At 38.8% G+C, this 254,069-nt stretch overlaps 1 protein-coding gene and 1 pseudogene across 1 annotated transcript; both read right to left on the bottom strand.

Annotated features, from left to right (window-relative positions):
* Nucleotides 1-10,695: 10,695 nt before the first annotated feature.
* LGR5 (leucine rich repeat containing G protein-coupled receptor 5) lies at nucleotides 10,696-151,239 on the bottom strand. Its single transcript, XM_077111436.1, has 18 exons — nucleotides 151,028-151,239; nucleotides 91,836-91,907; nucleotides 71,625-71,696; nucleotides 59,638-59,709; nucleotides 44,076-44,291; nucleotides 42,277-42,348; nucleotides 36,963-37,031; nucleotides 35,295-35,366; nucleotides 28,069-28,140; nucleotides 27,859-27,927; nucleotides 27,650-27,721; nucleotides 23,124-23,189; nucleotides 21,938-22,009; nucleotides 18,394-18,465; nucleotides 17,490-17,615; nucleotides 16,343-16,488; nucleotides 14,668-14,751; nucleotides 10,696-13,347 (listed from the first exon to the last, which is right to left on the bottom strand). The coding sequence occupies exons 1-18, from the start codon at nucleotides 151,237-151,239 to the stop codon at nucleotides 12,260-12,262; spliced, it is 2,724 nt and encodes a 907-aa protein (XP_076967551.1). The 3' UTR covers nucleotides 10,696-12,259.
* A 56,103-nt stretch (nucleotides 151,240-207,342) lies between these two features.
* LOC143690694 (low molecular weight phosphotyrosine protein phosphatase pseudogene) lies at nucleotides 207,343-207,819 on the bottom strand (annotated as a pseudogene).
* Nucleotides 207,820-254,069: the final 46,250 nt, after the last annotated feature.

Here is a 254,069-nt window from a genome sequence, read left to right as displayed (position 1 = left end):
TTCCTTTTGGAATAGAGCCAGGGACCCATAAATGGAGTACAGGCTGGGTCCACATTGTACCAGGATGGAGTGAGGGCAGGCCCAGAAGGGTATCATGAGTTTCTCCTTCCATTTCTAAAGCTGTTTTCTTATTTTACACTGCCATCTTGATCAAATAGAAGTCCACCTGCTTTTTTTAAAAAAACTTAAAAGAAATTGTATAACATTTATATAAAGCAAAGAAAGAAAAAAGCAATAAAATTTCAGAGCACTCTTCAACAAGTAGTTACAAGACAAATCCCAGAGTTTGTCATGGGCTACCATACCATCATCTCAGATTTTTCCTTCTAGCTGCTCCAGAATATAGGAGGATAGAAGGAATAATTTTTTTTATCACAGTTGACTTTTTTTCTTTTTTTGTGATAAATAGCATATATACCTCCCCCCCCCAAAGACAATAAATTGCAAAGCACAACACAGCAATTAGTTGTAGAACAGATTTCAGAGTTTGGTATGGGTTACAATTTCACAATTTTAGGTTTTTACTTCTAGCTGCTCTAAGGTACTGGAGACTAAAAGAAATATCAGTTTAATGATTCAGCAATATTATTTGTTTGTTAAGCCCTACCTTCTCTGTATAACTCCACCATCACCTTTGATCTTTCAATCCCACTCTTTAGGTTTACGTGGGCTATGGCCATTTTAACTTTTTCATGTTGGAAGGAGCTGTCAATAATATGGGGTAGGGAGACTACCTGCTTTTTAATCAGCTCTGTGAGTCTTTACTCTCTAGTTTCCCACACTGAACCAGCCATGTCATCAACCCACCCACTCTACATCCCATTGCACACGATTTATTAAAATTGCAAAGGTCAGTTGTGTAGAAGAGCTATTGCTGTTCATTTCCACTGATTTTTTTTGCTGGGGTATATCCCTCCAGTCATACATCAAAAAGATCTAAACTTTCCTCCAGGTGTTCTGAATACCAGAGATTGCAGCAATCATTTCTATTAATTAAAAAAATTATAACAACCTTTTTGTAATTATTGTAACAAAGCAGCATATCAAAAATTCTCATTTTCCATTGAGAAATAGCATAATGTTAATCAGAAGCAATGACATCTTGTTTACTTTAGATCATAGCCCCCACTCCATATTCCCAAACTGTCAATTCTGCTCTTGTTAAAATAACAAACAAGATTACTAACATTCTTGGATAAAAAGCACAATTTTTGTTTTTTTATTTCTTGTGGATCTCTTTCTTATTGCTGTTTCAAATAATATCAAGTAAGATCTTTTTCTTATTGTGGAAAGGAGATGTATAATTTGAGGAGTTAATCAGGTAAGTATCAGACATATATAAACAACAATTCCCTCTAATTTAAATAAAATCTTTCCCGTAATAGATATATCTCCATGATTTTTTTACTGTTGATTTTTTAATAAATATTTTTATTGTACCAACAAACATACAAACATTCTGACATACAAATGTTCTATACATAGTGCACAATTAATAGTTCACAATATCATCTGTGTATTCATCTCTGTGTTGATTTTTACAGTTAATTGGAAATTGAACATTGTGGTAAGTGCAGTAAAATCTTGAATGGAGCAGTAGCACAGCTAACATTCAAAGACCTTACAGTGGACTTCCAAGTAGCATTTATAGTTATATTTGAATGTAGACATCTTTGTAATTGGCAAATATTTCAAACCACATAATGAGGATGTAATGCAAAAAAAAAAAAAAAAAAAATGAGTAAAGCTCTTTGAATCTCCCATAATGCCCACCTGAGAATTACTCCTACTTTCTACTTTGTGTTGGAAATAGCACAATAGAATTGCCTTTCAGATTGTCTTTACATAGTTTACTAATCCAAGCTGCTAGTATGTAGTAAAGTACGGAACGTAGAGTTGGTCAACAGATAATATGTTTAAAGCTAATATACTTCTAAGTTAATAACCTTTTAATGTGGTTTATTTTTTTCAACACCAGTCCGCTCACATACTCTCTCACATCTCTTTCTGGATCCTGGATACTGAAATTAATTTCATGCTAATGGATTCCTGAAGAATAGTGGTAAAATGCTATTTCACTATTCATGGAGAGTTGATATCTCCTCCATGAAGTTTCACTGATACTTCATCTTTTTTTCTGTAAGAATTGAGTACTTATAATTTATATGTGGCTCAATTAAAGCTTATCAATTTATATTATAGTTATTTATGTCTCCTTCCCTTCTCCTCCCTCTCTTCAGACTTTGAGATCTAAAGGCAGGCAACAATGTGTCTTTGATTTAGTATAAATTAACATTAGTTGACTCCTTACATGGTGCCAGGTGCTGTACTAGATACAAAGTATACAAAGTTAAATGAAACTTAACGCCTTTTACATAGCGCTACACACTGGCTAAAAGTAACATTTATTGAGTTTAACCAGGTGTCAAACACTTTCTAAATGCTTTATAGACATTGACTTATATAGTCCTCATAGAAACTGTATGATGTTGGTTGTTTTATTACAGTGCATATTTATGATTTATTTTGCTCTTTCTTTGAACTCTATAGTTAATTGGAAAATGAACTTTTTCATTTTGTTGACAAATGCAGTATATTGTGGGTATTTTATTAGTTCTGTTTTATGGATGTGCACTCTAAAGGCCTGGATTTTGAGGAAACTTACTCAAGATCACAAAACTATTAAGGACTAGAGCTAGGATTTGAACCCATACTTTCTGCCACCCAAATCTGAGTGTTCAATCACTAAGTTATATCACGCCTCAGAGTAATCACTCAATGAATGCTTCCTGAACAATTGAATTAGCCTGATGTATGCTACATAAATTCTTTTAAGACAAACACAAAGGATGTAGATGTTCATAGAATTCTCTAAGTGTTTCTCTTGGTCATTGCTCTAGTTAAGATGTTCACTCATTTTTCTTTTTTTGCTTTTTATTTTATTTTTTTTTGTTTGTTTTTTTTTTAGAAATCATTCCATTCTATATATGCAATCAGTAATTCTTAACATCATCACATAGATGCATGATCATCATTTCTTAGTCATTTTTCTTTTATATGAAATAAAATTCCTCATGTATGCCTGTACCACTCCTCTTTTCTCTAGACTCAGGACAGCCACCTTTCTTTTCCTTTTGTTTCCTGTTCTCACTTGAGCAATAACTCAGTTCCCCTTCAAAACCCTTCTCCTATAGGCACACGGCAGGAATTCTTAAACTTTAGCAAGCATCAGAATCATTTGGAGGCCTTATTAAAACACAGATTACCAGGTTCTATTCCCAGAACTTTTTATTCAATAGATCTGGAGTGGGGCTTGAGATTTGAATTTCTAACAGATTCCTGCGATCTTCACTTGGAAAAATCACCGGTGTTCAAAGAAAAGTCCCTGAGACCCAGCTTCACTATTGAGTCCTCAATAAAAGTTAACTTTTATCATGGGTTACCTTTTATGGACAAATCTCCACTTAATATATATTTAGTAATAAAAATAATTAACTATTAGCAGTAAAAATACATTCCTCATTCTTTATACGTCTCCATGAGGAAGCTTCATGAATGTCTCTATCCTGGCCGTTCAGCCCACTCCCCAACTTCTCCAAGGGCAGGAGGAGTGACAAAGCTCATTGGTGAGTTTGGATGGCCAAGCCCTTTCCTCTTTCTTTCTCTCTTTAAATATGGAAGCTGACTGCCCACAGGACCCGTGCATTCTGCCGCATGAATGGTTTGCTGTGGTCATCCAGTGTTGCCTGTAGAGAGAGGAATGAATGTGACTAATTCTGGAAAGCCCACTTGCCTAGATATATAAGCCACATTCTGCAATACTGTTGATTATTGTTAAATAATGTGACAGATTGATCTTTAGCTATTTAGTTACCTTTTCCTATTCCTCACTTCTTTAGAACTCAGGCAGAGAGAAATCCTATTCCCCCTCCTGATGTGTCCTTCCCTGGGGAGGAAATTCTCTTAGTGTAATATGGTTGGAAGCATTCCATCATCTCCCTGACGTCCCCCAAAAGGAGGATAGGTGACATATTTTATTCAGAGGTACCCAGTCTCTTTTTTTTTTCTCCCTCTGTTCCTGCCCACCAGAAGGTTATGTTTGGTTTGGTTCTTCTATTCTGGTAAGATCTGTGGTGGCCCAGTGTTGCCTGTGACTCCGTGGACAAGTCTGCCTAATTTCCAGGCCAAGTATTAGAAGCCTGTTTACCTACAGATAAAAGCCCTGTTCTCCATGATCAACTTTATCAGTAATAAAGGTGATGTTTGATTTCCATCTGCCTTACTATTTGTCCTGTTTCACAATAGTTTCAGAATAAAGGCAGTGAACAGAGGCTCTATTTATTGGGCCAACTCAAACTCCAATAGCTAAACATTAATCGAGTACTGACAGCATACTAAAAACTTAACATATTAATACATCGTCAGGGTAAGCTATGAGGTAGAGGCTATTATTATCCCCATTTTATAGATAAGGAAATTGTCATTTAGAGGAGTTGAATAACATGCCTGAGGCTGATAAATGATGGTGTTGGCACTAAAGCCCAGGGCTGTCTGAATCTAGAGTCTTTGCACTCTTGTTGTCCAAATTTCCAACCTAAGAACAGAAAGAGAGTTTTTTTTTAATAATCCAGAGTTTTAGGTAAAAAAATTCCATCTGTATGTACTGTGTATATTTTATACACAGTATAAATGCATACTTCATTTTGAATATAATATAAATATAACTTATATAACATACAGAATAAGTAAACATAGCAAATGTTGGAGAAAATAGTGATTTGTGGAGGGCTTGGTGGTTCATCCCTGTATCTCTTCCCCCACCCTCCAACTCCTTAGTCAGTGAAACCCATGCCTGGGCTGGGGGAGGGAAAGACTTTACCCAGGCACTTAGGAAAGACAACATGGCTGTATCTTTAAGTACTAAGGACAGTGGGGATGGACATTTTAGTCAGAGAATGTTTGTTTTGAGGGACAACAATTAACAAAAAGCCCCTTAAGTTAGCTCACGTGAAAAAGGGGTGTAAACAACTGGCAACTTCCTGGAGATTTAAAAACAGGATAAAAGGCACAACTAGGCTATGCAGGGAGTAGAATTTTCTAGAATGTCCATCTATTCCTTTCTGCTTGCTATGCCTATCTTTTGTTTACTTCTGCAGAGTGGCATTTTCTGTTTTCCTAAACTTACGTTTCCACGTAATTTTGGCTTCCCATGGTGTTAATGACAGCCAAAATTCTGTTTTCTCTTTCAGTTCAATCTTCTTACCATCATCTGACTGAACTAGTCTCTCTCAGTTTACTCATTCCAAATTTTTGGGAAAGAGAATCTGATTAGCCTGGCTTGGGTCAAGTGGATAGGGAACTTGATAAGGATTGTGGCTGGGAAGCAATAGCAAATATGGGGCATGGGCTGTCTCTCTTCCTAAGGAACATCACAATTAGCCACATAGACAGAACAGACTAACCAAGAGCCTGCTACCCCCAGACACCTCAAAATGTCCTTGCCCCTGGTCCACTGCAGAGGGAAATGACCCTGGCTTGTTCTTTTAGCGTAGATAACCAGGGTCTTGACCATGTGGTCACGTGATCCTGACTTCTCTCTGTCACCACCAGGACTAGTTAGAGCATAAGAAGTCATGTGACCCCAGAGGCAGCCTTTCTAGAGTCTGGACAGAGACCCCTGGGATGGCCCAGCCCCCAAAGCTCTGACCCATGGCTACCACGGGATCAGCCAGATTCTTTCCCATCTAGAGTAGGAATGGAGGATGCTGAGGCAATGAATAGTAAGTGCAGATCCCAAAGGGACTCCTGGATAGTAGGGGGAAGGAAGAACAATGGGTCTAAGACATGAATAGGCCATTTTATAGATAAATAAAGCTTTGAATCAAGAAAAGTTACAGAGATGAGTGACGCAAAGATAAAGAGAAACTGGGTCATCGTAATAGCGACAGAGCGATCCACAAACATAAGGGGGCCCTAAGAATACCCCATCCCTAGAGCTGAGTTCTCCAACACCATGCCAAGGGCCTAAGGCCCAGTTTCATTGCCTCTGGATTCCCGTGGGATTCCTGTATTTCTTACTGCTTTGTGTGTCTTCCCAATAACTCCCTGCTCTTCCTCATTACCTGTGATCAAAATGAACCTCATTGACCACAGTCACTGAATGCTTCACCTCAGCTTCTCAATGTTTACAACCTGGGATGGAGAATGGAGAGAAGGAAGAAGATCGGCAAGCAGGAAGTAGAGTGAGAGAGAGACATACAAGGATTTCAAACAGCTAAAGAGAAAATCAAATGCGTAGTGTGTCAACTTTGTTGTCCACTGTTTGATGCTGGCAGTTTCTGTGACTGTGTGCTGTGACTCTCTGGCTTGCTTGACCTTTACTTTCCCTTTTCACTGCCTTGGGAGAGATGGTAGTAGAAGGAACAGACTTCAGAGCTGCTCAAACCTTAGAGAGTTGATATTGTTTCATCGGTCGCTTCGGGGAAAAGATCAGAGTCAATCAAGAGCTGGAGAAATTAGGGGACTTACCTACTATTCCATAGCAGGTCACTAAGAAGGGGATGTAAATTCTGTCTTTATCCTCCACTGCCATTGAAATGCCCACTCGCTCATGACACTGAGCTATGTGCTCTAGTTTTCAGGATCTTGGTTTATCTCACTGATTTCCCAGCAATCTCCTGAGTCTCTGAAATTCCTTCCAAGAAGAATAACACAAGAATTCATCTAAAGCATTGGGAATTGGGAAGTTAGCTATTATTTGATCCATATTCTCACTCACTGTAATAGATTTTCTTTGGTATCTAAGATACCTGGTGATTGACTCTTAGAAAGGTTGAGCCCCAACTCTATCTCCCTAAATTGTTCTTTCTAGTCCTTTGAATGAGTATCTGTTTACTCTATCACTGTCTTTCAAGTGCTATTAAGTAAAACCTATGTTTTAGTCCCACATCCTCATCTTTGATGTTGGGGAGTCACTTTTCCCTCTGACTTTCACTTTCTTCATCTGCAAAATGGCAAGTCCTTGCTTTTCTCATTCTATAGCATTGTTGGAAAGGGGGAAAAAGAAAACAACCATTTATTAAATATTTGCTACACTACAGGTAATGTGTTAAGAATTTTATTCACACTGAGTTATTAATACTTTCAACTTCTTGAGACTGATGGAAGTACTGAGGGGAAAGTTTAGGCTGAGAAAAAATATTTTGTCCAAAGCTAACATGACTAGTAAAATAAAACTGAAGATTTGAATCCAAGTCTGTCTGGCAGCAAGCTCCTGGGTTTAACCATTTTTCTGACCCACATTCTATGAGTTGGTACTTAAGAAAGCACTTAATAAATTTTAATTATTTGAATAGTTCAAATGTTTCCCCCTTAGCTTTCTCCTGTCCAGGTGAGGCACTCTCAGTTTCTCACACCATTCTTTGAGGAATATTATTTCCCTATCATATTATCTGGGTCACTGTCCTCATGGGTTAGCATGTTTTAAGTGTCCCTCTTAAAATATAATAACTAGATTTAATACGTAGACTTTAAGAACTTTGCTATCTGAATATGTAGATTTTTTTCCCTTGTTGCCTTAATTTTAAACTGGTTTTTGAAACTTACTGGGCAGATGCAGGCTTTACAATGATTATACGGATACTTTATTTAAATATGTCTATGGATAAGCTAACAAAGATAAGCATTGTTGGTGGCTCTAAGTGTATTGTTTGCTTTCTTAAATTAAAAAAACTGTTAATTAAAAAAATATATATATATATTAACTAGAGCGGAAAGTATCCTAACGTGGCTAGAGCTGGAAAACATGTATTCCACAACGCTTCTCCAGCCTGACCCACTCTCATGTATTTCTATCAGTTTCTTCTGATCCAGACAAGCTAAAGTTTGTTATTATCCCATTCATTAGACTTCAGAAGTCAGACTTGCTGAAACTTGTTTATTTTTTTAGATGAACAAAGCAGTGTAGAATCTGTGTTCAACATCTTAACGAACGTTTTGTACGGAGGACATTGAAATGGTGATGTGGTGACAGAGCCCTGGTCACTTCAGTTGGGGAGAAAAGCTATTCTCACCTAACTGTATTTTAGGTCCTCTACAGCCTGCCAGAGAAGATTGTCAGTGTTTGGTGGCCTGGAGGGAGATGGTCTTTTTATCTTTATAGCTGAAATGTAAAATAACATTTCCAGAGGCTGAAGAGCCTGCAGGGCTGGTCTGCTCACAGTCAGCCCCATCTATTAATCTAGGGCTGGTTCTCAGGCTGGCTGAGCACACCCTCCTCCAGCCCTACCCCCAACCCCTACTCCTCAGCTCAGTGTCCTCACTTTCACGAAAGAAGCAGGGCATTGTTAATTTTTCAGAAGTTAGAGCTTTTCTGGTTCTAAATGAACAGGTATTGCAAATTTTATTTCCTTTCACTACCTTGCTTCTCTATGAGAATGATTTTTCTTTTGTTGGTTAGCTGATGGCTGGGGGAAGCGGCCGTATGAGTCAGTCACACAGACACACAGCACACAGCACACAGCACACAGCACACGACTCAGGAGACAACCCTCAGGGGTGAGTGGAAGGTGTCCACTTTATTGAGGAAGTGCACAGGCTTATATAGGCTGGGAGCATGCAGGGACACGTGTCGAGCTGGGATTGGTCACCGTTGTTGCTAGGGTGGAGGGCAGATTTAAGGTTAGCGCTTTTGGTGCGAACCACCGCCAGTTCCGGGAAGAAAGCCGGTTGCGGGCTGGGCCATTTTGTGTTGCCCTGCATCAACCACGGCAGCCATGTTGGCAATATTTTATGGCTTCTCCATCGTTCTTTCTTGGTAACAGTTGTGAGAAAAAATTATGTGCAATGGTAGCCACCTAATATATTTATTTTTATTAAAATGTCATTCAAAGCAGTTTGTTAAGGGCTAACAGATATGAACAGATAGTTTTTATTGATGTACTTGGTTGAATGCCAGTGCAAGAACATCTCCTTTTGGTCAGCAAGGCCACAATTTAGATGGCGCTTTCCCGGAGAGACAGTTCCTGAGCTCCGCATCAAAAGTACTGCACTAATCCTTCTTCATCGTGCTACTCAGATTTGTTTCCTTTACCTGTGTTTCTATCAGATTGTTCCTTGTCTATATTTGCCTGTTGTCTATCTTCCCTCTACTGGAATGCAAAGTCCAGACCTGCATCTCCAATGCAAAGAACACTGCACATAATAGGTACACAATATTTGTTGAATGAGTGAATGAATACACTTTTTTGGGGGTGGGTGGGTGGGTGCATGGTCTGGGAATCGAACCCAAGTCTCCCACATGAAAGGTGAGCATTTTATCACTGAACCACCCATGAACCCGCAAATGCATACACTTTGAAAACATAGACTTGTTAACCCCTTACTTTAGGATAGTCCATTGGTTTATGTTCTTTTGATTTGTTGGTGTCAATTTTTGTTTCTGCTGCTGTTCAGGCTGTCAACCTTTATGACATCTTTCCCCCTTCTCTCTATTGATTTATTTGCTTGGAGATACAGTTCCAATTCTTTCTGACTATACTGTAGTATAGTGGAAGGCATTTATCATACTCTTCACAGAACAGTATTTTATATGAGATGTAATATTGCTAGTGTTTTGCTAATAAAACTTGTGGGTTTATTTTTAAAGAAACAAATTAGAATGGATTTAAGGGTTTTTTGTTTGTATTGCTTTTTAAATCATCACCAATTTGTATTTTCTTGAGTGGGAGAGAAAAGGTCGTGTCACCAGGACTTGGTCTTAACTTTGGGTACCCAAAAGTGAATATATTAGAAGAAGGTCTGAGGATCATTGCTCCAAAGACAACTCTTGTATCTGCTTCCTGAGCTAAGAGCCTTGGGATCATGTCATAGCCCTCGTTTCAAGAAGCCAAGTATGGACTATAGAACAAGATTCCAATGGGTGCCTGTTAACTAGGTTTTGGTGGAAGCCTGCGGTTCAGATCTGATGGGTAGGTGGGAAACTCTCTGCCATGTACCCTGTGGGTGGTCTGTAAATATGAGCTGGTCTTAGCAATAAGACTGGGCCTCCTACCAGGACTTGATGGTGTTATTTGTCACCCTTGCAGGAAGAGCAGGAATCACCACTGGAGCTGTCTGGCTCAGTAACTAAACTTGGACTGTAACATAGGCCCAGATAGCTATAAAAGTCATTGCACTTCTTATGCTTTGGAGGGTGGGATGTGAAGGAGGAACAGTGCCTTTTCGTTGTGTCCTGGGAGTCACATGTCCTCATGTTTTGGTCTAGCCTTGGTCATGACATGTGCTTACTTTGAAGGAGGATTTTATGGATGACTCAGGTTCATGCTAAATAATTTTTAAGATTGATTTGTTATTTACAAATTTCTTTCTAATTGTGTATTTTTCTTCTTACATTGCAAAAGAACTTTCAGAGGCTCTGGCTACAAAATCCAAACTGTTCACTGGGGACAACAGACTTCAACAATGTCATGACAAAATGCCTTATTAATCATAATTTAAAACAATCCAGGAGTTGCTGGAGATATCTTGATTTGCCCTTGTGAAAGACTTATTTCACAAGCTAAGTCCCAGATACCTAAAGTATTGAGGACAAATATTTCTGTAGTAAATGTACTTATACACCAAAAATTAAAAACTTTTAGGAGAATATATATCTGCCTATGGGCTCAATAATAGGCTTGAGAATATTTTGTTCTATAGTCACACATTTTATTACAAATTTCTTTTATTTTGTACCCAATAGAAAAGCAAGTTTGAAATCTATTTACAAGTACTATACATTTACATATATTATATACAATTAATGAATTTAAAGAAAATGGGCAGAGAAACAGTATTTATGGAAGAATATGCCACTGTACATGGTTCATTATCATGGTCCTTAATGTTACTGAATTTTTACTATAGTAATAAATACAATTCCATATTTACAAATCTTATAAAACATCTCATAAATGTATTTTTTTTGATTCCAAGTTAAAACATCTGATCAAAATGCACATGCTTATATAAAAATAAATCTACCCACAACCTTTAGGTTTGGATGAATTGAAGCTAACGTAGGCTAATATAAGCTACAAATTTATCCTTTAACTTTCAATATTTAATAATTTTGCCTCTTAAAGTATCTAACACATGTATTACATATGTAATGAAACAGAAAAGTAATGTTCCTGACATCAGTTGGGTTGATCTAAAGAGAATATAGCTAAAACCAAGCTAAATAAACAGGATAACGTGTTATCTAGTCTCTGTTGTTCAAAGTGGTGTCAGACATTGCAGCTGGAGCCACCACAGATACTTGTGAGAAGTCACATAAGTGGATTTAATTTATGTTGTTCTGCATTTGATCATTATTTAAGATGCACATCGGTCTGCATCAACTGATAAAACCTCCTGCGAAAAATGTGTACTCACCCCAGAGAGGGGAAAAAAATCTCAGTTCACTCACCAACTTTTCTCTGTCTGCCCATTGCCAGCAGTGGACTTTCTTTCTGAGCTCTGGACACCAAGTAGTTGAAAATGAATTAGACAAGGCAAAACTCATCTGTACACAGTCGCTTTAGTGGCAATTTAAGAATTTAACTTTGTTTTCCTTTCAAAATATTTGTAAGTAGTTTTATTCTGCTGAGGGTGAACAGCTAGTACTACCTAGGACTGGTATATAAAATTCGATATCTTTAAATATGATCTGAATATGAGTGAGTTAGTCATGCCTTTCATTATCCTTCCAGGGGATGGGTGATCTGAAAGGATCCTGTTGGAGGAAGGGTAAAGGAGGGAAACCATCTCCACATGATCATTAAAAAGAAATACTCATGGTCACAACCTTCACTCATTAATGTAGACCATTTAAAACCTTTATTTTTCACAATACCTCCAACCATCTTTTAAGGAATTTTTGGGTTTAAATAAACCTATCTTGTGAGCAAGCCCCTCTCCCTGTCCCCAATCACTAGATTGGTGAGTTTAAAAAGAATTGAATTAAAATCATGGAGAATCATTTTTGAAGAACATCTCCATCTGCTTTTTTGATCGTGGCACACCAAAATCTTGTGAATGATCTACCTCTTAGTTGTATGAGCAGCAATTACGCTTATTTTTCACTCTCAAGTATCAATAGGTTTTTGGTTTTTTTCACACTAACTGTGAAATTTTTTTTTCTTGTCAAATTTCAACTCAACGCTCCTTAGCTACTTCTCCTGATGTACTCATCCACGCATTATAAGGTTTTTTGAAAATCCTTCCTCTCTCATCTTCATTAGAGACATGGGACAAATGTCACAGAAGAAAGGTGACAGCTTTCGGCCATTGGATAAGCTGGCGATGACAGAGAAGTGGAAGGCAGGTCGTAGGCTATGCTGGCACTGGTAAAGGTCACCAAAGCTTGGGTCGAATCACAGGACTGTTTCTCCACATCATCGGAGTTAATAGATATCAGACTTGAATGTTTTGACCTAGTCCAGAAGTGGCTTTGCTTTCCTAGGCTCCCCAGATCCTCCTTAAAATGGGGATTGAAGAGAATGTAGAGAAGGGGATTCAGACATGCGGGCAGTGGGACAATCACCAGAAGGATAAACTTAATTACTTCAGGACTGATAAACGTGAGGTTTAGTAAAGAGGAGAAGGACAAGAAGGCCATCGGGCAGTAAAGGATACAGTTGGTGAAGAGCAACAGAGCAATGTGCTTCACCATGGAACAGTCCCACATATTCTCCAGGTCTCCCTTTTCCAAATTACAGTAGAGCTTGGTGTAGGCAACGGTCATCACGAGGAAGCAGAGGGAGTTGAGCAGGACAAGCGCCACCATGTAGCCAGTGGTGCTGGGCTCCCCAAAGGGCAGGGGCAGGCAGAGCGGGGAGGCGCTGTACTCGCTGCCGCCCAGCAGGGGCACCGCGGCGATGGTCAGGGCCAGCGCCGCGCACAGCAGAAGGATCACTTTCAGGCTGGAGAAAGGAGGTTTTGTTTCAAATTTTGCCGAACACTTCACTGAGAAGCCCCGCTCCAGGGCTGCCAGAGTCAGCAGGAAAACAGACGACTCGGAAGCAAAAATGGCCAGAAAGCCAACGACCTGGCAGCCCACCCCCTCCTCCCACCACGCCCCGTGCCGCGCAAAGCTGCCGAAGGTGAGCGCGTCCACCGTGGCCAGCACGGCGCCCGCCAGCCCCGTCAGCAGGTTCCCCACCGCCATCAGCCCGATCAGCAGCTTTACGGAGGAAATGTACAAAGCGGATCGGAACACCGATGAGGCCACCAAGGCGTTACAAGTAAGCGCCAGAACTGCTATGGTCCACACTCCGATTCGGATCAGCCAGCTACCGAACAGGCGTTCACAGGGCTTGAAGGGGCCTAAAAGGTCAAGGCAGATAAAGGGCTGCGTATCAAATCTGGGTTTACAGTTTTCGTCACATTATCTTTCTGTTTCTCTCATTAGGGCGCAAAGAGATCGAGGCCCACGTGGTCCACCGCCCCCTCCGCGGCTGCTATCAATTGATTGCTTCCGTCCTTCTGCAGCCGCGCGGGGGTGAGCCGGCCAGGTGCCGGCCTCCCTGCTTACAGGTGGAGAAATGGAGATGGGGATTAACTACACCAGTGTTGGGGCCACTTTAAAAAGCCAGATCTCCTGGACGTTCTATTACAATTTTCAAAATCCTTCAGTAGAGGCCCATAGGCAGAGAAGGAGAATCCTAGGGAAATTCTCCTTAATATTAGAAAAAAGAAGGGCAGTGTGGGTAATGTGAAGGTGCATTTCTTGAAAATTTCTTTTGGTTTTAGATGGACATCTGATGACTGGGAGCAAGGAACAAACTAAACGTTGAAAATAAATATTGACCCTTCCTAGCCATCTTTTTTTTTTTTTCCAACAGGCTCATCCTTTTTCTGGGGAGGGGACAAACAATTAAATGAATATAATATCATTTTAAAATAATTCATCTGTGCAAACCATTATTTCCTTTTACCAAATGGCTATTTATTAGGAAAGACTTAAGATAAATTACTTTCCAAAATCAGTAATTACACAAAGCAAGACTATCACATGCTATGTCAGGCTAACTTGCAACTATCCTTTTAAAAAGGACATAAGCTTCTAGGTACATGCTTGTGCTGGTTTGACTCTGTTATGTACCCCAGAAAAGCCCATATTCTTTTAATCCAATCTTGTGAGGGCAGACCTATTGTTGGGTGGGAACTTTTTTTATTTTTATTATTATTATTATTATTTTGGTGCATGGTTGGTGCCTTAATTTGGATGTTTTCATGGCCTTAGAATTGTAACTTGTAATTTAATAAATCCCCTTGTAAAAGCCAATCCATTTCTGATATTTTGCATTCTGGCAGCTTTAGCAAATTAATGCTTGATTCTTTAGTTTCCATTAATGTGCATCAAAAGTACCCCCCCGCCCCATGGGGTTTCCTAATAGCCAAGCAACTCCTTTGCTGGAACTATTGATGATCAGCCCTCAACACAAGGGTTTGTAAAAAAAATTTAAAAATAAACAAGTGAAAAACATAAAGTCCCTCACGAAAGTCCTTTTTATGATGGGAGAACAACCCGGCCACAACATGGCTCAGATTCTGTTATTCTGTTGTGTGCGGCCACAATGTCATTCCTGTCCCTGGAGTCGGGGGTGGGTCCTGCTGCTGAGGCAGGCTGGACGCCTTGCTTACCTGGGGAGGGCGAACACTGCACCGAATGAAGGGCTTTCAGGTCTTCCTCAAAGTCAAACAGGAAGTCCTCAAGGTCACGCTCATCTGCGGAAATGAGAAGTCCTGGGATGATTAGCTCTTTTAGGAGGACCTAGTCCCAGGGAGGATGGACCTGGAGATTTCCCTCCAGCACGAACCGCCAGCAAGGGAACTGAAGGCCAGGCACTCCGTTTCTCCCTGGGCTTTCTGTCAAGTTTATTATGAAGTGGCCTTTGGCTTAGCTCCACTCAAACTTCTATATGATGCAATATTCTAGTAGAACTGGGGGTATGGGAGTCTTGATCTTAACATCCGAGCTCCCTCATTCTGGTCTTGTTCCCAAGTTTGTGATAGACCCAAACTGCACTGAGCTAAATTAGAGAGAAGGAGGGGCCTCTCCATTCGGTGAAGGAACCTTTATCCAATTTACCGAGGTGGCTGTAAAGGGAGAATCAGGTGTGGTACATTGCCATTAGTCTTTCCTGGGGCATCCAGGATAACAAAAGACTAGGTCAAGAAACCCATTGGTGATTGGTTTAGCTGTCCATGGAGTTTCATGATCTACCACACTTTCCCAAAGATTCTAATTGAATTGGTCTGGTATGGGGCCTCATCATCAGTATTTTATAAAAATTCTGTGATTCTAATATGTGGCCCAGGGTTGAGAATCACTGCCCTTGTATATAAGCTCCACGAAGGACCTTGTTTGTGTCTCTAGTGCCTAGAATAGTGCCTGGCATAACTTAGACATTTTTTGTTTGTTTGTCGAATTATGGTGAGCGAGGCAGGAGGAACAAAAACTCAAGTATGAACGAGGGCAACACACACTGTGGCCTAAAACAAAAGAGCCGAGGATCAAAATGTCAGCTCCTTTAACTGATTCGTGCGCAGGACGAAACGTTAAGGCACTCTGTAGACAGACTGAATCGGATTTGCTTGGTAATAAACAAACCATTAAAGCACAAAGCACGAAGACCTAGTCTGTTTAGACTCTGTGAGAACTTGCAAGGTTGGCAGGGAAAGGAGAGGGGGAACTGCCCGAAGCGTCTCCTTGTTACCACAGGTGTGGTGGGAGGGGGCGTTGCCGCCTATGTAAGTAGTTTTTACTTCACGGAAAGCCAAGAGTTTTACAGACATTATCTCATTTCACCTTCCTGACAGATGCCCCTGTGGGGGACGGGAAGGGAGAATGTTTTTGAATTACTTGGACACAGAGTTGGATTCTTGAGCTCTTCTGCTGAAACAAGGAGACATCTAAAATGCCTATATCCTCCCCCATTGCCACCCACAGACCATAAGGATAAAAATAGGTTTTATCTCTGGAGAAAAGGTTCAGAAGTATGTTTGAAAAAGGGATCCACAGGGATGGGCCTTTAAAAAACTTTCTGGAAATATTAGCAACAGTATTAGTAATCACCCTAGGATCTTAAAATCTAAAATCTAAATCTAAGTATTGGGAATTCATTTCAAGAAAAGTTGAAATTTTAGAATGACTCCTGATGACATTTTTTCTCTTGAGAGTCTTTAAAAAGTGGGATTGATTCTCCACTGGTTGGGGTGGTTACACAGGGCCTTGTTTGGAGCTCAGATGATCTGTTTGATGACATTTCAAGGCCTTCCCATCACAAATCCATCACCGTGACATAGTAGGTTTTACCTTGAACATGAAACAGTCCAGCATCTCTCTTAAAAAGGTCATCTGCGCTGCTGTTGTCCCCTTTATTCCATTGATTAGAAATTTTATAGACATTCTCACACACTCCAAACGCACAGCACTGGTAAGCATAAGGCATTTCTATAACTCTTTAAATGAACAAAAACAAAACACAAAACACATGCTTAAACGGTCACAGGATATAATGTTCATCTTTTTTGACCCAATAATCCTACCCCTCTGGATTTTAACCTAAATAAATAATCCAAAATATAAGTTACGTACATAAAGATGTTCAGTACAGTACTATTTATAACAATGGAGTTATTAAAAATGATTTCTATGAAATGTTGGTGATTACTGAAGTTGAGTGATGGGTATATTATTCCCTCTACTTTTGTATATGTTTGAAAACTTCCATAATATTTTAAAATGATTACTAGGAAAATTGTAGCAGGATAGAAAGTGCTTATGACATAATGTCAAGTGACTACAACATGACATGAATTTGTATACACATGGTGATTCTAATAATTAAAAATATGTTGGAAACAAAGTTTGGAAAGAAACAATATTTTAAAAGTTGTTTAGGAGGACATTTTTAGGTTTTTCTCTCTCTTCTACTTTCCAAACTCTCTTTTGGGGTAACATTACTTTCATGGTTTTAAAAGTATCTAAAAAGTACTTTTAAAATATATATAATCTTTCAGGGGCTTCTTTATTGATAATAAGCATAGCAGGATTTTAAATGCATTAGAGCATTACTTCCTCAAACAAATATTTAGTACATCTTATTAGAACATACACACAAAGTAGATAAATTAAAAATTATAAGCAGGAATACAGTCATGTTATAATGTTATTTAACCACATGTTCTAGGTTACAGCCTATGGATCAATGGTTTCCAAACTCTTTTCATGAACTCTGTGATTCCGAGAGGCATCTTTGAGAGAGAAAGGAAATGTGGTCAGGAAGACACATTCTCCCACTTCAGGGCTTGTCCTAACAATGCCCCAGGGGTGGGAGACTTGGGGGCATGAAATGCAATTCAAGAGTCCCATGACCTCATAAATTTAGCAAACCACTATAACACATCTATTATTTCACATGACCACAAATGTATCCTATTAGCTTTAATGACAAACTCACTTGAGTTCTGGAAAGTTTTCAGATGATATCAAGCTCTGTAAGGCATGATTTCCTGTTAATTTTAAGTGAGTTAAACCATGTAACCCAGTCACAGGAAAGGAGGACAGGCGGTTGGACGATAGGTCCCTGCAAAACATCAAACAACAACTGGCTTTTAGTCTGTGTTAGCATAATACATTCTTGTTAAAAAGGCAACCTAAAGATGACCACACTGCTCAATAAAAACTTCTAAGCAGGGTCCTTATTCTTAATGGTAAAAGTAATCATTTTGGTTTTAGCTCCTGATAACTTTTCTATTTATAATTAGGATTTTAGGAGTAAGGGGAACATCTTACTTGCACCCACAGTGTAAATGGTCTATATTCAGCTTCATTTTGCCAGGTAGGGACATCTAAAATCAAGTGGAAGTTACTACAATTAATTTAAAAAACTGAACTGGGTTGGGGCTGAAGGGGGAAAGAGCAGGTGGTTTATTCCCTTCCCTTTCCATCCAACTTGTCCCCATCTAACCTCATTAGGAGAGGAAGGAGCAAAAGACAGAAAGAGGAGAGAGAGAGAAAAAGGGACAAGACAATTTTCTATTAGTCAAGATGGCACAGTATTAAATGAGAGCCCTCTAGAACTGAATTGACATATTCCATTGCACCTGATTACTCACTAAAAATAGAAACTTTCACCCGAATAACAAGAACCAGCTGTCTCCCTAATCTTCAGTAATTCACTTAAGGACCCATGTGGGCTTAGCGGGGACAGGAGGGTTAGCTCCTTGGCTCTGATAGAGCCCCAGTGTAGAGGACCCTGAAGGCCTGGCATTCTGCATTACCAGCTTCTTCAGCAAAACCATTTTTCTTAGCTAGATAGTCCCCAATTATCAAAAGACATAAACAAGCAATGAAATACTCACAGCTTTATTAAAGATGGCAAAGCAGAAAATGCATTGGGGTGAATAATGGCAATTTTGTTCCATGCTAAATTCCTAGTTTAAAAAAAAAAGGCAAATGAGAGGGTAATATAACAAAAAGAATATATGAAATTTTATTATATGCATACACTGTTCTACCAAAATTTAATTTCTATTCTGAACGGAAACAGTTCAACAAATTGTCCTTTGGATAAAGATATTGTTGGTATAAAACGACTAAAGAGAGAACTTTAAATCAACTTAAAAAAAAAAGAAAAATCATGCAGATGGATATTTTAGTGTTTGCTCTTTTTTTTTTGCTAAAATGTGACTTTAATATGGCTATAAACTTAAAAAAACATTTTAGAAGTGTGACATATAACATATATATAAAAAGCAATTAATTTCAAAGCACCTTGTAAAAAGTAGTTATAAACAGATTTCAAAGTTCGGTATGGGTTCCAATTCCATAAGTTACGAACTTTTATTTGGACATTTAGGGTAGAAGAAAGGGAAGAGACAGGAATTTCTGAGGCTCTTCTTCTGAAAAGCAAGCCAATTTTAAATGATAAAATGTCCCTGGATGTCTAACGAAACTCGAGAAGAATTTGTTCACAATGCCCATATATGTCAGGTCTCAGAGAGAGAAACAGAGACGCTTTTAAGAAATTTCCCAGTAAAGGAGATCAACATGCAAACTCTCAACTGTGATACGAATAGAAGAGGGGCTAACACCTGTTGGGAAACTAAATTCTTTGATGGTAAAGAAAACTACAATTTATGGGAAAATAAAATCTACTTTCCCCCCAACCCCATAGTGAAATATAGATAATTTATCCACAATAAAAACGTCTGCAAGAACTTCTGTAGGTAATTTAGCATGAATAAGAGTGTCCACATTTTATAAAAGGAATTTTGAATTAAGATATGTATTCTAAAAATACCTCACAAATAAGAGTAGTCAAGGTATAGGCATTTGAGTAAGTTTAAAGAGATCACAATCAGCTTTTCTCCAGCACATATAAATCATCTATTTATGAGATGGGGACCCTGAGTTAGCTTGAATAAATGGTATTCATAGAGCGTTCATATTCACATTTGAAAGGGTCCCTAACAGGAGGAAACTGGGAGGCTTTTCATACTGGAAAATTTTATTTCGTCTTGAAAATATGAGAATTTTGGAAGGCTTACCCTTTCATCACTCCTAGAATAGAAGAAAATTCCAGCTTTTAAAAAGGGATGAGAAGAGTGTGGCAGGGGTGGGGAAGCTACAAATGGTGGTGGGGTTTTGCGCAATTGAATGAGTAGATGGTCCTCTAGGAAGCTGCCCCTGAAATATGTGTCCGTCGAGGAGAGCAAGTAATACCATCTATCAAAGTCTCTTTGAGGTCTTTAAGTAAAACAGGGTGCCCTGGAACGTAGACCAAGTCTTGCAATGGAGCTTTGTAGCAATTTAACTGGGTTTTAAGTAAATAGGTGAGAATTTGTATATTCAGAGGACTGTGAATTCCCTTCCAATTTCTTGAGCCCATGTGCAGGAATCCACCTGACAGCCAGGGGGGAACCATTCTCCCCTCTCTGGCTCTGCTCTGCCTGGTGAACCGCCCCCCTCCCCCTGCCCCCTGCCCCACCCCAGGCTGATCCTGCAGGCTGCATCCCCAGGACTCTCTCCTGGGCTTAGCTGGATTCCCAGGGAAAGCCCTAGGAGGAGAGAGAGGCCCAGAACTTGTGGTTGCTCCCTTCCCATTATAGAATCTTGTCTCTGACAGCAGCAGTCCCCCTTCCAACCACTGCATCCTAACACTGTGTCTCAACTCTTCCTATGCTCAGGAAATGTCATTTCTCTCGGCGTCCTTTCAGCCCCAGGTTTCGTACTGCTTATGGGTTCTGCATGCATCACCATCCCATCCCTTGCTTGCTCCCTGCCCACAGTAAGTCCTTGCATTTGAATCATTTGGGGTGAATATTCTTTCCTGCCAGGCTCCTCACTGATATTATTACTATAAAATAATATAATAGTAATGTTTGTTACACACTTATAGTGTGCCAAGTACAGTTATGAGGTTTTTTGATGTATTGTCTTACTCCAACACAATCCTAGGACGTAGGTATTATCATTAGCCTCATTTCACTGATGAGAAAATTGAGGCACAGTGTGTTCAGTGACAGACTAAGCCACAGACAGAAAAGTGAAAAAGTTTGGAATAAGGTGGGGTCGATGCATGACAGTGCTGAGAGTTGAGTCCTGTAGCAGGGAATGTGCAAAGTGCATCAGGGTGGAGTGAGCTCAAAGATAGGAGATTTTGTTCTTATGGGATAGGCAGGGGGACAAGTCAAAGGTGGGAGGAGCCCGGCAGGTGCAGGAACCTGAGAATATGGCCAGGTGTTGGGAGACTGGGAAAGTGTGGTCTAAAGGTGCGGGAGAATTCAGGAGGGTCTAGACCTCCAGCCTTCAGAGTCGACATGACATTCTTTTGCTATCATTAGAGGTCAGCCTTTTAAAATAGAACACACTTTTGGAAATGGCCAGAACTCAAACCTGGTAAATAAGGCAGGTAATGAAAGTAGGCAATGTCTTTTTGTTTATGTGTATTAATAGAGCGAAAGAACCACACAAGCAAATTTAAACCAAAAGTTGGAAAGGGCAATACAACTAAATTCAGAATAAGACGATTTTCAAGGTTATTTGGGGGAGGGGAAGGAGAGTCTTAAAAGTAAACTTAAAATGTTTTGAGGAATGGTATTATTTTACCATGGGTATAGTTCCTTAAGTATTAAGAAAAACTTTAGAAGTTAGCAAAAGAAAAAGATTGTAAACAGACATACCAGAGATTAAACATTACATGTTGTCAGCATTCATCAAAATCATACTGAAATCTAGTTTCAAGATTGAAAAGCTTTAACTGTTGCATCATAAAAAAATCTGTTAGCAAGTTTCTTTTCCATTTATGGTTAATATATATATATAGGTGTTTTCAGTCATAAATGCAATTAAATAGTTACAACTTAGTTGTCTGAGCTACAGAAGTGTTTTCTGGGACAGGTATACCCAAACTTTAGTGCATGTGTTAAAATGCAGATTCCTAAACCTTACTCTCAGAGATTCGCCTGAGGCAGGTGATACCTAGGAATCTGCATTTTTCACAATTGCCACCAGGTGATTCTTCAGCACGCTAGGTAACACATTGGAAAACTCTGCTTAACAATTAGGAAAAGTGGGCAGGGAGAATTGTGTGATCGTCTCGGTTTTGTATGTAAAATGATCTTTGCCAATTCCAGGCTGCAAGACAGAGACACATTTTGTGGGTTGCTCAATAGCTTGGCTTCCTTCCTTTTCGTCACAGTTTTAGGTCTGCTGACTGGTACGGTGCATAATTGGACATTTATTCCTGGAAATTATCAAGAGCAAAATAGTTGCCTTTTAATAGCCAATATATGCATGGAGGCCCCACAATATGAGTATACAGTGAAAAGAAGGTGGTAGGGGAAGGCCTGAAGGAGAAGGAAAGTGCTCTGGGCAGGGGAAGGCGCTGGCAGCTGAACTCACAGAGAGCGGAGGCTGAGCAACTGCTGGAAAGCGTCCCCTCTGATGGCTGAGATTCTGTTGTGTCGCAGGTCACTGAAATGACAGAAATCCAAAGACTAACTGCAAAGTGACTGGTTTCAAAGATCACAATCTTCAGGGAATGCTGAAAGAGGGATTACCTACCCTATCTACCACGTAACTCCTATTAAAATTTCATTTTGCTTAAAGAAAGAACACTATAACCTATACACTCATACATGTATTGCCTATCAAAGCAGTTAGTTCCACTGGGAGGATAGAAAACCATATTCCAAAAATGTCATCATCTCTCAAAACACTCTGAGGGTGGGCCACGGTGGCTCAGCAGGCAAGAACGCTTGCCTGCCATGCCAGAGGACCTGGGTTCGATTCCCGGTGCCTGCCCATGTAAAAAAAAAAGAAAAAAGAAAAAAACACAAAACACTCTGAGAACGCCCCTCCAGGCTCTGCCTTCTGAGCCTTTCTCATATTCTTTGAGAGTGCTTAGGACTGAACCTGTTCTACCTTTTAAAGATGGAGTTGCTCTTTTTTATTTTTTGCCCCTTAATGGCCCAAAAACATTTATAAAAAAATCTAGCCTGAAAGAATAGAGGATTCATACTGTGAATCCTCAAAACCAAAGTTTGAGTATAAAGCAATAAGGCTAGTGTTTTGTTTTGTTTTGTGTGTGTGTGTGTGTGTGTGTGGAGGCATTTCAAAATGTTTTATGAATAAGTAACATCGAAGAGACCAGTATGGTACCTCCACTGAAGAAGATTATTGTGAAACAAACACAACAATGAATCCAAGTCCCCTCGACATTAAAAAATAACACCACTCATTTAGATATGTAAGTTTGGTTGCTTTTGTAAAAGAAGAAAATTCCAAAGCCCAAACAAACCCAGTTCATTATTACTAGTTAGCGGGGTGGGGGTGGGGAAAAAGCACAAGTATATAATAAATTCTTTACTTATATTACAGTACAATGCATGATAAAATAGTATTATCTCTATTTTCCAACTTCATAGCCACACTATCTGGTCACTCCTTGTGTGCATAAGGAGGGAAAGCATCAAGTGTCTCCTCAGTGAGGCACAAAGTAAGCAAACCAATGACCCCCGTGAAGTGTGAGTTTTGGCTGGATGCTTTGTTGTTTTTGCTAGGTGCTTAGAGGGTCTTAGAGGCTTACATTTTCTGAAGCTTTTGGCAAACTGAAAAACTGGGTAAATCGTCCAGCAGGTTGTACGACAGATCTCTGAAAGACAGAATGTGCATAAAGGGAAAATCTGTTACATATTAATCATAAGGAAACATGCTTTGCTCTCCTTTCCCCTCCAAGATGACATTTCTCCCAAAGGCAGACTCAAAACATTTCCACAGCACTGATAGGGAGCAGGTAGTCAAAGACATTATTGGATTAAGGAGTAGATTTGAATGTTTACTGAAATGTAACTGTTATACTTCTTTAGTTGACTTAATTTACTTAATGAATTTATTTATACTTTGTTAGAGATGATATACGATGTTCCAGCTCTTATCTTACTGAAATGAGTATAAATTAAATAAAATAATTATGCTCTGTTTCTAGGAACTGCTGCATCTCTACAGCTAAGAGAAATAATTGCTGGTTCTTTCTAATCAACTGAAAAAAAAAACAACAATTCAAAACATAGCACGAACTTTGAAATCAATCGTTATAAGGAGAAAAAAATCTAAGAAAGTCTTCAGCCAAAACTCAACAAATTACAGAATAACAAAAACATCTGGACATATTTAAAGTATAATATAACTAATCTAAAACAAGCCATGGTAATTTGCAGAAATCTAAAAAAAAGAAAGCTAGTAGATAAAGTAACATAAATTAAAAAAATTTTGTCTCATGTTTTAAAAGTTAGCAGCTAAACAGCGAACACATTTTCATGCCTAATTCTAATTCTTAAAACCAGGTCACCACTATGCAACGAAATATCCATACTGTTTTCTAAGAGTTTTAAATTATTTTATTCTTGTAATTTATCACTTTCTCCTACATTTATAGAATCAATGAAATTTATATAGGAATAGAGTTCATTTTCTACACAGAAATGTTTAAATGAAGCTGTTTGCTGATGCAAAACTGTAGTTTACCCTAGAGGTATAAAGGCAACAAACAAACATCCCACACCTACACACACTTACATATGATTTTTTAAAAACTTTTTTTTATCGAATAGTATAACATATGTACAAAGCAAAGAAATAAAAAAGCAGTAGTTTTCAAAGCCCTCTTCAACAAGTGGTTACAGGACAGATCCTAGAGTTTGTCATGGCTACCATATGATCTTCTCATATGTTTCCTTCTAGCTGCTCCAGAATATAGGAGGCTGGAGGGCTTAAATATTTCTTTTATCATCACGTTCGACTTTTTCCCCTTCTTTTGTATATATAACATATATACATAACATATAACATATATACAAAAAAGCTATACATTTCAAAGCACAGCACCACACTTAGTTGTAGAACATATTTCAGACTTTGACATGGGTTACAATTTCACAATTTTAGGTTTTTACTTCTAGCTTCTCTAAAATACTGGAGACTAAAAGAGCATTCACATTCATTTGTTAAATCCTATCTTCTGTGTATAACTCCACCATCACCTCTGATATTTGTGTACCCCTCTTTAGGGGTGTTTGGGCTATAGCAATTCTAAATTTTTGATATTGGAAGGGTCTGCCACTAACATGGGGTAGGGAGATGGAACTATCTGATGTTCTGGAGAGGCTGGGCTAGGTTTTAGGACTCATCTGGACAAGGGACCCATCTGGAGGTTGTAGTTTTCTGGAAAGTTACTCTAGTGCCTGGAACTCTTGTGGAATCTTATATATTGCCCTAGGTGTTCTTTAGGATTGGCTGGAATGGTCCTGGTTGGGGGTTGGCAGGTTATGATAGGTAGCAAGGTCTAACTGAAGCTTGCATAAGAGCAACCCCATATGCACACACATGTTATCAAACTGATAATTTGGTTCACTCATCTCCCCAAGCTGTGAGGGGACAAATCCTTCCTTGTCGACCTCTTTGTAGAAGACATATAAAATCTCTGTAAGGACAGGATGTTGCCTTCTACCTGATGATTATCATAGCCAGCATTGCTTAAATAATTCCTGTGTACAGGCACCATATTTACAGCTTTACCTGACGTATTTTATTCAATCCTTGTGGTCATACTAAGGGGGAGACACAGTGATTATCTTTACAGATCAGTGAAAAGACTTGCCTGGGATCACCAGTTAAATAAGTGGGAAAAGCCATATACAGCCTGGATTGGGGGCCGAGCGATTCCTATGAGGGCGAAGAAATACGAGGACAACACCAATCACGTACGGTGGCACTTTCCTCATGTAACAGATATTCAGTGGGTGATTCAGACTTATACTCCTAGGAAGCAGACTGTGCAGATATCAGAACCCTGAGTTCTAGTCTCAGCCTCAACCATTTCTACTTGGTTGATAAACTGGTCTTTCTCTGTTCTCCCATAAATGAAGATACTAATACCGGTTTTGCTGATCCTGCAGGATTGCTTTGAAGCCAAATGATTATTAAAGGTTCAAGAGCCTTGAAAATGGCAAGATACTAGCTATTAATTGTGTTCTTTCAGGTCTTTCAAGGTCCAACTTGAGGATAGAATAACTTGAGGATAGAATAACAGGATGAAAGAATTGAGAGAGAAGATTGAGCTAACAGTGCCCGAAAGTCTACCATGTCCCAGGTGCTGTTTAGAGTGTCTGACATGTAGTAATCCAGTTAGTCCTATGATGCCCCTCTGAAGGGAGCAGCTCCCTGTCTATTTTATAGCTGGGGAACTTAGCCCCAGAAGGGATAATTACTTGCTCAATATACCGTGGTAATATATAAGGGAACCTAGGTTTTAACAAGGATGATGGAGTCTGGAGCCTTTGCTCTTACCACTTTGGCAGTCTGCCTCCATTCATGCAGTTTTAGACCTGAGTTGTTTCCTGTTCATCATGTGACATGGCAGACACACATATAGTTTAAATACTGTCTCCCGACTTATGATAGCATGTGTGGTAGTTAGATTCACTTGTCAACTTGGCCAGGTGAAGGCATCTAATTCTGTTGCTGTGGACATGAGCCAATGGTACATGAACCTCATCGGTTGCTGATTACATCTGCAGTCGACTAGGAGGCGTGCCTGCTGTAATGAATGACGTTTGACTTAATTGGCTGGTGCTAAAATGAGAGAGCTCAACACATACCTCATCTCAGCACTCGTAGCTCAGCCCAGGCCTTTGTAGATGCAGAAAGAAATCACCCCAGGGAAAGTTGTTGGAACCCAGAGGCCTGGAGAGAAGGCCAGCAGAGATCACCCTGTGCCTTCCCACATAAGAAAGAACCTCAGCTGAAAGTCAGCTACCCTTCCTCTGAAGAACTAACAAAATAAATCCCCTTTTATTAAAAGCCAATCTGTCTCTGGCGTGTTGCATTCTGGCAGCTAGCAAACTAGAACAGTATGTGAAATCTTAATGACGTTACCAAGGCATTTTTTTCTCAAGAAATGAAGATAGTAATACTTATTGCAGATGTAGTAGGCAGAATTTTAAGATGGCCACAGATTTCTACTACCTGGTATACACATGCTTTTCCCCAGGTTTTCATTCAAACTGCCTGTGTTTGAATTCAGACTCTGTTACTTTCCTGTACTTTTTAAGTACATTTGACAAATGTACTTAATTTCCCTAATTCTCAGATTTCTCATTTGTATCTCTATACTGCATAGGGCAGAGGGGAATGAAGAAGAGGGAACTTGCTGTGTGCTCCCCTCCTCCAGACATGAAGGACTGACTCTAAGGCTTCTAGGCAGTGCTATTGTAACCCCAGTCCACTGGAGTCCTGGAGTCTGAAGTGACATGTTGGGCTGGAGATGGGGGAAGGCAGAATCAGTGGCAGATATTCATATTCTGCTGTCCAATCTTTGTAGCGCTACTTACAGCTCTGCTCCTAGGTAAAGCCTGCGGTAGAATTGCAGGCATTCAACTGCCACAGGTGTCTAGTGTGTGTGCCATGGCGAGAGATCAAGGATTCTTTCATTAAGTCCAACGATGCTTGAGAGGATGATGATAGGATTGAGTAGGGGTGGAAGGAAAGGGCTGAAAATGGAAGTTCAGTACAAGGCTCTTCAAATCTCTATAAATGACTTCTTGCAAGAGAAGAGAAAGGCAGAAAAAAAAGGCTGAAGTTAACAGAAATATCATATGCAAACTGTTTCAACCGTTAGATAAAACCCTAGAACACAGCACCTATATTATACTGGAAAAATGTTTGGTCGCCTTTATCAAGGTTTGCATGGGTCTGATAATTTTGTATTTTGGCATCCATATTGGGTTGTTGATCCATTATGTTATTTTGTTCTGCTCTGAAAAGTCTTTAGAGGTGGAGATGAAGTTATTTTGGCTTGTCATGTCCATTTTTCTGAAAAGGAATGTGTGTCAATGAATATACTAATGGAGAGTGTTTGGGACTTGGAAATAAAGGGTGTACATGCCATCATGACTGGATTGTGCCTGACAGCCACTTCCCTGGCCCCAAGGGAGAAAAGGAGGCCTGACCTTCTGGAGACCTGTAAGGAAAGAACTTTCTCACCTTTTAAAAGATTATTGAAATGTTTGCCATTTCACCCCTAAATGGGTGCCTTATTGCCTTACTGATACTCACAGTACTTGGAGATTAGGTAACTGATCACAGACAGTTTGGGGAAGAGATGAGATCTGTGCTCCAGTTAAAGTCCTGTTGAAACACATAACAGACACAATTCTTTTATTCAGGCGTCACACAGTGGCGTGTTTTGATTTACTGATGTTAAGACTCGTCAGACTCTAAGGGCAGTACCCTGGGCAAAGTCAAGACCTTATTCAAGTACTTACAGACTCTCTAAGCTCGAAGTTCCAGTTAGATCAGGAAATGCAGTTATTTGTGAGGCACCATTCAAAGTCCTAGAGGGAAGGGTACATGAGTATTATTGGAAGTTTCTAGAAAGGGGTAACTTTTACAGCCATTTTCAAAGCACTTCAATCTATAATATTCATAACAATCCTGCAAGGGGAAGTCGATCTGTAGGAGAAATAGGAACTTACAGTGTTCTTAGTTCAGGTAAATGTTGAAAAGCAGATCTCCCAACAAGCTGGATGGGGTTGTCATAAAAATGTCTAAAAAAAATTCAAACACGAATGCCTTAGTTTAAAACTTGAATGACACATAAACACCTGATGAAAATTTCAGTACATACAATAAGAGTATTTATGTATTTTTTAAAAACATTTTTTATTGTATAATATAACATATATACAAAACAAAGAGAGAAAAAAGCAATAGTTTCCAAAACACTCCTTAACAAGTAGTAACAGGACAGATCCCAGAGTTTGTCATGGGATACCATACTATCATCTCAGAATTTTCCTTCTAGCTGCTCCAGAACATTGGAGACTAGAAGGAATAAATATTTTTTTATCATCACAATCAACTTTTCTTTTTTTATTTTTTGTGAAAAATAACATATATACAAAAAAAAAAACAATAACTTTCAAAGCATAGTGCAACAATTAGTTGTAGAATAGATTTCAGAATTTGGTATGGGTTACAAGTTCACAATTTTAGGTTTTTACTTCTAGCTGCCCTAAGATATTGGAGACTAAAAGAAATATCAATATAATGATTCAGCAATCATACTCGTTTGTTAAACCCTACCTTCTCTGTGTAACTCTGCCTTTGTTCACCTATAAGATCACCTTTTTATCCCTCTCTTTAGGGGTATTTGGGCTATGGCCATTCTAACTTTTTCATGTTGTAAGGGGCTGTCAATAATATGGGGTAGGGAGATGGAACTAGCTGATGTTCTGGAGAGGCTCGCCCCCCTGCATTTCAGGACTTATCTGGTCCAGGGACCCATCTGGAGGTTGGAGGTTTCTGGAAAGTTACCCTAGTGCATGGAACCTTTGTAGAATCTTATATATTGCCCTAAGTATTCTTTAGGATTGACTGGAATGCTTTTGGTTGGAGTTTGGTAGGTGATGATAGGTAGCAATGTCTAACTGAAGTTTGTGTAAGAGAGACCTCGAGTAGTCTCTTGACTCTGTTTGAACTCTCTCAATTTGAGAGGCTGTTTTACACATGCATAACCTGTATTTATGTTATTTTGATTATACCATATTACATAACATTTCTGATTACTTGGTTTTAGATAAACTTCAAAAGTGTTTTGATTTACATTATAACACTTTTGGTGAGAAATTCATAATGTATAAATTCAAAAATTTCTGACAACAAGGCAGATATTAATGATAGCTACTTAGGTCAAAAGCAAATGAACCAACTGTAGTTATACTCAAAAAAGATTCCTCTGCTTCCAACATCTGTGGAATATCCATTAAGTGCCAGAAAGGAAATTCAAGGTGCTGGCAATCATATCATTAATTAAAGATGAAGTTTATATGTCTACATAAGGGTTATACCTTCTGATTCTATCATAATATACTCAAGGGATTTTTCAGATTATTTGAAAGGAAAACAGTTCTTCTAGTGTTTTGTAGCATTAGAATTTTCTTGAATGAATGATTGCTCTAAAAGGGCAAGACATTATTAAAACAAAAATATTTTTGTTTCAAAGATGTTTTTAATGTAATGGTAGTTGAATAGCCTGGTTAATGGAGCCATAGTTGAAATGACCTTCTAGTCCAATTAAATTTACAATAAGTATTTATTGGTGTCTACTGTGTTCAAAGTATGAGGGTAAGCACTGCAGGGTTCTAAAGATTCATTCAAGAAATTTGACCTTGGGTGTCTACTAAATGCTTGGCATTGTGTCAGATGCTGGGTGTATAAAGAGGAGTGATAAAATGTCCCTGTTCAAAAGGAGCTTAGATTCAGTTGGGATAAAACAGCATTTCTTGGGGACAAAGATTTTTCACATTTATTAGCTCAATTGATCTGCAAAACCACTTCATAAAATCCTTACAGTAGATATGTTTCCCCATTTTTGATGGTAGAAACTGAGGATCAGGTACATTAACCTCATAGAGCCTAATTTTTTAATTTGTTAAACTTGGACAATCATACATAGTTTTAAGGTTTGTGTAAGAATTAAAATAGCCAATGCATTTGCAGCATCCGGGAGAGTGCCTGTGGTAAAGCTGTTGTCTAACCAAACTTAGTCCCTTCTTTCCATCCCACCCTCTAATCTCTTCTTTTCCCTTGGGAGTGGGTAAAGCTTTTCTAGAGAAAAAGCTAGAACTGGAATATATGTTTTATGATTAAAATGGAATTTTTCTCATAAAATTACATTATTCCTTATCTGCATATATGCTGTATGCCCAATGTACATGCAGTTGTACATGTATATGAACACATGTACACACATACATATGTGGGCAGATAGGAGTTGCACATGCTTGTGTATATAAGGCTGAAGTAGTGCAAATACAGACAAGGAGCTATGGGATTCCTGGCAACGAGCTCTCTCATGTGTTGTGGAAGAGGAAAAAACCTCATTGAAATGGTGTTTGAAACAGGACCTGGAAGACAGAACTTCAATAATCCTAGTGAGGGATGAAATGGTAGGAGCAAAGGAAATAAGGAGAGAGCTTTGTTCCATGAATATAACTTGGTATGATTTAGGATATGGGGTAATTCATATCCGTTGGCTTGAGCCATGTTGAAGATGTTGTGCCTGTCAGGGTCCGGAGCTGAGTCTGTTGCACAGCAGGAGAGTGACAGGATGGGCGCTGTCCTTCAAGGGAGATGACTGTCAGGGGTAGGGGCAAGGAGACCCTTTTTTTAAAAAAAATTTTTATTAATAAAACCAATCAACATACAATATGAACATTCTTTTCTTTTCTTTCATCACATAGTTGTAGATTCTTCATCATTTCTTAGAACATGTGCATCAATTCAGAAAAAAGAAATAAAAAGAAAACAGAAAAAATATTCATACATACCATACCCTTTACCCCTCCTTTTCACTGATCACCAGCATTTTGATCTACTAAATTTAACATTTGTTCCCCCTATTATTTATTTATTTTTAATCCATATGTTTTACCATCTGTCCATAAGGTAGATAAAAGAAGCATCAGACACAAGGTTTTCACAACCACACAGTCACATTGTGAAAGCTACATCATTATACAATCATCTTTAAGAAATATGGTTATTGGAACACAGCTCTACATTTTCAGGCAGTTCCCTCCAGCCTCTCTGTTACATCTTAACTAAAAAGGTGATATCTATTTAATGCATAAGAATAACCTCCAGGATAATGCTCTCAACTCTGTTTGGAATCTCTCAGCCACTTTATTTTGTCTCATTTCTCTCTTCCCCCTTTTGGTCAAGAAGGTTTTCTCAATCCCTTGGTGCTGAGTTCCAGCTCATTCTAAGATTTCTGTCCCACATTGCCAGGAAGGTCCACACCCCTGGGAGTCATGTCCCACATAGAGAGGGGGAGGGCAGTGAGTTTGCTTGTTGTGTTGGCTGAGAGAGAGAGGCCACATCTGAGCAATGAAAGAGGTTCTCTTGGGGGTGACTCTAGGCCTAATTTTAAGTAGGCTTAGCCTATCCTTTGCGGGGTTAAATTTCATATGAACAAACCCCAAGATTGGGGGCTCAGCCTATTGCTTTGGTTGCCCCCACTGCTTGTGAGAATATCAAGAATTCTCCACTTGGGGAAGTTGAATTTTCCCTCTTTCTCACCATTCCCCCAAGGGGACTTTGCAAATACTTTTTTATTCACTGTTCAAATCCTTCTGGGATTCATCGGGGCATCACTCTGGACAAACCTACAAAATCTCATGCCCTGCACAAGTTCCAAGTACTTATGGTGTTCAACTGAGCTGTCCACATAAGTCATATTAGGAAATGCACTAGTCAAAATATAAGTTTTGTACCAAATAAACATTTTGTACTTTAGTCTCACACATAAGTTAAAGTTTTAAAATATTTATTACCATCTATTTCCAACACCTGGCATTGTTGACATTCCTTTGTTCTTCCTCATGCAAAACATTTTTAAATTTGTACATTTAACCACTATCATTATACACTCCAGGCATTCCTAGATTATACCATCTCAGTCTTTATCGTCCATCTTTCCATCTGATTTCATTTGCGTCCCCAGGCCTCCTCCCTCTATCAGTCTCACATTCAGCTTCATGCAGTATTCTAACATTATTGTAACTAACAGTCAGGTAATATTGTGCTATCCATTTCTGAATTTTTACAATCGGTGCCATTGCACAATCTGTATCACTTCAGTTCCAATTATCCAATATCTACCCTATTTCTATCAAAGATACCCTTTTAATAATCTAGACTGGTAAAAATTGAGAGCTAATAGCTAATAAAGTAGGGTGGGGATGAAAAAAGAGAATGAATAGGATATAGACCACCAAGGAAGAAAGGAAGACTGGGCAGCCAATGGGATGCGGAAACCACTCACAGACATGAGGAGTCAGAAAGAACACGGGTGGGAATGGCGAGAGATGGAAACAGATGTGGGAGCAAGGGGAGGGTTTTGGGGAGAAAAGCGTCGACTCTTTCTAATGCTGGATAGAAGTGCCAATGATACTGGGCTTGTTAATCCTTCTCAGGGGATATTAGACCATCAATACTAATTGTGACTAGTATTACAGAATAATTGTAAGTGATTAAAATATAGGAACCAGGACTATAAAACTCCTAGAAGAAAATGTAGGGAAACATCTTCAAGATCTTGTGGTAGGCGATGGTTTCTTAAACTTTACACCCAAAGCACATGTAATGAGAGAAAAAATAGATAGTTGGAACCTCCTCAAAATTAAAAACTTTTGTGCATACAAGGATTTTGTCATGAAAGTGAAAAGATACCTACTCAACGAGAGAAAACATCTGGAAACCACATATCCAATCAGGGTTTAATATCCAGAATATATAAGGAAATCCTACAACTCAACAATAAAAAGACAAACAATCTAATTAAAAATGGGCAAAAAACTTAAGACATTTCTCCAAAAAGGATATACAAATGGCTAAAAAAAAAAAGAAAAGACGCTCAACATCACTGGCTACTAGGGAAATGCAAATTAAAACCACGATGAGATATCATTTCACACCCATTTGAATGGCCACTATTAAGAAACCAGAAAACTACAAGAGTTGGAGAGGATATGAAAAAGTAGGAAACTCATTCCTCATTGGTAGGAATGTAAGATGGTGCAGCTGCTGTGGAAGACAATTTGGCAGTTCCTCAGGAAGCGAAATATAAGATTACTATATGATCTGACAATCCTACTACTAGGTACATACCCAGAAGAACTAAAAGCAGGGACTTGAATAGATATTTGCACACTGATGTTCATAGCGGCATTATTCACAATCGTCAAAAACATGGAAGCAACCCAAGTGTCCATATATCAATGGATGGATAAACAAAATGTGGGATATACATACAATAGAATATTTTCTTTCATTGCATGGGCTGTAAAAAAGGAGTGAAGTCCTGCTGCATGTGACATCATAGATGAGCATTGAGGATGTCATGTTGAGTGAAATAAGCCAGTCACAAAAGGACAAATATTATATGATATCACTGTTATGCAGTAATTATACTAAGTAAATTCACAGAATTATAGTCTAGACTATAGGTTACCAGGAGATAGATTGAGGTTAGAGAATGGGATTGATGCTTAATTTGTACAGAATCTCTATTTAGGCTGATGGTAAATGTTTGAAAATGGATGGTGATGATGGTAACACATTATTGTGACTGAAATCAACAGTGTTGTACTATATAGATGGAGGTGGTTAAAAGAAGAAACTTTAAGATGAATATATTGCTAGAATAAAAATCGAAAGAGAGTCCATGGGGCTGTACAACACAGTGAACCCTATTGTAGCTGATGAACTATAGCTAATAGTACAAATATAAGAATGTTCTTTAACGAATTACAACAAATATATAAATCTGATACAAGGTGGTAATAATAGGGTGGTATATGGAAAATAACACACCTAATGTAAATAATGGATGATAAAACTATTTCAATTATATTTCAGCAATTAACAAAGGTAACTACCGTTTTAAAAATAGTGCAATTTATCACAAAAAAAGTGCTATCATCAATAGTAACAAATGTTCCGCACCAATGCAATGTGTTTGTGGTGGGGTGATGAATGGGCATCCTATATTTTATGCATGACTGTTTTGTTAACTCACAACTTCTCTAATAAAAACGAAACAAAACAAAACCCAGTCTTGTGGCTGCAAGGAAAAAAGAGCAAAGGCAATGTAATTTCCCAACCTCTTAATATGTAAATACTCGCTAATGAGGACTAATGTGGACTGGTTAATATAAACTTTAAGCTCTTAGCTTGCCAACATACTGCCAGAATGTTTCAGAATGAGGAGTGGAATTGTTTTCAATTGTCAGGGCTAATAGGGACTCCAGCTTGTTTGTGACAAACACCACATGATTCCAGAAAGCCTCTCAATCAAGTTGGCACAGGATGAACATTTGCCAAGAAGTGCCTCTAGAGTTATTTTCAACAGTCGGCTTTTCTCTTCCATATCTGAGATACCTCACCCTTGACCCAGGTCAGTACCATGTGTAAAACCTGCCTCTGACAAGTGCCTTTTAACTAAGAGCCAGTAGCACATTTATATATTTTCATCTTCTTATATCTATATGTAATTCATCTTCTGCACTAAATGTGAAACATGGGATTTAATTATACTTTGTAGTTAGACAGTTTTATGCTTTTATTGGCATAAACAAATGCAACTGTCTGGAACTATATCCTAGTTTGTATAAATGTGACTCAATGCTTGGGCTTGATAATTAACACATTTAGGAATTTAGCATAAAACAATGGTCTCACTCTCTCCCCATCCCCAATTTATTTGCAGTCTATAGCTATTCAGAACTCTTGGTTGTATATAATAATTTATATTTCAAATATACCTGAGTTCATGTTCTGACTGTGTGACGTTAACATTTATTCTCTAAAAATCAGTTTTACCTCTTAGAAAATGGATGAAATCAAAAGTATTTCACAGGATTATTACGAAGTGAGACAAGGTATCTGGAGATACATAGCATAATGTATTGCATATAATAGATCCTAAAAGTAAAATAAATAGCAGCCATCAGAACGCTGAATTCTTGGCATTCAGCTAAAATCTGGCAAAATGCTTCCATATACACTTCTCTATATAGTTTCTTACACAGACTTATACATACATGAGCAAATATAGAATATTCATTGTGTTATATTTAAAAGCACAAAAAAGCTATATTTCAGGAAGGAAAACCCCCAAATCATTATGATCACTTACATTGTAATAAGAGAAGGGTTGCCTACAAATGCTTTCTCGGGTATGGACTTGATATTGTTGCTATGAAATCCTCTAAAAAGAGAGGAAACATAATTATAGAAAATAATATGTGGGATACAATTATTTCATGTTTTTTCCCCTGTGGCAGTAATTAGCACCTTTAGTAACCAGAGGGCCAGGTTAACTCCTTCTGCGCCTCTTGAAATTTACTGGCCCTCATTTAGTCTCTGGGAGAAAAAGAAGTTACAAGCTGTCATCTTGAAAGAAGAATAAAGAATCCGAAAATAATAATTATGCTTTGTGGACATTTATAAGTGAATGTTATAAAAAGAAAATCAACATGTTAATATCCAATAGCGCCCCACTGCATATGAGCCTAAGAGAGTGTGAACCTTCCTTGGGGAGAGGATTTTGATCAGCCCCTTCTAACCCCATTTAAAGTTAAGATAAGAGAAAATTGACTTAAGCTGCAGTGAAGCAGAGACTTCATTTATCTCTTTATGAGGCTGAAATTTCCTGACCCTGAGGAATGGGCCTGGAAGGAAGGTGCCCCGGTTCAGTGAGTCTGTAATTCCAAATTGATTCTCATCTGTCAGTGCTAATGCTGTCTGACTGGCAGAAGGGCAGTCAGTGAACTTTGGGTTCTCAGTGGGGCTGTGACTGTGGGATGCGTGTGTCAGTTTCGGGCTGTCTGAGCACAAATGATGATTACTTCCCAGTTAAGCCGCACATGGGGTTTCTGGAGGCAAATCTCTTGAACGCTCTTTCTTTTTTTTTTTTTTTTTTTTTTTTTTTTTAAAGGAAAGACAGAGAGAAGGAAGGAAGGATAGAAGGAAGGGAAACATCTTTTAAACATTTTCTTGTTTTATTGTATTTTGTTTCTCCGTTTTCGTTACATGGGCTGGGGCCGGGAATCGAACCGAGGTCCTCCGGCATAGCAGGCAAGCACTTTGCCCGCTGAGCCACCGCGGCCCGCCCTTGAACGCTCTTTCTTATAAACAGGCTCTACTGTCTACCTCTTTTGGCTGTGTGCCTTATTTCTCTTTGGCATGAGAATAAGTCCCTACATTTATCTTCCTTTCCAAGTGTTAGAACATAGGTTATTCTTATTTTTAGATACAAAGGAAAGCAAATTAAATTTTAGCATACACAAGACAATATATGCAACCTCATGGTTGTGAGGTAGCTTTATTTTAGCAAAATCAATTTTCTTTTGCTATTAAATAAAATTCATGAAGCATTTAGAGAATGAAATCATGTATGTGAATGCATCCCAGACCACATACTAAGCATATACAGATTCATTCATCCAGTCCTAGACTTATGTAATCTAGGTAAGTTTCTTTTTGGAAATCCTCAGCAAATAACTGAATTCCATTATAGTTCTACTTCGAATCTATAAAGTATGTAAATGCTGGAGGAGAATGGCGTAGGAAAAGAAACAAAATTTCTCTATATAGAGAAAGCTCATTATTAATCCAAAAAGATTATCTTGTGTTTGCTGGTGATAGAAGTCAACTAAAACTATATTTCAAGTGTAATTAATGATCATTTATATGAATTTATTACATTTTCTAGCAAGTCATATTATGCATAAAATTACACATATTTTAGAATTAAATTCTCAAAGAACCAATTCCCCCCATTAAATTAGCCCTAAATACTTACAATTCTTTAAGATTAGAGAGTGTCCTGATTGCAGTGGGGAATTCATCAAGGTGATTATAATTTAAATCTCTGAAAATGAATAAAAAGTATTTTCAGTTTTTCTTTTAAACATTCATATATATTATACTTACAAGAAAATTTAACATGATATTCCCATGGACCAATGTCATTCTGCTCCTTTTATGGAGAGAGATTATCCTGGCCTGCTGACCACCATCTTTCCACAAGTATCTACATTAAAAAGGTCATTTGAATGATCTTGAGAAATTTCAGAGAGCCAAGGCTTAATGGCAAAAGGACATTTAAAGAAAAGAAGAGCGGTGCAGCAGTGTTAACTTCCAAGCAGGAAGGACCCTTGGCCAGGGGCCGACTGCTTGCTCATTCGTACCTGGCTCACTAAGTTGCCAGCTTGTGTCTGCACTTCTCCAGGCTCCTGAACCACACTCCCTTTTTTGTTCACTGCTGCACACTCTGACTCTTTTTCTCTGCCTTGCAGAGTCTTGCCCAGGAGTACATTTTTCTATGACTGCTTTGTCCCTTCCTGTAGGGTGTCTGCATCTCCTGGTTCCAGAATGACAGCCTGATCCTGGAGAGGTTTGTATGATGCAGGGCACTCTCAGAAAGGACATGGGTTCTGGAATTTCCTCAGCATCACAAATAATGGTTCAGATCAGATACATGATGCTTCCTTTGGTCGGTGAGGCGAAGCTCTATATTATGGCCAGACCTTTTCAAATCATTAATTTCTCTATCAGTTATGACACAAATGGCTTTCAGTTCCATTACGCACACGCATTTTATATCGACATCTTTGTATGAAAAAGTAATTGCCTCCTAGTTTCTGGGAATGGCAGATTTCCCAGATGATGCAGGAAAACCTTTTGGTCAGGCAATCAGATGTGGTTAGATCTTTCTCCATGGAGAAGAATCACAATTTAATTTTAAGAGAGAGATAATCTGACTGAGTTAAACATGAATCAAGATTCCTACTTGTCTGGCACAAACCATCCTTAAGCTATACTGCAGGCAGGAAGCTTGCGTCTTTTGTGGACATAAATTTTCTTCCTGTTTGTAAATCTCTCCAGATGCTCTGTTTTGATTAAATGAGGACTGGGCCCTTATAAATTACTTGGATTTCTAGTCAGGGGAAGGAACAGTTTGGGAATAACCAATTTACGGATCCTCTGTAGCCCTGGGCAAGGTGGGGGAAAGGAGGACAAGGAGAGTCCCATGAAACATTTTGCTGCATGATATTTATATGCAGTCCTGAGTCCTCACTCCAAACATGGGAAAAAGGACAAATTATGAAAATACTCATCAAAGTTCACCTTGTTTTTTGTTGCTGTGTGTTGAAAAGGACTGGAAGGTGATTTTCCATTGCTAGACTCCAGCCCAGCCCTGTGATGATAAGGGAGAAGTGCTAATTTTTCCCAGCAGCTGATGGGAACAGCTTGGCTATGTGATTAAGCTGACATTTGGCACCTGAAATACTGAGCGACTTAAGTAACCCGGAAAGGAGAGCTGTTATAGTGCTTTTTGGCCACAAGAAGGTCACCAACAACAGATGGTCCCTAAGGGAATTAGCAGACCTCATTATTGTCAGACTTGAGCGCTGTATGCAAATGAATAATGGATTCCAAGATGGCAGGAGAAGTGGTCTTTGGTCATCTTCTTCTGCAGCCCTGGTCAGAGCCAGCATTGTAGATGGGTGGTGCTGTGTGGTTTATTGCACTTGGGTATTAAAAATACGGGAGGGGGGCACCTGGAGCTACCAGTGCCCTCTTCTTCCAGCACACACAGGACCCTCATAGCCAGTCACTTACCCTCATTCCTCCTTTCCCCGAGGGAAAGGTTGGGGCTCTGGTGTGGCCCACAAGTACCTTACTTACCTAGGCTTTGGGGGAGACCTGAAGTTATGGTCAGCTGGCTGGACTCATTTTTTTTTTTTTATAAGCAATATTTTATTAGAAGTCCTTTCACTTTGCATTTGTCTATTGCTTTAGAATTACAACTGTGCTTCACATGTATTAGTATATATGTGTTTTTTATTTATTAACTAATCACTTTAATAACTTTATTTAACAGTGACTTTTAAGGTATTCTCACTTTTAGGGAAGCAGTTATTCTTGTGTTTATAGTTGCATTGACTTTTGCTCATGGAGGATTGATCCTTAATGTGTTTTCCATTTAGTTAGTATGAGTTGCTCATGAGCAGAGATTATATTTTTTTCTAATACCAGGTGGCCACATTTGTGGAAAAGACCAAGGCAGTGGTTAGATTTTTGCTTCCAGTAGGTATCCCCTAAATGTCCTTCAGCCTGGAATTGCATTCATGTTAACTCCTTGGGTTCAGAGTTCTTCCATTAAGAAGAACAAATGAAACTTCCAAACCAGCCTTCCCCTGGGACAGTGGTAAAGTTTTCTTTGCCTGCTATCATTGGCATTTCCAACTTTAAATGTCTCTTATGTTTGAAGGACCCTGTTTTTTAATATCCTTCCTAGCATGGGCCAGACTCTCACATCCTGTCCCTATAAATGTGTCATGGAACTCAAGACTCAAAGGATTGGAGCAGATCTGCTCTTAAGAGATATGCTCCTCAAAGAAATGACAGCAGCAGATTGCAGGTTTCAACTCCACAGTCAGCCTCTCCATGTATTTGTGACCCAGGTAACCCCATGATTTTACCAAAGGTACGTCTGAAAATAATTTAATACCATATCATGCATTTCAGTATTATGTGACTGTGTAAAGCAGCGTCCACAGAGTTGATGGAACTAGGAGTCTTGAATCTCTTCTTAAATAATATCCAATTTTTACAAATTTTTTGCATTTGAAAGTTCTTAGTATTCTGAAACTCTAAATAAAAATACGAAGATCTTCAGAAAACTTCAATTGCTTTTCCTCTTTCTGTGGTCCAAAGCCATAACAAGGGTATCAATAAATGACAAAAAAATTAAGATCTCTCAAGAGCAACCAATTGTACAGAATGAAAATTATAGGAGACTACAATATTGTGGAAGCCAGGATTGGAGCACTATAGGGAGAAGGAAAAATTATAGTATCAAGTTTGAGAAGAAGTAACATTAAGACAACATTCACTATCTGCAGAACTTTTGAATCTTTATTTACACAGAGAAGCTCAGGTCCAGGGAAATGTTCGAGACTTCACAAATTTAATGGTGGTGAAAGTTGTTGATTTAATTTAAATTCAGGCATTTAATCATGTTTCAGTCTTATACACAACATGTATTTACTGGTTATAAGGGGTCTAATGCTACTATCATTTTAATGAATCATGCATTACTCAGATCTGATGAAAATATTTTCTTTGAATTTAAAATCTCTGTAAGGCAGTAGATAGTCTGTATAACAAATAAAAGAGCTGTCAATTGTTCTGAAAGTTTAAGTTACCTAAATACAGATGTCAAATCCTAAATCTCAAAGCATGCTTCTATATTAATATAATATTTAACCTGTAATACATTTCCTAATAGTGTTAAATTATTGAAATGTGGGTTTATGATTCATAAAGTTACCCTATTTTTCTGCTTCAACATTTTTAATGTATCAATGTAACAGAATATTTTTTTAACCATACATACATAACATTTTTTTCCAAATATTTCTTTTTGTGTGGTTTCAGTTATACTGGTTTTCCCAAGCATATCTTGGAATTACTGAACCTGGATTCATCATGAAACAGAGACCTAGGGCATTCTGATGACCATTTCTTGGACCTAAAGCTGAAAAGAATGGATTCAGGGGCTCTGAAGCTAAAATTTTGGTGAATGTGAAGATACAGAAGCCTTCACTAATGTTGAAAAAGGAAATGTTTCCAATATCCACATCCAGGAAAATCCCCACTCAATTTAACCTTGAGTTGGCCCAGACCACAGTCTGAGATGTTGGTGGTGGCCAAAAGGTAGCTTCTCTTTCTAAAACTTACAGTCCAGAATCCAAGTTCAGTAGACAGGTGGATCTCTCCTTGCTGGTGAACAAATTTTCTGCAAACACCCAGACCCATTCTCTGCATGTTCTTACATCTACCTCCCAGTAATGGAGGCTAGAGGTGAACCAAGGGGAGACCAAAATAGAAATTGGATATTTGAATTTCTCAGGACACTCTTTCCAATTCTGTTTGATACATGACACAGGAGGCTTTTCAAGTCATCAGAAATGATGAGGAGATTATTGGATATGTCAACACCTAAAGTCATATCCACTTCAAACTTCAGTATCCTTGGGTTCATTTTCAGAATAGCTCCTAGCTGGGGCTCTAGGTCCTTGATCTTGGAAACCAACTTCCCCAGTTGGCAATTTGTTTTGATGTCATTCTTCTGAGAGACTACAGGGCAAAAGGGGCATAACGCACCCTTCCTGTGGGGATCCTTCTGCAGTGATTTGATGCAGTTGAATCAGCAGACATGTCCACATTTCAGATACATGAATTTTTCAAGATCAGCCAGCAGATACAACATCTGCCTCCTTCTTTAAGTATTCAGCCATGGCCACTGTCTCTACAAGAGTCTCCTCTTCCCTTAACTGCCTCCAAAGGTAGCTCAAGTCTATGGACTCATTTTTATCACAGGTACCAACTCAGAGTTGAATTTTTGACCTATTCCTTGGAAGTGTTGTAGTGTGGTAAAACATGTATTTCAGAATCAGACTAGAGAAGGAATCAACTCCTAGTTATGCTACTGCCAGATGCGTAACATTGGCCAAATAACAGCCTCACTAAAGCCTAAGATGGGATAGTAGTAGCCATTCTCATAGCATGGTTGTAAGGCTTGATTGCGATGATGCAGTGTGGTACTTGATGATAGAACAGCTATTATTACTTTTTCATCTTTTGAATTGCTTTAACATGGACCCTTGCTGTTTCCTAATGAGTCACCTGATTAACTCAGGTTGGGCACTAAGGCATTTGCTTAGTCCTCATCCTCTCATTCATCAGAGAGGACCAGACTCATGAAAAGTGGGCCTGAGTGACAATGTAGAACTCATCCTTGACAGCAAATGCACATTCCTAAGCAAATGACCAGTGTTGATAGAAAACATCTCATTTAGTTTATAATGATTCTAGCTACTTTATCAGTTTTATTAGATTAAAATAAAATCTCAGTTTCATGTTTTGCACTGTGGGGGGTGTGTGTGTGTGGGGGGGTGTTTAAGATAAAGCCACTATAAATATCTGTTTAAGGCTCAAGCAATTAACCAAACCAAACATCAAGTTTAGCTTTAAGGCTATTTTGATTCTTTCAGATTATTTATGAAAACACTGAAGAAAGGGAAACAAATAAAAGGTCAACTCACAAAGTCTCTAAGCTGTGGAGCCCATCAAAGCTTTTCTTTCCCAGGGAGTGGATTCTATTGTTATGGAGATGCCTGCAGGAGAACATTAGGAAAAGTCAGGAAGGCTCACTACACACAGCAGATTTAGGCACAACATTTTTATTGGTTAAACTCAAATAAATTTATGCAGAAGAATGCACTAATTTTATACAAGAAATGCATTAACATATTTTAAAAAGAATTTATGTATATAAAGGCTATATAGCTTGTTCACTCTTAACGTAACTGATTCTTTGCCACAGAATTTAATAGTCTTAGTTTTACTTTTTTGGGTTTGAGACATTAGGGCATGTACTATGGTATAAGCAATGGGACTGATATGAGTAAATTGAGCGTGGTTGTTGAACACACACTGCAGTCTAGGATGTTCAGTATGGCTTTGGGATATTTGTACGGTTAAGCAGAGGTACAGCCTGTCATTGACGAAGGAGGATGGATTGAAGGTCCTAGGTCTTCTAAGCATGTTTCTATTTAAGCTGAGGCTTATAATGCTTACATTCCCAGGGCAGGGCACAGGTCAAGAGGAAATACGATTTCAGCTACAGCAAATGATGACCAGATATTTCAGCTGCCCAAGGAGATTAGATATCTTGACACGGTATTAATGTGTATAATTATCATCTTTGGCTCAACTGGTATACCAGTTAGGTCAGGGCCAGTGAGAACAGCTGTGTGTACATCCAAAAAAACAAGACCAATTTCTAAAGGGATTTTGGAAAAATATGCCCAGGTGTAAACGAATAGCTGCTCTGTAAGTCCATTTCCTCTAGTGGAGGACAAATTAAAGCCCACAGCTGGCTTCTGGTGGGTCAGCAGCAGCATCTTTATATGTGAAATTCAGTACAGAAATTAGTTAATGTCACCAAAAATGACTCATCCTTTCTGATTAAAGTTTTTCTTCTAATAAATATACTTTGTTTCATGTGAGAACTGTGGGACATCTATTGAGGATTTTCTACGTAAGATGCTGCCCAGAAGTATATACTATAGTGCAGGAGACAAACATGCAGTCAAATACTAGAGTAGACTGATTGAAGGCAGCGGTGAGCAGGTGGAAGGGCATGGAGCAAAGGGAGAAATACTCAATGCAGAAGAAACCTTCCTCCAAGTTCCGCAGCAAACTGAACATACAGCCTTTTAAGCAGTTGCTATTTTCCAATATTAGCATTGACCGATTGTTATATTACACATGTGGGGTACGTTGCTACAATCTTAAGACTGTTTATTTTTTCAAACTATTGCTTGGAGAATCATTTTGATTGAAGATATGAAATCTAGACACAGCAGGAAAAACAACCCAAATGCATAACTTACCATCAAAAGTTCGTTCTCGGTTCTCTTTTCTTGGTAGGTGTATAATAAGTACTTATTAATTAGTAAGAAGGTCATATTTCAATTTTACCTGGATTAAAAGCTCTTATCAGAAAGAATGAAATTTTCTTAGCCTCTTTATTGGGCTAATTGTACAGTGTGGTCATTACTTGCACAATATACAATGGGCTTCCCTATGAGAGAAGTTGGACTTTATCTTTATATGCCCTGCATATGATTTAACAAGTGCTTAATAAATGTTTAATTCACATACACAATTAGAACGTTGATGAGGGACTCTTTTTTTAGGAAGGGGTTCAGGGGATTTTCCTCCTGCAAAATATCCCCATTCAAGATTTGAAGAGCCAGCATGTTCAGGGCAAGGCCTTACAATGAATCTAGAAACTGTAAAGAGAGACAGACAGACAGGGGAAGTCAATAAAACTTACAGAACTACCAAGCTGGAGAGATTTCCAAAGGCATAGTCTGGGATGTGGTGTATTTTGTTCAGGGCCAAGGTCATGGCTTGCAATGCTGATAAACTTCTGAAAGCCTGGACAGGGATTTCCGTCAAAGCATTGTCATCTAGCCACAGGTGCCTCAAGGCATGCAGGCCGCTGAAGCAGCTGGGGGGTACGGAGCTGATATGGTTGGCATCCAGACGCCTGTGAGAGGGAGAGGGAGAAAGCAAGACTAGAAAAGAGAGCAAAGTCCGGGCTGGAAGGAACACCTTCAAGAAGCTGATTAACAAGAGCAAAACAGGGCTCGAGGCCCTCAGGGCCCTCCGAGACCTGCAGCTTTCTCCTCTCCTGGTAGGCTCTCTCCACTCGTGGGCGGGACTATTGCTTCTTCTGGCTTACAGGTCCATGCGCCATGATTCTCTCCTAGGCTTGTGGAAGACTTGCTCTTATGTAGGGCTATGCTTCCACCCCTCCCGAGCTATAAAGTCTCAGTAATGATCTTTAAGCTTTCCTTTCTGATACCAGGATAAAGAGTCCCTTCTTTCCTTGCCCCCTCTCCCCCCATGCCAAGCCAAATGAATGCCTTTGCTTTCCTGGACTGTTTGAACATACTAAACATACTTACGTACATCCATTAAGCTCCGGGAAAGCTTTACTTCAATATCTAAAAGGAACTGAGTAATTTTTGAAGGCTGTCAGAATTACGTCTCAAGGAGAGGAGAAGAGGTGGCCCTTCCCTTTTTTTTTAGTACTTTGCTGAGTTTAGGATGCTTTGAAAAATCTAAAAACTGCTGGTTTTTTTTGCTCATCATAATCATCTGTGTCGGGGAGACGTCTGTTTCTCTGACATTTTAAACAAATACTAAATTTAACAGCATTTCCAACTTTGCTTCTTTTTCCACACACTGTTTTATATTTTAATGGGGAAATGCCTCTAAAAAATAAGATGGGTTTCTAAGCTATTGCAGCTTCAGAGCCAGCAGAGGGAGTACACTACACTTATTTTGCCCCAATTCAGTATAAACTGTCCCTGTATAGCACTTCTTCTTCTGCAGTGACACAACCCAGGCAGTGTGGCATTCCCTGCAAGGCGCCTGGACCGCAGGACCACTGCAACTTATTGATGCTTCTGATAGCCCTCCCTCGTTTTTCCAATCTATTCTGAAGGCTCACACAGTTGCTTGTACTTTCAAAGGTAGGATTACAAAGAGAAGAGTTGCATTTGAAGCAGTCCATGTTTTAGGAAGAGTGAGAAAATCACAGGCGGATTTTTGAAAAATGCTTTCCGAGGCATTGAAGACTAAGCAGGTGGAAGAAGCACACTGGGATCACAAAATAGTCCCCTGTAAACCAAACAACTTAGAAATAGAGAAGTTTTCTGCAGTAGGGGAGCTGGTCTCTGTGGAAGGCGGCTTCGTCACTTTTTGCCACATTTGTCACCCCACTGGTCCCCTGACTCCTTCTGCCAAGTGAATGGGATGAAGTGACACTGCAGAGGCCCAGGCCAAGTTTTGATAAATAACTGAGATAAGGTCACTTGGAACAAATTTTAAGAGTTTGGTGTTGTAGCCCACTCACAAGTAAATTTCCAGTAGAACAACTAACATCACAGGCATCAGCATACAGTTTCTGATATCTCAAACTTCTGTCAACAAATGGAGCTGGAAATGTTTAGGAAAACTCAACACCGTGTCTGCACCCTTTCTTCTGGCAACACCGTGGTTGGCCCATGTTCAAAATAAGGTACAATTTCATCAGGGGACGAGGAGGTGATTGTTTTTTATTTGACTAGAACTAATGCACATCTGTAAACTCTCTTTAACTACTACACTGATTAAAGAATGGCGACTTTATTTAAATAATATGAACATTCACATTTTAGTTGACATATTGTCGGATCATTGCCAGTTGCTTATGCATCGAAACTACAAGTGGCTTCTAAAAGTCCTGAAAATGACTTTGGTGGTTTGAAGTTGTTTGTACCCCAGAAAAAACATGTCGTTAAATCGAATCTACTCCTGTGAATGTGAACCCATTGTCGTTAGGACCTTCTAATGAGGTTACTTTAGCTAAGGTGGGGCCCACCTCAATCAGGATGGGACTTAATCCTATTACTAGATCCTTTATAAGAAGAATGAATTTAGATATAAAAAAAAAAAGCCACTGAAGCAAGAAGCTGAAATTAATGAAACCTAGAAAGGAAGGGAGAGTCCTGCAGATGCTACCATCTGCTTTGCCATGTGGCAGAGGAGCCACGGCTCACCGGCAGCTGGCCTTCAGGAAGAAAGCATTGCCCTGAGGTTGCCTGAATTTGGACATTTTCCCAGCCTCAAAACTGGGAGTGAATAAATTCCCACTGTTTAATCTGACCCATTTCATGGTATTTGCTTTGAGCAGTCTAGCAAACTAAAACAATAACTAACTTTTAAGTCTAGTGCAAGTGTTTGGAATGCATTTATCAAAAATGCTTTCTCAGCACTGAGTCATAAATGTGTCTTCTTGTGATACTTCAAGTTACAAAGCCTCTGTTGTATTTTGAAAGGACCCTGGTATTAATTCTCCATGTTAATAAGTCCAATTCTCTGGACAAGCCTCTTTTATGAGTCCCCCTGGCTTTTTTTCCCGAAAAAAAGAGGTAATCTTGTCAGTACATTGTTATCTTGTACATTGTTATCTTGTGCCAATTTGCTATATGATTAGCTATTTTCTATTCTTTACAGTCCTAACACTTGATATGCCAGTAGTCAAAGGCCTAACACTAAACAGTGCAGCCCTTCCTTCACCTGTCCTGAATGCAATATGAAAACGTCTCTGTCTCATAGTTATTAAGAAGCTACTACTAAATCACACTCCTTCTAATTGCAGTGTCTAGACCCCATGTTCACCTAGCCCCAGTAGCCAAATGTAATTCAGACAATGGTATGTTATTCACACTCAAAGCCATTATTATCTGATTTAATCTTAACAGGAGATCCCAAGGCTAAACCAGAGTATAAAATTAATTATCCAGTCACACGTACAGGTGGTTCTTACAGAACAAGTTTAAGAATGTGGACAAAGCAGCTGGCAGGGCACAAGTTGTGCCTATTAAGTAAGTAAACAATGGGCTCATATTATGTCAATCTGTTCTTTTCAGGCAGCTGGACATTCTGTATTCATATTCTTGGAAAATGCAATATTTAAGCAGTGAGGGGTCAGTAAAACATCACTGCATGGTATAAGAAAACACACATTTAAAACATGGTATTATACTCTGCTTATCAGGAGCAACAAAAGTATATTATATAACTTTGCTTTTAAGTGTTTCTTTGTTATCATTTCTATTGCGTGCAAGTCAAAATGGTGTGTGTGTGTGTGTGTGTGGGTGGGTGTGTGTGCGTGCAGCAGTTCAGTATCTGTGAATTAGTGCAGATTTGGGATGGGAAGTTTGGGGTCTAAATATATACACAGTGAAAAAAAAAAGGGCAGGTCACAGTGGCTCAGTGGCAGAATTCTCCCCTGCTATGCCAGAGACCTGGGTTCTATTCCCAGAGGCTGCCCGTGTAAAAGAAAAAAAATATATATGTATATATATATATATATATATTTACACACATATATATACACTAAGCCACTATAGTAGTTGTATGACTGGCCAACTCAAAGCACCTCAGCTTTTACATCTGTAAAATGGGGATAAAACCTCTCTATCTTATAGGGTTGCTTTATGACTGAAAGAAATAACACAGCAAAGCTTTATAAGCTATAAAATATCTTAATGATTTAAAATTATGATTATTATTTGAAGTTGGTTAAAATTTGTGCTTTTGTCTTTTTGCCATTGAAACCAAATGAAAAAGAAGAGGTAATTTAAATTTTGCTTTGGTCAGAAGTTGGTTAAAATGAGTGCTATGCCACTGATTTTATATGCCACTGATGTCACAGTGGCATTATTTGCAATTTCCAAAAGATGGAAACAGCCAAAGTGTCACGGGGTGAATGGATAAACAAAATGTGGTATATAGATACAATGGAATATTATTCAGTGGTGAAAAGAAACGACATTTTGATACATGCTACAACATAGATGAACTGTGAAAATATGACATTGAGTAAAGTAAGCCAGACACAAAAGGAAAATTGCTTATTATTTCATGGGTATGAAATCATAAAGTAAGCAAATTCATGGAGTCAGAAACCAGAGTACAGGATACCAGGGGCTGGCATGGGGGTAGGAAATAAGGAGTTAATTCTTAATTGGTGTAGAGTTTTTGTTTGGGGTGATGGAAAGATTCAGTAATGCACAGTGGTCATAGAAACAAAACATTGTGACTGTAATCAATAGCACTGAATTATATATCTGAATGTGGTTAAAATGGGAAATTTTAGGTGCTATATACATATATATATATATATACATATATATGTATATACATATTACTAGAACAAAAATTAAAAAAGAAAAACAGAACCATAGAACCATAGGACTGTACAACACAGTGAACCCTGATGTAAACAAACTAAGGACTATAGCTAATAATATATTATACTAATATTCTCTCAACAATTGTAACAAAGTTGCCACACTAAGGCAAAAGTATTAAAAATGGGGGTGGGTATGTGGGAACATTGTATTTTTGCACGATCTTTTTGTAAATCTACAACTTCTCTACTCAAAAAGAATAGTGCTAGATTGTCAGTGTATTTCAGTTCTGAGAAATGCAGGCTACTTCATTCACCCCTCATAACAGAAATAACTTAGAGTTGTCCACAATTCATTGCAGTAGAAGTTCCCCTTATGTCAGTCTTCACCATGACTATTATTTCCAGAGGGTAAATAACTTTGTTCCTGATACATTACTGAATATAACATCTTCATTCTGAAAGCAAAGGAGGGCTGGGATGTATGAGAGATGGCACATTCACAGAGAAGGTTCCTAGCAATGATCTTGGCATTTAAGTAACTATTAAAAAAATGTGACTGAGGCCCCACAAACTCTGCATGTACTTAGGTGTAACAAAAACAAAACACTTCAACAAAGGGAGTGGCCTCACCTTCTTTCAGACAAATATAGCTTATGAATTATGATCTTGAAAAGGGAAACTGAAAAGTGATCACTATATGAGAAATGGCACCCATTTTATGCTTCTTTGGGGGGGGGATTAATTAATTGCTAAAGGGATTCTGCTGCTTAGGCTGCTTGGCTAAGGATGACCATCTCTTGTAGGTCTTAGGTTGTCTTCCCTCATCAGTGGGACCTGGCCAGCTCTATCCAGTTCACCCCATAGGCTTTAATAACTTTGAATATCGAAATTAAGTATTTGGAGCTTGGAGAACTTCCCTCCCAGAAGGTTTCTGGGCTACCTAACTATGAAAAATGCCCTACCCTCTCCCAAGCAATCTGCAAGATCCATATGAAAATGTTTTTCTTTGGTGGGGGTAGAGTACTGCCTCCTAACAGGATACCCTAATAATAGATGTGCTTCAGAAAGATCACTCAGATAACAGTATAGAGGATGGACTGAAAGGAAAGTGTCTATGCTGGTTTGAAACTGTTGGGTACCCAGAAAAGCCATGTTCTTTAATCCTCATTCAATATGGTTGGGTGAGATCTTTTTTATTAAGTTGCTTCCATGGAGATGTGACTCATCCAGTTGTAGGTGGGACCTTCTGATTAGGTGGTTTTCATGGAGATGTATCGTCACCCATTCATGGTGGAGTTGTTTACTGGAGTCCTTAAGAAGGAACCATTCTGGAAAATGCTTCAGAACCAACAGAGGCAACAGAGCCAACAGGAGACCCAGACATTTGGAGACGCAGAAAGTAAATGCCCCTGGGGAAGCTGTTTGAAACCAGAAGCCAAAGGACCAGTAGATGCCAGCCATGTGCCTTTCCAGTTGACAGAGGTATTCTGGACCCATCAGCTTTTTTTGAGTCAAAGTATCCTTCCCGGATGCTTTAGTTTGGACATTCGTATAGTCTTAGAACTGTTAACTTGCAACTCAATAAATTTCCTCTAAAGAAGTTTTTCTAAAAAAAAAAAAAAAAGTCATTCCATTTTTGGTATATTACATATAGCAAACCAAAATAGTGTCTGTGGTAAATGCAGTCTTCTAGGTAAGAAAAGTTGAGTGCCTGAAAAAAGTGGGGGAAATGAAGAGGAGGGGCCAATGTGAAAGATGTTAAGTAAGTGAGCCTGAGGTGGTATGTCGGTTTACCAGATATTGACAGAGAGGAAAACGAGGAAAATATGGTGACTCAGTGTTCTGGCTTGGGCAACTGGGTGGACGGAGACCATGCAAGAATGTCCATGCATTCTTACATAAAAGAAAATAAAACAGAGTTGCCTGTTCACTGTAAATATAGTTCTGTAGTAACAATGCTTTTCATATGAAGAAGAATAGATGTTATCAGGCCAAAAGTTAAATTTTTATGTTCAGGCAAGGGCAAAAACAAAAAGTCTTTTCTTACTTTCTCTTTAATTTTTTTCCCTTAATGCTTTAATGAACAGAGGGTTAAATTGTGCGAATTTTCTTTTATAAAGAAATATTTTGACAATCTGCCCCACCCTGTCCAAAGAAATTTCGATTTATAAATAGCATTATTAAAGGGATTAGAGACTCTATGAGCTCACTTTTGCTATTGTTATTCCTGTAAATGGCCCTTTATGTATATCTTGCATATGATGCCTTGCAAATGTATCACACAAACTTTTATCTTTGTTTGAGAATGTCTTTGATGACCCATTAACTACAAGGAAGAAAGAGTTGGTCAAAAGATAAGCTTGATCTTGGCTACTTCCATATCTGAGATGACTGTAATAATGTCAATTATTAACATGAATGACTTAAAGAAAAAAAACCCAAAGTGTGAAGGATATTGCAGCTGCAGTTATAATACTGTTTATGGAGATTCTTTCAATGAGTAGAATTGTGAAGCATGGCATTTTCATGACTGACATTGCTATTTTATATCCATATGAGTACCTTCCTTCACAAGTTTTAAAGAAATAAACAACTCTCTTGTACATTTGTAATTTTGAGCCATTTTGAGCCGTTCATGAATTGTAGCAAGACCACAGAGTTTAGTTCACTTATAAAATGTTAAGAAACAAAAGTTTTCTCAATTATTTTATTTTTGCCATGAAGTAAAAACCTTTCAAGTCCAAGTATATATTTAGTACATTTCAACAAAGAACATATGTTCTTTATTATGGTGAAATTTTACTGCTTTGGAATTTTATTGCACTGAAATTGGTGGATTGTTGGAGTTGAATCTGTAATAAGATCATTATAATGATACTATCGTGATAGAATTTGATCTATATGAATTCTTATAGATTTAATTCAAGTTGACTCGTATGCATTCTTCACAATATTATCAATATCACCTTTTCTCTTCTAAGTATTTGTGGAGTGACCACAATGTGAGGATTCTATCTTTTAATGAAATATCTCACATCGTAGGAAGATATTAAGCATATGAATTCATGTGAACACAGTGATGGGTTGTATGGGAAATTTCTACTTTCATCTTTCTAGTCTCCATCTTATTTATTGGTAAACTTACTGTGGCCACCAGGAAGAAAAATCATTGCTTTAGATTTACTTCTGAAAAGATAATAAAAATCGTATACCTCTCTACTCTCTAGGTTGGAGAGATTTAAAGTCTACTTGTTCATTGAAATGCAAAAATTTAGAAACTAGTCACCTGGCCTGACTAGCAGCCAGACGAAAAGTGTCTAAAGGAACCAAGTTTTCAGAAGTGTCTCTCTGGCATTCATTGGAGTGCAACTGTCCAATGAATATGTTAAAGTCAATTTAAACTAAGTTGCTCCGTTTCTCAGAGGTCACCACTGTTGTGAATTCTAAAACAGGGAGATGATCTACAGCCAAACTAACAAAAGGATTAACTTCTTCATAAAAGTTTCAATTTTCCCCATAGAAAACAAAGACCCTCTTTTTTCATCAGGAGCACTGGCCGTTAGTTTCCCAGAAACCACCGAAGTTTGAAATCTGGGGGTCACTTTTTGAATCTTCCCTTGTCTTCCAGCCAATCATTCACCAGGTTCTCTCGGTTTTATCTTCATCTTCCAGATTCTCCATTTCCACTGTCTGGTTAAGTCTCTTATCTCTTCACACCTGCATTACTGCAACAGCCTCTTAGCTGTTTCTTTTGCCTTTGATCTCTTATCTCTTCAATTAATCATGTATACTGCTGCCAGATTACTCTCTCTAAAACTGTGCTTTATGTTATTCTCCTGTTAGGAATGGGCATTTCTTCCACATTATCATTTCTTTTATATGCAAACTTTCCATTCTGATAGCCAAAGCCCTCCATGTACCTCATCTAGCCAAACTTTTCTCTTATTTCTCTGTCCCAGTCAAGTCCCTTTCTTGGCTCTTGCCCATAGTACTTTTGGACATTGTTTCATGAGCATTTCCTAACCCCTACCTATCCAAATCTCACCAACCCTCTAAGATTTAATACCCTGGTTCTTTCCTGAACCCTACTCTTGAAGAGGGACATTCGCAGCTAAGATAATGGAAAAGCTTATTCCAGATAGATCAAATTAAAAAGCAATGCAGAAACCAGTAGAGTCCAACATTCAGACCAAGAAAGACAGAGGTGGGCAAAGCCAGAGTATTGAGACGAAGGTTTGGAGCCACGGAGATGAGTGAATGCAGGTTACAGTTAAACTGGGGGGAGAGCAGCTGGTCATGATCAGTTGTTAGCAACACCATTTAGAGTTTGAGACTTTACTTCAGTTTAACACGAATTATTGAGTGCATTCTATGGACTAAGTTCTGTACCTACTGCTGGAGACATAGCAGCAAACCAGTCAGACATGGTCCCTTATGGAGCTCATTTTCTAAAAGGTCTCAGTTAATCAAATGAATCATTATAATGAAGTGTTTTGTGAAGAGAAATGCATGGTAGAGGGATGTAATGTAGGTTTGACTTTTCTTTGAGATCCTGATCTGGATTCCAGCTGTCTGTGTGGCATCTTTACTTACTTGTTCCAATTGCTCCTGAGCACAAATGTTCAAGACCAAAATTCACGATCTCCTACCACCCTCCTCCTCAAATGTAATCCTCTCCAAGCATTTCTTATCTCTGTGAACATCTCCATTAGCTGAACACTTGAATAAACCATAAACTTAAGAATCATCCTAAACATCTCTTTCTCTCATCCTGTATAGCCAATTCATTAGCAAATACTGACCATCACTGACAATTTCATCTTCTAAGTGTTTGTTTCTCAAATCTATCTCCCTCTCTCCATATTCACTGCACCTGTCCTGACAAAGTTCTCCTGTCTCTCCTGGACCACTTCAGTAACACAGATCTGAGTACGCCCTCTCCTGCTTAAAACACTCCAGTAGATTCCCATTGTTCTTATAATAAAGATTGAAATCCTTGACATGTCCCAAATGACTTTCAAGCTCTTGAACTTCTCTCTACCACACTGGACACTCTTCCTGTCCCAGCCACGCTAACCTACCTTCCTTTTGTTCCTTGATATAATAGGCTCCCTCTGCCCCCCAGCCCTCACTATAGGGTCTTTGCACATGTAATTCCCTCTCTCTGGAATGTTCGTCCCTCTTCTTTGTCTAGTGAACCCTTAGCTTTGCAATAGGGGCACAACACTGTGACTTCTCTCAACTCTAGGTTCCTCATCAGGAAATTGGAGACAATTTTTACTTCACAGATGAACAGGGGTTCTGATGACCAAATGCAGAGGGAAACAGCAAAAAAGGGTGCATGGCCCTTACTTTAGTAAATATTGCTCCCTTTCCTTGTTCAGTTTTTAAAAGAATTTCTGTCCTGCAATATTAGAACTTTTCTTTCTTTTTTCTTTTCTATCTTCGATAGTTATAGGTCTAGAGGTAGTACGCTTCTTTCCAGACTTCTCTTCTCTCTCATCAGTGCTTTCTGTTGTGTGTCCATTATCTGCACAGGGAAGCAAGATTGTGTGTTGGTAAATGAGCAGATTTCAGGGTGAGACAGATCAGAATTTTTATCCCAGACTCTTCTTGAGCTGGCTGCATTACCAGCCCTGTGACTCTGGGAAAGTCAAGTAACCTTTCTGAGATTTTTGCTTCCTCTTCACCAAGGAAGGGTAATCTCAGTGGCCCCACGACATTCAGGAAGCTGCTGCGAGGATTAAGTGGAATGATGCAGAAAAGGTGCTCCTTTTATAGTCCTGGGGGTTCACTCACTTCCACATGCTGATTTTATCCCTGCAACATTCCTATTTTCTATTGTTTTCTTTATGTGTCTTATGACAATTCATCACAGATTCCGTCTATCCTGAAAAGGGAAAAACACTTTGCCCACTGACAATGTACCTTTCTCCTTCATCTCTTTAGCTTCTTCAGTGAATTCAATCTATTTCTAAAGTTAGTCTCCATTTTATATCACACATCAAAAAAAAAAAAAAAGATTATTTTACTTTTCATCCCATAACATCAGTGTTCTCTTTTAGATATTTATCTATCTCATATGACTGTCAAATATGAGGTTTATCATCACCCTGGCAGATAACCTGCTATAAGGATCTTTCATGCATGGCAACTTGCGCAGGTGTTCACTTTTCTAACCCCCCTATCACGTATGATTCGGAGGACAATGCTCCATCTTTAGCTCTCTCTTCTTGTAGAAGTTGCTTTACCTCTAAAGCTTTTTCTCTAATGTTTACACTGGGGAGGGGGTTGGGGAAGGGCAAAACTCCTCCTCCTTATAAGAATTCATTGGGTACTGATTTGCAAATGGTTCCATGAGTCTTAATAGCGCAATAGAAAACTTCCTGTCCTCTAGAACTTCTAGTCTACCTCCATCTCAATACATATCCAATATGATGGCACTTTTGGGTGTAGAGGTGTTGGGAGTGGGGGTCGGGTGGGGGGGCATCCACATGTTGATTTCATTGTGAAGAGTTGCATCTTCCTTTTTTCTCTGGAGTCTATTTTAGTAGTAGGAAGAATGCCACCAATTCTAAAAGCACTGTATTTTTTTTTTTACCCCCGTAATCCTTTAATCTTATCCTCTTTGTTACCTTGCTTTCCTTACTTTTTGTCTGTTTACATCTCCTTGTCTTTTGTTACTTCCTTCCTTTTCTACATCTTAGGTCTATAACCTAATAAGTTCCTGGATATTAATAGGAGAAAACTGGTTCTAAGCTCGCCTTACTTTCTGCTCAGCACCATGAGCCCCACCTCTTCCTCTTCATCTACTCCTCTCACTCATTTTCCTTTTTGACCAGTGACTATTGTCAGCAAAACCCTACCATGTATCATCTGAGTTAAGTTATTGACATTTCATAGGGTCTAGGGGTGGGGTCTGTAGCCCCAAAGCTAATATCACAATTGGATGCATGGACAGATCATGTTCCAAGCATGAGTTATTCATTCTTCTTGGGTTTTAAACACAGTTTTTCTACTCTGAAGATGAACCTCTATTAGCTAGTTCAAGGTTAGAGAATAGAGACAAAAATAATGTTACGTCTAATTCTCCTTTCATTTCCTATTTGCCAACCAATTATCGTTCTGATTGCACATATTCCACAATTAGCTTCGCTAGTGCAGACTTGGAATGAAAACCAACATGTTTCAAATGATTCTTTGGTTAACTGGACAACATGAATATGTAATTCTCTTTGATCATCTTGATCTTGACTAATGACAGTGAGATGCCTGAACTCCATTAATGACTATCAACAAATGACGCAATGGTTTTGTGTAGGTTGATTTCTTAGCTGTGGATACAAAGGTGTGAGGGTATGGGAGAGGTTAAGTTTTGAATTTCCGCCAAATCTCTGTAATCTGACCCTAGTCCTCAAATAACTATAATGCCAAAAGGTTCTTGGTGAAACACAACTCACTGCAAATTCTGATTACATTTCCTATTCCCTTCCAAAAAGCAGAAAGGAAATTAAGTTATATTTGATTACATTACAAAAATCCAATTGGTGTCTAGGCAGGCATTACATGTCAGAAGCCAAATGTACATATTACACAGGGTCAGGCTGTGGACTGCGCAGGTCTAGTACATGGGGCTGCCCTCGTATTCTATAGCTGAGCAATTTGTAAGCATCAGGAGAGAGTTAAAAGAACACGGATGTCGATACGTGTTTTCATTATGACCAAAACAAAATATCTTTTGTTTATGTGGGGTAAGTAGAAAATTACATTCCTTGAAACATAAGTAAAATTTGTTTCTTCCTCATAGCAATGTTACCAATTTTAATATATCAACTTTCTTAAACTTTGTCCCATGAAGCCAAGTCTATACAGGTGGAGCAAAGTGTACAAATTTTCTACTTCAGTAGTTCTCGACCATTTTTGGTCTGTAGACCACTTTGTCAGCTTTAATAGAGCACTAGAAGTTTTAGTTTCTTAAATGCAATGTGCATACAAATCACCTGAGGAGTTGTTAAAAATGAAGGTTCTGATTAAGCAGGTCCCAGGGAAGGCCAGAGATCCCGGATTATCTCAGGTGGTGCCGACGCTGCCAGGCCACAGGCCACACCTTGCGTGGCAGAGTAATACAGCAAGTGGCTTTTAAACTCTATCTGCCGAAGTGGTCAGTAGAATTAATAGGCAGACGTGAGCTGCTCTCAATTCAAGAGAAACAAGGCAATGACTGTCTTTTAATTTGTATTCTGCATATATTATATTAGTTCACACCAGAATGCAAAGTATGGATATTGCTTTCATCTCATGTATGAAGAGTCCAGGAGAACATTCTACAGATCTACTGCAGGACACCAGGTTTTCCTAAGCACCAGTTAGAAAATACTGATTATTAGGTCCCATCCTCAAAGATTATGATTTTATTGGGTTTCGGGACTCTCAATCACAAATGATTCTTATTTGAATCCAAGGTTGAGAAGTCCTGATTTAGAAGTTACACTTATTTTAGGAGTTACATGTATAGGAATAACACACACGCAGCCCCCTATGGAGAGCTGAGTGCTTCTTCCAGAGTGAATGTGTAATACAAGGAAGATCATAAGTGGAGAAAAATGGAGTGAATTCAAAAGAATGAAACAAAAAAAAGGAACCATGTAGAAGAAGGACTAGGTAGAGATCTATAACCCCAGGGCAACGGGAGTTGGGTAACTGAGTGGAGACCTCCTGGGTGCTGGCAGCCAGGATGGGACAGTCTTTCCCTCATCATTACTCACACTGGCATGGAAGTAGCAACAAAGGCTAAAATATGGCATGGAAAATGAGTGGAGTACGGATAAGGAGTGTGTGTTTATGCTGATCCATTTAACTCAAAACTAAACTTTAACATTTTTGGAACTGCTTAAAAAGAAGCAAGGAAATACTATGAAACACTTTAAACTTGGGATGACAGTAAAATTTCAAAGGAGCCACTGGGCCACAAACATTCCAAAATGGCCTGGTTGTGTACCCCAGTGGGTACGACATGGCGTCTGCATGGTTGGTAGTTAAGCTTGTGTTTATAACCCTTTTGTCAAATCTTAATTTTTGTCTCAAAGCAGCACAAAAGACATCAGTGAGCAAAGGTGCTGCAGCAGCATACACAGCCGACACTCAATACCTCCCGGGGGGCCATCTCTGCTCTGGGCGAAGGGGCTCTGGACACTCAACAGCCCAGCCCATGCAACCCAGCCTGTTCCGGGCCGCATGGCTATGCAAATACCTGAGTTTGGGTGTAAGTGTAGCACCAGAAAGTCAACTCTCGGCCTTTTCACAGGGAACGTGTATTTATAAAGTTTCCAAATGTAATTTTTTTTTTTTTTTTTGCAAACCAGAAACCCAAAGCAAGAGACACCTGGTGAGTAGTAAATGTCTGGACCCTCAGAAACGAAATCTGAACCCCTTTATCAGAGCAGCACTACCCAGTTTGAGTGAACAAAAGATTCATGGGCTTCTTTTCCTCAAAGAGTTCACTTCTGTTTGTGTTCTGTTTGTGATCTTCTTTCAGATGATAGTGGCTTTGGTTACAAGCTCTTATCATGCTATCTTCTGCCTGCCTCCCAGCTGTTTAAAGTTTCCATTGGCCACTGCCATTATCTCAATTTCCATTCAGCCACCAGATCTCAAAAGCCCTCACACAGACAGCCCAAGCTAAGGTGGTTTTGCTTCTCCTGCTGCTGTTTCTTTCCTTCAGGAAAAGGCTTGTCCACAAAGGAGGCACGATGCTGTCATGCCATTAAGAAGCTCCTGAAAATGCCCCGGACCCTCCCACCCCACAAAGGGCCCTTGTAAGATTGGTTTTCTGTAGGCTGATGAAAACCTAGGAAGTCACTTTGTTTGACTGGAGTTAAAAGCTTACAATGATCTCAAATGCAGATTTTCCTTCACTAAAAAAAAAAAAAAAAGATCAAAGGAAGAAAGTATAAACTCCACATTTCCCATTCCTCCTTCTCTTGTGTCACCTCAGTAAAAAGGCACTAAGCAAACTATATGTAATTGTTAACCAACGTATTCTCTAGAATGATTTTCAACTAGAGATGCTTATTTTCCATTTTTACGCATTTTTCGCTCCCATCATTCAAGACCAGAAACCAGTATTTTGTTTGACAGTTGAGGATCTCGAGGGTTAAAAAAAGAAAGAGCATATATTACACATGTGTATATCAGAAACCATGCAACATATAAACACATATAATTCATTCTGTAAAGATGAAGATTTACCGACAAAGTAGTCAAGGAATAGTCTTAATTGCTGTGAACAACTGCTTACAAGTCAAGTTCCAAAACACCTCCCTGGTAAGAATATTCTTTTGCTGAGGGATAACTCATTTTTATTTATTGAGCTTTTAAATCAAAGGGGATGGATAGTCCTGAGGGAAAAGTTGTGGATTCAGAGAAGGGAGCACCAACGCCACTGCTGGGTTTGTTTGTCTGTTGTGGTGTGTGAGTCTGTGTGTGGTGTGTGAATCTGACGTATGTGTGTGCATCTGAGGGATTGTTTGTGAGTAGATATATGTCTCTGTGTGGTGATGGGAAGCTTTCGGTTTGTAAACTTGGGGGGTAAGGCTTCAAGGTATACTAGTAGATTTCAGCTGATTTGAGATCCCAGATGAATATACAGAATTTTAAAAATTTAGGTGTTATTTGATTAGGCAAAATTTGATTATAAGGCCCCTCAGATCACCTAAAAAAGGGGACAGACTAAAGATGCCAAGATGTCCAGATTCTGAGTAAAGTCCAATTTTCTAGGTAAAAAGAAAACATTGTTCCTGATTTGAACTTAGGAACTAAAATATTGTGGAGGGATATAGGACAAGATCCTGTAAAAAGTAGATGTTTTGCCCTGAGATACCAGTGATACCAGCGCACATGCTAGCAGGTTTTTGACTGTGGACACTGTCATTAAGTCTCTGCCCAGAAACTCCAAACTCCAACACTGGTCTCAACCACACATGTTTAATGAAGATGTGAAGAATTGTTGCTCTAACAGAAATTCTCACTCACAATTTATTTAGGTTTGACCCCCAAACAAGGGAACTTACTAAAATGGCCAGCTAGACATTGAAATGTTCCTTTTCAAATGAACCTAAATACATTTTGCAATTTCAACTATACTCACAGAGACTGAAGGCTTCTCAAATTCTGGAGGGCTTCTGGGGGTACTTGTCTTAGCTGATTATTCTGCAGCATACTGTACATTAAAACAAACAAAGAAGGACAAATGTTAAAGAAAATTGACAATAACTGACCCTAACAAGTGACAGGCACTGTTCTAGGTGGCATGGAAAAAGGCTGGCATCCGACAAAGCCTTGGCGCTTAGGGAGCTTAAATTCTTTTGAGGAGTGGCAGAATATTAACAATAAACAAATGAAAATAACATGGGACAAGTGATAAGTACTATGAATAAAAACAAAACATGGGTTTAGGGTAGTTGGTAACAAGGAGTGACATTTTATTTTTTTAATGTTTTTATTGACAAAACAACACACAAACACAAACATTCTTCACATACAAACATTCCATACATGGTATACAATCAGTGGCTCACAATGTCATCACATAATTATATATTCATCACCATGATCATTTTTAGAATATTTGCATCACTCCAGATAAGAAATAAAAAGAAAAAACTCACACACATACCATACCCCTTACCCCTTACTCCTCCTTCTCGACATTTTATTTTAGAAGGCAGTCAAGGAAGGCCTCTTGGTGGATATGATATTTGAGCAGAGACCAGAATAGAAGTCAGGGAGGGAGTTATGTGAGCATCTGGGAAGAGGTACTAAAGAAGAGAGAAGGGAAGTGCAAAGGCCCTGAGGCTGGAGCTTACTTGGTATGGTAGACTGAAGCGCATGTCCCCAAAAAAGACATGCTCTTAATCTTAATCTGTGCCCCTGTAGGTGTGAGCATTTGTAAACAGGACGCTTTGAAGATGATGTATTATCAGTTAAGGTGAACTTATTTGTGAATAAGATCTCCCTAAAATCCTATCTACATGCAACTAAACTGAATCAGGGTGGGCATTAATCTTTATTCCTGGAGCCCTTTTATAGAGAAGCTGGAAGTCAGAGAAAGCCACAGGAGGAGATCAAAGCCATTGCCATGTAGTGGAGAACTGCCATCAGAGATGAAGATGCAGGTCTAGGTTCCCAGAGGACATTGGCAAGTCATCACCAGAATGCTACAGATTCAGAGAACAAGCTTGGCTTTGCTGATGCCTTGACTTGGGACAGCCGGCTTCTAAAACCATAAGCCAATACGTTCTTGTTGTTTAAACCAACCCATTGTATGGTATTTGTTATACCATACAATGTATGGCATTTGTTATACTTATACTTAGTTTGCTTAGCTCTAGCAAACTAAGACATGACTTGTTGAAGGAGCAGCAAAGGGTTGATTGTGGCTGAGATGGAATGAATGAGGGCGAGAGGTTGCAAGAGAGAACCAGAGGCCATGATAAGGCCATAAGGCTTTATTTTAAGTGTGATAAAAGACCCCTGTCTGAGAGTTTAAGTAGGGGAATGATGCAATGATATTTATGATTTTAAGGGATCACTCTGGTGGCTGTACAGATGAGACAAAATGGAAACAAGGATACCAGTGGAAGGTTATTAAACATATTCTCCCTCCTCATATCTGGCTGCATTTTGATATTAAAAAAAATTTCCTTTGTGAAGCATGTGTGCTTTTGCTCTCCTAGTTTGAACAGTTATTTTTTTTTTCCCAGAACATAGGGATTACAAAATGGAAACACCTGGCAGCAATGAAATAAAAATATATGACTACTTGTTAGGAAATAGCAAGGAAAAAAATTCCCTTTAGAGTCCTTACATTTTGCTACCTTATTCATAAATGTTTATAACATAATAATTTTGCAGCACATTTTCTTTCAGTATTTCATGGCCTATGTAAACCCTAGGCAGAAGATTATTTTTGGAAAGCAGAAATGTTCAGGAATTACCTGAGCTTATGAGGTCACAAACTTACATTTGGATTTCAGAAACAAATTGCCTGGATCTCTCATCTCCACAACTGAGATTTCTTTTTATCAGTTGACAAGCTGGGATTCAAACCTTGGAATGTTTATCTCCAAAGCTTGATGTACTTTGCACAGCTCTGTGTAGCATTCTCTTGGGGAATATTTGCTGAATGTATAAATCTACAGGCTGTATCATGGATGTTAGAGTTAAGGCATGGTTAAGAGCCCGCGTCCTAGCCTCAGGCCACCTCTTTGCACTAGCTGTGTGGCCTCAGGGAAATCACTCAATCTCGCCATGCCTCAGTCACCCATAATAACACACATCACACGGGGCTTACTGTGATGATTCAATGAAGGAAAGTTCTCAGAACAATACCTGCTGCACTGTACCATTCAACAAAGGTTGGCCATCACTGTATGAATTAAGAAATTGCTTCCCCAAACTAGTGATAGAGTGGGATTGTACTGTTGTGACAATTTAAAAAGTTGGAGAAAAGGAAATAATCTGTGCCAATGGTTCTCAAACTTTAGGGTTCACGAGAATCCATTGGCGGGCTTGTTAAAACAGGTCACTGGAGGGCAGTGCGATGGTGGCTCAGTGGCAGAATTCTTGCCTGCCATGCCAGAGACCCGGGTTTGATTCCCGGTTCCTGCCCATGCAAAAAACAAACAAGCAAACAAAAAAACAGATCACCAGAGCCCCACCCAAAAGTTCTGGTTCAGTAGGTCTGGGGAGGTGTCAGAGAATTTGCATCTGTAATAAGTTCTGAGGTGCGAAGCAGGGTACCACATGCTGAGAACCACCCATCTATTTTATGCAGAATTTTTTTCATGGTATAGACATGATATCTTTTGTTTTCTAAACACAGTTTTATTCACACTTCGTAAAATCCATCCAAAGTGTACAGTCAATGACTCTTCTATAGTCACAGTTATGCATTTACCACCACAATTAAAATAGAACATTCTAATTTCTTTGGAAAAAAAGAATTCCATACCCTTCACCCGCCCCCCACCCCCCCACCCCCCATAACTGATACGTAGTTTTGGGACCTTTGTTACACTTGCTGGAAGGGCGTTATAATGTCTGTGTTAACTATAGCCCTTAGTTTGCATTAAGTGTATTGTTCCCACATATCACTCTATTATTAACACCTTGTAATCGTTATGCACTTTTGATCTAGTTCATGTAAGAACTTTCTTATGTTGTACAATTAACCACAGTCATCATCCACTATAGCGTTCACTGTTCGCTCCCTATTTTATCCTCTAGCTCTCCTTTGAGTGACATCCAGGACTCTAGCCTTCTTTCCACTCTATGTACACTCAGCATTACTAGTTATACTTATGGTATTTGCTTCCATCATATAGCATTGTTATGCTCAATATTTTTAAAACTTATTTATTAATTTAAAAAGTTAACAAACCAAATAAAGCATCAACATATATAATCAGTAATTCACAATATCATCACATAGTTGCATATTCATCATTTCTTAGAACATTTGCGTTAATTCAGAAAAAGAAATAAAAAGACAATAGAAAAAGAAATAAAACGAATACAGAAAAGAAAAAAAAGATTATACCTACCATACCCCTTACCCCTCACTTTATTGATCACTAGCTTTTCAAACTAAATTTATTTTAGCATTTGTTTCCCCTATTATTTATTTTTATTCCATATGTTCTACTCGTTTGTTGACAAGGTAGATCAAAGGAGCATCAGACACAAGGTTTTCACAATCACACAGTCACATTGTGAAAGCTATATCATTATTCAATCATCTTCAAGAAACATGGCTACTGGAACACAGCTCTACATTTTCAGGCAGTTCCCTCCAGCCTCTCCATTACATCTTGAATAACAAGATGATATCTACTTAATGCATAAGAATAATCTCCAGGATAACCTCTCGACTCTGTTTGGAATCTCTCAGCCATTGACACTTTGTTTCATTTCACTCTTCCCCCTTTTGGTTGAGGTTTTTCTCAATCCCTTGATGCTAAATCTCAGCTCATTCTAGGGTTTTTCTCAATCCCTTGATGCTAAGTCTCAGCTCACTCTAGGATTTCTGTCCCACATTGCCAGGAAGGTCCACACCCCTGGGAGTCATGTCCCACGTAGGCAGGGAGAAGGTGGTGAGATTGCTTGTTGTGTTGGCTGGAGAGAGAGGCCACATCTGAGCAACAAAAGAGGCTCTCTTGGGGGTGACTCTTAGGCCTAAATTTTAAGTAGACTTGACCTATCCTCTTTGGGGGTAAGTTTCATATGAACAAACCCCAAGACTGGGGAGCCCAGCCTATAGCTTTGGTTGTCCACACTGCTTGTGAGAATATCAAGAATTCAGCTTGGGGAAGTTGAATTTCTCCCCGTTCTCACCATTCCCCGAAGGGGGCTTTGCAAATACTTTTCCACTCACTGATTGAATCACTCTGGGATTCAGAGGGGCATCACTCTGGACAAACCAACAAAATCTTATATCCTTCCTGAGATTCCCTGTACTTATGGTGTTCAATCAAACTATCTACATAAGTTATATTAGGAAATGCACTAGTCAAAATATAAATTTTGTAGCAAATAAACATTTTTTGCTTTAGTCTCACATATAAGGTGACATTTTAAAATATTAATTACCATCTATTTTCAGCACCCTGCAGTAATGACATTCCTTTGTTATTCCTCATGCAAAAACATTTTTAAAATTTGTACATTTAGTCACTATTATTATACACTCTAGGTATTACTGGATTATACCATCTCAATCTTTCACATCTATCTTTCTGATTTCATTTATGTCCCCAGCCCTCCTCCCTCTATCATTCTCACATGCAGCTTCATTCAGTGTTTTAACATAATTGTATTACAGTTAGGTATGCTGAATATTTTTAACAGAATATTGTCATCTGGACTCCAGGCCGCATTGGGCTTGGAGATAAGGCCTAAGTTTGAACCTTGGTGAACTCGAGAAAACCATTTAACTTCCCCGACTCTTAGTTATTTTTTATTTTTGGGTGCATGGTCCATGAATTGAATCTGGGTCTCCCACATGGAAGCAGGCATTCTAACCACTGAACCATGCTTGCACCCTCTGACTTTTAGTTTTCAAACTGTCTAATGGGGATAATGTTTGATTGAAAAGATACTTGAGGATTAAATATGAAAGTATTTGTAATATTTTCTTATATACAAATATGAACTCATATACATACGTGAACTATTATCAGACATGAAAAATATTTGGAGATCCTTATTTACACTTTTCTCTCCATTGCTGAGATTCTGTTTTCCAAGGAATATAATTCTATTTGTATTCCTATAGTTTTACTCAAGTAATCGATTTCATTGTGTTAGGTTGGATTATACTAAAATTCCATAAATTAAATCTCAAAATGAGTTAGTTGGTTCCTCATGAAGAAAGTGAGGTTTTAGAGGAGATTTTCATATTTCACTTACCAATTGGGGAATTGGGAAGTTTGTAGGTTGAATCGCCTATTTGCACAATTTATTTGAATATCACAAATTTACATTTCTATGCTACTTTACACTTTTCTGCACAGTTTCAATCCATTATCTAATTTTTAACTTCACAAAAATGTGTTCTAAGTCACGTATTAATTGTGATACATTAAAATGATGGTAAAATACAGATAACGGGCTTATCTGGTGTCTAAATTTGGTAGGTGATTTATTGCTGGTACAAAGTGTGTGCTGAATCGTCCTTCCAGCCTTTGCTCACCAAACAGTAAAATCCTTAAAATATGGTTCCTAAAGTATATTCCTAAAATATCCGGAAAATCGGAAGGTAAGGTAAGAGGCATTTAGATAGCGTTTCTTCATTGGATAATTGCAAACTTTCTCAGTAACTTTACACATCTTGCTTCAGAAAATGGAGCTTCAAGGAGTTTTAATAATGATAGCTTTTAAAGTTACCCATGAGCTACCTGCTAGCAACTTCACTCTTCACTCACTTCAACCAGTGAAATCCCAAAAACAAATTAAAAAAAAAACTTAATTTGAGCTTTGCTCTCTCCTTAAATAAAGAAGGCTTGTTTAATTACTTTCAAGTGACAAAACAAGAAGTTATCGCCACTATAACCTTATAAGTCTCCAGTGAGTTAATTAGAAAAATCTGTTTCTGCTTAAGATATTTCAGTGGGAGACGAAACAATTAAAGGGTTTACGGCACTGTGGAGTGCAATTAAAACAGAAACCATTCACAATATGGCTGTTGATTTCTTCTGCAAATACTTTCTTACTGAATGCATTGAATATAAGCAGAATGCACTGGGAACTGATAAGAACCTGGGCACTATTAATTTCATTTTTATCATTCATATAAGGGTAAGAAAACAAAATGAAACACATTGTCTAGAGACAAAGATGACTTCCTACTTTCTTAATTTCCTTCCCAGAGGAGCTTTAAAATATTCATTTTTTCATATAGCATTCCCATGCTACTCTAACAATACAATTTTTTGGTTATCTTTTTGCCAACAGGACTAAATAAAAATAGGTACACAGAAGCAGAGGGAGAGGAAATAATTTGTTGAAAAGGGACTGTTCAAAGGACATGTTCAAATCCTAAACCCCTGTTTCTTGGGATGTGAACCCATTTGTAAACAGGATCTTTGAAGATGTTCTTCTTAGCAAAGGTGAGGCCAAACTCAATCCAGATGGGTCATAATGCAAGGACTGAAGTCCTTATAAGCAGAGGAAATTTGGACCTAGGAGGAGGAGACAGATGGGGAGAGAGATGGCCATGCAGTGGAGGCAGGGGCTAAGTTATGGATTGCTGCCAAGCACCACCAAAACACTGCAGATTTCAGAGAAAGAATGGCACCTTAAATTTGGATTTCTAGTTTCCAAAATGGTGAGACTATAAATTACTGTTGCATAAGCCAGCTAGTCTATGGTACTTGATTACAGCACTCTTGGCAAACTAAGATAGGGATTTATGACATGATGGTCCCTGATTCTTGGTTATTCCCTCTGCCTAACTGTCCTATGGCTTAATATCAGGTAACTACTGAGGCTCTGGGTCTACATCGTAATGGGGGAATTCTGGCTAATTGTGACTTCCTCCCTTTTTACCCATCACCTCCACGTGGCTTCAGTTTTGTTGGTGGGTGGCAAGAGGATGAGTCAATCCTTGACAGAATGGCCTACACATGAGAATGAACTCTTGTTGAGGATAGGTAGATTCAGAATTATACTGGATTAGATCTTTCACAGTATAGAACCCATAACCTATTTTTTTCATTAAGGCCAATATTTACAGGAATAATAATCTTAAGTATTAGTTATCTTCCAGAGCTCACAACAACAAGGTTTCAGATATAAAACAGTTCTAGCCATGATGGCTTCATCTCCACCTTAATGGACTAGACCACTATCATTTTTTCTCTTCTTTTACTGTCTTCCTTACTCTTATACAGGTCAGGTCAGCTGACTATTACTTTTATATTATCTTTCTTATGGTGCTACAATATAATTAGTTATTTCTTTCTCCCAACCACTTTTGGACTTTATAAAACATTTAAGAGAATTTCCCTGAGGGTTGAGACAGGCCTATCTTGATCAGCATCTCACCTCTAGCATTGTGGTTCTCCACCCTACTCGACTCAATGCTCCCTTTCAATAATAAACATTTTGTAGTGCCTCATATTGAAATGAAATTTATAAACATATAGCCTACCTACACTCATCATCAAAGAAAAAATCAATATAATACTATGCCCTACATGTAAAACAAAGAAGAAATAAAAGAAAAGTAATTTACAATAAAATAATATTATGTCTCACTATATACATAACACAGAGGTGTGGCTACGCTAGGGAATGCATTTATGAACAAGTCAGATACTTGCTTCTACTTACAATGAATATGGATGGGTGTGAGAAAAATAATATGGTCAGAAGCCATCCTGTCCAAGAACAGAGAACTAGAGTAGAGATCTCCATGGATACTAAAACAAAACCTAGAGTTATGATATGTAATATTAGACCACAGTTACAGTATATTATATGGGAAAGAAGGAAATAACCTTTATTAAAATAAAGAGAGCATGCCAAGGCAAATTATAGATGTTGTAGGAGAAAAAATGAGGAATTGTGACACAAATGAACATAGTCTCACAACTGAGTGTTCCTTGTGTGTAAGAGTAGCGTTAAAATAATTCCTATGTTCTGACATAGGACAGGATAATACCACAGGGAACATTTCTCCTCTCTCAAAATTCTATCCCACGCAGAGGCAAACATCATTCAGTTTATAATACTTCAAAAGGTCCCAGAGAACATATTTCTCCATAAGCAATGGGGAATGGAGGTTAGTTGGGAAAAAACGCCTTCGTAGAAGTTGGGTGGTAGACTCTGTTGGATGGTATAAGAGTAAGATTGAAAAAGCAACAAATCACCCCAAATAAATAAATCATAATACAATTTGTCACAACAAAGATTTTATATGGCTGTGCTCCAAAAGCTAAAAAAGCCAAAAATGCAAAATATTTACAAATTATTATTAATGAAATTCAATGGACTCCCTGTGTTACATGTTTTTCTGCTAATTTCATGACAGCTGTTTTTTAAAAAGAAGTTTCAGATCTCCTCAGTTATATGACTTTAATTTTTTTGTGGCTTTTGCGGTAATTCTTCTACTGCATTGAAACCATTTCCAACTAAATATATAGTTAGAAATCCTATAATGCCTGGACTAGACAGGATGGGCAAATTGAATTAATTATTCAATCATTTTGAGGGAATGTATTTATTTCATTTGATTTTTCCTGTCCAAATGATTAGATTCTTGCAGAACATCTGGTAAAATCTTTCAGTAGTATTATGGATTAATGTATTACTGATTTATATTTGGTGTGGTGGGATAGTCAGAAGTCAAGTGGACGCAGGAGAATTCTTTATGCAGGGCTGTGCAGCACATCAGAGGACACTTTATTGCAACCAAAGATGCCCCTACAAGTTGTTCATGGTACCTCACAGAGGCCAGGACCACCGTGGTTGGGACACTGCTCTAATACCAAAGTACTTCAAAAATATTTGAAAATTATGTCCATTTGTTGAATGCTAGTCTTTAACATTAATTTAAGGGAACATTGAACATTTATGTCTTTAAGGGAAAAGAGAACTTGATTCCTGGCAAGGGCTTGTTCCTTTTGAACCCTCCTCACACTGACGGTGATCTAGCTTAACTGCAAACTCTGAACCTTCCATTCCCTTGCTTGCATCTCTTCCTTGACTCCTTAGCATGCCTAGAAGATGACAACACAAAGTATCTCATCATGGCATACACCATTCCTGGAACCAGGACGTGTTCTACCTCTCCAGGCTCTTCTTCAGATACCACCCACCTCCTTTTAGATACCAATCTGCTCAAGGCTCCCTCTGGATCCAGGTATTTCCTGCCTCTGCATCTCTGTACATGTTGTCCCTTAAGCCTCCAGCAGACCCAAGCACCTTGTTTGGTTGGCCAGTTCTTAGTTGTCTTGAGATTTAGCTCCTGGTCATCTCTTTGGGGGAACAGTTCTCCTAGGAAACTGATTCTGAATCATCCAACTGGACTAAATACTGCTAACTTGTATATAGCCACAGTGCCATCATGCATTTACAGAGACACTTTCCACAGGAATGAGAGGCGATCTGTTTATCTACCAGTCCACTGCTAGATTATAGGCTCTCCATGGCATGGGCCATCTTTATTGGTCTGTGTATTTCTAGCAATTGCTTGTTTAGTGCCCACTTTGAGTGTTACAGTTATCAAGCTTTCGCTGAACATGAACGTTTACAGAAAACAGGAAACACATTGGTTTTAGACCCACTCTGACTAAACACTGCATTTCATATTTGCCTAGTAGAAAGGGTACATTGAAATGGTATGCTTCAGGGATAATCTAAGATTTTTCATTTTTAAATCATATTAAACTAATGCTCTCTGAAATTGTCATGCAAAATGCACCATGGGAAGCAGCAAAGTATGTGCAGAACTGTTCTGGGTAAATACAACCTGCCTGCAAGTAGGAGCCCACATCAGATATGAAGGCTCAACTTTTCTGTTTAGTATGCAATAGAAATTTCATTAATACACATACAGCGTTAGGTTTATAACATACAAAAGGAGAAAAAAGTTGACAAGCTCTTGTTTTCTCTGTATCATCAGATCAGATCAATCATTCAACAAATATTTGCTGAGTGCTTACTGTCAGACACTGTTCTGGGAGCTGGTAATTGGCCTGGAGAGACAACATCTCTCATGTCATTGAGCTTTAGAGGGTGTTGTGGGAAACAAACAACCAATAATAATATGATGCAATTAGAAATATATAACGGTATAAATAGAAATTTCCAAAATGTTATAATGGAAAAGTTCATACAAAATGAGTAAATCAAGTATAAGAATTCAAGGGCTTAATTATAATTATATGTAATTCCGATTGCTAGAATATATATAATCCATATGTGTATCCATGTTATATAACATGTATATATATATATATACACCCACATTATACATTCATAATGCATATATAATTATGATAGCAGAAGATATGCTTGCACTCAGACACAGATACATGCACACTTACCCACAATCTAGCTCAGGATATTCAATATATAATTTTTTCTTTACCTTTTTTTTATTAATTAAAAAAATTAAAACAAAACATTAAGATATCATTCCATTCCACATATACAATCATTCAATATATAATTTGTTACATGAATTAAAAGATTGATTTCAGTATAATTTATTTAACAAGTGTCTACAATATTTAACAGTATATACAGGTCAACACAGGGAAAGCATCGTCATAGTTCTCTCATGATATATTTTCGAATGGTTCCAAATATTTTGCTGGATTCATGCAGATATAGGCATACTGGAGTTGGTGTTACAAATCAGAATTTTACCACACAGAGAACTAACATTAGGGTTTGGCCACATGACAACTCAAAATTATGTCTTCCAAGTAGCAAAAGTAACCCAAAGAGGGGAGAAAACCAAACCCAATCACCTTAGCAGACTGGGCAACTGGCTCTGTTTCTGAATATAATCTTTAACAAAATATTATCTTTAGTTAAAATGTTTCTTCCTAAGCCACATATCCCTCAGGTCACTGAAATTGAATTTTCATAAGCAAAAATATCTCAAAGACCTTTTTAGAGTTGATACTTTTCTGGGGGGGAGGGGGCTGGGGTGTTACATGGGCCAGGAATTGAACCCGGGTCTCCTGCATGGCAGGCAAGTATTTTACCACTGACCCACAGATGCACTCCTAGGGTTAATAGCTTTTATCTTAAAGAAAGGAAATAAAATTAGGACATCTTCTCAGAGATAAATGTTCATTGAAAGTATGACTTTCAACTTGCATTATATATAGCTTGCACATATAAAAATATAAAAAATATTTCTCTACCTGGGTGACATTTTCCCCTACACTGAATGAACCCAAACAAACTTAAGACATCAATGCTAGAAGAAGGAGGTATTCAATAATAATGAGTTTTCTGATAAACACATTGGGAAGTTGGGCATTAAATGATTGGAAAATTCACTTTTACAATTCTCAAGGAATCACTATTTCCTAATTAAGCAACTACATACAGGATCTACTCTGAACCAGGTTTTTCCACATATTTACCAGTGGGACCTGAACCTGATATGTTTAGCTGATCCTTACTCAGTGCATCACAGGGAAACAAACTTCAAAAACAGTTTGAAGTGTGATCTCATTATGTCAACATCATGGTGATTTATTCACTCAGTGAACAGAATGATTCAAGACACTCTCCCCAATTCACAACACAAAGAGAAAGAAAAAAAAAAAAAAAGAAATAGTGTTTTAAAAGTTTGAGTTGATAAGTTAGTTATTAGAGGCAAACAGACAATTTTAGATATTAAAGTTATAAAAGGAGAGATGAAATTTTTTCACACACAAATGCAGCCAAGTGTACTGGGGTTCTATGGGACCAGTGGCGGTAGACTTGAGCTTAGATGAGTTATTCCATGGATCCAACTAGTTTATTAGAGGGACTCAATCTTTGCAAGCTAATTAGCCTCCCCATGACCCCCAAAACAGAAATATATCAAAGAACAGTAGGTTTACTTACAGAACTTTAAGACTGTAAAGCCCAGCAAATGCTCCCTTGGGAATGTATGTCAAGGAATTTCCAGCAAGACGTCTGTGGGGTTAGAGGGAGAGGAGAAAGAGTGAGCATAGCTCTCTTCATGTGGAATTCATTTAGTTGCTAAAAAAATGCAATATAATTATGCTCAAACCACAAATGCCAGAAGCAACTGTAAAGAATCTTGTTTTGCTATGAAATTTTATGAAAAATTTCTATAAATTTCTAACCAAAATGCTGGCAGAAGAAGTGCCTAAGAAAAGTACAGTAAATTACCTGTTTCACAACAAAGCATCTAATAATATATATATGTAACACACATATACACACATAAATTATCCTTTAAAATTTTTTAAACAAAAGCTAAAAATATATAGTTTGCAAAAACTGTAATTATCTTTTATAAGTATAAATAAACTGGATAATCAAACATAAAAATAGTTCTCCTGCAATTATACTACAAAATAACCAACCTTCTTATTAAACTTGGCAAATAAGAATGGAGACCAGCACAATTAATCTTTTCTAAACTCTACCAGAAAAGCATGGAGTAGCTTAATTAATTTAGCATGCTTTAATTGAGCAATGCCTTAAAAAAATTCAGCACAGTAATTAAAGCAATTTTAGTATTGAAAACATTGACATGGGTTATTAAATGGAGCATTTTGACATCATTAACTGGTAAAATTAACAAAGTTCACTTTACGATATTTTTCTAAGTGGGAAAGGGTCAAGCTGAGAACATATGCAAGAAAGATCCATAAGGTGTGGCTTCTGAAACAGCTGGTTCAGGACTTTCTCGGCAGCCAGATCAAAGCCATAACCTCAGATGTTACATGGTCCCACAAAATGGAGAGCCCAAGGACTCCTCTGAGTGACTCAGAGGAGCACAGAGACTTTTAACGAGCTGATCATATCTACAAATGGTGGGCAGGACCAGGAGCCAAGGCTTACCAGTGAGTTCTTGATGGAAAGGGGAATTTGGGAGTAAGAATCGCATTGGTCCATTTGGGCAGTGTTTATTCCCAAAGGGTCTTCCAGCTTCAAAGGTATCTTTTTTGAAATTATCTCCAAAGTAGAGAAATTTCAGTCACAGAGATACACTGATAGGACTGAAGTGAGATATGTATCATACACCTTCAAATCTGTGCCCCACTCCAATCCACGCTACCTCAGTAGACCATACATGAATATTTTAAAACACTGCAACCATCGCATGAACAGAAATTCTGAATAACATTTGTGTGTGTGTATTAAGAGCATTATATTCTCAGTCTAAAGTAAGTTTAATTAATATGAAAATATACCACAATTTTTGTAACCCTGCTCTTTCTATTTAAAAATGTTTCAAGAGGAGACTTGGACCTCTCCAGGGGGCTCTGCTGATCTTGGGTCTGCCACCAGCTTGCTGTGTGATATTAAATATGTTACTTGACATTTCTGAGCTTTGTTTCCTCAGTTTTTACAAGAAATGGTTAAGATTAGATGGCTTCTCAAGTCCCTTCCAGCCCCCAAACTCCATTATTTTCCTGTCTTGCCTTATGGTTATTTGTATTTGTGTCTGTTTTTCCTTCCCTTAACAGATATAATCTTTTTTATTACCAGGACAAGCTCTTGTACTGTACTTCTCCTGCCTTCCTCATGGTGCCTAAAGCAGTGCTTTTTTTCAAACTATAAATAATTTTGTGGATCCGGATAGAATTAAGAAAAAAGAAATAGAATAGAAAAACAGCAGAACACATTGGCTAAAGAATTGTTTTTATGAAACTTTTCTTTCTAAATATATTTGTGGAATTGGATTGAAGGTGAAAATGCCTTTCCTTCTGTACATGGTCTGAAAAATTTTAAAGCCATCAGCCTAGAGCATAGTAGGCATTCAATAAATAAATGTGAATAACATGTGATTCAGCTTAATATCTGACCGGGGTGATTTCAGAGAAGTTTTATTTTTTTATTTCCTGCAAAGCTGTCTTACCAGAAAACCCTCATCAGCGTATCCATCTGGTTTCCTCATATTCAGTTCTTCCCTATTCCTACTTGTTGTACACTCACTGATGATCATCTTAAAGAAGACCTAATCTTCTTGCCTTGTTGAAAAACCATCAGTTTCCATGCCAGGGTGAAAAGAAAAGAAGTCCTCAGCCTCTTCTCCCATAATTTCCTCCTCTGTACTCTATGCTGCAGTTAATCCTAACCATGAAGCCTGCTTTTCATAGACGTACCCTGCACTTTCACCTTTCTGTCTCTCTGCTCCATCTAAAATGTTCTCCTTCTACTCCTCTCTCCTTTCCTCCTTCTCAAAGTCTCTCATTTCTGATGGGCAATATCACTATTTTGAACCACTCTGGTAGGATTCCCTACCTTTCTGAAGGCTTCAACAGTCTACCTGGTGTTATAGAGTCTACCTGTCCCATCGTGTGTCAAAGATGGGAAATTCCTTACGTGGGGATTCTCTGTGTATCCATTATAGGGCTTTGCATTGGGTCAGAAACATCAGTAGTGGTCGTTCTGCACTACCCATTCTTCTTCTTTCAGCATTAATCCCCCCTCCCTGGAGTTTCAGCAGCATCCCTGGCCACCCAGCTAGTGACTACATTTTTCAATTTTCCCTGAATCTAAACATAGGTACATAGGTATGTGACTAAGTTTGGGCAGTGGACTGTGGTCAAAAGTGACAAGTAAAACTGTTGTGTTACCTCCTGTGCTTGTTTGAATCTGTTATGTGTCCCAGAAAAGCCTAAATTCTTACAATTCAATCCTGTGGGGCCAGATGTAATATAGGTCAGACCTTTTGATTAGATTATTTCCATGGAGATGTGACCCTACTCATTCAAGGTGGGTCTTAATCCTTTACTGGAGTCCTTTAAGAGAGATCACAGAGAGCTCAGAAAGAACTGCCCTAGGAGAAATCAGAAGGACCCAGAGCAGCTGAGACAGTCATTTTGAAACCTGCCCAGGAGAGAAGAGCCAACAAACGTGGCCATGTGCCTTCGCATGTGACAGAGTAATGCTGGATGCCATCAATCTTTTTTGAATGAAGATATTCTCTTGTCGATGCCTTAGTTTGGACACTTTTATGGCCTTAGAACTGTCAATTTGTAACCTAACAAATCTCCTTTGAAAAAAGCTAACTCACTTCTGGTATATTGCATTCCGGCAGCTTTAGCAAACCGAAACACCTCCTTAAAAGGAAGCCGGGGGTTCTCCATTTCCTTCCTTTCCTCTTTCTGCAGAAGAGGTGCTTGTGAGACAGTGTCAACAAGTCTGGTGTGGAAAACATTCCACAGAAGGCAAAAGATCAACAAAAAACAAACAAAAAAAAGGATCCTGAGACCCTGGACACCTTGTGGGACTGATCTACCACCTGTCCTGAAACTGGTTTTGAATGAAACACTGAGTCAGCACAGAACCCTTTGTCAACCTCTGCATACAAATCAAGGATTCCAGGATTATTTAACTGGCAAGGCTAGTCAGCTTCCATTGCTGGAGAGAAACAAAAGGCTGCATCACACCTGCCCAGATGCTGACCTCAAGAAATCATGCTTGCAAAGCCATTCCAACCTTTGACATTTACTGTCCTAGCTTTACTTCCCTTTTATCTTCTCAATGCAGCTTGAAGTTGACATGCCTGAACTATCACAGGCATTGAATGTTGCTATTTTACTAACAGTCACTCTAAGGTGGGAAGCCATTTACTTTATCATTCTTCCAAGACGAGAAAGTGTTTATATCCAACATATATTTATTGAGAGCTTGATTGTTTCTAAGACATTGACGTTGGAAACAAAAGGGAGAAAGTAAAAACACATTTATTTAAATTAGTTTAAATTGCTGTTAAAGTAAATACCTTTCTCTTACATTTCCTGAAACAGCTCACAGCACATGGCTTGTTTTTCTTTTCTGGGTAAGGACTTTCAGGGCCCCTGAGTTCCACAGATTCAGAGCTAATCTGTGGAACCACTGACCTGAGTTATCAGGGGAATCTGTTTCAAAGCATAAGAATTTATGATGTGCTATTAGTTGGTGGCAGATCTATCTCTTCAACAAACATCAAATTAAGGAAATCATTATTACTCCTCTTATTTTTTTTACCATATAAGATGGTTTTAGTGATTAAAAAATTAAAAATATATTCGATTCCCAGTGTCTGCCCATGCCAAAAAAAAAAAAAAATTAAACTATGTAAACTATAGGGGAAAAGGACATTCAGATGAATATGCAAATAGTAAGAACTGCAAACAAATCTTTCCAGTGATGATTTGAACTAACAGATCCCTGGGCAAGTATTTTCCAGCCCTAGAGACATATATACCGTTTGGCTTAGAAGGTTTTTTTCTATTTCTAAAATTATTGTTTCATGGGAATATCTCTTCATCATCTTCATTTCTATCTGTGACAAGCATTTTTTTTTTTAATCCTTAAGGATACTGCTCCATATGACTCACAGTATCCCACCATTGTTAGTTTTACTAATTAAGTTGCCATAAAAAGAGAAAAAAATGGGGCTGTGCAACAGTGGCTCAGTGCAGAACTCTCGCCTGCCATCCCGGAGACCCGGGTTCGATCCCAGGAGCATGCTCATGCCAAAAAATAAAGAGAGAAGAAAAAATGTTAAGCAACAATAGATACATTCCCCTTCAAATAAATTGATGTTTTGCTGCTACAGCAACCAACTAAATGTTTTTGAGGATACATTTCTTTGAATCTCTAAAGTAAAGTGAAATATAATTATTATTTTTATGTATGAGTTGGGAGGATTTTGCGTGTGTGTGTGTGTGTGTGGCTTCATTATGTAAAATGGAAGGATGAGAACGAAACAGTCAGATGCAGGTCCTGGTTTCTTCTCTCTGGGCTGCGACCTGGAGATGGAGATGTGTGTGGATAAAACGGGGTGAGCACTGGAGGTGGGAGGGGGTGCTGTGTCTGTTCCCTGTTGTTCCCTGTTTCGGACCCTGGGCAAATTGCTCTGCAGAGAACCAAGACGCAACACGAGTGGGCTCAGCCTAATTCCAAGGTTGGACTAGTGTTTTCAGTGAGAAGAGAGAGGGCTGGCTAGTGCTACCTGCTGCCCCGGCTCAATTCTTGGGTGAACCCAAGAACTTCTACTTTTTAGCTTTTTTTTTTTTTCCTCTTTTTCTTTTTGGTTTTCTTTCCTCCCACTATTAACTTGCTGTGAGATTGAACAGTTCCTTAACTGCCTGAGGCCTCTTTTCACTTAATTTTTTTTTAAATGACAGGGCTCTTCCACTAAGGTCTTTTTTTTGCCCCAAAGCTGTTTCAACATTACAGCTGTATTTCCTGACCACCCCCTTTTCCTTCTAAATTAAAAAAAACTTCCTCCTATTTATTGTAAGTTTTCTTTATAACACGTCACTAATATTTGAAAGCACTTTCCCATACTTTGTGTCTGGGAGGTAGGTCAAGGATTATTATTATCTCCATTTTATAGATGAAGTCCGAGGCTCAGGAATTTTTTATGTAAAGGAAATGATGTTGTTCCTTTCCTGATTTCATTCACATGCAGCCTGACTTTTAATTATGAAGTGTGAACGCTGGGTAATAACAATGTCACCTAGATAATCAGAGCACAATGAACTTGACTATGATAAACCTTGTGATTTAAAGAAAGACATTTCAGGAGTAGCAAATTTGTGCTGGCTAGAAATTCCTGCTTTATTTTCCAACCTTTACAAAGCACATGACAGCTAGAGAACCCACAGTCTATAAATGCTAAATTGATGTGTTCTAAAAACTTGGTAAGGGCTAATATCAGGCTTAATGTCAGTAGTTCCCCCCTTTTCCTGTTCCAAAGACCTGGATGATGCTTAACTAGTTCCAGTTTTCTGCTACTATTTTCCTCTCTGTGATCTTCCAAGAGTGACTTCACCGTTAACTATTTCTGAAGATTTTTACTCTTCTGAGTTATTCACCTGAATAACTGCAGTTTAACTATTTCTTAACTGTTAAATTTCTAAAAACCATTTTTTATAAGTATTCTCGCTTGCAAATATTCTCGCTTACAAAAAAAAACCATTGTTCTAAACTAAAAGTTAGCAAAATATAATAATATTGTAATTAGTGGCTTTCAAAAGACAAATGAAGTGAAGAAAACCAATATAACAGTTAATTCAAATTGACTTTTCATAGCTCAGTTCAGCTGATCAATTTGCCCTTGCTGCTGTGGGGGCTTTCAAATGCACAGGCTTCGCTTTGGGTTTATCAAAGCAGAAGGCAAGTGTCTGGGTCATCTGAGGAGTTAGACACAAATAGGAGGAGATTTCCAGTCAGATGTCATCTATCAGCCTCGTATCCGCTGGCAGTAATGCATCATCACTTTAATTGACCAAGCCCGGTCATATTACATTTACTTGAGCAATACGCCTATTGTAGTTGGAAAAGGAAACCTAGAGAAGAGCACAGATACTTAAGGTTTAAGCCTATGGCCCACATCTTTGGTAAGGTTGGCTGAAGCCAGATCAGTAGACGTAGATTCAAAGATCATGAGAGTCCATCAACTGTTTTTTTGTCCCTTTGGAGAAAAAGAACTTTCTGAAAATATCTCAAGGATTGGCTATTTAAAAAAAAAACAAACTATAGTTATCTACCCCCAAATAACAAATAAGTTAAGCACATCCAATTGGTTAAATCTAGCCCTATTCCTTTCTTTCCTAAACTGTGTATTAATGAGCTCTACATTTTGTTTTCATCATTAGACAGAATAAAAAAAATTCAAGCTTTAAGGTTAAAGGGTTAAGACCGCAGGATTGAATAAATGAATGCATTCAGGTCAATGGGCAATCCTTTAGAGGGCATAAGGCACTATGGTTTCTTTAATCATAGATTAATGAAGTTCAATTTTCAGCTTCTTTGTGAAGTTTTCATTAATCACTCCAGTCCATAGTCAGCTCTCCTACAGGATATATCTCTTTTAGATATAATTCTAAAAGAGGCAAGGACCTTGTCCATAAAAGTTCATTTTTACCCTTTCATATGTAATCCGCTTGATTCGATTGTAAGCTCCTAAAGTCAGAAAGCTCATTGCCTGCACAGAGCAGAGAGCTCAGGTGATATTTATTGATTGATCATTTGCTCTTGCTTCCAAAGACAGCTGGACATAGTGCTTCAGTTGCTTCAGATCTGGCATAATTGTTCCGAGATGGCTGGCTAGTCATTATATAACAGATTATAACATTACATAACACCAGAAACAGCTGAAGAGTACTCTTTCTTTATTACACAAATTTAAATTAAGTAATATCTTTCTTTGAGCACTTTCAATATGACACATACAGTGCTTTGGGGCATACAAACAGTAGCTATCATTTAAAAAATAATTCCTAAGTGCTGGGTACAATGTTAAAAGCACGAATATATATATATATATATTATAAAGTACTGGAGGAGGAGTAGGTGGTGGTGTCAGATAGGCAGTTGATTATTCTCAAAGTCTGGTCTCTGGACCAACAGCATTGGCATTATCTGGGAACTTGTTAAAAATGCAAATTCTTGACATTTTCCCCTCTCTCAACAAGAACTGCTGAAGAATCTCCAGGGGTGGGGCCGAGCAATGTGCAGTTTACAAGCACTCCATGTGATTTTGATGCCATGAAAGTTTGAGAATCACTGGCCTAGAGTAGCAGTTCTCAAACTTTATGTGCATCAAAATCACCAAGAGAGCTTGTTAAAAGACGGTTTCCTGGACCTGATCCCCAGTTTCAGGAATCAGGCCTGATACACTGGTATCAAGGATATATATATCCTGTTATTTAATTCTTATAAGAACCATAAAACAAGTAACAATATTATTCCTCTTTTACAGATGGGGATATGGGCTTATAAGAGATTATTTGCTCGTGCTTAAATAGAAAAGTTTGGATAAGGCAATTTTTGACCCAAGCATAGCACTTTGGCTCCCAAATTTGAGTTTTTAATAATTTCTTTGGTTAAAAGTTGGTGGGTCTTAGTTTAGTTATGAGCAACTAACCTAAAATAGACAAAACCCAAGAACTCAAATGGCTGCATCATTTGAATCACTAGCCATAAGAAAACTGTTGCCTACTGTCTTCTATTCAAACTCTCCCATTGCCTTCCAGATCTAGGGTCAGTCTGACCTCTCTCACCGCTCTGAATGTTTTTTTCCTTTTTTCCTCTTGCTAGCCCCTCTTAAAATTCTCATCCTCCAAACATAGATACTCCTCAAGTTTCTATCCTCACACCTTTTCTTGTCTGTCTGGTGGTGCTCAAACTTCAGTATGCATTGTCATCACCTTAGGAGTCATATATAATTCAGATCCCCAGACCCAACCCAAACCTAGTGAATCCGAACTTCTGGAGGTAGGATTTGTGAATCTGCATGGTTGGTAAGCAGCCCTGGTGGTTCTGATGTAGGTGGACAACCACATTGGAAACAGACCCTCTTCCACCCCAGCACCTTCAACCAAAACCTCTTTGAAAATAACTCCCCGATAGTGATCTCTAGAACAGACTCATGCTCCAGACACATATTCCATCTATTGACATTTCTGTTTGGATGGCCTGCTGGCACCTAACATTCAATGTAATTAGAACCAAACATCCTTTTGACTACAGAATCAGTTATTCCCCTCGAATGACCTGTATCTGTTAACTGTCCTCACTAGGATCCTGTGACCTAAACTCATAACCAAGGTAAGGTCATCTCTTACCTTCAGATCTTCCTTCAGTCCCTACATTCAACCAACTGATAAGCCCCTAACTGTCTGCCTTGGAGGTGATGCTTCCATATATCCCAGTGGGCCTCAGCCCACCTGTAGGGCCTTAAAAAAATGATGTCTGCAGCTCAACTGAGATCCATTAAATCAGAATCTCTGGAAGTAAGCCCTGGCTATCAGTATGCTTTAAAAGTCTACCAGATGATTCTAATGCACATTCAAGGTTGGAAAACTCTGAGTGGTTCTCATAGTTGAGTATATACATAATCAGCTGGGAATCTTCCTGGTCTCCAGACTCAGAGACAATGATGGATCAATTGTTGGGAGAATTAGAGAAGTGATTTTGACAAATATGTAGATGTGAAAATAAGAACCTGAAATATGTGGTGATGAAATAGAGTGAACAAATGGGAAGACAATATGAAATTATGAGCTTTAGGTGTTGGAAAGTGGCTGGATACATGGGGTAAAGGAGGAGAAAGAACAACAGGCACGCAATGAGTGACAGACACAGAGGTAACAAGTTTGGAAAATAAGAACACTGGTGGCAACTGGGAAAGGTAGGAGAAAAAGCTGTTAGGTGCAGGATGCATGAATGAATCTGGCTCTGTGAGTATTGAGTTTTAAAGTACTGGAGGAGGAGTAGGTGGCGGTGTCAGATAGGCAGTTGATTATTCTCAAAGTCTGGTCTCTGGACCAACAGCATTGGCATTATCTGGGAACTTGTTAAAAATGCAAATTCTCGGAAAAAAAACGAAGCTGGAGGTCTCGCGCTGCCTGACTTTAAGGCATATTATGAAGCCACAGTGGTCAAAACAGCATGGTATTGGCATAAAGATAGATATATCGACCAATGGAATCGAATAGAGTGCTCAGATATAGACCCTCTCATCTATGGACATTTGATCTTTGATAAGGCAGTCAAGTCAACTCACCTGGGACAGAACAGTCTCTTCAATAAATGGTGCCTAGAGAACTGGATATCCATATGCAAAAGAATGAAAGAAGACCCATCTCTCACACCCTATACAAAAGTTAACTCAAAATGGATCAAAGATCTAAACATTAGGTCTAAGACCATAAAACAGTTAGAGGAAAATGTTGGGAGATATCTTATGGATCTTACAACTGGAGGTGGTTTTATGGACCTTAAACCTAAAGCAAGAACACTGAAGAAGGAAATAAATAAATGGGAGCTTCTCAAAATTAAACACTTTTGTGCATCAGAGAACTTCATCAAGAAAGTAGAAAGACAGCCTACACAATGGGAGACAATATTTGGAAATGACATATCAGATAAGGGTCTAGTATCCAGAATTTATAAAGAGATTATTCAACTCAACAACAAAAAGACAGCCAACCCAATTACAAAATGGGAAAAAGACTTAAACAGACACCTACCAGAAGAAGAAATACGGATGGCCAAGAGGCACATGAAGAGATGCTCAATGTCCCTGGCCATTAGAGAAATGCAAATCAAAACCACAATGAGATATCATCTCACACCCACCAGAATGGCCATTATCAACAAAACAGAAAACGACAAGTGCTGGAAAGGATGCGGAGAAAGAGGCACACTTATTCACTGTTGGTGGGAATGTCAAAGGGTGCAACCACTGTGGAAGGCAGTTTGGCGGTTCCTCAAAAAGCTGAATATAGAATTGCCATACGACCCAGCAATACCATTGCTAGGTATCTACTCAAAGGACTTAAGGGCAAAGACACAAACGGACATTTGCACACCAATGTTTATAGCAGCGTTATTTACAATTGCAAAGAGATGGAAACAGCCAAAATCTCCATCAACAGAAGAGTGGCTAAACAAACTGTGGTATATACATACGATGGAATATTATGCAGCTTTAAGACAAGATAAACTTGTGAACCATGTAATAACATGGATGGACCTAGAGAATATTATGCTGAGTGAATCCAGCCAAAAACTAAAGGACAAATACTGTATGGTCCCACTGTTGTGAACGGACATTCGAGAATAAACTTGAAATATGTCATTGGTAACAGAGTTCAGCAGGAGTTAGAAACAGGGTAAGACAATGGGTAATTGAAGCTGAAGGGATACAGATTGTGCAACAGGACTAGATACAAAAACTCAAAAATGGACAGCACAATAATACCTAATTGTAAAGTAATCATGTTAAAATACTGAATGAAGCTGCATCTGAGCTAAAAAAAAAAAAAAAAAAAAAAAAAAAAAAATGCAAATTCTTGACATTTTCCCCTCTCTCAACAAGAACTGCTGAAGAATCTCCAGGGGTGGGGCCGAGCAATGTGCAGTTTACAAGCACTCCATGTGATTTTGATACCATGAAAGTTTGAGAATCACTGGCCTAGAGTAGCGGTTCTCAAACTTTATGTGCATCAAAATCACCAAGAGAGCTTGTTAAAAGACAGTTTCCTGGACCTGATCCCCAGTTTCAGGAATCAGGCCTGATACACTGGTATCAACACTGATGGTCCTGGGACCATACTTTGAGAACTAGTGGTTCCAGCAGGAAAAAGAAGTCTGGACTAGAAACATCGATTTGGTGTTTCTATTTAGCAGTAACAGTTCAAGCCTTGGGTTTTTCACCCAGATAAATGCAGTAGCCTCCTAACAGGTCTCCCTGCTTCCATAGTATCTGTCTCCCCTTCAAATCTGTTTTGCATACAAAAATAAGAGAAATTTTAAAAATACATAAATCCTATAATTTCACTGCTGGCATAACAACCCTCCAGTGGCCTTCTATTGTTCTCATTTGAGTGCCATACATAGCCTGCTTGAGCCTGCATGAGCTGGTCTTTGCCTTCCTCTCTGACCTCCTACATCACTTTTACTCTCTGTCACTCTGCTCCAACCAGACTGATCTTCATTCAGAGCCACAAACACATCATGCTCTTTCCTATCTCGGGGACTCTGTTCACGTTGTTTCCTTTCTTGAAACACTCTACCCCAGTTCTTAAGGCCACCAGCTCTGATTCCAGTTTCAATGTCACCTTCTTAGAGAGTCTTTCCCTCTTTGTCACTCCCAGTTATTTATTCTCCATCCAAAACATGTCGGTGTTCTTCAACGCTCACATTGTCACAATTAGCATATACCATTTGTGCTTGTTTCTTTGCTTATTGTATCTCCACTAGACTGTAAGTTCTCCCAGGGCAGGGACTTGTTGAACGAATGAATGAACCATAGCAAGTCCTGTTCACTCTTACATCCCAGTAGCTCAATTAGTATGTGCTGAATGAATAAAATGTAGAGTAATAAGAAAGGGGAGGACAAAAGTTAAGAACAGAAATTTGGGGAAATCCTGTATTTTATAAGAGTTGGGGGTAGAGGTAAAAGGAAGGCCAAGGAAGAAAAAGAAGAGAAGGCAGAGAGGTAGGAAGAGAACCAAAATAACTGCTATGAAAAAACACCATGGAAAGGGATTTTCAAGGGAGTAGCACTGATAACCCAGTGGCAGACCTATGGAGACAGGAGGCTGTAACGACACCAATGGGCACAAAGAATATGCATGGGCCGAAGGGTTCTCATTCTACTACCACAACTCAATATGTGAAGTATTATTAATCAGAGTTCTTTCAACATTTCATTGGATCCTCAAAAAAACCTCAGGCAGGTCAGACTCACCACGCAACAAACATAGTGAAGTAGAATAATAGTAAGTGTAGCCTGTGCTTTCCGGAAGTTTGGTGGCATCTCTTACTACAAGTTTCATCTGTAATAATAGCTATCTGCTGTTTTGCTGTTTATGTAGAGATTCTTCAAGGCCAACCATAATATGAGCAAACAGTTCCAGGGAACAATAGTAACTTAAAAACAGACCTCCCCAGAGCTCCTCATGTTTCCTTCCTAAACTGAGTATTTGATTCCAATTAGTGCTAGATTCTGGGAAGGTTTTTAAGTGCTACCCTGATCTAAAGGCCTCTAACTTACTATTGGAGAGAAATGCAGTGATTGCTCAGGATGTGAAAATTTGGGAAAGAACTATCAACAATAGTTGCCCATGTGCATTAAAGCTGGGATGGAAATAGCTTTTTCTTCACAAGTTCTGTATACTTGGGATTCCTGCAAAATTAAGCTCATGAAAATAAGAAAGAAGAAGGTTAGAGTTTTCTTGAAGGTGTTTCCAGTTTACTACTACAATTCAATATGTGAATTATAATCACCAAACTTCTTTCATCATCATCTCATTTGATGGTTCTTTTCAGAAACATCTTGAAAGACAAGCAGGTCCTCTCTCACCAGGAAGGTTAAGTGAATTATCAGCTGATTAAATGGCAGAGCCACAGTTCTGACCCTGGACACTCTGCTCTTCTCTCTGACAGCACAGTCTCATGACACTCTGACCTGCTTTTTTGTAAAGGAAAATGGCTCTTGTTCTCTTCCTAGGACGTTTAGCCTGTGCCTCTCTGGTGAACTTGTAGAGTGATAAAAAAAAAAAAAAAAAAAAAAGCGAATAATGAAAAAGCCTGGAATGCATCAAAGCATGTAGCATAGGTAGTAAATGTTCCAGAATGGCAGCAGGGGAGAGCGGGAGACCATTAATTGTGATGGCTTTTATTCTTCTTCTTCAATACTTGCTCCAGGAATTTACTTCATCCAGAGTTATAATTTTTTTAACATCAATTCAGTGAATACCTCTAGGGTACTACTGATTACTACACAATTTTGAATGACGGCACCTTTGTTAAACCCCAAGGATGGATGGGGGATGAACCATGGCTGACCATGCAGTTTATAACATAGTTAAAGGAAATAACTAAGAAAACAATCAATTGGATAATTAGAGCTAAGAGGAAGAGTAGTAACTTGGCTTTATTACTAGTGATTTTTAAAAGTTGAGTTTTGTGGTTGGGATTTTATTGACATAATTATTGACAGTATCAGTAGCAATTTCCTATTTAATGTATAAAGAGATAAAGAATAGAGATGATCTGAATGAACTGAGTAAATGACTAAACTTCCAGAATGTGCAGTAGCTGTCATGACAAATTACACATATAGGCATATGCAATGACAGATATTTAAACATCTATATCTGGCTGCATGGATGATCATTTGTTAGTAAATGTGGTACTAAAATATATGTATTTCTATGTAAAAATCTTAACTGAACATTTGGACCTATTGAGAAATGCTATATCAGTGAAATAATACACCTGGAAATTCTGAGGGTAATGTTTTCATAGTGAACATATGATGTAACAAATATAAACCTGAATACCCAATCTATGTCTCCTGTGTGTAGATAGCTGTTTCTCGCTTTCTTGTGCTCTGGTTTTTTTTTTTGTTTGTTTTGTATGCTGTTTGGCGGGTTACATCTCATTCTTTTTCCATGTGAGTGTCCTGTTATTGCAGCAACATTTGTTGAAATTTTTGTTTGTTTGTTTGGGAACTGCATGGGCCAGGAATTGAACCTAGGTCTCCTGCATGGCAGGCAAGAATTCTACCACTGAACCACCCTCGCACCCCCTGTGCTCTGGTTTTTATTTCCTTACACGTACACATAAAGCTATTATTATTCAGCTCAGTTTAAACAACATTTTAAAGTATTCAGCCTGTGCAAACCTCAGGAAAAACTGAGAAAGCAGAGAACTGATGAACCATGCACAACTCAAAGTGTGGCTGTAAAGGTGGTTTGAATTTTATTTTGACTTGAGTTTGGATCTTAGTTCTAATACCTACCAATTCTATTCTCTTGGGTAAGTTCCTTATTTATTAGACGCCAATTTTTTATTTGTGAACTGGGAATTACAATAATGTCTACCTTTTATGGAGTCATTCAGAGGATTCAGTGAACTAATGGGTATAAAACTCTTTGAACAGTGCCTGGCACAGAGTAAGCTAGTATTGTTATTGTTACTATAATTATAAAGAATTATTATTCTGAAGAGCTTATACTCTAGAAAAGAATATAAACTTAGACACAGATAAGTCTAACAAAAAGCAATCAGTGATGTAATAAAGACACAATCAAAATGTTGTGCTAAAGGGGCTTAAAAAACTGTAGCCTTGGAGAATAGGAACAAATTAAGAGAGTTGGTCATTATTCCAGGTTCTATAAATACTATCCCCTTTTGCCTCTGAGTGACCAATAATGTCTTCAAAACATCAGTTAATTGCAACACAGAATTATATATGGGAAAGCGGTTCTTGCTTTTAAATTCAGGAAGCCAGCCAGGATTCCAAAACAGAATGAGAAAACCAAATGAATAGCTTTTAAAGTCCTCTCTATTTCTGAAATTCGGTGATTCCATGGTCAAGATACTTAATGGCATTTCCAGAGAGATAAAAGTAAGATGTTATAGAAAAATAGCATTTAAAAATAATATTCCCCCTCTACCTTTTCTCTGACTTTCCTCAATTCTCTTTTGAAAAACTGGCCTTTGAACAAAATTAGCATTCACCTCATGAAGTTACTATGAAAGAGTTGGGTCACTGAGGAAGGAACGCTATTAAACAAAGTCCTTGCAGAAGTGAATTATTTATTGATTCAATTTGTGTTTTAAAGTTAAGGTGTGTGTTGGAGAGAAGGGGAGGGTTTCCTTACAATATCCATGGGATATTGTAAGGAAATTAAAGAGAAAATGATAGGAAATGCATAGCTTAGAATTATAGGAGAAGCAGGACTATAATAGTTGTGGTAGGGAAGGGGAGGTGAGAAGCATGTAAATAAGAAAAAACCCTAATGCTTGAAATTTACTAAAAATAATCTTCAAAAATATTGGTTCATGTCAATGAAATCTGTTATTTTTTTCTAAAGTTGTCAACATATATAAGGTTCTTTTACATGTTTTGCTTTTGCATTCATTAATTTGTCAAAATGCCATTTAAATAAAAGCTGATTCTTTAATATGTACAAGCTGTGATTAAACCAGACCACATGGTCCCAGCCCTTATAAAGATTAACTTCTAGTGACAACAATGGCCAGAGAGAAAAGAGAATAGAGAAAAAAGAGGGTGCTGGACGAGTCAGAGTGAAAATCCATTCCTTTAATGATAAAAATTTTCTGGACAAAGCAGTTATTTCAGATTTTTCACCTACTCCTCATAACAATTTGGGCATATTTGATGGATTTCAGGAGTAAAATTATAGTATTTCTTAAAAATATAATGCTATACAAATATAGCTAAAACTCCAGAGAGGAGAAATTTGAGAATATTATCTTTCCTGAAAACACAAACAATGTAAGACAACTTGGTAATGGTGCAACTTTCTTTCCACCTCCCATGAGGGATCATGTGGGCCATCAACAATTTGAATTGCCCCCAAAACTGGGCCCTGACTTCAGGATTCATAAAAGAAGTGATTTCAAAAGAGGTATTGTCTACACAGTGGTCAAAACAGTATGGTACTGGCACAAAGACCTTTGATCTTTCCATTCCTCTCTTTGGGGAAGCATTGACCAACGGAATCGAATCAAGAGTGCAGAAATAGACCCCCAAATCTATGGTCAACTGATTTTTGACAAGGCCCCCAAATCCTCTGAACTGGTCAAAATAGTCTTGTCAAGAATTGGGCATGGAAGAACTGGATATCAATAGCAAAGAAAATGAAAAAGGATCCCTATCTTACACCCTACACAAAAGTTAACTCAAAGTGCATCAAACACCTAAATATAAGAACTAGCACCATAAAGCTTCTAGAAGAAAATGTAGGGAAACATCTTTAAGACCTTGTAATAGGAGATAGCTTCCTAAACTTTACAATCAAAGCACAAGCAACAAAAGAAAAAATAGATAAATGGGAACTCCTTAAAATCAATGGATAAAGAAAAAGAAAAGAAAAAATAGATAGATGGGAATAACCTCAAAAGATTTTGTCAAAAAGGTGAAGAGGCAGCCAATTCAATGGGAGAAAATGTTTGGAAATCACACATCAGACAAAGGTTTGATTTCCTGTATATACAAAGAAATCATACAACTCAACAACAAAAGAACAAACAATTCAGTTATAAAATGGGCTAAAGATACGAATAGACATTTTTCTGAAGAGCAAATACAGATGACAAAAGCACATGAAGAGATGCTCATTTTCACTGGCTATAAGGAAAATGCAGATCAAGATTACAATGAGATACCACCTCACACCTATAAGAATGGCTGCTATTAAACAAACAGGAAGCTATAAATGTTGGCGAGGATGTGGAGAAACTGGAACACTTATGCACTGGTGGGAGTGCATAATGGTGCAGCCACTATGGAAGACTGTTTGGCGGTTCCTTGAGAAACTAATTATCAAGTTGCTCTATAATCCAGCAATAGCACTACTTGGTATATACCCAGAAAGCAACGATACAAACAGACATTTGCACACTGATGCTCATAGCAGCATTATTCACAGTCACCAAAAGATGGAAACAAACCGAATGCCCATCAACAGACGAGTGGATCAACAAAACACGATGGAATATTATGCAGCAGCAAGACAAAATGATGTTCTGAAGCACATGACAAGAAGGATGAGCCTTGAGGATAGAATACTGAGTGAAATTAGCCAGACAGAAAAGGATAGATACTGCATCATTCCACTTTTATGACCAGCATAAAGGTATAATCAGAGGTTTATAAAACAGAATATAGGGATTTAGAGATACATAGAAACTAGAGATGAGTGAATCGTTAGCTAATGAGGTTGAACTCCAATGTAAGGGAATAGATAGGAGCAAAGGTGATTCTCTAGTGGGTCTAGAAGTAATATTACCATATTGAAAATTAACGAGATTGAAAGGGGTTGTATAGATCTACATGTCCCACTGACTCACACTAGAAATATGAATGAGTTCTCATAAGAATGACTTCAAAGATATGATTCTTGTATAAAGAGTATTTAAGTCCAGGGTACAAAAGGAAAACTGCTAGTGCATGCTATGAGCTATGTTCCAAAGGAAACCATCAGCACTACCACAGAAGCAGCAGAGGTAAATAATGGGGTGAGGGACAAGAGTTAAGGGGAGGTTTAGATTTCCCATTTGGTGAGGGTGTGTTTATTGGTTTTCTGTTCTTGGGAACAATGAAATTACCTAAAATTGAGAATGTTGATGGACTGTGGACTCTGGGCCCTCTACATGACGCCTGATGAATGCAGGTGGCTGAAGGATGCACTGACGGAGAAGTAGATTGGTGAACGATGGTGTATACTTATGAATAAAGGTTGTGCTGCTACAAAAAGGAATAAAGTCGTGAGGCATGCAACGATGTGAATGAACATGTGGGACATTTGGTGAGACAAAATAAGCCAGAAACAAAACAAAAAAACAACAATGGTATGGTTACCTTTAGAACATGCTTATAGGAAAACAGGGGCCTAGATTGTAAGCTTTCAGAGCAGACACATTAAGTCTGGAGTGGTGACTATTATTTCCGGGTTTTGAGAGGCTGTTTTAAATATGTAACCTGATATTTAGAGGTAAGAACGAAGCTGAACAGGTTGGGGTTAAAGTAATTCAGAACATAGGGGTAAAGAAGACGGTGTCTATATTTTAGAACCACACATACTCTTTGAGACCAATGGAAGAAAGGTTTATTTGATCTGGAACTGAAATTTTCTGTTAGATTAGTGCATAATCTAATTCAACCTATCTGTATAGCTCATTTGAACAAATGAAACACAGAAAGCACAGAATAAGAAAGAGTCCTTTAATCCTGTATAGATTATTGCAATGCCTGGAAACATCCTAGAGTATATTAAGCAGATAATCAAAAAGTATTGGCCAAGTCCCCTGAGGGAGGGGTGAAAGAACATGGAACTATTAAACTTTACCATGAGGGAATCCCCTGAGACTGTGTCAAACTTTAGGGACACCCAAATCAATAGGCCATGCCCTTGATCATGAGGCTTACTCTTGGGAAGCTTATGTAGGTAATGGAGAAGCTCAGACTACCTATAGGCATGCCTACGAGTTACTTCTGGAGGACCCCTTTTGTTGCTCAGATGTGGCCTCAGTCTCTCTAAGCCCAACTCTGCAAGTGAAATCATTGCCCTCCCCCTACGTATGACATGACATCCAGGGGCGAAAGTCTCTCTGGCAACATGGGAGATGATTCCCAGGGATGAATCCAGACCTGGCACCGTGGGATCAACAATTCCACCCTGACCAAAAGGGGGAAAAGAAGTGTAATTAATAAAGTATCGTGGCAGAGAAAGTTCAGAATCGAGAGGCCTACTCTGGAGATTGCGCTTAGGCAAGTTTCAGTTAGACCTTACTACCTATCATAACCTGCCAACCTCCAACCAGGACCATTCCAGCCAATCCTAAAGAAGGCTTAGGGCAATATATAAAATTCTACAAGTGTTCAGACACAACAGTAACTTTCCAGAAACCTACAACCTCCAGATAGGGCCCTGGTCCAGATAAGCCCTGACACCTAGCCCAGCCTCTCCAGAACATCAGATAGTTCCATCTCCCTACCTCATATTAGTGACAGTCCCTTCCAATACGAAAAATTTAGAATTGCTATAGCCCAAACAACCCCAAACAGAGGTACGGAAAGATCACGGGTGATGGTGGAGTTACCATCATCTTCCAGTTATACATGGAAGATAGGACTTCAGTGAACATGAATGCTGAAACATTAAAGTGATATCTTTTGGTCTCCAGTATTTTAGAACAGCTAGAAGTAAAAACCTAAAATAGTGAAGTTGTAAAAAAAAAAAAGAGGTCATTGCCTATATAATTCCTTTAATCAATAGTCTGAGGATTTTTTCATCTAATGGTGCCTGAGTTCCTCCACAAGGGCTATGAGGAACGGTACTTCTTGAAACCCCATCACTCAAAAGGAGGAGGATCAAATGGATGTTTAAATGCAAATTTCTAACTTTACACAGTTCTTTTTCATCTTCTGGAAAGTGATGACTAGACATCATCAAGATTTCTCTGTGTATCATTATCTCATTTTAGCTTCCTCTTTTTCCTATTTTTTTATTTAATTTTTTTATTTTTACAGTGAGTTTGGGTGAACCCAATTCTAAGTTCTTTGTGGATTTCATGTTTCCTTGTTCAAGCCCTGAGGGAAGCTAAATTTAAAAGTAGGGAAATAGTAATTAAAAGTGATTAGGACAAGACATTTTGGTGCTATGAAATGTGGGCTCGACTCTCCTCGTCACATGCCCAGCCAAGCAGCAGTTTTTGGTTTTGATTATAGCTTTACTTGCTATTTTAATAAACATGAACCAGTATTCAAACTTTTAATATCCTGCTGCTTAACTATTTCCAAAGAGCTATCCAGCTCTCTTAAACAGCCTTTGTTTTAAAATTTTAATTTGTTTGGCTCAGCCTCACCTTAGAAAGTTGTAGCCTCATGGTAAACGCTTTTTATAAGTTGCTTTCCAGAATCGTCAGTATTCCCAGGCCCCCCTCCTCACAACTAAGTGTTTCCTCATGTGCCAAAACTGGTGGCGATGACAGCTTTTCTGCAGTGTTTTATCTGGTTCCCGCAGGACGGGAGACAAACCCAAGAATACGTCCACTGTGTACCAGACACATCAAGGTTACGGGGACACTTACAACTCTTCGAGGAAGCGGAGGTTGTGCAGGGGACTCGGGAGCAGCTGACTGATGTTGTTCATACTCAGGTCCCTGGAGAGAGAAACACAACGTGTGAGGAGCAGCGTAATCACCGCAGGGAAATCCAGCTGTTTCATTCACACGTTTCCAAGCGATACAGTTGAACGAACACATTCCGGGGCTGGACAAATGAATCCCTACTTTGCATCTTAAATATGCTCCTTTGCTCCCACCCTACTCCCTGCCCATTCCCCCCCACCCCCAACCTCCCAACCTCACGGGCTCTCTCTCAAATTAGAGACCCTAAGAGAATTTTAGGCGGCATTCACAATGATTTAGACCATTCATGGGCCTGGTTGTAATTCTTCCTGGTTAAAATGATGTGAGCAGGACAGCCAAGGAAGCGGACATAACTCAACTCTAGACATAACTCAACTTTGCATCTTAAATTTTGTGACAAAGAGAAATGTCTTCACCACGCACCTCTGGAACTTTCGTTTCTCTGGGACTTCAAGCACCTTGTAAAAACAAATGTTTCGATTCAAAGAAACTTAAAACAAAACCAAACAAGGCCCCAAACCCTATTCCCTCCTTCTAACATGTTCCTTTTGCAGGTTCTCGGATTGCATTAAATAAGTGAAATGAACCATAAAACAAGGATGTAATGTGATCGGGCTCCGTAGCACACTTCCTGCTGGCCCCGCACAGTAGTTCCTGGCACAGGAAACAACAAGCCGCTTTGGGCAGAACTCAATCAATTTTTGTTTTAAGCGAAACTCTGTGTAACTAGATTTTATTCTATTTTTACTTTGCTATTTCTTTACTGTCTCTCACACGACCCTACAGCATCACCGATAGATGCCATCTGTATCTCAGAGGCAAAAAGACTGCCTGCTGGGTAGATAGTAATCAAGACCAATTCAGAGTCTATACACTCAGCCAAAGATTGATTTTTTAAAGTGAGTTGTTTCTGAAACCCAAATATTCAGAACTAATGGCATTATAATCTCAGACCAGATCTGCATGCTTAAAATTTATCTTGAGATATGACAATGTACTTCTAGCAGCAATGCTCTGCCTGCCTTCATGTCATTCTTATTAATTTGAATAGTCCCTGTTATTGAAGTGGACACACCCATTGCATCTAACTAGCTGATTCAATATTGTTAGCTTGGTTCTTTCAGAAAATATTGACTTTTAATGAGTGATGCTAAGAATTGAGGGAGCATTCACTCTGCCTTTAGTCACAGCACACACAAGGAAAACACAATATAATATTTTATTTATACTATTATCATATTATTTATTATTTAATAAATATGTTTATTTATAATATTACATTTTATATAATATATAATATAATATTTTAGAGTATGGTAAAAAAATAACAGAATTACTGTTAATTTTAATGTGTTAGTAAACAATGATGAATTTGAGACAGATACTGTATTCTAGAGCTAAAACTAAACAATGCCAAATATACAGACTAAAATAAAAGTTGATTTATCCATTTGTAAACTATCTGGATTTTCCTGCATTGTTTAGACACGAGAGCCAAATAATTGCCTAAAAATTATAATTTTTCATGCAGCAATTGCTCTGAAGTAGCAAAGTTGTTTAGTCCACTGAAACAGATATATACTATACTGATTAATGCGCTTCCTGGATTTCTCACAGTGACTATATAATCTCTGCAAAGGTGTGATTTTTCTTAGGGTTATGCATTCCACTTATTTTCTAAAAGGCTCAAGGTGGCTTCCTCGTGGAGCATGCTTATTAGTAACTGAGGTCAAGCTGGTTTAGATAAGAGCTGATATGAAAAGCATTGGTTTCCCTGTCCTCTTATACTTTTCTGTGAAATGGGCACATCAGTTTGGAACAAATACTAATCTGGCCTGTGTTCAGACAGCTCTAAATAAAACAGGTACATTTGTATATTAAGAGACCTCATAAACATTTTACATTATTTTAAGATAGGCTACACTATTTTAGGCAAATGGAAGTGAAGTTTACATAAGCATTCGTTCTCCAGGTTTTCACTGGAACACTTCTTACGGGGGAAGATCCCAGCACAGCAGGGAGGGTGAAAGTGAGATTACCATGCCTCAGATTAGAAGCCTCGCTCACCAACTGTCAGATCTTGGGAAATAAACCTTCCTGTGCAAGCTTCCTCGCTTTAAAACAAGAGTGTCTCGACATTATTAGTTTGAAATCCTATGATTAATTAGCTGTTTCTAACAGGAAGGGGGTGACTTTTTATCTTTTTAAGAGGGAGAATACCTACTTTTCCCAACAAAAATTAATAAGTTCGTGGTGCGATCTGACATTTTATATTGTGTTTCCTAAAGAAGATGGACCTTGCTTTTTGTGACTGTTACTGCCTGCTTCCTAATACGGGCTGTTTTCTTTTAAAGAGCTTCCAGCAATGCATGTCTATAGCAGAAAACAACTTCGTAACAACAGCAAGTCTAAGGAAGTAGGATTTAAAATATAAATTTAGCATGGTTTTTAGAACCTTCTAATGTATTCCCAGGTGAATCTAAGGTAAAATTTAATTTGTCTGCATTGCCTGTTTTCTTCCTATGTGCAACTTTTGTATTGCTGTTCAAATATAAAGTGGCTCTCCAGCTTACTGTCATGAAAGACCAATTTTTAAAAAAACATTCTAATTTGCTATGGACTTACACTTCTATAAACTATTAAAAGTTAATTATTAGAAAAGGGAAATAAGAATCCGAAGTATACAAATATAAGCTTTGATACTTTTTTATATGATTTAACAGATATTGTCAAATTACCATAAAAGTTTCTAAAACTTCGTTCTCAAATTCTTATCTGTTTGTGGATCGATTAAAAACAGCTATAGCCAGGGATGTCCTAGGGACCTCGGGTCACTATTTGAGCAGCAATGCTTTCCCTGCCTTCATGTCAAGAAGGGTGACACTTAAGTTACTTTTAGTTTGCTCAATTTTGAGCTAGAAAGGAGAGAATCAGAGAATATTTGACTGAGAGAAACGAGTGGCACTCACCAGGAGCAAGGATGCTTTATAGATGAGGAAAGTGAGGCTGAAATGGGAAAGATGACTTCAAAATTACAGGATTTAGTGGGAAAGCCCCAGGGCTACTGTCAAAGTCTTTGCTTTTACTTTGTTGTTGAATGACAACAGAACAGCCTTTCTGTTCTTTAAGAAATATCCTCATTCTCACCCTTAAATTATTTTTAAACTTTTTCTAAAGATGGTCAAATGTTGTGACCATTACATATCTAGAACACTAAAACATGTGTTTCAAAGTTGTATGGGAGGGTGGTGCAACGGTGGCTCAGTGGCAGAGTTCTTGCCTGCCATGCCAGAGACCCGGGTTCGATTCCCGGAGCCTGTCCATGCCAAGAAAAAAACAAAAAGTTGTATGGGAGCAGTTGGCTACATATTAGAATCATGCTAGGAGCTTTAAAAAATATTAATGGTTGCATCCCCTATGTACCTAGAGTTGCAGTGTTAGCTGATCCACTCCGGTCATTGGGATTTCAAAAAGCTTCTCAGGTGATTTGCCAAGACTGAGAACCACTGCACAGGAATAATTCTTTCTAAATTTCTGGGTGAATTCTTGAGCTCTATAACTCCCTCAAACTTTAGGAGGCTAAAGATGATTGAAGGTACTGTTTCCCGTGAGCAAAGGGCTTCATTCAAGTAGACAGTATCTTTCCTTTGAAAATGTTTTTGTTGCTGGCAGATAGATCTATTATTATTGTTACTTTTTTTTTTGCATGGGCAGGGACCGGAAATCGCACCCGGGTCTCCGGCATGGCAGGCGAGAACGCTGCGATTTCAATATGCCTGCTCATATTACTTTTTCATTTCATTTGGCAAATACTAATTGAGCATTAACTATGGGCAAGTCTTATTCTAGGAGAACACTGGAGAATCAATCTGTCATCAACTTTCCCTTCCCACGGGCCTTATGCCTATAAACCACCCAATGTTAATTCTACCACGCAGTTCCCTTCTGATCTGGCCCCTCTTCCTTCTTCTGGGCTGCTGCCTACGGATCAAGCCCTGGACATGGCCATAAGTGTTCTGCCTGTCGTAGTTATGATCTCTCCTGTTGTAGGTCACCCTCTACACCACGGCCAGAGGAGATCCCTGGAAAGTCCACCCGATGATGCCACTCCATTCAGAGCCACTGCTAGCCAATAAGAAAGGTGTTCCTTGGATGATTTATGAAAGGGCGCCTCCTCTGGGGAAGGGGTGGCTTACAGAATGGCTCTTCTTCCTTGGTGGTGTTGCAGAGCTGGCTGAATGGTTTGTCGAGCCTGAAACGCAGCCCTCAGGGAGGAGCCCTTGTGCAGGGCACGACCTGCACAACCGTAGCCTGCAGGGCAGCCCTGACTCCCCTGTCTGAGAACTTCTCCTGGTTCCAGACCTTTTAGAGGAGATGACATCAAAACTCCTTAGGCTCTTCACAATCTGGCCTAAGGTACATTTCCAGCTCGATCTTCTGCCAGTTTCGTCTATGTGCTACGTATTCCAGTTGACACTGAAAAATTCTTGCTGTTCTCTTTTGCATATAGGTGTGATTCTCTTTCCCTGGGATGCATTATCCTCTCTGTTTCCAAATCACTACTCCCATTCCCTCCCACTATTGAACATCTAGCTTAACTGACTCCTGCGCTCCTGACACAATTTCCTCTCCTTCCCGCTTGGTTGTACTTTGTTTCCATTCTTTGGGGTGAGACTTGTTTTAGCCATTATAATAGCTAAGATCATGCACTGATCACCTAAATCACTGTCTCACCAACACCCAACTCCCTAGCCTTCTGTCTTCTGTAATCCCCTGGCAAAAACTTCAGCTCTGAAAAAACACTATAATTCATCATCTCTGTTACTGTCCTGGGATATGGCATGCTCCGAGAAAAGAAAAACTCACAAATGTGAGTTTAGTGACTATAAATTGATGGTCATTGTGGGTTCTCAACACTGATGCATGATTCTTTTTTTTTTTTTAAATTGCTATTTGTGTTTTGAAAGCAGTAAGAGGTTCCACAACACCAAATAAACCAGTTCTGAGGTTGTTTTTCCCCAAGATAAAGTTTAACAGCTCTAGCTTCTTCTGTGCTTATCAAAATATCAAAGAAAAAAATGGATAGATGTCATCTTTTCCCAATGGCAAATATGACTGTGGCAGGAGGAGGGAGCAAAGCTACTTCACCCCAATACAGACAGGGTTGTTCCCAGATGGCTGTGTGTTCTAGAATGGAATGACTCTCCAAACTTACATGTGTTTCTGGTGGTGAAACCCTAGGGCCCTGAGAAGATCTGCTCTGAGTAAATGCTGGGAATACCAGGCAATCTGCTTAGGCAAGTTTCAAACAAAAGCACCATACACCTGACCAAAATAAAAGGTTCATGGCTCCCTGCTTTCTTCTATATCGAGAGCCAGAGGCTGCTGTCAACCCTTGACACCCACCTCTTGATGGGTCCTTGACTGAAACCTGATGGAGGGGCCTCTGGTCTCATGGCGCCTGGGGCCGTGCCCCAGCCTCAAAGCACGTTTCCTAGGTAACTGTGTGAGCCCAAGTACAAGCACAAACTCTATGAAAGACAGGATGATCCAAAGACAAAGCATAATTACAAGGATCTCTATTGCGGCCAGGCAAAATTTGATCATGGGTTTAATTTTTGTCACCTTCTTTCACATTCCAAAGGGGAAACACAGATGATCAGATGGACTGGTATTCAGCTTATTACTGCAAAACCTTCACTAGGCATATTTCTCCCTTTTGTATGTTCGAGTGTTCTCATCTTTTATCTTTAACTAGTTAAGAAATGGGCCACAGTCCTTTTATTTGTTATCACTCAGCTTCCATTGCCATTCCCACAGGGAGTGTTGTGCCTTAACCACTTGCCTTAAGCCTCTTAATCAACAGCTACTCTCATTATGCTTACGGGACACCTTCCCTCTTATTTTATGGAAAATAACTGGGATTCTTAGGACCACTAAATGTGGAAGATACCAAATTCTGTTCTCCTTTGTCCCCTGCTCACTATACCTGTACTTCTTTCTTCCACTTAGCTCATGGGTCCCAATCCCTCTAGTAGCCTACAAGATATTACTCCCTGAATAATTTCTCCTATTTCATATATATATATATTACCTCTTCTTTCCTTTTAATATATAAACATGGTAAAATCTTTTCCACCATTAAGACATATATAAAACCTTTTTGGATCCTATGTTTTCCTTTAGCTGCTCCCCAATCTTATTCCCTTTGTGGTTGTTCCTAGTCTACATTTGCACCTTCACTTAGTTCCTTCCAGTTCCTCCTCCAATCCACAGCAAAAAAGCTCTGTCACCTCAGCAAAACCACTCTTACCAAATGTTCTAGTTTGCTAGCTGCCAGAATACAATATACCAGAAATGGAATGGCTTTTAAAAAGGGGAATTTAATGAGTTGCAAGTTTACAGTTCTAAGGCTGAGAAAATGTCCCAATTAAAACAAGTCTATAGAAATGTCCAATCAAAGGCATCCAGGGAAAAGATACCTTGGTTCAAGAAGGCCGATGAAGTTCAGGGTTTCTCTCTCAAGTGAGACAGCACATGGCGAACACAGTCAGGGCTTCTCTCTTGGCTGGAAGGGCACATGGTGAATATGGTGTCATCTGCTAGCTTTGTCTCCTGGCTTCCTGTTTCATGAAGCTCCCCGGGAGGCGTTTTCCTTCTTCATCTCCAAAGGTTGCTGGCTCGCAGACTCTCTGCATCTCATGGCTTCATCGTTCTGCTCTCTCTGAATCTCTCTGAATCTCTCATTCTCCAAAATGTTTCCTCTTTTATAGGACTTCAGAAACTAATCAAGACCCACTCAAATGGGTGGAGACATGTCATCCCCTAATCCGGTTTAACAACCATTCTTAACTAAATCACATCAACCAGGGAGATGATCTCATTACAGTTTCAAATATACAGTATTGAATAGAGATTATTCTACCTTTATGAAATGGGATTTATATTAAAACATGGCTTTCTTAGGGGGCATATATCCTTTCAAACCAGCACACCAAAGAAAGTGCAACCTCTATATTGTCAAAGCTAACGAACAATTGAATTAGGCCTCTCTGCTATGTTAGATTCACTGTTTCTGGATCTGTTATATTCCGTTGGCTTTCAAATCATCATTTTCTCAGGATTCTTTCCATACTTTCCCAAACTGTCTACTTCATAGAGTCCTTTGTGGGACTTTTCCTGCTACCATCCCCCTCCCCCCTTAAATGTTAGTGTATTCTGGAGTTCTGCCTTTGGTTTAGGGCTCTTTCATCTCTACCCTTTCATATTGGAGGATCTTACCTACTCTCCTGGTTTTGGTATCACTTAGATGCCCATAACCCCTCAAATCCATATTCCTAATCCTAACTCTCCCCTAAATTTCAGGATCGTATAGCCACCTTCATTCTGGATAGAGCAACTTACCATGTGCAAGATGGAAATAATTTTTTCCTATTCCAAACTTGTTTCTTTTTCTGTAGAGACAATTTCTAGTAATGCCACCACCATTTTCCTGTCAACAAAGTCCACAGCTTGGACACTAGCCAAGACTTCTTCCTTTTTTTCATCCTCTCTATCTCTCCTCTTTTCTATCTCCTTACCAACTGTGTCCTGTTTCACGTCCTCATCATCTCCCACCCCATTACCTGAAATTACCTCCTAGCACTGTAGCTGCCTCCTACCAGCTTTGTCCCTTTAAACCCACCCCCCAAATGGTAGTGAGAGCTCTATCCAACGGTACAGACTAGCCAAACAATACAACCCTACTTAGCGTTCTTTACTGCTCTCCACCACCTTCTAGATGAAATCCACATTTATTAGCACTGCTTACAAGCTCCTTAGCATAGTACATAAATCCTTCAAGACCCTGGTACATTGACTCTAATTCATCCTTCAAAACCCAAATCAGGTATTATCTTTTTCAGGAAGCCTTCTCCAAACCCTAAGGTTAATGTATGTGACTAGTTTTACGTCCTCCCATATAACCCCACATATTTATTGACATTATACAGAAAGTCAGGAGCATTTCATCTTTGTTTTTGTTTTGTTTTGTTTTCATCATAGTACTTCTAATGCCTAGCACAGTACTTGCCATATAGGAGACACTTAGTGAGTGTGGAGCTGAACCCTCGTCTACTGCAGCCTTCCCATGACTGACCAGAGGACCTTACCAGATCCATTTAATGCAACCATGTTTCTCCTCAAATAGATGCACTGCCTCTAAGAGAATGAAGTGTATATCCCTACTGGAGTAAAATGCCTTGGGGACAAAAGCCACTTGTGTTGTGTCTACCTTCCACAATGCTTCTTTTTCTTCTTCTCACAATTAGAGTTGTGGTTTTCCTCTTCAGGAAAGAGGAAAATCCCTGTCCTCGGGGTTCTTCAAAGGTTCTCATCCACTGAGAGTCCCCTTTCGAACCTCACCCCAAGGATCACCAGAGTGCTTCCTCCTCCTCTTCATCTTCTTCCCTCTTCTTCACCGCCTTCTTTTTTCCTTCTTCCCTTTTCTTTCCTCTTCCTCCAAAGCTATTTTTTTCCCTAGCATTTCTATAGATTTGTTGTAGGAGGGAAAATTGCAGTAAGTACTCAGTCTTTTATCTAAAACCCAGCCATGCTATCTATATTGGAGACTTGGTATTACAAATCAATGAACAAGGAGGCTACTATTAAACAAATCAAGAAAGCAAAAAAAAAAAGATTTTTTTTCTTTAATCTGCCACAGGTGAAGACAAATATTTTCCTCCTTGCAACACAGTGCAATTACTATTTCTTCTATGTGCAATCACTTTAAATTTGTCTTGGGAGATTCAGTAGCATTTTGTTCTCAGAAAATTTCTGTGAGATATCTTTGTTAACAGTGGATCGAGCCTGGAGCCATTCTAGCACCTTTTAATTGATCACCTTTCAAATATGCTTCTAGAGATAAGCCCTCCTGTGAACTTCAAAAGCAAAGGTGCAGCTTTGAGCAGCACTTTATGATAGTTGTATGAATGATGTTATTTCCAGACACTTTTTCCATGTTATTTTTACTCCAGAACAATTCATCTTTTGAAGATCTTTTAACTAAAATATAGCATATATGAGAAAATGCATAAACCCCGTGACCAGCCAATGAATTTTTCCAATGTAAACACTTTCCTAAGCAGCACAAATCAATAAATAGAACACTGCCTGCTTCTCAGAAGTCTCCTTACATTCCCTTCCATCCACAACTCCTGGCAAAAGCAGCCAAGTCTCCTGACTTTTAACACTATATTTTAGTTTTGTTTGTTTTTGATCTTTATACAAGTGGAGTAATACAATGCATAGCTTTGTGTGTGTGTGTGTATGTGCATATGTGTATGTCTAGCTTTTTACACTCGCCGTGAAATTTATCTGTGTTGTTGCGTAGATACAGTTATCTCTTCGCGGCTTTCCACATCGCTGTTTTGATAAATCGTCGGCTGCCATAAATGCGAATTTTGGGGAGTTTTGCGGAAGCTGCAGATGGCACGTGAAAGCTGGCAGAGGGGGTACAAAGGCTAGGAATGTAGAGAAACCTTAAGGAGTTTAGTAACTCATGAATGCATAAAATACGTGTACTGATAAAATGTACATAAAATGTACGTACTACCTGTCCCATATGCATTTAACTGTTCAATAACAATAATGAACAGCTACACATTTTTTTTTCTTAAAATTAAATTTGTGGTAAAAGAACTGCGGTTCTAGGCACTGACTTGGGGATGCGCAGGTGCCAGCGGCAATCTCTCACGTGGCGCCTCGAGGGGACTGCACAGTGATCTTTGTATTTCCAGTTTCTCTTATCCCGTGTCATCTAAACGCCATAAACTCTATAAAATCATGTGTCCCAAGCGTAGTGTCCCTACTGGTTCGGAAACTGCTCCCAAGAAACAGAGGAAAACAGTGAACTGGAAGGAAATAGAATTGCTTCGTTCAGGCAAAATGACTTCTGCGGTTGGCCACCATGAGAGCGATTGAGTCTACCCTAAGCCGTATCAAGCAAACACAGAGGGAAATCCGCCAAGCCCTTGTTGCAGCTATACCAACAATTGCAAAGCATAAACCAAGGGAGCCATATCCTCTCGTGTAGAAAACACAACATTCTTTTGGATGCAGGATAGTTATAAAAAAAGACATTCCAGTAGATTCTAGCATCATAGGAGCAAAGGCTAAGTCCTTGGATTTTCCATTTTTCAAATGGTTGGTTTGAAAATAAGAAAAAAAAAAAAAAAAAGGTTCAGCCTGCACAATGTAACAGTAATGGGAAAGAAGGGTCTGTTGATCAAGAGGCAGCTAGGGAGTTTCCTGAAACCTTGGGGAAAAAATGTTGGCGGATTTTCCAGATTGAGTGGGCACAGTGCCCCTAATTCCTGCGATGTGGGAGGGAAAACTGCAGTTCATTTATTCCTTCTCTGTGCAACAGAGTATTTCATTTTTTTCACAATTTATTTATCCCTTAAACTGTTGATGCATATTTGGATTGTTTTCAGTTTATGGCTGTTATGACTAACGTTGCTATAAACATTTTTAAGTCATGTCTTTTGTTGAACATGTGTATGTATGTGTACATTTCTGTTGCATATATAGCTAGGAGTGGAATTGCTGGGTCTTGGTGTATTCTTATGTTCATCTTTTTTTCTTTTCACATGGGCAGGCACCGGGAATTGAACCCGGGTCCTCTGGCATCACAGGCAAGCATTCCTGCCTGCTGAGCCACTGTGGCCGCCCCTTATGTTCATCTTTAATAGATACTGCTAAATAATTTTCTAAGATGGTTTTATCACTACTTACCCTCACCAATAGTATTTGAGAATTCCAGTTGTTTCATGTCCTTACTGGTATCATTTCTCTTTTTTATTTTAGTCATTTTGGTGGGCATATGATGGTATTTCACTGTGGTTTTAATTTGCATTTTCCTCGTGACTAATGGAGTCATGCACACCACATACTTGTCATAACAAGTGATACTCTACATTGATTTGTAAAGAAAAGTCTATTAGTTTCTCAGTCCTCCTATAATCTTACTCCTGGGGTTTCAAAGGTATTTTTCCATACCTCTCTCTTTGGAAAACAAACACATATCTAAGCATATTTATATACAAGTGGGTAATCTTAAACAATTTAAATTATAGCATAATATATAAGAGCATATAGTTTGGAGCCACTCTGTCTTAGTTCAAGTTCTGGTTTTGCTATTTCTTAACTGATAAACCTTGAAATTATTCAACCTCCCTGTGCCTCAGTTCCCTCATCTGTAAAATGGATAATAGTGTCTACTTCATGGAATAGTTGTGAGAAATAATTAAGCTAATACAGGTAATGTAGCAAAAACAGTAGCTGGGGCATTATAAGCACCACCATATTTTGTTATCATTGTTATTGTAACATAAAATTCCTTGATGTTTTGCAAATTACAACCCTTGCTTGTACAGCTGTGTCAAGAGTAGAGAAATTTTAGCTTATTGAAGCTCCCAGTTATCTCGAAAAATCTTTTACAAATTACAGGCCAATTTTTAAAAACACTCAAAGATAGCTGGCTTTTGTTCTACTGGTCTCTTATTAAATGACTGCTTTAATATATTTAATGCTTGCTTTGAAAATGCAGAGCCCTTAAACCAAAGCTCTTTTGAAAATTTGTGCATTATCATTCCAATCTCAATGGTAGAAATAGTTATGAGACTGGAATTTTGTCTGACTTCTTTATATTACAATACCACGAGAAAAGATGAATGTAATTATTTGTGTGGAATATCACTGATCTAGAAACCTCACATACTTAGAACACACCCCAAAATAGTAAGCAACAAACCAAACCAAAGAACACCAAACCAACCAACCAGATAAAAAGGAAACAACAATAAAGGCAAATCAAACCATTTGAACAACTGGAATCAGAAATCCACTAGGTCCATATACTAAAGTTTATGCACTTTCCTCAGAGGAAAAGGCCCCCATCAGAGAGAAGTTTCTTTTATTGGGCAGGCCTAACAATCATGGCTTACTTTCATTGATAGCGGCAAATTACCCATGCAAGGCAGACCCAACAAGGCTGGCAATGATGTGGGAAGTTGATAAAGAATCAAAAAATAATAATAATAGTAAACATATAGGTCTTGATCATTTAGCATAACAGTTCTAGATTTCCCAAAACTTTCAAGGACAACAGTTCTTCTTCTCCAAGGTAGTGTGTTGCCTTATAAATTTAAAAGACTGTACAATCATCAAAATCATCAGAAAAATTTAAGTATCTAGAAATACTCTATGGTTCTAGCTCTTTTGCCTTTCTCTCTTCTCTGTGTACATTCTTCCTGGGCTTCTCAGGTGCTTACATTGAGTCCACACAGTGAACAATCTCAAATCTCAAACTTTTGCCCAAGCTACAGAGATTTATTTCCAACAGCTTCCCAAACTTTTTCCTGGGGTTGACCAGCTGGTTATCTAAAACCCAACACATCTCATATTGAACTCATTGTTTCCTCCCCATTTCCATATCAGTTTTTCCTTTTATGCTTCCTCATCATGATAATTGACATCACCATCCTCCCAGTCTGTTAAGCTAGAAATCTCAGGTTTATTTTTTATATAGTCCTATCATTTACTCTTATGCTGATCTCAGTCATCATTGGTTCCATTGAATATCTGTGTTGTGTAAAGGTGAAAAGTTCCTGGAGTAATAATAACTAACATTTATTTGTGATAAGTAGTTCACATGTGCACGTGCGTGCCTACCTTCGTGCCCACACACACATACAGACACACACACATCCAATTACTCTTCAGGCATCTTTCATAGATGAAGAAACAGAGACATACAGAAAATTTCCAGGGTAATATAAACAGGAAGTGGCAAAGGCAGGATCTGAAGTTAGTCAGTCTGGGTCCAAACTTGTGGGATCAGCCCTTTTGCTCTTATATTCAACATTGGAATCTGTATTCTTCTATTTTTTACTGTCATAGCTTAGATTCAGGTCCTAACATTTGCTTGATCTTTCTCACTCTGAAGATGTACCATGCATCAGGGAAAGAGATGCCTCAGGGAAACTCTTCTCTCCACTTTTCTGAATCTGTTCACACCTTTGTGACATCTCTAGTTGCTCCTGCCTCTTGCTATCCCCTTTGGACAAGTGACTCTTCATTCAGACTACTGCCCTGAGCCATCTTCTCCTCTGCCTCCTCTCTGATTTTTATAAACTACAGCCCCTGACACATTCTCTCTTCCAGACCCAGATCCAGGAACTTCCGTGAGATAGATTCCTGGGCTTCCCACTTGTCTGGGAGGAGCTCAAGCAATTGCAATGCCTTCTTAATGGTCCTCTCCACTTTCATTCTCCCCCCTATCCTGGTCCAATTCTAGTTATCTTAATTTTTTCATGAGGGATAAAAGAGCTACTATTTTGTATTCTTTTCCCCTTATTACAATAACTTCATTTATTGTTAAAATATTGGCATTTACAAAACACTTTCATTCCCACACATTCTAAATATGTCTTAGAGATACAGTCATGTCAGAACCTAATTTATACTGGATTCCAAGAAGTTGTTTGAAGGTTGGCGAAAAAAATTGTCTCCGTAGGCAATATTTGAACATGGATATTTGCAGAGTCCTAACTAAGACTGTTATAATTTCTAATACCAGTGTCCACTTGAGTAATATGTTCTGTTTTTCCTTATGCTTAAAAAAATGATGATTTTGGAACCAGGGCAGGATTTCTCAACCTCGGCACTGTTGACATTTGGGCCTGGAAACTTCTTTGTTGTAGGGGGCTATCCTGTGCATTGTACTGGTAGCAGCACCCTTGGCCTCTACTCACTTGAGGCCAGTAGTACTCCCCCAATTGTGATACCCAAGCATTTATCCAGACACTGCCAAGTAAATGCCCCATGGGGTTGCAATTGCCCCTTGTTGCAAACCATTGAAACAGCACCCATGAATTACACAAAGGAAAATGCTAATTTTGCCTTTTGGGGTGACGGAAAAGAAAACCTTCCCTCCCTACTCTCCTTTCACATCACAAATCCCTTTTAGCAGATCATTTTATTAATTTCACCATCAGGCCATGATAATATAAAATAAAAAGCAGAACAAAAAGCTAGAATGATATATACATATACTCCAGGGAGTTTTTCTGGCATTGTGTCATTGAGTCTCTGTTTAATGATTTTTGGAGCTAATTGTTCCATAATAATTACACAGGAAGGACTCTCAAGGCAGCATTTCAAAGAAAATCTCCCAAAACTGTTATTAAAGAAATAAGGTCTATTTTAATTCACTCTGGGAGAAATGTGTGATGTTTTCCCTAACCTGTGCATTAAGCAAGAAGCTGAAATATCTTGCAGTTAATATGGTTGCAATTATGAACTACTTCAATGCAAATAGAATGAAACCTTCTTTCACCCACATTCCATCTATTGTCCCAAAGCACATGCAAAGGTCCTGAGTTATCCTAAAATGTTATCTCATCCCATCCCATGAATTTAAAAAGCCTTTTGCTGGCTGCTGGTCACCCACAGAATGGAGCCTGAATGCTACCTAATTATGGTAAGAGGAAAGGGAAATGGGTTACAGATTTGGGAAAGAGACCAAAATCTCCAAGGCCAGTTCTGTTACCTAGTAGCCAAGAGAGCTGGTACACTTCTATGCTTTCATGACCTTAGATTTCTATTGCTACAATTGTAAAACCCATTTCATGCTGCCTTGGGGGCAAGGAGGGTGGATTAAACGAGAAAATAAATGTGAAAGCCCTTAGCACAGTGTCTGGCACTTGAAAGGAGTTCATTGGTCCTTGATTGAAGTCTCCATGATTCATCCCAATTCCTGGATCAGGTTTTCCTCTCTCTAAATCTTTCTGAATAGTCAATATTCTAGCCAAACCAGATTGCCTTTTTTCCTCCCAATATGTCCTGAGATTTTTGCCTGCAGATTGATAGAAGTACATTTCCAGTGGACTGTTTATCTGGAGGAACCTTGTCTAAGTGGTTTCCTGCCGCCACACCTTGCTGGAGTTGTGCAGACTAGAGAAACTGCAAGCCAAGGCCCTGGCTCCAGGCTGGGTACGGAGGAAGCGCTCATCATCTCCTACTCACATCTGCCTGGCTAAATCACACTCATCCTTCATTCTCATGTGCTCTTCCACACCCCGCTTGCACGCTTCCCCCCCTCCATAGGTTCTCCACATAGCAACCAAACTTAGCTTTTAAAAACAGAATTAACAATGCCCCCACCCCCAGCACTGGTTACACTCGTTCATTGGCCTCCTGTTTGTTCTTAGACAAACTTCAAATGCCCTGGTACGGTGACAAGATCCTGGGTCACCTGGCTCCTTCCTAACTTTCCATCCTCATTCTAAGTCCCAGTCTCTGTGCACGCTGCATTTGGCTGATCCCCTCCACCTTGCAGCTCTTCCTCCACACCAAGTCCTTTCCCGCCTCAGGGCCTTTGCTGCGCCATTTCCCATTTCCCTATTACCACACACCTGTCTGCACCCCAACCTACCTGCCAGAGGCTGGCTCCTCTTCATTCTTAAATAGTTTCTTTAGATAAGTCCTCTTGACCTTTCAACCTAGAACAGGTTTTTCCCCACCTTTCCTTCCTCTTCTTTATTCCTACTTCCGTTTTTGTTTTTTTTTTCACTTAGAATAGTCTGTGATTACATCTCTATATATTTGCCTATCTTTCTTTCCTAGATGCCCTGAGGGTGAGAGGTACTAAATCAGCTGCTAGCATAGCATCTGGCACATGGTTGGTACACAATAAAGATTCACTGACTGGCCGACTGCCTGAGTGAATGCCACGTTCTCTGGCATCTTCTCCTTTCTTATTTCTAGGAGGAGTATTTTGACAAATTTTGTTTTTGTGGATCTGGAAGGATAGTAGCAAGCACGTTAAAGAACACTGTGCCAACCTGTGTTTCCTTTCAGCAGTTGATGGAAATACATTTTTAAAAACTCTATCATAAATGCTAACATATTCACCGAAAAGATAGCAATGAATAACTGATGAAATAAAATGCAAGGAACCAAATAAATATCACTGATTAGCATAGTGGAATATGGAAACTTATATTTCAAAATCAAATACAGAGGCCATAAATTCCATTCCTTCCTTTGCAAATTGCATAGTGTATCATCTTGAGTAGATACATACATTTCTCCCTAAACTGAACAATTTCCCCCCAAAATGGAAGGATATTTATTGTTCTTAACTCAACATTATAGGGAACATGAATGCAATATTTATAAAACATATTCTGAGATGTTGAAATATCCACACTGTTCTTAACAAGCTCTATTATTTCTGCAATATTTTAAACTCAAAACAAGCAGTCAAAACAGAAAGTAATTCTACAGGGCTACAAGATAGATCTGAATTGAATTCAGCTACCTAGGGTTTGATTTAAACCTTCTTTTTCCTAATCTTATGAACACTGGCTTGCATTAGAAAGACGAGAGACAAAAAAAAAAATCTCCCCATGTTTTAGTGGCACTTTTCGATTATGCTATGAGAATAATTTTTAGCTTAATGTTTGTCCTTATTTCAATCTGGGACTGATTGATCAATGCTGAAGAGACATTTTAATTTCAGCTTAACTGTTTTTCTCCATTCAGTTTAACAAAGATTCCAGTAGAGGGAGTAGAGTCAACAATTAGAGAAGAAAACATGGAAAAACTCAGATACCCAAGAGTGAAAAGATCAAATGCTGAATTAATTGCAATACTTCATTTTAGATACCAGTAACACGGCTCATTTATTTACCCTCCAAAGTATTGCTATCATAAAGGAAGTTGTCTGCTGTGGAACGTCCACTTTTATGCTTACAGGTGCCACAAGAGCCAATAAGTCACTGATGCGGTTTTAAAAACAACCAAAGGCACAACCATTCATTGTTATTGGTTAATAAGTTACAAGGTTTAAGAAAATAGAAAAAAAAGTATAAAATTTGGAACCTTGCAGGCCAAGCCTGACATATGTAATCAGAGATTCAAAATGTCAACATAAGCTATGCTAAATGTATATTTGTTAGTTGAGAAAGATGGAAGAAAAAAAAAATAGGGGAGCTTCAAAAAGGATAAACACATGGTTGTATCCTTATAATTAAAGCAACTGTGTCACGTGTGGAAACTGAAGTGTACATTGATGATTAAGCGAAAAGAGCAACAAAGACAAGGAGTTGTGTCAGCCATGAGAAAGTGAGCTCACAAATCTTACTACAAAGTAAACGGTAAGAAGTGGAGAGCTAACACTCATGGAAACTTACCATTAGTCACCACACTGCCAACTCCAGTTCTCCTAGATTTGGGGCATACACAATTTGAGTGGCTTTATGTGTCAGCCATATTTCCTATGTCTCTGGTAGATGAGTGTCGTGAAAGGAGGCCATTGTTAAAAAAGAAAAATCCCAGTGCAGTTAGTGGAATAAATCCTCAGTTACAAGATAAGAATTCTATCCTCTAATAACAGTGGTGTATAGTTACCAATATACATTATGTGTGCATGTGTACATGTATATGTGTGCATTTATTTAGTTGAAGGAATTATAAACCATACAATGAAAAAACAAACAAATGAAAAAACCACTATTTGTTGCCACAACCCTTTCTCCCTTAATTCCCACTTCCTAGAAGCAACTATTTGCACCTCTTAGGTTTACTTTCAGTATCTATTTCCATGATTTGAAAAACATTGTTTTTGCTGTTATTGTTTCATTTTAAAAATTTTGAATATCATTTTCTTTCCTTTTTACTGTAGGAAACAAGGATTACCTTTCTTTTACATTCCTTCTCACTGCCCCTGCCTCTCCATCTTTATCCTCCTAACGTAGTTATTTCACAGTTTGGTGGGTATTCAAATCAATGTTTGTTCTTCTGTGTGTTGTTCACAACCAAGCTATGTTGTATGCTCATTCCTATTTATATAACTTTTTACTTAGCCTAGATTATTTCTTATTTTTAAAAAATTTGCTTGGTTTTCTATGAATCTATCACTAATTTGCTCTCAAATCTCAGACAGAACTCTAAATCTCTATTCAATATGTTGTGCAGCAGATAATGTCAGTCTCATTTTTTTCTTTGGCATCCTCCCACCTGGAGACTTCTATCTTCCTGCTCCATTCTGTGCTACTGTTCTCCAAGCCTGATGCACAGACATAGGCCTGAGACTTCTCTACCCTATCATTCTAAGAATTTTCTTGTTCTCCATACTGTATTGCATACTCTGTTTCCTTGATTTGTGACTTCCTCTTTCATCATTATAGCACATTTGCAGCAGATTCTCAAGAGAGGGAGAGTAGGAGGAGATATTTACAAAGTTCTACTTTCATAATCGGTTGATAGTTTTGCTAGGTATAGAATTTATTTCAAAATAACTTTTCCTCAGAATTCTGAAAGCATTAGTCCATTGTCTTTTAGCTTCCAGGTTTGCTGTAGTGATGACTGGTGTAATTCTGATTACTGATCCTTTGCATGTGACTTGTCACTTTAGGACATGCTCTTTTTCAGCAGTGTTCTGAAAGTTTATAAAGTATACTTTGATATGCAGGGCACTTAGTGGGCTCTTTCAAATTGCAATTACATGTTCTCCATTTTTTGGGAAATGTTCCTATATTACTTATTTGATAATTTCCCTTTTTTGTTTTCTCTATTTCCTCTTATAAAAACTCAAACTGGTAGAAAATTGGATCTCCTGGACATATTCTCTGATTTTATTGTTATTTCTCTCTCACTTTCCATCTTGTCTTTTTTGTGCTACTTTCTGGGAGACTTCTTCCAAGTTTTTAATTGAATTTTTAAATATCTTCAATCATTTAAAAATTTCTAAAAGTTCCTTTTTGTCTTTGAATATTTTTCTTTGAAAAATAATCTCCTTTTTGTATCATGGATGAACGTATCTTCCCTTATGTTTTGGAAGATATTAATAATCTTTTTTTGGGGGGATGCTGTTTTCTTCTCTTCCCTTCCTTGTCTCTGTTTACTGAGTTCTTTTTTATGTTTGCTTGGTTCTATTTTTAATGTTAGGGATTCCCTCAAACGTATAGGATTTTGGAATTCTGTTTATATTTCAAATTGAGGCTGTAAATTGCTAATTGGAAAAGCTGTGCATATGGATGTCAATTGATGAGATTTACTCTGGGGTGGATTGTCTATTGTAATTTTCTCTCCTGTTATCTGTCTTTGTAGCTTATGCTTTAAGAATTATTTTTCTGCCACTTGAGATAAACATATGTTTAATCTGCTGTGTTCTGAGACTTTTCCTAAACTGTTATTCAAATCTCTCTCTCTTTTATGTATAATCTTTATTTTTCTGTACCATACCAGCCTGATTTAAAAATAGCCACAAGGTATTATTTCCATGGTTTTGTCCCTAGCCACAATTAGGAACTTTAGTGCTTGTGGTATAGTTAATTATGTACTCCCATTTAGACACGTTCTTAATCTTAATCCACATTCCTGTGGGGATGAACCCATTGTAAATAGGACCATTTGAAGATGTTATTTTAGTTAAGGTGTGGCCTAATTGAGTAAGGGTGGGTCTTAATTCAGATTACTGGAGTCTTTTATAAACAGAAGAAGAGAGTCAGACATAGAGAAAGACACAGAAAGGAGCCAGGAGTTGGAAGTCAAGGGAATTGGCAAAAAAAAACAACAACACAGGACACTGCCAAGTAACATGAGGCAGGGATAGAAGCCAATACATTTCTGTTGTTTAAGCCAACCCATTGTGTGGTATTTGTCATAGCAGCCTGGGACACTAAGACAGTCCCCAACAAATTTTCTTCCCAAACCATTATGGAAGTTCTAGCCTTGGCTGGGATGACTCAGATACATGCCAAGAACTAGTTGCTTTGACCATAGTATGGTGTCAACTGTTTACCCTTTCTCTTGCCCTGACTTGACATAGTAATGTGTTAAGATGCTACTGATGAAAAAAAAAGATGCTTTCGATGACCTACCAGTCAATTATGTACCATGTACTCGATGTAGGTATTCTCCACCTAAGACTAAAAAATATTTGGAGGTCTATTAGTACCACCATCACCAATGCCATGTCACTGCTCTGGACCCAAACTTTGGCAATTTGGCACAATTGCTTTCAGATACTTCCTAAAAGAGTCTTCTGCCTCCACATAAAAAAACCCTTTTTGGTCATGCTAAAATTCCAGAGTAGAGGCAGCTGGGGCCAAGTTAAGTACATTACCCAGAGTGATCCTATTCTTAAATGGCAGAGCCAGGTTTGAACCAAGTCTGTAGGACTCCAAAGACCATGTATTTAATTAGCACATGTCCAGAAAACTGTCATCAGCTGGGGAAAGCTTCTAGAAGGAAAGGGGATTTCAGAAGGAAAGGAGATTTTTTTAATGTCAAAAGAAGAATACTAAGGTTGGGTGGGTATTAGGAAGGAGTGGCTGGGGTTCCAACAGGGGGATTTGGGTATCTTTGCTATCTATCTCCTGACATGGCTTGCTGGACAGTATCCTATTTTCCTAGTAATCCGTGATTCCCATCTGAGCTTCTCAAAGAGAACAAAATTCCTAAATAGAGGAAGCCTGTGTTTTAGTCAGGATGTATCATTGATTTTCTATTCTATTAGGATTCCCAAGCTAACATTCAAGATCTGTCCATTTTGGGGGAGTGAAATGGAAAAGAAAGAAATGTGATGTACACAATAAACATATTCATATTTTAAGTAAACAGTAAAAGTTCCCAGTCCTGTCAGATCTAGTTCAAAGCCAATCTACCCATAAAATCCTTCCCAGATTTTAACTGGGTGGGAATTAATCTCTTTCTCCACAAAACTCTCAAAGACCTTTCTTTTTACTTATATTAAATAGTTAAGCACAAACTCTTTAATATTAGAGTTCTAAGAGGTACCGACACTTAAACCGAGTCTTAAAGAGGTGTGTTGGCTAAGATAAAGGGAGGGGTGAAAGAGGGAAGAACATTTCTGGAAGGAGCACAGCATACACAAAAGCACTGAGGCATAAGAGAGTAGGCTGTTTTCCAAAAACTATAAATAGGCTGGCATGGTTGAATGGCAACATGACTCATTATGAGGCCCAAATAGCACCAAGGGCCAGACTAGATCAAGAATGGCCTCGAATGTCATTTTAGAGGTTCTGGAAGCCACTGTAGGATTTTAAGCAAGGATGACATCATCTTTTTCATTTAGTAAATGCTTGGGTTATAGTTCTTTTACTTACTTTTTTTTTTTAATAAAATAAAGCCTTCGAAAAGCAGTAAAGTTTTAATTTTGGAGCTTGTATAGAATATTTTTGTTTATTTTTCCTCTTTCTTGATAGTGAGCATTGACATTTTTATCATTTCTGTGTAGATTCAATATTGGTTTTGAATTTGACTCATTAACAGGGTTAAATTTGAACAAGTATTCACACATTCTTTCTTTTATGGTCAAGCAACCATCTAGGTGTGTATATATATATGAGACTTATATGTCTGCTAGCTTCAGTTGGCTGTAAGAATCTTTTTGAACCCTATTTACAATTCTGACTTGTGATAGATTAAAACATTAATGTGGTTAGATTAAAGCAGAAGCTCTCATGCTTTATTTCCTAGTATCGTCTGTCTTAGCTTTGAAAAGCACACCAACAGAATCTTCTACATTTGTACAACCCAAAGGCAATTTAATCTCCCTTGGCCAACATTAAAGGTTTAAAGTAACTCTATGCTATGATGTATTTTTCCTCCTTTTCCAAGTTCAAGCATTATGTAATTCACTTTTTATCAGCCTCATTCTTGTAGCCACATTATTTATAGTTTTTCATATCATCTAAAAGAAACCTTACAAGCTTAAAAGTTAAGTAAATTGATTTTGCCAAATATTGTCCATGTGAGACAGGATTAGGCAAGGGCTTCATCCAGAGCAAGTAAATATATATATATATGTTGCTTTGCAATATTTTTGCTAATCCTAGTATTTTCAGAGGTCTTGGAAGTAAATCAACCATTTATAAAACTTAATTGCCAAAAGGAACAATTTTCCCTCATCTACTGGGTCTATTTTGGAATGAGATGTTCCACAGATATGTGTTTTCAACCCAAATTGAAGCTTATCCTTTTAAAGTGCCAAAACATTTTCAACATTAAGAATTTCATATAGAAATCTTTAAAAATTGTATTCTGTACTTTACTCTCTTCTTAAAAAGATTTTAAAATTTCCTTGATCTTCTCTGGGCACCATAATATAAAAACATCAGTACCTTCTCTGGAGCACCTTTTGAAACTACTGAAGGTTGTAAGATTCCTTGTTCCCAAACCAAATGATGGCAGATGGCTTTATGTTATTTTTTGGGTCTAATTTGGGAATTCTATCTCCTCTACCATTGATTGGGTTGCCATTTGATAAATCTGACAGTTATCAATGAAAAGTGAAAGATTTTTTGATGTTTTGCTTTTATATAATTGCAATTTATACCAAGCTTGCATTCTGAAGCCAAATAATCAAGCTTATAGGGATTATATGTAAAAGAAAACAAATGGAATGTGAAAAAGAGCCAACGGCTCCTTTTCGGAGAGGCTTTATTGTATGGATTTGTACAATTATATTTGACACTCTGAATCCTATTTCATTTCCTGACTCTGATTTAAGGGCTGAAGTTGCTAGAAGATTGACCTCTGGGATAGTGATATGGTAAACTGACTTCAACTTTTTAATCATTGCCAATGAACACAAAGCTTATCACTTCTGGGTCTGAAGACATAAATGATTGTCTCATAATTTCATTCCTTTTCACATGTAATAAGAAAAATCCCAGTAATCCAGTAAAGTGAATAATCATGTTCTGAAAATTAAAGGATGGCTTAGGTTATTTATGCCAATTTACCTTTCTTTTTGAGCAAACCTTTAAAAGATTTTTTGAAGTAAATGAAACAGAACAGTGGAAATTAAATCATTCATTATTTCACTATGTTTCTGGCAAGTCAGTTTGCAATGTTAATTCATTTAAAGTCCATTCATTTACCATTCAACAAATTATAATGAACATTTTTAAAAGTGTTGAATAAATGTTAATTTATAAATATGTCATGTCATTTCTACCCAAATCATAATTTACCACTAGCACACTCATTTGTTTACTCAGCAAACTTTCATTGAGAACCTTCTATGTGCCAGACTCATGAAAATTGCTGGGAATTCAAAATCCAATAAGATATGGACATTGTTAAAATCTCTCCTACTAGATTGCAATCTCCTTGAGGGCAGGGATTTGGTGAGAATGGAAAACTAAAATATGATTATGCTCATATTTTGAATAATTTATAATATAGTATGTACGAGCTGATGCTTCCATCTATGGATTCAGTGAATACTCTTGGGGAGAGAGAATTTAACCTGACACCCTAATGACAGCTCCTAGATATCCCAAATGAGTTCTGCTCTTCACTTAGGATTAACTTTGCATTGTCCTTTTTGATCACAGGATGTGCTTCATACAATCAACTCTTGCTGTGGTATGCATAGACCATGTGTAACACATTTTTTGCTACTGACCACAATGATTGAAGTCAGATGTTATAAGCTCTCATTTAGCCAGTATTCTTAATACTGTTATAATGCTGGTGTTGAGAGACAGGATCACACCCTAATGATACAGACCTCCCAGGCCTATCCTTTCTCAGGTTAGATTTGTTTAACAGCATTCTTGAGCAAAGGTTCTGCTTATTTTCCACTTCAAAAGAATATTTCTTATTGTCAAGTCTCAGACAAGAAGACAGGAGGGCCTGTTGTGGGAGGTTGATGTGGGAGATGTGTTTAAATAAGGAACGCATTGTGGAGCCTGTCATATCCGTTTAGGAATTCTCTCCATGGGTGGCAGACCCTAATTGCTAGGTACACATGCAGAGGTCCTGGTGTGCTGGAAAGGACATGACTTTGGGGTCAGATGGCTTCCATTCTGCCACTTATAAAGCATGCAATGCTGAGCAAGTTACCCTCTCTGTGCATCAGTTTCTTTGGCTGTAAAATGGGAATAATAATACTAATTCATAGCGTTGTTCTGAGGACCAAATGGCATCCTGATGTGTGCATACATGTGCAGATTATTATGAACTGTACATAGTATATAAGGACGGCTTATTAATCAAGAATATTGTAAATGCTACGAACATATCACTATTTTTTAAAAAGCCAAAACACAGTTGATATTGTAAATATTTTAAAGTATCATTTTGATTCAGAATATATTACATTATCTTTTAACAATAGCAATAGCAAATATTCATCAAATGTTACTATGTCATAGGCACTGTACTAGGCATGTTTCGTCTTCAAAACAATTCTTGGTGATGGGTGCTATTATCATCATCTCTTTTATACTGAAAGGAAAACTGAACCATGGAGAGGCTAAATACCTTGCCCCTGATCATTTGCTGGTAAACTGTGGAGGATCTGAAATCAGGCAATCTGACTTAGGCTCTCACTCGTTCTTTTTTTCTTTTTTTTTTTTAGCAGCATTACTGAGATATAATCCCCATGCCATGCAATTCAGCCATTTAAAGCATACAATTCAATGATTTTCAGTGTACTCACAGCGTTGTGAAACCACCAGCACAATCAATTTTAGAACCTTTTCATCATCACAGAGAGAAATTCCATGCTCATTTGCAGTCACTAATCAATCACCCCCTGACCCTAGGCAACTACTTATCTTTCTATGTACAGATTTGTCTATTCTGGACATTTCATATAAATGGACTCATACACAAGATTCATTCATGTTATATCAGGCATCAGCACTTTATTTCTTTTTGTTGCCTAATAATATTCCGTTGCATGGCTGTACCCCATTCTATTCATCCATCCTTCAGTTGATGAACTTTTATTTTTTTCCCACTTTTTGGTAGAGCTCTCACTCTAACCACCAAGATAGGCTGCGTTATTTATAGAGTCCTGGTTATTAGATATCTCTACTTATCTGTCTTCCCAATAAAAAGAGCTGGATAATACCATAGAGGGATGTCAGAGACAGAAACACAATTCCTGTCCTCATTGGGGCTTATAGAACAGAAGGCAAGGTGAACAGTTAAACAGATAGTGAAGTGAAAAGTGCTCTAGTAAAGATGTAACCAGGGCTCTGTGCGGCTCAATGGAGGGCATCCTAATTCAGCCGAGGGGAGCACGAGAAGGGTGTGCAAGGTAACAGGGCAGAAGAGATGGAGGGGGGGGCTAGTCTTGAATCTTGAGGGATGAAGAGGAGTTATCTAGGTGGGGAAGAGTGAGGAAGAAATCCAGGCAGCAGGGCCAGCCCATGCTCCCTGAGGGAGCCTAGATTGTGCTGGGAACTAGGCACGGATGGTTACATCTATGGCACAAGGTGCTCATAGGGCAGTGGAGGGAGCTGAGCCTGCCTAGAGAGAGGGGCTGGAACACGATTATGGAGAGATTTATAGGACATGAAAGGAAGTAGGACTTCACCTCTTAGTTTGAAGTTTCCCTAACTTTGCTCATCTATTTTGCCATATATGGGCAGCAGGTGAACTATTATATAAACACACATATATGTTTTTTTAATTGGCTCACATTACCTAGATAAATTTATTAAAAATAGAAACTATTGTTCCCTAGAAGTAGAAAAGTAGTATAACCTGTTCTAAACAGACGGAAACTGTTAAAGTATGTACAACGAAAACCACATGATGTTGTTCAACTCTAGTTAGTTTCCATTGCCTGCCAAGTTGCACTAAGTTTAAGGCCTGTCTCTCTTTGATAAATTGTTAAGAGAAGTGTTGTAGACAAACTAGCTCTCACTGAGGCTTTTTCACTGATGAAGCCAGAAGAGGTTGAAAGAAAGTTGAAAAGGAAGTAACTTTCCCATCATGTGATGAGATGTTTTCAATTCCATGCCTAAGACCACTTTGGGTACTGCTGCTGGCCTGGGTACCGGGGGGGTCCCTAAAGGCTTTTCAGCAGAAGTCCGTGTGGCCTTAGGGTCACATTTGCAGAAGGTGAGAGAGGTGGCCCTGTCCTTGGCCAGGTTCTCTGGCAGGTGTGCTGCATGAAAACACCCCCTTTTGGGGGGCCTTTATTGGGGTCCAACTTTTAAGGGAAAGAGTGGGAGCATGACCAAAAAAAAAGCAAGCTTGTTTTTAGCTGTCGTGGGGAGGGAATTGAGTCAAATGTATAAAAATCCTCCCTTCTTTCATTGACAGGGCCTGTAATTGTTACCAAGTGGGGGCATCTCTTCCTCTTCCGGGGAGGTGTGGCCTGCTGAAGTGAGCAGGGGAGCCAGCCCTAAGCCTCCATGGGCTTATCCTTTTAGCTCCCACTTCACTGGATTTTCTCAGTTTCTCTGCTTTGACCTCACCCCTAACTCCTGCCTGTCTCAGCCTCTGTGTCAGCAACGCTTTCTGTCATTCACTGTCAGCGGCCCAAGAAAATGGGCAAACAAGGCCGGGCGTGCCACTCCTGAACCCCGCGGCTCCCCGCTGACACCCTGGACAGCGGCGGGGCTACTGGGACCGCACAGGCCATGCCCAGCACCGGCCATGCATCTGACCCCCAGGGGACGACTGGAGAGAATACAGGAGCCATCCTGCTTCATGCAACAACCTTGAGATTTCACTGCAGTGAGTGGAGGAAGGTGATGAGAAAGTATAGGGTGCGGGAAATGCTAATCAACATTATGAGTGGATAGTAGTTTTTAATTATGCAGATTTTCATCCCATGGAGAAAACATTTTAAGTTTCATCTCTCTGGAAATGTGTTACACTTCAGGCTGAATAAATGTTTTACCTGGGCTAAAAAACAATTGGAAAATGCACGGAAGAATGAACGTGGACAGAAAATGACGCCTACATTCATTAAAGGTCTATGTGGCTGTGACATGGCAGAAGTCTACACTAATCTTTATAGTGACATAAAACTAAAAAAGGAATTCCAAACATCTTTGAAAAGCATTAATTCCTTATTTAAAAAATATTACACTAAACTTTCAACTGGGGTGATGGTGGCTATTTATAGCTCCTACGTTAGTGGGAAGGTAGTTGAAAAAGGTAGTCTCTATATGCACAATTTTCTGGTCGAGTTTAAAAAAATTCCCACTGACAAAAGTATATCGATACCTTCTGAACATATAAATATATTAGAAGAAACCTTACCATCTTCTTTGATTAGGCCAAACATTTTCAGATTTCATCAAAGATGTGGAAAAAAAGAGAGGCAGGAAAGAGAAAACTCAACAACACATTCATACCCCTAAAAACCAGAGGCTACCACTGAGTTCCTTCAAAGTCTTCTTTTATAGTGGGAGGATTTCCTTTAAATTCTTTTCAAAAGCATATGGGTAGCTTTGAAAGCTTAAATGGCATTTGTCAAACATCAGTAAATCTTTAAAATTGTTTCTGCAAATAGGCCAGCTCAGAGTTTCGTCCTTTCCCATTAATCTTTAGGTAGGACCACTGAAGCCTTTTTTAGAGTCTAGATAAAGGCTCGATTAAAAGGCTCATTCAAGAGGGAAGGCTTTAGCATTCACCTTGGGTACATAGTCATTTCTCCAGGGTATTCATGGGCTGTTATTTCAACTCTGCAATTGTGCCCCAAACAAGACATTTTTGCCACAAAGCCTTGAGTAGAGACATTCTTTAGTGAATTACTGAAACCTTGCCCTTCTATTTGTCACAGCTTGTTATTTTTTATCAAGTGTAATCAGTTCAAATAGGAGCATTAGACTGACAACTTTACAACTGTTACTATTCAAAACAAGATTTTATTTTATTGCTCCAAGTTCACCAGCAGTCTCGCCCAAACTACATGTACCTGTTTTGGGGTACTGTCACGCAAACCAGTTTATCATTTATGGCATGGCTTCTGGCAATCAAAAAATAGAAACAATTTAAAACGAATGAAGGCTAAAGCATTAAAAATGTCATTTCATTGTGATTTTTAACAGTATTTAGTGAAAATTAGTCTGTCACAGAGTATTACATCATGGTCACGGTCTACATAGTATTTTTAAAGGCATTTCTCTCAGTTTTATAGAAATACTGTGCAAATTAATTAGAATTCAGATAGGGCTCAGGGAAATCTTTGGATGTAACAGTGCTACAAAATTTTCAACAATAAAAGAGTTCTTTGGATTTTTATGGGGTTAAAGTACACCCAGTTAGGAATTTCACCTGAAATTCTCGCACTTTAGAGTGTTTCCTCAGAAATGACATGAAAAGAACATCCAGTTTATAGGCATAATATTAGGAATTATGGCAACTAAAATAATGGTCCATGTCTTCTACACAAAACCTGTCAAACTGTCATTAACTGTTCTAGTCTTTCAGTTCTACTAAAAATATCAGCTCTGACCTCCACTATCATTCTAAGATTTTTTTTCATGTTACTAATTATCACTGAGGGCAACTGCAGATAACAATCTCCTTAGCAAATAACACTATTAAATAGCAAAAAATAACTCCCACAAGAAATAAGCATTTATTACCCCAAGAAAGAATGTGATCATCAGAGACAGTTGACAACCAGTCATTTCTGACACAGATGTTAAAATTGACAACAAACAGGGAGGGTCCAATATCTTTAGTACCGAGCCCCTCACATTTAATGAGCCTTCAGTTTTTCCTTCTAAATTCACTCCAGAGGTACTTCCGTAGCAGTGAAATCTTGAACAATCCTTTCTCAAGTGGACCATTATCTTCATCTTCACAAAGTTAAAAATAACTTTTTATTAATTAGAACTCCAGCCTTCTGAAGCAAGTTTAAATGGTCATCACAGCTGTTACTAAGGTAAATTCAGGCTTGGGAATTCTTCCTGGAGTTCTCAGGAAAGCACAGGTTTTGGAATCAGACAGCGCTCCTTTCACATCCCCTCTCTCCACTGTGTATTAGTTTGTGAACTTGGAAAATTCCTTAACTTCTCTGATTTCTTTATTTATGAAATAGAAACAATAAACTGCACTCGTTTGATACCAGGAGTAAATACGATAACATATGGGAAGTCTGGCACATTATAAATGGTGGCTATTTTTGTTAAAAAAAGAAAAAAAGCCAGGCTCATTTTAGTTTCCTCTTTGCCTTCCTCATCTTCCAGTATTCAGATGCTGCTTTAAATAACTATTTTGGTAATTCTCATTGTCACTAAGGACTCACTGCAAATTTAAAATAAATTGTAATCTCCTTATTTGCAAGGAGGGCATGTTGCCAATTTCACTAAACAAATAGCTCCCCAAAGAACCATAGTTATATTCCTATCTCTTAAGTTTCCATAAATTTGGAAAACCTGAAAATGAGAGACCTCATAGACCAAAGAGAGCCTTCTAATTTTCCAAATCCTTATAATTTTCTAGATTATCCTTAGAAATTGTGCAGAAGAGGTCAGGGAAGACAGAAAATTATTAACCACATATAGAATCCACTCTTTTTTTTCAAGGAATCTAACTGAAGAATGGTATGATTATGATGAATCACAGATACAGAAAATTCTTTAGTATTACTTTATTTTTGTCCCCCCTCCTAAAATAGGTGACTTTATATTTAATCTACTGCATTTACTTTCCATTTCTTCATTGGCTTCTTATTCAATTTAAAGGTATCAATGCAAGATGATTGTTCTCTGCACAATACTCTCAATTCTACGTCATCCAATATTTTGCCAAACAAGAAGTCCTGAATTACTGTAAGTTTAGTAAGAGCATCTAACATTTTTTGAATTCTACTTAATTTTAAAAAATCGCTGCTAAATTGAAATGAAGGTATTTAAAGCATTTACAGGGTTGATGGTATAGAAGTAATATAATTTCATAATTTCCCTTGTCCCTTCAATTCTCCTTCCAATTCATCAAGAAGGATTAGACTGATATATTTTGTACTCGTTTAAAAATACAAACAAAAAACTGTTCTATTCAAAGGTAATCCTAATAGCAGCCCGTCTAGAGGCTGTAATTCATGACTCTCTACGTCTACATAAAGGCACAGGAGTCATCCAAGTGCGCCAGCCGTATAGCTGATGGCAGCCTGCCAATCTTCCCAGGTGCGGTGCTGGATAAAAAATTATTGAATTCTATACAGTGTGCTAGACATTGTGCAATGGAAAGGAGTACACAACAGGTGCAACTGCTGTCTTCCAAGATTTCATAGTCGAAGACCAGCAGAACATCTTTGCTGCTGTTTCAATGAATTATTTTTATTTATATATTTTTGAGTGGTTAGGAAGTGGCCATTCAGTACCACCGTGCTGCGGATTATGAGGAGGGCTTGCTTTTTCATTTCCAGCTGATCAGTTTATATTACCTGCAAAAGGAATTCTGAGGTAAATTTCAAATAGAGGAATTGAGAGACATACTTTTTTTTTTGAGAGATATACTTTTGCCAGGTGTTCACTGGCAAGAGGCTTACCTAATGGACCAGGAAAATGCAAATGAAGGAAAAGAGCAAGTTTATGCAGCTTGTTGGGAGACACGGTTGGGACTGCGGTTGGGAGACGGAGTTGAGCTTAATATGGCAGTATTCTGAGGTTTTACTATAAGAGAATGAGTTTTGTTTAAAAAACAGAAGGAAGAAATTCAAGGAGCACAAGCATGCTTGGGGACAGCATAAATGCACACATGCATATATAACATAGACACATGTCATCATATAACAGGAAAAGAAAAGGCTACAAAGTTAAAACTGCCCATGGAACAGAAGAGAAAGAAGATGAACAGGAAGGGTTAGAGTCTGAAATAATTTTCAGGATCTTATTGCGGGTTGGTCATTTTCAGAATAGCACTGCCTCATTGACGTAAGTCAATGCCAATTATTCTTCTAAAGAACATGGCAGCCTTGCCTGTTCCCTCTCTCTTCCAGACTAAATTCTTCTTGACCAGTTGTAAGGGATGTTACGGTATTCCACCCAGATTCTCCCCTTTCAGGATTGAATCTCTCATTCCCACAGCTGCTGGGAGCATTGACAGCTAGAGTTCCAATTGAGTCCTCCACTGAGAGATTGTGGAGACATTGCCCAAGATTGCAGTCCAGGGTGGAAATAGGGCAACCTGCATCCTACTCTGTCAGTGTGGAGGTATGAAGGTCCAGTTTCCTTGCCCCAATTAGAGACACTTCTAAAGGGTCATCCTAGAGCCAGAACTCCCTGCAGGGCTGGCTGAAGACTTTGTTATAACTGCATCTCCTTCTGCCCAATTCTGCTGCTTTCACTGCCTCCCCCTCCCAGATTTGATTCTGAGGGCACTTTCCTGTAAACTTTCTGTACTCAAATCATCTGAGTCTGCTTCCCAGGATATCTTTTCTCTTCTAAACTACAACCAGGTTTTCTGAACATAAAAATCACATGCCAACCTCTAATGGTCAAAGAGATTTCAAATTAAATAGTACTAATAACATAAATTAAAACAAGTATAATATTGAATATATTTATTCAAACAACATACAATGATGATATGTCATCATCATAGGTGACATTTATCAATTAATAGCTAAGCAATTATCAATTGTTTGCTATATGCTAGATGCTGTGCCAAGTACTTTGCAGACCTGATCTCATTTCTTTTTGACTTTTCATTTTGAAATACTTTCATACTTACAGGACATTGTAAAAATAGTACAAACCCCATACAGAGAACTCCAACATACCTCTAACCCCCCAGATACCAGATCTACCAATTTTAACATTTTGTCCCATTTGTTGTATAACTCTAATTAGCAACCAGTTTCTGAACACTTGAGTGTAGGTTGTATACATCAGACTTTTTGAACAACTACTATTGCCATGTATATATCATAAGAAGGAAATCCACTTATGTAACCACCTTAAGTATTATTAAGTATCAAGTTCAAGAAATTTACCATTGATATAAAACTTTTAGTTGCTCTTCCATTTTTTTCATATGTCCCATAATGTTCCTTTGAGCTTTTCTCCTCCCTTGCTAGATCCCACCCAGGATGGTGTGTTGTATTTAATTGACATTGTCTCTTTAGTTGCTTTTTTTTAATTGTGGAAATATTTATACAATATATACTGTGCCATCTCAACCACTCCCAAGCATATCTTCAGTGGGGTTAGCCACTTTTGCTATGTTGCAGGACCCTCACCAGCTTCCATAATTAAAATTTTCCAATCTCCCCAAAAGGGAACCCTAATCCATTCTGCATTAATCCTCTATTTCCCCAGGTTCCCATCCCTGGAAACTTGTATAAAGTTCTTGACTGAGACTAGGAGATTGTGCAATCAGAGTCCACTGTGGGTTGTTTCATAGAGCTGTGCATCTGTGCAACTTGTACCTCGCCCAGTTCTTAGAGTTGTGTGATCCATGATCCAGTGATCCAGTGATCTATTCAAAAACAGATGCCCAAACTCATTCTCAGACCTCTAGGGATGGTATCCAGGGATATAGACATTTTTTTTTTTTTTAACATGGGCGGGCACTGGGAATCAAACCCAGGTCCTCGGGCTTGGCAGGCAAGCATTCTCACCTGCTGAGCCACTGTGGCCCGCCCCAGGAATATAGACTTTTAAAAAATCTTCATGAGTGATTTTTGCTCCAGATTTGAACCACTGGACTAGAGTATAAATGCAGTCAAATATATATAGAATTTCACCTATTTTACTGTTAAGTGGCTAAGAGTGCTAGAACCATAATACTGTAATCAGATCTTAAAACAGCTTTATTGAGGCATAATTTACATAACATAAAATTCACCTTTTATAAGTGTATAATTCAATGATTTTTTTTGTTAGTAGACAGAGTTGTGCATACATCACCACAGTCCAGTTTTACAACATTTTCATCATGTCAAGAAGATCCCTAGAGGAGAACTCAGTCCAGTGGGGGAACCAGACATTTAAATTGATCATTATTATTGAGTATTACTTTCATAATAATTTAATAAGAGCACAGAAGGCAGAAAAGTTGGGAGGTGGGAAGGTTAGGGAAAGCTTTTTAGTCTCTAAAAACACTATTTTGCCTTTTTGCCTAATCTAGTTAGAGGAGAGAAATGGACATTGTGACCACAAGTACCACAAGTTGTGGACCCAGCTTTGATGAAGCTGCTGCTACCTTAATGGAAGTCCCCATGACAAGGAAAGAGAAGGCAGCATTGAGGGACCTTCGGCAAGGGTTCAATATTCCAAAGCATGTTCTGAACCATTCTGGATGGCTGTGAACCTGAAATCTCCTCTCTGATGTTGGAAGCAGCTCAACAAAATTGAAAGCAAGTGTCATGGAAAACAAAGCCACTTGAAAGAGGGCATGGGTCCTAGACAGAATGCTTGCCTGGCAGGCTGACAGCCTTCAGCAAGGTGTCTGCCATGTAACCCAGCTGGAGCTGTCTCCACCTTCTGGAGATATTTCTCATTTTCAAGATGGATTTTTTGCCCTCTCTCTTGTCTCTATGAGATAGGAATATGTGGTTGGGGAAGATCAGTTTCATCCTGCGTGGTCTTAAAGACACTGGAATGATGGAGTTTGACCTTCAAAAACATGTCTAAGTAAAACCAGAGTTTTAATAAAATACCATAGCAGTTGAGGTCTTTTAAATTACAATTTTGCTTACTTGCTGATTTTACACTAATTTGTAAATGCATTAGCCTAGTCCAATGACTAGGTTATTTTAATTAATTATGATTAATTAATAGGTCAATATTTATTGAATTAATATTATTGAGAATTCAAGTCCCATATAGCCCATTGACTTCAATGTATGACCTCAGCTATGCTGGCTTAAGTTTACCCCAAAGAGTGGTTGACAGATGAGAGAAAACAGGTTATCTGGGACATTTTAGGGAAGTGTATTGATGCCTTGGGTAAAGATGTTGGGTTTTTGGCACTGGACAATGTTAAGGCATGATGGATCTTTATGTTAGGGGTGACATAGCCAAAGCTGGCAAGGGAAGATAAAACTGGCCAAAGTGCAAAGATTAAACCAGTGAGGACTGTCTTTAGAGAAAGGGGAGGAGAAAGGAGTAAAATGTGATGGCTCAAATGAGACGTTTCTGATGTAAATGCACCATAAAAGAAGATGATTGGCATCCAGAGGGTGGGACAACTGCTCTTGGCCCGGGAGGAGGAGATGACACTTGAGAAGAACCTTACAGAAGAATTTTTACACACCCGGATGGGAGAGGGGCTAGTCCAGACAGACAGACTGGTAAGAGCAGAGGCACGAAGGGAGAAAAGCAAGGAGCATGTTAGGGAAATGGGACACTGTTCAATTTGCCTGAAAAATGGGAAATTTGAAGGGAAGCTTGGAAAAATAAGGCTGGAATGGTAGAATCATAGAATTTTAGAACTTTGAGCTAATTCAAAATTAGCTTTAAATTAATCTAATTTTTCAGTTTGCTACTTAAAACACTAGAATGTAAGTGATATTAAATGACAGCTAGTCAGAGGCCAAGCTGACACCAGAGCTCCAGATTCTCCGTCCTGCATGTCTCCTGCTGTTGTTGGAGCACAGCTGTGAATGATTTCAGCTTTCTGCAGAGACCTTGTGCGCACAGTTGTGGATTTGGAGCTTCTCAGTGCCTGCATGCTGCTAAAGCTTTTTGAGCAGGGAAGTGACATGGTCATCATGGAGTTTGGGATGATTAATTTGGCAGTAGTGCATGTATGAGATGAAAGGGAAATAAGGAGAGTAATTAGGAGGCTGACCATGTGTGTGCCAGGCAGCAGCATGTCAGGAGACACAGATGATGGGATTTCTCAACCCCATTTTACTGATAAGGAAACTGAGGTTTGTACTGTGCCTAAACCCAGGCCTGGCAGAGTCTAAAACCTGTGCCTTTTGAGACTGGAATGCTTGGATCAGTCACCCCACTTAGGGTGGGAGGAGGGAATGGTTGGCAGAATCCAATGCCATGGCGTGGTCCAGGAAAATTGAGGACTGAGAAAAGACTATTTGGATTTGGCAATAGGAGGTCATTGGTGGTTAAGAGAGAGTGAGTTTAGTTGAATGGTTGGGGTGGCAGTCTGACTTGAAAGGGATAAAAGAGTGAGTGGGTGGTAATGAAATAGTAGCAGTGAATATAGCCTACTCTTTCAAGAATTTTGGCCATGAGAGGAAGGAGAAAGAAAGGACAACAATTTGGGGGAATCACACAGCACAGGGAAAGTATCTTGTTGTTTAAATTGAGGCATCCTTCATTCCACCAACAGAAATATTTATAGAACATTTATATGTGCCTGGCACCATGCTAGGAACTCGGGAACACGGTGAGAGAGTAAAGAGCGTGAAACAGAGGGTGCTATAGTGATGATATCTTTAAATGAAAGTCCCTTTATGAGATAACTGCCAAATTACAAAATTTAATATAATATAAAATAGCAACAACCTATTGGTTTTCAACTTCTAGAAGAGAACTAATATTGCCTTCATCTTTGTATCTCCCATAGCACCTTGCATAGCACATACCCAAAAACTTGAATAAACCATAGGTCCCGGGAGATAAGTGCATGGGATGACAAATCCTAGAGGGGTGTAGCCTTGGAAAAAAGGCAGGACATGTCCTCTCTGGGACATGATGGAAGCAGGGCATGTCCTCTCTGGGACATGATGGAAGTAGGACATGTCTTCTCTGGGACATGATGGAATAGTGGGGGAATTTCAGAGCTCATCAGAAGCTTGGAAGTTTAGATAACATTAAACTGTTGGTTCCAGCTGTGGGGCTGACAACTGGGAAAAGTGCAGGTTGAAGCCCTGACCTCCATATGGGAGATGCTCTGGCACTGAGAATGGATAAGGAGCAATTCCTGAGGAAGATCTGTCATGATGCTGTTTAGCAGAGACATTGATAAGCCAAAGACCTTTAAAAGAGAGTGTGATTGAGAGTCAAGATACAGCAGGATTGAGAGTGCTATCCCAAATTCACTCATTCATTCACTTATTTTTTTGGGAAGAAGTTCTGGTGGTGGGTGGAAGAATGTGGAGAAGAAAGTTCATCCTTTTTTTACAATTGGAAATGGAAGCGGATTAAGACAGGATGGAATGGAAGCCACTATGTAGGGAAGGAGGATGATTTGGAACTGGATGACTCCTGGGAAAAGGAATGGGTAATGGAGGGATCTGACTCCAAATTCACTCTCCCACTAATTCAAAGACATGCAATTCCTGTGGGTTAAACATGGATGGAAGTGCTAATTTACAATTTGAGCATTCCTCGGTGTATATTATGTTAAATCCACTGCACTGTTAACACTAAAATAGACACTTGATGAACCTTCCCATTTAGCAGACGATAAAACAGACTGACAAGAAAGAGTAAGTGATTGCCCTTCAATGACATAATTAGCCAATGGCAGGGCAAGATTAAAGCTCAGAGGCTAAGCCTACTGTGAAAGTTCCCATCATTTGAGGGAACCTTGAGTAAGGGTCTGAGACTTTGACAGATGTCAGTCACGTTTAGAAATGTGCTTTAGCAAGTTTAGCTATCTTCTCCACATTAAACCCTCAGCTTCTTCCCATGAGTCCCTGCAGCTATTAGATGCCTTCTGCATTTCCTTTCTTCAGAGCTCTCTCATTTGTAGTCATTGTTGCTTCATGTTCAGCAAGTCTGAAAAGTTCCTTCCACGTGCTCTCATACTTCTCTGCCTCTGCCCACGTGGTTCCTGCCATCTGAAGAGCCTGCCCACATCCACTTGGCGAAATCCTACCAATCTTACACGACCCTCTGTTAAGGATTCTAGGTAAAGTGAATGGTTTCTTTTCTCTGTGTTCCTCATGGGACTTTATATTGGCCTTTATTAATAATAGTAGTTAATCATACCTTGAATTGAATAACCCTCATGCACAACCCTATAAGAAACATTACTTTCTTGATGAGGAAACTGGAGGCCACAGAAGAATTAAATCATATATGGCAGTGCTAAGATATCAACACAGGCCATCTGACCCCTGAGTGAGTGCTCCTAGCCAGTACATTGTACTGTTATATACTGATCTGTCTTCCTCAACTAAATTGAGAACTCTCGAGACCAGAGGCTATTCTTTAATTCATCATTGTGTCTGGGGTCTAGCCTCATACTTGCCTGATGGTAGGTGCTGAGTAAATGTTGGGATGATTAAATAAATAAATAAATGTGCACTCTTACATCTGACCAGCTCTCCCCATTGTGAAGAAAAATTGGGGGAGTTTACTACGAATGAGTGAAGGACAGAGGCAGTCTTGTCTTCTACTGTAGTCAAAATGCCCAGCCCCAGTGGAGAGCAAGCCTCAGTGTATGTCTGGCCCTCAGTTCCTGGTTCCCCCCATCTAATCCAGGTAATACGTAAAGGCCCTTACAACATGATCCCCACCCTTCTTTTCAGGTTCTTATTAGGAGAGCAAATAAACGAGTTCATATATGTTTTAGAAGGGATGCAAATGAATGAGGTATGCCCAGTAAACTATAAGCTAGTAAAACAGAAGGTACGTTTATAAGGTCAGAACACAGCTGCAGAGCCCCTAAGCCATACAGATCATGGTAAAATATTCCTACAAGAGGATTCCTACTAATGATCTCAGAGGAAGATCCCACCCTCCCGAGGGTGACTGGTACGGGTACTTACTAGAAGCTGGCATCACGCTGTACGTTATAATTGCAGAATGCATTGGGCAGAAGAGGATTTGGCTAGTGCAAGGCTAAAAGGGAAACTCTTTCTAGGAGACTCTCTCCTTTTTCTGGCCAATTCCAATTCATCTTTCACGTTTCAGATTAAACATCACTTCCTAAGGGGTTTCTTTCCCGACCACGGAGACTAGGCAGATCCTCTTTCAGGGCCCTTTCACAATCTTAATAATTTAAATTTAAATAAGCATTTGCTTACTGTCTGTCTGCCCTGTGAAGGGAGAGAGAAATGCTCATTTTGTGCACTGATACATCCTCAGCACCCAGCACAGAGTGGGCAGTTGATGAAGATTAATTGTGTGAATGAACGACTGAATGAATATAAGGTTGACCCTATTAAGGATTCCCACAGCCATAGATAATGAATTCTTATTCCAAAGAGTTGTCATCTTTTTCAGGCCATATGAAAGCTCAGAGGAAGGCAAGAGCAAACATATTTGCATTTTTAAACACTGCTGCTACTAAGAGCTATTAAAACAATGATAGAAGCATTAAAATGTTTGTTGACAGCAGCTTTCCAAAAAGAGGAGAAAAACATTAGAAAAAGTAAATAAAATCATTTCAATTATTTTAAAAACAAGGTTGAATAGTGGTCTTAAAATAATATTTTCTGTTTTTTCTTTTCTTTTTGGACTTATTCTGCAATTATAGTTTCTATGTAACTTTGAAACTTGGTGAGCTACAACCTTCCAAAGAGAGGCTTTTAAAAGAGGGACTTCTTTAAAAGAATTGGTTCTGATATGAAACACACACTTTGGTATCTAAAACCTAGCAAAGGAGATTAGTAGTTAAAAAAGCAATTAAGTTTACAGCAAGGTTACAGATACCATATCAAAAGATACCCTACCTAATGCAAAGGTCATATCAACAAAGAAAAAAATAACACTAAATGGTTGTTTTTTTGTGAATAAACAACATCTCATATTCCATAATCTTTCCTTCTCATTTAATAACTGCATCTGTTTGGGTGTTTAGGAAAAACAAGAGAGGAGGAAGCAGCATTACTGAAATTGATAGCTGGCACAAATACAGTGAACCAGACTGCGAAATTTAAGCATCTGTGGAGTCAGATTCCTGATTAGCTTTTTCAGTCTGAGGGCAAATCCAACTCTAGCTTATCCAGAGCTGTGGCATCCCAGGCTGGCTGGGTCTGTGTGCCTAAGAAGAGCAGTGATGTATAGTTCCAATAAACACATCCAAATGTCCCAATAACCTAAATGTAAAAGGCTGAGTTCCAGGAAAAAACCACGTCTTAGAACCAGGCAATAATCGTACCTTTTCCACATGAAGGTAAGAGTGTCACAAAAGAACAGATCTCTATGACACACCAACTATATATCAACCTCTGATAATTTTGTTTAGTTCCATAGATTTTTCGGTCCCTGGATTTCCAACGGCTGTGCAATCCATGAAACTATCTTTAGCCGAATTTCCTCTTCTGTGTCAGTATCCTCTTTTGAACTAACAATGCTCTCAGATGAGCCGAAAAGATGTATTTAGCTCCCACCATTACAATTTCTGATCCCTTTTACTTTAGCTCTTTTGAAATAACATGAAAGCTTTGGCTTGCTAATTACTTTTATCCAGTCCATAGAAAAATTAGTTTATCTTCCTGATCAAAGCAAATTAAGCAGATCATGGGTGATTAGAATGCAACAGTAAAATCTCCATACTTTCTCTTCCATCCCCTTTTCTCTCCGAAATAGGGCCTGTGTCAAATATGTAGGTATTTCCCACGGCCAGGCCGGACTCTGTTTCCAACAGGGACTGCGGCTCGGACAATGGTTCTTAACACAGACACGAAAGTTCTTTAGTTCAGTCATTGTATTCGAAGAGAACTAATAACCCCTTCACTAGCATTTGATGAAACATCTAGATTTACATATTTCCTTAATTGCATTTTTGAATGTGAGTGAGATTTATCTGACCAGAGTTAAATGCCTCCTTTATTTCTTTACCCAAGACAAAATTCAACTCCCTGCTCTTAAAAAAATGTGAGGTGGGAGGTGTATGGAATCTTACTCAATTCAGATCTGAACAAATTTTAGAGTTTCAATAAAGTGGGGGGAGGGAGTTATGCTACCAAAGACAGGAAAGATATACCTTTACCTTTCAAAGTGGAAATGTCCATTTCTAAAGCCTTGACTCACCCAGCTCTTTCAAAAAAGCCTATTTTGATTTTAATAATGAATGCTATTCCTTGATGCTGAATTCCCCAAATCGGTTGCTCAAAAGCTCCAGAATGATTTTATTGTCCTTAATAATTTCTCATTCACATTTCTGCTATGTGACTATAAAAATCTGAACATTAGGTTTTATTTTCTTCATTTATTTACTATAAATTAACAGTAAATCTTGCATTTAGCTCCATTTAAACCTCACGCTGCAGCTGCCCATTTGAAAAATAAAATGGTTGCCTTCTTTCACTCCAGTGGGCACAATACAAAACATCCATTGAGCTTTCCCTTTATTGCAGCTGCCAATGCCCAGCCGACTTTTAACAAACCAACCAAGCGGAATCACAATGCAGCTGCAACATTTTATGGTATTTCTGTTGGTTCTCTTTTGAGACTGAAGGTGTTAATTAGGAATCAAAGAACACAACCCTGCCAGCTTTCTTTCACAAACCATACCCTGGTCACTGCAGTTTTCAGAAGAAAAATAAATCTAATAAAGGGATAAAAATGTTGTTTGTCACACCAGTAAAGTGTACTTAAGACCCTTTGATCAAAAGCTTTTTATGTAGACTTGTCAGATGGGCTGGAAATATTGTATTTTTTTTTCTTTTCTCCCCCTTCTTCATCTAGACTTTCCTGAATTCTAAATTTAATTTAAGTCTGTCTGGCAGAAAAAAAGTGTAAACGTAGTCACGGGTAGGATGCTTTATATGTGATAACTGGTCTCCTGGAGGATAATTTTGCTTCTTAGAAAATTATTCATATTCAACATTCCGTCATGTTACTGCTTCACACAGAATCAGGCCATCTATTAGCACATTTCCAATCCTCTATCTCCAGATAGGTTCTCATGCTTACACTTTACATATGCGTCTGGCAATATTCTATTTAGTGTATTGGTTATTTATTATGCAAGTCTCTCAGTAATTTAAAGGATCCCTTTTACCTAAACTGAACTGAATATTTTCATGAGCTAATATAAGTGTAAAAGGCTGACGTATATTATATTAATTGATCAAATAGTTTGTCATTTTTGCAGAGTTTTCTGTGCATCTTGAGATCATGAATTCAAACGTAACAGTGTGAAGTCATTACCTTTAATCTTCAGTCAAAGTTAAAAGCTTAAAGTAAGTTTATGAAGTTAGCACTGCTGGGAATTAGTCAAGCCTGCTAGCTTTCTCAGCACGAGGTTTTGCTGCTGGATGCACAAATCATGCCAAAATCCATTAATCCTGCTAGAGAGAGGCAGAAAGAAGGTCTGCTTGTTGATTTAATGTTAATGAAATGAATGGGTTCCTGAGGCTACCTACAGAGGTTCTCTAAACTGCAAAACAAATAAAGTCATTTTAAGTAACACTCACGGCAGGAGAGTAAATAATGCTCCCAGATTTGCTGCACAAAATGAGGGTGGGGCCGGGTGAGTAGAAGCCTCCGGTTTTCTACAAAACTGCTACACCTGCCTTATTACAATACCCAGAGATGGCAAACTGATAGATTCACAGAATGACTGGGTTAGAAGAGACCTCAAGGTTCACCTCACTCATTCCACACACGCAAAAACTGAATCAGGGAGGATACACATTTTGCCAGAGGTTCCGTGGCTGATTTGTGGGGCAGCTCGAACTCGATGAGTGGTTCTCAAACGAGGCTATCCACTGAGAGGGCCTGGAGGGGTTAAAAAAAACATTCTGATGCCTAACTCCTTACCCTGGAGATTTTGGCTTAGTTGTTTTGGTGTGCGATCTGGACTTCAGGATGTTTAATGTTCTACAAAGAGAAGGTGTAGATGAGTTTGAGAACCACGCAGATCTAAGCTTCTAATCTAGAGCATGGCTCCCCTGATTTTTTTCTGTACCATAGTGTTCAATGATTTCACAGTGCCCAAGAGTGCGCCAGTTGCTTTACTGTCCCAAAGGTAAGTAGACACATTTATTTTGACGTCCTTTTCAAAATGAATGTTCTTTTCCACTTCTTCCAAGTGTAAACGCAGAGATGCACATGCTCGTGTGTGTGTGTGTGTGTGTGTGTGTGTGTGTGTGTGTGTGTGTGTGTGTATTCCCCAAGGGCTGAATTCAAAACAGTGGGTGTGTCCATCTCACAGCAGATCCAGTGGCCAAGGCCCGAACCACGTACCACTATTGGTAGCTTGTCCTCTGACCTCAGTCCTTTTTGGCACCTTTTCATTCTTTTCTAATTTGCCATGGTCTTGCCTGGGCTGTAAATTCTCTTTTCCCCTGTCTCCACCTAGGCAATTTCTCTTTGCCTGAGAGAGACTTTTCTGGCTCTTCATTTGAAATTTTTCAGCTTTTGCTGCCTTCTGTTCTGCCTAGGTTTAGTGATTATTTAAGTTTTTAGTAAAGCTGGGCTGATAGAACCCACTTCTCCAATAAGTGCCACTGGATAACATAATAAGATGTCTGCCTGAAAAGTCCTTCAGTTTTTGTCTTTAGGCTTGTAAAATAAACTAGATTTCTTGTTTACTGATTCAGTAAACACTTGAGAATTCCAGAATCATCTTTTCACATGCAGTAGGGTATTAAAGTGTTCCTGCATAGGAGAAATTTCCCATCTTCTTGCAGACCTGTTCCCTTGATTTCATTGGCCATGGGTAAAGCAGCTCACCTTTTCTGCAGAGGGGTGCAGAGAATTGGCAGAGATGGGGACACAGGGCTCATCCACAGCATTAAAAGACCATCCAGCTTTCCCCATTGCTGGGGATCACTCGCTAATTCAAGAGGTTTCCTGCTCAAATACAAGTCATAGTGGTACTTTAACCCCTCTATTTAACTTTGAATCCCCCCTACCCACCTACAGACTTAAGCCTTTGGTACCTATTGTACCCCCAGAGAATAATTTTAGCTTCATTGTCATCACTGATCTTTTCTAAAACTGCATTGCATCGTTATCAACTGTGGCTTTATAAAAAAAGGTACTGAAATTTCTCATGAAAATTAAACTGTTTTGGATGTATCTTCAGATAGACATAAGCCTATTCCTTAAATGACCTTTTGTCCTTAGAATAAAACTTATTTTTTCAGCTGTTAATATTAAAAAAAATCAAACACATTTTTGTCATGTTAGGAATTTTTTTTTTTAATACATTTTTGGCTCTTATGGAAAATTGGATTCCCTGTCTTTTCTCAGCCCTTCCAAATCTTGCTTGCTACTGTAGCAAAACAACTGCTGAGCTGGAGTTTGTAAGAGCCCAAGAAGTTACCAAGTGAATGTTTTCTACATAATTAGGAAAAATCTTGTGCATGTGTTGGGGGGGGGGTTGGGGGGCATGCCGGAAGGAATGGAATGACAGTAAAAATGCAAAGATAAAAACAATTCAAGTAGCAATGGCTGAGAGATTCCAAACAGAGCAGAGAGGTTATTCTGGAGGTTATTCAAGATGTAACCGAGAGGCTGGAGGGAACTACCTGAAAATGTAGAGCTGTGTTCCAGTAGCCATGTTTCTAGATGATGATTGTATAATGATATAGCTTTCACAACGTGACTGTGTGATTGTGAAAACCTTGTGTCTGATGCTCCTTTTATTTACCTTGTCAACAGATGAGAACATACAGAATAAAAATAAATAATAGGGGGAACAAATGTTAAAATAAATTTAGTTTGAAATGCTAGTGATCAATGAAAGGGAGGGGTAAGGGGTATGGTACGTATAATTTTTTTCTGTTTGCATTTTATTTCTTTTTCTAAATAGATGCAAATGTTCTAAGAAATTATCATGATGATGAATATGCAACTATGTGATGATATTGTGAATTACTGATTATATATGTAGAATGGAAAGATCAAAATAAGAATGTTTCCATTTGTTTGGTGTTTTTTGGTATTTAAAAAAATTAAATTGAAAAAAAAAGATGTATTATTGGGACTTCTGGGAAGACGGTCAACTAGGGTAGTTCGAGATCAGCACTGCTCCACCGAAAGGTTAGAGAAGGGACAGGACGGTGACTGAGGTGGCAGCTTGGGAGTGTGGCTGATTTGGGAGAGCCTTCTGCAGCACATGTGGCAACCCTGGTTGCAGAGACTGAGAGACAGACAGCTGGCACTTGGCGCGGAGGTGTGGGGCCTGTGGGAGTGCACAGACGGGAGCCGGGATCTAGGAAGTAAGCCAGGCCATGTTCCTTGGGCACGCCACCCTCACCAGCACAGCACGGTGACAGGTGACTCACACCACACCCCATGCACCTGAACCCCGTCACCCGCTCCCATTCCCCGCATTCCAGGCGCCCCCACGCACCAGCCCCCAGTGCATGTACCTTCCCCACACCCCCACCCCAACTGCAGCCCAACCCACCTCTCCTGAACACCTCCCCAGCACTACCTCCCCCTCCCTGTTCCCTGCAGGCTGTTGCCAGTGTATAAAGGTTGCAGGCACTAACCTCCATACCTAGGCTACCCCTGCCCCTCCACCCGCCCCCCCGCCCTTAGTGCTGCACAGCCTCACTCCCCCTCCTTGAGCCAAGAGCATCCATTTACAGCACTCCCAGGCCCATTCGTGCGTATAGGACCCCAATCATGTCATCCAGCTCTGGGAATCACATTTTGCAGCAGTCCTAGAACCGGGCATGCACACAGCCCTTAGCCTCACTTCCCAGCTCTGAGAAAGTGCCGACTGGCGCAGCCGGGTCACAGCTGACAGCCAATCCATGAAGACATAATGCTGACCTGCTGCCACGGCGCTCTATGCATGTGCACAAAGGGCCTGTACCTTAGACCAGTGCACACCGGGTTACATCCCCCAGACCAGTGCACCCGCACAGCTACATCCTCCCTGGCCTCTGGGCACCCACATTCATAAGCATCAGCATAACATCTCCAACCTGCGCCCATAGCTGCTCTGACACAAATCACCACACTAAGTGCCCCACCCTGTGCCCTGCTCCCTGCTGTACAACCGTCCTGCAAACACAAGGCCTTGGACTACTGAAAGAAATCAACTCCCAAAGTAAATCAATCAAGATAGTTACATGCCACAAAGACAGCAGAAGATCACTAAGCATATCACAATGAAGACAGATATAGCCCTGCCTAATGACCAAATTAAAACACTAGAGGAGACAGACGTTGGAACAACTGATCAAAGGTGTTCATACAACTCTACTTAATAAAATAAGTGGTATAGCAAATGACATAAAGGAGATCAAGAAGATAGTAGAAGAGCACAGAGAGAAATTTGAAAGAATAAATAGAAAAATAGCAGAAATCACAGAAAATAAGACTCTGTTGACCAAACGAAAAACATACTAGAGGCACACAACACCAGACTTGAAGAGACAGAAGAAAGAATAATTGATATAGAGGACAGGATAATTGACTTCAAAGACTCAAAGCAGCAAATGGCAAAAAAGATGGAAGAAATTCAATTGGAACTTAGGGAAATGACAGGCAAAGCAAAGTGCACAAATATGAGAATCATTGGTGTCCCAGAAGGAGAAGAGAGAACAAAAGGGCTATGAAGAGTAGTTGAGGATATTTAGGGGGAAAATTTCCCATCCCTCATAAGGGATATAAATATACGAGTCAAAGAAACCCAAAGGACTCCAAACAGAATAAATCCAAACAGGCGTTCCTCAAGGCACATACTAATCAGTCTGTCAAATGTTGAAAAGAAGCAGAAACTCCTAAAGTGGCAAGAGAAAATCAATCTACTACATACAAGGGAAACCAGATAAGACAGAGTTCAGACTACTCAACTAGCACCCTGGAGGCAAGAAGGCAATGGTATGATATATTCAAGATCCTGAAAGAGAAAGACTTCCAGCCAAGATTTCTGTACCCAGCCAAATTGTCCTTCAAAATTGAGGGAGAGATTAAAGTGTTCACAGACAAAGAAATTCTGAAAGAATTTGTCAACAAGAGACGGGCCCTACAAGAAATACTAAAAGGAGTTCTGCTGGCTGAAAAAAAAAAAAAGACAGGAGAGGGAGTTCTGGAGGAAGGCATAGAATTGAAGAGTACCACTAAGGGTAATTTAAACAATACAAAGAGAAAGAGAGAAAAGAATATATAGATTGACAAATAAAATAAAAAAGATAAGATGGTGGAATCAAGAAACATCTTTTCAGTAATAACTTTGAATGCTAACGGACTAAACTTACCAATTAAAAGATACAGATTAGCAGAATGGATTAAGAAACATATTCCAGCTTTATGCTGCTTACAAGTGACTCATCTTAGACACAAGGATACAAATAGATTGAAAGTGAAAGGATGGAAAAAGATTTTCCACACAAGTTGTAACCAACAGGGTATGGGGGAAAACTGCTATTGAATGCTATGAGCTATGTTCAAAAGGAAACCATCAGCACTACCACAGCAACAGCAGAGGTAAATAATGGGGTAAAGGACAAGAGTTAGAGGGAGGTTTAGATTTCCTATTTGGTGAGGGTGTGTTTATTGGTTTTCTGTCTCTTGGTAACAACGAAATTACCTAAAATTGAGAATGTTGATGGACTGTGGACTTTGGGCCCTCTACATGATGCCCAATGAATACAGGTGGCTGAAGGATGCACTAATGGAGAAGTAGATTGGTGAACGATGGTGTATACTTATGAAGAAAGGTTATGCTGTTACAGAAAGAATAAAGTTGTGAGGCATGCAACAATGTGAATGAACATGTGGGACATTTGGTGAGACAAAATAAGCCAGAAACAAAAAAACCAACAATGGTATGGTCACCTTTAGAAAATGCTTGTAAGAAAACAGGGACTTAGATTGTAAATTTTTAGAACAGACACATTAAGTCTCCCTACCCCATATTAGTGACAGATCCTTCCAATATGAAAAATTTAGAATTGCCATAGCTCAAATACCCCTAAAGAGAGGGATGGAAAAATCAAAAGTGCTGGTGGAATTATACATGAAAAAATAGGACAAAAGGATATGAATGCTGAATAATTAAATTGATATCTCTTTTAGTCTCCAGTATTTTAGAGCAGCTAGAAGTAAAAACCTAAAATTGTGAAATTGTAACCCATGTCAAAGTCTGAAATATGTTCTACAACTAATTGTGGTGCTGCACTTTGAAATTTATAGCATATATATATATATATATACGTTGTTCACACAAAAAGAAGGAAAAAAGTTGATTGTGATGATAAAAAAGTATTTAAGCCCTCTAGCTTCCTATATTCTGGAGCAGCTAGAAGGAAACATATGAGAGGATGGTATGGTAGCCCATGACAAACTCTGGGACCTGTCCTTTAAACCAGTTGTTGAAGAGTGCTTTGAAAACTATTATTTTTTAATTCTTTGCTTTGTATATATGCTATACTGTACAATAAAAAAAAAAAGAGAGAAAAAAAAGAATTCAAGTCCCCCCCCCCCCCCAAAAAAAAATTCATGCCTAGGATACAAATGTGGGTCATTCATTATATTGTGCCCAAGGAGTAAGCTCTTAACATTAGGCCATCACCCTGTTCCTGTGACAAAGCTTTCACTGAGCAGTTTGCTACTCTGAGGATTTGTACAGTGTTTACACAGTGCTGTATGCCCATATGAAAATATGAAACTTCATTCAAAATACAGAATCTTTTGTCTAGTTAATAGATGGAATGCATCAGAGGCAGAAAGTATAGTATTTTCATTTGGAACAGGTGCTGGGTGATACCCTACTGATTTGAAGCTAATCGTTCTGTCTTCCCTTATTCCTCTTTACCTTGTAGACACCTCTCTGCTGTTCTCTACTCTTTTTTTTTTTGTATGCTGTATGGTGGGGGTCACATTTCATTCTTTTTCCATGTGACTATCCTGATATTGCAGTACCATTTGTTGATCTTTTTGGGGGGTGTAGTGCACGGGCCAGGAATCAGACCTGGGTCTTCCGCATGGCAGGTGAGAATTCTACCACCAAATTACCATGGCAGCCCCCGCTTTTACTTGTTTTTGTTTTCGTTTTTGGTGTGGGAAGGCTCTAGGAATTGAAACCCGGGTCTCCGGCATGGCAGGTGAGAATTCTGCCACTGAGCCACGGCTGCCCTGCCTGGCCCCTTTCCTTGTTTTTAATATTTAAAAATCTTGTTTAATGAAAATTATTATACTTGTAAAGTTTTGGGGCAATTTATTTAGTTATTTTGGGAATAACACTAAGAGGCAGCATGGTGTATTTGAAAGAGCCTGGGATATGTGTGATAACTGTAACATCATCAACTAAAAAAGCATCTAGCATTTATGGTATACTTTTCACATAAAGCGCTTTATGTGTATTACCTTATCAATCTTTGTGTGGTAGATGTCATTATTACAGCCATTTTACAGATGAAAAAATTGAGGCATAGAGAAACCTGACAAGATTACTCAAAACACAGTTTGTGATCTTTGGCAAGACGGGTTTGTGGGGTGCTAATAACAATTTTACTGGTTTGTTATGAGGGTCAGGGGGGAAAAAAAGAGTTAAAAGCATCTTTTGAAATTTTTCTCTTTGTCTTTGGGAGTTCACAAATAATACAATCTCCCAAGTTTAGTGGAAAGAACCTCTCTGTCTCCTACATTATAAGATTATATCAGAGATTTTAAGAACGAGTCTCACTCGATGCTGTATATTTGGTGGTGAGAAAAATGGTACCTTTTATCTCAGGTGTGGATAAAGTCTCAGTCTTTTAGGAATTCAGAGGAAGAGGAGCATACACTCCAGACAGAAAGGTGCTGACTCTCCCTCAAGTGTTTTTGGTCATATCCCCTTTTGAGGATGTCCAGGCACAGGCAAGGAGCGTTCAGGCATTAAGTGTTCTGATTCAAATCCTGGGGGAAATGCCTTCCTTCTTCAGTCTAAGAAAATCTACAGGTCAAGGGGCATATGGTCCAGTAGTGGAAACAGACAAGGAGACATCACAAGGACGGTGAGTAGTTTGACAGAAGTGGACTCATCATGGAGTGGCAGCATCAAAGACAGGTTTCTAAAATGGGTGGGTCAGAGAAGGCTTCCCAGAGGAGGTGATATTTGAACTGCGTATGGAAGGAGTCATATGAGTTAGCAAGATGAAAAAAGATGAAAGGCATTCCAAGCACAGACCAGCACATGTGAACACCTGGAGGCATGAAATAGGGAAACTGTAGAACGTAGTTCGATATGGCTGGAGAGAAGAGAGCAATGGGGGTTAGGGAGGGGAAAGTGGCAGCCGGGGTTGCAGGTGGGACTTGAGGCGAGAGAAGTCAGCTTTGTGGGATAAACTGAGGCCTTAAACTTCATTATAAAAGCCACAGGAAACCATGGAAGGATTGGCTATACGAGAGGCATATTCAGAGTTGTGTTTTGAACAAACTAGGGGAGTGTAGGGCTTGTGTAAGTGCTGTGTGTGTGTGTGTGTAAGTGCTGTGTGTGTGTGAGTGTGTGCAGGCCAAGGACAGCTGTCATAGCTACCCAGGCAAAAATTGAGGAGAGCCCGAACTAAGGTTATTTCAGTGACAGATGAGAGAGAGGGCAGATACAAGAGAAACTGAGGTGACCTAAATTTGGTTAAATTAAGGTCACAAATGAAATTTACGATTACAATACATGTTTAACTACTATGAACTAAAGTTTAGGAAATTAATTAGTCATTAATTAATTAGGTAACAAACATTACCTTTGTTCTTCAAATCTTTAGGTGTTGTAGAGATGTGTTAAATCTGTAACGGGTCAACAAAAGAGGGTAAGGTTCAAATTTAGGCACACACCTGGATATAATTATAGATAACATGGATAGGCTGCAGGATATTTGGCAACATCTAGAAGAATAACTGTGAGTTTTAGAATTCATTTGATTATCTGCCATTGGAGTAACAAGGCCACAGGAAGTAGCTGGGCTGGGGTTTTGGGAGACTTGAATTCCATCTTTGCCAGTTATGCAATTGTGAGAATCCCATTTACCTCTTATGAGTACCAATTTCATCATCTGTGAAATGAAGGTGTAGGCAACCTCCAAGTTTCTTTCCTTCTGAAATTCCGAGGGTAGACATCCCTTTGACTCTTCGAAAACTTCTGCAACATATCTAAGTGATTTTAATTTCATTTATTTCGGTAATCCAGGTAATGCTCTAGCAATCATGATTAAATTTCAGTCTTGTACTGTGTAATGTGACTCTAGGCACACAGCTTAGTCATTCTCGTAATTTGTGGATAAAAGATTGTCCTTCTATTTTGTTACAGGAGAACTAACTCTAAATGTAGTTATTAGCACAAGCTCTAAATTGGGTTTATTATAATTAATATAAAGCTACCAACATCAGCCTTCCCTTCCCAGTGTCAATTAACTATGTTCTGAGAAGTTTCTACCGCTAAGAAAAAGGTGGCTTCAAATTACTATATAACAGTCACTCAGGACCAGGCCACATCCACCTAACACTTCTCACGATTGCATGACTCTCGGGAAGGGGATGTTTTGCTGGAAGGCCAGCAGCTGTAAGGTGGAAGGTGGCTATTTGCTGTCAGTTAATCATGTTGCTAAAGCCTCTGAGATCTTCAAATAAGATATGCTTACACCCTGGGAGAATCTGGTTTAACTAGGATTTCCTTTTACTACCCGAACTTGAAGAGTCCATGAAAACAGATCTTGCACTTCCTCCTGTTCTCCGTTGAACTGATTCCCAGAGAACAACAGCTGCTGAGGGACAGGGGCTGCAGGTGAGTTAGATCTCCTACCATACAGGTGGTGAAGCAGCTTCCGCAAGTTTAAATCAAAGACCCCAGCTCTGGCGTACTTTGAGGTGATACTTTCATCCTAAGAACTTTTCTTTCTAAACTCCCTTTCATCTGGTAGGTTGAAGCCCTGAGGGGAAAACGTGTGGGATGAGGAAGATGCATCATTCCAGGCCTCTTCTGATACTATCTAGAAGTGAAGGATGGAGGAGGGTGAAGAAGACACAGGAGAAGTGTACCACCTCAGGACAGGGTGTCTGGTGGAGGTGCTGGTCTCTCGTACACTCTCAGTTCTGCCTGTAACTCCTGAGATAACAAGTTTGTTTCCTCAGTAGTGCTTCCACTTAAACAAGTATGAGGCGGTCTATTGTCAAATGCAGATGTGTATGCCAGAAGCCCCTTCAGGGCAGAAAGTATGAATAGAAAATAAAGAAGATCTGTTGTCTCAGACTTTACTAGATGACTCTGAATTCATTCTGTTGATTCATTCAACAAACATTGTAAACTAAACCTTTATTGTCAAAGTCTCAATATATTCCTATAAATAGATGACTAAGGGATGTAACTGCTTCTGCGGAAGTTTTTCTTTGGTATTCGCAATGAAATCATCTTTGCTGCATATGTAAGTAAACACTGACCACTTATTCTTGTGCTGATATATTTAAACACCAACTGATTATGTAACAGAGTTCCTTCAAGTATGGGCCCCACAAGAAAATTTATAACCTACAAACTTCAAGTGCCATGTGGTGTTTTGTGTGTTGAACCAATAAACTCATTAAAACAACACTGGGTAAACCCAAACACAACACAATGAAAGTTATGACACAGCCCACATCAACCAACCAACTTTAAAATAATATCTTTGTTATGCAATAAGGTTAAAATTCAGCAAATTCTTTATATGTTTTCCACTTGAGCTCATGTGTGGTTTTCTCCTTTCCTGAGAAGTGTACTTTTGTGGCTTTTTTGATCAAAGGAAGGTTATTCTTGCAAATAGACATCTTTTGTAGAGGTCCCTGCTCTAATTAGTCAAGGTTTCAAGAAAAAAGAAGCACAATAATATTTACTAGTTATTTTTCCGCGAAATACAAAAATTCGTAGGGTCTCTTTTTTAATGTAGACTTTGGAAAGAAAGGCATGCAAGAAAGGCTGGTCACCACAGAGAGTGTGGTGTTACGTGAGGGAGAAAAGGGGGTGGAAGGAGGAAATAAAGGAATTTGGCTGCAAAATTGAGTAACAGTTTGAAACACTTGGCTTCCAGTTGTGAAAGATGAGCAACGCTGGGGAAAAGCCTGGGCTAACAAGGAGCCACTTCAGGGAAGCTTAATCTGGGCTGGCAGGCCGATGAGGGAGGTCACCTCAGTGCACGAGTTCTCAGCTGGAATCGGGCTCCCTCTGCCAGGACGATTGTCTTCTGCATTTCAGCTTCTGAACTCAACTGAAGGTGCCTGCATACAGCCAGCTCTTCGGTCTTTCCCCTTAAAAGGGTTAGCACTCCACTGCCCTGCTGTCAATGTACATATCATTTCTACCAAGCAAGTGGCACAAAGGGAACTGTTTCTTATTGATGTGTGTGTGCTAGTGTGTACATGAGATTGCTTTCTTCCCCTTTGATATCCTTGTTAGAAGATGAAACAAAATCCTTTCTGAAGGCAAGAAGGGTAAAAGAAGATGAAAAACCACATGTGTGGATAAAAAAAGGAGACACTTGAAAATTAGGATTATTGAAATCTTTTAAATTATTCATGTTAAGGTAATGAAAAATAAGAGTGTGAGAGTATTGCTTTAAGAGATTTTAGAGCTTGTACTTGATGAATCCTGCATTTTTCAAACATCAGTTCTCATCTGATGAGGGACTCTTTCTACTGAATTGATTAATAATTCAATGACTAATAGTTTTCCATGTTGATTTTGCAATACTATAAAATGAATAATGTGTGACAAGTTTACAGCAGCTAATTAATTGGAGAACTGAAGGTATTAAATGGCTCATTTAGGAAAGGTTCTAGTTTGTTTGAAGGAAGGGATTTTTCTCTGAATTATTTAGATAGGGCCAAGATTCTTAATTTAGACAGAAGTCTGTATCACCTGCAGAAAGAGAGAGAGAGAGAGAGAGAGAGAGAGAGAGAGAGAGAGAGAGAGAGAGAGAGAGAGAGAGGAAGAAAGAGAGAAAGGAAGGAATTTGATAAAACTTTGAAATAACTCTTTATTCAGAATCAAATTAATGACATTATGATAACCTTTGTGACACCAATTCAACTCCTCTCAACAATTTTAAAGGTAAATGCAAACCTAAATAATACTGGCCTATTAAGAAAGTTCCTATCTCTCTGAACTGAGAAATAATTCAAAAGAATGGCAGTTATATTACCTGACACATAAATCTGGTCATAGGAAAATACCGTGTTTTATTCTTGCCTAGAAAGTTACTAATCTATTGACTACTCGTTATAATACTCTGGCAGCCATCACAATTTCTTTCTGACTTGAAGACAGGAAAAGTTCTTTCTATAGTAGTAAGAAAATGTGTATATGTAAAGGTATCTAACAAACCTAAAATATTGGCCCTAACCTGCATAACACAGTGCTCATTTTATTGAAAATTAAAAACAGCATTCTGCTCCAGAATTGCCTGAAGAAATATTTCTGAGAGTATAGCATCATAAATTGTGCTTCTGAAAGAAAACTGTGCTAAAATATTTCAGCACCAATTACAATTATTATGAGGCATAATTATAAATGAGAAGACTGGTTTTCCTGCATTGCTGGTAAACTGGCCTGGAAGATAACTTAAGGACATTCAAAATTATTTTGAGCAGTGGAGATATCCTTGGAATAAGCTTATAGGCCCCCAAATTAGGGATGATACTACCCCTACATCATGAGGCTTTTGTCCCACTTTCAGCATAGTGCCTAGCATACAGCAAGCACCCTATAAAGTTCAGCTGTTATTAAGATAATAAAGTAAATTGGATACATAAAGTCTAGTATGTTTGTTAAAACAAACAACCCACCTTTTAAGCTGAACACGATTCAATTAAACTTCAGATGGGGCCAGGCCACAACTGTGCGATAGGGTAGCTTTGTGTAGCTCTGTTACTGGCAAACTAGAAGCTCTCGATCTTCCTCTAACTCCTTTTAGCTGCTGGAATTTCAGCAGCTGGGTCAAGGAATTCTATTCAACATTACAAACATTCACTGAACGTTCCTTAAATGTCAAGCATTGGTGTGGGCACTGGGGATGGGGAATGGAAATTCTGCTACACTGGAGGAGCTCCCAGTCTGGGGAAGAGGACTAAACCCTGAAGGGACAGGAGCCCAACATAACATCCCGGAGCGTTCACCCATCTGACTTTTTAAGAGGACTTTCCGGTCATTTTCCTACATACCCTCAGAAAGTACATTCCAGCTTCTTCAGCTGTGAACTTCAACCCTGAGGAGGAACAAATGAGGGTAACAGAAAGGACTCCTCCTTTAAAGCATCTTTTTAAACTGTTCACCCATGAATGCTAACACACTGTTAACTGGGTGTATTACCACCAGATGATGTTATCCCATTTCTTGCAATCACATGACTACGGTTCTTTTACCTATCAGTTTCAAGTCAGGGTTCAATCAATGTGACAGAAAAATCAACTGGAAGAAGTGGGCAAAAATGCCACAGATTTCAAGAATGGGCTTGCTTCCCACAATGTAATTTATCGAGGACAAAATTAATTCTGAATTACGAGATTTTTGTGAAAAATCTCTCCTAAGAGTCTATGAAATATCTCCTCTTCCCATAGGTAATGATTTCCACAGGTGAAATTGAGCATGTAGTTGGCTTCCTAAGGCTGAATAAAAATGTGGATTGAAGCTGACAGTTCTGGGAATAAAAGAGTTGTAGTTGGTTGGAATGGGCAGACTTAACAAATGAAATTCTACCAAGAGTTTTTAAAAATAGCAAGAGGGCTAAAGAATCCATTTTTGTTTGGTACATAATATATCAGTTGTGGCTTTAACATTACTTTGATTCATCTCTTTACTACAAACTGAGGCTCTTTAAATGAAAACATTGCTATAGGAGTGAGGAGATTGAATCTCCTGGGAAGGAATTTGCCTCCTCACAAAGAGTTCAATTTACCAAAAATACCCACTTGGGGGCTTTTACAAGGTAAAATGCCATTTAGCATTATTCTAAATTTATATAAATAATTGAATGAAGCAAAAACAATTTGCTTCACAAAACTGCTCGATGCAGCACTGACTACAGTTTCTAATTTCTGTTATAGCATATGATTCAGATTAATTGGAAACATACTTAAATTTATAGCTGAAATGCCATAACTGTATGGACTTGATAGAACAAATAATAAAAAAATGGTTTACTAAGGTAGGCAGAATTTAGGTATCAGTTATAAAGCCATAAATATTCTATGATGTCTGTAATTTTGCGATAGCTCTTTTGGGTTAATTGCTTACTCAGATATTACTTATATGCCTTTGACAGTTACATGTTTTGGAAATTAAAAAACAAGTATTTCAGATAAATGCCTTAGCTGTGAGAAATCATAGACTAGTTCTTTGTTTCTGAGCATCATTAAATATATTCAAGCGTGAATGCTTCCAATATTGAAACATAATTTTATTAATCTACAAAAGCGATTCTTTTTCTATCTTCTCATTAACTTGTGATTGCTATCTTTTTTGTTGTTTTATCAGAACTCTTTTACTTTGAAGAAAATGCATAAGGAGGAAAGAAAAACCTGGCTGAAGATCATGTTTATTATATGAAAAAATTCATTCTTGTCACAAATTTTGCTATGCACATGTTGAACACATTCAGTAAAATGTATTTTCATGATGCATCTATTTTCACATTTATTCTAAATTTATGGCACAACTTTGCTTTTAAAATTGTTTAAAACATCATTCAGACTAATTTAGTCAAATAATTTCAATAATTGTTCCAGTTTAAAAAAATGCTACTGAAAAATCCTGGACTCTTGGGAAGAAATAAAGAGCTTCGACCCCCAGAAAAGACTTTGGCACCATTATATTTTAAACATAAAATTAAAAGTAAGTTGTAGAACAAAAGTATAAAGTTTGCAATTGATTTAAATTTTGACTGCTAAAACAGTTAAGACTTTAGTAAGCACTTCTAGAGTTTTTTTCTACAGTTTAAACACTTTGCTTGAAAGGAAGCATAACTATATTTTCAGAAAAGGTTCTAAAACCTTTAGTTAGTCTCAAACTGGCATCTTAAATACTTAAAACTTATATATGATACCAGGACCATACTTAATTTAACGATTTGAGGGTTTGGATCAGTTCTTATTAATATCAGTTTTAGTAACTACATGTAGAATGAAATTTTGTTACAAAGTTACAAATGGAAAGTAATAAAACTACATACAATTTAAACAAAACTTTTCTCCGTGTTCCTTTGGTTCATAGAACATAAATACATTTGCTTGTGGCTGAAACGTTCATATCTCTAAGCAACAGCAGGGAAGAAATTTCTTTGTAAAAATAAAGTAACTACTTAAGATCAATAAAGAAAAGTTTGTTTACTATATTAGAATGTTCGTAAAGATTTAGTTTTGTACCTGGATGCCACACCAACTAAAGACACAGCCTAGGGGAGTTTACTTTTAAGCCTCTACTGCAGAAATGACCATGCATTAAAAGAACTTATCTATAATAAGATTAAGTTCTACAGCCACCTAAATTTCTGAAAGCTTACTATGGATAGATTGAAGTGTATCACAAGATTATAAATGATTATTGTCTGCTTTTATATCTCAAACTTGGTTTGTTCCTCATTTTCTGCTGAGTGAACTTTATTAACCCCTGTTAGTAAAATCAGAGGCCATAACCACTAGGAGAAATAGAGAAGACAGAGGGGGGAAAGGACAGAGAGAAACAGAGAGAGAGAGAGGATTAAAACTGAGATTTTTCTAGTGCATCTACCATGTTCAATAGTCCAATTATAGATCTACCAGGGAATGAAGTTCAATAAGAAAAGAGAGTTAATGTTAATGTTTAAACTAGCTTAAGATTTGGCTTTCCTGAAGAAGAAAGATTATAAAACTGCACATAATCAGCTCTTGCATTCAATGAAGACATTTAGGATAACTTTCTTTACCTACAGGTCTGACTAGCCAGCTATCAGAAGTGGCAAAAGTATAGCTGGAACTTGCCAGTGTCAGTTTGGAGAAAGCGAAATGCTTTTTCTTTTTTTTTTGGGGGGGGCATTTACAGGATAACATTTTGACTCAAATAAATGGTGATAAGCTACTACAACTAATAAAAGATAGTAGTTCTGGCCCTTCACCCACTTAGTCTGTGAACTTTAACTTTCTCGTCAAAGCTTACCACTGGGCACCAGTGGACTGTAATTGTCACTTGGTGTTCCCTTAAAATAAGAAAAATCATAAAACACATGCTTATTCAGTTGAGTATGAGTACATCAAGATTCCTTATTTGGGTTATGTTTGCACAAGCGGAGGCAAAAATGGCCAGACTAATACTAGGTGTAACCAAAAGAGGGCATCATCTACCCTTAAAGTCCACACCAGAGTTCTTGTGGTTATAACAAACAAACAAGCAAACAACAACATCCCCTTAACCGCAAAGGAATGGCATCCATCGGCCGCTGGACTGATTTCTACATTCAGCACTCATATTTCCTGAAATGTTAACATTAGAAGCAAATATTTAGCATTTAGTATTTAACATTCACTTTTCTTGGCACCCGAAAGTTAATATTTTATAGGGCACTGAGAAAATTTCCCCTTAGAACATCAACTTGCATGGGGAAAATATGACAACTCCCTAATGGTGTCTTAACTAATAGGGGCTTATCTATCATGATGGATACAAGAAACAGGAAACAGTGGCTGAGATATCTGAACACATGGAGGACACAGTTAAATGCATTTATGGTATGTGAGAAGCAGTTTAAAGCAGCATTTTATGCCAACTTTAAGTAACAGAAGCCTAACAAATGTTCATTCTTTCAAGTGGGACAAAAAAGCCATCCTGACACTGTCCATATATTTATTTTCTGTATTTGTAAACATGCTCTATTACTTAAGTGATAGCAGGTAAGTATTTGGGGGCTTGTCCAACTCCCTTGTAACTGGTGAAATTTCTTCTGGGTGATATGGACGAGTAGTTTCAGGCTTTTAAGTGGAATGAACAAACAGGCTTCAGAAATTCACTATGCAGGAGAATTCATGACCCTTAAGACATCGACTTTAGCAATTAAATCCGAGAGGGTGGGGATGAGAGTTTCACTTTGTAGAGACAACTGTTCAGGAGGTGGAAATGTGAATTCTGAGAAAATGATCATTTAGGAGAGCAGATTTTGATCATCGTAAAAACATCACTACCACAAGCAACAAGTATGATTGCAGAAAAACCTGATGAGGAAAATAGGTAATTTTATAATTTCAGGTAAAGAACAGCAGCCAACCTAGTTTTATGGTAGATGAGTATGGGACTAAGATCTAGCAGGAAGGTCCCTCTCTTTAAAGGCGATACTAAAAGCAAGTACAAAATGTTTCTTCCTCACTCTGGGTCTAGAAGAAGACGCACTGCCTCGGGGAAAACCTGCAAGCCTCTTTATGTTTCTTTCTTTCAGAATACAACTAAACAGAGAAAAAAACAAAACCAAAAACCAAAAACCAAAACCCAAAAAGCAAAAACAGTTCGCAAACGTCTCCACTAGCTCCAGTCAAGGTACACCAGAGAAGCCCAAACCAGGGTTGCGAGAGCTTGGGGTGGGCTCGCGGCCGTGCCTCGCATTACAATCTAAACATTTCCACCTTGTGGTCGCGAGCGCCCGTTTCCCAGGGTGGCTCCGACCCTGGTTTCTCGGCCGAAGGAACCAAGGCCCAGATTCTGCGCCAGGCTTGTCACCCTGGTCCCAGAGATTCGGTTTCCTCCTGCGCCGCCACGTCCGCCCAACCACCTGTTACCCTGCGGGCCTGGCTAGTCCAGACACGACGTTATGAAACGAGCCGCTGCCCCGTCTCCGCGGTTAGGAGGTTGTGGCGGGGGGGAGAAGGGGCTGGGGGATCAGCCAGGGATGACAGAGAGCTTCAGGTCGCCGCTTGGATCTCCGCACGATGTTTACCCTTCCAGCCGCCTTCTGCCCACTTCCCTTTTCCTCCCCTGGAGGAGGAGATGGTTAAAGATTACACCGCTGTCGCGGCCACTTCAAAGGGCGGCTCGGGCAACCAAAGGTAAAGATAACGTTCTGGCAGCTCTAATCGGGGTTTTTGGCTGCTACATTTTAATCACTTCGTTTAAAAAAAAAAAAAAGAAGAAGAAGAAAGAAAGAAGAAAGAGGTTACTTCAGGCGGCGGTGCAAGGGATGCAGAGCTACTCCCTCTGGAGCTGGGGAAGTTGGGGTTCTCAGCTGGGAAAACACGTTTAGCTCACGTCCTAGTGGATCCGACCGGACGCGGACGGGAAGTTGGGAACCGGACCTGCAGGGCAGCCCGTTCTTGGGTTCTAGGCTCCGGGGGTACCAGTGCCTTACCCTCGGAGTAATTCTCCCTGCGACGTGCCTTGCGGTGGGCTGGGAAGTTGCCACGCTTTTGGAGGGTTGCACTTGAAACCGTTTCTCTGCGGGGCCCAGAAAGTGCAGGCGCACCGCCCTCGGAGGCATGAGCGTTTCCCTGGAGTCCAAATAGGTCTGGCCAAGATGCCCTTTGCAAACCTCCCGCCCGTCCGAAGCCGAGGCGCCCCCAGCCCTGTCCTCCCCCTCCCTGCCCAGCTCCGGGAGCGGGATGGGGCGCACTTACAGGGAGGAGATGAACACGCTGAGGTTGGAGGGCACCTCGGAGAGCCCCAGGTCGGAGCAGTCTACCCTGAGGAGCATCCTGCCGTCGGGCTCGCACTGACAGCGTGCCGGGCACCCTCGAGGCTGCGCGCCGGGCCTCGACGAGCCGTCCCCGGCCGCCAGCTGCAGCAGGACGGGCAAGGACAGGAGCACGCCGACCCGGGAGGTGTCCATGGTGCCCGGGGCAGGAGGACGGGAGCGGCACGCGGGCGGAGCACAGTGCCCGGGCTGCTGCCGACCCTCGCGCGCCACGCACAGCTCCGCGGGCTTCCGCAGCTCAGCCGGCGCCTGCCCCGCGGGGCGCCGCGCCCCTGCCCACCCGAGCGGGGGCGTGGAGGAGAAGCGCCGCGGAGCCCGGAGGTGCCCTCCGCCGCCGAGCCGGCCTCTGGCGCGGCCCTCGTGCAGCCGCGGCGGTGGCGGCCCGAGCACGTTGCTGCGGCGGGCGAGCTGCGCTGTCTGGAGCAGCATCTCCACTCGCACGCTTGTTTTTTAAAGCGCTCCAGCCCGAATTGCGCGCCCAGTGACGTCAGCGCAGCCGGGCTTCCCAGGCACCTCACGCCCGGCCCCACTTTCCCTCCTCCTGTCCCCTCCCTCCTTTCCCAGAGTCTGGGGCTGGGAGGCGGCAGGAGGCGGGGGGTGCTGGCGCTTTCTCGGCGATCAGGCTGAGGCTCCTCGGAGCCGCTTCCAGCGCCCAGCGCCGCGCAGGGCAGGCGACCCTTAGTCCTCAATCTGTCCCCGCGTCCTGATGATCCAGATGCGAGAGCCGAGACCTGCTGCAGAGCGACGCAGACAGACGCGCAGGGACCGAGGGATGTGGCACGCTTTCTCTGAGCCCGTTTCAACTAATGGATGGTATACATGGGGTGCTGGGCAAGCACCCCCTCCTCCTCAATTCTAAAGTCCTGCCCTCTCAAATAGTTACGTTATCAGGGTAAGGAGGCAAGAGTCCCTTGGCGAACGATGGGTGGGTGGTCTTTTTGCTCCTTACCTCACGCGAACTGTCTGGCTCGCTTTTGCCCTGAAATCAAAGTGCTAGTCAGAACGCTAAATAAATACAGCTCGGGGGTGAGCTCGCCTAAACTGCCTTCCTAACTCGTCCGGGGTGAGGGGGTCGAAATAACTACTTATTTTATGAGTGTTTTGGAATCTCATGAAAGCCACCTTTAGTAAAGCGATGTCAGACAGACAGACAGATGGCTATTTGCTTTTGTTCTGGGACCTTTCAGACGAAGTGGCCCTCCAGCGTTCTCTGGCTGAAGCGCGGTCCTTCAGGCAGGTGAGTCAGGCACTGGGCTCCGAGGATGGCTGCGGGGTGGCAGCGGAAAATGCACAGTCTCACCCACTTATCCTACCGTGAACCTGAAGAGTAAAGAAGGAAAATGACTCAGGGCGTCCTGAGAGAAGACCGCGATGGGGTGCAAGTCTCTCTCCAGATCTGTGAGAAAATGAGGATGATGGCCCAAGCCTGATACAACAACTCACAAAATACCCGATTTTCACTCTGGCCCACAAAGCCTCCTTGTTTCAGGAAGGCAGGGAACCTTTCTGGCTTTCAAGGCCCCTCTTAATCTTCTCCCGCTTAGACTGTTCAACCTAGTTTCCCATATAAACAGATGAACTTTACACTTGGGAAGATTTTTTTTCTTTGTGTATCTGGTGTATTTACCCTCCTTAATTTATCCAGTGATCCTCAAACTTGGCTGATCATCTGCTGAACTTTAAAAAAAAAAAAGCTAGATTCCAGTAGAAAAATTTGTATTCTTACCAAGCTCTCTTCTTGGATGAATCTGATCATTAGCAAATTTGCAATTCTCTGGATTAGAAGGAGGGAGAGAGAACGGTTATATATCACAGATATCCTTCCCAGTTCGCAACTAAAGGAACTGTGGCACCAGTGGGCACCAGTGGACTGTAACTGTCAGTGGCTCAGGGATTTTGGAAAACTTGACCGTGGCAACTGGAATAGTAATCTGGATATCAGGGCAGAGCCCCAAGGTGGCCTGTTGCCCTGTTTGTCCCTGTGCACACCCCATCCACTCCCAACTCTTTGCTTATTCTCTCATCTTCCCTTTTCTCAGCATTCCTTAAACATTTATAGAATGTCTATTTATTGCCCATCTCCTTCCATTTTTCCTTTTAATCAGTCCTTAAATTATCTGTTTTGTAAGCACAATTCAAGTTATTCTTTCTGTGGAACCTCCTGTGACTATAGTCCACATTAATTATCAATCAACATATATTCATAGAACAGCTACAATCTGGATGCAGCGGTGACCAGGAGAGTCCGGGCACCTGTCTTCGTGCATTCTAAAGGGCATGAAGGTCCCGAACAGGAATCTCAAGGTTGATGAAATAAAAGTATGTTATAAATGCCACATAGTTTAGCTCTGAGGTTTTCTTGAATGTGTATTTGTTTTGTTTTGCCCATTTTATTGTGATCACATGGAGGTAGGGATTACATTACTTGTTTCTTCTTTCCCTGAAGAATGCAAACTATGGACTCACAGTAGCGAATCCTTAACAAATATTTGTCGACTGACTGATCCATCAACGTGGGCATCCAAGATGACATGTCCACCATCTGTCTGCGGACTTTAGGCAATGCTCTTTTCCACCTTGGGGTTGCTCAAAAAACATGGCACTTTGGTTGTGGAATTAACCTAGCAGAATTGGATCTGAATCTAAGTTCTGCCAGTTGCAGGTTGTTTGAGTCACCTTCTCCATAAAAGAGGGATTTTATCCATCCTATATTTTTGAGGATGATTAAATGTTAATGTTTGGAATTTGACCCATAACAGAGTAGATGTTCAAACTTTGTTACTCCATTTCCCCTTCTCTTCAGGAATTAAACCTTGTTCAATTCATGTAGAGCAGAGGAATTTCTGATTTAATTAAATAGAGGGGACAGCTATGCTGGATCAGGCCAGGTGATGGACATCTGTTAACTTTTTTAAGTTTTGCATGCCCAGGATTTCCCCCCTCCCTTTCTAGTAGGAGGAAACTGCATTTCCAAACCTTAGTTTATGGTGGGGCTGTCCGTCATGTGGTGCATCTTCCTGCCCCAGAGTGGGGAGTTGACCCAAGCAAAGGAAAGGATTGTCAAGGACCCTGGGATGAGGATCTTCTCTTCTCCGCTTTCTTGAGGTATTAGGACAAGGATACCTGGAACTCATGGGAGCAGCTGTTCTGCCTTGGGGAAGAAGCCCATTGAGAACTAAACATAGACATTAGGAAGCAGAGAAATGGAATCGTAAGGTCCTCTTTTAAGGACCTCTTAAGGTCCTCTTTTAATGGAGTAGAAATGGCATCTGGATCTGATGCCATTTCTACTCCATTCCCTCCCAATTGATGATTGTTTTGTTGCTTGTGCTAATGAGGGAAGATTTAGTTGTGATCATTTGCAATCAAGAATCCTCAGTAAAGCACAGGGAACTTGAATATTCTTGGCGATCTGATGAATCCTTAGGATCTTGTAGATATTATATAAATAGTACAAAATATATTATATATATTTCGGGTGTATGGGTGGTTCAGTGGTAGAAAGCTCACCTTCCATTTGGAAGACCTGGGTTCAATTCCAAGACCATGCACCTGAAAAAAAAATTGTATAAATATATATCAACCTACAGGATGAAAATTAGAATGATCAGGTAGTGGAGATTTTATTGCTGAATGAATATATATTAATCATTTTATCTTAGCTAATAAAGATGAAAATACAACTAGCTAGAGCCCTTGCACATGAGAAAAAAAAAATCTCCAGAAAAGCTCCTGAGCAATTGTGTCTCTGCTTTGTGGCAAATTACCATTCAATTTATAAGTTCAGATGCATCCAATTACATGATAATGACCATCAGAGTTGATGCAGCTTTTACACTCATATGTTCTCACTAGGCCCTCACCTTATAAGATAGATATTATTCTTACCCCATATTTATAAACGGGAAAGGCACACGGCTTTCCTAATGGTAACTAGCAAGTTAGCGATGGAACCAAAATTCTAAGTTAAGACTTTTGGCTTTAGGTCTCACACCCTTTCCAAAGTCAACAAAACTGTTGAGACTTCTTGCCACAAATAGACTTAAACTGGATAGGACCTTGGACTTACTATCATTTTATTGAAAAAAAAAATCAAATATTTTTGTAAAGAAAAATAGAGTCTTTTGGGACTCAGTGAAACTAGATGGAGCAGAGAATGGTGGCTTTTAAAAAAAAAAAATTATTATTTTATGTGACCAGTGGGGACATGTAATTTTCAACCTTACTTTTTTTTTAAAGAATTTTTTTTCAGGTTTCTCTCATTAACCAGGAGTGCATACTGATGAGATGGCAGATAAATGACAATAACGCCCTCACATGTGATAGTAACTTTGTAGGCTAAAGTTAGATCATTTAGTATTTTGTATAGGTGAGATGTTCTGATTTATGATTTTGGAAAGTATCTCAGTGTGAATGATTTGCTGTGTTATAAAATATCTCATGCCAGGTCGGAAACCATTCTCTACTTCTTAGATCCTTGGATGGCAGGTTCCTAAAACTGTCTCTGGTAAAGTTGTCTAGTACGTGTCTACTTTCTGGGCTTGCTAAATGGATGTTTTCCTAATTCTTTAATCTTTGATAAAAGTCCACATCTAAAAAGCATTCACGTACACCACAAGAATTACTAATAAGCTTAGTTGAAGCATGCCAGGATAATTTTAGTTAACAGGTAAGTCAATATTTCTTTTACAAGTATAGTGAAATAGTGTTTACACAACTGGTGGGCTATTATGGACTTATTTAACTTGTTTGAAAGAGTATAGAGCCCATTATTTGCCCTGCTCATTTTACATTCATGATATAATCAGGCTTATGCTGAATTTCTTAACTTCCTTTCAACAACAAAGTCTAATTAATTGAAAAGGGAGTAGGAGGATTTAAGAATAGAGATCTATTTTCTTTCAAAATTATTTATTTTGTGAGAAAGCATTAGCTCAGCTAATTCATTACTTTGAAATAGCCTATTATGTAAAATCAATCGGATCTGTCTTTGATTTTATCCAAAATAAAGGTGACCTTTAAATATATCCACATGTTCACAATGTGCTAAAAGAAAGGACAGTGGTATATGGTATTATCAATTATTTAGCTCATTTTGATCTCCTCGTCTAATTTCATGTTTGGTAACAAAAACGGTTCTACTGGTCTGCAGCCTGCTTGCTGAGAACATGTGTCCAAACTTACATGTAAACCAGGGGTAGGCTTTTATTTTTTCAGATGAAGATTAAAACTAATGAGAAAAAATATTAAAGTACTTGAAATTAAGTAATCTTCTTGTTTATTTAAGTGCTTTATTTAATTTTGTCAGATACCACCTAGTGTCCAGAAAAACTTTCCCATAAGCCTAACGTGGCTGATCTTTCTTTTGTCTCTTTAGAGCTACAGTTTTAGGTTTTCAAACTGTCTGTCATGACCACATGCCCGTATGTAAAATGGCAGGGCTCAGACTGAGTTTTGAACCAACCTCCAAAATAATGAGGGGCTAACAGGTTCCCCTTTGCAGAACTATTTGCCACACAACCTATCCCTGGAATATATATATCTAAGAAGTAGAGAATGGTTTCCATCCTGGCATGAGATATTCTATAACATAGCAGATCATTGGCACTGAGAGACTTTCCAAAATCATCCACTTACAGCCCTCATCTGCAATTCTGAAATTCTAAGAACTCTGAAAAGGGAAAGGGTCTTTGAAAAATATTTGGTGGCAAATTCTGAACAGAACTTATGTGAGGCTATTTATAATCTTTATTTCTCTCATTTGTATTAATAATTATTCAATTTGCTGCAGAAATATTAATGTGTTTGATTGAGGGTGCTTCCTCGGATCCCACTGGGGATTTTATATATTTGCTATCACTCTTAATATATTCTATTGTTGAAATCTTTCAAAATTTTCATTCTGAAACATTTGTGACCTTGAGGTTTTGGATTTAAGGAATTAGGGACCTGTAAACATTAGCATACCCTGGAATAGCTATCTCATAAACAATTAAAGAAAGAAAGAAAGACAGAGGAAAGACAGACTAGAATTCATTGGATGAATTCATTGGATGAGGAAAAAGTGTGAATACCATCAATAGCGACACCCAGAGAGAAGAGAAAGCAAGTGGGAAGCCGAGGTGAGATGAGTCTCCATTACTGGAGCACAGGAGATGGTAAGAGGCAGAACCTCCTGTCGTTTTGCTCTGAGTATATATTTGTAAAATGGTTAGTAGAAAGAGTTTCACCATTCTATATATATTAGAAATTAAGTCTGTCAAACATTGGCAAGCATATTCCAGAAAAAGAAAAAGTGTTAAGCAGAATAGTTAAATTGCATAGAGAAGGAATTGTAGAGTTTACCTAGAAGAACAAATTTATGGATTTTATTCTGTGGACATGAACAATATATAAAGTAAAATAAACAAATGTAGAGCATGCTATTTACCCAAATGCTTTATTTTCATAAGTCTGGTGCATTTTAATTGAGTAGGTATAGTAGCATTTCATTGCAATTACAATCCCATAAAGTAGGGCAAAATATATTGCACAAACATTGTGGTTCAAGTCAATGAGTCATAGTTAAACATCGTCCAGATTACTGCAATTAAAATTTACAGAAACCTTTTGCTGGGTGTTGTTAGGTTTGTGGATTAATAAAATGAGTCTGTTTGTTTTCATTTTTCTTTAACAAGGAACAAAATTTTTATTTTAAATTTCGTAGATTTTCTTCTACATACACAGTAGACTGGCAGTTGGCAAAAAGAAACCTCATTGGGGTTTCAAAAATATAGTATAAATACATTTTCAAAGAGACAATCCCTTTCATTTCCTGGAGTGAAACCATCACTCCATTTGTACACTTCTCTATGCTTCTCCTATTCCCATTTTCTCCCTAACTTCCACAGGGCTGGTAAAGGCTGGGATGGTTTAGAATTGTTGACTCATTTATCTGTTAGAAAGACCGCATGGTGTAGTAGCACAAACACATGACTGGTATTACCAGGTTCAAATCTCTGCTTTGTCATATATAAGCTGAGGACCTTGGAGGAGCAACTTCATCTCTGAGTTCCAGTTTCTTCATCTGCAAGATAAGAATGACTGTACCAAGTTTACAGAGCTGTTACAGAATGAGCGCTCATGTGTACAGGGCTTGGCATGCAGTAGGCACTTAATATAGTTCCTTAGCAATGAGGGACTTTCATTCTTTTCCTAAAAGTTTTCTCCTTAAAAAGGTCTATTCAACTCTATAGCTATAGGAGGACTGAAACAGGTGAATAGATCTTTCACTTTCTTTCTGTTGCTAATGACATGATTAATTTGAACATTTACCATGGTTTCACATGAAAGCGGAGTGTGCCACAGAATTTTAGGGCCACTTCAGTTGGGAGCATTTACTAGGGCAACAGTCTCACTGAGTTAACATTTAGCAGGCTCAGTGTGGGAACTTTCAACATGCATGAATCTAGTAACGCCTCAATTGCCAGAATGTATTTATTCCAAAGACAACCATATCCAGTAGATACCAAGCACTGGGAAAAGGAGATGAATAAATATAGCACCTGCTTTCAGTAATTATTTGTTCAGGCAGACATAGAAAATTGATCATTAAAATGCAGTATGAAGACAGGGATGAGAATATATGCTGTTGATGTAAAAAGGAGGGAGCAGCTAACCCTATCTCATAGAAAGGTTTCATAGTAAAGGTGATGTTTGGAGCAGGTTCTTGAAGGATAAGCAGGGATTTGTTAAATGAGGAGGAGTGGAAGGACCTTCCTGGAAGTTGGATGGAGACAAATGGTGTGTAAATTTTAAAGAATGATTAGCATAGCTGTAGCTGAACATGTGTGAGACTTGAGAGACTGACCTAAGGTGAAGCTGGAAAGATTCACACAGGCAGAGGTATGGTAAAAAGGATGTTGCATTCCATGTTATTAAGCTTGGATTTGATTATGGGTACAACAGGGAGTCAGGGTTTCTTTAAGCAGGGAAATGTTATAATCATATTTCATCTCTGGGAAAAAGACCTCTGTTGTCAGCATGGAAACTGTTGGAAAGTTAGAGATGAGTGATAGAAGCATGTACTAATTTACTTGCAAGGTGAGGAATGCTAGAATCAGGATGTAGTCATAGACATGTGGAGAGGCAGGAGTTAGATTCCTGAGATATTTTAGGGCAGAATTGTCAGGACTTGGTGACTATGGCACTGGTGGGGACAAAGAGTTTGTAATGGTGCCTTTAATTTAGGCAATTGAGGGAATGAAGATTATTTACTGCATAATTTTACTTACCATTTTTGGGTACTTGTTTGTGCCAGGCATTGTGCTAAGTGATAAATATATTTCCCCCCATTAATGCCTCTCAACAACCTTGTGAGGTGAGTATAATTATCTTGTTTTAATAAATAAAGAAAGGAGGCCCACAGAAACGAAAATGACTTTCTAAAGTCACTCTGCCGAATAGAGTTGACATTGAATGTTTGATAACCTGACTCCAAAACCATCCTCTTAAGTACTGGAAGAGGAAGCAGATTTTGAGAAGAGGATACCAAATTTTGCTTTGGACATGTTGAGTTTGCAGTTGAGAAAATGTTCCAAAAATCCTACAGGGTGCTGACGTCACAGCTTCAAATCTTCTTGTTATGGATTCTCTGACTTGAGCCACACATGAATTCTTGATTACAGACTTGCTGCAATAACTTTTGTGTTAGAGTTACTCTCTCCCTGTGGCAGAGCAGATGCAGGCTCTAAAACCCCCAAGCTCAGGAGCTGTTAGTATTCTAACCAGTTATGATGGGAAACAGTTTTGGCAAGTGGATTTCTAGGATTCTTTATTCTGCTTGAAATTTTTCAGTCACATTATGGCTAAAAAAGCTTTTTTTTGATTGAGAAAACTCTTCACATACATATTTTCTATGCATGGTGCACAATCAATGGCTCACAATATCATCATATTGTTGTGTATTCATCACCATAATCATTTTTTTAAGAATATTTGCATCACTCCAGAAAAAGAAATAAATAGACAAAAGAAAAAACTCATACATACCATGCACCTTACCCTTCCCTCTCATCGATCACGAGTGTTTCCTTCTACCCAACTTATTCTACTCTTTTCCCTCTATCATTTATTTATTTATTTATATCCATATTTTTCACTCATCTGTCCATACCCTGGATAAAAGGAGCATCAGAAACAAGGTTTTCACAATCACATGGTCACATTGTAAAAGTTATATAGTAATACAATTGTTTTCGAGAATGAAGGCTGCTGCAAGACAGCTCAACACTATCAGATACTTCCCTCCAGCTACTTCAATACACCATAAATTAAAAAGGGATATCTATATAATGCATAAGATTAACCTCCAAGATAACCTCTTGACTCTGTTTGAAATCTCTCAGCCACTGAAACTTTATTTTGTCTCATTTCTCTCTTCCCTTTTTTGGTCAAGAAGGCTTTCTCAATCCCTTGATGCCGAGTCCTGGCTGATCCTAGACTTTCTGCCCATGTTGCCAGGGAGATTTACACCCCTGGGAGTTATGTCCCGTGTAGAGGGGGTGGGGAAGGCAATGAGTTCACATGCTGAGTTGGTGTGGCTAAAATTTGATGCATTTTGAAGGGAGAAATGTCTCTCCCCCCGCCCCCTTTTTAAATCGTACTGAGCTTCATATATTACTTGAATAGTTTTTTAAACATTTCCTTTTATATAGTGCTTTTACATAATCCTTTTTGAATCATCAGGTGCTAACATAGTTTCAGAAGGCATTCTATAAATGTTTGGTAAATGAATTTTAAAGAGAATATGAGCTCATGGTAGAAAAATTGGAAAATAAGCAAGTATAGAACAAAATAAAAATCATCCACATTTTGACTACTTGAAGATAATTGCTAACATTTTATCTATTTCCTTTCAGTCCTTTTTGGATGTATGTATTTTTTACTTGTTTTGATAAATTTCCATTTACAGTAGTAAAAATATTTTCCCTTATCATTACTTATCTTTGTAAACACCAATTTTTATGTCTTTGTGATAGATTATTCTCCCTATCCTCCAGTTGAGGAAACTGAAGCTCAGAGAAGTTGAAAGACTTCCCTGAGTATGTGGCAAATTTGCCTTTGTCCTATACACTATGTGATCTCTTAATTCAGCAAGGAAGTTTCAAAATGTAGACAAATAACCATACTAGATTGTAGCACATGGGGAACTCATTTGGACACATTCAAAGGGCTGAAAGAGTTTGGACACAGTAAGGAGAATGTGCTGGTTTGAAGCTATTATATACTCCAGAAAAACCATGTCCTTTACTCTTCATTCAATATTTCTGGGTGGAATCTTTTTGATTGTTTCTATGGAGATATGATCCACCCAATTGTGGGTGGTGACTTTTGATTAGATGGTTTCCATGGACATGTGTCCCCACCCATTCAAAGTGGGGTTGCTTACTGGAGCCCTTTAAGAAGGAGCCATTTTGGAAAAAGCTTTAGACTTACCAGAACAGACAGAGACCCTGGGAAGCTGTTGAAGATTCCTGGAGAGAAAGCTAGCAGATGTCGTCAGGTGCCTTCCCAGCTGAGAGAGAAACTCCAAACATCATTGGCCTTCTTGAAACAAGGGATCTTTTCCTAGGTGCCTTAATTTGGACATTTTTGCAATCTTGCCTTAATGTGAACATTTTAATAAATTTACCTTAATTTGGACATTTCATGGCCTTAGAACTGTAAACTTGCAACTTGAGAAATTCCCTTTTTAAAAACTGTTCCATTTGTGGTATATTGCATTCTGGCAGCTTGCAAACTAAAACAAAGTACTTCCTGCTGGTGGAATCAGGAAGGCTTTGTGGAAGAAGTTGTGTCTGAGATGAGTCTTAAAGGATGGGCAGCAATCTGACATTGAAGGAAGTTATTTTGGAGTCAGGGACAGTACAAGCAAAGAGATGATGGCAGAAATGCTTCAAACCTGTTTGGTAGAGATAATGATTAATTCAATTAAGATGTAAGTCTAGAAAAATTTAAGGTTGGACAAGATTGAGCTGAAGTTCAGATCTCTGTAGGTGAATGAATAGGAAAGGAACTTGGTCATAATGACTTAGGAATCTCCCTTTGGCAGCAGGATCTGGGGCTGCTTGGAAGGAGAAGGTGACACAGAGACCACTGATTCAACACATAATTAGTCAGCCTCATAGTGATGTGTTGAACACACAGTTAGAAGAATATAACAGATAAAGTTTCTGAGATGGCCGATTAGGAGGAAGTTAGTGCTATTTCAAAATGAGCAGATTTGGGGAGGAAGAGTTCAGAATTGAATGTGGTTGAATTTGAGTAACCCAGGACACAGCTTCAGGCTGGTGCTTCAGAGAGAAGGCAGGGTAGATGCCCTTCCATCTGGGAATTTTGGTTGATGAGGTGATCAAGGATGGTGTTAATACTGAAAGGTGAAGGATGCATGCATCAGAACTGATGAAATCACAGAAGAAGAAACAGTAGATAAGTAGCTTATATTTATTGATTACTAACTACACTTCAGACACTGTTCTAAGCGTTCTCACTGATATTATCTCACTAATCCTCACAATCTCGTGAAGTAGATGCTATTAACATCCTTACTTTATGAAAATCTGTTTTATAGATAAGGAAATTGAGTCCCCAGATCACACAACTAGAAAGCGTTTGATCTGAGATTTAATCTCAAGGGGCTGACTCTAAACGCCTTCTCTACACTGCTTCCCAGACAGAATAGTGAAACAAACCTGAGAAACATCAGCATTCAGAGGCGAGATCAGGAGAAGGAGTCAGCAGAAATCAAAGAGTGGTTGGGAAGGTGGTTGGAAATCCAGGAGAGGACACAGACAGACTGGCAAGAAGGATAGGTGGGTACTGTGTGAAATGCTACAGGCATGTTGCCTCCGGTGAAAGGTATCTCGTTGTCGGTATGAACAGCTGTCCATGGAGCACGGAGGCTGCATTTACATGCATGAGCTGGTTTGAAAAAAGTTCTGTTCAGTTACTTAACTGGAAAATTATTTAGACGTAATATGGTTATTATTGATAATCGTCTGTGCCTACATTTTGAATGTATTTGATAATAGCTTTCTGCTCAGTTTTCCAAAACCAAGATTAAGTAAATAATCAGTGGAAATTTAGTATAAGTAAATTCTTTAATAATTTTGAGTAGGTGGGGGAATGAGTCATTCGAAGGAGAGAAAAGTCTGACTCATGCTTTTTGCTGAAAATAAATTCATCAAATAATTTTGAATATAAGTGAAAAGAACGTGTAACCGGAGTTACACTGTGATGAGTGCTATATGTGACTGTTTTGGGAAACAAGAGTTATTAATGAGAGACTAAAATGAAATAGCATGCAAGGATAATCTCTGTTTCTTAGAATGGTTTTCTCTACTATTGACTTGTTTAGCAATCCTTCTTTTCAGGTATAGATGAAGTAAACATTATTAGAAACTCTAGTAAAATTATTATCTATTGGGAGGGCCGCGGTGGTTCAGTGGCAGAGTTCTCGCCTGCCGGTTCGATTCCTGGTGTCTGCCCATATGAAAAAAAAATTGTTATTTATCCTCTATTAGTAGGGTCCAGTTTTCTTCTCTATCTGCCTTTTTCCTTTAGGCATTTCTAGCTTTCGTTAGTTTTCCTTTGCTTGTGAAACTGTGTCATTGTGAAGGGAGCTTGTTGGCTGACAAAGAAAATGGAGCCAAGAATCAATATTAATAAATGGAAGGGGGATAATTTTTGCGGCAAGAAGAGAGTTTTGGCACACAGGATTTTAATACCTCCATTTCAAGGCTGCTTTGAATGGTGTGAAGGTGTGTGTGTGTCTCCGCCATAGGGACGGGTGGCTATGCTAAGGGGCTGGACTTCCTTAGACACTTACTCAGTTGTAATCTCTTAGCAGAACTGTCAATGTTTTCTGCAGAATGTAAAGAACCTCTTGAACTGTGAACACTTGAGTGCCAAGTCACTGTGGGATTCAATTGTTAATCAAAGCTGATGCTGGCTTCTAATATCAGCTTATATGTTTGTCCGTATGTAAAATGCTGGAAAGGGTGGCATTTTTCCATTAAAATGAAAGTGTTTGACAAACATGTTTTCTATTTCATTACCAAATGCTTTTCAACCTTCACACTGAGAGCCAGTGTTCATAGCCCAAGACAGAACATGCGATGAGAACCTGACATGGAGCCCTTTTTGGAGGAACAGGTATATTAGTCATGGAGAAAGAGAAGGTTGACTTCCACAGTGGCTTGGCACTAGAGTGTTCACAGTTCAAGGGGTTCTTTACATTCTGCAGAAAACATTGGTAGTTGTATTAAGAGATTACAACTTGCAGTTTTGGGAAATGGAGAAAAATATAAAAGAAGAGACCATTTCAAAAAAAAAATGTGTTACTTAGTTTATTCTGAGGTGTAATTGGAAATTGTACAAAATACAAATTCTCAAGTAATTTCAACTTTCTTTAGAAACTGAGATAAGCAAATTTTTCAGTGAAGGACATTTAAAATATAAAATTTTTGTTTATTTTACATAATTTGGGTAAGACAAAGAAAATAATGTAAAAAATCTTGGGTGGAAGAGTATTTAAAAGAGCATTTCCTTAGGTGGTATATTTAGAAAAGTGAAGGAAGACTGTTATAGTCTAGTAATCTTTAATTAATGTCTCTGGCTAGTATAACATAAGTTCTTTATTTTGTGGGTGTCATGTATTTTTATTGGCTAAATTTGGTAACCGTATGTGATGGGGGTTTAAATATTTTTCTTTTTTTCATCACATAGCTGTCTGTGTATTCATCACTGTGATCATTTTTAGAACACTAGCATCACACCAGAAAAAGAAATAAAAAGGAAAAAGCTCATACATCCCATCCCCTTACCCTTCCCTCTTATTGACCACTAGTATTTCAATCTACCCAATATATATTTTTTTACCCCTTATCACCTCCCCATTATTTATTTATTTTTTTATCCATACTTTTTTTATGCATCTATCTATACCCTGGATAAAGGAAGCGTCAGACACGAAGTTTTCACAATCACACAGTCACAATGTAAAGCCATATATTATACAGTCTTCTTCAAGAATGAGGGCAATTAAACATAGTTCAATGGTTTCAGGTACCTCCCTCCAGCCCCTCCAATATACCATAAACTAAAAATGGTATCCGTATAATGCATAAGAATATCCTTCAGGAAACCTCTCAATTCCGAAATCTCTCAGCCACTGAAACTCTACTTTATCTAATCTCTCTCTTCCCCCTTTTGGTCAAGAAGGCTTTCTCGATCCTATGATGCTGGGTCCTGGCTCATCCTGGAGTCCTGTAGAAGATAAGCTCGGCCAATTTGCTGACCAGAACTCCAGGATGACTTTGGATAAGAATTAGAATTTCTTGAAGTACTAGAGGATATTGAAAAAAGAAATCAACAAAATGAAAAGCATGATTAATAGAAAGAAATGAGAGGGAATTTCATATGCCTGTATCTCCCCCTGCCCCCCATTGGCTATATAATGTAGGGCCAATAGTCTAGACTGAAAAACTGGGTTGTTGTCATTTTATTGAAAACTTTTATGAAAGAAGAGATGCTATTCCCATGCTTTAGAATTTGAATTCTCATGTATATTAACTGTAATTCCAAAGAATTGCAAAATGCATAGTAAGTTATTGCTCCCGAACGGAAGCAAGAATGGGAATCCTTGGAAGAAAGAGTAATTCGTTGCTGCTTAACTCGTAGTTTAAATTGTCATTTGATGTGCAAAATAAACTTTAGCTTGCTTAGTGGCATATATGTATGTAGATATGTATACGTATACAAAGTACTATATGCTAGGACAATTAAATGTGCTGTAATAGATTTTGTTTCGTAAGAAAGTTTAAAAAATTTAAAATTGATCTACTCAAATGCCAGAACCCTTAAGGCTTTAATTATATCCAGGAGGTTAACTAACATCTATTTTAGCCGAGGAAAACTGTTCCTTCATCATTTTCATGTCAATAAATAGTAATTGATGCCTCCTATGGCAAGACACTGTTCTAGATTCTGGAGACGCAGCAAGCAAAGAAAACAGAACCGAATCCCTTCCTTCTACTTTCCAGGAAGAGTTTACATTCTAGAGAGGCAGACAGTTAACAAGTAGATAAATAAAATATGTAGAATGTCAGGTGGTTTTAAGATAAGGATGGAGAGAAAAGGAGAGTGAAGGCAGGGAAGTGAATTGTGATTTTAAGTAGAATGGCCAGTGAAGACCCAAGGAAGTGAGAGAACGAGGCACACAGGTATCTGCTGAAGGAGTTTTCCAGGCAGAAAGCAAAGGTGCCAGGTGGACAGGAGCAGCCTAACATACGTGAGGAACAGCGATGAGGCCAGGTTGGCTGGACTGTGCTGAGAATGGAAGGCAGACTAGAAGAGGGTATCCGCTGGCCATCGTAAGGGCTTTGGATTGTGTTCTGAGTGAGATACAGAGCTCTTGGAGGGTTCAGAGCAGAGGAGTGACTTAGTCCGATGTACATTTAAAAGGGTGACTGCTAGATGAGGAATAGATGATTTTTGGGCAGGGATAAGGGCAAAAGCAGGAGGCTATTTTCCAGGTGAGGGCAGGGGGCTTGGACCACGATGGTAGCAGGGGAGGTGATGATGGGGCGGGGTGGGGGTGGGTTAAGGGGTTGGATTCTGGATATGCTCTGAAAACAGAGCTGACAGGCTTGCTGAAGGCTGAGATGTGGGGATGTGTGGGACAGAAGGAGGGGTCAAGGAACAATTCAAGGTTTTTGTCCTGAGCAGCCGGAAGGATGAAATTGCCACTGGCTGAGATGGGGGAAGACTATGGGGAGAAAAGGTTGGAGGCAAAGTAAAGAAGTTTGGAATTGGACATGTTCATTTTGAGAGCATATTAGATGCCTAAATGGAAACACTGACTATACAGTTGAATATATGTGTCTGGCATTCAGAGGGAAAACTCCAGGCTGGGCATTTCAATTTGCCAATTGTCAGTCATGAGAGTTTTTGAGATCCCTAAGTGCCGCTGATAGCTTCAGCTGGGCCGCGCGACCGGTACACTGGGTGGGTTTGGGGCGAGCTCGCAGGGAATTAACCTGGGTAAGCTGGAGCCGGCGCTTTCCCCAGCCGGCGGTCGTGAGTAAAGTCTTCACTGAGGCCAGATACGGGTTAAAGCTTTTATTGTTACACTCTGAGATGGGCCACCCGGGAACCCGAGGAGTGAGACGTCTGGGGTCCGAAGACCCTGGGGCTCGGACGACCCAGAGCGGGGTAAGCGTGGGGCTTAAGTACTCTCGGGGAGGGGTGGAGTCTTGGGCGCACACGTCAGGGGGAGGCAGCCACTCACACAAGCTTAGCGGCAGTTGCTAGGCAGAAGGGTATGTTTCGGGGATAGGGAAGTATAGAGAAAAACAGGAAGGACTGTTGTTTTGTGGTGGGCTATGGAAATGGGCGGTCTACGACAAGAGGGGGAAGGGGGAACAGTGAGCTAGGTTATAGATATGGGGGGCAGAGAGTGAACATAGAGAGGGAGAGAAGGATTAAAAAATTCTAAGTATGGCTAGGCTCCAGTCCCTGAGAAATATGCCACAATTTCTTTCCTTTTTCTTTTAAAAGAGCACACTTGTGTGACAAGTGGCGGGCGTGAACCTTTGCTGGGAGGGGTAGGGATGAGATTCCCCTTGCACTTGAGGCTCAGAATTTCAGGGGAAGGGTGTGTGCTGAGCCGACCCTTATGCAAATCTCATGTGCCCCAGAAGAGCCAGAGGAGGCCTGTTAGAGTGGCCCTCTTCTGCGGCTACTTTGTGCCGCACCCAGCGGTACCCATCTGGTAGCCTTTCGGCGGCCCCAGATGCATGCTCTCTGGTGACGTGCAGCCCCCGTAGGGGAATGGAGAGAGGCAGGGAGTGGCGCAGGCATAGGCAGGCAAGGCCAGAGCCGCAGCAGCGCAGTGCCGACTGCACAAGATGGCCAGTCTTGAGAGCGACACCAGTACCTCAGGGTGATCAATCCTGAGGGTGAGCAACACTAGCGAGTCAAACCTGCGCCTGGCGACGATTCTCGGCATCTGAGAAGGGGTTCTGGAGCTCTAGAGTTGCGAGAGCTAAGAGCTTTGTTTCTCGTTTATGGCGGGAGATTTTCGAGAAAAGACACTTGAGCAAGAAAAGGATAACAATGAAAATTAGTAGAAGGATGCCGTAGAAGATAAGATTGGAAGGCTGGAAAAGAGAAGAGAATTTATGGAGGAGGTCCGAAAGGAGAGAGCTAGAAAGTTTAGGTACAGATAGGTTTTCTATAGCTAGAATTTGAGTTTGAAGGCTGTGAGTATAGTTCCAGAATGAATTATAGTAAGCAGTAAACATCCAATCGCGCAGGGTGAGGCGAGGACGAGAGGTGTTGACAAGTACAGGGGTGACACAGAGACAAGAGAAAGGGTAGCACCCATCACAGGTGGCGGTGGCTACTTCATACAGGGCTTCAATATCTAAGGCTAGCAAGTCAATTTGCTGTTGCAAGTTAAACAGGGCTTGGTGGGTTAGGGAATTGAGTCCTGCCTGTAAGGACAGGGCCGAGGCGGTGGAGCTGGTAAGGTTGTTTATGACAGAAGCGGAGGTGGAGGTCTGGGTGAGCGCGACGGCTGCCGTGACCGAAGCTGCAACTGAGGCAATGATGGCTGCAGAGATGGCAGCGGTGATGCCGAAGTCTCGTGTTTTAAGTGGACTGAGTTGATCGACGGAGCTATCCATGGGCAGTGCAGGAGCGACCCATCTGGTTGCGTTGAGGGGGATCCACAGGAGTCTAGGTTGAAGTACTATGAAAACTACTGAGAAAGAGGTATTAAGGTAGTTAAGTAGGTGACATGTGTCCGGGCAACTATAGTGTGAGCAGGAAAGGAAGTAGAACGGAGGGCTTAAAAAGACTGTGGAGGTGAGGTTTTCGCTGCCAAGAACATTGAACACATAGTAGCCTGAACCGATAACCTTGTTACCTACAGTCGGGGGTTGCTGGGTGCTGTTGAAGGTGACTAGGCGCCATTGGGATTCTACTGCTCCGAGGAAGGGGCGTAGGTCTAGGCAGCTGAGGTTTCCACAGAGAGAGAGATGGGTGAAACCGCTGGTACCATAAAGAAAGGGGGGGTTATAGGGAACGAAGAAGTTATATTTGGAAGAGTTGAAAGTTCGAGGGGGAGAATGACACAGAAGCCACGGGATTTCTGCGAAGGAGGTTGAGGGTGTAAAGCTGCTAGGCGAGCAGAGGGGAACTGGGGGCCGTGCCGGTGGGTGTGGACGAGTTTGGTTATAGCCGGGTGCAGTTCCTCTAGCTGGCCAGGTTCCTGTGAAAAGGAGGGCTTCATTGGGGGTGTTATGGGAGTTTTTATTGAGTATTCCGGCGCTTATGGTTCGGGAGTAGATAAGGTGGATACAATTGGGCCATTGAGGAGAACACGGGAACCCGTTTTCTGCTTGTCCTGAAAGATTAGCGAACGTGAGGTTGAGTAGTTTGTTGTTTGGCTGGGAGACTTCGGGGAAGGCTTGCATTGACGAATTCTGCAAAAAGGTAAGGTTAATTGCTAAGGCTTCGGGAGGGGGAGAGAAGTTAGGGAATAACGAGAGGTTGAGAGGCGCACTAGTGGGGAGAACATTGGGATCACACGGGAGATCCAGTAGACAATTATTGACAAATAGTTGCGGGAATGTGGGGGAGTCGGGGGTGATGAATAGCAGTCCCGGTGGGTATTGGACTGCGGCCCACACCTCGCTTTCAACAGGTTTTCCTAAGGCGGCTGTGAAGGAAAATAGAAGCATTAAAGGGAGGATTCGCTCGGTGAGAACTCCGGAGAGGCATGCTGGGGAGAGCATTTTGGACTAGGGCAGAGAGCTGCTCCGGCTTAGCTGCAGAGCAATCGCGGAAAGCCTTTAGGCCCACTTCCCTTAACTTAACAAAAAAGGCATATGGGGCCTATAGATAGACGGATGGGTCGAAGTAGGGACCTGTTCCTAGAAAACACTCGAGAGGGAGGCCCAGTCCTGGAGGACCCTGTTGCGCAGCTGCTTCCCGAGCGGCTTTCTCCGCCTCGAAATTAAAATGAGCTTTCCAGTCTACAAACTGCCCAGGGGTGAGAATGGCTCGGGCTAAAGAGGTCCAATCATGAGGGGTGTTAAGCTTTTGGGCTAGCCCTTCTAGGAGATGGGTAGCGTAGGGACCTGTAAGCCCGTCCTCTTTGACTGCTTTGCGCAGTCGCTTTATATCCTCCTCGCTATGAGGAACCCAGGGGAATGGGCGTTGCTGAGATGGAGTGAGGTTAATGGGGAAGAGCGCTGCCTGCGTCGGCGGCAGTGGCCGGACCGAGGGCCAGAGCTGTCCAGGTCCTGGGGAGGGGTTATTGTTAGTGGGATTGTAGCAGGGCGGCCGGGGTGGGCAAGATGGCGGTTGCCCTGGGCACGGCCCTGCGTAAGATGTAAGATGGCGGTGGGGGAACAGAAGATGGCGGCTGCGCCTCCGGGACAAAAGGGTTAGTGCAGCTAAAGGAAGAAGGGGGGGTAGCGGAGGGAGGGGCTGAAGGGGCGGGGGAGGGCTTAGGATGTTCTGCCTCCGCGCTCTTAGGGAGGGCAGGGTAAAGGTTGTGGCTGTCTTCCGGTTTGGGTAGTGGAGAAGAAGGCGGAAGGGTGGAATTTGTCTGTCCGCCATTAGTATGTTCGCCATGGTCCCGCAAGGGCGGGTGCCTCTCGAGTCGCTCCTCTAACTGTTATCCAAGAGTGCGGCTAGGGCGCGCACCTGGGGGACCTGGCTTTTAGAGAGAGATTGACCCATAACAGAATTTAGAGGGGACTACTCACTGCTTGTAGAACCTAGGACTGCGTTTATTTAGCAGGAGAGTCTAGTAGGCTTACCTTGGTTCAGAAGAGAGGTCCTAGGATCTCCAGTGTCCAGTCAGCGACGGAAGTGTAGAGGGTCCCTGTTCGGGCGCCACTTGCCGCTGATAGCTTCAGCCGGGCTGCGCGACCGGTACACTGGGTGGGTTTGGGGCGAGCTCGCAGGGAATTAACCTGGGTAAGCTGAAGCCGGCGCTTTCCCCAGCTGGCGGTCGTGAGTAAAGTCTTCACTGAGGCCAGATACGGGTTAAAGCTTTTATTGTTACACTCCGGGATGGGCCACCCGGGAACCCGAGGAGTGAGACGTCTGGGGTCCGAAGACCCCGGGGCTCGGACGACCCAGAGCGGGGTAAGCGTGGGGCTTAAGTACTCTCGGGGAGGGGTGGAGTCTTGGGCGCACACGTCAGGGGGAGACAGCCACTCACACAAGCTTAGCGGCAGTTGCTAGGCAGAAGGGTATGTTTCGGGGATAGGGAAGTATAGAGAAAAACAGGAAGGCCTGTTGTTTTGTGGTGGGCTATGGAAATGGGCGGTCTACGACAAGAGGGGGAAGGCGGAACAGTGAGCTAGGTTATAGATATGGGGGGCAGAGAGTGAACATAGAGAGGGAGAGAAGGATTAAAAAATTCTAAGTATGGCTAGGCTCCAGTCCCTGAGAAATATGCCACACCTAAGTAAGTAGGTATGAATAGGAAGGAGAAGAGGTCCAAGGACTGAGCACGAAACACTATGAAGTTTAGCCTCTAAAAAGATCACCTGTAGAGGTTGGGGTATTGAAGCCAACAATGACAAATGTTTCCAAGGAGTGGCCAATGAGGGAGGAGGAAAATCAGGAAGAAGTGGTGTTCTGAAGTTTACAGAAAAACAAACAATTCAAGCAAGGAGGAGAGATCAACAGTAAACTATGCTCCTAATAGACTAAGATGAAGAAGGAGAAGTCTATCGGGTTTAGCATTGCACAGGTTGTTAACAAGAACAATTTTGACGGAGTTATGGGACACGGTTAGTTGGAGCGGATTCATTTAATCTATTTGAAAATATCTGTAATAATTAAAACAATCCACAAATGTTTTTTTAAGCAACAGAGCTAGAACAGACTTTCAGATCGTTAGTTAGCAAGAACTGACTGTTTTCCAGCACCCTACTTGTGCCAGGCACTGTGGTGAAGTTCTTTCCCAACACACTTTTATTTGACTCTTCACAAGAAATCTGTGACTTACATACTATTATCCCCCCTTTATAAGTAAAGAAATGGAAGCTTGCAGAGTTTAAGAGGTTTTTCTAAAGTCAGGTAACTAGTTTATGGTAGAGCTGAGGTGTTGAAAGTATTTTGATGATACTCTCAAGCTGGAGAATTATTTTAGTTATAAGGTATATCAATTGCCTTTAGAAATTTTAATAATCTCAGTCTTTAGAAACAAAGGTGGTATTTTGTTCATTCCATTTGTTTCATATATCTTTATTTTCCCAATATCTAACACTTGTACAGTATTGAAAGTTATAACCAGTTCCTTTAATAGTTGTTTGCATTGTATTTGTGTAACGCACAAATTATAGAAAATGTTGCAATTAATTAAGCTTAGATTAACATGTTCAGTCATATTAAAATATTGTTAAAAAGAATGTGATTAAAAAAAAGAATGTGGTTTTCTAGAATGATTTCTTTTTTTTTGTAATAGAAATTTTTATGAGCAACTTGATTACGTTTTGGAATCATAATCCATATCATATCTAAAGATAATGATACTGAATAGATATTATATTGAGCTTTACACATGCTCATTTCACGTCCACAACCTCTCTCTGAGGTGGACATTATTACCATCTTTATTTTGCACATGGGGAACCAGAGATTTATAGAATTCAAGTAAATTGCTCGAAGTCACACAGTTTGTAAGGGCGGAATAAAGATTGACCTCACGCCCTCTGAAATTACATTCCATGCTCTTTCCATTGCAGCACGCATGTAAATCTAGTTAATTCCAAAGCTCAGCTTGAAATATTATATTTTTGCTCATCTGTGTAAAATTGATTACCTTCATTTGATGCACCATTGTAATTCTAACAGCTGGTCCAGCAGGGTCCCACCGTTTTAGGAAGCATGTATACATTTTTAATTAGGCATATTTTCTCTGGGAAGCATATAAGTGGGTTAAAAGAAAAATTTTTTCCCCCTAATTGGATTGGCTCTACATAACTCCAGAGAAGGAAAAGCCACCTTACAGTTTGCTTGGCTGTGCTTTTCACAGTGGCTGACCATTTTTGAAGTTGTCACTAGAATTGGTATTGGTAGAGAACCTGGGTGAATACAGCTCGTGCCCGGGGTTCTGGAGCCTGCCACGAAGTGGGCCAGGGAGTGTGTCCCTATGTCTCTAGAATGATTTCAGCAATTTCCTGTTGCCTCCTAGTCTATTTACAGAAATTTTTGTTTGTGTGTTTCCTTAAACCAGTAAGCTCTTCCCACATCCCCTTTTGAGCCTCTTTAATCAGGTTGCCATTCTATGGCCAGAACGGTCTTTCAAAAATGTAACTGTGATCAGCTGTGATCACTCATTTCTGTGCTTAACATCCTTCAGTGGCTCCCATTACATTTAAAATACGAATCTCTTACGTGGCCTACAGGGTCCTATGTGCTTAGGCACCTGCTTCGCTTTCCAACCTCAGCCAGTGCCATTTTCCGTTGGCCTGTTACACCCCAGTCTCCTTGCAGATCCAATGACTGTTTTCCTGACTGTTCTGGTTTGCTAGCTGCCAGGATGCAATATGCCAGAAAAGGAATGGCTTTTAAAAGGCGGAATTTAATCAGATGCTAGTTTACAGTTCTAAGGCTGAGAAGATGTCCCAATGAAAACAAGTCTATAGAAATGTCCAATCTAAGGCATCCAGGGAAAGATATCTTGGTTCAAGAAGGCCAATGAAGTTCAGGGTTCCTCTCTCATCTGGAAGGGCACATGGCAAGCACGGCTTCATCTGCTAGCTTCTTCTCCTGGCTTCCTGTTTCATGAAGCTTCCCGGGAGGCGTTTTCCTTCTTCATCTCCAAAGGTCACTGGCTCGTAGACTCTGCTTCTTGTGGCTATACCATTCTGCTCTGCTCTCTCCAAATCTCCTTCATTCTCCAAAATGTTTCCTCTTTTATAGGACTCCAGAAACTCATCAAGACCCACCCAAATAGGTGGAGACGTGTCGTCACCTAATCCAGTTTAACAACCACTCTTGATTACATCACATCTCCAGGGAGATGATCTGATTACAGTTTCAAACATACAGTATTGAATAGGGATTATTCTGCCTTTATGAAATGGAATTTTGATTAAAACATGGCTTTTCTAGGGGACATACATCCTTTCAAACCTGTACACTGGCCCAAACTCAAGCAATACTATTTCCTTTGCCTAGAATATTCTCCTCTCCATTCTCTAAAGACCTTCCCTGATCACTGATCTAAACAGTCCCCTCTTTATTATTTCTCTAATTACCTTGCACTTTTCCTTCACAGTACTTATATTTTGTTTGTCTGTTTAATATCACTTTTCCTCCACCATAATATAAGCTCCATGAAGGCATTTTCTATATCTGCTTTTTTTTTTTTCACCACTGCCTAGTTTATAATGGATGATCAATAAAATTTCTTGACTAAATGAATGTCCCTTCACAAGCTTTTATCTCAGCCTGGAATACTAACAGGAGTGAACATTTATCAAGAACCTATATACTAAACACTGTGATGACATCACAGATCAATTAATCCTGTAGATGGAGCAAAGATGGGAAATACAGATGTTTTATGTAAAGCCGGGGATGTTTCTGCCGGATTTCATTAACTATCAAAGCATATGTGAGGAAAGAGCAAAAAAGATTGGGTCAAACATGCTGTTAAGTCTAGATATCCTTATGTTATGGAGAACACCAAGCAATCCAAAAGCAGAGATATGTACGTGGATCAATGTGGATTTGTTTCAAAGAGCTGAATTTCCAACTGATTTTCCATTCTTTCCGCAGGGATAAGTAACAAGAAAACAGAACTGTCCTTTATTTTTGCTAATTTTAAAAACATCATTCTTTTTGTATCTTCACAGACTGCTAGACTGGGAGCAGAGGTTGGTTAAAAATCATTATTTTAGCTCCCTCTGCTGGTGGTGAATATGCTTTTAGCCGATGACAGGTGAAGAGTGCAATCATTGCTAAAAGATAGGATGGAATTGTTCACCATTCTGCTATACTTCCCATATTAAAGGCAGGACGCACACGATCTTTTAAAAACAATTTTAATAGACTAAATGATATTTAATTTGCGTGAGAAAGTGTACAGTTCAATGGTTTTTAGTATGTTTACGGAGTTGGGCAATCATCAACATAATCTAATTTTAGGACACTGTCACCAACTTGGAAAGAATCCTTCTATTCATTAGCTCCCTCTCCCTATTTATTTCTCTATTGTCTTTTCCTCTAGTTTCTGGTCACCGCTAATATACTTTCTGGGTCTGTCGGTTTATCTATTCTGGTCATTTCATATAAATGGGATCATGGTATTTTGTGACTGGCTTTTCTCAATTAGCATAACGTGTTTGAAGTTAAATCCATGTTGCAGTATGTTCAGTCCTTCATTCCTTTTTGTTGCCAAAGGTTATTCATTTTATGGATATGCCATATATTGCTTTTCTGTTCATCAGTTGATGGACATTTGGGTTGTTTCCACTCTTTGGCTATTATGAATAATGCTGTTGTGAGGATTAGTGTAAAGGATTTTATGTGGAAACATTTTCAGTTCTCTTGTCTAGATACATAAGGAGTGTGTTTTGGTTGGCAAAAGCTGCCAGAATGCAATATACCAGAAATAGATTGAAGTTTACAAAGGGGATTTATTAGATTATAAATGTACAGTTCTAAGGCCATGAAAATGTCCATATTAAGGCATCAAGAGGATACCTTCACTGAAGAAAGGTTGATGGCATGCAGGGTTTTTCTGTCACATGGGAAGGCACATGACTATGTCTGCTGGTCCCCTCAGCTTCTGGTTTCAATGGCTGTCTCCAAAATGACTCTGAGTGTTTCTTTCTCTCTTGGCTTCTCATGGGACATTTTCCCTTTCTGCTTCTCTATATGTCTCTGAGTTCTCTACGTCCTCTCATAAAGGACTCCAGCAAATGATTAAGACCCACCTTGAATTGGGTGGGTCACATGTCCATAGAAACAACTAATCAAAAGGTCCCACTCGCAAGAGGTCCGTACCCACTAGAATGTACTAAAAGTACATGGCTTTTCTGGGGTATGTAACAGTTTCAAACCAGCACAGAGTGGAATTTCTGAGTCATGTCTATGTTTACTATTTTGAGGAGCTGCCAAACTGGTTCCCACAGTGGGTGCATCATATTACATTATTACACACATGCTCTTTTGGATAAATATTGAACGTAATACTTCAGAGAAAACATAAATTTAATAAATGTTATCACATTCTTTCATTTTACTTATGTACTCTTATATGGTCTTGATTTATTTTTATTCTTTTTTTTTGTCTTGACTGTCTTCTTCTCCATTACCACTGTGAGATCTTCTTAGTTTTCTCCCTTGTAAAAAATGGGTGGTAAGATGATGATTTCCAAGCTTCCACTTAGTTAAAAAATGTTAAGCCGGATTGTAAAACGAAAGCATTGCCTTGATTGCTAGCTTCTCCAGTGCCAGTGCTGGAAAGCTCCTGAAGAAGTATATCCTGGCAGTTTGGAGTGTTGCTCTGGAGTGGAACTGTCTGGGTCTAGATCCTCCAGCTCCCACATCCTCACTACATAATCCTAGGCAAGGACTTAATTTCTTAAACCTCACATGGGAAATGGTAACAATAACGGCAGTAATCTATTGGGAATTGTTATGGAGACCAAATGAGACAAAGTACTTCCCGCAGTGCCAGGTGCACGTACGGGGAGCTCTCGGTAACCGCTGGCTGTTATTTTGTTTCCACATCCTTTCTTCTCAGCTCTCTGAAGTTGGCAGTGAACAGTTCTGTAGGCATAGATGCAGCTCTTGGAAAGAAGGTGGATGTTTCATTAAGCTAGGGGCTTCTTCACAAGCAGAGATGGGGAAAGAATAATCAGTCAACATGGTTGCCATATCATATCTATTTCTTTATTTTTTGAAGCAAAGCATCTCAATCCTGGCATAAAGTTCGTGGCGCCAAATGGTTGGAAAATAAGATAAAAAAGGATTCTGAACTTCCTATTAGTTTAATTTCCCCCAAACACTTTTTCAGGTCATTCATCCTATTTAAAATTTTATAAGAGAAATGGGCCCCTGCTACATAAAATGCTCATAAGTGTATAGACCCACGGTTTGCTATACTTCTAGGGTAGTTATGTATTGGCACATTGAAGGCACTAGAAGCCCAAGGACCCATGGACCCAGTTTTAAAGAGCACTGCATTAGACATGAGGAATTATTTATTTGTGCAAACAGCCCTTCAGGCATTCTGAAATTCTTTGGTTTCACTTAAAAATTTTTTTATTCTAATTCCACCCAGAAAATGTGGAAAAATGTATGTGTCCATCGTTATGCTTGCATCATTAAAATAGCCAACTCATTAGCTTCTTTACAACTTTTTTTCTTTTACCCCAGGCACGGAATAACTGTCTCCAAATTCTCAGCCCTGAGTTTGTAAGTTGAGTCCTACTATTCCTACACCTAGGAATCTAGCAGAATACATTATCTAGTGTCTAAATCCAGAGATAGGGGCAAGTTTTAACTCTATCACTCTTTTTCACATACATTCAAAATGAACCTCTCAGTTCTCAATCACAAAACTGAATCTCCACTATGAGTTGATTGAAAAGTTGTTTGGCCATTTATAAACTGGAACTTTTAAATGGCTAAAAATGTTAGATTTACTCTTGGGAAACTGAAAGTTATAAACTGCAACTCCAGTCTGCTACTGTGCGAAAAGGTGATAACCCACAATTATATTATGTTATATTTTATTTTTTCGTGAGAGTTCTTTGGACCTGTAATGCAAAAGGCATTTCAAAGTTTGGATTGCCCTGAAGAGATAATGCCAAGTATTTTAAATTTTGCACTTAGTTTTCAATGTGGAGAAACGAATCCCAGATTCAATGAACTCACTCAATTTTTCAGAGCTCTAAAGTGTATTTGCAATTAAAAGTCTGTCCTTGCTATGCACTGGCTGACTTTTTTCTCCTGGAAAATTTTGTTTCGCCGACAAATCTAAAATCCCACGATTGATCTGGTTTTGCTCACAAAACTGTGATGATTTAAGCAGGACTCCCAGAGATAGAACGATGGCAAAACCAGGGGATGCAATTTACTGAGCTTGGGTTACAGGAAACATATTTAATAGCTGACAGTTCTTTTCTTGTTTTAGTTGTTTTCCATCTACATTCCTACAAAATCAGATTGTCTTTAAATAGATACTGCTGCTATTTGGGGTAAGGTTTAGTTTCACCTCCCCGAAGAAATAAAGATTTTTGTAAAGACTCATTGAACCTTATGGCCTCACATATAATGGGTCTAAATCAACCAAAGTGATCACCATAGATAACATTCTAAAACAGTGATACAATAAGAACACCAAAGATGAGAAACTTACCTTCAGACTGTTTAATGTAGTCCTCAAAAAACCAAGGGATAATTGCTGGTAAATGGTGGCCAAAAGGATTTCGTTTGAGAGCAACCCCATTTTGGTTGTTTTGGAGATGTATCACGGGCTGATCTTTAAGGTTTCTGAGGAGTGAAAGGAGGGAGAGTAGTTTGAGAAAACAATCACTTGTAATTGGATTTGGGTTTGGCAGAATATCAATCATCACAATAACGGATAATATTCATTGAGTACGTAGTCTATGTCACAGGTAAGCTTATTGTATATACAATCTCATTTGAATAATAATGGATTTTGGATTATCCCCTCCCATTCTGAATGGCTGCATAATGTGATGGTTAAGGACAGATGCAGATTTTGAGTTCTTCTTCCACCACTGGTTGTCTATGTGACCCAAGATAAGTTACTCTCTGAGTCTTGGTTTCTTAATCTGTAAAGTGGCATAATAAGGCCTACCTCATTGGGTTTTGCCAGGATTAAATGATATAGGCCAGTAAACAGAGACAGACAAACCATCCTGCAATGCAATTTGAAGATAATGAGGCCAATCGGTGTGGGTATAGGGTGCTTTAGGAGCAGCTGGAAGGAGTACTTTCTGCTCTTCTAGGACCTTGGGGATGCAGGACTTCCTGGAGGAGCTGTCCAGTAAGTCAGGAGGAAGTGATGGTACAAGGCGGTAGTGTAGGGTGTGCTGGTTTGAAGGAGTAGTTTGTTCTTGGGAAATTGCATGTTGCTGTACAGTATGAAGGGAATGCCAGGTAGCGACAGATCAAGTTATGAAGCTTAGAGAATTAAGGCAGCCCAGCTCATAAAGCACTTTGGGTGTCCTTTTAGGGAGTTTGAACTTTTTTCTGAAGTAAGGGGGGAGGAAGTAAAGAGTTTTAAGCAGGGGAATAACATAACTGGATTTGCTTTGTGTGCCATTCACTCTCTTTCAGATTAAAGATACTCTCTCTGAATAAAGACCCCTTCTTGACCCCTAGTTTGAGTAATCTTGGCCTCTTTGGTTTGGGGACTGTCATCAGGTGAGCTAACAGTATTTGACTCTCTGCTCTAATTTTCTGTTATATCTTCATATTCTTCTGAATTGCTTCCCTCTCTGAGAGGGGGCTGGGTAAGAGAATGGAAAAGGAGCATCTCTTCTCACAGACGTTGCTGGACCACAGACTATTTTTCAAGTTGATATATTGTTTATTTGTGGATTATATACTTATATTAAATACAACTTAATTTAACCTCAGGTTGACTTTCAATAGCTTTTTTTTTCTGGATTTCAACCACTTACTGAGTTGACATATACTTAGGAAAAGGAAACCATTTTCCAATGTTTCTTTTGGTAAAATATTAGAAAAGTATATTTGTAGATGCCCTACCTTTTCTTGACTGCAAGCTAGCTGCTTGCTACCCAAGCCAAATACAAAATAAAATCCAATTGCATAAGGATATTTTTGGAGGGAGGTGGAAGATGGGTTCTGTGCTTCTGATCACTTTGAATAGAGAATCACCTCTATTTATGATCATAACTTTATATTCCCAGAAAAGGCCAAGAAAATTATGATTTTTAGAAAATTAGATATTGTTTCTATGTTCTATTTCATTAAGTGATTGGCAGTTACTATTCTATAAAATATTTTTCAAAATATCAATATTTGCATAGCTGCAAGATTAAAGTTAGATATGACAAAAGTAAGAAGTCTCAAAGGACAAAAGTATTTCTGCTTTGTATTTCTTGGTGAAGCAGGTATTTACTATGTTGAAATTCAGGTGATGTTTATTTAGAACTTGATATTTTCTAGACTATCCACACCCACAAATAATAATCTATGCATAGTATTCAGAGACAATTAGAATTTAATTGCAATGAAAGTTAAATGTCTGAAGACTATTGGAAAAAATTCTTAAGAAAGAAAAATGTGCATAATGGAAATCAAATATATTTGCCTTGAGTTGTTCATAAAGTGCCTTAGCACTCTTGGAGCATTTTTTGTTTTACTAACACTGTTAAACCCCATCTGGTGTTTGTAAAGTCTTTTACTATCCCCTGCTGGGACAGGCAGACATTGGTTTGCATGATTGTGTGTTCCCAAAATGTTTTAAAAAAGTATCTAGTGGATTTATACCAACTGTAGCAGGATGATAGAAGACCACATTTCCATTATAATGACTTCAGGAATGGAGACAAATGTCATCAGGTCACAAAAGATCCATCAGTTTTACAGTGTGTGACGTTTGAGGAAGAAAGTGAATGATTAGTGGTTTTCAAAAGTTGTTTGGAATTTGACATCCTGTGTAGATATTACTTGAAAAATATTTATAGGTCCTGAGTCAGTGAGATGCAATTTGTCCTCCATGGAATTGATACTAGAATGTGTGGATTATAACCCTGAACTTTAGTCTTTTCAATAAATTGCCTGGAATTATCACTATTGCCAGCGAACAGTTTGTGTTGCCTCCTTCAGTGATTTTTATTTTTATCATGACAGCCCTATGTACTGGTTTGAAACCATTGTCTACCCCAGAAAAGAATGGTTCTTCTGACACTGATTCAATATTGCAGGGTGGGACCTTTTGATTAGGTTGTTTCCATGGAGATGTGACACACCCAATTGTGGGTGTGACCTTTTGATTACATGGAGATGTGACTCTCCCCATTCCAGGTATGCCTTGATTAGTTTATTGGAGTCTTTAAGAGAGGTCACAGACAGGAAAGAGTGTCAAACAGATGCAGACGCAGACCTCCGGAGATGGTTGGGGACAGACAGAAGCTCAGAGAGGAGGCCACTGGAACCAGTTGCTGAAAGCACTGAAACCCCGAAGCAAAGGGCCAGAAGACATCACCATGTGCCTTCCCATGAGATGCTAAGCAAGCCAGAATCCAGAGTTTTGCCCCAGAGAAGCTAAGTAAGGGCCTCAGATGCCAATCACGTGCCTTCCCAGCTGACAGAGAATCCCGGATGCCATTCAGTCTTTCTTCAGAGTCAAGGATGTCTTTGTTCAGACAATTTTAAGTCCTTAGAACTGTAAACTTGTAACTAAATAAATCCCCTTTATAAAAGCTGATCCATTTCTGTATTTTGCATTCTGGTAGCTTTAGCAAACTAAAGCACTCCGTATCTCTGGAAATCAACAAGTTTCTTTGTATAGAGTGAAAGTCATTTACTTAAGCAAGCATTTATTGACTACCTACTATATTCAAGGCAGTCTGATAGTCATGGAAGAAATGGAAAAGAATAAACAAGTTCACTATTTTCAAACACCTTATAATCTAGGTGGAGTTTATAGGGAAAACACAAGGTAAGCTAAGGGCAAAATATGAAATAAAAAAAAAAGTTACAATAACATTGCAAAAAGAATGCTTCCAATTGACTAGGGTATTGTGGTAGTTAAAGTCAGTTGTCAACTTGGCCAGGTAAACGTGCCTCCTTTTGTTGCTGCAGACATGAGCCAATGGTACGTGAACCTCATCTGTTGCTAATTACATCTGCAGTCAGCTAGGAGGTGTTCTTACTGCAATGAATGACGTTTGACTTAATTGGCTGGTGCTTAAATGAGAGAGCACAACATAGCACAGCCGAAGCAGCTCAGCATACGTCATCTCAGCATTCGCAGCTCAGCCCAGGCCTTTGGAGATGCAGAAAGAAATCACCCCGGGGACAGTTGTTGGAACCCAGAGACCTGGAGAGAAGGTCAGCAGAGATCACCCTGTGCCTTCCCATGTAAGAAAGAACCTCAGTGGAAAGTTAGCTGCCTTTTCTCTGAAGAACTAACAAAATAAATCCCCTTTAATTAAGAGCTAATCCATCTCTGGTGTGTTGCATTCCGGCAGCTAGCAAACTAGAACAGGTATGAAAAAGGACCTTGGTCAAAGTAGTATTTAAAATAAGCATTGAAGGATAAATATATCTTTAATTTAGAGCAGGTGGTAGATACAGGTCATTACATGTAAAGTATATAGTTGTATATAATATAATTTAAAAGTACATTAAAATATTATGTTTCTTGGTAAGATCATACAGATTTCAGGTTTCTATACTCTTGCATACCCCATCTTTATGTAGTTCTTGTCACAAATTATGTTTATACATGATGAGTCCAAAACCACTGATTCGTCAGTACATCTTATATATTTGCCCTTTAGATCTTGTAGGAAGTAAGAAGTGGAACTATCAACCAAGAAAACAATAGTACTGGCATTTATATTTGCCCATGTCATTACCAGAGATAATCATTTCTTCATGTGATTTCAATCTATCATTGTGCTGGTTTGAAAGGATGTATGGACCCTGGAAAAGCCATGTTTTAATCAAAATCCCATTTCGTAAAGGCAGAATAATCCCTATTCAATACTGTATTTTTGAAACTGTAATCAGATCATCTCCCTGGAGATGTGATTTAATCAAGAGTGGTTGTTAAGCTGGATTAGGTGACAAATGTCTCCACCCATTTGGGTGGGTCTTGATAAGTTTCTGGAGTCCTATAAAAGAGGAAACATTTTGAAGAATGAAGGAGATTCAGAGAGAGCAGAGAATGTTGTAGCAACTCGAAGCAGAGTCCACCAGCCAGCGACTATTGGAGATGAAGAAGGAAAATGCCTCCCAGGGAGCTTCATGAAACAGCCAGGAGAGAAAGCTAGCAGATGATGCTGTGTTTGTCATGTGCCCTCCCTCCCAGCTGAGAGAGAAACCGGGACCGTGTTTGCCGTGTGCCTTCTCCCTTGAGAGAGAGACCCTGAACTTCATCAGCCTTCTTGAATCAAGATATGTTTTCCTGGATGCCTGTGATTGGACATTTCTATAGACTTGTTTAATTGGGACATTTTCTCAGCCTTAGAATTGTAAACTAGCAATTTATTAAATTCCCCTTTTTAAAAGTCATTTGTTTCTGGCATATTGCATTCCAGCAGCTAGCAAACTAGAACAATCACCTATTGTCATTTCCTTTCACCCTATAGATTTCTCTTTAGCAGCTCATGTAGAGGCAGGCTAGTGGTGATGAACTCTTTCAGCTTTTGTTTAGCTGGGACTGTCTTAATTTCTTCCTCAGTTTTTAAAGTTAGTTTTGCCAAATATGAAATTCTTGGTTGGCAACTTTTTGCTTTCAGCACGTTAAATAAGTCATCCCTTCAAGTTCACTGATTCTCTCTTCTGCTAGCTCTAATCTGTTGAACTCCTCTAGGGAATTAAAAAAAATTTTTATTGTGATCCTTAGCCCTGTTTGGTTCCTTTTCATAATTTCCATCATTCTATTGATATTCTCTTTGTGTTCATTTATCATTTTCCTGATTTCCTTTAGCTCTTTGTCCATACTTTCCTTTAGCACTTTGAGCATATTTAGAACCATTTTTTAAAAAAAGTCTTTCTCGGGAATGTCTCAGGTCTGGTCCTCCTCACCAATGGGTTCGAATGGTTTAATGGTTTCTAAGTGCCCCCCCCAGACAGGGCAAGTTTAATGAGTCTCCCAGTATACGACAAGACAGATTGGGCCAGACATACGTGCTCCAGTACAGACATAAGGGTTATTCTGTTCTCTCTGTAACGGGGACCAGGGTCCCACAACGGGAGGAAGGCTGCTCCACACAGAGGTGGTAAGGGGTGGAGGAGGTGCCAGCTGCAAAATGATGAAATCCTACTGATGTTGACTAGTGTTTTTCTTGATTTGGTGCTCCTTCTGTTACTGCAGACCTTTAACTGTTTTCTGGAGCCCTGAGAAGTTGTTTCTCCAATTTGTGCTTTAACAAGATCACCCTGCCTGCTGGGTTGGAGAACAGACTAGACAAAGTATGGAAGCAGAAAGAGTTAGGAGGTTCTTGCTATTGTCCTGGTAATAAATGAGAGTTGTTGGACTTTGGTAGCAGTGGAGACAAAGACTTGTGTAAGAGTTAAGGGTGATGCATAGATTTTTAGCTTCAGAAACTGGGTGACCAATGGGGACATATACTGAGTTGGGAAAAGTTCTTGATTTCTCCAAGATAATTGTAAAATGACCTATCTTACAAGATTGTTGTTACTGTGGGAATCAAAGACACGAAGTATTTGGCACAAAGTAAGGGCACAGTAATTGTTAGTTACCATTTCTACATCAAACAATTGCAACTAAACAGCTATAAAAAGGTGGGGTGGAAGTAAATTAAACTTTTTTTTATGACTCTAGACCTCAAAATGTGGTGTTTAAAAAACTTTTCATTTCATATGTTTTATACAAAACTGATTTTTTGTTTCTTACGTTGGATGTGAATTCACCCAGAAATTTTATATTGAGACAATGGCTCACTCCTAAAGGAAGTGTAAGTGGTGCTATGAATGTGGCATGTGAGATACTGTATTATGGACATAAGGTATAGAAGATGAGTTGTTCACTGTATACCTGCAAGGATGTTCCCATCAAAAGATGTGCTTGTGATGGTTGAATTGGACTGGCTGCATTGTGATGCCCACAGGCCTTAATTCAAACTTAAGTTACAGCGGGACTCTGATGTCACTGTTAAATGGTTCTGCAGGTTGGACCAGCAATAGAATCATTATTGTGTGTTGTATTAAATAGCAGATGGCAAGACAGTGCTGGCATTCTGGAGGGTCACCTGTGCTCTGGCATTAGAGTCACACTAGTTGAAACTGTTTGCTTTCAAGTAGTTCATCATAAAGGTGATCTTGAATGTGATAGTCTTAACTGCAAGCTGTGAGGGCTGAAATAATTGTACATAGGCTTACTGAAAAATTTCCTACATTTACAGCATGGTTGGGGATGGCTGAGAGGCAGTTTCTACCATTAGACCAATTTAACATCCAGCAACTGAGCTATACTCTGTTAGAATCCTTAAAGTGAAAGAAGCAGAGCCACAAATGGTGATTTGATAGCTAAGAATGTTGAATTGGTGCATGAATTATGTTTTCAGATGGAAAAATACTGGCCATTTAACTGAACTAAAGATGTTAAATATGGAGACATGAATTCATTTATTTAACTGATATTTATTGAGTACCTAGCATGTTCTTGTACTGTTTTAGAGACAAGGGAAACATCAATGAACAAACCAGACAAAGCTTCTGCCATCATAGAGATTATATTCTAATGCAGGAGGAAAACAAGGAAAAGTTAAATAAGTATGTAATGTAATGTCAGGTAATGATAAATACTTTGAGAAAAAATGTAGTGGAATAAAGGGATAGAGAGCCAGTAGGGATTCTATGTAGACATCATAGGAAAGGCTTCTCTGACGAGTGACATTTGAGCAGATACCTGAGTGAAGTAAGGAGCCACCCATGTGCATACTTGGGGCGGGGGGGGGGGGAGTTGCTCAGCTAAGAACACTGCAAAGGCAAAAGCCCTAAGTTAGGGGAATGCTTGGCATTTTCTAGTGGATGCAAGGAGGCCAGAGTGGAGCGGAAGGAGCAAAGAGTGAGAGTAGGAGGGAAGAAAGAGCCAAGAGCCATATTGTGAAGAGCTTGCAAACCAAGGTAAGGAGTTTGGATTGTGTGTATATATATATATATATATATATATATATATATATATATATGTATGTATATATATATTTTTTAGGATTGTATTTTAAAGGTGATAAAAACTATTGCAGGGTTTTACCCTGGAAATGATGTACTGTAGCATGACTTTGGTTTTAGGGGATGAGAATGGAAGCACAGTGACTGGTTATGTGGCACTTGCAGAATTTAGCAAATTAAGGTTTATGAGGGATTGGGCTTAAGTAGTAGCTGTGGAGTTATTGAGAAATGATTGGATTTGGAAAGTATTTTGACAATAAATCAAATAGGATTTGCTAATGGATTAGGAATGGAATATGAAAGATTTTGGGGCCTGAGCCAAAGGTGGTGTCATTTATCGAGATGATTAACAGTGGGAAGAGAAAACAAGAGTTCAGTTTTATTTGTGTTACTTTGGGAAGAGCTCCAGACATCCATGACTCCTGTGTTGAGGAAGCAGTAGGTTGTATAATCTTGTGTTTAGAGAAGAGATAAAGAATGGAGACATACATTTGGATGTCCTCAGTTAATGTAGATGATATTTGGTAAGGTCACCCAGAGAGGGAGTATGGATAAAGAGGAGAAGCAGATGGAAGGCAGCATCCTGAGGCATCCCGATGTTTAGAGATCAAGAAGAGAAAAGAGAACCAGCTAGAGAGGTCAGTAAAGTATGAGGAAAGTTAAGAAATTGAGATGTTAGGGAAGCCTTGTGAAAGAAATTGTTCTAAGAATGGGTGGGCAACTGTTTCAAGTCTGTATCTGAAGTTTTGAGGACTGAGCTAACCACAGGATTGGGCAATGGGGAAGTCACAACAGCAGATGTAAAGACCATCTTTCTCCTCTCCATTCCTCCAGACTGAAGGAACCAGCAGGAGGTAAGCTGGAGGGAAGGCAGAACGGTAGCCAAGTTCTAACTACATCACGGCTAGTGAGCCTGGCCGCAGGGCTTGACCGAGGGGCAGGAAGTGAGTAGAGGCAGTATGATTGTTGGTTGGGGTTGAGCACATTAAAATAGATCATTCCTTTGTCTACATTTTCCCGGTATTTCAAGAGCTGATCAGTGATGTTTCAATCATGCATTGAACTGACTCGTCTTGTGCTTTCAGGCTGGTTTTTCCAACACCTTTTGTTATAATCTTAACAACCATCATGTCAATCTATTACTTGCTTCCAAAAAGTTGTTAATTGCTGTCACATGTGGAAAATGTATTGGGGAAGCAGTTGGTTACTCTGCTCCCTCTGATTTGGAGTGTGGTTTCTGGTGGCTTTTATGGATTGAGAAGAGGAATGGAAGGAATTATCTGATACAAGAGCACTGGGTTAATCAGACATATGAAGTTTTAGATAGTCCCCGCTCAACCAACTGTATTGAATCATTTTGGACATTGTTTTTCTCATCTGCATAATTTATGCCTTGGTTGATGTGTGTAATAGAACAGTCTTAAGAACATTAAAATCCAGTCCATGGCAAATTATACAATGTAATTTAAAATACTCACTTGCAATAGTCAGTGTATTAGTAAGATGGCAATGACTGAAAATAATAATAGAAAACACCCACTGAAAATGGTTTTAACAATGAGGAAAATTTATCATAAAACAAGAAAAAGACTCAGCTAACGCCAGTTTTGTTTAATAACATTTATCTCATAGGGTTATTGTGAAGATCATCCTATGAAGTAATAAAATATTATTCCCTCTTACCAGATGTGTTAACTAAGAAGCAGAAATGTTATTTAAGTTGCCCAAGGTACAGAAAGCCAGAAAGTGGCAAAGCAAGAGTCTGCTTGACTCTAGACCAAACTCGGGCTCCTTTCGGGGTCAATTCAGGATGCTTTCAGTTCCGTTATTTGCTTTGTTTGCTGATATCAAGATTAAATGGAAAACCATTTGGTGAACTTGAAAGATATTAATCACCAGATTGGTTACCAAGTATCAAGCTATGGTAAGAGCTGATATTTGATCTTATGAAATGAAAAAAGTTATCCATTTTTAACATGCAGTGATAGCTTCTGGCCACTAGAGGACACTATGCAGACAACATCCTTCAGGATATAGCAACCTTTATGCTTGTCTCCAAGGTAGTGCCATGTTTTTCAGTCTCAGAAAAGAGTCCTCTGGCTACTGCTAAAGCTGTGTGAAAAACTCCTGGTTGCCACGTTGGGGTTTTAACTTTGTCTCAGGGCAGTCCCCACCCATGTTGACGTTTGCTTCTAAATCTCATCAGTCCTTTAGAACCTTCCCCTCTTCACCCAAGACACCTATCCTTTGGCTAGTGCCCCAGATGCTTTACTATCTGGTTACGCTAAAGTTTCCCAACTCCCATTGATCTATCAGTTTCAGTTAACCGCCTGCGTTCTCAATTTAGTTAAACTGAGTTAATATTTTTCATTCTTCTGAATTCTGCTCTAGAGTTAGCATAATCATTAACATTAGAAGATTCTAGGATTGATTAGCCCTTTGTTTTTGTTCTTTTTCCTATAAGTCAAGGTTTATCCATGTTGATATTAGTTGGTACAGTTTCTAAAAGCAGATCTTTTTTTTTCTTTTACTTTAAAAAAATATATTTTTATTGAGGTATCTTCATGCACATGTAACCCATCCAAAGCACACAGTCAGTGGCTCACAGTATCATCACACAGTTGTGTATTCATCCCCATGATCATTTTTAGAACATCTGCACCATTCCAGAAAAAGAAACAGCAAGAAAAAGGAAAAAGCCTGTACTCTCATACCTCTTACCCCTTTCTCTCGCTGACCACTAGTATTGCAATCTACCCAATTGTTTTCATCCTTTATCCTTCACGCTCCCCCCGGAATTTTTATTTTATTTAAATTTTTTATTGTATAATATAGCACATATACAAAGCAAAGAAAGAAAGAAAAAAAAAGCAATAGTTTTCAAAGTATTCTTCAACAAGTAGTTACAAGACAGATCCCAGAGTTTGTCACAGGCTACCATAGCACCATTTCAGATTTTTCCTTCTAGCTGCTCCAGAAAATTGGAGGCTAGAAGGAGTAAATACTTTTTTTTTTATCATCACAATCTACTTTTTTTTCTTTTTGTGAAAAATACCATATGTACAATAAAGAAATAAATTTCAAAGCACAGCACTACAAATAGTTGTAGAACAGATTTCAGAGTTTGTCATGGGTTACAATTCCACAATTTTAGGTTTTCACTTCTAGCTGCTCTAAGATACTGGAGACTAAGAGAAATATCAGTTTAATGATTCAGCATTCAGATTCATTTGTTAAATTCTATCTTCTCTGTATAACTCCATCAACACCTTTGATCTTTCTGTCCTACTCTTTAGGGGTATTTGGGCTACGGCCAGTCTAACTTTTTCATGTTGTAAGGGGCTGTCAATAATATGGGGTAGGGAGAGGGAAATAGCTGATAATCTGGATAGGCTGGACCCTCTAGGTTTTAGGACTTATCTGGTCCAAGGACCCATCTGGAGGTTGTAGGTTTCTGGAAAGTTACTCTAGTGCATGGAATCTTTGTAGAATCTTATATATTGCCCTAGGAGTTCTTTAGGATTGGCTGGAATGGTTTTGGTTGGGGTTTGGCAAGTTATGATAGGTTGCAATGTCTAACTGAAGTTTGCATAAGAGTGACCTCCAGAGTAACCCCTTGTCTCTATTTGAACTCTCTCTGCCACTGCTACTTTATTAGTTACACTTCTTTCCCCCCTTTTGGTCAGGATGGAATTGTTGATCCCACTGTGCCAAGGCTGGACTCATCCTGGGAGTCATCTCTCACACCACCAAGAAGACTTTCACCCTTGGATTTCATGTCCCAGGTAGTGGGGAGGGCAATGATTTCACTTGTAGAGTTAGACTTAGAGAGACTGAGGCCACATCTGAGTAACAAAAGAGGTCTTCCAGAAGTAATTCTTAGGCATACCTACAGGTATACTAAGCTTCTCTGCTACCTGCGTAAGTAAAAGTATATCCTTTTTTCTTTTTCTTTTTACTAAGCCTCCAACATATTGGGTGCTTACAAGTCTACATGATGAAGTAGATTAATATTCAGAGTTAAAATTAAATGAGACAAATTACAAATGAGAAATACAAAGGTTTTACAGATAGTAGGCTTAATTACACTTATAAACTTTGGGTCATAGTTACTAAAGATAATATATTAACTTATGTTTCAATCAGTCATTGAGTGACTGCTATGTGCCAGTTGGTGTTTTGGTTCTGAAGGAGCTTTAATTCTCATGGGATGAGAGAGACAATGAACAAAATGATTAGATTTACTATGTTAGAAGGTGATTACCAGTATGCAAACAAAAAAAAGAAAAATAAAGTTGGAAAGGAGAGTGGAGCGTGCCTGGGGCTGGGATAGGGAGTGTTCAGTTCTAAATAAGATGACAAGGGAAAGCCTTACCTAGAAGTTGACGTTTGAGCAAAGACCTGCAGCAGTTGAAAAAGAAACAGGTGGGAATATCTGGAAGAGAAGTATTTTAGTCAGAGAGGCCACCCAGGGTCAAGGCTGGAGGTAGCAGGAGCCTAAATTACCTGGTCGGGGTGCAGTGAGGGAGGGGAAGGGTGGAGTGTTGGAAGGTAGCTGGGGTAGGGTGAGGATGAGACTGTGTAGACTCTTGAAGGTGGGCATAAGGTCTTTGGCTTTTTATTCTATGTGAGGAGGAAGACAGCCACTGGAGGGTTTAACAGAGAAGGGATATGATCTGAGATATTTTAATAGGATCACTCCGGCTGCCAGGTTGAAAATAAGCTGTAAGCAGACATATTCATCTTCTAGTTCTACTGTAACAAATCACCGCAAATTTATTGCCTCAACACAACACAAAGTTTTTATCTTACAGTACAGTAGGTCACAAACCTCACTGGGCTCAAATTAAGGTGCCAGAGGGACTGCCGTAAGTTTGGAGACTCTGGGGGAGAAGCTGTTTCCTTTCTTTTTCCAGCTTCCAGAAGCCACCTGCATTTCTTGGCTCCTGGTCCCTTCCTCCAGCTTCAAGTCTGTTTCTCTCTGACCTCCTCCTTCCATTTACAAGTACCTTCGGGACCCATTGGGCCCTTACAAGTGGGCTCACCTGGATAAATCAGGATAACCTTCTATCTTAAGATCCTTAACTTGATCACATCTGTAAAGTCCCTTTTGCCATGTAAAGTAACAATCACAAGTTTTAGGGATTAAGAAATGGACATCTTGGGGTGGTCAGTTTTCTTCCTCCCACAGTTATCGAGGGCATGAAAAAAAGACCACTTAGAAGATGAGTGCGGACAACCAGGCGAGAGAAAATGGTGGCCAGGTGGAAGCAGTTGGTAGTGATAAATGGTCAGTTTTTTTGTAATATATTCCCTATTATTATGATGTATATGTATTATTATTATTACATATATTATATACTATTAGTTATTCTATTATGATGTATATTACATATATGAAAATTTACTGAGGTATGATTTATATACAATAAAATTCATACATTTAAAATCAGAAGTTTGATGGATTATAATATATGTGTGCATCCTTGAATCTACTACCCAGATCAAAATATAAAACTTTTAATTACTCCCAACATTCCTTCGGTGCTTTTTTCAGTCTGTACCCTCAGCAACTCCTCCAGGGGATTTGATATTCTCATCTTTATCACCAGAGATTAGATTGGTCAGTTCTTGAACTTCATATAAGCGGAGTTCACTCTATATACTCCTTGGTGTCAGCATTTTTTGGCTCAGAGTAATGTTTCTGAAAGTCATCTGTGTGTGTGTGTGTGTGTGTGTGTGTGCGCGCGCACCTGCTCTTCTTCATTGCTAAAGAGTATTCCACTGACTATATTTTAAAAGCGGGGCTGACAAGATTTTCTGATGGATCAGATGTAGGATGTGAGAGAAGAAGAATCAAAGATGATGCCAAGGGTTTTGGCCTGAACAGCTGGAAGTTATCATTAACTGAGATGAGCAAGACTGGGGGGAACAAGTTGGGGGCATTAGAATATTGGGAACTCAAGTTTGGACATGTAAATCTTTTCTTTTAATAGTATTTTTATTGAAATTTCTTCACATACCATCCAGTACATTCAAAGTATACAATCAATGGCTCACAGTATCATCACATAGTGTGTATTCATCACCATGATCATGTTTAGCACATTTGCATGACTCCAGAAAAAGAAATAAAAAGAAAAAAGAAAAGCCCCATACATTCTATACAGTTTACCTCTCCTTCTCATTGACCGCTAGTATTGCAATCTACCTCAGTTTTTTTTTTTTACCCTTTATACCCCTCTATTATTTATTTTTTTACTCATCTGTACATCCCTGGATAAAGAGAGTGTCAGCCACAAGCTTTTCACAATCACGTGGTCACTCTGTAAAAAGCTATACATTTATACAATCATCGGCAAGAATCAAGGCTACTGGAATACAGTTCAACAGTTTAAGGTATTTCCTTCTAGCTATTCTAATACACTGAAAACTAAAAAGGGATATCTATATAATGCATGAGAATAACCCCCAGAATGACCTCTCAACTCTGTTTGAAATCTCTCTGCTACTGAAACATTATTTTGTCTCATTCAGGTTAAATTAGATAGTGTGCTACCAAAAATACAAATTTTGCACCAAATAAACATCTCTTTCTTTGGTTTTACATAGAAGGTGAAGTTTTAAAATATAGACCGTATCATCCTTTACCTTACGTGCTGAATTACCTTAGTCCTATCCGGACCAGCTTCATTCATATCTCTAGTTGAAGTCTGATCACTTTTTCAACTTTTTTTTTTAACAGTTCCTGTATCTTATGGAGTAATGCTGGCTTTCATAGCTTCAGAGCTCTAGCTCTGTGTGACATATACCTGAAGTTCTAGGAAACAATCAGGTTATACACAAATAGCTCAGCATCTCCGAATTTAGAGGTAACAGTTACAACTCTGGAATAGATGTGACTGCCATAAGAGCTTACAATCTAGGAATCATTACAATAGGCCTGAGAACCTGATAACCTATGCTCTTGATTTAAATTCTCTGAGTTTGCATATTATACTTAGTCCATATGAGTAAGGCATGATAATATTTGTCTTTTTGTTTCTGACTTCTTTCATTACCTATACTGTCTTCAAGGTTAACCTCGTTGCATGCCGCACAACTTCATTCCTTTTTATAGCCACTTAGAAGTCCATGGCACATATACACTGCAGTTTCCCCTTCCATTAGCCAGTCAATGTGCCCTTAGGCCACCTCCATCTGTTGCAAATTATGAACATTGCTGCTATAAACACAGTGTGCAAATTGGACATGTAAATCTTGAGATGAACCTTAGATGGCCAAATAGAGATAATGAGCAGGCAGTTGGATATAGAATTTGGGGTTTGGGAGAGTTTTCCAAGTTAGTGATATAAATTTGCACATCATCAGCATTCTGATATTAATTAAAGTCATAAAACTTGAATTGATCAATGTATACAGAGAAACAGAGAAGTCCAAAGATGGAGCCCCACAACACTCCAGTGTTAAAAGACCATCAGGAAGTTGAGGAGGAACCAGAAAAGTATACTGAGAAGGAGTAATTAGTGAAGTTAGAGGAAAACCAGTAGCATTTACTGTCCTAGAAGCTGACTTGAAGTTTTATGTAAATTATGACTATGCTAAAATTTATTTTCTGTTTAATTTATTTTAATGTGAAAATCATGTATTTAGTTCTTTTAAAGTTTAGGAACGTCTCCACTAATAATATTTTCCAGGAATACAAATAATGGACTGGCAGCTATTACAAAAACGATCAACAAATTGTATCACTAATAATTTTGGAATGACCAAGGGTCTAGTAATCAATAGTCTTTTATGACGACTGCTTACTGTGGAATCCTGCTTTAGGCTCTGCCAGTCCCTGAAACTCAGCTTCTTTCTTAAGAAATTAGCCTTGGTAAGCTTCCCAGGAAATAGATTATAGAACTTGGGACCCAAGAAAAATATCTCAAATCTATTCAGCATAATAATAGAGGTTTTTAAAAAAGTCTTGGACTTTTATGCAAGCCAACAGAACACATGTTTAAATGTCTAAACACATTTTTTCAAGTGATGTAATAGGACATTTCAAATGATGTAATTGTAAACATCCTTTTACTATTAAAGCAGGTAGGAAGTTTCTTTTTAAAAATCACCCTAAAAGTGAGGCTTCACCTGGAATAAACTCAAAAGGTGCACTTGTGTAAACCAGGACTAAGCCAATTTCCACCTACATGTCCACTGACAGTTGACCAAGTGACACCTCAGTTGTTCTAAGTTTCTCCCAAGAGGTGATTGACAGCTCTTCTCATATCCTGAATTTGTTTGTTGTTTTGGTTTTCTGATGAGAGAAAGGACTCCTTGAACTAGGCTGCTACCATGAAATTTTTTTGGTGTGACTGTAAGCAAACAGCAACCATAAACCCATATATTATTTATGATGTGCTTATGGAACTTGTGAAACTAATGATGAAAAGTCCACGTGTGTTAGCGTGATGGTGTAATAGTCAAAATAGCTTGCAAGTGGAAAATAATGCATCATGCCATAGTTTCCATTTTAAATATTTTTCAGATCTCCCAGAGCTTTTAATGCAATTGTGCTATGAACCCCATCCTTTGGAGAAGAAATTACACAAAAATGTCCCTCAACAGATCGACTGATGCCAGCTAATGACGGCAGTGTCACCTATTCTAACGGAAGACTTGTCAGCAACATTTTATACAGTTGACCATATAGTGTTGTAGTCTTAGTTACATTTCCTGGTTAGGTTGGTTGGCAACTGCTTGCTATTTTAAACTGGTTTTTGGAAATAGGTGAAAGAGTGAATTATATTCTCCAGAAGAGCTTCTATTCATGTTTAAAAAAATGATTATAAGCCATCCTTTATTTATTGAGGAGAGTGAAATCAGGGCCAAAAACAAAGATGTGAGTGGTAGCCTAATTAGTTGTGTACCAAATTGTGTGATTGAAAGGTACCTACTTGTTTTGTATATGTTCTCCACGTATGTGTTTCCAAAAAGTAGTTCTAGACACATGGAGAGGGACTTTCATTTATGCAGATGTTGAAAATCAAGTAAGGAGTAAACTTGGGTTAATCTCACTCCAAATATGTGGGGACTCAAAATGCATGGAAGAAATTCCACTATGAATACTATTAGATTAATTGAAATACTTGAGGTCTTGTACGTTTATAAGGATAAAGTGCTGGGGAGTACAAATTCAGCAAATATTTATTGAATTTAATTAGAGAATTGAACTGGGCTGGCCTTGCAATCTAATCACGGTTGATCAATTTCTTTTGCTAGTTTATTAATTCAATTCATCTATTCATTTGCTTCACGTTTGGTTTCTACCATGTATAGTGGAATATGCTATGGCCTCCGAGGAGACATAAAGAAAAAGACAGAGACCTTGATTTTTATTTTTAATTTTTTTGGCATGGGCAGGCTCTGGGAATTGAATGGACATTGATTTTTGTTATGGGAGATGACATGTTTGAAAGTAACCAGAAAATAAGGTAGGAGATTTTATAAGGGGAAAATATATCCTGAGTTCCATGTTACAGGGATATAGCCTTTTAGAACCCCAAACAGTGATAGGGTCCTTTGCTTAATTACCTATTTTAAACTCTTTTCAAGTGATGTAATAGGAAATTTTATTTAATGAGAAAACTTAGTTTTAAATTCCACTTCTTTAACACTAAGGCTATAGTTCCCAGGTAGTGAGATTGACAAGAAATTTCCTCAAGAGATTTGGCCATGCTGCTGAAAGGCTTTGTGATAACTGAGGGTCTCTGAATTAGCTCTAGCTACTTTTTCTTACAGATAATTTATATTTTAATATGTTTCCAACATGGAATAGGTTTTTAACTTTTTTTTTCTATTTCAAAATTTATTTGAAATCTCCTGCAGAGAAAGCAATACTTTTCATGTATGTACAACTGAACAGTGGTTACTGTGACCCTGGCTGCTTCGTAAGATGTTTTCAAAGCTCTGAGAGCAGCAACAATAAAAGTAACAATATTTCAGGTTTTATTGCAAAAACATTCAATTTTGCTGCAAAATGTAAAATGGCTCTTATAATAAGTATGGTATTTTCATACGGTTATTAATGTTCAACCTTTACCATATTGAACTTTTGAAACTTAATATTTGACCAATTTAATTTGATCAATAGGAAGACACTACTGATATTCCCTTCCCTCTTCTGGATTATCTTACAGTTTTTGATTAAGAGACGATTACACAATGAAACCATGGACCATCATTTTACTTCTTATTTCGTCCATTATGTAAATTTAAACTTGGTGCCGGGAAGATCTGGGTTTAACTTAGGTTTGACCTTTACAAAAACAGGTAATACCCCAAATATTTAATAATCTGGAACTCATTATCATTAACCAGTCTGCCTCGAGTCCTGCTGCTGGTCAGGTGTTCGGCTTTTAGTTCATGGAGAGGTGCTGACATGCTAGGGGACAGTCTGGGCTATGAGGGGACTGGTGATACTTGGGGCTCTTGGGAATGCCTACCAATGTGCATGGAAGTATTTCAACATTTTAACAGCTTGTAAGAATGTTCCATTGTGTATCCACTGGCTCATCTGCTATAATGTGAACACATGCTCATATAAGTCCTGCCTCCCTCAGAGTTTTTGTGAGACTCATATAAAATGTTGTGAAATAATAACACATGCCAGGCATCCTGGTGAGTGCATATAGGCACTAGGTCATAGGACTCTCACCAAAACCTTACGGGGTAGGCATTGCTATTACCTCTATTACAACAAGCCTGTAAAGCCAACATGTTTATAGCCAATATTTATAGAAGGAGAAAGTGGGCTTAGTGAGATTAAGTTATTTGCCCAACATCAACTAGCTAGTGGGTTTCTGGGTAGAGCTCAGATCAAACACCAGTCTGTCCTGAAATATGAATGTAAAAATATTAATGCGTAATTGTAAAAACCGGTTATATTAGCTACATTATTGTTCCTTCTCATAGAACTTGTGCATTCTATAGCTCAATCCATAAATTGTTTACATTCTTTTTCAGATAACTAGTAACACCATGACATTCTATTCCTCTGGTCAAAATTTGGCAAAAGGAAATAAGAAAACCAGGGACAGAAAGCACAATTAAAACTATTTTAAGTTTGGAAAATGTGATCAGATTTTTAGTTTAGTTTGGCGTTTAGTCTTATATTGGCAAGAAATTCTGTCTCTCAAAAAGAGGTTTTCAATTTCTTTATCAATAAACATGCTATTAGACATTGTATTGCCTAAACGGCAGATCTGGTTAAAATGTTCAAACGTCATACTTAAAGGAGAAACCTTAGAAGTCTTCCCTTTAAGGTCGGTTACAAACAAGAATGCCTGTTATGACCTCTTCTGTTCAAGAAAGGACTGGATGTGCTGGCCAGTGAAATTTGAGAAGTAAAAGACAGCAGGGATAAGAGAATAAGGAAAGAGACAAAACTGTCAGTATGTGCAGATGATTTAATTATTTACATAGAAAACCCAAGAAAATCAACAGACAAGCTATTAAAGCTAAAAGGGAATTCAGCATGGTTGCTGAACACAAATCATAAGTAAAACTCAACAGAATTCTTTCACACTGATGTCAATAGAAAATGGAATAGACCATAGCATACTATATACAATAGCAAAGACAAAAAATAAATATACTGTTTGGGAACTGACTTATAAAAGCAAAAGATATGTTACAAAGCTATAGTAATTCAGTGTGATGGGTACTAAAAGTGCTAAATATACATAGAATAGAAATGAAAATAGAATACAAAACAAATCTATATGTATATGGGAACTTGGTGAATTATTAGTTGACTATTGAGGAAGCGGTAAATTATTAAATAGACAAACAACATTGTGAAAATTGGGTGAATATTTGGAGAAAAATCAGACCCATCACACCACAAACAAAATAATCTCCCACTGGAATGAAGATCTAAAAGTAAAAGACATAATTATAAAACTATCCTAAAAAACTTTGGAGAATATTTTATGACAATAGGGAGAAAAAGGATTTCTTAAATGAGAAGAAAAGCACAGACTATCGAGAAAAAATAAGGTAGAATTGAAGACATTAAAATAAAAGATTCTGTTTTGTGTAGGACACTATACACTGATTGGGAGAAGGTATTTGGGATGTGAACAATAAACAATGGATTAAAAACAGGAAATCCTATGAATCAACAACAAATAAAATTAAAAAGAAAAGTGGACAAAGAATAATACAAAGAGATAATTCACAGAAGAGGAAAACTCAAACGACTAAAAAGTATAGGAAAAGAAGTTTGACTTGGATAAATGCAAGTCAAAACTTTATATGTGAGATTAACTGCCATTAAAAGTTGGATAACATCAAGTACTGCCATTGCGGTGGGGAACCAGGAACATTCTATCGGTGCTGTATTGGCTGTAACCAAGTATTGGCTGCTGCAGCCATTCTGGAACCAGTTTGGGAATATTTAGGGAAACTGTGTGTGTACCAGCTATTTGATCCAGCAATTCTATGCTGGGTATATCCCCCAGAGGAAATCTGTGCCAGGACACAAGAAAACAGGACTGAGAATAACCCTTTCAGTATTGCTTTTGCTAGAATTTTTAAAACTTATTGGGCACCTATCTCTTTCACTCTTAGAGCATCTAATTGGATTGGTATTCTGTGGCACACCTGTTGGGTAACTGATTTAAGTTAATAGTTCTTACGTTTAAGGGCATGCTCAGTAGGAGTGTGTCTGTCTACACCATCAAACAAGAGCAGCTTGCTGACATGATATAATCTATTTAGTATGAAGCATTGCACTCTTATTAAAAGTGGCTTAGAGTTGTGCTGTATTTAAATCGTCTCAGATGTAAATGACCAGATCTGTAATATGCCATTTCTGATTCATAAAGATCTCATTCTGATTTATAAAGATCTCATTCTTATTTATAAAGTGGGGAATGAAGGGACCATTCACTTTTTGAGAGGTGTAGCAATTTTGGGGATGTCTGTTTTAGAGAGAGTGAGATTTCTTTAAATGGAAATGGGCTTATGTGGTATATTGGGAACCATTCTTAAAAATTCCATTTAACTTGTGTGAAGCAGGATCTTAATTAATGACATATACAAATGAAGATTATGTACTGTGCTGGCTTGAAAATATTATGTACTCCAGAAAAGCCATGTTCTAATCTTGATTTAATCTTGTGGAAGCAGCCTTTTTCTTTAGTTCTAATTCAATACTGCAGGTTGGAAATTTTTTATTAGATTATCACCACAATGATGTGACACACCCAACTGTGGGTGTGATCTTTTGATTAGATGGAGATGTGACTGCACCCATTCCAGGTGGGGCTTGATTAGTTTACTGGAATCCTTTAAAAGAGGAAACATTTTGGAGAAGTGACAAAAACGACAAAGCCAACAGAGAGCGCTGACACAGATGCCTGGAGCCCCCCAGATGTTGCCATGAGATGTTAAGCAAACCAGTACCTGGGGAGAGCCAAGGGAAGCCAAGAGATGAAAGTCTGCCCTGGAGAAGTAAAGTGGGGAACAGAAACAGAGACTGACAGCAACGGAGCCCAGGAGCAAGGCACCAGCAGATGCCAGCCAAATGACTTCCCCAGCTGACAGAGGTGGTCTTGACTAAATGAACTTCCTTGAGTGAAAGTAACCTCTAATTGGTGCTTTAATTGGGACACTTTCACTTTCTTAGAACTATAAACTTGTAACTTCTTACATTTCCCTTTTTAAAAGCCGTTCTAGTTCTGGTATATCGCATTCTGGCAGTTTGCAAACTAACACATGCACCAAATGGATATTGGTAATATCTCTAGAAAATGATATCACCACTGATATTTACTTTTTTTCTTATACCTTTGTGTTACCATGTAAATCTTTTGCAATTAGTATTTACTAATTTTTAATCAGAAGCACAATAAAATGATTTTCCTCTTGAAAATCAGTTGAATATTAATTTCTCTTTCAATGTCAAGAATGACATAGTAACTGTTTTCATCCTCTATATAAATTGAGAAATTTGCTATACTTTTAATTCCTTCTTTACTCCTTTCTTCTATTTCCTCCCACTTTTTAAATCAGGAGAAGCTGGGATTTTAGATCCAAAATATTATCACCAATTTTTTAATCATTTTCATCATGTTTTTAAGATTTTTTTTTACAATTGAACTGTTTTATCATAATACTAACTATAGTTAGACACTACTGCATTTGTTTTACTAAATTGCTGTTTTGAGATCTGCTGCTATATAGTGAACCACCCCCCAAATTTAATGTCTTACATTAAAATAATGTCTTGTTATTTTCTCTTATGGTTTTTGGGTTGGCTAGGCTCATTTGGGTGGTTCTCACTTGAGGTGACTCATGTGTCAGATAGATGTATCTTATAGTCAGAAAGAGGCTGAAGATGGAATTGGTTGAAGGCCCTCAAGAGCCGAATGTCTGGGTGCTTCCTGGTTCTCCATTTGACCTCTCTTTCCAGCAGAACAGCTTGCCCTTACGTGGAGGCAAGCAGAAGCTGCCAGGTCAGTTGAGGACTCCCTGGAACTGGCATAGTGTCATGTTTGCACTATTTATTGGCCAAAGCAGTCACTGGTCCAACCCAGATTCAAGAGGGTGGAGAAATTGACTCTGCCTCTTCATGGGGGAAGGGAGATAATACTGCAGCAACATTTGGAACTCTGCTACTACTGTTTTTTCTGTGTGTATTATATTATGCTTTCTCCATCCTTAAAATACTCTGATTAAAATCTCAGTTGGTTGGAGTACTTCAGAGAAGTGATATACTTTCTGGATCTTTTGTTCTTATATGTAAATGATAATTTGAATATAGAATCCCTCAAGCACGATCTCTGTCCTTAAAGTCATTGGAAGCTTTTAGTTTTGCAGAGGAAAGGTCTGTTTCTTTGTGCATTACTGTTTTCTTCACAGACACCCTACCTGCCTGCTCCCAACCCTCATACTGGTTTGGATATATGCAGTTTCCTTTTCCTAAAGCATTAAAATTCATCAATTTCATCTGTAAATATCTAAATTTCTTTTTTTCTCCATAAATTTACCTGGCATTCATTGATCCACTTAGGCTGAAGAAACAAACCTGCTCATAAAGGAAAATTTGTATCTGTGATTATTGCTTTACCTTTATATACTTTTAAATTTTTATATGGAGTTCTCATTATAAATAAATTGCATCTCTTGGATTTGTTCTTCATAGATCTTACTTTTTTGCATCTTTTAAAAAACAAATTCACTGATTTCAATTTTCTATAGTAACCAGTTGTAATATTTAATTTTATAATGTTAATAATGATTTTTATATAAATGATCTTTATTGACTTTAGATTATCCCTTCATAGATGCAGTGTATTTTTTTTTTTTTTTTTTTCACGTGGGCAGGCACTGGGAAGCGAACCTGGGTCCTCTGGTATCGTAGGCAAGCATTCCTGCCTGCTGAGCCACCGTGGCCCGCCCGATACAGTGTATTTTTAATTCTTGCTTAAAATTCAGATAAAATATTCTGAAATTCTTTCTCCCATTTCTTATAATAAATCTACTTTAAAGGGGGTATTTTTATCTAATGGTTCAGATTAATCGTCATGTCCCTTTCAATCTACTAACTCTTTTCATAAGTTCAATGATTTTCCTCTTTTTGCAAATTCCCACACTGGGGATGCAGAGATTGATGTTTGTCCAGCATTCAGAGTTATAAATTTTGTGGATTATGTAGTTTGCCATTCAAATCTTTCAGATCCATATTACAGAGGAGTAAAGATTTTTTTTGTTTGTTTCTTTGCCTGTTCAAAGTCTGGTTGGTTGAGGGAGAAGGTGAGTGCCTGACTGGCTCTTTCTCTTTAGGTCTCAGCTCAAATGCCACCTCTTCAGAGAGGCCTCTTTTACCTTTGTCTCTATGATCACTTCCCTCAATTTTTCACTATCTGAGAGGTTGGCAAACTATGGCCCCAGGCTAAATCTGGCCCTCTCCTTCTTTTTTGGAACACAGCCACACCCATTCATTTATGTATTGCCTGTAGCTGCTGTTGAGTTAGGTAGTTGGAGCAGAGATAATATGTCCTGCAAAACCCAAAATATTTACTATGTGGCCTTTTACAGAAAAATAAAACAAAACAAAACTATTGTTCCTCTAGGTCATCGTCCTAGTTATCTTTTTTTATGCCACGTATTACAGTTTGTAATTGTCCTATGCACATTTCTTTGGTGATTTATTATGTCTTCCCCTACAAAGATGTAACCTCCACAAGGAAAGGGGCTTAGTCTGTTTTTTGTTACCCCTGTATCTCCAGTACCTCACACAGTGACTGGAATGAAATAGACAATAGCTATTTGTTGAATATATAACTGAATTCGGTAGATTTAAAAATGCTGTATTCTTTTTATTTCACTGGAAATTTATGAGAGGAATGGGGGCACTAGATGTATTTCAGTTTTGTTAGTATATTAAATCAAAAGTAGGTGGCAAGAATATTCAGGGTATGAGTCAAAGAAGTTTAGAAAGGAACGTTGAGATGGGATGGCCCGAGAGATATAAGGAAACTATTAGAAAGTGGTCTCTAAAAGCCAAGGGCAGAAGGATTTTAAGGGCAGAGAGTGAACAATTTTTTCAAATGCTGTAGAGAGAGATCACATTTTAAAAGTCTTGAAAAGCACCCTCTGGATTTAGCAACAAAGAAACACTTGTGACATTGGCAAGGGTGGCTTCAGGGGAGTGGTTGAGGGGAGAAGTCAGATTGCAGTAGGCTGAGAACTGAATGCAACAAGAGATCAGGACAAAAACAGTAAAATGGAAAAAGTAGGTGGTGAAGAGGAGAAGAGCAGGACAGTAGTTACAGGGAGATAATAGGGTTTAGGAAGACGTTTGAATGACTTAAGGGAGCGATCCAATACAGAGGGGAAATTAGAAGATAGAAGGGAAAGAAAACATGAACAAAATGAAGATTATGAGGAAACACGAGAAGACAGTGATAGAAGCTGTCACTTGTTCCCCAGTATTCATTCTTCCCCTCTCCATTTCCCCATATTTTCAGCTGGGTTCATACTTGTCCGTAATAAAGAGTGAACACATTTCCTAGTGTCCTACGCAGCTGGGTGGGTCCCTGTGATTAGGAAAGCAGATGGAATGTGCACACCTGGGCAGGAGCTTCAGCAGATATCTTGGACCACAAAGTGGAAGCCAGATGTTGGGAGTAGTGGAGCTACGCGTTAAGAGGAGTCATAGTTCTGATATTTGTGGAGCCGTCATATTAGCCCTGATTTGCTTAAGTAGGGTCTTAATTTTTGTAAAAGAGAAATTTCTACCTGAAGTGAGACACTATCATTTTGTGTTTTCTATCACTTGCTGTTGAAGTTCATTGTCACTAAAAGACGGACAGATCTAGAACATGGTGTGGATGTTGGGCTTGGATTAGGTGGAGGATGGCTGACTCTAGTGAGGCGGGGGAAGGATGGAAAGTGGTTGTGGATGAACCTGCTCTTGGAAGTGGGTGGCAGGATGTTTAGAGAACTCCTGTTTTAGGACATTGACTTCTTTTGCAAAATAAAAGTAAAACTTGTTGTTGAGAGTAACAGATGTTTTAGTATGCAAAGACTGAGGTGAATTATGAAGACTAAACAGAAAGTTATTGCGAGGCATGAGGGAGAGCTGACAAAACAGGATACCGGAGTGGTGCAGAGGTGAGAGACTGCATAACTAACAGCTGAGTGAATTCTTCTTGGGGTACTTTTATGGGATGGAAGAAGCTGTATAGCTGAAGAGTCCATGTTTAGAATTTGCTGTAAAAGGCCAAAGTGATAAAATTGTACTTTGCAGCCACACTTTAGCCACCTTCTATTCGACCTTTCCTAGATGATAGATGGATTATGTGAACGTGCCAAAATGCAACAAGACAAACTTTTCTCCAACTGTAAAAGGAGCCAGTTTGGAAAATTTGGCCCTTGAAGAAAGCTGCTGAACAGGGTTAATGTGTGTGAAGAGGTGGATGGTATGATTTCTGAACTTGTTGCGAGGAGAAGAAATGCCCTAAAATTTCAAAAGTTATTCCACAATTAAGATCTTTACTACCAGAGGTGATAAATCTAATTGGGCAGCTAACTCACTGCTGCTGCACGCTTGACTCTGCCCAGTGATAAGGGTTGTGCAATAGCACAATGTCGGGAGAGCTTGCAATAAGCCCAACTTCAACATTTTAAAAATGTAAATAAGCCTTTATTAGATTAATATCTGGTTTATATTTTATCACTGATAAATGATAAAGGTACATCATTTAAAGTTAAAAGGAATTATCTGGACAAATAGTCGTATTGTCATAATGAAATTTGTGTTACTGGTTTAGTAAGTGACAATTTTCAAACTCTGTTCAGAGTATGCTGTTACACTTAATCTGCAAACGCTGCTGTAAGGTAGGTTTTAGCAGGTCTGTTTAACTCACAGATGAGGACCTGGAGGCTGAGAGAGACTAATGGCTTTTCCAGAGCATGTAACTAGAACACAGCAGAACTGAGCTTCGATTTCAGAGCCCTGTGGGTGCATTTCACTGTGTGCATCCTCAAAAGGATGAGTTCTCAGAATAAGTAGTAAGTCTGGACAGCTCCACTGCAAAGTAGGCAGGTTCTCATTTTCCGTGAAGGTTCTCTAAGAGTTGGAGGGTTTTTCAAATTATTATTTAGAACTCCAATTTGTGGTTTGTGGTTGTTTGTTCAAGGCAACATATCCACCTAAAACGGAACCTTTCTTCTCGGGTTTGCTTTATTTTCTAAAACCCATAAATCTTGAAGATTTCACTTTGAGGCACTGTTGAATGAACAAAATAGATCTCATTCATGTTGGCCTCTAGAGGTCACAAATGCAGCAGAATCTTGTTCCCTTCTCTTCAAGAGTGTTTAGAGAGCTCACGTTCTACTACAGTTTTTGAGGGGTATATGTGGTCGCTGTAAATCTTATGATTTTAATGATTATATTACAAGAATACATTTGCTTACAAATATGCCCTGAGCTTTGATTTTCAACCACCATTTTCTGAGAAGTCTTAACCTTGTAGTACAGGAAAAGGCAATAGAAAGATGTTTTTGGAATCTCTCCAAACCATTTTTTAAAAATGCAGAAAGTGATGCCATATTATTCTGAGAAGACAAGTTGAAATTATTTGGTATCACTTTTAGATTCTGGATAAACCAATGCATCAAAGACAAATAAAATACACGTATAGACATGGGCAAAGAAAAAATGTTTGTATATAAAAATAAATAAAAAATGAATTATTACTTTGCTATCTACATTTAGCTTATAATTTAAATTGCTTGAAATATTATGGAAACATTTTATAAAGCAATAAATTGGTGGTCAGTTGTGCTTTGAATTTTTAAATATTTGATTTTATGGTATTTTCCTCATAAAAACTTTACCATTTATTGGTCATTTATACCCCCCTGAGGCATTGTGCTAAGCACTCTTTAAATATATTGTCCCATTTATTTTTCACAACAACCCCATGCAGACCATTTTTAATTTAAAAATTGTTTTTATTTGCTTGCTTTTTTTCTTAGTAATCTTTCCAACTCTTTCCCATTATATATTAATCTGGAGACAATAAACGCAGCTACTTTAAGTGCCTATTTAATGCTGTAGGGTATTTTGAAAAAATGAAAATACCTATCCATCAAATACAAGAGTATAATTCACATTGAGAGACCACTAAAAAAAAAAAAAAAAAAAGGAATTCTCAATCAAAATAAGCAGTTGGTAGAACTTCTGGCTATTGTAGCTATCCTAATTTCTTCTGATTTTATCTTCCCTAGAGATTCCTCCATAAAGCCACTTCTCAATATATTACACACCATGAATTACAAAAATGCATGTATTTAGCAGTAATGCTAACCAGGAGTAGTGTTGACAATTATTCATTATGTTGCCCTTTCTACAGAAGGAACAGATATTGTAGGAGATATTGTGCAGATATTGTAGGAGAACTCTCCTCTCCCTTCTGATCTTATTTCTTCACATGGTGGAAAGAATGTGGGCTTTGGTGGTAAGCAGAGCTGGGTTTCAATTCTCTCTCCATTATCTTGAGCACGTTACTTATCCTCTTTGAGACAGAGTTCTCTGTGTGAAAGAGGAATAATTAAACATTCTCAGAGTGAAACTGCCGGCATGGTGACTCCATGGTCCTCAATGGCTTCTCTCTTATTTTGATTGTATTTTATACTTCCCAGCTTATTTTGAAAGCAACTTTTTCTGCTATATAGCCAAATGAATTTGAAATTACAGTTATCTCAAAGTACACAGTAATTACCTATAAATGAAACACTCACAAAAGAACACGATCCATATTTAAGACCTTCAACATAACGGAATTCTCTTTTTCCAGCTTTTTAAACTATTTTTTCCCATATAAGCCAATATATCATATTTGACATTTGAGTTATATGAGCCCATAAAGCAGACACATTTGTTAACGTGAGCATATGATGAAACAGCATACAGTGTCCTTTCTGGATCAACTTAAATTTTCAGAGGCAACATGGTCCAAATGGGAGCAAGAAGTTGATTTCCTCATGAAATAAACTAGATAAAGAAAAATTAAGACTAATGCTAAAGATTTATACCATAAATTATTCTATTTCCTCTCCTTTTAACATACAAATGTGCACTCTTGGTATGTGAATCAAAATATTTGCAATCAAGATTGTGAAAGCCTATAACTAGGGCAGTACGTAATTCAATAAAATGCTCTGGGGTAAAAAAAAAAGAGGCAGTATAGGTAACAAGAAGACATTAGTCCATCAAGTAATACATATTGGCTTAATGAAGAGGTAGATTATTTAAAAGTCTCAGTGGGCTCAGATATTGACTTGGGCCTGAAAGTGATGCTTAGTTGTTTATTAAGATCATAATTAAGCATATTAGAAGACTTGCTATCACTGGATAGTACCTTAAGATTAAACACTGAAAAGAAACAATTGTTACAAAACACACAAAACATTATATTTTGTGGTTCAACTATTTTGTTTGTTCCACTATTTTTGTAATTGGGGCAAGAGAAGAGGTCCAATTTCTTTAAGAACATTTAATGTACCTCATCAGCTGAATCAGAGATTTTTATTAATTCTCCTGCAAACACAACATTGATTTCCAGCTACAATTTTTTTTTTAAGATAAACAAGTCAATTGAAAAAAAAGTTGCGACCTTGAGCTATGAAACATTACACCTTTAACACACTGATTGAAATACCTAGAACATCACTTAGATGTCAATCATTGTTGGGCTTCAGCAATGAGTGGATGCAGCTTTACGGTGACTTCTCCAAAAACGCTTTCCAGCACCTAACACACTGCTGGGACACATCCTCCAAGTCCGAGTCATTCCCATAATAGGGATCTTCAATAAAAAGTTGTGTTTGTGGATCATAGCTCTCCAGTCGTTCAATTTTTGCTTTGCAGTTTTTAGCTTCACTACCTTTTCTATTCAAATCTCTCAGATTGCTTTCATCCACACACAGTATATAATCAAATGAGGCTAAGTCTTCTTTGGCAATCTGCCAGGCAATGTGATTCATAAGAATATCATGCTTCTTCATACAGTTTTGCCCTCGATAGTCAGGAGGATTTCCTAGCTCCTAAGCGGAAGTTGCGGCACTGTCTATCCTCCAATAATCTGACATATTTGGATAAGTTACAAGTTTTCTGAAAGCTGCTTCTACAATAGGTGACTGACAAATGTTACCCAGACATACAAACAGCACCAATTCGGGTGTCCGGGCTGCCATCTTCTCAGCCTCAGTGGTTTGCTCTTTACTTGTCTTTGTGAGGTCATCATCAACTCCTTAGTCCCACAGGGAAGAAGGAAGGAAATAGCTGTGAGGTGCAATCTCCCACATTCTCTATTATCTTTTCTACTTCCTCCTGCATAGATGAATTCATTTAGCTCTCAGCAGGCACTATTCTTTAATTAGTTGATCAGAAAAAGAAGGAAATCATGGTAACTCTTGGCAGGACTCTGGAGTGGTTGGCAAGGGCATTTTGGATTAGCATACTATGTAAAGGAAGGGATTTGTACCTTATGCCTTAAGATTCTCAGAGCAAATCTTCAACTACAAAGGAGAGATTTTATGGGTGAGTTTGTCCTCCAAAAAGATATGTTGAAGTCCTAATCCACAGGACCTCAGAACATGACTCCATGTAGAAATAGGGCCATCATAGATTAAATTAGGCAAGTTAATATGGGATCATACTGGAGTAGATGGGCCCTTAATCCAATACGACTGGTGTCCTTATAAGAAGAGGAGAAGGGACTCAGATAGTTTCATGGGGAAAGCGCTATGTGATCACCAATGCAGAGGCTGAAGTATTGCAAGTGAAGGAAAGCCAGGGATTGCTGGCCACCTCCAAAAGCCAGAAGATAGGTATGGAACAGATTCTTCTTTACAGACTTTACAGACTTTACAGACAGCTTGGCCTTTCCAACGCTTGATTTCAGACTTCTAGCCTCTGAATAGTGAGGCAATGGCTTTCTTTTCCACCCAGTTTACCATCTTCGATACCTTTGAACCATTGTTTTGATCTCAGAATATCCCAAGTGTACCTCTAGAGTAAGTGACAAGTCTGTTTTCAGTCCCAGTATCAGCCCCATTCACACCTGCTCTTCCTCCTATAGCTTAAGCTTGACCATGTTAGATAGTCTGTGTGCTTCTTTGATTTGGGGTCTGTCGTGGTCAGGTTCATGTGTCAACTTGGCCAGGTGGTGGCGCCTGGTAGTCTGGTCAGGCAAGCACTGGCCTGTCTGTTGCTATGAGGACATTTCATGGACTTAAATCATAATCATGTTGGCTGCATCCACAGCTGATTGCATTTGTAGTCAACTAAGGGGAGTGTCTTCTGCAATTAGTGATGCTTAATTTAATCATTGGAAGGCTTTTAAGGAGGATTCAAAAGAGACAGTCTCTCTTTTTGCCAGCTTCTCCTGTGATGTTAGTCCAGACCCTTCATTGGAGCTGCCAGCTTGCAGCCTCCTCTACAGACCTTGGGCTCTACATTCCCACGGTTACATGAGACACCTTTATAAATTTTATATCTACAGATATCTCCTGCTGATTTTGTTTCTCTAGAGAACCCTAGGTAACACAGGGTCTCAAATATAAAATTCTGCAATAATGGTTTTAATATATTCTTTTAATTGTTCACTGGAAACTCAGTTTAGAATAATTACAAAATTCAGCTTCTCCCTCTAGTAGCTTAGGAGATCTTCTCTTGTTTTTGTTTCTCCATAGGTAGCTTGTCCTGGGACATGGTAGATGCTCAATGAATGTTCATTAAATGGATGAATAAGATAAAAAAATGTTAACTTAATCAGGTGCCCAAATGACCACAAGGTAGTTTCAATTAAGTAAACAAAATTTATTTGAATGAATAGCTAGAAGGGATTATATTTTCAAAAGCATACACATCTCTGTAGGAAATCTAAGGTTTGAAGAGGAATACTAGTGAATGTCAATTTTCAAAACACCCAGAGAGTCATCAATTAGATCTGCAGCCAGGTATTTTTTTTTTTAATGTGATAGGGAAAAAAAAACCAATCAATTTCCATCTGTGGTGGTTTGTACCCCCAAAAGATCATATTCCTTTTTTTTTTGCATGGGCAGGCACTGGGAATTGAACCCACATCTCTGGCATGACAGGTGAGAACTCTGCCTGCTAAAACACCATGGCCCACCTGATCATATTTTTTAAAGCTAATCCATTCCTGTGGGTGCAGACTGATTGTGGGTAGATCCTTTTGATTAGGTTAGTTCAGTTGAGGCATGCCCCAGGTGGATCTTAATCCTCTTACTGGAGTTATTTTTTAAGAGGATGTAATAGAAAGAACATCAGCTGAAAGAAAGAGAAACACAGAAGCTGAGAGAGAAACTCACAGAGAAACCAGAAGCTGAAAGCAACTAAACCCATAGAGAAGGGAGGGACCAGCAGACTTGCCATGTGGTAGAGAAGCCAAGGATCATTGCTGCCTTCAGAGTCCAGGTATTGTCTTGATGATGCCTTGGTTTACACATTTTCATGGCCTCAGAACTCTAAGCTTGTAGGTTAATAAATTCCCATTGTAAAAGCCAACCCATTTCTGGTATATTGCATTTTGGTAGCTTCAATGGACTAAAACACCTCCCTACAAAAATATATATGGAAGTGATGACCATCTGTCCTCTAGAGATTTGTATGCCATCCTCCCACAGTTTCAGAGCTGTTTCTGGAAGCATCTACTCCACCAGCCCTCCCAATTGTCTTTGGGAATTTGTTACTAGTTCTCACCAGTGGATAAAAGGGGTTGTCATGTTGGAACCACAGAGCTTAAGAAGTGGCATGTCTTCTCTGCCCCATCTTTCCCTATTATCTGAAATGTCCTTCTCATCTGAAATCAGGGAGCTGCAAGGCCCCAGGGAATGAAGAGAAACAAGGCAGAAAGATCCCAGTATCATCCAGTGGAGGAAATCCACCTTCCAACCAGGAACATGAACACTGAGCTTTTTACATGCACATGAAATAGACTTGTGTGTGTGTGTATTAAGCCACAGGAATTTGGGGGATGTATTTGTTACAGCAGTTACTATTTCCCTAACTAATACACCATCTGATTCCTATGTATATGTATATTGTTTATAAAAATATTGCATATTCCTCCCAGGCTGGAAACATGCTTGTTCAACTTTTGAACCCACCACAACACTTAACACAGGGCTGAACCCATTCTTTACAATCATAGCCATCTATGCTTATAAAATTGTAGATATGAAATAATTAAGAGTTGTTTCTAGGAAAACATTTTTCTACAAATTAGCTCTTGCTGTCTTCTTAATATGTAGAACAGTGGTTTGCATGGCAGAATCATCTGACTTGCTCATTCATTGTTTTTTGAATAATTTTAAAGTCAATCAAATAATTTTCAGCTTGATTTTGACTATAATTTGTAAAACATTTCTTGACAGTCTTATGTCATATTCTCCAAGATAGAAATGACCAGCTCCTCTTCTTTCTTTTTTTACCAGCCCCTCCTTTAAAACCATAAAGACATTTACTGTAGTAGCCACAGCCCTGTAGCTTATATATCTGTCTTGATCGTTCTACCACAAGCTATTGAAATTAGGCCCCATGCCCTATGCACTCTTCATCTCAGCAGCCTAGGAATTCAGTAATGATAAGAATTGACCCCTGCTTACAAGGTGCTTACTGTGTTCACTTACTAGTAAATAAAGGTTAAACATTTAAGTTCTTAGCTTTATGTATTACTTTCTCTTCCTAAATTGAGGCCACTATAACAAACGAGGATTTGTTCTCAAGAGGAAAAATATATGAAGAGATATTAGGATGATAAAATAATAAAAATTTTAAAAATGTAACAAAATATTACCCATAGGCAATTCTGAAAAATTAAATTAAAACAATACTGCTAAACCTCAGAGATTACTGTTTCCAGGTATTCATGATTGAAAGAAGGTGAGCAGAATAATCACATATCAAAAGAGCTTAAGAATGGGGTGCAAGGATAGTTCGGTGGTGGAATTCTCGCCTGCCATGTGGGAGACCTGGCTTTGATTCCCGGTCCATGCACTTCCCCCCAAACAAACAAACAAGAAAAACAAAAGCAAACAAAAACCAAAAATTCAACAAATGATGCTGCAATAACAGAATACTCACATGGGAAAAGTAGTGAAATGTCACCCAGCTATACAGCATAAAAAAAGAAAAGAAAAGAGAAGAAAAAGAACCTGGGAATGCACTACAGGTTTTATTAGTTTCCTAGACCTGCCACAACACATTATCACAAACAGTGTGGCTTAAAATAACAGAAATTTATTCTCTCACGATTCTGGGGGCCAGCCTTTCGAAATCAAGGTATTGGCAAGGTTGTGCTGCCTTCAGAGTTTCCTGGGAAGCATCCTTTTGTTTGCCTCTTCCACTTCTGGTACAGGTGCTCCTTGGCTTTTGGTAGCATAACTCTACTCTCTGCCTCTACTTCACACAGCTGTCTTCCCTCTGTGTATTTTTCTCTTCTCCACTTTTTGTATGGACACCAGTCCTACTGCATTAGGGGCTACCCTCATTCAATATGACCTCATCTTAACTTGATTGCATCTGAAAAAACCTTATTTCCAGATAAGGTCACTTTCCCAGCTACCAGGATTAAGGCTTCAACAGAACTTTCCCGGGGGCATGCACAATGGAGCCCATAAAATATTTTACCTCTCAGTATTTGAGTTTATTTTCCCTGATAGTGTTTTTAAAGGGGCAGAATGATAAATAGACAACAGGGATAGACTGCGAGTCCTGCTCCTAAATTGGACTGTCAACCTTTCTGGGCATAAATCAACTTATCTGTGAAATGGGGTTGTTGGGTTATGCATCCTTATTTTATGATTTCTTACCTTATTTAGAATTAGGATGATGAAAAAGTTATGATGTTCATGTAGAATGTTTTTATCAAATAATTATTTTACTCAAATATATTATTTTTAAAAGGTTTGCAGATCTTAAATATTTTCAGTCACTTTAATTTTGTGGCTTATTTATTTTGAGGTTTTTCAGTAACTAACGTTTTAAATAAAGTCATTTTTAAAATTTTGATTTGATTTAAAAACAAAGAGAATTATAACGAAGAAAATAAGTAACTTAGTGCCCCTTCACCGAAAGAAAGAAGCTATTGTATTTTATTAAGATCTTTCCACTTATTTTTATTGCATAAATCTTTTAATTGGGATTGCATTGCATATAAACATTTTTCTTCTCTCTTTTTTACCTTAACATTGCATTGTTAGCATTTTCCCTTGTTATTGAATTTCAAACATGATTTTAATATATGTCTGATATTACTTTGCATGGAAGATTCAGAATTTATTTAATTATTTCCCCGCCTTTATAGGTAACTTATTTAATTATTTTCACTTTTTTATTTAGTGAAAAGATACTCTGAATAGATTTTTTCCCCCCTGGGATCTGTTTTTGAAAGCTGATCATGGAATATGGTAAAATGCATTTCAGGTGGAAAAGAACAAAAGTCCATACTTTTAAATTACCTTTCCAATCTGAAAAAGCAGATTGACATTTATTCCGTCATCTGTTAACTTATATTGCACTCTCACTTGAGTCCCTTAATTACTAGTAAAACAAAATAAACCTGAAAATTCCAATAACTTGAGAGCAGTTTTTGTGCAGAAATTATTTCTAGAAATCTTCTTAAATATGTTATTAGAAAGGTTTATGTTGTATTCTTTTAATAAATCATTAATCCAGTAGGCACTGAGAAAAATTGATAAGTAACAAGAAAGACACATACAGAGTTTCTTTTAGTATATAGTCATTGTATTTAATCACTGTTATTTTTACATATCTTGCTAAGTTATTACAGTATGCCAGAAAATAGAAATTGTCATGTGTAAAAAAGTTGCTTGGGTTTCATGTCCTACAAATGAATATTTCATTATTTGGATTAAAAACCTATAAATTTTCAAGCATTGTGCTGTAAGAAATGCATCCTGAGCAAAAATTATTACTATATAATTCTCTTAATAGGCTAAACACTCTGGAGAACCAGTGGCACTGTATAGCAAAAGGGCATGGTTCCAGAACTTGAAAAATCTTTATTTTTATCTTGCCTTGGTAACTATTTAGTTATTTAAATATGAGTTGTTAAAACTCCTTGTGCTTCAGCTTCCACATTAGTAAGGGAGGAGACTTGAGATTATAAATACTGAAGTCCCATTTAGCTCCAAAATTTTATGATTCTTTGATTTTCTTTTCCGTGATTCTAGCAGAAAAAGTGGGTTAATAGCTATGATAGATTAATTGCACAATGGCTCCAATTCTCCACCCCCTCCTGTATCCATAACCCATTGCATTGTGACTTTAAAATTCCTCCTATCAAGTGGAAGATCTATTTTGCTGTGCCTTGACTCTGAGTTGCTTTTGTAACTGGCTTTATTCCTCAGCTGTGCCCAGTTCTGGGTCAGGTCTCAAGAGACCTTTTGAGCTTTAATTTCCACCACTGAATTTTGCCACTACTCCATGAATGAGCTGGCTGGAGCATGAGATAACATGGAGAGCAGAGCTGATTGAGGCCAGTATCACAGGCAGGACTTCAAACCTAACCTCCAAGCAAAGCCAACCTAAACAAACTTGCACTGGACCACAGAAGCATGAGTATGCCTAGCTGGGACCATCCAGTCAATGAGAAGAATCTTGAACTAAATAAATGTTCATAATTTGAAGCCATTGAGCTGTATAGTTATTTGTTATGTGTCATCAATGTGGCAATGGATAGCTGATACACAATCCTCTTGAATATTTTAAAATATCATGGGAATTCAACTAAGGATGTGATTTTCTTCTACAAACCAAAGTCTCACCTGAGCCCCAAGCGTCTACTAGATATCTTTGCTTCTGAAGGCAATACATGTGCAAAATATATCTATTATTGAAGCCATCATTTCTCTCCATTTCTTTCATAGCAGTCCTGCTCCTAATGTATTTCCTATCTTTATAGATATAGTATCACAACTCTCCAGGTTGCCAACCAGAAATAATTTTGGAAACATTTTTCCCTCTTTTCTACTGCCCCCCCTTACCTTTTTTCATTGCTGCAGTCTTAGTCTCTTGCTTCAGAAAAGTTGCATTAACTTTTTATCTGATCTATAAACTCTCCAATAAGCATATCCTGGGAGTCTAGGGAAAACAAGAGCATTTGCTCCTAAACTTTCCATAGAGAAAATAAATTCATCATTATTGGAAACTTGATTTAGCTATCAAAAGCATATACGATTTCGCGTGGTTTAGTGGGAGAATGTTCACCTTCCATGCGGGAGACCCAGGTTTTATTTCCAGACCATGTACCTCTCCCCCCAAAAAATACAAGATCAGCTATATACACTATTAAAAAATGATCCCAGTTTTAGTGAGTCTGCAATAATAAAAAAAATCTCTAAAATCTCAGCAATCCAGAAAAGTAAAATCAACCATTACCTCTTATAAATAATTTCTTTCACTGAAATACTATTTCCCTGTGAGAAACTTCAATACTTACTGCGAAGTTTAATGAATGCATTGATTAATCATGGCATAAAATCACTTACTAATCACTCTTTTCATAAATAAAAGTTTTTTTTTGTTCATCTCCCCAATGTCTGACATATACAGGACTTACTAATTTTTGCTGTTGTTTTGCTTTATTTTAATCATTAGTGCTTATCTCTCTGAATTTCACAAGTGTGTTGGAATTTCACATTGTTGCATTGAATTCCATACTTAGACTCCATAAATATTTTCACATACTGATGTGTGTAATCAAGGCAAGAGATGTTTAAACTGTTTTTCTCTACATCAGAACTAGAAAACGTCATTTATTTGGTGACTTTATGAAAAGTACATGTCTGTGTGTGAACATCAGCCTCTGTTTTAAAATATTGGAACGGTTACAAAATGAAGACAGATGCTGGGCTTACAGCAGGAGTAAATAGGATTTTGTGCCTGGCACCTAATTGTGGGTGAAGATCAAAAGGAGGAAAAGAAAATCTGCCCACTTCTGGGAAAAGGAATCCAGGATATTTCTGATCATCATTAAAACTTTGACCAGATGCAGAAGGCTTTCTGGGAAAAAGTCCTTTGGTGTAGGAGTTCCTAAAACTGAAAAGCCATCAGGGCCATCTGGAGAGCACCCCCCAAAAAAACCCGTTAGATTTCTCAGCTTGACCTATTTGTGGGGCCCAGGCATCTCTATTTTTAAAAAGCTGACCTGAAATTCTAGAGGCCAGAAGTACACGTCTAAGGAAGAGTGGGAGGAAGAGGCAGATAAATTACAGCAAAGAACTATAAATTGCATTCTCCCTGAGCTGGCTACCAGCACACATTCTCCACTGTGGCAGCAGGCTGCCTTAGGGTCCAGTCCCTGGCTAGCTCACTGAGGACAGAAAGAGACGTACAATCTTCTTCCCCAAGAACAGGGAAAGGCGTGGCTGATTGCTGACCATGGCTTTTGACTGATGAATCTGGAACACTGGTTCCCAGTTCTGAGGGCAGCCATTGTTTCAACTCTCCCTGGATAGGGGCAGAGGTACTATGAATTTAAAGCTGCAGGGCTTCCTCAAGGCTGTAGAAGAAAATTAGTTGAAAGGCTATATCTGTTGGGTAGGCCAGGAAAGCTCAACTTCTGGGAGCTGTTGAAGAAGATTTTGGTACCCTTGCTGATCCCTTCCCCCTTTGGGGGGATTGTGTTCCCTTTGCAGGCCCCTGGCCATGTTTTGCTGGGAAAGACTGATTTTAGGACATCCACTCTGGCGGGGCCCTCCTCCCCGAATGTACCCTCCAGACAAAAGCAGCATGTGTCAATGAAAGGAATGTAAAAAGCTTTAGAGGTGGATAGGCTGGGACAAAGGTCTTCTAGTGTCAAATACCCAGGAGGGGGAGGTCTGTTTCCTGGGAAAGAGGAAATAACCAAATTCCCGTGAGCAGGTGAACTCCAAAACAGCTGACACGGCAAAGCCTGGGACGAGACAGAGGTCCAGAAAAACAGTGAAAACCCTCTATAATGCATTCATTCCAGCAGGCCTTTGACAGGAGAGCTGAAGTTCAAGGGATTCTCTGTCTCATCATCAGCTGGTTACAAAACCAAGAAACAAGCATCCCCGGGAGTAAATCCCAGAGTAACATTTTTTTTTCTTTATTAGAGAATTGCAGGTTTGCAAGCCAATCATGCATACATACGGGATTCCCATAAACCACCCCACCACTGGCACCTTGCATTGGTGTGGAAGATTTTTTACAGTTGATGATAGCACATTTAAAATATTGTACTATTAATTAAAGTCCATTGTTAAACTTAGGGTACACTGTTTATGTAGTGTAGTCCCATGGATTTTTTTTTTTGCAAATGTTTATCCTGTTACTATATACCCAATCCAAAATTTCTCCTTTTAATCATATTCATATATGTATATATCAGAGTTAACATTTTAAAATATTAGAATTTACAGTGTGCAACAAAAGAGTACAAAACAAAGAAATAGGAAATGATGGCTCATCCAAAGGATAAAAATAAAGAAAACACCAGGGAAGAAGAAGAGAATGTGAACATACTAAACAAAACTTAAAAAAAAAATTATCTTAACAAGCTCAAGAAGATGAAGGAAAGTACAGTGAAAGACCTAAAAGATAAAAAGAAAACAATAAATGAACAATATGAGAGTCTAAGTAAGGAGATAGAAATTTTAAAAAAGAACCAAAAAGAAGTACTGGAGTTGAAGACCGCAGTAACTGAAATGAAAACCCAGGAGTGTTTCAAGAGTAGATAGATTGGAGCTGGCAGAAGAAAGAATCAGTGAACTGGAAGATGAGACACTTTAATTAGTTGGGTGGAGAAACAGAAAGCAAAATGAAATATTAAAAGTGAAAATAACCTAAGACTACTTTCATCAAGTGCCCCAGTATATTCTCTATGGGAGTCCCAGAAGAAGAAGAAAGAGAAGAGGGGACAGAAGGAACAGTCAAAGAAATAATGACAGATAACTTCCCCAACTTAGCAAAAACATGAATATGCACATCTAGGAAGCCCAGAGAACACCAAACAGGATAAACATGAGGAAAAATACATCCCAACATATATTGATTACACTATCAAATGCAAAGGACAAGGAGAGAGTTCTGAAAGCTGCAAGAGAGGAGCAATGTGTTGCATACAAGGGAATCACAAAAAAATGAAGTGCCAATTTTTCAGCAGAAATCATGGACCAAGAAGGCAGTGGTAAAAATTATCTAAAGTGCCAAAGGAAAACAACTGTCAGCCAAGAATCTTAAATCCAGGGAGACTCTCTTTTAAAAATGAGGGAGAAATTAAGACACTCACAAATAAAAGCTGAGTGAGCTCATCACCTCTAGACTGGCCCTATAGCAGTGCCAAAAGAAATTCTTCAGACTGAAAGAAAAAGATACTAGACAGAGGTTCAAAGCAGCATAAAGAAATAAAGAACTGTGGTAAAGGTAACCATTTTGGTAATTATAAACGCCAGTATTATTGCATTGTATTGTTTGGTATCTAACTCATTACTTCTTGCTTCCTAAAGTAATGATAAATTCTAGGTTTTTGGAATACAGTGTACAAAGATATACATGGTAACAGTTACAAAAAAAATGGTGGGAGGACAGAGGGGCATAGGAAAAGTATACGTACATGCTATTGAAATTAAGTTGGTGTCAAACCAAATATGATTGTTATATATTTAGGATGTTACATTTTAATGATTCCCATTGTAATCAGAAGGAAAACAGATGAAAAACACATCCAGATAGAAGTGATAAGATGCTTAATATAGTACAACACAAAAAGAAAATAAATACAGAAGTAGGCTTTAACAGAATTGAGAGACAAAACTGGTATAAAGACTTACAAAGCCTAAATAGCCAAATGGCAAAACGAAGTCTTGTATTATCAGTAGGGACTTTAAGTGTAAATGGATTAAATGCCCCAGTCAAAAGGCAGAAATTGGCAGGATGGATAAAAAGCTGTCTGCAAAGACTCACCTTAAAGTCAAAGACACAAGTAGTTTAAGCATGAAAGGATGGAAAAAAATAAACTATGCAAGTAGTAAACAAAAGAGGGCTGAAGTGGCTACACTAATATCAGATAAAATGGACTTTAAAGTCAAAAACAGTTATGAGAAACAAAGATGGAAATTATATACTGATACAGTAGAGAATTCAAGAGGAAATTAAAACAATTACAAATACATATATACCTAACAATAGAGCTTCAAAATATTTGAAGCAAATAGTGACAGGTTTGAAGGGATAAATTAACAGTTCTACATTAATAGTAGGAGACTTCAATGCACCACTCTCAACAATGAATAGAAAATCTAGTAAAAAGATCAATAAGGAAGTAAGGACTTGAATGATACATTAAATTATCTAGACCTAACAGACAAATATAGAAACCTGCACACCCCCCCCAAAAATAGAATACACAATGTTCATGAGTGCACATGGATTATTTTCCAAGATGGTCCATATGTGGTGTGTTGGTTTGAAAGGATTATATACCCCCCAAACCATGTTTAGTCCTGATCCATCTTTCAGAGGCAGCGTTTCTTTTAAACCCTATTCAGTGTAGGTTGGAAACTTGATTAGATTATCTCCATGGAGATGTGACTTGCCCAATTGTGGATATTAACCTTTGATTAGAGGGAGATGTGACTCCACCTATTCCAGGTGGGTCTTGATTAGTTTACCATAATCCTTTAAAAGAGGATTCATTTTGGAAAGAGCCACAGAGCCACAGAACCCATGCAGCCAGAGATCTTTGGAGATGAAGAAGAAAAAGGACCCCAGGGGAGCTTCAGAAAATAAGAAGCCTGGAGAGAAAGCTATTGGGGAAGCTTCATGAAACAAGAAGCCTGGAGAAAGCTAGCAGATGTTGCCATGTTTGCCATGTGCCTTTCCAGTTGAAAGAGAAACTTCGAATGTCATTGGCCTTCTTGAACCAGGTATCTTTCCCTGGATGCCTTAGATGAATGCCTTGCTTTCATTTGGACATTTTCACAGTCCTAAAACTGTAAACTTGCAACTTAATAAATTTCCCGATTTAAAAGCCAACCCATTTCTCATGTATCACATTCCAGCAGCTGACAAACTAGAATATGTGGGTCACAAAACAAGTCTCAATAAATTAAAAAAAAAAATCACACGATGTATATTCTCTGACCACAACAGAATGAAGCTGGAAATCAATAACAGAGGCAGAAAAGGAAATTTCACAAATATGTGGATATTAAACAACAAATCCATAGATAAATCAATGGATTAAAGAAGAAATCAGAAGTGAAATTATGAAATGTCCTGAGGTGAGTGAAAATGAATAGACAACATACCAAAACTTATAGGATACAGTTGAAGGCAGTGCTCAAAGGGAAATTTTTAGCTCTAAATGCTTACAGGAAAGCCTTCAAGACAGAGGTTAATCTCAAAACTGAAACTAATAGAAAAAGAAGAGCAAACTGAACTCAAAGTGAGCAGAAGGAAATAAAGATTAGAGTGTAGATAAAGGAAATAGAAAATAAGAATAAAAAACAACAGAGAGAATCAACAAAACAAAAAAGTTGGTTATTTGAAAAGATCAATAAAATCAACAAACCTTTAGTTAGACTGCCTTTAAAAAGAGAGGATACAAATAACAAAAATCAGAAATGAAAAGGGGACATTGCTACTGCTCCCCCTTCGATACATAATATCTAAGAGGATATTATGTACACTGGCATGCCAACAAAGTAGTTAACCTAGTGAATTGGATTAATTCTTACAAACCTACAAACTAATTACATTGACTCAAGAAGAAATAGAAGATCTCAACAAACTATTTATCAGTAAAAAGATTGAATCAGTAATCAAAAACCTCCTAACAGAGAAAAGCCCAGAAGTCTTCACAGGGGAATTCTACCAAGCATTCCAAGAAGACGTAACTCCAATTCTGCTCAAACTCTTCCAAAAAACTGAAGAGGAGAGAACACCCCTAAACTCATTCTATGAGGCCAACATCACCCTCTTACCAAAACTAGACAAATATATCACAAGAAAAGAAAGTTACCAACCAATAACTCTTATGAATATAGATGCAAAAATCCTCAGCAAAATGCTAGCATACCAAATCCAAGAGTTGAGTAAAAGAATTACACATCATGATCAAGTGTAACTTGTGCAAGCTTAGTTTACCATATGAAAATCAATTAATGTAATACACCACATTAATAGAATGAAGGAAAAACAAACACATAATCATCACAATTGTTGCAGAAAGGGCATTTGTCAAAATATAGCACTCTTTCTTTGATTAAAAACCCTGAGAACACTGGGAATAGAAGGAAAGTTGCCTCAACACGATTAAGGGCATATATGAAAGCCCACAACTAACATCACACTTAATGGTGAAAGACTGAAAGCTTTCTCTCTGAGATCGGGAACAAGACAAGGGTGCCCACCTTCACCACTGTTATTCAACATAGTGCTGGAAGTTCTTGCCAGAGCAATAAGGAAAGAAAGAGAAATAAAAGGCATCCAAGTTGGAAAGGAATAAGTAAAACTTTCCCTATTTGCAGATGATATGATCCTATATATGGAAAACCCTGAAAAGTCCTAGAGCTAATAAATGAATTCAGCAAAGTGGCAGGTACATAATCAATATGCAGAAATCAGTAGTGGTTCTATATACAAGCTATGAACAATAGGAAAAAGAAATCAAGATAAAAATCCTTTCACAACAGCCACTGAAAGAATCACATATTTAGGAATAAATCTAACCAGCATGTAAAGGACTTATACAGAAAATTGCAAAATATTGCTAAAAGAAATAAAAGAAAAACTAGATAAATGGAAGGATATTCCATGTCCATGGATTGGAAGACCCAATACCTTAAGATGTCAATACTTCCCAAACCAATTTATAGATTCAATGCAATACCAATAAAAATTCAACCTTCTTTTCAGAAATGGAAAAGTTACAGTGCAATACCATTTCACACTGTTTTGGCTTGCTAAATCTGTGGGAATGCAATATAACAAAAATGGGTTTGCTCTTACAATGGGGATTTATTAACTTACAATTTCCATATACAAATTTATATGGAAAGGTAAGGTTTCCCAAATAGCTAAAGACATCATGAAAAAGATGAATGATCACCTCACTTGATGCAGAAAAGACATTTGTCAAAATATAGGAAAAATACAGGAAGTATGGAGGACTCACACTTCCTGATATAAAATTTATTACAAAGTCATAGTAATCAAAACAGCATGGTACTGGCATTAGGATAGACATAAAGATCAATGGAATTGAAATGAGAGTTCAGAAATCAACCCTTGCATTTATGGTCAATTGATTATTGACAAGGTGGCAAAAACCTCTCAAGTGGGAAAGAAGAGTCTCTTCAACAAATGGTGCTGGAAAAATTGGATCTCTATTTTCAAAAGAATGAATGTGGATCCCTACATCATACCACATAAAAATTCAGCTCAAAATGGATCAAATACCTTAACATGACAGCTAAAACTATCAAACTCCTAGAAGAAAATGTAGAAACATTTTCAGGACCTTGTGTTAGGCAATGGTTTCTTAGATTCTATATCTAAAGCAAAAGCAACAACAAAAAAAGATAAATAGGACCTCATCAGAATAAAAAGCTTTGTGCCTCAAAAGACTTTATCATGAAAGTGAAATGACAACATACATATCCAATAAAGGATTAATACCCAGAATATGTACAGCAATCTTTCAACTTAGCAACAAAAAGACAAACAACTTAATTAAAGAAAGGGCAAAAGAATGGGCAATAGCAATCTACTTGTACATAGAAAATTTTGTGATTCCTGGCTTGGGTTCTTTATGAAGCAGTAATCTCAGATGGAGACAGTAGAAACACAAATAGCAAGCACCTACATTAAGAGAGAATCACAAAGCTGTATGTATACTACATGCTAAACAAAACTGGTTTTAATTGGTTGGGAAATCTCTTTGGCTGGTTAGCTCAAATAGTTATAAAACCATGTTAATGAGTTCAAGACCATGTACCCAATTCGCATTTGGGACAGTTAGCTTCTCTCTAGTGATTACAGACTTAACCATTAACATCAGTGGAATATGTTGCAAACTCATGGTATTGGTCATAAGGAGGACAGTTTTAAGAGAGTGACAACACAAATTTTTCAACACGGGAGAAAACATAACTTAAAGTATATCCCTTTCTGATGGTGGGTTCAGAGTGTCTTTTTTTTGGTTAAATTAAGAAAGAAGTGTTGGGGAAGAGTAGGCACAGACAAGAAAGATCCAACAACCTCAAAGACAGACTTGCTAAGACAGTCTTTCTCTTCATGGTGGTGGTTGATGTCCCAGCCTGATCTTTCTCTCCATGGAAGAAGTTTTAACTGAGAAAACTCAAGATACTCATCTTTTGAGACAGAATTCAGTGACAAGGGCATTGAGGTCTGTATCACTAAACTTCTGGTGTAAGAGACTTCAGTAGTGCCCCTGTTGCTTTGAGTTACCTGGGGAGGTTTTGCTTATAACTCTGGGCTGTGGAGTAGAGGATGTGGGACTTTATGTGAATTGCATATCTACATAGGCTGATGACTCCAGCACCATCTTCATGTGGCCATGAAATACATCTGCTCATGTATATAGTGACCCTGTAAGTGTAGAGAAGAGGCAAGCAGCTTTCCACTGCAACTCCCAACTAGCAGAGGAGCACAGTGTTCTCCCAGTTCCTGTAAATTAGGATTGAAGTTATTCCTGTCCTCCCTATGTCACAAATTTACTCTATATGCTAAATGCTTAAAGGTTGGTTGGAAAATGATTTGATAAAATGGCCTCAATGGCATTGCTTTCAGTTAGGAGAGAAGGCAAAAAAAATGAGTAACTCCTAATTTCACTGAACCGAGAAAGGATGCAGGATCTTATTTTCCTCAATCAAATTAGAGTTACTTGCTCATAATTTGATTTATGATATCAAAATTAGTGAAACATAGAAATGTTCTGGTTTTCAGTAAATAAGGGTGACTGACTCAAGCAAGTGGCCTCACCTGAGCCAAGAAAAATCAAGTCAATACTCAGTAAGAGATCTAGAGGAAGAAATAACATCCCAGCTGGGTAAATTTATTTAAAATGATGAAGCTTAGTGGATTAGGCAAACTGTCAGGTTGTAGGACTTTGGCCTTCAGTCTGGCCACTGTGAGCTCATTACTGTGCTGCTCTGTTAGCTCCTGCTTTTGCTTTGCCTTAAGAGTTTGTGTTTTTTTTAAACAAAGCATCCCAATTGACTAAATGTATGGCTCTCTCTATTTTTTTATTCTATTTAAAAAATTAAATGGGTCTTGGAAAATTCAGTTCCTTTCTTAGAAAATACCTCTGTAATCAAATTGGTCTCACTTAATAGACAGCATGAAGTGCAAATGTAGCTGAGTTTCTTTGGTTCCTCCTCTTCTTATAAGCTTATTCTTAATAAAGGTTCGTTTTAGTTCTTTTGTCCTTCTGCTCTTTCCACTTTGGTTAAGGAGACAACTAGGGTGATCCCACTTACCACCCCTCCTAGGGTCAGGGGGAGGACATTTCTGTGACACTGTTGTTCTTTTATAAAATAAGGGTTGTTATAGCACCTAACCAGGTGTCTTATGACACCTTTATTAACCACGTTCTTGTAAAACCGTTAGATGAGTGTCTAGCACATAGTGAGCATTAAATGAATATTAACTATTATGATTCAAAATCCAAAATACAATGTGGCAAAAATTCCCCAGTAAGTGTGAATTCAAAGGGTGTGTCCCTTGCCAGAAATCAGAGTTTCTGGGTTTAAATCTCAGTATTGGTTTCTAAATTTTTAATTCTGGGGACTCCATCCAATTTCTCTGAGGGAGGAAAATTTCTATACCTCTGAAGCCTCGGAGTCCTTATTGTGGTGGGTGCTGTGTCCTGAGCATGGAGGGCCTGAGCAGAGAGGAAGTGGAGAAACATCTTTCCAGGAAGGGAGATTGTGGCTTAGATGTTCCTATCATTCAAGGTGCTTCTTATATTATGTTCATCCTGTTGAGGACTTAGTCAAAGGGCATGAGGATAAAGACTGGAGAAGCCAGGGATTGAGATTGGAGGGCCTGTTTATTCTGTGACTCAGAGTGGAGGTATTGTAAAGGGATATGACGCAGGCTGGGGGGGGGGGGGCGTGGTGGTGCAAATGACTCACTTATTTACTATAATTTGATTTAATGATAGTGGAATAGATGGGTGAGTGTTACCACAAGGGAGCTTTTCAGAAAAAAATGAGGACGTAGGTTATCTCATGTGAGCCTTATACAACCATATGAGATGGTTATCATTACTGCAGTTCCCAGATGTTAAACTGGGGCTGAGAAGTTCAGTAATTCTTCTGAGGCCGTGTAGCCAGTAAGTGGTAGGGCTGGTTTTAAAATTCAATCTGCAGACTTGTAAATCCAAGTCCTTTTATTATTTTTTTAATGATAAAATTCTTCCTTGTTTTAAAATAGGATGCTCAGACAAAAAACAAGGGAGGCACAGAAAATTCAGATGCTAAACACCTAGAATTATGGAGTTGAGAACCAGCTCGAAGAAAAGCCCAAAAGCCCACAAGAAAATGAAAGTGGAGGCTGCGTGACATTAAGCTAATTTGGGGTTGGTGATTGGGTAATCAGCCAGCGCCACTGCTGTGTATTGTACCGTTCTTTCTACTGCATCTAACATGTCTCTTGCTTAAAGTGAAGATGCTTGGGAGACATCATGATGAGTAGAAAATGCTCATGCTTCAATGATGGGTAAATTGGGCTGAAATCTCAGCTTGGCAATTGCTGGCTTGGTGACATAAGACAAATCACTCAATCTCTCTGTCAAGTAGAGATAATCTTACCTGGTGTTTAAAAGGAAAACTGTGCAAAAAGCCAAATATTATAATAATGCTAATTATGTGTAATCCCTAAAAACTTTCACATCTTCACAGTTAAAATTCCCCTTCTCCCTAGAGAAGTTCACTCTAAAGTAGTGAACCAGAAGTTCTCCCTAGAGCAGTTTACTCTAGCACCTCACACTTGGAGCTTGACTCCTGGAAAGTCTTTTCCAAGGTTCCGTCTCCTCTAGAATTCCCTAAAGGGTTCATTCATCCCCCTTCTTCCTTGGCCCAACCCTGTATCATCTATTGTCTTTGTTGTAGAGAAACAGACTCTGAGATGGAGATTCACGTGCAGCAGGTAATTAATTCCCTTAGTGGCTGTGGGAATAAAGTGGGGCTTTGGGTGGTGCACCCACCACATCTCTATTGTCCCACTTCAACCCTCCAACATCCCTTTTCTTCTTTGCTTCCCAATTCCTACTTCAGGTCTTCAATTTAGGGAGCAAAAGATTCATATTTAATGAATGTCTATTTTGTACCTGACACTGTGGTGGATATTCCATGTACATTTTCTTACCTAATCCTCAAAATAGCCCTTAGAAGTAGGAGGAAACTGAGGTTTGTAGAGTGACTTGCTCAACCTGGCAGGAACCAGGGCCGGGTTTAAGATGTGAAACACTTTATGCCCCATCTTCAGTATTTGCTGCATCTCTTCACTGACTCCATCATTTCATTCCACACTTATTTTCCAATATTGCTATTTCTACTATTTTTTTCATTAGATAGTTCTAAAATGTGATCCACCACATAGCTTTTTTAAATGCTCTAACTATAACATATATACAAAAAAGCAATAAATTTTCAAGAACATTTTAAAAAGTAGTTATAGAACTGATCTTAAAGTTTGGTATCTGTTACCATTCTGCAATATTTCATTTTTTCTTTAGCTGTTCCAAGACACTGGAGACCAAAAGAAATATCAATATAATGATTCAGCAGTCATACTCATTTGTTAAATCCTGTCTACTCTGTTACTCTCCTCTTACTCTTTTTTTTTCTTGTTTGTGAAAAATAACATATACATATATATATATATATATACAAAAAAAAAAGCAATGAATCTCAAAGTACATTGCAACAATTAGTTGTAGAACAGATTTCAGAGTTTGGTATGAGTTACAATTCCACAATTTTAGGGTTTTTTCCCTAGCTGCTCTAAGGTACTGGAGACTAAAAGAAATGTCAATATAATGATTCAGCACTCATACTTATTTGTTGAACCCTACTTTCTTTGTTTAACTCCACAATCACCTTTGATCTTTCTCCCACTTTTTAGGGGTATTTGGGCTATACCCATTTTAACTTTTTCATGTTGGAAGGGATTGTTGATGATATGGGATGGGGGATGGAACTAGTTGATATTCTGGAAAGGCTGGCCCCTCTGCCTTTCAGGACTTATCTGGTCCAGGGACCCATCTGGAGGTTGTAGGTTTCTGGAAAGTTACTCTAGTGCATGGAACCCTTGTAGAATCTTATGTAATGCCCTAGGTATTCTTTAGGATTGGCAGGAATGGCCTTGGTTGGAGTTTGGCAAATTATGATAGGTAGCAGTGTCTAACTGAAGTATGCGTTAAGAGTGACCACCACTGTAGCCTCTCAACTCTATTTGAAGACTCTCAGCCACTGACACCTTATTTGTTACCCTTCTTTCCCCCTGTTTTGTCAGTATGGCATTGTGGATCCCATAGTGCCAGAGCCAGGCTCATCCCTGGGAGTCATCTCCCACGCCACCAGGGAGACTTTCACCCCAGATGTCATGCAGGGTGGAGGGCAATGGTTTCACTTACAGAGTTGTGCTTAGAGAGAGAGAGAGAGAGAGAGAGAGAGAGAGAGAGAGAGAGAGGCCACATATAAGCAACAAAAGAGGTCCTCCAGAGGTGACTCTTAGGCATACCTATAGGTAGGCTAAGCTTCACCATCACATACATTAGCTTCACGAAAGCAAACCTCAAGATCAAGGGCTCATTCTGTTTGGCACAGTGTCCAGGGTTTCCCCAGTGGCAAAGTCTCATAGTTACATATTTTTTCTCCCATCCCTCAAGGGACTTTGCCAATACTTTTTGATTATCAGCTTAATATAAACTGGGATGTATCTAGGCATTACATTAAGCTATACAGGATTAAAGGCCCTCATTCTTATTCTGGGGTCCCTGTGTTTGGACTGTTTGAATGTTCCAGACAGGTTGAGTTAGATTACGTGCTATAGAAAATTTAAGTTCTCGACAAACTGAACCTTTCTTCCTTCAGTCTCAAAGAGTAGGTGAAGTTCTAAAATACAGGCAATGTCTTCCTTACCCCTGTATTCTGAATTACCTTAATCTCGACCTGATCGGCTTCACTCTTATCGCTAAATACCAAGTCATACATATATAAAACAGCCCCTCAAAATCCAGAAATAACAATTACCACTCCAGACTAAATGTGACTGCTCTAAGAGCTTACAATCTAGGCCCCTGTTTTCTTTTTCTTTCTTTTTTTGCATGGGCAGGCACCAGGAATTGAATCCGGGTCTCCAGCATGGCAGGCGAGAATTCTGCCACTGAGCCACCTTCACACTGCCTGCCCTGTTTTCTTGTATTTTCTAAATGAGACTATACAGTATTTGTTCTTTTGTTTCTGGCTTATTTTGCCTAACCAAATGTCTGACAGGTTCATTTCCATCATTGCATGCTTCACAACTTCATTCCTTTTTATAGCAGCACAATATTCAATCATATGTATACACCGTTGTTCACCAATCTACTTCTCAGTCAGTGCATCCTTCAGCCACCTCAATCTACTGGGGCGCATGTATAAAGTCCAAAGTCAACAGTCCATCAACACTCTCAAGTTTGGATAATTTCATTGTTCCCAAGAAAAAGATAATCAATAAACACACCCTCACCAAATAGAAAATCCAAACCTCCCTCTAACTCTCTTCCCTCCCCCCACGATATACCCCTGGTATTGCTGTGGTACTGTGGTTTTCCTGTTAAACATAGCCCATAGCAGGCAATAACATTTCCTCCCCATACTCCAAAATTTTACACTCTTTCTACAAGATTCATGCCTTTGAATCTTAGTTCATGCAAGAACTTATATTTGTAGTGTTAATTGGTGGGACACATGAGTCTATAAACCCCTTTCAATTACGTTCACCTTCAATATGGTAATATTAATTATAGATCCACTAGTGAACTGCCTTCACTTCTATTTATTCTCCTACAATTAAATTCAACTTCATTAGCTAACAGTTCACCCATCTCAAGCTTCTGTGTATCTCTAGTTCCTCTATATTTTGTAGTATAAGTGCCTGATTTTACCTTTACCATGGTCATAAAAGTGGAATCATACAGTATCTGTCCTTTTGTGTTTGGTTTATTTCACTCAGCATTATGTCCTCAAGGCTCACCCATCTTGTCGTGTGCTTCAAAGTGTCATTTTGTCTTACTGCTACATAATATTTCATCGTATGTATATACCATATCTTGTTAATCCACCCATCTATTGATAGACATTTGGATTGTTTCCATCTTGGTGATTGTGAATGATGCTGCTATGAACATCAATGCCCAAATGTCTATTTGTGTCACTGCTTTCAGCTCTTCTAGGTATTTACCAAGTAGTGGTATTGCCAGGTCATAGGACAACTCGATATTTACTTTTCTGAGGAACTGCCAGACTGTCTTCCATAGCAGCTCTACCATTATACCAGCTATGTGTAAGTGCCCCAATTTCTCCACATCCTTTCCAACATTTGTAGTTTCCTGTTTCTTTAATAGCAGCCATTCTTGTAAGTGTGAGGTGGTATCTCATTGTAGTCTTGATCTGCATTTCCCTTATACTAATGAAAATGAGCATCTCTTCATGTGCTTTTTAGCCATCTGTATTTGCTTTTCAGTAAAATGCTTATTCATATCTTTAGCCCCACTGTATATATAATTGCGTTGCATGTTCTTATGTTGTTGAGTTGTATGATTTCCTTATGTATACAAGATATCAAACCTTTATCCAATGTGTGATTTCCAAATATGTTCTCTCACTGAGGTGGCTGCTCCTTTACCTTTTTGGCAAAGTCTTTTTTTTTTTTTTTTCCATGTGGACAGGCACTGGGAATTGAACCTGGGTCTCTGACATGGCAGGCGAGAACTCTGCCACTGAGTCATTGTTGCTTGCCCTTGGCAAAGTCTTTTGAGGCAGAAAAGCATTTGATTTTGAGGAGTTTCCATTTATCTATGTTTTCTTTTGTTGCTTGTGGTTTGGGTGTTAAGTTTAGGAAGCTACCTCCCATTACTAGGTCTTGAAGTTGTTTCCCTACATTTTCTTCTAGGAGCTTTGTGGAACTGGGTCTTATATTTAGATTTTTTTAATCCAATTTGAGTTAGTTTCTGTGTAGGGTGTAAGGTAAGGGTCCTCTTTAATTCTTCTGGCTATTGATATACAGTTCTCCCACGCCCATTTATTGAAAAGACTATTTTGTTCTAGTTCAGTGGATTTGGGACCCTTGTTGAAGGTCAGTTTACTATAGGTTTGGTGGTCTATTTCTGTGTTCTCAATTCAATTCCATCGGTCAATACTTCTATCTTTGTGCCAGCACCATGTTGTTTTGACCATTGTGGCTTTATAATAGGTTTTAAAATTGGGGAGTGTTAATCCTCCCACTTTGTTCTTTGTTTTTAGGGTGCTATTCGGGGTCTATTTCCCTTCCAGATGAATTTGGTAACTAGCTTTTCCAAGTCTTTTAAGCAGCATATAGCTGGATTATATTTTTTAATCCATTCTGCCAATCTTATCTTTTAAGTAGTAAGTTTGGTAACATTCAAAGTTATTACTGTAAAAGCATTTCTTGAATCCACCATCTTACCCTTTGGCTTTTATTTGTCAGATCTATATATTCTTTTCCCTCTTTTTCTTTTTATCCTTTAATTTACCCCTACTGGTACCCTACAATTCTGTGTCCTCCTCCAGACCTCCCTCTCCTGTTGTCTTTTTTAATGGGAAAAAGTATTTTATTTTATTTTTTTACATGGGCAGGCATCAGGAATTGAACCTGGGTCTCTGGCATGGCAGCAAGAACTCTGCCATTGAGCCACTGTGGCCTGCCCCTATCTTCTTTCTTTGACTAAACAGAGCTCCCTTTAGTATTTCTTGTATGGCTGGTCTCTTGTTGACATGTTCTTTCAGCATTTGTTTGTCTGTGAAAATTTTAATCTCTTCCTCAATTTTAAAGGACAATTTGGTTGGGTACAGAATTCTTGATTGGAAGTATTTCTCTTTCAGGATCTTAAATATGTCATACCACTGCCTTCTTGCCTCCATGGTGTCATTTGAGTAGACTGAACTCAGTCTTACATGGTTTCCCTTGTATGTAGTAGATTGGTTTTATCTTGCTGCTTTCAGGATTTTCTGCTTCTCTTCAACATTTGACAAACTGATTAGTATGTGTCTTGGGGAAGGCCTATTTGATTTATTCTTTTTGGTGTTCATTTGGTTTCTTTGATTTGCATATTTATGTCTTTTATAGAGTTTGGGAAGTTTTCCCCCATTATATCTTCCACTAGTCTTCCTAGCCCTTTACTCTTGTCATCTCCTTCTGGAAAACTGATGATTCTTATATTTGTGCTCTTTGTTTTGTCCATCATGTCTCTGAGATCCAATTCAAATTTTTCTGTCTTTTTTTGTCATTTGTTCTTTTGTGTGTTCAAAATCAGTTGTCCTGTTCTCTAGTTCACTTGTTCTTTCTTCTGCCTCTTCAAATCTGCTGTTGTGTATCTCCAGAAGAGTTCTGATTTGGTCTAGAGCATTTTTAATCTCTGTGATATCTGCTATTTTTTAATTTACTCTTTCAAATTCCTCTTTATGCTCTTTTGGTGTCTTCTTGATCTCCTTTATGTCATTAGCCATCCCACTGCTTTTATTTAGTAGAGGTATATGAACATCTTTGATTAAATGTTCTAAAATCTGTGTCTGCTCCAGGGTTTTAATTTGGTCATTAGACTGGGCTATATCTGTCTGCATCTTCATATGGTTAGTGATCTTCTGTGGTCTTCACAGCATATAAATATATTGATAAGTTACTTTAGAAGTTGATTCTTTCAGTAGTCTAAAGCTTTGTACTTGCAAGATAATTGTGGAGCAGGACACAGGGTGTGGGGAGGGGCACAACAGTGCATTGACATATTATGGTGCTGGTATATGTAGGGTCAGGGACTTCATGCTGGTGCTTGTGAGCATGGGGTGAGGGTCGTGGGGTATGGAGGTGTGGTCATAGGGATTGTGGGGGAGGGATGAAGCTCAGGCAGGCCTTTGAGCACAGGAGCAGGGGGGTGCAGTGTGGGGGACACAGAGGTAGGGTGCGGCAGGAGGCAAATGGGGGTGCTGACAGGATGTTCTGTGACTGGTACATGGGACATGTGTCATGGTGGGTGGGGCCCTGGCAGGGGTCCACAGGTGTGGGGGTGGGGTGGGGTAGGGGTGCCCTCTTGTGCAGGCACACAGATGTGCACTAGAACACTGCCAGGTGTGGGAGAAGGGCACTTGTGCTGTCAGGTGGGGCAAGTGTGTGTGTGGTGTGTGGGGCAGGGAGGCTGGTTTGTAGGGGTCAAGAGGTCAGTGCATGGATACATGGGTGCCTGGCAGGGAGGATGTGGCTGTGCAGGTGCATGGGTCTGGGGGGCAGGGCCTTTGTGTGCATGTGCGCAGAGCTCAGGGGCTGTGGGGGTCATGGCATGAGTGGGCCCGGGCGTGTGCACATGTCTGGGGTGGGGGCTGGATGCTAATGTGCGTGTGCACAGAGCTTGGGGGCTTGGGTGGGGTTGAGCGACTTTTTTGGGCTGGGTGTGTGTGTGTGTGGCCTGGGTATAAAGTTGAGCACCTGCAGCCCAGATTCAGGTGACTGCCTGCAGGGGGTCGAAGGGCTGGATGTGGGTATGTGTGTCTCGGGAGGGGCAGGATGATACCTCGTCTTTGCAAGGAAGAGGTGTGTCTAACTGGGACAGGCTTGTGCACATGTGTGGGGTGGGGATGCGCGGGGAGGGCAGTCGGGGCGGGGGTGCTTGGAGTGCTCTGGGGGGTGGGTGACGACGTTCAGGTGCATGGGGCATGTGGGGAGTCACTGGTCACGGGGTGGGGGCTGCACATACAAGAGTAGCGCTTTCAAGGATCTCAGCTTGGCTTACTTCCTTGTCCCTGTCTCCCTGTCCATGTGCTCCTGACGGCTCTGGCCTCTGTTTCTTACATAGCTTTTTTAGAAAAGATTTTTACTGAGAAATCTTCACACACATACAGTCCATACTTAGTGTACAATCAGTGGCTTACAATATCATCACATAGTTGTGTATTTATCACCACAATCATTTTTAGAACATTTGCAATCAGTCCAGAAAAAGAAATAAAAAAAAAAAACAAAAAAACTCATGCATCCCATATTTCAATCTACCAATTTATTTCCCCCTTAACCCCTCTATTATTTACTTATCTTTTATCCTTTTTTTTTTTTTTTTTGCTCATCTGTCCATACCGTGGATAAAAGGAGCATCAGACACAAGATTTTCACAATCACAGTTACATTGTAAAAGTTATACCATTATATAATCATCTTCAAGAATCAAGGCTGCTGGAACACAGCTCAACAGTTTCAGCCACTCCAATATACCATAAACTAAAAAGGGATATTTATATAATGCATATGACTAACCTCCAGGATAACCTCTCAACTCTTGTTGAAATTTCTTAGCCACTGAAGTTTTATTTTGTGACATTTCTCTCTTCCCAGTTTGGTCAAGAAGCCTTTCTCAATCCCATGATGCCAGGTCAGGCTCATCCCGGGACTTCTGTCCCACTTTGCCAGGGAGATTTACACCCCTGGGATGTCTCATGTAGGGGGAGAGGGCAGTGAGTTCACCTGCTGAATTGCTTTAGAGAGAGAGGCCACATCTGAGTAATAAAAAAGGTTCTCTGGGGATGACCCTTAGGCATAATTTTAAGTAAGCTTAGCCTATCCTCTGCGGGAATAAGTTTCATAAGGGCAAGTTTGAGGGCTCAGTCTATTGATTTGGTTGTCCCTACTGCTTGTGAGAATAGCAGAAGTTCTCTAAATGGGGAAGTTGAATATTACCTCCCTTCTTTCCAGCCTCCCAAGGGGACTCTGCAAATACTTTTTTATTCATTGCCCAAATTGCTGTAGAACATTTTGGGACATCACACTAACCTGGACAAACCAACAAGATCTCACACCCTATTCAAGATTCCCTGCAGTTACCATGTAGCTTTTTGGAAAGCTGTTTATTTTATTTTAAAGCACATATACCATCCTTTAAAAATACTGTGTTTAATTGGCAGGGAGTTGCACAACTTAAAACATGACAATCATCAAAGATCTATAGATATTAAAGTGAAGAAAAAATAATTCCATCACTATTTATGGAAGCTCATTAATTTAATTTTTAATTAATTCATCAAAATGCTTTTAATAAAGATATATCTTTAGATGGGGTCATTGAATTCTGTTCTCCCTTAACTTTTCTTTCTTTTTTTTTTTTTACATGGGCAGGCACCGGGAATCGAACCCAGGTCCTCTGGCATAGCAGGCAAGAGCCACCGTGGCCTACCCTCTCCCTTAACTTTTAGTGATAACTTGGAGAAGAACCCCTTGAAAGCGACAACATCACAGTCAAAGCAGCTCATCTGCTTTTATGTTTTAAAGCTCTTGGGAAGAGTTTTAAAAATGAGATTATCAAAGTGATGTCAACTTATTAACAGATAAAAGGTAAAATTCTTTCCTTGAATTTTTTCCTTTATGAATTTTTTCTTTTGCATTGGCAGGCACCAGGAATCGAACCCGGATCTCGGGCATGGCAGGCGAGAACTCTGCCTGCTGTGCCATCTTGGCCCGCCTCCCCTTATGAATTTTAACAGTAATTCTTAGCCCCAAACACATCATAGTTACCATAGTTTTATTTTTTATTTTTTAAAGAAGTGTCAAAGTGGGGGAAATCTTTCTTGGTCAAGCTTTTTCCCTATCCTACTGGCATTGTTGACAGTTCAACGACTTTTAAACCAATTTCCAGTTCTTTTCTTGCTTCCACTGAAATCTTTAAGGTGCCTTTGAGAAGCTTCTATGTGTCACTCCACAAAGTATCTCTAAAATATATTGCTGTGACTCAAATGTTCATACCAGAGTTTTTTTCTCTACTATAAAATATAATGTAATTCTTTGGCTTCTAGATTTCCAAGTCCCAGAAGCTACTGGTTTTCCATACCCAGCTATCAAATCAACAAAACTTATTTAGTACATAAATGCTTCTACAGGATGATGAAAGGATCTTACTGCTTCTTTGCCTTCACGGGAGGAGCTATGTGTATTTTGCTTCGGAGACTGAATTTGAGGAAACAAAATCCACCTTTCAAAGAGAGAGTCATGGTGTGCAATAGAATAGAAGTGTGGCAAAGTTCTAGGTGAAGCCTGTGGCTGATATGATACTTTTTTTGTTTTTCCATTCTAGGACAAGTGGCAAAAGTAAAGACTGGACCATGGGTTTCTGACCAAATACTAAATTTGCCTTCTTGGGTTGTTCACCCTTGCTCCTCACACCTGGAGTTAGATGGCTGGATAGACTTTCCTAATGATCCTTCTTCTCTAGAGTTCTCTAAAGATTTAGGATACACAGTCTGAAATCCCAAAATTATAGTCACATTACTTTTGGAAGCCTTTCTTGCTTTATTTAATGCAATCTTTTCCATTCTTTTATTTTGTTTAAAAGCAATAGTATTTTTTTAGTACGTTTTTGGTTAAGCGTTTTCCATCAGTTACTCAAAAAAGAGAAAGTGTTTTTGAGTTTTGATCACCCTGATTAACAAAAAACATTAAAGCACAACATGATTTAAAGTTTATGATTTAAAGATCAAGTGATTAAAAATATCTTTTGCTCTTAGTTTGATGTATAGGAAAATATTGAGATTAATTCCCTGACCATGTGGGATAATTTGATTTTCAATCAGTAAATTTAAAAGATCTTTCATAACATGAAAAAGATCCAGCCTTGCCAAGGACAAATGACTGGCATTGAAATTCCTTTGTTAGTGTAAATCATTGATATGTAAAACAAAAGAAAATTCTTTGGCAGAAAACAGAAGAATGTCCAGATGGTTTCTATCTATTTTCTCATTGATTGTGTAATTAAAATCCCCTTTAATCATGAAAAAAATCGAGATAGCTGGTTGTAATAGAACAATAGTGTGTTTTAAGGAAATGCTTCTTCTGTGTTAGGTCCACTAGCAATGAAGTACCGGCAGCAACTATTTCGTGAATTTGCCCTGTGCAGAAAGGGAGTCCAGATAGTTCACTTTGGGATATAACTGTAGCATTATGTTGGTTGTGCCAGTGAAGTTCCAAATCCAACCCATTAAAATAAGCATGAATTAGCAGTGATTTTCAGGCAGTTTCCCTTTATCTGCAGCAGGATTCTCTCATTCAATGAATTGAGAAGTTGACATATTCATTTGTGAGGCTAGTTACTATTAATGAACTAGTTAATAAATGTATGATTTTGGTTAGTGCATGACTATTTGTTTTAGTTGCCTTGTGGTGATCCTGCAACATGAAATTATTTAGGATGTTGCCTTATTTAATTCCCCAATAATCCAAATGAGGCAGGCATTATTACTGTATTTCATTAAATCTAAACCAGACATTTCTCTCCCATATTGTAACATCTCCAAATCAGGATGTATCTTGCAGTCAGTGGTGTGTCTAGTTTAATTGGTGGCATTGCTTTCTTTCTTAGTGGCACCTAAAATATGAGTGCATGTTTTGGATCTCATGAAATATAGTAACTGTGCAGGTTAAGTAATTTCTTGTAGGTTTGTGGTAGCTTGAATGAGGCACCCCAACAAAACACATGTTCTTAATCTTAATCTCATTCCTGTGGGTTTGAACCCATTTATAAATAGGACACTTTGAAAATATGTTATCCATTAAGATGTGGACCCATTTGCGAATAGGATCTCCTAAGATCTTATTTAGATGTGGCTCAACTGAATCAGAGTGGGTCTTAATCCAGATTACTGGAGACCTTTCTAATTAGAAAAAAATTGGGTGCAGTCAGAGGAGGCCACACAGGGAAAGACCAAGGATATTGCCATGTTACAGGAGGCAGAGATGCAAGCCGAGGAACTCCAAGGATTGCAATAAGTCAACGTCAGAATGCTACAGATCTGGGGAAGAAAACACAGCTTTGCCACCACCTTGGAACTTCTAGCTTTTAAAATCATGAGCCAATAAAATGCTGTTTAAACCGTCTCACTGTGTGGTATTTGTCATAGCAGCCTGGCAAACTAAGACAAGGTTTTCCAAGTAGAAACTGGTTGTGACCGATGATGACTAGTTCAGAAAATCAGTTTCCTTTTCATCGTACGCACAGCTGGTCTACATTTTCCAGCCTTCCTTGCATTTAGGTTTGGCTATGACACAGAGTTGTAGACGATGGGATATAGGTAGATAGCTGGATCCATCAAAAACCATTCTTTGCTTTTCCCAGTCTACCAGCTAGATACCAATGCCTAGGGCAACTCTAGAACTACAGGTTGAACATGGATGAACTTCTGTCAATTGGAGTCACGTATGACTGTATGAAACAGAGCTGTCCCTATTCTGAACTTCCTCTAGTCTACTGACAGACCTTGCATTAGTGAGAGATTGACTTCTATTGTGCTAAACCAGTGAAAATCTTGGGATAACCTGTTGCAAATAGCTCCTGTTTCTTCAACTAGTATACTGGTAGAGATAGGGTTCAAACTTTGTCATTCTAATTCTAAAACTTGTCCTCTTAACTAATATTTCTTAAAGTTAATAGGTATTAGACTGAAGAAGTTTGGAAAACACTGTTGAGCAAGTTCCTGATGCAAGACTCCTTGGAATCATGCCACCATGCATTGTGAATCTCTAAAAAGTGTAGTATACAGTTTTTACAAATATCTCTATGATACTGATTTTTCTTTACTTCTGTCAAAGACAAAGAATCATGTGTGTGTAAAGATGTGTTACTTCAAAAAAGCCATATTTTGAAAGGAGCCTTGTAAATATATTTCAAATTTTACTTATACAGAGGCTTCTTTAAATCCTAGAGTTTTTCCGGTGTGATATTTTTTCTGATGAGTCAGTAAATTTTGTATCTGGTAAAGAGACTTAAATTACCATGTAACTCTTTATGCAAGTTATTAAATGGCAAAATTTATACTATATTCTTTTGAGGACAGGATCTGAGGTTTTCTTTTCACCACTGTGTTCCCACCTCACTGGCACAGTATCGAGCGTATAGTAGGCACTCAGTCATTATTCTTGTTAAAGGAATAATAATATGTAGTGCAATGAATGTTGAATTGGTAAGTTTCCTTACTATGGGACACATGAGCCTTAAATTCCATATTTGTCAAATAATAATATTCCAGTTACTCTATAGGATTTTGTCATGATCAAATGATATAATGTATGTATAGAGTTTTGTAAAACAGTCACATTAGCGCTATTGCTACTGGAATTAAACACACTGCTCAGTAGACTTTACTTCAAAAATATTTTTTCTCATAATTATTAAGTAGAGACTTTATATAACACATAGGTGATAAAGATGAACTAATGTTTCTTCCCCTTGGGACACAAGGAAAGGTGAAACTCAATAAATACTATGTGCTTATCCTTGCTTGGCTCCCAGAACCTGTTTTTCTAGGTATACCGGATAGCTACATCAAAATCTATTTAGCAAGTATTTCAAAGAAGGATAAAAAGAACTCTGAAACACCAGAGAAAGTTAGTTAAAAACCATGAAATGAATACTCTTTTAGACTATCTGGGAAAAACAGAATTTAAGTTTGGAAGTCTTTTTTTCTTCCTTTCTGAATTTTGCCATATCTGTTTGCTTTAGATTGAGCAACACATTAATAATAAAAAACAGATTAGTGTTTGAGTCAGTGTCTTGCACAACAATCCCTGATTTCCCTTTGGTTCTATATGAGAAAGGGTTCATTACTTTCACTGGCATAGACTTCTTGCTTTGAAAATAACTTGGATGAAATATGTCCTGTGGTACTGAGCACTCTCCCTTAATACAGTACGTATATTGGATGTGTTGTCAAGTTTATCTGGCCCTCTTTAAATGTTAGGGGTAAAATGACCTCAAATTTCCTTCTTTCAAACATTTATCTTTTGTCATTGCTAGGTCAGATATATTTATTGCCAGATGACAAGGCCACATCTGAGGGGCAGTTTGAGGCAGCGATATATGGTTCTTCAGCAAGGGAAGGAAATCAAGCCCTTAGACTTCAGTAATGTACTGAATGGTCAAGGGATCAACTTACTCTCTTTTCCAAGAAACAATTCCAAAAGCAAAATGTTTTCTCCTGAGTTTAAATGAAAAGCAGATACAACAAAAGCTTTAAATTGAGAAATAATAGATTCGCTGGCATCAGGTACTAAAGGAATTGCGCATTATTTAGACTTCTCAAAATATTGGCGATGTTTTTTAGCTGGGATCCAAAAATTCTCTGGAAAATGTTGCCTATGTTAACCATAAAACTACTAAACAGTTTATTATTGTCAAATTCACTTAAAATGGATAACCTTGATCTCTAAGTAATTCCCTTTAGGGAACTGCCTGTGGTAAGAATATATTTTAGAAGTCCATTGTTAGCATTTCAATAAATCAATATGATGCAAGAAAATCTGATATTCTTATGGAAATTTCCATGCCTCTATTGCTCTTTCCATATTATTAAGGCTAATGATTCTTATGTTAAAGAATCCGGGTCTTATATTTTTCAGTTTAAAGTATAGGTATGAATACTGATGGAAAGAATGTTACTGTGAAATTCATTTGTTTTCCTTATTCCACATTATCTATCTTCTTATTCTCCAAGTTTGCCTTAAACTCTTGTCAGCCAAGATTAGTTCTGTTATCTAATTACAGATTTAGTTATCTGTTACAGATAACAGTTACAGATTTGTTATCTAATTACTACATATTTATCACGAGAGGGATACAGGTCCCAGCTGTTTGGTTTGCCCAGTGTTTTGATGGAGCATCATAGTGATTCTATGATATATACGTTAGCTGTGGTGAAAACCTTTCTGATTTGTCCAGTACTGAAGGGTCTTCTGAGGTATGGAACTTCCAGTGCTAAACTGGGCAGTTCCAAGCAAACGTGGACAGTTTATAGTACACACCTGATGGTGAACTGTTTGGGAACAAAGGCCAGATTGGAATAAGGTGAATCTCTTTTTAAATTCCTAAGATCTAAATCAGAGGCAGATTCTGGGTTTAAGGCTTCCTAAGCAGGTCATTGACACTGCTATCTTCACATGAATACATGTTCACAAACAGCGAAACTGTACCTGCCTTCTGAGGAGAACTACAGGCACCAAGTAAGAAGCAGGTGGTTGCTGCAAAGGAAAATGAGCACAAGAAAGACTATCAATATTGTGGGATATCTTGACTCTGAGTCACTTTTCTGTCTCATTTTTAGTGGAGACCCAGGAGTGTGTTGTTCTTATCACCCACTGCTTCTTGAAAATACTCCTCCTTTTTTGCCTTCTATTAAAATATAGTCTCCTGATGTTTATCTACTGCCCTGTTTCCTTTACATTTTCTTTTCCTTAGTCTTCCCTTTAAAAATTGGTGTCTTGCTAAGATGCTACCTTCTCTCCTCTTCTCACCCAAATTCCACCTAGCAGCTTCCCTATCATCTTCATCTTCTAGGCAATATCTTAATATATACCTTTAACCCAGGCTTTTTCCCAGTTCCAAGATCTGAATCTCCATCTTTGTATGGATTTTCCCTCTGGCACCTCACAAGTAATGTCTTAAAGCAAATCAGTTATGCCTTTTTCCTCCTGCCTTCTTTTCATTTTTGTTTCTGGTTGCCTAAGGAGCAACCTTCTTCTTCTCCCACATCTGTTCAGATGTCTTGTTATTCTCCTCCTTACCTTTTCCTTAGTCATCACTCAATTCAGACTTTTATTTCCCACCTTGCTTATTTTAGTACCTGGATGACTTCTCACCTCATGCCTCTTATGCCATCAATCCATTTCCTCTTTTGCAAACTCCTCATTCATTTCCAGAAGAAATTTCCACCTTCTTTATGAAGGCATTGAAGTTCTCCTGAAAACTGGCCATGAAATATCTTTCTAGTTTCCTTTGCCTCTGCAATCTCTCTGAACCCAGGCCCGTTTGCTCCTTTTGGACAATCCTTGGGTCTCTCTCTTCTGTGTCTTTAATTGTGCTCTGCTCTCAGCCTATGTGCCTTTTTTTCATTCTTCACCTTAATAAATCCCATTCACCCTTTGAGATTCCGCTTGAGCATCCACTGCTGAAGCCTCTCTCTGCACTCTGCAAGCTCATGCCTCCTTCTCCATTGATTTAATTCTACTTGTGTTAAGCTGCCTTCTTCCCTACCAGGCTGCAACCCCCTTCAGATCCACTGCCTTCCCTGTCCCTATTCAGAGCCATTTAACACCTCCAAGAGAAGTGTCTATAGCAGACACTCAAAAAACATTCCTTAAAATGACCTATGTTGTATGTCTTGGGTTCAGACTGAAGTGCCCATTCTAAGTGATAGATGATAAGCAAATGAAGACTCACTGTTCTCACATGTAGAATGCCATGCATAACCTATTCATGCTTAGCAAAGTGGTTAAGAAAATGGGCTTTGGAATCAAGCAGCCCTTGGATTGAGTTTTGGCTTTGCCACATACAAGTTAGGAAGCCTTGGCAAGTTATTAATCTTCTCTAATCCTCAGTTTATTTATTTATAAAATAGGATATAAGATGTTTCCTGTCTAATGTTACGGTGGTTGTGAAGAGTGCCGAAATACGAATGTATAGAATAGATTTTCAATAAAACTACTTATTATTATTGCTGTTGTCGCTATTATTATTATTATTATTATTATTATTATTATTATTCCAAACCTCTAAGTAGTCATACCAGTTCTAAGATAACTTCATATAAATCATTAGCTGGAGAGCAAGCTTTCCAAGTAAGTCCTTTATGTCTTTGGAAACAGAGTAGACATTTCTCATGATACAGTCTTTGGTTACATAATTTTTCAATTTTCTTTTTGTCATTCTTGCCTTTTGCCTATGTTCTTTTAAAAAAGCAAGAGAAGTGAGTATAAATGTTAATCATAGCACAAACAATGCTATGATGTGAAATGATATGAAAAAACTATTGTAACCTAATGTGGTTTGCGGAGATAACATGGTGGTGTCACCAGTATTGTCCTCTTTACTTTCCTTTTCATTAGGCATTTAAAGCTAGAAGTAATTTAGATTGTTGAAATACAATTTTGACTATAGTTTCTGGAATCTTAAAGCAGAAAGCAAAATTGCAGTTTAACTGGCTTCCCTGGCTTTGGCAATAAATGGTATAGAAGAGTTTACTTAGGAAATTTTGACATTTCAAAAGAATAAAGACTTTTTTTCTAAAAAATGACCTCTGAAAGGCTCTATTTAAACCTAGGAAGAAAGGGAAAGAGAGTAGTGATATATATATATTGACAGAGAGGGTGAGCGAGAGAGAGCGCGAGCACGAAATAGGGTGTTATGAGAGAAGAATCTATCTGGCTCTAGAAAAGTATCATTTTTGGATAAGAAATTGGACTGAAGTAATATTTGTGAAGAATTTTGAGCTTCATGAAAGAAAACTGATTTTATAAATACATTATTATCTGCATATGTGTTTATGTGGCATACATCAATATGCTCAAAAGAATTTAGGAAGAGATGGTAGATAGATGCTATTAGACATGAAGGGTATTCGGTTAACACTCAGAGAAAGGTTGTATCCTGAATCCTAAGGAATTCTGTGGAATGGTCTAGCCAAGTCCTCTTCTTTGCCCAGGAACTCATCTGAGGTCTACAAAGAGATCACTTATTTGGTTTCATTTAAAGTCTTTCCACAGGTAAAACCTATTGGTTGATCTCATAATCTTTGCTGGGAAAATTGCTTGCATTCCCTGAAAATTCTAGCTTGCCTTTCAGTCATCATTGGTGCATAACTACTTTTTTTGTGCCTCCTTCATTTTATTACCACTGCCCACTGTTACTTGTTTGTGTATGAATTTAGAAATTACTGTCATAAAATTAATGTTTATACACGAAAATAGTTAAAACAGTTTATGTTTTAGAGGGGTACAAATGGGAAAGTAAAATATTTCTTTTCCTCACCCACTCTCAGAGCAGACTTTTTGGTCTTTGGGCCCTTTTAGACTCTTAAAAGTTATTGGAGCTCGCAAAGAGCTTTCATTAATTTTTAATATTTATCATATTAGAAATTTAAAATGAGAAAATTATTACATATTTATTTATTAAGTCCTTTAAAAGTAACCATGCACTGATTGCATGATAGCATAAAATGCCATTTAACGAGAAATAAATATAATTTTCAATGGGAGCAAAGAGTGTTTTTTTTCCTGCATTTTTGCACATCTCTTTAGTGTCTAAACACATGGAACAGCAAGTTTTTTCCTATCTACTTATGCATCCAATCTGTTGTGATATCACACATCATACAGCCTCTAGAAAACTCCACATAAAATGGTGACAGCATATTGAGTGAAAAAGGCAAATCACATTTTGATATATTGTTACAGAAATAGTTTGATCTTATGTGTCCCCCTGAAAAGGTCTTGGGATCCTCAGGAGTACTGGGTCATATTAAGGAAATCATTTCCTCATACAAAATCATTTGGGGCCATTTCTGGGTTTCTCTGTTCTCATTATTACCAACATAACATTAAAGAACATGCTCACACAGCTAGTTGTTCACATTTTTACTTAAATTTGTGTCTGACTCTACTTTTCGTCCATTTCCACTTTCCCAATTTTTGCTTGTAAGTTCTTTTATCGGTTATCTTTAGAAGTTTAAAGAATAGCCTTAATTTGTCTCCTGATCAAATGTAGGCACTTTTCTTTCTTCACAGCTGTAAAGGTTGAGTACTTTGGAGTGCTTACACGTCTCTCCCCTCCACCCCTCTTCTCCCGTTCTCTTTTCAAAGTCTGTCAACCGCACCGTTGCTTTACATGGTCAGGTTTTGCAGTACTTGCGGTTTTTTCTGTTCTGTATTTAGGACCTTCATGCTTTGCCCTCCAAATCTGTGCTGTTTGGAGGAAGATGTTTCAAGCTTGAAGATCAAATAAATTCTCTTTTCTCAGATGCCCATTGCTCAAAACAATGACACATCTAAATATACTTCCCATTTGGGCCATAATATTTTTGTATTGTTTTTTGTTCTTATAGTTTTTAATTATGTTTTATATTTGTCATGAAGGGAAAATGTGCCTTTTTAAAAATCGTATTTCCAAGATAATTTGGTGTTTAAATTATATAATTTGTTGGATGCACAAAAATGTGCACTAGGCCTGCTGCAGAGACACCATTCAAGGTTGTCTTTTATCTTGTATCTTCCCTCTATTTTTAGTTTATCTGTAGTGCAGCTTAAAGTTGTGTTTTGACAGAAAGCGAGATAGACTTACTGATTATCTGCATGAAAAAAGATTGTATTCTTAACTTCTTTAAATTTTGATTGGAAATTTAGTTGGGTAGAGAATTATAAGTAGAAAATAAGTTCCCCTGGCATCTGAGAAATTGCAAATGAGGCAATTGTTTTCCTAACTGCCAACATTGAGTGTGGCTGATGAGAAGTGTGATATTAATCTCACTTTTGCTATCTTGTGGGTAACTTCTTTTCTCTGTGGATACGTTTTGGTAATTTTCCTTGTCTCGTTCTAAAGTTTTGTGACTATGTCTCAGATATCTCATTTATCCTGCTCTGCAACCAGTAAGCCCTTTCACTTAGAAGACTTCTGTGTGCCTCCACTTTTGACAAATATTATTCTTGTATTTCTTTGATTATTTCCTTGTTTATTTTACTATTATTATTATTATTACTATTATCTTTTTTTGCACGTGTAGGTATCGGAAATTGAACGCAGGTCTCCCACATGGCAAGCAAGAACTCTGCCTGCTGAGTCTCTGTGGCCCGCCCTATTTTACTATTATTATTTTTTAATTTACTAGCCCTTAACTTTTTAAAGCAGTTGTAGGTTTACAGAAAAACAGTGTCTTCTTACTCTATGCATTGCTCCTGCTTAGTCTTACTTCTCTCTGTCTGCTAGGCTTGAGATGGGGCTGCAGTGGGAACTTGGCTATGAGAAGTTGCTTCTTCTTCCACTGAGGTCTTCTTTTGTGCGTCCCTAGGGTTCTATAACTAATATTCTTCAGCAAGTGTGGCCTCAATTAAGCAAGGTGATCATTAGATCACCGTTTATCTTGGTTCAAATAACACATCTAATCAATTCTCACTATTATCTATTCATACCCCTGATGAAAACTTTGTTGTCTCATGACATGCCAGGTTGAGGATGTTGTCTAATTGGTGAAATGTCCGCTGAAGAATTTTTAAGTGGTTGGCTCTTTACATTTCAATCATCGTCTGAAGAAACCTGAAGCACAAACCTGTAACCTTGCTTGGCTCAGTTTGAGAGAATTGTTGAGTGGCCTGGAGGCGCAGGGCAGCTCCAAAGGCCTTTCTTTGGAACATAGGCTGTACTTTTAGACAGAGGTAAAGAATCCCACTTATTAATTGAAGTGAAACAATTTGCGTGATGAATGGGTGTGCTTAATTTTCATAGAAGCCTTCCAAATTGACCCTCTCAAGGATGTCTATGAGCCTTTATGAACAAACCATGAATGCTGGCCAAATGATATTTTTAAGGAGCACTTAATGGCTGCCAATATGCCTACAGGGCACTGAAAGAAGCAAAACAAATGCTGCATTTCATTGATGTCAGCAATAGCTTGCAAGCCTCAGACATAACTTCACACCCAGAGATTGCTCCACTGCCCAGAACGAAAACTCCTGGCATCACTTTTAAGAGCACTCCGTGCGTGGCCACACTGTGAGGCTTCGCCTGAAGGGCAGTGGAGCAGCTGCTGGTGAGCGCACAAGCCTCTCGCCTCTGCAAGTCTGGGTTCATAGCTCAGCCTTGCTTTGGCCACAGGAAAAAATTTTACTTGGTTCATTTTTGTCCCTACTTAGTCTCATTAGAAAACCACCATGCCGTTTGGCTCCGTTTACTCCAACTGGCAGAATTCTGCAAGCAGTTGTTGAAGAGGAGGCCAGGGGTTGGATAAACAGGGCCTGGCGGAGGTGTTTTGGCTTTGCTGAGAGTTAGTTATCCTGCCCGCCACCTGCCTGGATTTGAGTTTTCTTCAGGCCAAGTGCTATTAATCTTTCTCGTCACGAACACTAAATTCATGTCAAACTTTTATGTTTAAGTTAAAACTAATTCATGAGGCATTTGCTCTTCCGAACTTAGAATCTGGGAATGTTTAATGCACAAGAGTGGCTGGGAGGGGGCCGTGTTTCTGGAAGTATCTTGTTTTCATTGCACCAGGGACTTCACAGAACTTCCATGCACCGCCCCCCCACCCCCCCCATTCATTTATCACAATTACCTTTCCATAAATTTGGACTGAGATGTGAGTGTGTAGGGTTTTCTACCTGAGACTTTAAAAATATCTGGAAAAGTGGAAGGCTCTTGAAAACTACTTTAAGGGGAAAAAGAGAGTTATCTGTTCCATAGGATTGAGATATATCAACCAGTCCTACTCTTTCTGTTCCCTGAATCCTAGGGAAATTAAAAAAAAAAATTTTTTTATTGTGAAAAATAACATAAATACAAAAAAGCAATAGATTTCCAAGTACATTTTAGCAAGTAGTTATACAACAGATTTTAAAGTTTGGTATGGTTATAGTTGCACAGTTTTTCATTTTTCCTCCTAAGGAACTGTTTGATCCAATAATAATATGAATCCGGCAAGGTTTTAGATTAAGAGAAAAAGTTCCATATGGGCTTTTCTGCCACCACACATCAGAACTCCTGCTCAAGCCTAACCAACTTTGCCTTCTGTCCCATTCTTTAGTGACCGCTGTCACCCAGCCACCCCACGGAGTTTGGTTACCCTTGTACCTCTGATGGTCACAGTGGCTGCGCAAGCACCTTCTCCCTTTCAGTTCCAAAAGGGTCTCTAAATTTGCCTCAAGCCTCCTAAGTTTTATATAGGAATTTAAAACCTTCTTGTATAAACAGTGTGGTAAATAGGGCACATTGTCATGAAATCAGGTCAAAGAATAAGTGGAGGGGAATCCTTTCTAAATTTTGGAAAAAAAAATTCAGAAAAAGTTATTTACAGTATTTTAAAGTAATACGACCTGACTGTTTCTTTAACAGGCAAGTTTTCAAAGTGATATGTAAAGGATCTGAAATTCACTTGACTATGTCCCTAATTCTGCTGCTCCAGGGAGGGAGAGAAGAAACATTTAAGCATCATCTGGGGGAAAAAAACAAATTCACACACATTCTAACTTAGAGAGTACAGAATTTCTGAGGCTACATCATGTAATGCACTAGAAGCAAAGATGAAAGACTCAAGGTGTGCTTCCACTAGTCATGTAAAAGACAAAATGTTTTTTGGATAGGTTTTGTTTCTGAATAATATTTTCAGTTTCTCATGGTGGAATAGAGTGAATCTGGATGGAGGGGGACAATCAGAAAGTAGCTCAAGTCCCACTTCTTTTGTGAAGCCTTTTGTGATCAGAGAGTCCCCAGGGATTGTCTCTTTTTTTCGAATTTATGTCTCTACCACTCATTAACTAAAAAAATATTTAGTGAACACCATCTATTTACTAATTAATAGCTTAAGTGCAGAGATTGCAGTAATAAATAAGGTAGGCATGGTCTCAATTTAGAAGGAGCTTAATTCCAGTAAAAGAGACAGCCTAAATGTTCATGTCAAGAATTGTGAAGGATCTGAGTTGACTCTACTTGCAAGCTAACAATTTAACCCACCACAGTTTCCTGGATGCTATTAGAAGAGATGACACTCTTGGGTTAGAGATGAAGGACAGTTTGTTACTCACAGCACTAGCAATTGCCAGAGAGACCACATTTTTGGGCAGGCTCCCAAGCCCCAATTCCCATAGGGTGAATGTGAAGAGGACCAGATGACACCTGCATACAAAGTGGGTTGTGTTGCAGGAGAGGAATTCTGAGTTTAGGAGCCAAAATCTATTAAAATGGGTAGGAAGCTTATTTTGGAGGGAAGCATTTGTTTTTGGAGGGAGACATTGTCTTTATTTCATTTGGCAGTAAGCATGCCTATCCCCTCCTCCCAGAAGGAGACACTGTCTCTACCTTTCAAGGCTGTTCACTATACAAACATCCTTGGAAGGGTAGCATGGAACCAAGAGCTGCCATGCCTTCCTTGCAAGATGGGCAGATACACAAGACCCCCATGGAGAACTGTCTTCCAACAATTCAAAACAATGGCCTGGTTTGTCAGAGCAAGAGCAACTTTGCCTACATGGGGGAGCTGTTGTTGTCTCATGGGTGTGACCACAATACCGAAAGGGGCATGTCTTGGGATGGGCCAGAGGAGGAGCAGGATGAAGGCAAGGAAACTTCCATGTGATGATTCTGCTGGCAGCTCTCAGGAAACTTTACAATCTTGTGACAGCACGAAACATTAACTACACGTCTCATGGCCAGAAGTGTTGCAGTTCAGGTGTCAGCCAGGCCAGCCACCAGAGTGACCAGGCAGCCACCCAGGAGGTGGCTGAAGGACTTGGAGGAAAGATGAGAGCCAGTCATGGGATAATGACATGTAAAAAAAAACAAAACCAAACTGTTTTGAAGCAAATTAGCCTAAATAAGTGATTCACGTTGGCCAGAATTTATTTAAGCCTGATATACAAGAATTTAGAAAGAGCCATATGGATTTTCTTGAAGGTTGGTAAAAACAAAATGTGCTTCAAAGCTGGCTGCCAAGTTTCAGCCTTAACTAATTTTTGCTGATGAGCTTTAAACTCCTAAAAAACAAATTTAGAATAGAAGTGCTGACGTCCATAGACAACTGTAAAAACATGCAGTGGAAGCTGAGATAGACATCACAGAACTTTGTAGAAAGAATTTGATAAAGGTGGAGTTGGTGTGCTAGTCAGTTTGCAACAGTAGTAAAAATAAGAAAATAATTACTACCAGTGAGAAGGCTGTATGAAATGAATTAAAATGTCTCAATCAGAAGTCTGAGAGCTCACAATGTTTATTTCCTGAAATACTCAGTGCATATATGGCTGGAATAATAAATTGACCTGATGCAAATTGTCACAAGGACATCTGCTGACTGCCTTTGAATTCTTGGACCCACAATTTGAATTATTTCTCACGAATGGTGTTAACAAAACTGATAGTATGTAACATATATATTTTTTACCTTGCCCAGAGAAGCTACTATACATTTGATTTCTCATATTTAAATTTTTATTTTCACCCCACTCTTCTAAAATTCCTTGTGCCAAAGCTTGCCATATTGTGGTGGTTTGAAGGTCTTATGTACCATGTTCTTTTAATCCATTGTTGTGGTTGTAGACATATTGTGGGTAGGACCTTTTGAATAAGTTATTTCAACGGAGGAGTTGCCTCAGGGTGGGTCTTAACCTTTTACTGATGAGTCCTTGATGAAATTTAGAGAAACTCTTAGAGAAAAGCCTAGAAGAAGCTAAGGGAGAAGCTCAGAGAGGAGGCCACAGGAACCAGAAGATGAAAACAATGAAATCTGAGAGCAAAGGACCAGCAGATGCCAGCCATGTGCCTTCCCATTTCACAGAGGTGTCCCAGAAGCCAGCAGCCTGTCTTCAGAGTCCAGGTATTGACTTGTTGATGCCTTGAGTTGGACATTTTCACAGTCTGAGAACGTTAAATTGTTAGTTAATAAATCTGCATTGTAAAAGCCAACCCATTTCTGTTATATTGCATTCTGGTGGCTTTAGCAAACCCAAATACACATGTATTCAAGAAAACAATTTTTTGCATTTTACATTAAAAAAGAAAACTTTACAAAGTGCTTTTGCATTCATTGTGGTGGTTGACACCATTTTGTTCTAAAGATGTGCTTTGTATAGAACAGTCATTATCTCCTTTTCACAATTGGGACAACAAAGAAAGGTGAACTTCAGTGATTGCCCAGAGCCTAACACCAAATAACAGTACAGATCAAAAAGTTACACAACCTTGTCAATGTACTTAATGTCAAAAACTGTCCACTTAATGGCTATAAAGATTTTTTATTTTATGTATATATGCCAATTTGAAGGATTTATGTACCCTAGAAAAGCCATGTTTTAATCCTAATACCATTTTGTAAAGGCAGCCCTTTCTTCTAATCCTTATTCAGTACTATAGGTTGGAAATTTGATTAGGTTATCTCCACGGAGCTGTGACTCACCCAATTGTGGATATTAAACTTGATTAGATGGAGAGGTGACTCCACCCATTCCAAGTGGGTATTGATTTCTTTACAGGAATCCTTTAAAAGAGGAAGCATTTTGGAAAAGGCCTGAGATCTGAGAGAGCCGCTAGAATGATGAGAGAACCATGAAGCAAAGAGCCACTAGAGACCTTTAGAGACAAGAAGGAATATGTACCCGGGGGAGCTTTATGAAACAAGAAGCCTGGAGAGAAAGCTAGCAGACATTGCCATTTTTGCCGTGTGCCTTTCCAGTTGAGAGAGAAACCCTGAACTTCATTGGCCTTTCTCGAGTGAAGGTAATCTCTTGTTGGTGCCTTAATTTGGACATTTTCATAGACTTGCTTTAATTTGGACTTTTCCATGGCCTTAGAACTGTAAACTAGCAACTTACTAAATTCCCCTTTTTAAAAGCCATTCTGTTTCTTGTATATTGCATTCTGGCAGCTAGCAAACTAGAACAGTATATTTTACTACCATAAAAAATTTTTAAAAAATTTAAAAATACTTTGCTTGGGTTTCTCCTAAAACAATGTTTTTATGTAAATAGTTTATTTAATTGGTGAGATGGCAACTTCTGGTTCAGATTATTCTTACAGTCAATCTATCTCCATAAAAAAGTAATGAAATATGTAAATAAACAAATAATACATACACCAAATGTTTTCCATGGTCTAGTTTTTTTTTTTTTTTTGTATGCTGGGTGATGGGGGTCACATTTCATTCTCTTTTCCATGTAACCCTTTATTGTGGCACCATTTGTTGAATTGTTTTTGTTGTTGTATTTTGGGAGGTGCATGGGCTGGGAATCGAACCCGGGTCTCCTACATAGCAGGCGAGAATTCCGCCACTGAAATACCCTTGCAACCCACCTTGTGGTCCAGTTTTATAAGAGGAGGAATTAGACTAGTTATGTTAATGCTTTAAAAAAAGCAGGAAGAGCCGCCCGAGGTGATCTCTGAAAATGTTTCACTTTAAGAATACCCGGGAAGCTGCTCAGGCCATCAGGGCATGCATATTCGAAAAATCACCAAGTGTCTAAAAGCTGTCACTTTACGGAAGCAATGCGTGCCATTAGCCGTTACAATGCTGGTGCTGATCGGTGTGCCCAGGCAAGAGAGTAGAGCTGGATGCAGGGAGGTGGCCCAGAAAGGGTACTGAATTTTTGTTGCACGTGCTTAAAAATGCAGAGAGTAATGCTGAACTTAAGGGCTTAGATGTAGATTCCGCGGTCATTGAGCACACCCCAGTGAGCAAAGTCCCCAGACGGCCTGCAGGACTTAGAGAGCTCATGGTCGGATGAACCCATAGGTGACTCCCCTTGCCTCATTGAGATGCTCCTTATTGAAAAAGAACAGATTGTTCCTAAACCAGGAGACGAGGTTGCAAAGGAGAAAAAGCTAGCCCAGAAGAAACTGAAGAAACAAAAACTTGTGGCTTGGGAATAAAGTCATCTCATAAAATAAATGCTAATGAAAGTTGAAAAAAAAAGATGAAGAAGGAAGAGAGGGAATAAAAGGAGAGTAGGATGCTAGGCAGTGCCTGAGAGGCTTTGGTGAATCTGAACTGCTGGCTTATGACAACATTAGATGTAGGGACCGTGGTTTGAGATTTGAGATTCAGATGATGACTCTTTTATAAGGAATTACACATCCTATCTTGTTGAAAAATTCAGGGGCAGAATTTTAGAAACTCACTTATTTAATAATTATAGTTTTACAGAGGAAAATGATTTTCATGTGGAGAATGAGTTGTAAATTACTTAGGAGATATTAAATCTCCCTATATTTTTAATTATAGTCCCTACAACTTTGGGTTGTTTCTTTTCCCAGTTTAAAAACAGATTTTAGGTCTAGTTTAATAGTAAAGATGACGATAATCAGCATTTTCATGGTAAAGAATGATTTTTCATCAAAATGGGTATTGAATTCAACAATAGTTTAGCAAATAGAATGAGAAACTGTGTTAATACAATCATGAATTTTTCATCTTTATGCAAAGACACTTGAAGTCAAAGGGGATGTAACTGCTATAACTCTTGTTATACACAGAGAATAATGGCAGTCATAAAACCCCAAATAATATGAGATCATGGAAAGCCACTCAGCTTTTGCTTCTGTTTCTAATGGCGATGCAAAGGAATAGATCAGCCAAATCCATTGCTTTTTGCAGTTGCTCTGGTAAATCTTAAGATGAAATCTCCCCTTCCCCACACCCCTTTCTTTCACAGAGATACAAGTGAAAGGGATAATTTGCCTCCTCCTGGATGTTTGTGTCTGGGAAATGTAGAAATAGGCTGAAATTTAATAAGGTTTATAGGATTTACCAATGCTAATAAATACTGCTATGGCTATTTGTGTGGTTCTGTGACCTCAATACATGTCCCTCCAGATGCCCCAGTGTTTAAATTACCCCATGGATTCATTTGCTTGAATTTTAAATGCCTTGGGTCACTGAGAATCTCTCCACGGAGGTTAGGGGAAGTGGGGGGTGGTTAACATCTAATATAGGGCTCCACACATTGTCAGTGTCCACTAAATGTTTTTTAGTGAAAGCTTTATTTCCTTATGGGTATTACTTGACAATCAAGTGAAGCTAAGTTAGGTCCTTAGCTAAGACAAAGTGTGCAGACAGAGTACCTCAGAGGTCAGAAGTGAGAAGATGGGCACTGAAAAAGAACACACACAGACATAAATTTTTGCCTGTTTGATCAATTTGTTGATGTTTTGCCTTTCCTGGAAATAATTTACCAGGATTCACTTTCTCTTCTTCTACTCTTCCTCCTTTACTTTCTTGTCCCTTTATGATCTTCTCCTCCTTTCTTACCTGTCTAGTCCCATAAAGGATTTAAGGGTGTACTAGAATTCAGTATTATTAGAATCATAGGTATTATGAAGAATAAGTAATTTGTACAGATGGGAAATAAGAATTAATTCAGTAGACTATGCATCAAGTAAGTGATTTTTCTTCTACAAAGTTCTGTGCCTCTCTGCTGGTTTGGAAGGATATATGTCCCCTGGAAAAGCCATGTTTTAATCTAAATCCCATTTCATAAAGGCAGAATAATCTCTATTCAATACTATGTGTTTGAAACTGTAATCAAATCATCTCCTTGGAGATGTGATTTAATCAATAGTGGTTGTTAAGCTGAATTAGGTGAAGACATGTCTCCATCCATTTGGGTGGGTCTTGATAAATTTCTGGAGTCTTATAAAAGAGGAAACATTTTGGAGAATGAAAGCAATTCAGAGAGAGCAGAGAATGCTGCAGCACCATGAAGCAGAGAATCCATGCTAGCAACCTTTGGAGATGAAGAAGGAAAACACCTTCCGGGGAGCTTCATGAAACTGGAAGCAAGGAGAGAAAGCTAGGAGATGATGCTGTGTTTGCCACATGCCCTTCCAGCTGAGAAAAAAGCCCTGACTGTGTTCACCATGTGCCTTCTCCTTTGAGAGAGACCCTGAACTTCATCGGCCTTCTTGAACCAAGGTACCTTTCCCTAGATGCCTTAGATTGGACATTTATATAGACTTGCTTTAATTGGGACATTTTTCTCAGCCTTAGAACTGTAAACTAGCCATTTATTAAATTTTCCTTTTTAAAAGCCATTCTGCTTCTGGTATATTGCATTCTGGCAGCCAGCAAACTAGAGCGGCCTCTTATGTCTTGCTTTCATGGCTTTTGTGGGTATTTGGGTCACTAAAAATTTTGAAAAATTTTGCATTTTATTCTGTGAGAGGAGAGGCAAACTTCCTTACTATCTCTTTAAAAAATTCCAGTAGTTAAAATAAAATGACTCTTTATTGAATACTAAAGGGTGCCGATAATTCATTATCTGAAACAAAAAGACACAACTGAACTTATTGCTTTTAACAAGAGAGGGCTGTGTTGATTTTGCACAATCTCTCTGGGAAGAGTAGACTATTCGTCTTATGTAGAATTTGGGAGAATTATAAGTTTGGAGACTAGCATACTTTGAGAGGGTTAGCATCAGCTATTCAAGCATGGTTACTCAGGTGAGACTGTTGGTGACTGATTAACATCAGAGGCATGTTTCTTGGAGGGAGAATACTTTTCATTGGCTAATTTTCAGAGGTGAGGAATGGTTATTAATTGGTTGGCTTGCAAAAGTGTGATAATTGAAGCAAAATTGGCAATGATTGATTGAATGGATTTAAAAGTGGTCTGATGGCTAGTTGTTACCATGGCTAAAG

The sequence above is a fragment of the Tamandua tetradactyla genome, chromosome 7 (genome assembly GCF_023851605.1).
Source record: "Tamandua tetradactyla isolate mTamTet1 chromosome 7, mTamTet1.pri, whole genome shotgun sequence".
Classification (NCBI taxonomy): domain Eukaryota; kingdom Metazoa; phylum Chordata; class Mammalia; order Pilosa; family Myrmecophagidae; genus Tamandua; species Tamandua tetradactyla.
The sequence above is the reverse complement of the archived record's forward strand: the minus strand, read 5'-3'. Positions and strand labels throughout refer to the sequence as shown.

Coding starts and splice junctions, on each gene's coding strand:
- LGR5 (XM_077111436.1), bottom strand. CDS start 151,239: ATGGACACCTCCCGGGTCGGCGTGCTCCTGTCCTTGCCCGTCCTGCTG. Junction 37,032..42,276: donor CTCCACAGCTTAGAGACTTT/GTGAGTTGACCT, acceptor ATTCATTTTCAG/AGATTTAAATTATAATCACC. Junction 22,010..23,123: donor TGCCAAAAGCTTCAGAAAAT/GTAAGCCTCTAA, acceptor CTGTCATTTCAG/TGACCTGCGACACAACAGAA.